This window comes from Lissotriton helveticus, chromosome 7 (assembly GCF_964261635.1).
Source record: "Lissotriton helveticus chromosome 7, aLisHel1.1, whole genome shotgun sequence".
Lineage (NCBI taxonomy): Eukaryota > Metazoa > Chordata > Amphibia > Caudata > Salamandridae > Lissotriton > Lissotriton helveticus.
In genome coordinates this window covers 1,926,334,050-1,926,543,568 of record NC_136068.1, presented here as the reverse complement: position 1 = coordinate 1,926,543,568, position 209,519 = coordinate 1,926,334,050, and the positions used below count along the sequence as shown (strand labels likewise).

Genomic DNA, 209,519 nt, shown 5'->3' with positions numbered 1-209,519 from the left:
CTGATGCCTCACACTCCCCTGACGCCTCACACTCCTCTGATGCCTCACACTCCCCTGATGCCTCACACTCCCCTGATGTCTCACACTCCTCTGACGCCTCACACTCCCCTGACGCCTCATACTCCCCTGACGCCTCAGCCTGACACTGCCCTGATGCCTCACACTCCTCTGACGCCTCACACTCCCCTGATGCCTCAGCCTCACACTCCCCTGATGCCTCAGCCTCACACTCCCCTGATGCCTCACCCTCCCCTGACGCCTCATACTCCCCTGACGCCTCAGCCTGACACTCCCCTGATGCCTCACACTCCTCTGATGCCTCACACTCCCCTGATGCCTCAGCCTCACACTCCCCTGACGCCTCAGCCTCACACTCCTCTGACACCTCAGCCTCACACTCCCCTGACGCCTCATCCTCCCTTGACGCCTCACACTCCCGATGCCTCACACTCCCCTGACGCCTCACACTCACCTGACGTCTCACACTCCCCTGACGCTCCTCACTCCCCTGATGCCTCACACTCCCCTGACGCCTCACACTCCCCTGATGCCTCAGCCTCACACTCCCCTGACACCTCACACTCCTCTGACACCTCAGCCTCACACTCCCCTGATGCCTCATCCTCCCCTGACGCCTCACACTCCCCTGAGGCCTCACACTCCCGACGCCTCACACTCCCCTGACGCCTCACACTCCCCTGACACCTCACACTCCTCTGACACCTCAGCCTCACACTCCCCTGATGCCTCACACTCCCCTGACGCCTCATCCTCCCCTGACGCCTCACACTCCCCTGAGGCCTGACACTCCCGACGCCTCACACTCCCCTGACGCCTCATCCTCCCCTGACGCCTCACACTCCCCTGAGGCCTCACACTCCCGACGCCTCACACTCCCCTGACGCCTCACACTTCCCTGACACCTCACACTCCCCTGATGCCTCACACTCCCCTGATGCCTCACACTCCCTGATGCCTCACACTCCCCTGACGCCTCACACTCCCCTGACGCCTCACACTCCCCCGACGCCTCACACTCCCCTGACGCTTAACACTTCCCTGACACCTCACACTCCCCTGACGCCTCACACTCCCCTGACGCCTCACACTCCCCTGATGCCCCACACTCCCCTGATGCCTCACTCTCCCCTGACGCCTCAGCCTCACACTCACCTGACGTCTCACACTCCCCTGACGCCTCACACTCCCCTGAGGCCTCACACTGCCCTGAGGCCTCACACTCCCCTGAGGCCTCACACTCCCCTGACGCCTCACACTCCCCTGATGCCTCATCCTCCCCTGACGCCTCACACTCCCGACGCCTCACACTCCCCTGATGCCTCACACTCCCCTGAGGCCTCACACTCCCGACGCCTCACACTCCCCTGACGCCTCACACTTCCCTGACACCCCACACTCCCCTGACGCCTCACACTCCCCTCACGCCTCACACTCCCCTGACGCCTCACACTCCCCTGATGCCTCACACTCCCCTGACGCCTCACACTCCCCTGACGCCTCACACTCCCCTGACGCCTCACACTCCCCTGAGGCCTCACACTCCCCTGACGCCTCACACTTCCCTGACACCTCACACTCCCCTGATGCCTCACACTCCCCTGACGCCTCACACTCCCCTGATGCCTCACACTCCCCTGAGGCCTCACACTCCCCTGATGCCTCACACTCCCCTGACGCCTCACACTCCTGACGCCTCACACTCCCCTGAGGCCTCACACTCCCCTGAGGCCTCACACTCCCCTGAGGCCTCACACTCCCCTGACGCCTCACACTCCCCTGATGCCTCATCCTCCCCTGACGCCTCACACTCCCGACGCATCACACTCCCCTGACGCCTCACACTCCCCTGAGGCCTCACACTCCCGACGCCTCACACTCCCCTGACGCCTCACACTTCCCTGACACCTCACACTCCCCTGACGCCTCACACTCCCCTCACGCCTCACACTCCCCTGACGCCTCACACTCCCCTGACGCCTCACCCTCCCCTGACGCCTCACACTCCCCTGACGCCTCACACTCTGCTGACACCTCACACTCCCCTGACGCCTCACACTCCCTCCTTGGTGTGTCAGCTGCCTGTGTTGCCCCTGTCTTGTGTGTGAGTGACCCTGTCCCCTCCCTCCTTGGTGTGTCGGCTGCCTGTGTTGCACCTGTCTTGTGTGTGAGTGAACCCTGTCCCCTCCCTCCTTCTTGTATTCTGTGTGTCAGAGAGGACGGCGCTGCCGCTGACCACGTTGTACCTCTGTAGCGCTGTGAAGCTTGGTGTGACACTTTACACTACACAAAATCCAAAAATAATGCCACGTCCAATGCTTGTTTTAGTGCATGATGTGAGCGATCCCTCAATATGGGAGCAGAATGTACATTTGTTTTTAGTCCTAACTATGTGCGTCACAGAAGAATTAAACATCCTTTAAACTAAAAAGCAAGGCTCGGCTGATGGCATGATAGCTGGCACAGCGCCAGCAGCGGTGACTCAAGGCGCTCTCCACCCAGCCTCTCACAGCGCCAGCAGCTGTGACTCAAGGCGCTCTCCACCCAGACTCTCACAGCGCCAGCAGCGGTGACTCAAGGCGCTCTCCACCCAGACTCTCACAGCGCCAGCAGCGGTGACTCAAGGCGCTCTCCACCCAGACTCTCACAGCACCAGCAGCGGTGACTCAAGGCGCTCTCCACCCAGCCTCTCACAGCGCCAGCAGCGGTGACTCAAGGCGCTCTCCACCCAGACTCTCACAGCGCCAGCAGCGGTGACTCAAGGCGCTCTCCACCCAGACTCTCACAGCGCCAGCAGCGGTGACTCAAGGCGCTCTCCACCCAGACTCTCACAGCGCCAGCAGCGGTGACTCAAGGCGCTCTCCAACCAGCCTCTCACAGCGCCAGCAGCTGTGACTCAAGGCGCTCTCCACCCAGACTCTCACAGCGCCAGCAGCTGTGACTCAAGGCGCTCTCCACCCAGACTCTCACAGCGCCAGCAGCTGTGACTCAAGGCGCTCTCCAACCAGCCTCTCACAGCGCCAGCAGCTGTGACTCAAGGCGCTCTCCACCCAGACTCTCACAGCGCCAGCAGCTGTGACTCAAGGCGCTCTCCACCCAGCCTCTCACAGCGCCAGCAGCTGTGACTCAAGGCGCTCTCCACCCAGACTCTCACAGCGCCAGCAGCTGTGACTCAAGGCGCTCTCCACCCAGACTCTCACAGCGCCAAGCAGCTGTGACTCAAGGCGCTCTCCAACCAGCCTCTCACAGCGCCAGCAGCTGTGACTCAAGGCGCTCTCCACCCAGACTCTCACAGCGCCAGCAGCTGTGACTCAAGGCGCTCTCCACCCAGCCTCTCACAGCGCCAGCAGCTGTGACTCAAGGCGCTCTCCACCCAGACTCTCACAGCGCCAGCAGCTGTGACTCAAGGCGCTCTCCACCCAGCCTCTCTCAGCGCCAGCAGCGGTGACTGAAGGCGCTCTCCAACCAGCCTCTCACAGCGCCAGCAGCTGTGACTCAAGGCGCTCTCCACCCAGACTCTCACAGCGCCAGCAGCTGTGACTCAAGGCGCTCTCCAACCAGCCTCTCACAGCGCCAGCAGCTGTGACTCAAGGCGCTCTCCAACCAGCCTCTCACAGCACCAGCAGCTGTGACCCAAGGCGCTCTCCACCCAGACTCTCACAGCTTCTTCCCTCCCTCCCCTGGGTTAACAGTGAATCCCTCCCCCTCACGCCCCCTGGGCTCCTTTCACACAAAAGATGCTGTAACCTTCGTGTCCAGGGCAGAAGGAGCTTAGTCTGTGGCAGGGGTCAGAGTTCGACAAAGCACTCCTGGCCCAGCCTCACCTTCTCGGCACTCTCAGGCACAGCGCCTCGAAGCCCTCCTCAACACAGCGCCTCAAACTGGGAAGCCCTCCTCGTAAGCGCCTGGAAGCCCTCCTTGGCACGGCGCCTCGCAGCCCTCCTCGTACAGTGCCTCGCAGCCCTCCTTGGCACAGCGCCTCGAAGCCCTCCTCAGCACAGCGCCTCGAAGCCCTCCTCGCACAGCGCCTTGAAACACTCCTCGACACAGAACATCGCAGCACTCATCGGGACAGTACCTCGCAGCCCTCCCCTCCTTGGCACAGCGCCTCGCAGCCCTCCCCTCCTCGGCACAGCGCCTCGTAGCCCTCCTTGGCACAGTGCCTCGCAGCCCTCCTCGCACAGCGCCTCGCAGCACAGCGCCTCGCAGCCCTCCCCTCCCCTGCAAGCGCCTCGCAGCCCTCCCCTCCCCTGCAAGCGCCTCGCAGCCCTCCCCTCCCTTGCAAGCGCATCGCACAGTCTGCACCGAGATGGCAAAGAGATTTGAACTCATAAACGAAAAGCTCTCGGCCTCAGCCAATGACAGGGCCCCGGAGGAGCTGCTGTTCACCCACAAGAGGGTGCTGTACCCCAGCTCCCTGTGCAGCCCGGAGACCTTCCAGGCGCTAGACGCTTTCCAGCTCAGGGCAGACGACCTGCTCTTGGTGGCTTACCCTAAATGCGGTGAGTAAATGCACGCTTTTATGCATTTCTTTTTTATCTGCAACAAAAGCCTGGCGGTGCAGCCAACAACACTGTCAGGGCTGGGATCTTTGAGCAGTGAAACTACACGTCCCAGAATGCAGCATTCTGTGGCTCTAAAAGGCAACACTGGTTATGAGGGTCCCGGTGGCATCCATGCGATACCTGTCTAAAAAGCCACATATATGAGATTGAGTGGTTGAGTCTGGCCGTGACCCCAGCTCCTCACAGTCAGACTTGTCTCAACTCTGCTCACTTGTACCTTTGAACCGTGAGATCCCGGCGCTGCCGCCCTGTCGAGGCTCCCAGGTCCATGTGTGATCTGGCACTGTACACATCTGTCGGCTCACCTCACCCTGCCTGGCATTAGAAACATGATATAAATGCCTCCTTCCTCAGAAGCCTTTCTTTGAACTTTCTTCTCCTTCAGTTCAGGTCATTGGCTCACAGGAGGCCCCTTTACTGCGATATTTATTTAGTGGTAGCGGCTGCTTAGCCGGTGGCCCAGTAAATCATGACTTTTCGGTGCTATTTACAAGGCAGCCGGCTAAATAGTGCAGATTAATCATTATTTATCCTGTTGCCTTGCAAATAGCAGAGACACGTCACCATGTACCTGGTTAAATAGTAGAGATTGGGCAGTGTTCGGCCCCAGCCATGTAAACAACTGTTGGACTTGGCCCTTCTGGCAGGTTCACCCCCACACTTTCCAGGGTAAAGTGCGTGCCTGGTACGGTTGGCCGGCCCTCCCATAGGAATGCATGGGGAATGTGTGCGTCCATGTTAGTTCCTGATGTGTGGGGAGTGCAGGCTCGAGTCTGGTATGTGCGGACTCGGGTGATTGAATGCTGCGCGATGATGTGTAGTTGAAGTTGAAGTTAAGGGTTTTGTAAAGCGCTCGTTCACCATGCGGTTTCTTGGCGCTGAGGACAGGAAGCTCCAGGAGGAATATGGGTGGTGGTTTAGAGTGGAAAGGCATGAGAGAAAAGGAAACTTTTAAGAGCCTTACGGAAATCTCGATACATAGAGATAGACCTGATAGAGAGGGGGGGAGGGCATTCCAGAAAGGGGGGGCCAAAGAGGGAAACCTCAGGCCTCCGATTTGTTTCCTCTTGAAGCGAGGGACACATAGGAGAAGCTGGGAGGTGACTCAAGGCGCTCTCCACCCAGACTCTCACAGCGCCAGCAGCGGTGACTCAAGGCGCTCTCCACCCAGACTCTCACAGCGCCAGCAGCGGTGACTCAAGGCGCTCTCCAACCAGCCTCTCACAGCGCCAGCAGCTGTGACTCAAGGCGCTCTCCAACCAGCCTCTCACAGCGCCAGCAGCTGTGACTCAAGGCGCTCTCCACCCAGACTCTCACAGCGCCAGCAGCTGTGACTCAAGGCGCTCTCCAACCAGCCTCTACAGGAAGAGCGCAAATCTCTAAAAGGGACATAGGGTTTAATTTTGGCATTGATAAAGGCAGGCGCAGTGCCAGTCCAGGCCAGAAAAATCGTGCAGCACATCTTAAATAGAGAGCGTTGAGAGCTGGGCAGCCAGTGGAGAGTTTTAAGCAATGGGGTAACATGGTGAAATTTGGGAAGTCTATAGACCAGACGAGCCGCCTGGGTTTGGATAAGTTGAAGGCGGCGGAGTTCCTATGCTGGTATGCCTACATACAGACCATTGCCATAATCGAGGCGCGACAGGATCATGGCCAAAAGAAGGGCTGTGAAAGAAAAGAAGCCGGAGATTTTTCGTATGGTTCGGAGAGTCAAGAAACATGATGAAACCACAGCGCTGATCTGAGGGCGCATTGTGAGGTCCTGGATAACTTTAATGCCCAAAGTTTTTACAGAGACAGAAGGTGATGGGGAGGGCCAAGGAAGGGAGGCCAAAAGGCAGAGGACCAGGGGCTGGGAGAGCTGCCAGTAAGTACCAGCTCAGTCTTATCGGGGTTTAATTTGAGGTGTTTAGCGTTCATCCAATCAGAGATAAAGGTCATGACAGTTTGAAAATTAAGGACAGGGTCGGAGAGGGGAGAGAGATTAAAGATGAGCTGGAGGTCATCTGCATAATTGAATACCGTGACCTCCATTTGTTGCAGAGCGAAGATCAGGGGAAAGATATAGAGGTTAAAAAGAAGGGGGGAAAGAGAGGAGCCCTGGGGGACCCCACAGGGGACAGAGCAGGCGGGAGCAGAGAAGCCCGCCAGCTGGACCGCCTGTGTGCGATTCCCCAGAAAAGAGGTGAGCCAAGTCAAAGCAGATCCCCGAATGCCGGCACCCTCGACACGGTCGATGAGAATGGAATGATCGACCGTGTCGAAGGCGGCGGAAAAATCAAGGAGGACCAGAGCTTGAGGGGAGTTGACATCGGCGCTGCGGCTAAGCTCATCCAGGACGGAAAGAATGACGGATTCCATGGAATGAGCTGGACGAAACCCTGCCTGGTAAGAGCCAGGCAGTGGTTCTCCTCAATAAAGGCACTGAGACAGGTGGTGACGTGGCTCTCCAATATCTTTCCAAGAAAAGGGAGTAAAGAAATCGGGCAAAAATTGGAAAGAGGAGTAGGATCAGCACCTGGTTTCTTCAGGATAGGAATTACTTTAGCTGATTCGAATGAATCAGGGACAATTCCCTGAGTAAGAGAATTATTGATGAGAGTTAAGGGGGGCTCAGGGCAAACAGAAAAGATCTCTCTCAGGATGTGGGCCGGGCAGATGTCGGAGGGAGAACCTGATTTACCCTTCATGAGCAGAGTGGAGAAGGCATCCTTGGGAATCAGGGTGAATTGGTCTAGGGAATAAAGATTAGTCGGGGGTTGGGGGCATAAGAAGGTAGGAGAAGGCAGAGGAATGTTGAGTTTAATGGTAGCAATTTTCTCAATGAAAAATTCATTGAGGGAGTTGCATAGAGATTGTGAAGGGACTGGTTTAGGAGTGATTCTGTTAGAAGTGGCTAATTCATGGACAATGGTGAAGATTTCCTTGGGTTTGTTTGCCACAAGGAGGATCTTGGATGAGAAGTATTCCGATTTTGCAAGGAGGATAGCTTTCTTGTAATCCTGGAGGAGAGTGGTGTAGTGTAATTTAGATATGGAGCAATATCCCCGTCTCCAGTGGCGCTCAGCCTGCCTGAGTGCAAGTTTTTTCTGCTTAAGCTCAGTGGTGAACCATCTATTGGCCTCGTGGAGGCGGCGTGTTCTGACCAATTTGAGGGGGGCCACTGGGTCACAGGATGCAGAAAGCCAACTATTGATAGCGGCAACTTGAGAGTTAGGGGAGATATCAGCCAATTCGGGAGGTGAGGTAGAGAGGGACGAGCAGAGAGTCGCTAAGACAACATGGTTCCAGTTGTGTGCCCAGATGTTGCTAGGGAGGGGGTCTTAGTGTCAATTCCTAAGTCAAGGGAAAAAGAAATAAAGAAGTGGTCGGACCAGGGACAGGGGGTGACTACAGGGGAAGAAATAGATAAATTAGCTGACCATACTTGGTCAAGGATATGGCCGCGGACGTGAGTAGGAAATTGTATATGCGAGGTCAAATTTAGAGTAAGGAGTGATTCTGTAAAGTCCTTCGACATAGGATCCTCGTGAGGGTCAGTAGGCCAGAAGTTAAAGTCTCCCAGTACCACAACAGAGGAATTGTTGACCACCAAGGTGGCCAACAATTCCTGTATAGCAGGGATGAAGTAGGGCATGGGTTGAGGGGGGCGGTAAAAAAGTGCGCATGTAAATGGGTCAGCAAGAGAAACGGAGCAGACAACTAGGGGTTTCGTAGGTGGTACTTACCTGTTACCAGTGATTACTGGTCGTGTGCTACATTGGCTATTTGGTTCTACAAGTGTTCTGTGTGCTAAGGGTTATCCCTACAAAGTGCTAATTCTACCAAGTGCTAGTTCTAAAAGTGTTTATTCCTGACAGTGGTGCCCGTGGCACTGTCCCATGTACCTAATCCCCTGTAAATTCTGCCCGTGCCTATGGCAGATTGTAACAAGTGTATTTATTATCTAATGTGTTTTGTACAATACAAAGGCTATTTTTATATATAACCTTGTGTGGAGTTTCCTTTGTGGTGGGCCTTGGGTGTTGTTGCTGGGGGTGAGTGCGCAAATACTTAACTTACATTGCCTCCGGGATAAGCCTTACTGCTCGAGCCACGTTGCCTAGAGGGTGAGCAGGGGTTATCTTCGGCGTGTAACTCCCTTGCCCTGACTAGAGTGGTGGTTTCTGCCTGGCTTTGGCGCAAACATTAAACAAAACCATTTAAAAAAGGGTCCAAGGGATATACTTTTTAAAGACCCACACCTGATTTTATCCCCAGCAACAACTGAATGTATAACACACGAAACACAGGGGGTCTAGCAGCCAAATTGAGAGGCTTCACTGTCGATACTGAGTCAGCAAGATCTCAAAATATCTTTATCGCACACACATAACGTATTAATAAGGATAAAGGAGGAAAAAGGCTAACACTACATGCATAGAGGAGACCGGTGCATCATCGATTATTCGTAAATGGCTGATTAATCCACAACAGATTGTAAAGGGTTTCCATCAAATTAGACTCAATGATCAGTCCTATCATTTGGCCAAACCCATGTGCAAATGAGGCTGGTCCCCCTGATCAGTGGGACACTCAGCTCCGCACCTTATTGTTGTATCAGGATTTGGTCCACCATGACTGATCTTTTGATGGTAAAGTAAAAAGAAATAGTGCAACGAACAAATATCTGTCTATATAAGGGCCGTTATATAGACAGATATTTGTTACTGTCTTTTCTTGCACTGTTCTATATATCTTTTTAATTAGGAGGCGTGCCTTGTCCGCAGAATAAAGTATTTAGAAGGAGGACATTCCATCCTATTTTAAATCACTTTCTTGTTCGTTGCACTATTTCTTTTTACTTTACCATCAAAAGATCAGTCATCCTGGCTTTGGCGCAAGCCTCAGCCAACCGGAAACCCCATTTCTAACTGTAGGAGAGTAGGGTCTGCTATCCTATGGTCACCCCAAATTTTTGCTTTTTGCTTCACTGGTTTATGACTTAATGTGGCTGTGGGCCTGCTAATCAGACCCACAGCCTGCTGTTCTCTCTCTAAATTAATGCCAATGCACATTAGGTGCATTACGAAATTGGAACTGGTTCACCTTATTGGCCCCTGTGCCAGTGTACCCCAGGTACCCAGGGCAAAGGTGCTTCCAAGGCCTACCAGGGGCTGCAGCACGTATTGTGCCACCCCTGGCCTGGCCTCCATATTTGACACAACTGGCTGATCACTCAGCTGGGGTAAGTCGGTGTAACCACCCCTTACTTAGGTATAGTATGCCTATATCTAACCTAAAATGGACACATATGTTCCTATCAGCCAATCCTATGGATGACCTCATCAATCCTGGAGGCAGAGTGCTTTGAAATATGTGAGATGGTGCTCTGGCATGAGTTGAGCCTGTCTGCAGCTTTCGGAACCAAGTCCTTTAGCTGTTTCATGATACTGCCATACCATATACTCTTAAGTGCATTATAATCCTTGCGGTTAAATGCTATCTTTGGTTTGGCTTTATCAAAACATGTTGAGTAAGGTGTCATACAAATTGGAATACTACCCCCTTGCCAGTTCTGGCGACGGGGGTAGCATTCCACCCTTCTAGAGCGACACGACATGTACATAACCTAAACCCCGGTTAAAGTTAAACATGAGCCTCAGCATCACAAAATGGATGCTGCCACCACAGACACAAGTCTGACCTCCTGCTGCTGGGAGTCCTTCCAGCGAGGGCGGCTTGGACAAAGGGTTTCCTGCCTTGGGAGGTGCTAGCACCACCCCAGACAGGATTTTGTGTATTGGGTAGGACAGGGCTGAATAGAATCAGACATGCCTGGGGCACACAAGGTGTCCCTGTGCATTTGCTAGTTCAAACCGGTGCTGGGGCTTTCCAGCCCCAGTCTTGGCGCGAAGCTGGACAAAGGAAAGGGGGTGTAACCACCCCCCTTCCTGGTCCCACCCAGAGGAGGGACCTAGTACGTGATCCGGCCCCTAGATTTGGAATAAGAGTAGGAGCTGTGTCCTAAGACTTCAGATCATCCTGAACTCGACTTGAAACTAAGAAGAAAACTGGACTTCGACATTCTGCTGCACAGAAGACTGAAGAGAATCTCCCTTGTGGCCAAGGAGTGACCACCCTGTGAATACAGGCACCAACCAGCAACTCGATGTCTGCTTTGCTGCCGCCTCCCACCGGAGCCCGAGCCCAGAGCCTGATAAGACCTAGATTCCAAGACATCTCAGAGCCCGATCCACAGTCCCTGAAAAGAAGAGACCCGTGGAGGCACCGAGAGACGTGGGACCGGACACCTTGAAAGACCCCCGAGAAGCTGACTGCGCAGCACCTGAGGCACCCTCGATGCTGTGCTTTGGGGTTTGAGAAGCCCCGACACCGAGCAGCATTTACACCGAAGATCAGCCCTCCAGCATCTCCACGATCTGCGTGGGGCCCTTTTGCACTTTGCCACTCGAGGTGCCATCCCGGCCACTTGCCACGCGGCTAGCGGATATCTTGGCAACAAAAACGATGAACTACACCACTGGTCTGGTTGCTCCAGACTGGCCCTTGCTCCTCTGAAAAGGAGCACCTGCTCTGACCTTGCTGGTCCGAGTGAGAAGCTTGCATCGATTCCTGCGTGGCTTGCATTAGCTAAGGCCTGTTTGCTCCGATCAAGAAGCCGACACCGCCAACAGCTAGAGCCTTCATGGGACAGCTCGTGACCAATGCCTGGACGTCCTCGACCTCTTCGTGTCCACGTAGCTGCAGAGACAATCTTTACTTTTTCACCTGTTTGCACCCGACATTGCCTGGTTCCATCCTGGTTCCACAGTAGTTACTGACTAGTGACTGTGAACATTGTCACCCCCTGCTTTAAGGTCTTCACCTCTTCAGATCCACCCTTGGATCCAACGGAACTCTCCTCGACGACCCGCCTGCAGCATCTTCAGCTCCAAGCACCATCGACCTGCGTGACGAAACCCGACACCACTGCGCACCTGTGCACCCGCTTCCTGTGGGTGAGGTAACTCAGCAACGCCGGTATTCCCACACTGGTATACACCTCTAGTGCCTGTGTCTAAAGTTTTATCCTTGTAGGTCCATCGGAAGGTTCCTAAAACACTAACTTTGTAACTTTTACGCACGATTGACATTGCATTGGTGCATGCGTGCGCTTTAAGAGCTGCACCCGAGTCCCGCGGGCCTTTCCCGACTTCATCACTGCTAGTCCCGAACAGCTCCAGCGATTCCCCAGGCCCTAGGCCTCTTTCCTTTCCTCATAGGGGTTCTTATACCACTATTTTAGTATATGGTTTAGGTGGCCCCTAGGGCTCATCCAAAATTGTGCAACTTTTGTATATTTAAACTGTGTTTTGTTTTAACGCATTTGCTTCTGTGCTCATAAAGAGTATAGGGGATATTTGTAGAGATAAATCTATATATACTTTCAATATATATCTGTGTGGTGTCCTTTCATTTGGTATTCAAGGGGATTGTGTATGGTAAAACAGCTTGCTTCACATGCCTTTACAGAGTTTAGCCTAAGACTGCTGTGTCCATGCTACCACTAGGATAGCTGGTCTATCAGGTTGACTTACAACCAATCATCATAAGGGTTGCTTGGCATGGTACAAGGAGATCACTAGAGCTAGTGAGCAGCATATACCAGGCCAACTTCTCACATTGGTGAGCAGCGGATTGGGATTTGAGCTTGCTGTTGTTTTACCATTACAATCTTTGAGAGTATCATTTGAAAGATCATACAGGTACCTGAGAGGTACATTAAAACAAGACTAGTATACTTAAGTTCTACTGAACTTAGTTGTTGTAGAGGATAGGGAGTAGCACACCCTGACTACAACTACTAGATAGGTTTAGTAGGAAAACACCAGTGTAGGTAGATTGCAACATATCCACCCACACTAGAGCAATGTCTGGAGCAGAGGGATCCACTGGACCTATCTCTGTTGAGAGTGACCCTCCAAGGGCACCATCCAAATTTGCTATCTTTACTTTTAAAGAACTGAGGCAGCTGTGTTCCTTAAGAGGAATCAAAACGGGTCCTACCCCTACAGCAGACCACCTCAGGGAGCTTTTAGACAAGTCTGAAGCTCTAAAGACCTCCAAACCAGGCCCCTCAGGGAATGGAGATGGAGGCTCTCCCACTGAAGATGATAACACTGACACCCCTGTCCCTGTCATCCAGATAGATGAGGAAGACCAGGTCACTGGAGATACTCAGCCTGAGGATGAGGAAGAAGAGGAAGAGGAGGAGGAAGGAAGTGACTCTGATGATGGTAGAAATAGTCAGGTGTTAGTCAGTAGGCTTAACCAGGCTAACTTAAGCCTATTTGGGACTGAAAGTGGGTCCAACCCACTCAGACCCCCAAGTGGACTTAACCAGGAGCCCAGGAGGAGGAATCACTCAGGTGAATCCAATACCTCCCAAGCTTCTAGAGGTTCTCATGGACACTCCAGAAGGGAGCTGTCTAGCCCTCAGAGAAGGGAACATGAGGCCAAAATGAGAGAGGCTGAACTTAGGATCCAGAAGCAAGAATTAGAAGTTGCCCTGGCCAAAGAGAAGCTTGCTAGAGCAAGACATCCTAGAGAGGGTGGATTAGGATCCACTGGTGGCAGCACTATCCCTAAGGATAAAGACAGGTCCTATGACAATAGAAACCTGAGTAAGATTGTGCCCCCCTACAAAGTTGGGGATGATATCCACAAATGGATGACTGCACTTGAGAGAGCTTGCAAAGTACAGCAGGTCCCTCAGGAGCAGTGGGCAGCAATCTTGTGGCTCTCCTTTGAAGGTAGAGGCAGAGACAGACTCCTCACAGTTAGTGATGGGGATTCTAGAAACTACCTGGTCATGAAGAGTGCTCTGATTGATGGGTTAGGCTTAACCACTGAACAGTACAGGTTAATGTTCAGAGACACCCAGAAGACACAGACTCAGGACTGGTCTGAATTTGTTGAATGTGCCACTAAGGCTCTGGAGGGCTGGTTGCTGGGAAGTAAGGTTACAGACTATGAAGGATTGTACAATTTGCTTGTGAGAGAACATATATTAAATAACTGTCAGAACCAGCAGTTGCATCAACATTTGGTTGACTCAGATCTAACCTCTCCCCAAGAATTGGGAAAGAGGGCAGACAAATGGGTTAGAACCAGAGTTAAGCAAAAGAACCAGAACCAGAACCAGGGTGGTGACCAAAAGAAAACAGACCAGAAGGGTGGGGAGCAGAAAGCTAAAGACCAGAAGTCTTCAACAGGGCCCCAAACTAATACTGAGGGTGGGTCCCAAACTTCCAAGAAGAAGAAGAAAGAAGGTCAAAGAAAACCCTGGTGTAGTATTTGTAAAAACACCTCTCACTGGACAAGTGATTGTAAAAAGGGTGGAGCCCCCAACACTGCAGCCCCTAAGGCACCTGCACCCACTAGTACAGTTAGCAGTGTTGGTCCACAAACTAAGGGGGTAGTGGGTATCACCTTGGGAACTGAGGGAGATTCTGGCCTAGTCAGAACCCCTACACAGGCTGTTCTGATTTGTGATGTGGAAATTGATTTATCCACTACTGTCAGTCCCAGTAATCTGGGCAAGTACAGGCAGACACTTTTGATTAATGAAAAAGTGGCTCAAGCATACAGGGATACATGTGCCATTGTCACTATGGTGACACCCAGCTTTGTGGACCCTGGACAGTACATCCCAGGTGATAATTACCTGGTGACCAATGCCAACAATGTCACTACTACACATAGTATGGCAATTGTTAACTTTTCCTGGGGAGGGGTAACTGGCCTAAAAAGAGTTGTGGTTAGTGCTGATCTCCCAGTAGAATGTTTGTTGTGCAATGACCTGGAGAGCTCTCTATGGTCAGAAGTTGAGTACAGGACTCATGCAGAGATGTTAGGGATATCATCACATGTCCTTGCTGTGACCAGGTCACAGGCCAAAAAGTGCCTCTCTGAACCTCAGGTCTTGGATCCTGGAACAATGGACCAAGCACCTTCCGAGACAAGGAACAGGAGGGTAAAGGCTGTGCCTTCCCAACTGCCTACAAGTGAGGATCAGCCTTCACAGGAAGATGATCTTGAGACCCCTGAAGGAACTGTCCCTGAAGAGCTTGAACCTGATCAGGTTGAGTTTCTGGGGACAGGGGGACCTTCTATGGCAGACTTGGGGCAGGCTCAGTTAACCTGTCCTTCTCTTGAACCCCCTCAGACAGCAGGCTGCTGCTGAGACTGCTGGGAATGCTCAAGGTACCCATAAAGTATATTGGGATGATGGGCTCCTTTATTCAGAGGGTAGAGACCCCAAGCCTGGTACAACCAGGAGGTTGGTCATACCTCTGCAATTTAGGGGCTTCCTTCTTACCCTGGCACATGATATTCCCTTAGCAGGACACCTAGGCCAGAATAAAACTTGGGACAGACTTGTCTGTCACTTTCACTGGCCTCACATGTCTGAAGATACCAGGGAGTTTTGTCGCTCCTGTGTGATCTGCCAAGCAAGTGGCAAAGCAGGTGGTACTACAAAGGCCCCCCTGATACCACTACCTGTGGTGGGGGTGCCCTTTGAAAGAGTGGGGATTGGCATTGTAGGTCCAATGGATCCCCCTACAGCATCTGGGCACAGATTCATACTGGTGGTGGTGGACCATGCCACCAGGTACCCAGAGGCAATTCCACTTAGGACCACAACAGCTCCTGTTGTGGCCAGGGCTTTACTTGGAGTTTTCTCCAGAGAGGGGTTTCCTAAGGAGGTAGTATCTGATAGAGGTGCCAACTTCATGTCAGGATACTTAACAGCTATGTGGAAGGAATGTGGTGTCAACTACAAGTTCACCACTCCCTATCATCCACAATGCAATGGGCTTGTTGAAAGGTTCAACAAGACCCTAAAGGGCATGATCAAAGGATTACCTGAAAAGCTCAGGCGAAGATGGGATATCCTTCTGCCCTGCCTTCTGTTTGCTTACAGAGAGGTCCCACAAAAGGGGGTTGGCTTCAGCCCCTTTGAATTGTTGTTTGGGCACCCTGTAAGAGTACCCCTGTGTTTGGTGAGGGAAGGATGAGAGTTACCTCTCAAAAAGCCCAAGCAAGACATAGTGGACTATGTACTTGGTCTATGCTCCAGGATGGCTGAGTACATGGAGAAGGCATCCAAAAACCTTGAGGCTAGCCAAGAATTACAGAAAGCTTGGCATGACCAAAAGGCTGTCTTGACTGAGTACCAGCCTGGACAGAAAGTATGGGTGTTGGAGCCAGTGGCCCCAGCAGCACTCCAAGACAAATGGTCTGGACCCCATACTATCATTGAAAAGAAGGGAGAGGTTACCTACTTGGTGGACCTAGGAACTCCCAGGAGCCCCCACAGGGTGCTCCATGTTAACAGGCTGAAAGCATATGTTGACAGGGCAGACATGGGCTTGCTCATGGCTACAGATGAGGGGCAGGAGGAAGAGAGTGACCCTCTCCCAGACCTGCTGAATCAGAACCCTAAGGATGGCCCAGTTGATGGTGTGGCCTTAGATGCAGCCTCACTGAACATCAGCAAAATGACTGTAGAAAAGTTTTGCAGTCATATCGACATATGTTCTCCCTGACACCCAGTCAGACTAACTGGTGTACCCATGTGGTGGACACTGGTGACAGTCTTCCTGTGAAGAACAAAATTTACAGGCAACCTGACCATGTCAGAGATTGTATCAAGACTGATGTGCAAAAGATGCTGGAATTAGGTGTCATTGAGCCTTCAGAGAGCCCCTGGGCTAGCCCAGTGGTTCTGGTCCCCAAACCTCACATCAAAGATGGAAAGAGAGAGATGAGATTCTGTGTGGATTACAGAGGACTCAATGCTGTCGACAGATGCACACCCTATTCCAAGGGCAGATGAGCTCATAGACAAATAGTATTTGAGCACATTTGACTTGACAGCTGGCTACTGGCAAATCAGGTTAGCTGAGGAGTCTAAAGCCAAGACAGCATTTTCTACCCCAGGTGGGCATTATCAATTTGTGGTAATGCCCTTTGGTTTGAAAAATGCACCTGCCACCTTCCAAAGGTTGGTGAATCAAGTCCTTACTGGGTTGGATGACTTTTGCGCAGCATATCTGGATGATATTGCTGTCTTTAGCTCCACCTGGGAGGATCACCTGGTCCACCTGAAGGAAGTGCTAGAGGCTCTGCAAAAGGCAGGCCTCACTATCAAGGCAACCAAGTGCAGATAGGGCAGAGTAAGGTTGTATACTTGGGCCACCTTGTAGGTGGAGCCAAGTTCAACCACTGGAGAGTAAGATTCAGACCATAAAGGACTGGACTCCCCCAACTACCCAGACTCAGGTCAGAGCTTTCTTGGGCCTGACTGGGTACTACAGGAAGGTTGTTAAGAACTATGGGTCCATTGTGACTCCTCTTAATGATCTGACATCCAAGAAGATGCCCAAAAAGGTTCAGTGGACAGTAAACTGTCAAAAGGCATTTGATGACCTGAAGAAGGCCATGTGCTCTGCACCTATCCTGAAGAGTCCTGACTATTCAAGAGAGTTCATTGTCCAAACAGATGCTTCTGAGTTGGGAGTGGGAACTGTGCTTTCACAACTTAATGTGGATGGTCAAGACCAGCCCATTGCTTTTATTAGCAGAAGGCTGACCCCCAGAGAGAAACGTTGGTCAGCCATTGAGAGGGAGGCCTTTGCCGTGGTGTGGGCCCTGAAGAAGTTGAGACCATACTTGTTTGGCACTCACTTCAAGATTCAGACCAACCATAAGCCCCTCTTATGGCTTAATCAGATGAAGGGTGAAAACCCCAAACTGCTCAGGTGGTCCATTTCCCTACAGGGGATGGACTTTACAGTGGAGCACCACCCAGGGACTGACCATGGTAATGCAGATGGTCTCTCCAGGTACTTCCACTTAGAACATGAAGACACAACTGGTCAAGGTTAATCTAATGTCCCTGCGTTTGGGGGGGTTGTGTAGGAGAGTAGGGTCTGCTATCCTATGGTCACCCCAAATTTTTGCTTTTTGCTTCACTGGTTTATGACTTAATGTGGCTGTGGGCCTGCTAATCAGACCCACAGCCTGCTGTTCTCTCTCTAAATTAATGCCAATGCACATTAGGTGCATTACAAAATTGGAACTGGTTCACCTTATTGGTCCCTGTACCAGTGTACCCCAGGTACCCAGGGCATAGGTGCTTCCAAGGCCTACCAGGGGCAGCAGCACGTATTGTGCCACCCCTGGCCTGGCCTCCATATTTGACACAACTGGCTGATCACTCAGCTGGGGTAAGTCGGTGTAACCACCCCTTACTTAGGTATAGTATGCCTATATCTAACCTAAAATGGACACGTATGTTCCTATCAGCCACTCCTATGGAAGGCCTCATCAATCCTGGAGGCAGAGTGCTTGGAAATATGTGAGATGGTGCTCTGGCATGAGCTGAGCCTGTCTGCAGCTTTCGAAACCAAGTCCTTTAGCTGTTTCATGATACTGCCATACCATATACTCTTAAGTGCATTATAATCCTCGCGGTTAAATGCTATCTTTGGTTTGGCTTTATCAAAACATGTCGAGTAAGGTGTCATACGAATTGGAATGCTACCCCCTCGCCAGTTCTGGCGACGGGGGTACCATTCCACCCTTCTAGAGGGACACGACATGTACATAACCTGAACCCCGGTTAAAGTTAAACATGAGCCTCAGCATCACAAAATGGATGCTGCCAACACAGACACAAGTCTGACCTCCTGCTGCTGGGAGTCCTTCCAGCGAGGGCGGCTTGGACAAAGGGTTTCCTGCCTTGGGAGGTGCTAGCACCACCCCAGACAGGATTTTGTGTATTGGGTAGGACAGGGCTGAATAGAATCAGACATGCCTGGGGCACACAAGGTGTCCTTGTGCATTTGCCAGTTCAAACCGGTGCTGGGGCTTTCCAGCCCCAGTCTTGGCGTGAAGCTGGACAAAGGAAAGGGGGTGTAACCACCCCCCTTCCTGGTCCCACCCAGAGGAGGGACCTAGTAGGTGATCCGGCCCCTAGATTTGGAATAAGAGTAGGAGCTGTGTCCTAAGACTTCAGATCATCCTGAACTCGACTTGAAACTAAGAAGAAAACTGGACTTCGACATTCTGCTGCACAGAAGACTGAATAGAATCTCCCTTGTGGCCAAGGAGTGACCACCCTGTGAATACAGGCACCAACCAGCAACTCGACGTCTGCTTTGCCGCCGCCTCGCGCCGGAGCCCGAGCCCAGAGCCTGATAAGACCTAGATTCCAAGACATCTCAGAGCCCGATCCACAGTCCCTGAAAAGAAGAGACCCGTGGAGGCACCGAGAGACGTGGGACCGGACACCTTGAAAGAGCCCCAAGAAGCTGACTGCGCAGCACCCGAGGCACCCTCGACGCTGTGCTTTGGGGTTTGAGATGCCCCGACACCGAGCAGCATTTACACCGAAGATCAACCCCCCAGCATCTCCACGATCTGCGTGGGGCCCTTTTGCACTTTGCCACTCGACGTGCCATCCCGGCCACTTGCCACGCGGCTAGCGGCCATCTTGACGACAAAAACGACAAACTACATGGTCTGGATGCTCTAGACTGGCCCTTGCTCCCCTGAAAAGGAGCACCCGCTCTGACCTTGCTGGTCCGAGTGAGAAGCTTGCATCGATACTTGCGTGGCTTGCATTAGCCAAGGCCTGTTTGCTCCGATCAAGAAACCGACACCGCCAACAGGTAGAGCTTTTGTGGGACAGCTCGTGACCAACGCCTGGTCATCCTCGACCTATTCGTGTCCACGTAGGCGCAGAGACAATCTTCACTTCTTCACCTGTTTGCTCCCGACATTGCCTGGTTCCATCCTGGTTCCACGGCAGTCACTGGCTAGTGACTTTGAACATTGTCCCCTCTGCTTTCAGGTCTTCACCTCTTCAGATCCACCCTTGGATCCACCGGAACTCTCCTCAACGACCCGCCTGCAGCATCTTCAGCTCCAAGCACCATCGACCTGCGTGACGAAACCCGACACTACTTCGCACCTGTGCACCCGCTTCCTGTGAGTGAGGTAACTCAGCAACGCCGGTGTTCCCACACTGGTATGAATGAATGAATGAATGAATGAATGAATGAATGAAAATATTTGTAAAGCGCGCGATGGCCAAAACGGCTTCCTGGCGCTGGGAGCTCTAAAGAACCGGACAGACAGGGCCAGGAGGATTAGCGGGGGTAGGCCAGGGCAAACAGAAAAGTTTTTAGCGCTTTACGGAAGTGTGAAAAGATAGGGATCGAGCGTATAGAAAGAGGAAGAGAGTTCCAGAACCGGGGGGCAAGAACAGAGAAACGGGTTCCACCAGTGCGAGATTTGCGAAAACGGGGAACAGTGAGGAGGGCAGAAGATGATGAACGGAGAGTGCGGGCAGGGGTGTGAAGGGAAATCAGAGAATTGATGAAAGCAGGTGCAGAGTGATCAAGGGCCCGATAAACAAGGCACCCCAATTTGAACAAAGATCTCTGAAAAATGGGCAACCAATGAAGGGATTTGAGGACGGGAGTGATGTGATGGGTTTTGGGCAAGTGAAAGATGAGACGGGCGGCCTGATTTTGGATAGCTTGTAAGCGGCGGGATTCATAGGCAGGAATGCCAGCGAACAAGCTATTGCCATAATCAAGGCGGGAGGTAATAAGGGCAGAAATAATGATTTTAAGGGAGTCAAAAGAAAAGAAACGAGAGATTTTCCGGATCATCCGGAGGGAGAGAAAACAGGAGGACACCACGGCACTGACCTGGCCATGCATGGACAGGTCCTGTCTGACCTTGATGCCCAGAGTTTTAACGGAGGGGACGGGGGTGGGAGGAGGGCCAAGAATGGAAGGCCAGAAGGCAGGGGACCAAGGGCTGGATGAGCCGCCAATCAGGACAAGCTCAGTCTTATCTGGATTGAGCCTGAGGTGGTTGGCGCTCATCCACCCAGAAATAAAGACCATGGTGGAGTGAAAAAAGGATAGAGAGTGAGAAGGAGAGGAAAGATCGAAGACGAGCTGGAGGTCGTCAGCGTAGTTATACACAGAGACCCCCAGCTCAAGAAGGGAAGAGATAAGAGGGTGAATGTAGAGGTTGAAGAGAAGGGGAGAAAGGGAGGAACCTTGGGGAACCCCACAGGGCACCGGGAGGGGGGAAGCAGAAAAGCCAGGAAGGTGGACGGCTTGAGAACGACCTGTCAAAAAGGAAGTGATCCAGGAGAGGACAGAGCCTCGTATGCCCGCTGCGCTGACACGGTCCAAAAGAATGTTATGGTCGACCGTGTCAAACGCAGCGGACAAGTCGAGGAGGATCAAAGCTTGGGGAGAGTTGACGTCGGCCTTGGATTTAAGCTCGTCAAGGACGGCTAACACCACGGTTTCGGTCGAATGACCGGAACGGAAACCGGCTTGGTGAGAGGCCAGGAGCTGGTTCTGTTCAACATAAGCAGAGAGACAGGAAGTAACATAAGATTCGAGAATTTTAGAAAGATAAGGAAGAAGAGAGATAGGTCTAAAGTTAGAGAGAAGAGAAGAATCAAGACCAGTTTTTTTAAGAATAGGAGAAACAATAGCAGATTTAAATGAAGAAGGGACCGATCCAGTGGAGAGAGAGGCATTAAGAAGGGAGAGAGGGGTATCAGGACAGGAAGAAAAAAGGATTTTGAGAATGCGGGCAGGGGCACAGTCAGTGGGGGAGCCAGACTTAATTTTAGTGAGCAGAGCTAGAAAAGAGTCCAAGGAAAGGGGGGGAAAAGAAGAAAAAGAAAAATTAAGCGCAGGGGGGACAGAGTGGAGAGGAGTAAAAGGAGTGATCAAGATGTTAGATTTAATTTTAACAATCTTCTCGATAAAGAAGTTGTTAAGAGAAGAGCAAAGAGCCTGGGAGGGAGTGAAGTGAGGGCAAGCACGATCAGAGGTGGCCAAGTTGTTGACCAAAGAGAAAATTTCTTTAGATTTGTTAGCCGAGAGCGCCACTTGTTCGGAGAAATACTTGATCTTAGTGGCCAAGATGGCCTTCTTGTACTCCTTAAGAAGAAATTTATATTTGGCCTTGTGGTCAGGGCAGTAACTACGGCGCCAAAGGCGCTCTGAGCGTCTAAGCTCCAATTTGAGAGTCTTGAGCTCCGGGCTAAACCAGCGGTGAGCCTCGTGAGGGCGAATGGACTTGATTAACTTGAGGGGGGCTACTAAATCACATGCAGAAGAGAGCCAGTTACCAACTGCAACGGCCTGTGAATCAAGGGAAATGCTAGTGAGGTCAGGGGAAGAAGAAGCAAGGGAGTGAGAGAGGGAGGCCAAGTCAACACGATTCCAACTACGGGAAAAGACATTCTTGGGACGAAGGGGCTTGTGAGGGGAGCCAGTAGTGATAGAGAAAGAAATGAGAGAGTGATCAGACCATGTACATGGGAGGATGCTGGGGGGGGAAACTATGTCCTGGGATGACCAAACTTGGTCCAGGATATGTCCAAGATTGTGGGTAGGGACCAAAACATGGGACTTAAGGTTGAGACAGAGGAGAGTGGCCGTAAAGTCCTTGGATGCTGGGTCCTCCCTGGGGTCGCCAGGCCAGTAGTTAAAATCCCCAAGCAGGAGAACAGAGGAGTTATTAACCACCAGCGTGGCGAGGAGTTCCTGCAGGGAGGCCACAAACAGGGGCATGTTCAGGGGAGGGCGGTAGACAAGGACAATAGTAAGAGGTGCAGACAGATTGGAGGAGCGAGCGACCAGGAAGTCCACTCCAGCGATAGGTGCTTGGGGGAGAAGCTGGAATTGAATAGTGGATCGGACAATCATGGCAACACCCCCCCCAGTCTTGTCCGCGGGGCGGTCGGCCCGGAGGACATAATAAGAATGGGGAAGGATGGCAAGAATGTCAGGGAGGGAAGCCTCCGAAAACCATGTTTCCGTTAGGAACAGAAAATCTGGGGAGTCTGTAGTTAGAAGGTTAAACAGGTCAAGTTGGTGTTTGCCTGCCGAGCGAGTATTGAGGAGATAGGCAGAAGCAGTGTGAGGGGGTGATGAGGGTCCAATGGGGGGGGGGTCAATGTCCGGCGTAGGCAAAGGAATAATTGGATGTGAGAACACAACACGGTCTGCATGGGGGACATAAATATCCAGTGCAACAAGATGCTGCATGAGAGTGTGGGAAAGAGACACCTCAGTGGAGCAGGCGAGGAGTTGTGCAGATGTGTATGACAACAAGAGGGCAGGGGATGTGGCCCCTGGTCCCGGCCCGTCGCGGACGGGCGCAGACGGGCTTAACTTAGGCGCAACTTCGGCGCGCCTTCGACGCGCCCGCTGCGCTCGTCCGCTGCGCGGCCGGGATAGTAGTGCCATAAGTAGGGAGCCGGAAACAATAAGGCGTGGCAGGGGGTGGAGGGACAGAGGAGCTGCCCCGCCAACCAGAGAGCAGCCCAAGATGTAAGACACGCCCGTCCCGCCCTCGTGACCTGCCCGTCAGAGGGGGAGGGAACGCTCAGCGTGGGGCGCTCTGGTGGCGGCAAGGAAACCAGGAAGTCCCAGGAGAACAAGGGGTGCGCGGTGTCCTCAGCGCAGCCCCTGAAACGAGGAGCAAGGTAAGTAAAAGTGTCCAAGCACGGTTAAAAATGAACGTTGCGCCGCGCCTCGGCAGCGTTGTTGCTCCCGGCGAAGCCTCGGGAGGTCTGGCGATTCAGAAGAGCTAGGGCGGGACTTGCCCGGCAGGTAGAAATTGCCAGGGGGGGAGGGACAGAGGAGCTGCCCCGCCAACCAGAGAGCAGCCCAAGATGTAAGACACGCCCGTCCCCGCCCTCGTGACCTGCCCGTCAGAGGGGGAGGGAACGCTCAGCGTGGGGCGCTCTGGTGGCGGCAAGGAAACCAGGAAGTCCCAGGAGAACAAGGGGTGCGCGGTGTCCTCAGCGCAGCCCCTGAAACGAGGAGCAAGGTAAGTAAAAGTGTCCAAGCACGGTTAAAAATGAACGTTGCGCCGCGCCTCGGCAGCGTTGTTGCTCCCGGCGAAGCCTCGGGAGGTCTGGCGATTCAGAAGAGCTAGGGCGGGACTTGCCCGGCAGGTAGAAATTGCCAGGGGGGGAGGGACAGAGGAGCTGCCCCGCCAACCAGAGAGCAGCCCAAGATGTAAGACACGCCCGTCCCCGCCCTCGTGACCTGCCCGTCAGAGGGGGAGGGAACGCTCAGCGTGGGGCGCTCTGGTGGCGGCAAGGAAACCAGGAAGTCCCAGGAGAACAAGGGGTGCGCGGTGTCCTCAGCGCAGCCCCTGAAACGAGGAGCAAGGTAAGTAAAAGTGTCCAAGCACGGTTAAAAATGAACGTTGCGCCGCGCCTCGGCAGCGTTGTTGCTCCCGGCGAAGCCTCGGGAGGTCTGGCGATTTAGAAGAGCTAGGGCGGGACTTGCCCGGCAGGTAGAAATTGCCAGGGGGGGAGGGACAGAGGAGCTGCCCCGCCAACCAGAGAGCAGCCCAAGATGTAAGACACGCCCGTCCCCGCCCTCGTGACCTGCCCATCAGAGGGGGAGGGAACGCTCAGCGTGGGGCGCTCTGGTGGCGGCAAGGAAACCAGGAAGTCCCAGGAGAACAAGGGGTGCGCGGTGTCCTCAGCGCAGCCCCTGAAACGAGGAGCAAGGTAAGTAAAAGTGTCCAAGCACGGTTAAAAATGAACGTTGCGCCGCGCCTCGGCAGCGTTGTTGCTCCCGGCGAAGCCTCGGGAGGTCTGGCGATTCAGAAGAGCTGAAGTGCCTGTGTCTATAGTGCCTGTGTCTAAAGTTTTATCCTTGTAGGTCCATCGGAAGGTTCCTAAAAAACTAACTTTCCAACTTTTACGCACCATTGACATTGCATTGGTGCATGCGTGCGCTTTAAGCGCTGCACCCGAGTCCCGCTGGCCTTTCCCGACTTCATCACTGCTAGTCCCGAACAGCTCCAGCGATTCCCCAGGCCCTAGGCCTCTTTCCTTTCCCCATAGGGGTTCTTATACCACTATTTTAGTATATGGTTTAGGTGGCCCCTAGGGCTCATCCAAAATTGTGCAACTTTTGTATATTTAAACTGTGTTTTGTTTTAACGCATTTGCTTCTGTGCTCATAAAGAGTATAGAGGATATTTGTAGAAATAAATCTATATATATTTTCAATATATATCTGTGTGGTGTCCTTTCATTTGGTATTCAAGGGGATTGTGTATGGTAAAACAGCTTGCTTCACATGTCTTTACAGAGTTTAGCCTTCGACTGCTTAGTCCATGCTACCCCTAGGATAGCTTGTCTATAAGGTTGACTTTACAACCTCCACCATAAGGGTTGCTTGGCATGGTACAAGGTGATCACTAGAACTAGTGAGCATCATATACCAGGCCAACTTCTCACACTAACAACAACAATGAAACGTCCCTAGTTGCCTGGCATGTGGCTGAATAATAGACATTATATATATATCTTGGACAGCAGGTGAGCAAACATAAATGAAACTTCATTTTTATTCATTACTCACTTATCCCCAGTGAAGCTCGGGATAGGTGAGTAGTTGGGCGGGGCACCAAGATTGACCCTCATACACCCTCTGCTCCTTGTCCCACAGCGCCTGGACTTCCTGGCCCTTTGTATCTCTCTGGTCATTCTACTCTAGGGTCTCCTGGTCCTCTTAGCCTCCTCCTGATTCTGGTCCATTCGCTTCTCGCCAGTACTTCTTGTCCTTGTGGACCTGGTAGTCCTAGATCTCCTGTGGTCCACCTCCTGATTTTCCTCCTGCTGGCCCTCATCCTCCTCATACTGTTCCTTTCTACTCCAGCCCCTTCCACAATATCTATAGGCAGGTACAGCCTGTAAGCCTGTCACTCAAATGTTTATTTTTGTTTTTGGCTTCCAATTCCTTTTATTGAAGCAGCCTCTCAAGGGCAGAAATGAAGGCTCAGTACAGACTTAAGCTTATCCACTTAAAACACTGTTTAGCATTTGAGGAATCAAAACTACCCTTCCTAAGATACATTGGTGAAGATTTACTAAATAACCAATAATTAACACAAGTGTTCTGCTATTAATCTCATTGCCTAATGAAATAATCAAATGATTCAAAAATCAATATGGTGTTCCTCTATCATTAAATGCATTGGTTGTCGCAATTTTTCTTACATCATTCAGAGGTACAATTTAGAGCACTGGAATATTTCAACGGCCTTGGAGGATTTTAAAATGAAAGGGGCATATTATCAAAGACCGGTGTTAAAATGATTGCTGTTTTATCGGCAGTAAACTGCCGATAAAATGGCGATAATGGGCTTGTTAGTACGCCCTTGTTAGTTCCCATAGATGCCCATGTTCTGATGTTAACAGAGATGCCTTCGTTACAGGCAGGATGGTTTTTGAGCAGGAATTGACACCTTCCTTCACAAAAACAACCCTCGGAGGCTTTTTCCTCTTTGTAGGTGTACTGCAGCACACGCAGAAAGAGGAAACAAAGTCAAGAAATAAAGATATTTCTCCTGGTTATGCCTCCCCTGGTTGCCGTACCATTTTGACACATTCCCGGGTGATATAAAATCTAGGAATGCATCAAAAACATTGGTGGATGTCGGGAACACCCACGCCCCACCCACGGAACGCCATCCCAGGGCAGAGGAAAGTAAGGCAGTGACTTGCGCTGCCTCCGTTACTCCAGGTTTAGTACGCTATGCAGAGCCGCGCAAGGTGGCCGTACGCAGCAGCGTAAATATCACTTTAGTGCATGTTTGGCTTTACGTTACCCTGGATGATGCAAGGTCAACACGAGCCCTTGATAACATGCGGATGACTAAACCCTCAATGTGGCTGAAGGGCCACTGATGAAATGGGACCAATAAGCATTTATACCTGAAACCCACTCTACTGGGTGAATATTATGAAAAATATGCTTATTCACAGGCAATTGAGTGAACTCCCATGAATTACCCAGATGCAGCGCTTGCCTGTCTCCTGCTTTCACTTCCCCTTTCCACTGAAGTCCCATTACTGTGTCTCACTCAATTCAACCCCTGCCAGTGTCCCAAATCATTGGCTCCCAAAGCACCAATCACCTATGTGCCCCTCCCTCTGGAGCCCAGAGACCACCTGTCTGTCTGCATTCCCTGTTTGCTGCTGTTTGTCGACTGCTGCTGTGTTGCCAGACACAATCCTCCTTACAAAGAAGCCTAAAACTAGGACTCAGCCTTCCATAAGAAGCAGAAAAAGAGCCCGACCCTAAAAAATCATCAAAAGGTGGATCACCAGCATTAAAAAACAATGAATGAGTGAATAAAACATTTATGTAACATGCTTTGAAACCACATTCACTACTCTTTGCAGGCAGCCAAATGTTCCTGGACTGCAGCCCAAAATATATGTGTGACTTTTACTAAAGGTACTAAAATTGAAGTTTGATTACTAAATGTCTTATTTCAATATTCAAATAACACATGTTTTCATTTAAAATTGATATTAATTTATAAACAGCTAAACTTAATTTACCCACTTTCATTTGCATATACTATTGCACATTTGCATGGGCACTTACTTTCAAATGCTTTACACACGCTGCCTCTCCATTAAAAGATGGCCACCACCCTATCGTTGCCTGGAGTCAAATTGTAGTTCTTGGTCGACTAAATAAAGTCCTCCTTCACACTATCTACCCAGACACTAGTCAAATAGCAGATCATCTCTCCCATGTAGCCTGTGACCTGCTAGACAGCAGATATTATGTATAGGCTATCTGGTTTTAGGTTTAAACCTAAAATAACTGATAAATCCCACCGAAAGGAAAATAGCCATCACCAGTGTAAAGATATAAACACTGAAGAAACACCTTCACAACCACAAACTAAGTGCCATTCAAAGAAAGGAAAAGATGAGTAAAAGAGTCATTTTTATTTCTTCCTGAAGGAGCCAATGCAATGCAACTGTGTTATGCACGGCAGCAGCAAGAAAAATGTGGGCTAACATTAAACTGCTTGAGTTTTGTTGTTTGGGGATGTCACTAAAATATTGTCTCTTATTCCTTCTGCTTTTTTCAGTTGTGTGATCTTTGGTCTAACGATGCAGTGTTTCAAAGAATGATTTAGGTTTTATTTAGTTATTTTAAAAATGGTAGAGAATCAGAAAATATCAAAATCATATTTAATATTTTGGCTACATTTGATTTCATTGATAGGTAAAATGGCGGGTTTCTTAAGAATCTTTCTCAATATGTACCATCACATTTACCCACAGACAGAGAATGGGTGAAGTCCTTTGATACATCAGCCCCCTGTTCTAGCAAGTCAGTATTGATTGTAGGAGAACTGCCAAACACGCCAGACTTTAAACATTCAACACAAGGTGTAGTGACAGGTATATGTGAAAAGAATGTTGTCATCAAGCATCAGAAATAGTGGTGAAAACATGACACCAGATGTTGGTAAACAAGAAACGCAGTGTCACTTGGAATGCTGCTGGAAAAAGTTCCTACCAAGTTCAATAAAGATTGGAGTGATATGGTTTGTATTTGCAGTAATTCAGCTACGTGTATGAAAAAGTTGTATGATGACCTGAAATCATCTTTACAATCTTCAGAGTAAATGAAGAATGCTATTGACTTTGTAGTCTATTCAGGTACATTGTTTCATTATGCCCAGGAACTAAAATGCTAATATTTCTCATTTTGTGCTCTGTGTGACATCAAAGAAAGAGTCATCCTAACTGTGTCATTTAGCCGGTGGTTCTTAGTCCAAGGGGCTGTGAATACCATATTATCTATGTGGCGACCGTTTACGTGATTTCTGCTTGGTGATGATGCCAAAAGCAAGAAATGTGATGATCTTTGGTCACATATTGATAGTGATTTGAAATAAGTACAGTCTACTGCATGCTTAGGTTTTTACAGGAAATCATGACTGCTCTAGTGGACTTAATACTAGTGTCTGTTATTTTACAGTCTATGGGAAATGGCTTGCAATGATGCATAGGAATGTCCCGTCACCAAGCATGGCATTTGAAGTTAATGAAGCCTCACTGAGATACTCTGCAAAAGGTCTGGATCCCTTCTGAATTTTCTCCAGACTCTGAAAAGTACTGCTTCGTTTTTGACCACTTCAATAACTGAGGGCATAGGTGCCCAATTCAACGCATATGTTGCAGAACATGTGGTAGACAATCATAATCTTCAGGTGCACCAATATTGGCATGGAAAACTATATTGGCCAGAGTTAGCAAATTGTGAACTGGCTGTTTTGGCGTTGCCGTCTCAAGTGCCAGTGTTGAGAGGGCCTTCTCACAGATAAACGTTTACATAGGAACGAGAGAGCGAGCAAGCATGACCAAAGACTCACTAAAGAAGTATTGTATGGTGTACTAAAATAAGTTTGATTTGTAAAATGTATTTGGACGTCATATACCCAGTACACACGCTATCTATACACATGCACTGATAACCACTGTTTTTTTAAGGTATCGAAAAAACTGAAAAAAACCCACCAGAATTTGCCAAAAATAGAAACTGAAAACAGGAAAGCCTAATTATGTACTATTTTGCCTGCTGCCGGGTAAATAGCAGAGATTATATCATCTTGGTTGGTGACACGGTCAATAGTCACTTTTAAATTATAAGCCCCCTCTCTATTGCATTGTTTCCTCTCCTTCTGAAGGACTTTGTCTCCACCCAAGCTCTCCATGCCATTCCTTGCAGTGGAATGTCTTGTTCACCTCACTTCCTGCCTCTCCCCATCCTCCGTTGTTCCCTAATATGAAGCATGGGTTGGGCACTGGCGTTCCTCCTTTGTGCATTGACCCCTGAGATGAATGCCCGCCTCCTCAATGGTGGGTTCCCAATTACCCATCTGGAAACAATCCCACTGCCGGGACAATAGCCAGGTGGTCGTTTACACAGGTGATGCAGAAGCAATAGTGTGACCTCTGACCTTTCAAGATCAGTACCTAATGAAATGAGGCTGACCTGGCCCTTTCTGTATCCTAATGGCTGCATTGCTGTGTTTCAGGAACCAACTGGACCCTTCAGATCTTACATGACATGATGTACAGCATCCATGGCAAGGAGCCGCCAACCTTCGCGCCCATCCTTGAGTTTGGATCGCCGGACAAATTTGAGGTCAGTGTCAAGGAACAGTGACATTATATATTATACCAGCAAACTTATTCCATTCTGTTTTAGAATACAGCTAGGTGGACAGGGCTCATTCATACTCAGTTTTATATTTGCATCATAGCCACGCCCACATCAGCCCAGTCCTGTCCAGAGGGTAACCAGTGATCAGGGTAGAGGTGGTGGTAACAATGTTTGTGTGGTTCTATGCTCCAGTAAAGCGCAAACACAAAAGGTGAAGGATGTATAAACAGCACAGCAAAGAAGGCAAATAGTCCTGGATTAAGGACACACCACTATTTGAATAGCAAAGATTCACTTTGCATTTGCTGGTCAGGTTTACCCTGATGGACTGTTAGGCAGTCCCTCTGCCTCTGCTCCGAGAGTGTTTGTGAGACAGTCCCTGAAAGGAGTTGAATCTGTTCCCAGGGAGAGTGCCCGCCTGTCTCATGGAAGGCCTCTGTTCTTGGCATGAGGGATGAAACACAAGGTGAGAAGTTTTAAGTGTGAAATGAGCACACCTGTGATCTGTAGAGGCAAAGGTCCTGATTTCCAATCTTCAAAGGAAGCAGATGTGCTTTGTCACCTCGTGCTGCAGCAGGAGCACACTTGACCATAGCTTCAAAGAAGAGTTCGACGTAAATAGGAACTCCGGGGATCAGCGTTCCCACACTTATCATGGATGCAAATCAGATCCTAATCATTGCAAAAATGAAAGATTGTAGGGAGCGCACTTGAGTGGGCATAGCTGGTGAATTCCCGGCCAAGTTTGTGTTGAAGCCTGAATGGTCATTAGCCTGGCAAAGACATTGTGCCCGATTCACAGAACTAACTTAAGACAAAATCCTAAACTTACTACCATTTTGGTATTCACAGAAGGCACTTACTCATTGATGAGTAAGTGCCTTCTGTGAATACCAAAATGAGTAAGTAAGTTTAGGATTTTGTTTTAAGTTAGTTCTGTGAATCAGGCCCATAGTGTGCAACACTATCAATCAATCAATCAATCAATCAATCAACCATTTTATTTGTAAAGTGCGCTACTTACCCGTGGAGGTTTCATGGTGCTGAGGGGAGGTGGGGAGCTGCTACTGTTCGAATAGCCAGGTCTTGAGGAGTCTCCTGAAAGTCAGTAGGTCATGTGTCTGCCGTAGGTGGAGGGGGAGGGTGTTCCATGTCTTGGCGGCGAGGTGGGAGAAGGATCTACCGCCGGTGGTTGCTCTTTGGATGCGGGGGACGGTGGTGATGGCGTGGTCGGCAGAGCGGAGCTGGCGGGTGGGGTTGTAGAGGTTGCGGCGGCAGTTGAGGTACCCTGGTCCGGTGGTGTGGAGTGCTTTGTGTGCATGGGTGAGGGGCTTGAAGGTTATCCTCTTGTTGACGGGGAGTCAGTGCAGGTCTTTCAGGTGGGGTGTGATGTGGCTGCGGCACGGGATATCGAGGATCAGATGTGCTGAAGCGTTCTGGATGCGTTGGAGCCGTTTGAGGTGTTTCGTCGAGGCTCCGGCGTAGGGGGCATTTCCGTAATCCAGTCTACTGCTGACGAGAGCCTGGCTGACCGTCCTTTTGGTTTCGGTGGGGATTCACTTGTAGATCCTGCGAAGCATACGGAGAGTGTTGAAGCAGGAGGAGGAGACCGTGTTGACCTGCTTTGTCATGGAGAGGGTGGAATCGAGGATGACCCCTAGGTTGCGTGCGGGGTCGGTGGGTGTGGGGGCCGTTCCTAGCGAGGAGGGCCACCAGGAGTCATCCCAAGCTGAGGGGGTCGATCCGAGGATGAGGTCCTCCAATTTGTCTGAGTTCAGCTTCAGCTGGCTGTTTCTCATCCAGTTGGTGACGGCTGTCATTCTCCCGTGGAGGTTGGTTTTGACTGTGTGAGGGTCTTTGGTGAGGGAGAGGATCAGCTGGGTGTCTTCGGCGTAGGAGATGATGTTGAGGTTGTGCAGTCAGGCAATGCAGGCAAGCGGGGCCGTTGATATGATGAACAGCGTGGGGTTAAGGGAAGAGCCCTGAGGTACGCCGCAGATGATCTCGGTGGCTTCGGAAGGTAGGAAGGCGGACGCTCTGTGTTCTACCGGAGAGGAAGGAGGTGATCCAGTCCAGGGCCTTCTCTTGAATCCCTGCGTCGTGGAGGTGTGCGCGTAGGGTGTGGTTGCAGACCGTGTCGAAGGCGGCCGACAGGTCCATGAGGAATGAGGGCCGCGGTCTACCGTTGTCTAGCAGGGTTCTGATGTCGTCGGTGGCAGCTAGGAGGGCTGTCTTGGTGCTGCGGTTGCGGCAAAATACAGACTGTGATGGGTCCAGAATGCTGTTCTCCTCGAGGAACCTGGTTAGTTGTATGTTGACGGCCTTCTCAATGACCTTCACCGGGAACGGGAGCAGGGAGATGGGTCGGACGTTTTTGAGGTCCTTGGGGTCAGCCGTGGGTTTCTTCAGTAAGGCGTTGATCTCGGCGTGCTTCCAGTCCTCAGGGAAGGTCGCTGTCTCGAGGGAGCTGTTGATGGCCTTCCAGAGGTGGGGTGCGATGACGGTGCTGGCTCTGTTGAAGATGTGGTGAGGGCATGGATCTGTCGGGGATCCGGAGTGTATGAAGTTCATGATCTTGATGGTGTCGTTGTTGTCTATGTTGGTCCAGGAGGTCAGGTGGTTGGTGCGAGTGGTGGTCGTGGGTGTCTCGGTGGTTGCCGGGGCGGTTGCGATGTTGAAGCTGTCGGTGTTGCTGGGGCGGTCGCGGTGTTGAAGCTGTTGTGGATGTCCGTGATTATGCGGTGGAAGAAGGTGGCCAGTGAGTCGCAAAGTTCTTGCGAGGGTGGGATGTCATTGGCTCTGGAGTTGGGGTTGGAGAGTTTTTTCACGATGTTGAAGAGCTCTTTGCTGTTATGTGCGTTGTTGTCTAGGCGGTCTTTGAAGGAGGCTTTCTTGGCGGATCTGATGAGGTGGTGGTGGTTGCGGGTGGCGTCCTTGTGAGCTGCGTAGCTTTCCGGGGTTCGTTCGCGGGTCCAATTCTTCTCTAACTTATGGCAGGTTTTCTTGGATGCCTGGAAGTCTTGGGAGAACCAGCTTGCTTACTTTCTGGTGTGGTTGGTGGAGGGTTTCTTGATTGGGGCAAGGGCGTTGGCCCAGTCTTCGATCCATTGTCTGAGGTTGTGGGCTGCGGCGTCCGGGTTGGTCGGGTCAGCGGGTGGGCTTTGGGCGAGGGTGGTGGTTAGCTGGTCATCGGTGACTTTGCTCCAGCAGCGGCGTGGCATCTGTTGGGTGCGGTGGGGTGTGACGGGTTTCCGTAAGGTGAAGTGGATGCAGCGGTGGCCGGTCCAGTGGAGTTCGGTGGTGTGGTTGAAGCAGATGTGGGTGTTTGCTGAGAAGATGGGCTCCAGCGTGAGGCCGGTGGAGTGGGTGGGCATTGTGACGAGTTGTCTGAGTCCGAGGTTGTCGAGGTTGTCGATCAGGGTGGAGGAGTTGGGGTCGTTGTTGTTATAGAGCTGGAAGTTCAGGTCGCCGAAGAGGATGTAGTCCATGGAGGCGAGGGCGTGCGTGCTGATGAGGTCGGCGATGGAGTCGCAGAACTGTGGTTGGGGTCCGGGAGGTCTGTAGACGAGTGTTCCTCTGAGGGTGGTGTTGGGGTCGGTATGAATCTGGAAGTGCAGGTGTTCGGTGGTGCAGAGGGTGTCAGCGTCTTTAGTCGAGATGTTGAGGGTGTTCTTGTGGATGAGGGTGATTCCTCCTCCTGCTCCGTTGGTGCGGTCCTTGCGGATGATCTTGTAGCCTTCGGGATGGCTATGGCGATATCGGGTGCTGAGGAGGAGTTCAGCCAGGTCTCGGTCAGGAATGCAACGTCAGGGGTGTGGGTGTCCAGTAGGTCCCAGAGTTCGACGGCGTGTTTCCTGGACGAGCGGGTGTTTAGGAGGATGCAGCGAAGGTCGTTGGATTGATTGGCGGATGAGTTGGCTGGCTGGATGCTGGTGTAGCTGCAGTTTTGGCAGGTGAAGGGTCCGTGGGTGCGTTTCGGGGCGGCCAGGTAGCAGGTGCTTGATCGCCCGGTGTTGAGTGCGTGGTGGATTCCGGCGGCGTAGTGGAGACGGGTGTTGTGGCGGTCACGGTGGCCAGGGGCTCTGCTTTGGCGTGCCTTTGGCACACCAGCGGCGTGCCCGCTGTACACGGCCACTTCGCGGTCTGCATAAGAGCGTTGATGGGAGGGAGGAGCAGCTGGGTGGTGGGAGCGGGGCGGCGAATGGGCTGTCAGGGGGGCAGGGCCGCAGGGAGGCAGCGGCGAAGAGTGCGGCGAAGGTGACCGGCTCAGCAGCGGCTGGGACCGGGGGCAGGTAGAGGCAGCAAGCAAGCAGGCCAAGTCAGCTGGCAGCATGAGACAGCAGCAGGAGACCAGGGTGAGCAGGTGGCAGCGGCAGCGGCGTGGGGGCGACCTAACCTGTAGGCAGGGTCAGAGGTCCCCCTCCTGAAATAGAAGTGTCAATCAAACACTGGTGCTATGAAACGCCTTTCGCAGCTCGTCACAGGGCAGGGTGAAGTGAGAAAACCTCGCTGACCCCTCCCTCCATGACGTGCTGGATCGGTGGAGACTGCAGCAGGCTGGTCCTGGTGAGGCTTTAATACTCGCTGCATGCATGGATGTACATTAAATGCATAGCCATAAACGCTGTCTCAAGAGAGAAGCAAGCTGTAGGGCAGGACCACGAGGGAGATTAGGTCATTGTATTTATTTATTTCAAATGGAATCCAGCCAGGGCCGGAAGGGGAACAGAAACTGGTCCTGGCAAACGGGTCCACAACCCCTCCGAGTGAGAGGGAGTGCAGCCGAGCAGTTTGCGAGGGCCGGTTTCGGTCGATTTTGTTACAGGGGGCCGATATTGCTGACCCCTGATAACAAAAACGGCCCCACAGGGGCCCAAAACTGGCCCCCACCCTAGCGGCCTACAGGGGAAATGCCTGGTGCCCACTATGGCCAGTCCAGGCCTGAATCCAGCAGATCCCACTTCGCCACTAACAATGATTGAACTGCATGCCCAGGGTCAGGTATGTGACATGCTAAGTTTAGATTGCAATCATTAACCAATCGATAAATCGATCAGGATTTGCAGAGAGCTGCTAATCACCCGGGAGGGTATCCAGGCGCAAGGATCCTGCTGTGATCAGTCGAAGCGCCATGTTTGAGGTGCTATCTGTCTGCAGCTGCACTCTTACGGGAAATGTTTTTTCTGGAGATAGTGTATTTAGGAGTGAAAAGTGAGGAACAGTGTTTAATAAGTCAATATAGATTAATAAGGAACAATAGCGGCCCCTCCCACCATTCTTTCAGCTTTGGGTGACCTGTAATAGCCCGGATTGTCACACTTGAGGTATTATGATGGTTGGTACTTGCGTTGATGCTGTCTTTGGCGGAGTGCTACGCAAACAAATGATGGACGGAATGCTGAATAAATCATACGTTCACCTCCAGTCAAGAGATCTGGGTTAAACCCATTGCCCCTAACATGGGCAATGGGTGGTGCAGGCTGCAGTTGCCTCCCAAAAAGGACCCGGGAAATTATTTGTTTACAAATTAAGCACTGACTGCTCACCTGCTCAATACCATCCTGGGTTTATAATGGTGGATGTTATAAGAATTCTATATTTAAAAGTGATTGTCTTTTCTTCTCTTCTCCTCATGTTCTGCTTTGCTTTATAATATCATTTTTCTGTGTGTGTGCTGGGGGAGCAGAAACCTTGCGCATTTCTGTAAAAGAGTCTGCGGAAAAGGAGACCGCAACCCTTGACCCGGCCTCCCTGAGTCAGACACCTTCGGTCAGTTCTTCAATGCCTTCTCCAGGTCAGGTTTTCCTCCTACCTGGAGCCGGTGTCTGATCCCGGCCAGTGGAATTAAATTTTAAGGGAAGAGTGTATGTAATCCAATCTACTCACCCGCTCCGGTCGGGCCCGGGGCCAGCATAAGAGTGGTCATTGTCCCTGCCCCCGAATGTAAAATGCTCTTTGTTGCATATACTTATGGACTGTGTTTGCTATCTTCTGAACAACATTAGGTTCCTCAGACCTTTGTTTTTTAAATACAGAACAGTACAAAGGATGAAGGCTGTAAAGTTTCAGTCAGAAATGCATTACCCAGATCTGGCCATAGGGATTGCTCAGTTTTTATGTTCTGTTAACCCTTTAAGTGCGCCCGTCGGCCAACAGCTGTCGCAAGCACTACCTTGGAAGTGCTTCGCACGTCCGTTGGCTGACGCGGCCCGCCCACTTAATGGAACGCCCGCACCGCAGCGGAATTGCCGCAGCGGTTAAGGTGTTAAACAGAGTTTTAATGATGGGTTACAGTAGGGTGGAGAGTGGTGGGTTGACCTTATAGGTTTTAAGTTAATGTTAAACTCCAACTGTTTTCATGTATTGTTTAGAATGCTTTATGGCCAATTGTCCTAATAAACTTGTTTTCCACCTATATTTCTTTTCCACTGCCACATGTATGTCGCCTCTAACTCTGGAAACCTTCTCCTGTGTTCTCTTCCTGAATGGATATTTGTCTGTCTTTAGTTGAATTTCTGTGATCGTCTTAGCGTTAACTTCTGATTTTACTCCTGTTAGAAGGTGGTTCTGACACTAGGGGCCGCCTGAATTTTTCGCTTTTTGAGCACCTAATTGTTGAGCTGTGGGGGAGCCTCATAATATGGGACTCATCCACAGTGAACTCATAATGAAGGAGACTGCATGGAGATTTTACTGGTGTCCGCCTGGCTTGACCAGGCCGCTGCGCAGCAGATGGAGTATGGGATACTGTGCTGGTTACATGCAGACACTGGTGTACATGCGTGTGCACACGTGTAGGAGCTGCGCAGGGGAGATTCCTAGCGTGCGCAGTCCAGGAGCAGCTACAGAGTGAATGGTGTGGCAGGACTTATCCAGAATTGGGTGGTGGCATGGAATATGCTTTATACCCTGGGAAGGAACATGAAAGGGAAAGTCAGTGTGTTTTACTGTGTTTTCACTTCATTATTCCCCAATGGGGATGTAGGGCCCATGGCTAAAATGACTTCCACAAAGCCTACAGATTCCAGACACGCACTAAAGTCCATTGTAGAGTAGGTGAAAATAAGTATTCTGCAGAGTCCAAAGTCATATGTACTGCCTTTGGGTCATACAGAACTGTCATATTTCTCTGAGCCAGCCATGACCAGACCCAGGCTGAGGGTTGACCTCAGTTGGATGGATTGATAACCTTTTTTCCACAAGCTAGGGCCTCCTCTCCACAAAGACGATGGGTGGGGCTACAGGCTCATCCATTAGAAGCTGTCGCTGGGTGCCTGGCACCAGGCTGCACCAAGAAGGAAAGAGTTGGGTTTCAGAGGCCATGTGGCCAGAGACACTGGACGACTCCATTTTGATCAAACCTAGAGGCTGGACAAGAAGGAGGGAGCAGGGGCAGGGAAGTGATGTGTCGCTGTTTGATAGGACCCACAGAGACTTTCTGCCAGCTTGCACAGGAAGAGAAGCTCTCTCTGGGGTGTGGTCTGCGGAGGTGAAAGGTGCTGGAGCCTGGTGCAATGGGCAGTTGGAAGGGGGACACCCCTGACTGCCCCCAGGCCCCTAACAGCGCCAGAAGCGGTTCACAGAAGAAGAGGCCTATGCACAGGGAGAAGAGAGGCGCAGGAGGAGAGCCAGGCGAAAGGCTGGCGCAGGGAGCAGTGCAGACCGCTCCCTGCAGAATGCACCCTCTTGGAGACCCGGAGGGTGAAGGTGAGTGCTCCCAGTGGCTAGGGGGCGCCGCCAGGAGCAAGAACACGTGAAAATGGGGCAGATCGGACCTCCAGGGGCTGAGATATTACCCCCAGAAGGTGAGCGACCTTTGACTTGTGGCCCCCTGATGGTGAAGCACGTGAGGCTCCGCCGCCGGTCTAGAAAAGGCCCCCGGGGTGGGTCAGGTCCCGGGGACTGCCCTCCAACGTGGAGAGCCTGCGGGGGTCGCGGGTGGGACCGGGGCCCCGGACCAGGAAGGAGGAGCCAGGGGCCCGGGGGGGGACCGGGCCCCCGACCAAAGCACGGAGCAGCCGGGTGTGGGCTCCACGCATCGCATACCCTTACCCGGGGGTCCGGGTGAGAACGGGCCCCCCACCGAGGCCCCAGAAAGCAGCAGGAGCTTGAAGCGCCCCATGATGCCTTGCAAGGCATGAGGAATGGATTGTTTTTGGCATTTTGGTGGCCCCCAGAGGAGAGGCGTCACCCTTGAGTGTGAAAAGGTGCTGAGGGGCTGCTGGAGCAGCGCAGTCTCGCACCCAGCACAAAGCTAAGTCCCACCCTAAGTTTCTTGAGGATTTAAAAAGAATACCCCTCAATTCTCAGCGAAGATTGCATCACCTTCTAGGCTGGAACTTTTGTTCTACAGCTGGGAGTTCATTGAGAAGTGCATCAAAGATTGAAGGGCTGAGTTGGAGATGTCTCGAGTAGGGCATCCCCTGGAGGTGAAAAGGCGTAATTGCACTAAAATGCATTTATTAATGGTTATTTCTTTTAGAGGGACTGATGTTCAATGTGAAGTACTGGTGTAAGGTGATGTCACAAGCAAAGTGGATTTAAGTGGCTAGACACTCCTGTTAGGGTGTCTGACGGTATTTACAACTTAATCCTGTGATAATCTGTGATGCCTTTAGGGGCTGTAATTGCAATGCATTTTTAATGATACCCAAATGTGCTGAGTACTGTCATTCTAAGGGGGCGTAAACATGTAGTCTTGCTGCTGCGCTTAGGTGAAGACCCCAGACTGTTAGCCCTTAAGATGTAGAGGTGTACACTTTAGGGTCAGTAGGAGATGCTGGGTCAGGGTCATGTGTCACCAAGGCAGGTGTATCCCTGTTTAATGCTTGTGGAGGTAATGGGAGGGGGACGCCACTGGGATGGTGCCAGTGCGCAGGACTCTCGCTCCAGGATAGGTTCAACTAATTGCATTGGGGGCAATATGATGTGCATACATGGGAGTGGTGGTACTAGACACCACCCCCCCTACGGGAGGGGTGGAGATGTTATGCAATGTCACAATGTAATTTCAACAGCTTATGTATATTTGTAAATTGGTGCATAGTATTGAGTGGTGTGTATGTTTAATAAATGTTCTCTTACTTTTATAAAGCAAAGTACAGACTGGACAATCAATTATTGAGTGTTATTTTTGCGCACCTGCAAATGGCGATTACTAGCCCACACCACCTCCCTTGAGTAAGCCTCAGACTGCTTTGCAACGCTACCCTCTGAGAGTCAGGCGCTGCTTAAGGTGTTTGGTTCCCAGTGAAGGACAAATGTGTCATGTTATTTGTGCAGGCCTCACAGATGCTGCTTCGTTTTCCAACAACTTCTCTTTTCAATTTTCTGTAATAATAATATTATAAATGATAGGTCCCACTGGGGTAGGTTGATGTACAGAAGGCAGGACCAGCAAATACAGACTGACGAATAACCTTGCCTCTGAGCATCAGCAGGATGATAAATCCCCTGTTCATTTTTAATGTATAAATCTTTTAAAACCTCTCTACCTCACTTGAAGTTGCTAATTACGCTGGATTCTTATCATAAAATCTACTAAGAATCCTGGGTCGACTGGATCTTTGTTATCTGCTGAAAAGTGTAAAGGGTAGAAATCAATAGATTCAGAACTAAACAGCATGGACCATTCAACTTTAGACTCGGAAACGACCACTGAGTCCGAATTTCAGTTTTAGGGGTTTTGTTACAAAGCCAAGCATAACTGGACATACAGTCACCTCGTAACGAGGTTGAAGAAATACATGGGCACTAATACAAAGTTCATCCTACGTAGCAGTCAAATCCGATGCAGCATGAAAAGAACGAGCAACTCCAAAAACACTAAACAGGCAATAACTGCTCCAACATCTAAATTAGCCTTCATTAGTGGCTGCAACAGAAATCCGTTAATCTGTCCCTACACTATCACCAAAGTGAGGTCCCTACTTAGCATTTCCCAGGCAAGATCAAGAAAAGGTGTCAGCTCGTGAAGACTTCCTAAGAAGTGCACTCACGTTGTAAGGGTCAGAATCCAAAGCTGCAGAGTTTGTTCTTAGTCTCCTTTCTAAGAATCGATCCCTTCCTTCTCCCCTTCTGAAGGCTCTCTGCTTTCTCATCCCTCAGGGTATATACAAAAGCCACAAATGTTGGACATGCCCCTGAAACACCTGCTCTGGCCAGGCACCTCTCGTAGGTACATTTTCCACCAAAACTTGTACTTCATCCAGCAACGGTTGGTGTGACCTTGGGTCTCAGGCTTCTTCAGCGAGAAAGAATATTGTCTCCCAATAATCGACATTCCTGAATACATTGTTGTGGGCCTCCTCCGTACCTAATCCTAAAACAAAGCAGTCTAGCTAACGAGAACGGTGTCCTTGCACCTGCAACAGAAGCATGAGAACCAAACAAACTTACACGCACATGAATTTCGCTGACTACCTCCAAATGAGAGCTTTACCAGGGAAAGCACATTTCGGGCCTACATAATTCATCTAACATAAGAGAATGAATAGGCCTTTCATAGCAAAACGTGCAAATTCATTTTGGCCTTTACACATCCGAAGTCACATGTATTAATAAATGTTGCATCCGTAAGCACTGTATTTCATTACATTCAAAGCACAATTTATAATTTCTACATGAGAAGACTTTAATATTGTGCACGTTTGAATCGAATGCATTAGATTACACATGAGCTACTTCATTAAGCATTTGCAATGAACATCGAGAATAACATTATTCTATCTAAGTGCCTCTTTACTCTCTTGAATGGCACAAACACATTTTCTATCATTACACTTACACATTTCGTTGTTACCCCACTTTTCTAATGATCACAGTTTAATACAACACAAGAATATATGCGGGTGCGGACTATCCATGATTATGATGCACCCCTACAATTTTCAGGATATCATGACGCTCTATCATTGCCATTGGAATATTCAATTATAGTTTATGTTCTTTTCTGCTGCTTGACTGAATTCTATCCTGCAAGATATGACTTGTGATTGGCCTTTGCGAATGTTAAACTCTTATTAAAAATGAATACTTTATTCAGATGCCCTAGGCCACTCTCATCCCCTTATCGTCAATTGCATTATAATGACAAAATGAATAACCTTTTTTTATATAGGAGTTCTGAACAGCTTCTGAATAGCAATATCACTCAATTTGTAAATTAAGGATAACAGGCTGAGTTGCCCTAGTCAAGGTTGAAAGTGGTGATGCTCAGATGTAAGCAGGAAGCCTTCTGCTCACTGAGCCATCTTGCCAGCTTAGATCCTTGTGTGCTTGCCATGTGAGCTGCAGCTGTGATGTCAGACATGTCATCGGGCACTTCCTCTCTTCCAGATTATAAACCGTATCCCTCCTCGAAGAGTTCTAGTGACGCATCTGTACCCAGACAACATCCCCAAGTCAATGGAGCTGAGCAAAGTGAAGGTAAGCGCTGCTCTCAGATGGTGCGTTCTTAACTTTCATGGATGAGAGATATTGAGTGATCTCTGCTTAGTGTCATAAATGTTTTGCATCAAAATAATTTTACTGTGATATCCAGAACAATGGGCGAGGTGTTTATTTTAGGACGCAAATGGCCAGATCCACAGTTTATTTATTTATTTATTTATTAAATTTGTAAGGCGCGGCAGCTACCCAAAAATGGTTTCCCAGCGCCGGAGCAGACCAATAGAATGTATAACGGCTAATCGTGAGATTACTAGTTAAAAAGTCAAGTCTTCAAGGATTTGCGGAAACGGGCATAGGCCGTTTCGTTCCGGATAGCTAAGGGAAGTGAGTTCCATAGTGCGGGGCCAAGGTAAGCAAACAATCTACCTCCCATCCAACATACTTTGATTCTGGGTACAGAGAAGTTCTCTTGAGTGGCTGAGTGAAGGCAGCGGGTAAGCACGTAGGGGCTGACCGGAGATTGCAGATACTGCGGTGCAGCACCTATTTTGATTTTAAACATGTAGCTCAGGGTTTTGAACTTGATTCGGTTCTCTACCCAGAGCCAATGTATGTCCCGCAGACGGCTAGAGATATAAGTAGCTCTGGGAACCCTGCAAAGAAGTCTTGCAGCAGAGTTGTGCACCATCTGCAGCCTGAGAGTCACCGCCTTGTTGGATCCGAGACATAGAACGTTTGGTGATGAGAGCTTGGACTACTGTTCTCTGGGTGGACTCCGGCAGCATCCAGGTGATCTTTTTGAGCCACTTCCAGATGGTGAAACAAATGCAGTAACCTTGACTGCCTGATGGTAAATGTAAATGTAAATGTCATGGTACTTATAGAGCGCACTGTCACCAGACGGTCACCTTGCGGTGTCGCCTATGCGGCTTCCTGGCGCTGATACTCATACCGCTGTGGAACCCCTCCTGGCTTTCCCTGTGAAGTGTCCACTCCTGGGCACACACAGGGTGAAGCCAGGCATCCACAGCGCTGTTGGGGCCGGTGTGGAGGCTAAGCAAGCTATTGCCCAGAGTTGCAGCGTGGGGCCCGTGATTAGAATAGGCACCGAGGCGAGAATTATCAGGCCCGAGGAAATTGAGCCCGAGACCCCGCTGAGGCGGGAATCGAACCCTGGTCCCTGGCCAGAACTCTGCATCAGGGTCTGCCGCTCTAACCATTGAGCCACACTCCTCCACATAGGTGCATAGTAAGTGAATCGTCGAAGCTTGTCATTGCTTTGTGTGTAACTAGATTGTGTACCCTCACACCCCTTGACATTAGGTCAAAAGGGGACTCTCAATAGTTTTATTAGGTTCAATACTGTTCCATATGGCTGTTCTCTAATTGGACAAATCTATGAAACACATTAATAACTTTACGTTGACTTGGTGCCTTTTGCTGTTTTTTTTTCTTATAAAAAGGGCTCATTTTGGAGGTGTGCCATGCATCAGAATTCTTCATTTGAGTTATTTTATTATTCTTTCTGAGGTGTGGCTTGATGCATCTGACTGAGGCTTACACTGATTCCCTATTTTGATTCACGATGCATTTAGAATGATTTTGAGACTAACTATACTTTGTCTTCTGTAATGAACTCTTATTATTTAATAAACCGTCATGGTTTCTAATTCTTATCATGTCTCTAGGAGGCATATTTAACTGAATATGCTGCCTGTGCTCTTCAAAAATGTAAATTTATTAGGGGCGCATTGCCTCATACATCCTTGAGTCTAACGACGCCCACCGATCCTGCACAGGGGCCTTACCTTATATTTAATCAGATTATCAAAGAAAGCGTCAACACACATTATCAATACACTGAGTGGGGGGGCGTGGTTTGCCAGCCAAGATGGCGGACGCACGTTGGTATCGCTCCGTGTCTTTCCCCTTGTTATCCTCATTAATCCCCGGCATCCAGCCACTGTCTGACCATCAGCAGGTGTGGGATCCCCCTGAGGCTCACCGGTCCTGGAAACCCGGGTGAGTTGTACTGGCAGCTCTGCACAAAGCGACGTTACTGGCGACGAAGCTCCGGCCCGCGCCGGATACCTGAGGCCTGCAGTCACCACGGAGCATCTCTGCCTGGCCGCGCGCTGGGTAGTTCATTCCCCGTAGCTGGAAAGCCGCGCACTCCACTGACTACAGATAGAGCTAAGAATCCCTGCAGCCAATAAAATGACATTTTAAGCCTACTATATTCATTGGCCTGAGCTGTTGTGCGCCACAAGGCTGACTAGCTCGTGATTGGATAACAGTTAGTGACGTGATACGCATTACAGGGCAGTCAGCCCCCTGCGGGATCTGTGGCCCTCGTGAGAAATGACGATTGGAACCATCGGAGAAGTGCAGGTGCATGGAGGTAACCCGACAAACATTCCAAACAAATTAAGACGATTTCTGAGATAGAAGGCGTATGCATACAGGTGTAACTGGGTCACTTTAACCCCATGCTTTCTTCGGAAGGCCCCCACCCGTCCGATGTCACGGTGGGCGTGTGCGGAGGATGGCCAGGGGTCGTCTGAATCCCGCCCACTATTTAAATCACCCGCAGAGGGCAAAAATGTGCACAGCATGCAGGGGTTAACGTTTGTGGACACCTGCATAAATTTAGGGTGTCACTGAACCCTCCACCATAAAGCAGGTGGAAAGCTTCCACCTCCAGGCAGGAGCTCCAGGTTTGGTATTTGCCTGTCCTGTCCACTTTTGTCTCTGTGGCTCATTGAATGGACACCAAACTACCCCTGCGACCTGCCTCATTACCATGAAGCTATTCGTCAGCCTCGGATGCACACAGGCAGTGCGCGACAGGACGCTAGGGATGAAAAGCGATCTAAGGGAAACCATACTCTTCTCCTGTTTCACCTCACTGCTCGGCAGGTTTCCTGCACATCCTCCAGCCTCCGGATCACAAACATGCAGGCCCAGTAGGAATGCATGCTTCGGGTCAGACAAACATAACAACATAAAAAAAAAATAGTAGCAACAATGTTGGACCCGGCCTCGTGGCGTGGTCCTACCCCTCCCGCATGGCGGGCCCCGGACGACATCGGCCCTCCATCCAGCCCGGGTCGGCCTCGGGCACACCTCTGCACGCCCTCCAAACCACCAGATCCACCACCCGGCGGCCCACAACCACTGACACGGCACACTCTGGCCGCCCCAGCATTACCGGTCCGGTGCCCCCCGGACCCTCATCCCAGGCCCGATGCCATCTTGGGCCCATCACGTCACGGACACGTGGTCCCGGACAAGCCGCGGCCATGGCCCAAGCGAGCCCGCCATCGCGGCACCAAGAACCCTCCGGGTGGTAAAGTGGCCACTCCACCATAGACAAGGAGAGGGGAGTCCCGATGGCTCTCCAATCATCCCCGGATGCCTGGTTTCGATCACCCTCCGGCCTCCCTGGGCTCCGGCTCCACCCCCCTGCTGGGTGTCTGGACACCATCATCCCGGCCCCTCTGACCCCCAGGCGAGAGGGTCCGGACATCAAAGGACTCCAGACCTATATCTGGGCCAGCCCCGGAGTAGGACGGCAGTTGTATCCCGGAGTCAAGAAGCCCTGCTGACGCTGTCGCGGCTGACCCTGAGACGAACTCCCCTTGCTGCTCCCCGGAACCTGCTGGCGCTGCCGCGGTCCATCTTCGCTGTAACCACCTTGGAGCCTGCTGGCGCTGCCGCGGTCTATCTTCGCTGTAACCACCTTGGAGCCTGCTGGCGCTGCCGCGGTCCATCTTTGCTGTAACCACCTTGGAGCCTGCTGGCGCTGCCGCGGTCCATCTTAGCTGTAACCACCTTGGAGCCTGCTGGCGCGGTCCATCTTTGCTGTAACCATCTTGGAGCCTGCTGGCGCTGCCGCGGTCCACACTCGCTGAATCATCTGGGAACCTGCTGGCGCTGCCGCGGTCCCCACTCGCTGAACCATCTTGGAGCCTGCTGGCGCTGCCACGGTCCATCTTTGCTGTGACCATCTTGGAACCAGCTGGCGCTGCCGCGGTCCACACTCGCTGAACCATCTTGGAGCCTGCTGGCGCTGCCGCGGCCCAACTTTCCGGGACCCCCCAGTTCGAGGATTGAGAGCTGTGCGTAGGGTCCCCTTGCAACCGACCATCTATAAGACTGTCCCGCTACCTCGCCCCTTGCCACGAGACTTTCCAGGTCCCTGGACCTGCTGTATATATTGAAACGATCCTGATTGCCAGATAAAGATTGAAAACCCTATCTACGTGTGGTGTACATTTGTAGTGGTGTGATTACTCTGCTGTACGATTGTAGGAGAGGGCCCTCCCGTCGGAGGCCTCTCGACATCGCTCGGTCCCTTCTCTGAAGGAGGGGTAGACCTAGGGGTTATCAGTCAGACACCTTCTGCCTCCCCCGGGTTTGCCTTTCTAACATTGGTGGCAGGCGCTGCGATCCGAGCCAACGCAAAATCGTACAGAGAGTGATCTACCCGCTAGGAGGGAAAAACACACAGAGACCATGACGACCCAAGGAACCAACCTACCGGCCGAATTCCAGAAAGAGAAGATAGAAGAATACAGCCACAAAGAACTAAAACAATTCTGTAAAGACATGGGTATCGCTACCACTGGCCTGAGCACAAAAGAGGACTTCAAATCGGCCCTACAAGCCTGGGTGGAAACCCGAGACAGACCGCCCCAAGAGGAGAATGGCCCGACCGGGCAACCGGAAACCAGCGTACCCTCGACGGGGGAAAGAACCGCAACACTAAACATGGACCTCATCTATGAAGACGCTCGAGAACGAGAGCGCAACCGGCTACACGAAGTGGAGCTTGCACGACTCCGGCTAGACGGAGAACTCCAGCTAGCGGAGAAAAAGATAGCCCTCGAGCAACTACGGCTGGAGGGGGATCTAGAAGAGAAACGGAGACAACGTGACCTCGAAGAAAAACGACTAGCATATGAACACGAACGAGGCCTGAGAGAACTAGAAATCAAGGCCAAGATCAACGAAGATAGCGCGGCCGGGGCCAAGACCTCGCCCCTCCCGTGGACACCAAGGTTCACCTACCGAAAGATGTAGTCAAAGAATACTACAAGAACTATGATATTCAGCAGTGGTTCAAAGCCTACGAGGTGGCCATGACCGCCCATCGGGTACCCCTGAAGGATTGGGGCGCCGGCCTGTGGGGAAAGTTCGTCAACGAAGGGAGGGACGCCCTGCTGGAACTCCCTGACACCGAAATGACCTCCTATGAACACATGAAAATGGCCCTACTCACGCGCTACGGACTCACCCCCGAAATGTACCGGCAGAGGTTCCGAGACTGTAAAAAAATCCCCGGTACCACTTGGGTAGAATATGTGAACTTTTTTAGCAGAGCCTTCGAGGGGTGGGTCAAAGGCAGTCAGGTCACTACCTACCAGCAGTTGGTCGACCTGATGTTATGGGAGCACCTCTCCAACAACTGCTTCATTGAACTACGATAGCACCTCCTCGACAGCAAGTTGACCGAGCCGCGAAAGCTAGCGGTCGAAGCAGATCGGTGGGCGAGCAACCGCGTCCACCGGAACACCACAGGAGAATACGGACGAGGGTCCCCGGGGAACCACCGGCCGTGAGGCGGCGGGTCGGGCATCAGCCGAGGCCGAGACCTTCCGCCGGGGTCTTCGCCCGCCTCCTCTACACCAGCCTCCAGCCCGAGGGGGGCCCATACAGCCCGACCGGGGCCACGCCCCAACGTTACGTGCCACAGATGCCAGCGGCTGGGTCACTATGCCAATGATCCTCTATGCCCCATGAACCAGCGGCCCGGCCCCACCGGGCCCCCCGGTCGACAAATCACGGCCGCTGCTCTGAGCGAAGAAAAGGATGAAGAAGAAGAGGTCCCTATGGAACCAGAAGAATGGGAGTCCGCGGCCATGTGCCTCGCTTCCCTGGGCGACAAAGACATGATCCCCCGAGACCAGATTCCCATCAACACCCAGAAGTACCGCCAGTGGGTCACATTCAACGGACGCCGGGCCGAGGCACTCCGTGACACGGGGGCCAGCATAACCGCCGTCCGCTGCCATCTGGTGACCCCGGAACAAATCTTGCCCCACGTTCTGTGCCCTGTCCGGTCAGCGGACAATTCCGAGAGCCTGTGCCAGATGGCTCGCATCCCCTTCGAGTGGGGAGGAGTGTCCGGCATGCTGAAGGTCACCGTCCGAGACGATGCCCCGGTGGACTGCCTCCTAGGGAACGACCTGGAAAGTTCCCCCTGGGCACAGATCGAGCGAAGAGAGCATCTGGGGATGCTAGGCCTTCCTGAATGGGTTTGCATAACGACCAGATCCATGTCCACCCGGGACGCCGTCCCAACCGAAGACGATCTGCCCGAAGAACCTGAATGGCCGGCACCTCCGCCACCCGCCACTGCCATGGCCGAACCCGAACTAGGGCCGCAGGGCCCCAGCCATGAAGAACTTACCGAGCTCGGGCCCCTTCCCGAACTAGCCCAGTGGCGCCAAGAAGGGGGCCCCACCCGCGAGCAGTTCTGTCAAGAACAAAAGACCTGTCCTTCCCTTGAGGGACTCCGCCAACAAGCCGCCACGCAAGCCACAGGAGACTCCTCGGGGTCCCACTGGATCTATTGGGACCAGGACCTCCTGTACAGTGAACAAAAGATCGCCGAGCTGGGGGCCGGTCGAGTGCTAGTCATCCCCCTCCACTTCAGAGACTTTCTCTTAAACCTGGCACATGATGTGCCCCTCGCCGGGCACCTGGGGCAGGACAAAACCTACAAGCGCCTGGTGACCCACTTTTATTGGCCGAAGATGCGCCGCGATGTGTACAACCACTGCCGAACCTGTCCGACCTGCCAAGCCAGCGGAAAGAGTGGGGGGGAAATCAAAGCCCCACTCCAACCGTTTCCCGTGGTGACCACTCCCTTCGAGCGAGTAGGGATCGACATCGTGGGGCCCCTGGATCCTCCAACCTCTCAGGGGCACCGCTTCATCCTCGTCCTGGTGGACCATGCCACCCGCTACCCAGAAGCTATCCCCCTCCGGACTATCACAGCCCCCGTAGTGGGTCGGGCGCTAATGGGGATCTTCTCTAGAGTCGGCTTCCCCCGCGAGGTCATCAGTGATCGGGGCACAAACTTTATATCGAAATATATGCGGTCCCTGTGGCAACAGTGCGGGGTCGCGTATAAGTTCACCACCCCGTATCACCCTCAAGGGAATGGACTAGTGGAGCGATTTAATAAGACCCTGAAAGGAATGATCAAGGGCCTAGAAGAGCCCCTCCGGCGCAAGTGGGACGTTCTGCTGCCATGCCTCCTGTTCGCCTACCGGGAGGTACCCCAGAAGTCCCTGGGGTTCAGCCCCTTTGAACTATTATATGGACACCCGGTGCGAGGGCCCCTCAGCCTGGTCAAGGAAGGCTGGGAGCTGGCCGCCTCCGATACTACGCCCGATGTTTTCCGATACCTCTTGACTCTCCGCAACCAGACTCGGAAGTTCCGGGAACTGGCCGAAACCAACCTGAAGGCCAGTCAAGAGGAGATGAAGCGCTGGTATGATGAAAATGCCTCGTCCATTGAATTCGAGCCGGGCCAGCAGGTCTGGGTCATGTCCCCGGTCGACCCCGGCGCCCTCCAAGACAAATGGACGGGGCCCTTCAACGTGGTGGAGCGCAAGAGCCCCGTCACCTACCTAGTGGACATGGAGTCCCCCCCGGAACCCCCTCCGGGTCCTACACGCCAATCGGCTCAAGCCCCACTTTGTCCGCACCGAACTGAGCCTGTTGTTGGCTACCGATGACGGAGCAGAGGACGACTCCGAGCCCCTACCAGACCTCCTGAGCACCTCCGAGAAAGATGGCTCCGTCGAGGGAGTCTCCCTCTCTCCCGCGCTGACACCCAACCAGCGCCAGGACTGCCAAAAACTGCTGGGTCAATTCGCAAACTTATTTTCCCTCACCCCCGGAGTCACCCAGTGGTGTGTTCACGACGTCGACACTGGGGACAGTCCGCCCGTGCGACACCGAGCCTACCGAGTCCCCGACCGAGTCCGGGCCTGCATCCAAGCAGAAGTTTCCAAGATGCTAGCCCTAGGGGTAGTCGAGCCCTCAGACAGTCCATGGGCCACTCCCGTCGTCCTGGTCCCTAAGGCCGCCGCCCCCGGGGTGCCCCCGGAGATGGGGTTCTGTGTCGACTACCGGGGACTGAATGCCGTCACCAGGACCGACGCCCATCCCATTCCCCGAGCGGATGAACTGATCGACCGCCTGGGAGCCGCCAGGTACCTCAGCACCTTCGACCTCACGGCCGGATACTGGCAAATCGGCCTCATGCCAGGGGCACGAGAACGATCCGCTTTCTCGACCCCCGATGGCCACTTCCACTTCAACGTGATGCCCTTCGGCATGAAGAATGCTCCGGCCACCTTCCAGAGACTAGTGAATCGGGTGCTGGCAGGGCTGGAAGAGTTCAGTGCCGCCTATCTGGACGATATTGCGGTGTACAGCCTCTGTTGGGACGAGCACCTGACCCACCTCTGGACGGTCCTGACGGCCCTCCAACGGGCCGGACTAACAATAAAAGCCAGCAAGTGCCAGATCGGTCAAGGGTCCGTGACCTATCTGGGACACCAAGTGGGGAGCGGCCAAGTGGCTCCCCTTCAACCCAAGATCGACGCCATCCAGGCCTGGGAGCCCCCCGTCACCCAGACCGCCGTCCGAGCCTTCCTGGGGCTCACTGGATACTATCGGCGGTTCATAAAGGATTATGGGAGCATTGTGGGGCCCCTCACAGAACTAACCTCCAAGAGACTACCCCCGAAGGTGCACTGGACCCCCGGGTGCCAAGTAGCCTTTGAGACACTAAAGACTGCCATGTGCACCGCCCCGGTGCTCCAGGCCCCCGACTACAGCCGAGAGTTCATCGTCCAAACTGACGCCTCGGAACACGGCATTGGGGCCGTACTGTCCCAAATGAACTCTGACGGAGTCGACCTTCCTGTGGCCTTCATCAGTCGGCGCCTACTGGCCCGAGAACAACGATGGAGCACCATCGAGAGGGAAGCATTCGCCGTCGTATGGGCCCTAAAGAAGCTCCGGCCCTACCTCTTCGGCACCCACTTCCGAGTACAGACCGACCACCGGCCCCTGCGGTGGTTGATGCAGATGCGGGGCGAGAACCCGAAGTTGCTACGTTGGTCCATCTCCCTCCAAGGGATGAACTTCACTGTGGAGCAACGACCACGCCAACGCTGACGGCCTCTCCAGATTCTTCCGCCTTGGCGAGGAGAATCCCCAAGAAGATGGGTGACTCTCCTCTGCCTTCAGCTGGAGGGGACGTGTGTTGGACCCGGCCTCGTGGCGTGGTCCTACCCCTCCCGCATGGCGGGCCCCGGACGACATCGGCCCTCCATCCAGCCCGGGTCGGCCTCGGGCACACCTCTGCATGCCCTCCAAACCACCAGATCCGCCACCCGGCGGCCCACAACCACTGACACGGCACACTCTGGCCGCCCCAGCATTACCGGTCCGGTGCCCCCCGGACCCTCATCCCAGGTCCGATGCCATCTTGGGCCCATCACGTCACAGACACGTGGTCCCGGACCAGCCGCGGCCACGGCCCCAGCGAGCCCGCCATCGCGGCACCAAGAACCCTCCGGGTGGTAAAGTGGCCACTCCACCAGAGACAAGGAGAGGGAAGTCCCGATGGCTCTCCAATCATCCCCGCATGCCTGGTTTCGATCACCCTCCGGCCTCCCTGGGCTCCGGCTCCACCCCCTGCTGGGTGTCTGGACACCATCATCCCGGCCCCTCTGACCCCCAGGCGAGAGGGTCCGGACATCAAAGGACTCCAGACCTATATCTGGGCCAGCCCCGGAGTAGGACGGCAGTTGTATCCCGGAGTCAAGAAGCCCTGCTGACGCTGTCGCGGCTGACCCTGAGACGAACTCCCCTTGCTGCTCCCCAGAACCTGCTGGCGCTACCGCGGTCCATCTTCGCTGTAACCACCTTGGAGCCTGCTGGCGCTGCCGCGGTCCATCTTCGCTGTAACCACCTTGGAGCCTGCTGGCGCTGCCGCGGTCCATCTTTGCTGTAACCACCTTGGAGCCTGCTGGCGCTGCCGCGGTCCATCTTCGCTGTAACCACCTTGGAGCCTGCTGGCGCTGCTGCGGTCCATCTTTGCTGTAACCATCTTGGAACCTGCTGGCGCTGCCGCGGTCCCCACTCGCTGAACCATCTTGGAGCCTCCTGGCGCTGCCGCGGTCCATCTTTGCTGTGACCATCTTGGAACCAGCTGGCGCTGCCGCGGTCCACACTCGCTGAACCATCTTGGAGCCTGCTGGCGCTGCCGCGGCCCAACTTTCCGGGACCCCCCAGTTCGAGGATTGAGAGCTGTGCGTAGGGTCCCCTTGCAACCGACCATCTATAAGACTGTCCCGCTACCTCGCCCCTTGCCACGAGACTTTCCAGGTCCCTGGACCTGCTGTATATATTGAAACGATCCTGATTGCCCGATAAAGATTGAAAACCCTATCTACGTGTGGTGTACATTTGTAGTGGTGTGATTACTCTGCTGTACGATTCTAGGAGAGGGCCCTCCCGTCGGAGGCCTCTCTACATCGCTCAGTCCCTTCTCTGAAGGAGGGGTAGACCTAGGGGTGGTCAGTCAGACACCTTCTTCCTCCCCCGGGTTCGCCTTTCTAACAAACAAGGAGAAACGAGGTGACCAAATTGGAAAAAAAGTAGAGGAGAGAAATGTAATGTAATGTAAACTATATTTGTATAGCGCACTGTCACCCACCGGGTATCCTGGCGCTGGGAGAGTACCTTGTTGTTATGTGGTGTCGTTGATCGGCCACCCAGGAGTGATGAAAGATTAAGGGTAGGGAGGGAAGTCAGAGTAAAGCCACAAGATGAGTCAGAGACGCTACATCTAAGTATCACTCCTCCCTCGGGAGCAGCCAAGTCTTCAGCTTCTTCCTGAATTGCATCAGGTTCTCGCTTTGCCTCATGTTGATTGGGAGTTCATTCCACCGTCGCGAAGCCACGGAGCCGAAAGCTCTCCCTCCTGTCCTAGCTCTTTTAAATTTTGTGGTGTTGACCAAATTTGCTGTTGATGAGCGGAGGTTTCTTGGGGGAGTATACCACGTGAATTTTCTCTGCAGTGGTCTAGGACCCAAACCATGTACTGCTTTAAAAACAATGAAGAGAGATTTAAAATGTATCCTCTGCTTAATCGGCAACCAATGAAGATCTCTTTGAGCCAGAGATGCAGAGGACCTGCGCTGCGGGTTTAAAGCTTGCTTTGCTGCTATAGTTTGGATTCTTTGTAACTTTAGTATCAGGGAATTTGTTGCTCCAAGATACAAGGAGTTACAGTAGTCCAGCCTACTCAGAATGACGTTCCTTACTACTTTTATTTTAGCAGAGACTGGCAGTAGTGGGAGAATTTTTCGTAAAGCTCTAATCAGGGAAAAGCAGGTGCCCTCTGTTTTGTTTACTTGTGAGTCCAGTTAAAGATTGTTATCCATTAGTACCCCCAGATTACGTACTGTATTTGCTGTAATTAATGGAGTATCTGTGGGGGGTAAGCCGGAAGTCAACAGGTAGGGGACGAGCTATTTTACTCGTGGTGCAATAAACAACTTCAGTTTTATCTCCATCGAATTGGAGGCAGTTGTTTCTAAGCCAATTTGTGGTACTTTCAATGCACTTATGGAATTTGCCCATAGGAATAGTTTGATCCCCTTCCAATGAAAAGACAAGCTGTGTATCGTCCGCATAGTTGACTAATACTACTCCATAAGACTTGATGATAGGAATAAGTGGACTCAGATATATATATTAAATAGAATCGAGCTAATTGCTGAGCTCTGTGGAACCCCGTGTTGGACCAAAGTCTTTGGAGATGTAAAGGGTTGAATACTCACTGCCTGTGTTCTGTCTGATAGATAGGACTGAAACCATCTTAATGCTTGACCTTTAACACCAATGTTTCTGAGTCTATTTAACAGAATGCTATGGTTCACCGTATCGAATGCTGCTGACATATCAAGCAGCACTAATACGACCGGTTGTCCATTGTCAGCTCGCATTCTCAAATCGTCAAACACAGTCACTAGGGCTAAGTGACATTAAAGAAGGAGAGATAAACTTATACAGGACGGCTTGTCAAGAGAGGAGATGATTGGGAGAAAGCGTTAGAGAAAGGGAAAGGAAAAAGAAAAGGGCACGTGGAAGAGGGTGGAAAGAATGCAAGGAAAGAGATAGAAGCATACAAAGAGAGGAGAGAGAGAAAAAGAGAGAGGCTAAAGAAACACATACAAAAGGAACAAAGGCCTAAATCTAAGAGCCTGCTGCTCCAAACATGTGGGTAGGACTCACAGACTGTGTGCTACGAGAGAGGACAGAAAGATCTAAAAAGAGAGGATGGCGAAGGCAACAGACAGATAAGTAGGAGAGAGGCGGTAAAGAGAGTGACGGCGAAGGAGAAATAGGAAGATGAGGATAGAGATAGAGAGAGGAAAAGATGACTGGGATGAAAAGAGCGAGGATGCAACAAGAGAGAGACAGAGATAATACATTCTGCAGACTGGTAGAGTGATGTGAGTTACCAGCTTGAACTGTACTACGACGGACAACTGCTGATCTACCCCAGGAAGGGTGGTGGGGGCAGCACCGCTTACAGTGTGTCTGCTGCTGATATACTCCAGTTTCTTACCATTATCCGTGTGAAAAATTCAACTTCAGCTTCTGCCATGTCGTAACAGGTCAGTCATCATCACAGAGCCTTACTCTAAGTCCCAGTTCTCCAGGGCCCATCATCTGTGTTTCTCCTCTCAGTGACCCCCCTCCCCCACAACCCTTTGTTAACACCTAAAACCTAATTCCATTTCAAATTTAACAGCAGAGACTAATGTTAATTATTGAAAGTTATAGAAACATGACAATGCAACTCAATACATCACGGCTCGTTATGACTCACAGGCTGAAAGGTGCTACTGTAGTTTAATCCCATCTTCCTAACCATTGCTCATAGACCATAAACTTTACCAGCCAACGTTAAAAGTGAAACTATAACTCCCAGAATGCAATATAATGCTGGCTAAAAAGCCAATCCTAACAGCAGACATGATGGGGCATGTTGGAAACCGGAGTCCCAGTCCCGCACCACTGTCACCAAATGCAAGACCCGGGACTCCTTACTCAACATTAGGCCAAGAAAGGACACCGTTTGTGATAGCCCTACTCACACCCTTAGAAGCTGGGGATGAGCAGCCAGGCCTGTCTCCAAGGCACGAGTGTATAGTATGTGCAATCACACTCACAGCAACCCATTGGTGACACCACAAATGGACTCCACACAAGTATGATAAAATGAGTATAAACTTTATATAAAAAGATATACGATCAGACCACACGATACAAAAGCCAACATATAATAAAGGGTAATATTTATTACCCATTCCGGCTGGCTGCTAGCTTCAAATCCCAACCACCGCTTTCAAAATGCTATGCTGGTCGCAATGCTGGAATTACACACTTTGCAATGGACAAACAATAGTGCACTGCGTAACGATACAATCCTGTGCTGGGCAAAGGAGAAATAATACAATGCGTAACGATACACCCCAGGACCTTGCAATGGGAGAAGTAATGCAATGCGCACCGCTACAATCATGTACTGCGCAATGAAGGAATAATGCAATGCGTCACACCCCAATCACGTACTTTGCAATGAAGAAATAATACAATGAGCACCGCTACAATCATATACTTTGCAATTAAGGAATAATGCAATGCATGGTTACAATCATGTACTTTGCAATGGAGACATAATGCAATGCGTAGTGCTACAATCATGTACTTCGTTATGCAGAAATAATGTCAGGCATCATAAGAAAGTCCGGCAGTTCGTTAGAAGCAATATTGGCAATGTGTATTACGACAATCAGTCTCTTCAATAACAGTTGCCCCCCACACTTATCAACGATGACATAAAGTACAGCTTCTCACTCGGGCCCCAGTACTGCCACTCCTTTGGTCAGTACGGGCTCGAATCTGAGTGGAAGCAAAGGCTCACATCACCAGAAGGACTGAGAGGCAGAGAGAGTGTCTCTCCGAGCCCGCACCCCGCCCAGGTAGTGATCCATGTTACCTGGGGGCGCGGCCCCACTCTCCTCTCCTCCTTCAGTGAACTGGGCCTTCTCTGCAGAACTTTCTCAATGGTCCTCAGCGGCTGAGCCTGGCAGCTCAGCTCCTCCGGGGCTGCCAGTCTGCGACAGTTAGGAAGATCTCAGGCGGCCGCAGGGCAAACGTACCCCACGCCTCTGAGATTACGTTATCTGGGTGCATGTTCACCACAGCACCATCCGGGTCTCCTCTGGCACGAAGCCACACACACAACGCTGATGGGACTTCATGTCGACTCCGAGTGCAGGTTCACCAGGTACTCCTTCCTGCGGTCTCAGTTGGCACCAAGACACGCACACCGCGCTGCAGAGACTCACTTTTTTTCCGGTGCACACAATGATCAGCCGTTCACCTCCACAGTCCCAAGTTGCACCAAAGCACGCACACTGCTTCACTGAGACTTACTCCAACTCCGGTGCCCCGATATACAGGCGTTCTTCACCAACGACTTTGGCCGCACCACGACACGCACCTTGCGGTCCGAGTCTCACTTCACCTCCGATGCGCATGCTGACCAGGCGCTCTTCACTAACGCCTGGGGTGCACCACGACACAAACCCAGCGTGTCTGAGACTCACTTCACCTTCGATACACACGTTGACCAGGCACTCTTCACCAACGTCTCCTGTGCACCACCACACGCACCCAGCGTGTCTGAGTCTCACTTCTCTTCTGTGTGTCCAAGATCACAGGGCACATCTTCTGAGGGTCTCAAGCTGCCACAACATGCGCCCACCGCGTCACTTGAAATTTCTCTGGTAACTTTTTTGTTCCTGTTTCCAAACAGGGAGCCATCTCACCTTGGGCCCTTGGGGTAACAAGACACAGCACAAAGCACAGTCTTCTTCAAGCAGGGGGACCCAGGGAACAAAGCACAGTCCCAATAGCCTCTTCCTTAGTTAAAACAGCAAACTGCAGACCAGCCCAGATAATGAAGCAAGGGTCGGTCCTTCCCAGCAGTCTCTTCAGTTGTTCCTTCCTTAGCAGAGGATCCTCTTGACCACGAAATGGGTCCAAGCCTTTTCAGTCTCATTCCATTTCCATTCCAACTTTCAGGGGTCTCAGTTCTCATAGTTATACCCCTAAATGTTTTTGAAGTTCATTGTGATCAGGGGTACCTGACCTCTGTCTAAATCAGTTCTGGGTGTCTCCCTCCCAGTGTCACCTTTCTCCCTTTGATACTGGGGGTCTGGATCATTAATCACTCAGCAGGAGATGGGTCAATTGTTTTATAGCAGCAACCCAGGACTCTTCACCTCTCGGGCTTCTCCTCCCCCTACTCTCCAGATGCAGGACAGCTGGTGCCTTCTCAACCCCTCCCTGGGTCAAATCCTCTCCCAGTTCCTCTCACCTCTCAGATCCAGACAGTCAATCCACATTCAGCAGAGACACCTAGAAATGCTTAAAACACAAAACTCAGCCAATTTCTAAAAGAGTGGTTTCTGAACACACTGTGACAAAACCACTTTCATAGAAAGATGTGTTATGACACTGTGGGTTCATACATACTAAACTTCACCTCTCCATTTTAAACTAATGGGAAACTAGGCTAACAATCACAATACTAACACAACCACAAATTAAAGCTGGAGGGTACTAGGGAAATTTAAAAACCTGCATAAGATTATATCCCCAATAGTATGTGACAAAAACAAGTGTAAAATCCTTGGGTCTATTCTAAGCAAGAGAAATGTTTTGTGAAGATAAAGGAGTATAGAAAAGCCACATACTATAACACACAGACCTAGCCGTGGGAGATTCCCTTTTCAGGACGAAATCCCTCACCAGAGGTGACATGCTTCATCATTTGGGATTCTCCTCTCAAAGGAAAAACCTAGTTCCTTTGAGGTCTACAACCCCCTCTCTGAGAATTAGGAGCTCAGGGATGTTTTGGTGTCTACTCTACCAGGATATACTAAATCCACAAGTGATGGAGAATACAGTGTGAGTGAGGTCGCAGCGCAAAGAAAAATTGTATATATAACATGCGAAATGTGACAATAAAACTAGCAATCTTCTCCTGCAGGCCTTGCACCCCTGCAGGAGAATATTGCCTTTCTGCCAAAACATCATACTTCTCACGAGGACAAAAATACAGAAATTAAATTCAGCGTGTAGGAGGGGTTATTACACAATTTTGATCATCTTCGCCAGTAACTCTTTCATGACAGCTTTCAAAATTGTAAACGCCCTTTTAAGTCTCCTGCTTGCTCCTCTTTCATCCCTACAGTCCTTCATCGTTTAGTTGCTTTTTCAGTTTCTTTGCCATAAGAACATTTAAAGAAAAAAAAGGTTTTCCTATTATCAGGGCTGCTGGAATTATGTGGCAGAGAAGGACCAAATTATACGGCAGGGTTTAGTACATTTTTCAGTAAGAAATGGTCAATTATTCTGCATAATTTGGCACATTTTATGATAGTATTACCACATTATTCTGTCATTTCTTTACACATATGAACAGTATCAGGGCTACGGTTTGACCTCATCAGTACCTCTTTGACACCCAAATACAGCAAAAACCAACAGTAAGGTGACCAATCAACCTTTGGAACAGCGATTTTCACTGCGTTTTTAGAAAATGTTTGTGAAAATCTGCAGATTATGCAGCAGGTGATGGATCATAGGGCAAATAGAGCATGTCTAGAACTATGCGGAAAATGCTGCATCCACAAAATCGCATAACTCCACTAGTCCTGCCTATAATACACTATTGTTAGAAATTGGGTTTCTGGTTGGCAGAGGTATGCACCCTGACCAAGCAGTAACCGCAGTCCCAGTCAGGGTAAGTCACAAACACACTCTAAATTAACCTGTGCTCACCCCCTCGTAGCTTGGCACAGAGCAGTCAGGTTTAACTTCAGATGAAATGTGTACAGTGTTTGTGCAACACTTCAAACAGTAACACAGTGACAACACACAAAGATACTCCACACCATGGTAGAACCATAGAGCTTAATTTTATAAATAAAACAAGACCAAAACGACAAAAATCCAATTAATAGAAGTTGAGATGTGAATTTTTAAGAATAAACTGTAAAATTGTGCTTTGTAATAATTACACTGTTAAATGGAATATCTGCTCGCACCAGACCGGAACATACGAAAATTAAATTCGGCGTGTAGGAGGTGATATTACACAATTTTGATCATCTTTGCCAGTAACTCTTGCATAATGCTTTCAAAATTGTAAACGCCCTTTGAGTCACCTGCTTGCTCCTCTGTATCACTCCATTGCTTCATCATTTAACTGTCTTTTCAGTTTATTTGCTGGGAGGACATTTTAAAAAAAAGAAAAGGTTTTTCTTTAAACAGGACAACTGGAATTATGCGGCAGAGGAGGGCCAAATTATACGGCAGAGTTTAGTAAATTATTCAGGAAGAAAAGGTAAATTATTCTGCATAATGTGGAACATTGTTTGATAGTATTACCACATTATTTGTAATTTTTACACATATTAACAGTATCAGGGCTACACTTTGACCTCATTAGTACCTGTTTAACACCCAAATACAGTAAAAACCAACAGTAAGGTGACCAATCAACTTTTGGAAAGCAGTTGTCACAGTGTTGTGATCTGTAGATTATGCAGCAGGTGATGGATTATATGAAAATATAGCATGCCCATAATTATGCGGAAAATGCTGCATCCACAAAATCGCATAATTCTACAAGTCCTGTCTATAGTGCATTGTTGTTAGAAATTGGGTTTCTGGTTGGCAGAGGTATGCACCCTGAGCAAGCAAGAACGACAGTCCTAGTCAGGGTAAGTCACAAACGCACCCTAAATGAACCTGTGCTTACCCCCTGGCAGCTTGGCACAGAGCAGTCAGGTTTAACTTCAGATGAAATGTGTACAGTATTTGTGCAACACTTCAAACAGTGACAACATCACAAAAAGACTCCACACAATATTAGAAAAAAGAGCTTCATTTCATAAATAAAACAAGACCAAAACGACAAAAATCCAATCAATAGAACTTGAGATATGAATTTCAAAGAATAAACTGTAAAATCAAGCTTAGAATCAATAAGCGCTTAAATAGAATATCTGTCCGTGGAAGACCAGGACATAGTCAAGAGTTCTGGTCGACCGTGATGGAGCATGGGCCAAATACAGGGATCCGGTGAGGCCAGCTGAACAAAATGACCTTAATCCTGGTTGCGTCGACAAAGAAGCGGGGTGCAGCTGAGCGATGCGTCGGTGTTCCTCCTGAGCAGTTGAGCAGATGAGTCAATTTTCTCCACACAATTGCTGCTATACGTCGCTTCCGAGGGTAATGCGCTGGTTCCGAAGCGATGTGCCAGGTTTCTTCACGCAGTTGAGGCGATGCATCAATCTTCTCCACACTGTGGTGGCAATGCGTTGGTTATGAAGCATCGTTCTGAATGCGATGCGTTGGTTCCGAATGTGATGCCCCAATCCTGTTCCTGTAACAGCCCCACTGCATCGATTCTGCTTACACACTAGAGGATGTGTGAGTCCACCTTAGGCTCACTTCCAAGGGTCCATGACTGGGGTGGCTCTACTTGACAGGGCAGTCTTACAGATGGCAGAGTCCAGGTGCAGGAGCAGAATGATTTGAAATCTTTTATGTCCCTGAGACTTCAATCAGGATGCCAGCCAGCCAGCTAGCCCTTGAGTCCCTGCCCTGGCTCCAGACCCACTACAGGGGCAGCCATGGCCGGTGGTAGGTGTAACTGCAGGGCAGTGACGTAGAGAGGGGGAGGGGCAGGGTGGGGGGTTGTAATGTATGGATTACAGACTTTAACAGGTAAGTAAACATATAAATAAATAAAACGAATTTCGTTGCGCGCACTGAATCGCATTTGGTGATGCAGCGCACACAACAAAATTCGTTTTATTAATTTATATGTTTACTTACCTGTTAAAGTCCGTAATCCATACATTACAAACCCCCACCCTGCCCCTCCCCCTCCCTACGTCACCGCCCTGCAGTTACACCTACCACCGGCCATGGCTGTACAGGGGTAATACAGCCCTTTGTGTGGGGGGGCAGGGCATAGCCTATTCAGGTTTAAGTGTGAGGCTGTGTCCAGCTCCTCCCTACTCTCCTACCGAGGATGGACCATCAGATCGTCGATTGCTCATCAAGTCACCTCAAAGATCCTTTAGTGTGAAGCTGTCTAGAGGTAATGCACAAAGCCCAGCTGTTACCCACCCCAAACGTTTATTCAGAGACAGGCAGCAGGTGCCAAATGGCTAAAGTAAGAAAAATGTGAACTTTCTAAAAGTGACATTTTCAGAATTACAATTTGAAATCAGAGACACCAAACTTGGAGATTCAATGTTTTTCAGATTGAAATGACACTTCTAAAAATGTAAGTAGCTAATCCCAATGTTATCCAATGGGAAAGATAGGCCTTGCAGTAGTGAAAAACATATGTAAGAGTTTTTCACTACTAGGACATGTAAAACGTAACTTTACATGCCCCACTTTTTAAATACACTTCACCCTGCCATTGGGCAGTCAATGACCTACCTTATGGGTGACTTGTATGTATTACAAATTAAGATTTGGGCCTGGCAAGAGGGTTAACTTGCCAGACCGACATGGAGCAAAGGGTTTCTGCAGAACAAACAAGTGACTCCCGGGATTATGTCAATAATGATGCGTAGCAGATGCCTAAGCCTGAAGGCATTGGACAACACACAACCAGCCAAAATGGCTGAGTGAAAGTTATTCACCGGCCTATACGCCATATCATCAGCTGCTAGAGAGGGAAGGAAATTAATCACACAGGATCAACATGCTATCAATCACACCAACTGACCCATCGATGCCATGCTGAAGCATACCATTTGTGGGATCCAGAAGACCACGGTTGATAAATGAAGAACCCAGCGAGCTCTGAAAGACCAGGCAGTCGCCAGTGACACCTGGAATTCACCACGCCATCAATTCAAGAGAGCCTTGCAGAACAAGAGGATGAAGTACCCCCAACTGGATTCATTAGAAGCCTTGGAAAGTAAGGAAGCCTGACGGAGAGACGCACAAAAGATCCATCAGGGTCGGGACCTACAACTCTGCTAACCAGAATGGAGTCACTACAACCAACCTCGCTTTCTGCCTCCTCACCCGAGCAGCTATTCATTGAATCATCACAAAATGTGGAAAGGTGTCTATTAGACACTTGCTCCAATCTTGGAGAAAAGCATTATCGCGAGGGCCAGAGCGTTCGGCCTCCAACTGAAGAAGAGAGGGACCTGCTGTTGATGTGAGATGCAAAAAGATAGACGTGACAGGGGTTCAAAAGCTGTTGTAGCCGCTAAAAAGAAGAAAATGCCAGTCGCTGACATTGACGTACAAACATGTTATCTACAACCTGCAGGACCAATCAGAGATGTTCAGGCGGACATGGGCACCCTTCCTACGAGACAATCCCTAAAATGTGCCCCCCCCTGCACCCCTCAATTCCCGAGCGAAGAGGCCCAAATACCTGCGGACCATGATGGCCCTTCTTGGAGAGATGCTGTGAGCCCTTGACCTAGGCCAAACATCCTCCTAGCCCTACCCCCTCTCCCCTCACCCTGCTTCCCCTTTCTTCCCCTACCCTCCCTCCCTTCCCACGGTCCCCCTCCCCACCCTCTTTTTCCCCGCTGTCTAGCTCCCGCACCCATCTCTTTCTCGTGTCACTCTTTTATCCCTCTCCACACCTACAATCTCCTCCTCCCCGGTCTTTAATCTTCCATCTTTCCCACTCCTGCCCTCCACCCTCTCACACTTCCGCCCTCCCCCTCAGACACGTACACGTATCAGCCCCTCTCTGCACCATGGACCTCTGTGACTTTTTCCGCACCCCCTCTAAGTGCATTGACAGGGACTACACACCCCCAGGGCCCTATGGAATGCAAAGCCCTCTCTCCTTCCTCCAATGCCAACACCATTCCACTCCCTGGGGCAATCCCCCTACTCTCAGAGATGGCTAACCGTGCCCCCCCCTACTGGGGACGCTGGCCCGCCAACATTCAACAATTGCAGATGTACAAGGTATAGTGGCTATCAGCATTGTTTGCACTGAGTGACCGCATTGTGTGGTATCTTAAACTGATTGTCCGTTTGTGTGGGAATCATGTTATGTTATGTTATTCGCCCTTATAGAGCGCACAGTTACCCTGGGTTGTCCTGGCACTATGTGTACGTGTATCAAGTGTTAGAATTGTGTGATTTAATATTGAGTAGGAGATAGTTCAGACACTTTCTCAGATGACTTTCAAAGAATTTTCAGCAGAACCTCATTGTACTGTCTTCTGTCTAGAACTACCCTGACATTTACCTCGCTAGGGCAGGTACGGGGTACTCTGTTAATGGGACAACTCATTTTGCTTGACTTTATTTTGAGACAACTTTGTGATAGTTCACTTTGCTTCAATGATTTTGAATTTCTTTGAGGTTCATATTGACTAATACAGCCATCAATTATTGATTTATAACGGATTTGAGCATTTGAATTTTTAACTTTGCTATTCCTTTAATAAACTGTAGTTTAGTTCCTATATTCCCAATAGGCTCTGCGCATTGGAATAATATATCCTGTAGTTTAGAAGTAGGACTGAGGTCGACTAGGTCTCTACCGAATATATTAAACTTAATTGTGAGTGCCAGCTAGCTCAGAGGTCACTAGAAACTTTCTCGAATTCACAAGAAGGGATTAGTTTCTGACGACCGCATAAACATGACAACTTTGTTTCCCAAGAATAAGAAATCAATCTCTAGAGTCGCGGAAACAATAGATGGCTATTTTACTCAATCAATTGTGCATGCTTCGTTTCACCAGAGGTGCTGAGAAATAGAGAAACAGTCTTCTTTCTCAAGCATGAGAAATGTACTGCTACAATCGTAATACTGGTTATAAAGTACAATGCATATAATACGAAAAGTATTATAAAGTAGTACTGTAAAAGCATGGTATGGTTTCTAAGCCATATAAAATAACATATAATAAATAAATACATACAGTGATGAAGAATGACAAAAAGTACTCAACTGGTGCTTCTAAAATACGCCTACCCCGGTGTACCTAACCTAAGTCTAGTACAAGGGAAGAAGTAAGTGAGGTGTAGCTTAAGTTTTAGTATTCTTTGCCAAGAATCTATTCGAAGAATTCTCTAAGGGTCTAATCAGCTTCGTACCTTGGTTTTAGAATGAAGGAGGTCTTGAATCTCTCTCTCCGGACTCGATTTCCCAGCAACCCGCAAGGGTAGGCTGGAAACACTGGAGCTGGATTTCTCGGCAGGAGAAAAGACAGAGTCTCTCAGTGCGTCAGCTGGAGGGTCGGCTTCCTTCGGCACTTGCTGCTGCAGGGCGAGTCGTGCAAGTAGATTGTCGAACTTCTCCAAACCACCGTGTGTTTGTCTGGGCAAATGTAGGCATATTTATACCTTGAATGTGCCGAGTTTGATGTATGATTGAACATAATAATGTCATCAAAGACTCAGTTCTTTGAAAACTCCATGATTTCCTAGATAAATTAGTATTCAGGCAAGGGGAAGTGCCTAGCTGCTGAAGGCGGGTTTTTCTAAGAAATCGTTGTTGATTCTTGGAACTTAGTGGAAGTAGCCATGCTGTATTTGGGATGCATAGGCTCAGTCTAAATATGGTAATGATTTCATGCCTATATAAGGATCGGGTAATTTATACCTATATATGGGCATGAATCGGGAAAATTACAGTAGGGTCCTAGATTCCTACACAACAAAACCTTCATGATTTAGAAATAACACTCTCTGTCTTCCTTCTGGTTCTTAATTTGCATCACAGTATTGAACGGTATTGCTTCTGATGCTTAACCTCATGCAAAACTAAACAGGCATCAAAGATTGCTTCTTGTACCTCGATTCTAATAGAATTTGCATGAAGAAAAGTGCTCCATCATTGGCCACCTAAAAGCATATGGAATGTTAGTTGCATTTCAAAACGCCAATGTCTGCAGCGACGCAGCCAGAAATCAGGAAGTACAAACGTTGTCCCTCACATGACATACATGTCACATGGCCATGTAGTGTCAGCAACTTTCATTGGAATACATCTTAGGTTCCAAGGCCTATATATTGTAATTTCAAACCACAGCACTATCGTGTCAGCTCCACAACCCGTGCCGCTCACTCTGTGGGTATTTAGCCTTTTAAAGAAAACAAGAGTTTCCAGTTCTACCAAAGGAACCAGAAATGTATAATTCTGATTGTGACAAACACATCACAATGCTGAGTGCCATCTTGAAATACAATTTAGGTTATTAAATCACAGAGCTGTTGTACCAAGTTAATAGTGATATCCGTGTTTATGTTGTTACATGTTCACCAGTATCAATGTTTCAGACTGATCATCCTTAACACAAGTTATTTTACCTGGACTGTGATACATTCCTCTGCCATCTGTGTGTTTGCCATTGTTTGTCTGGTATTACTCTTTCCTTGGTTCTCAGGCATTTATAATTTCAATTTAGGATTGCAATTTTAATCTTGATTCTCACATCTACTCCTTATTTTTTCTGTCATGGAATCAGTAAATCCACCGCTTCCATTTTTGGAAATTCCTTAGATCCACCAATTTCACTGTAGACAGTAGTATGAACTTTTAAAACTCATTTGGGAGCAATGGGTACTTCAAGATTGAGATCCGAAGGAAAGAAATTCCTTCTTTCCAATTTGTTGGGATTTGAGGAAAGGATGATTTTCAAACATCTACCAAACATTGAATTAGCTGAATGTGAACTTTAAAATGAATACCAAGAAGTATTTAAGAAGCTAGAAAGACGCTTTGGCATCCAACCCGGTATTGCGGTTCAGAGACAAGGAGGAAATATTGATTCATATGTCACTACATTACTGAGACTTGTAGCAGATTGTGAATATGAAGGTTTCCCTGATCAACTCCTTTGTGACCTATGGGTCAAAGGAATAAAGCAAAAAATGCTCTCTTTAGTTAATACATCTTTGGAAGAAACAACAAAAATGGCTAAAAATATAGAAACCTTTCCAGGTTGAGTAAGAGAACTGAACAATTCCAGGTTAGAGTCAATCTGTGTAGTTAAGCAAGAAAGGGACAGATTACCAAGAGAATTGAGATCAAGGGAAAAACGTCCATTGAAAAATATTTAAAACAAATAAATGTATGTAATAATCAAAGTCATGAGAAATGAGTGAAGTTGTGACCCACAAAAAATGTGAGGGTCATTTTGCCAAAGATGCTAGAGTGCCAAATAGAGTGGTGACAACGTTGCTAATGTTGCACAACAATAAGGGGATGACGGTGATCATATTACATATTTACAAGAAGGAATGCATGATATGGTTCTAGTGGTTTCAAATGGGAAAACAACCCTGTTGACTGTGTAAAAACATACATAGATGTTGGGGTGGCGGATAGGATCCTGCACCTATCGATAGAATCAGAGGCAAGGATCACCATGATAATAAGGGAGCTTTTCGAAAACATTGGGGAAAAAGGTAAAGTAGGGTCCCATATCATGTGAGGGACTGAAAATTGGCCTATTGGAACATTTTAAAGACATCCTTAAATTCAAGGGTAGAGGAATGCAAGGAAAGATGTATGTGGCCACTAACAGGGTGAACATTTTAGGTTGGTTTCACCTAGGTCTTTTTGATATGGTGCCAAAAAGTAAGTACTGTTTAAGGGGTATTAATGGTAAGATATCCCAGAGACTTTTCTGGAGAACTGGGAAGAATCGAAGGTTTTAAACAGAAGACAGGGTCACACAAGGGGCAATTCCTATCAAATACAAACTTTGAGGTATACCTTTCAGTATCATAAAGGATCTTGAAAAAGAATTGCATATATTTTGTCTTGGGCCAACATTGAACCAATAGAATCTTCCTTTTGTTTCTCACCTTTGGTTGTAGCTTGCAAGCACAGTGGAGAACTGAGAGAGTGTGTTAACCTGCTTAACTCGAAAAAGGAAATTTGGGTAGAGGCATATCCCTTGCTAAAAATAATGAAGGGTGGTGCCGTGGTTCACCAATACAGATCTCACAGCTTACCAACAAGAAGTTTTGAACACAGATTCAAGACATTTGACTACATTGATTTCACCTATTGGGGCTTTCCAGTACTGTTGAATGCCATATGGATTAGCTTGGACAGCCTCTCTTTTTCAGCAGATTATGTATCATATGCTCAAGGATATGTAAGGTGTGGCTGTATTTCAGAATGATGTTTTGATTTATGCTTCAAACAGTGAGGCACATGATACTATTCTGTACATGTTCCTTGGCATTTTCCAAAAGTAGTCAAAAGAAGAATATGATGAAAGGTGGTGTGAACTACAACCTGGTCTTATCAAAGCTGTTAAGGAGACTCATCCAACCAAAGACAAACATGGTTTGAAAGCATTTATGGAATTTTTAGAGTTTTATTCACATTTTATATCTGGCTATGACTCCTAAATGAGATGTTTCAGTAATTAAGAAAAGAGTTCTGTTTGTGTGGGATTCAGATTGTTACAAGGCATTTCAATAGATTAAGGGGCAAATAGCAGATGCTTGTGCATTGTTACCCTATGATCCTTTGAAATCATGTATCATTACAGCGCATGCAAGCAACTATGGTCTGAGTGCACTCTTTACTAATGGAACGGATGAGCAAGGGGTGACGATGCATTATGATTTAAATTCTTTAATAGAGGGAAAGTTACATTATTTGGTAATTGACAAGTAACCAATGGATTGTGGTTGTGCTTTGGATAAATGTAGCTGTTATGTATGGTGCAGAAAAACAGAAATGTCATTTTGAGGACTGACCACAAGCCACTGATATATACATATACATTGAATGGTGGGAAGACACGTAACTCTATCCCTAGGATTGCCACATTAGCCTCTAGGGTTTTGCAATATCAATTTGTTGTTTACATACCTGAGGGATAAAAGGCAGGGCAGGCTACTTCTCAGCATTTCCTATGTAGGATGATGGTGAAGCGTTTTAAAATGATGAATTAAAAGATTGTCTTTCAGCTGCAGTGGACCTTGAAGGGGTCTCTATATGTATTGATCTGGAGTGGAATGATTGCCTTTTGTCAAAAGAGGTTGACCTAAAATCAAGAGTTTGCATGTGAGTCTTCAAGCCTCTGTAAAGGTTGTAGAGGAGCTTTCTGTTGAGAATGGCATTTAATTCAGGATGACTGGATGATTCCTCTGGAGAGTTTAAGTCTTAAGATTCTCAAGTGCACTCACAAGGTGCACCTGGGGTGTACCATTACCAGGCACGCAAGGTATGCTGTGCGAGGACTGATTCTGTGCAATTTGTGAACCAGAGGTGTATCTCTGCTCTTTTATGCTGAGACCTGTATACACTTAATACATTTATGCTCTTTAAAATCTGTGTAAGCTGAGGGATAGCATCGCTTTGTGATGCCAACGTCTATAAATATATTCTAAGTAACCTGAGGGACACCCATGCTTTGTTGGGGTGAGCTTGTAAGTGCAGTGTCCCCTGGGAACACCTGTGCTGTGTAAAGCCACAGTTTGTGATTCCCATGGGATAGGGCTGCTTTTTGAGACTGAGTATTGATGGGAGAGCCAATGAATGTCCCAGCCTGACTTGAGTCAAAGGTCTGTCTCTGGTTCAGGTCTGGGTTCAGCTGGGACACATTATGGCCAACTGCCATCGCCGGCCTTGCCCCATCTCCCCTCTCTAATGCAGCGTAGAAAAAAAAACATTCAACATCCTGCGAAGGGTGGTTTGGTCCAATGCTATGCAGGCCATGGACTCAGTACAAGTATGCTTTGTGTAAACCTATTCCACTGATACAGCAGTTTAATGAAGAGAGGTGAATGTTACCTACCGAGTGTAGTTCTGTTATGACTGGGTCTAGCAGTGTGATCTTTATATGTGCATTATTTAATTTTTACTAGTCAGCCTTCTTAAAAAATTACAGAATTGAAATCTCTTTATCATGCTCTTGTTTACACTGTTTGATTCTTCCCAACAGACTCTGGTGGTGTATCGAAATCCCAAAGATACAGCAGTGTCGCTGTTCCACTTCTATAATACTATGTCTGTCCTTCCCAGCTACAGCTCCTGGGATGAGTGTTTCAAGAACTTCATGACCGGAAAAGGTAAGTTTCTTTTTCTCAAGAATAGCTGATGAGTGTTTGAAAACCTTGTTGTCAATGGCGCGCGTCTCCAGTGGGCCGCCATGTTGAAGGGCGCGTTCCGCTGTGGAGGAGCATCACAGCCTTCTTCCTTGTTTATTACCATGAAACGTGCAGTGTCTTGGTCATGTTACATCAGTTGGATAAAGAGTGGGAATGCTGCAGTAGGAATGTGGCATGTCTGAGGTAGGCACATGTTTTGGGCTACTGCACATACTAAAAAAGTTCTTGCGTTTCCTTTCATTCCCTGCAAGGAAGTCTTTTGTCCGGGCACTATTCGCCTTGAGGTTGAACTATAGAAATGCCCTGTATTTGGGACTTCCCGACTACCTGATCCACAGACTTCAATTGCTCCTGAACATGGCAGCAGGTAACTCCTTTGCCTACCTCCGAGAATGCATGTGTCCCCCACACCTACACACCCTCCACTGCCCCCAATAAGGAAGAGGATACTGTTTAAAACACTAGTTCTGGTCCACAAGGCACTTCATCATACAGGTGCAGGCTACATCTGGACTTGAAGTAGCATTTGCGTCCCCTCTAGAAATTCATCTGTAGGCTAAGATCCCTAAGATTTTCTGCATTAGAGCGGGGGACATGCCTTCTCATATTTAGGTGTAAAAAGAACAGATGATGGATGAAATGTTGAATGAATCGAACATTCACCCCCACTCAAAGGTCTGTGTTAAATCCATCCTTTTTTTAACACCACGCCACGTTATTCCAGTTTGGTTAGCTTGAATCTGGTGGTGTAGCGAGCACGGGACACACGTCTGGGCACACCCTTCCCGCTTAGGGTGACAAATGTAAAAAGAACAGATGATGGACGGAATGCTGAATCAATCGAACATTCACCCCCAGTCACAGATCTGGGTTAAAATCTATTGTTTTTTTGCTCACCATGCCATTCCAGTTTGGACCCAGCCATATGCAAATTAGTCTTGACCCTGCACCCAATGGGAACAGTCCAGCCCGAACTGCCAGGCCAGATCCTCCCTGGACTGGAAACAAGCATCCTAGGAACGGTGTCAAAGTTTCACCTCTCATCAGCCAGGATAGCTTGAATCTGGTGCTTTACTGATGCACTTTTCGGAAACAGGTAGGAGCATCAAAATGGAGCACCGTGCCTTGTAATGGTCCAGAGGTGCACCTGTCGTGGTGCACGGCACTAGGTAGGAAAGTATCCCTCACTTTACTTCATGGAAAACATGAGGGAATATGAGGAACCTGTGAACTCAGAGTTGTATGTGGCTGTTCCTTTCATCCCAGACAATGGTGGATTTTTGCGATTCTCCATTATTGCAAACAATTCCCCAGAAGGCTGGAAGGGTGTTGGACGGAGTTGCAGACATGGGGGACGGTTTTGTTGCTGGGGGCCAGTTTTGCAGCAGTGTTACAATATCGGTGGTCAGTAATAAAAGCAGCGGTGCTTCCCACTTGCGCCCACCCTTCATCCAGCGGCTGGTGTGACAAAATAGCCAGGGCTGCTTTGAGTTCTCAGTCCAGCCCTAATTGCAACCACCTATGTACTAATGAGTCTTTGACACAGTTAGCAATTTCTAATGGTGTCACAATAGAGCTACCTCATCAATATTCATGAGGTAGGCCACAATTTGAGACCCGTTGGAATTACAGAAAACACAGGGATGGCGGCCTCCTGGAGCCAGCAGACCACCATATCTGTGTTTGATTTTAAATAAAGCAACATTTTTTTAATGCAGCCTATTTGGCTTTTCAAAAAGAAAAATGAAATGTTTCAGTTTAAAATGTAAAGAGTAGGGAGTGGTCCGTGGGACCACTGCCTGCCCTTGAAAACATTTTCGCTACCATTCACAAAGGAGAAAGGCCCATCTGGGGACCCCTTTCAATTTCCGAATGGGTTACCACCAACTTCAAGTTGGTGGTAAAATGCAAATGTTTTGCTACTGCATTTTGGTTACAAAACAATTGTAAATACCAAAGCAAGTCGCTATTAGGAATGGACGCCCTTAACACACCTCATTTTAATACCAAATAGAAAAATACGGTTTGGTACACAGTAGAAGGTTTATTTCCAGTTTCAGGTTGCAAATGGCCCAATCCTGCGAATCTGGCCATTTGCAACAAGAATAAAGCTACCTACATGTAGCCCTATAAGTGGAACTCCAGGTGTTGGGGAATAAGTAACTTCCTACTAATATTTTCCCAGATGGTTACAATGGCCACAAATCAACATTTAGGACATCTCTGGCATCTCTGTGATATAGAACTCAGCAGAAAATCTATGCAGCAGGCAATGTGGCCTTCTTTTGTACTGGCCACACTAACTGGAAACAGGGAGTAGATTGGGTCCCAAGGCTGCCCCTCCCATAGGTGTTGTTTTGCGAAGGAAGTTATAGTTAATAGAATGGAGCGTGCACAGGCCACAGTGCATTCAGATGTTACAGAGTTAAAGGATAAATACAAGGGTGTCTTTAGAGTCATGGTAAGGAGATGCAAAGGTTTTGGACACCAGCTAATACCAACACATGGAGCCACGCCTATGAGACATCGCATGAGGTATTTTTCCTTTCCCTATAGAGCATGGGTACTCACAGACATTTTCCCATGGGCCACAAAGTATGGTCTGTGGTGTGACTGAGGGCCACACTGATACCAGCAGGGTGGCAGTCAGGTGATATGGGGTTTGGGTGTGAGGTAAGCGAAGCATGTACATGTAGTGGTGATATGCACAATGGTTGTATCTGTTCACTTGATATCTCATGTCCAAGATACATGACACGTTTCTTTCTGAACTGACACTTTTCTTGTTTAACAGTCAACCCAGACATTTCATCACTTATTCAAGCAACTCATCATGATGCAACTCATCCGTTCCAGCTATCATTACAACATCTTGAAAATACCACACATTTTCCATGCCTTCAAAAACCTGTTTCATCACCATCTGAAACACTGCTTTCGCTGATGTCAGCCAAAACGGCATTTGTAAATAACGGAATGCACCCAATGGGGTAACAAAGGATGTCAGGTGCCTGGAGTCCTTATGCAATTTGACCTAGTGATACGCCGCCGACATATCAACCACACTGAACACCTTTCCTCCAGACTTTGTTGACAACCTTTCTCAAATGTTAGGAACGGTTTTCGGTCAACCCAAATATTCCTGTTGAGGTCCCTTAAATCTATGCATAATCTGATCTTTCCACCCTCCTTGGGAGCAGCAACAATGTGGTCTAGCCATTCCGATGATTCTATAGGCTCAATTATCCCTTGACTTAACAACTTTTTTAATTTTAGTAGCAAAGGTTCCTTCATCAAAAGCGGTACATTCATCACTTTATGTACTACTGGGACTGCTCCATTCCTAAGAATAATTTTGTGAGAGAATCCTTTGAGTAATCTCAAATCAGCATTGGATACTCTAGGATACTTGTTTGCCACCCATTCGCAAAATGCATCCACCGGACTTACACATTGCATTTCCTTAGTTAATAATATGACCAGATTTTCTGCATGAGGATTTAAAACCATGCCTAAATATCTCTGATGGCGCCATCCCAATAGCTTAGAGCCAAAATCAGTCAGATACACCCAACCGTGCACCACTGGTCCTTCAAATGATATATGCATCCATCTCACCGAAATAATTTAAATTCTTTTTCCTCCATATCCCACAGCCTTTATGTCAGGTTCAGACCAATCCTCTTGTAAACTCTTAGACAAAGTCTCTTTTGACACTAAAGTGTACATACCCTAGGAATCCACCAGCTTTTTTACTTGCAAGTCATCAAGGTACATAATGCAATGTGGTGTTTCCAACTTCCCAATGCTTTCATTATCCACACCATCCACCCTCCTAGTAGATACATGGTTTAATGTCACCGGGATCTTGCGGTATTTGTTCCTCATCATGAATGGTCAGCACTTTCAAACACTTCTTCAACTTCCTTTACCCACAATGGATTGGACCTTGCCCTGCACATCAAAATGTTAGCAATATGTCCAGGAGCTCCCAGCTAAAACACTTTATTTCTCTGGTTTTAACTTCTTTCTTTCCCCCGGTACTGGACATGTCCTTCTTTACTTCTCCTGTAGTGTTCTTTCCTATGTTTCCACGTGGACCACATACTTCCAAAATTGGAGTACATTCACCCTCAAAATTGGCTTCTGTCAGACTGAGATCCTTCCTCAGTAACTTCTCTCTCACTCTTTTGTCATTAGTACACCTTACAATCTGATCCCTAATGAGCGATTACCTAAGTTCTCAAATTTACAAGTGAAGGACAACCCTCGTAATGCTGCTACATATGTATCTATATCATCCTCCAGTTAATGTGCCCTTGAAAAGAACTTGTGGCGTTCCATCACCACATTATTCTTAGTAACAAAACGTGCATCTAACATATGGATAGACATCTCAAACAGATTATGAGGCTGACGGTTCCTCATCTCTAGAGAAACCTCAGGAAGATGTTCATATAATTTCTCCCTTCCCCCCCAAATGGTGTAACAAAATAGCTTGCAGTCTAATAGAGCCATATCTATCACCACCAATGGCCAACATGTGTAAATAACTGTTGTTGTTTCCATTGTTCCGAGGGAATGGGTGGATTACCAGGCGTGGCAAGAAAGGTTGGGAGTGACGCCATAGCTTGGGCAGCCATTTTCAATGCCTATACCAAAATGTTAAACAATTAACTAAAATAACTAATTAAAGTAAGGAGGTAAAATAATAAATTAATAAAACAAGCTTACACAAAAAGCCAACATAACAAGCTAATATAACAATGTTCCTCTTCTTTTGTCTTTCCATATTTCCTCCTCTTTTCTATTTCTTGCTCAGTCCTTCTTATTCGTCTGTGCCAGATTCACTCCTTTCTATTGTCCTATTTCTTTTTCCATGGCCTGTATACACACTTCCCGTGGTTTTTTTTTAATTAGTCCTTCTGCATCCAACGATGGACAAAGGTGCGATCAGGAGCACAGGAGTATACAGATGTCAGTAAGTAAAGTTTTCTGTTCTTTTCGTTTTATTTTTGAATTGGTGTTTCACAAGGGTGCGAATTTTAATGTGCACCAGCACTCGATTAATGTGCCTGTTTCAACATGGACGTAAGTAAGTAAGTAAATATTTATTGTACAAGTTAATAAAAACCTTTACAAGAAGGAGATTGCTCAAGTCAAAACAAATTCATAAAATAGTGCACTAAAAGTTCATCATTTTTGCAAACAATAAGCATAGAAAGAGATATGGGAGGAATTGGCGTTGCCCAGTTTTTCCTTTTCAGATTGGATGAGCCTTCCTCCAACAGAAAGTCTATATCAACATGTGTGCTTTAGTCAATCCTTAGTCCGAAAGTTGTGATATAAAAACATAGATTAAAAGAATTTAAGAATTGCATTTATATTTAAAAGACACAGAATTAATAGTTGCATTTATCAGGATTGTTTACATTTTTATGATGTAGATACTACTGGTACTTCTTGACCTTGGCCTTTCCAAAGCCCATAGTTTTCAAGGCGATGAAGGAAAGCTTTATTGTGTCAGGCGTTTCCCCGGTGTAAAAAAGAAGAGGCCAATCTCGGCACTAGGCAAGGTAAGTCCCTAATTTAGTGCTGTTTTATGGTGCGCCAGATCTCTTCATTTTCTCCATCATACAGAATAATCCCATCCCACCATAAATTGTACTAACCAGCATGCCAGCTGTATGCCTCCTCCACCAAAGCAAGCCGTCACTGATCGCCTGCAGGGTCCTATCTTCTTGGTGTTAAAGATAGATTTCAGGAACAAGCGTTGTTCCAGGTCCAGACCGTGACAAATGCATAGTGATGGATGGATGGATGGGTTTTTATATAGCGCAATATCACCGCCAGGTCTCAAAGCGCTTTGCATTGGGAACCCGTCCTGGTTTTTCCCTGTGAGATAGCCCCTTACTGGGTATCCCCAAGGTGAAAGCCAGGCATCCCGCCGCGGGGGGGCCGTAGTGGAGATTAAGCAAGCTATTGCCCAGAGTTGCAGAGTGTGAACCTGTGATTCGAGTAGGCACCGAAGCGAGAATTACCGAGTCCGTGGACATTTTGGGCTCAAGACCCTGCCGCGTCGGGAATTGACCCCTGGTCCCGGGTCTGATCTCAGCGTCTGGGTCTGCCTCCTCTAACCAGTGAGCCACACTTCTCCACTCCACTAGATGCGTGATGCTCTCTTCTGCTTCCCCATCAGGGTTCCCCGCAGAGGCGGCACTGAGTTGTTTCTGAGATTCGTTTCCATGGTGGTAGATGCGGGAGGACAGGAAGAATTCCCAATCGAAATTAGAGGTATTTCTCTTTTAGCCTCCTGCTGAAGCCCGCACGCAGGTAGTCTTGAGGGCCAGGCGTTGTATAGCTCTGCAGCACGCACCAACCGTGGGACCATCTCCTGAGCCTTTCTTTGTCTTCAAGTACTGATAGCTTTTTTACTGTCTTATTTACCAAAGACTTAAAGCTGTTCTGCGTTCCCATAGTTGCCCAGTGTTCCTTCAGGCCTAGGCGGTTTATGAATGCGGTCAAAAATCCTTTGGGGTGCAAGCTCTGCTTAGGTTTATCTCTTTCCATAGGTGGAAATTCAGAGATCACTTATCGGAACTTCTAATCGTAAACCAGCATTTCACATGAGCAGCGTTGCGAGCTACTTTTTGTGACTGTAGGCGGAGCTCCAGCCTAATTTGCGCGGATGAGACTTAATTTGGTAGGCTAAAGATTATTCTTGCTGCTCTTAGCACAGTTTGTTCCAAAGTCTCTTCATCTTTTCCCCTGAGGCATTCGCTGGAATTACCTTTGCTTGTTGTACTTGTAGTAAGCGGTAAAAGCTTGACCTGGCAGTTTTATGTGTCAGAGATTTTAGAGCTACCGCTATGGAATTTCCTCTCTGTTTTAGGGCTTCTTTTTGTGGCTTGAAAGTACCTTTCTCATAGACTACCACCCCAAGGTATTTGTATTCTGACACAACTTCCATGGGTGCATCTGCCAGGTTCCAGTGTTTTTTTTTTTTTTTGACTTATCTAGGTTGATGGTTGAACCATTACATGCAGCATGAGTGGCATTTATATTTAGCAAGAGCTGAATCCCAATTGGAGTTTGGCTTATTAGGACGACGTCGTCAGCATACAGTAAGTTAGATAGTTGATGCCCCCTTAGCCTGGGCGCATGAGAAGTGCTGTTGTTTAATTCTGTAGAATGGATTGCCATAAACAGGTTAAAAAGCGTGGGGGCCAGCACGCAGCCCTGCTTCAATCCGCTAGATGTTGGTATTCTCCTAAGATTTTGCAGGTGCTTGGAGTTTAAATCTTCTCTTCCTGTTGCTACTGTGGCTAAGGGTTCAAGTGGTAGGGACTTTGTTGAGTGAGGCTGCCCTAGGTGTATTTAAATCTGGCCCTTCATCTTGGGTGACCTCCAGGCTCGGGGCTGCTCTTTCACCTTTCTTACCCTCGCCCTCGCCCTCTTTGTCGTCTTTTTTCCCAATTTGCTGTTGTTTTGAATAAGTTGCAGACTCTGGGCAGAGGGGAGAAGGGAGATCACTCAAACTTTCATTATTGAGAGTTCAGGCTGGCACTGCGTCTTTTAGGGATGAGAATTTTGAGTAGATCACGGGCTGAAAGCCGCCACTACCCTTTGCAGGGTTCTGCGTTTGTTTGTCGTCTAGCGCTACCAGACTGCAATGGGGTGCCTTCTCCGGCAGCTGCTCATAGCCTGTTTCTCATTGCTGGTGATCTTGCTGAGGCCTTTGCTCTTCCTTCTCCTCTTGCTGAGTATAGATGTAACTGACCGCCTCTGTTTCCTTGATCTCATTTCTTTTATACTCCTTAAGGCACTTTACGTCTCCTGAGATCTCCTTAGTATTTTGAGTGATTTTGATAGCCATAGGATAGCCTTGAGATGCCCTTATATGTTTGGTACTTCTGACGTCCTGACCTTCTAGAGGCTGTTTGCTAGAATGGCTTCAATGGCAAAGGTGGCCTTTTCTAATGATGTTACAAGACTTTGTGTTGTACAGTCGCAGGGAAAGGAATGGGGGGGGGGGGAGCGAGCAGGGATCACAGACGGCCCCCGGGAGCTGTGCCCAGCCTAGTTAGGCTGTTTTTATGGGACCGATGGGCACCCACTCTGCCGCCACTTGCTAATGGTGGTAGAGCGTGCTCCTTGCCCCCTTTGCCTCCTTCGTTTCTACTTCTTTCCTTCTTTCCCCGTATTTGCTGTAGGGGCTACCACAAAGCGGAGCCATGGATCGTAGCTCTGTACAGTCTTTTACTCTTTTCTAACTATTTGGTTTTAGTGTTTTATTTGTTTGTTAACGCCACCTGATGCAGGCCTAGTGGTCCAAGCCTAATGACCCAAGCGAGGCGGTGAAATGAAGGCGCTGAGCGCGCTAAAGAAACCACCCAGGTGGGAAAGTCTGGTGCTGGAGATGGTGCTGGTGCAGGTACTAGTGTTGTAACAGAGCTCTGTGGCCCCCGTGCTTCGCTACCCACCCAGTGCTTTGCGCTCCAATACCTGTGGTCTGGACTGGTTTGTTCTAGTGTCCGGCGGTGAGCTTTAATCCCCCCTCACATCCCCTCAGTCCACAAGGAAGCGGGTGCTTGGGGGTAGTGGAGAGTGGCAGATACTGTGGCAAAGCTGTGATGGCCAGGGGCGATGACTCCGTTGAGGAGCAGGAGAAGGAGGAGGGTCGAGGTGCCACGGGGGGCAGGGAATTGAGCCAGCTGGCGGCTGTAGCACCAGCCCACTCCCGCTCTGCCAACTCACCGCAGCGCACTGGACGTGCCCGGACCCCTGCACTGCCAACCACCCATGGCTGCCGATGTTGCCAATCTCGCTAGTCCTGGCCTCCGCCTGACCTCCGCTTGCTCCTCTCCTGCAGCTGCTCACTGCGCACAGAGCTGCACAAAGAGCTGCACACAGAGCTGCGCACAGAGCTGCGCACGGAGCAGTGCACGGAGCTGTGCACAGAGAGCTGCGCACAGAGCTGCGCACAGAGCTGAGCACAGAGAGATGCACACAGAGAGCTGTGCACGGAGCTGCGGACAGAGAGCTGCGCACAGAGAGCTGTGCACGGAGCTGTGTATGGAGCTGCGCATAGAGAGCTGCACACAGAGCTGCGCACAGAGCTGCACACAGAGAGCTGCACACAGAGAGCTGCACACAGAGAGCTGCGCAGAGAGCTGCGCACAGAGAGCTGCGCACAGAGCTGCGCACAGAGCTGCACACAGAGAGCTGCGCACAGAGCTGCGCACACAGAGCTGCACACAGAGCTGCGCATAGAGAGCTGCGCACAGAGCTGCACACAGAGAGCTGCGCAGAGAGCTGCGCAGAGAGCTGCACACAGAGAGCTGCGCACAGAGCTGCACACAGAGAGCTGCGCACAGAGCTGCGCACAGAGAGCTGCGCACAGAGCTGCGCACAGAGCTGCCTCGCTCTCACTCTCCCGCTCTCTCGCAGTGAGCTCCGCCGAGCCCCCTAAGCCCTTCGCCCTCCACCAGCCGCAAGGGTCTCAGATGCCCCGGACACCCCGGGAGAGTACAAGGGTCCCCAGTCCCTGCGGGGGCTAAGCAGGGCAAAGCTGAGCGAAAGCAAAAGGAGAGAGCAGAGCGGTGCGGTGCGGCCTCCTCCTCCCTGCACTCGAAGTCGGCTCAGCTCTTGGCAATCCTGCAGGTCGTGATCTGCAAGACCCGGACATGTATTCAAACGTGCACCTACACTCGATTACTGTGCCCTACATGCCTCCTGTAGTATATTTCATAAGAATAAAATGATGAAGTCAATGTAAGTTGGGAGTACAGTTTATTCGCCTCATCCACAACCAGCTTCAGGTCCCAACTGACCTGGAATATTCAGTACATTCTTATTCCTAGAACATTACCAGTGTTCCTATTCTAACCCAGTGACATAAGCCCCACATAAGAGAGATGTAAGCCAACATAACACATCTCCCTTCTTTACAATAAGCAATAACATAAATAATGAACCTAGAAGAGATATAAGAAAGTTAGTAACTTAGAAGAAGAATTGAACATTATTTATACATAATCCTTCATGTACATTGGAGCACTGCGTAACCTTTGACTCCTCACACGAGTGTTGAGAGAAGAGTCAACACTTGGGCGAGAAGGATTTCTTATACTAAAGAGATTAGATTTGATATCAGAGTCAGACTGAGTAATGTTTTTTGATTTAACAACTACCACACGACTCTTATTCCAAATCCTCCCGTCTTGTGTCTTGATGGCATTCCCAAAAACTTTAATGACAGGCCTAACATTGGTATATTTTGACCAAGGCCTTCTCCCTACAGGTGCCTTTATTCTTATAAGGTCACCTACCTTTATCTCCTGAAATTTAACACACTTAACTTTGTCAAAATATGTTTTCCTACAAGCCTGTTTTTCCAATTCTCTCTCTCTCCAAGCACCAACATGATTGTCCACAAACCCTTTCTTTAAGTTCATCCAACCCGGACACCACATCGTGTTTGGAACTCTACCTCTGAATAACTCAAAGGGAGATTTTCCAGTGGTTGAGTGAGGAGAGCAACGATACGCATCTATTCTTTCCCTTAATGTATCTTTCCAACTTAAACCACTAGCTCTTGCAAGTTGTATGCTTTCTTTCAATGTGCGATTGACCCTCTCAACAGCACCATTCGTTTCAGGGTGATATAAAGATGCTTTTTTGTGTACTATTCCACATTTTTTAAGATAATCCTCAAAGAAACTAGAACAGAATTGTGGACCGTTATCTGATAATAAGCTATTCGGGAAACTCTCCCTCACAAATATTTCAGATAAAAACTTGATGACAGAGGTTGAAGTAATCTCACTAACAGCACAAACCTCAATCCATCGTGAATATAAATCAATTAAAACTATCAGATAGGGAGTGTCAGCAACTCCAGGAAGAGGCCCTAAGATATCAATGGCTATTTCATCCCAAGGGTGATTGGGTAACTCTCTACACACCATCGGCATTTGCCTGACTTTTAGGATCTTGTCACTTGCACAGCATTCAACACATTCTCTAACCATGCGTTCTATTTCTAAGTCCATTCCTGGCCACCAAAACTGGGTACGAACCATCTCTTTGGTCTTTACTATTCCCAAATGTCCAGCATGTGCATGTGCCAATAACTTTTTCCTTAAAGAGAAAGGAGGTACAAGCCTCAACCCACGAGTTAGCATGTCATCAGAAATTGATAACTCCTGAGAAACTAAGGACCAAGGTTTGTCCAGACTTTTGTTGTCTTTTAATAACGACATTATCTTAACTAACTCCTCATCTTTTGACAATTCTTCTTTCCACTCTTCTTTACCTACTACACCCCCTGTAACCTCACAAACATTGAGATAATCATCTTCATCAACATAATCATCTTCACACCCTATATCATCACTTTTTACTAATCTAGAAAAACAATCAGCTGCCTTGTTAGATACGCCAGGTAAATATTGTACCTCAAAGTCAAATTCCTGTAGGGATATGATCCATCTTCTAATCCGAGAGGAGATAGAATCCAACCCCTTCTTACAAAAAACTTCCTTTAATGGTTTATGATCGGATTTGACAACAAACTTAGTTCCCCAAACTAAATTTTTGAACTTTTTTAGAGCCCAATATATCGCTAATGACTCTTTTTCAATTACCGAGTAGTTTAATTCAGGACCACGAAGACACCTGGATGCACATGCAATTAAAGAGTCATGGTCATGTTTATTTTGCACTAACACTGCTCCTAAGCCTTTATCACTTGCATCAGTGAATATAAAAGTTGGTAAGCCAGGAACAAATGCTTGTAGACACGGAGCTTTCTTCAATTCCTCTTTTATACTCTCGAATTCCTTTTTACAGTCTTCTGACCAGACAAAAGTGACACTTTTCCCAGTGAGCCTCCTCATGTTCTTTGTCTTGTCCGCAAAATGTATGATAAATTTCCCATAAAATTCTACCATCCCAAGAAAGGATAACAACTCTTCCCTATTAACAGGTTCAGCAACTTTACCAATGGAAGCAACTAGATCAGATTTTGGAAACACCCCTTGGCTCTTGATACAATGACCCAGGTAGTTTACTTCCTCTAAGCCAAATTTACACTTTTCCCTTTTAAGAGTCAAACCAGAATCAGTCAATCTTCTCAAAACATGACACACACGTTCATTGTGTTCTTGTAAGTCTGACCCATATATTAGAAGATCGTCCTGGTAACATTTTACCCCTTGAAGACCTTTCAGTATATGTGTCATGATACGCTGAAACACCGAAGCAGCCGATATCAAACCAAAGGGCATTCTTCGGAATTTAAACGTACCCATTGGAGTGACAAAAGCAGTCAGGTCTTGACAAGAACTATCTAGCTCAACCTGGTGGTAGGCAGATGCAAGATCTAATGTGGTAAAGTACTTTGCTCCCTCTAATGTACCTACTATTTCATCTATGTTGGGTAACGGAAATCTGTCTACCACAACCTCTTTGTTTAATGCTCTTAGATCAATGCATAAACGAATCTCTCCAGTTGGCTTTTTCGCTACTACAATTGGAGCTAACCATTCTGTGGCCTCTACGGGTTCTATTACTTTATTTGTAATCAATTTCTCTATTTCTTCTTGTACCTTTACTTGTTCTGCAAGTGGTATCCTTCTAACTTTTGCCACTGTGGGAATTGCATTTTTCTTAAGCTTAATACAGTGTTTATATCCAATCAAACATCCTAACTTATCTTTAAACACAGAGGGAAACTTTTCTGCAAACATATCAGACAGGTTTTCTACCTCATGAATTCTCACCTGAGGTGTGGCATTCGGATCAAGTGTAACTCCTAAATCACGTTGATCCCTCCAACTAATTAGAGCATCCCCAAAATTAGTAACATAAATTTTGCCTGGAATAATTCTGCATCCCAATTCCATGCTGGCCATAAAATAACCTAAAATCTTAATAGGTTTACTGCCATATCCTAAGGGTAATATATCACTCTTAAACAATTTTACATTTTTCCCAAAAGTTTTGTGTAACAACCCTTCATCTATCATGGTGATTTGAGAACATGAATCAAATTTAAATTCTATCATGGCGTCATCTACCTTAACCAGGTGTGTGGGATGTTCTAATAACCCACTACTAATCTGAAACGTAACTGTCTTTACTTGTGGTTGTGTCCACTTTTTGTACATATTGTCTCTTTTATTACCTTTTGTCTTACAACATTTCGAAAAGTGACCCCTCCTCCCACACTCATTGCAAATAGATTTCAGTGCAGGACAATTTGAAGAATTTGCTAAATGACCGGGGTTGCCACATCTGAAACAAACAAATCTGTTTGACATATTAAAGCTCGGATTAAATCTATTTATCCCCGTATCATTTCTTTCATTGTCTTCCTTTCTCTCTTTTTGAACTTGATAAACAACTTCCTCTACTTTGGGCTCAGATTTCTTCTCAGGTTCCACCATCTTCTCTTTTTCACTTTTCAGTTCATCTACACATTTAGTCATGTGTTCCACTTGTTTCGCTATTACTAGTACTTCCTCTAAGGGTGGTTCATCTTTTAGCCATAACTCTTTTCGAATGCTATCATGAGCACATTTTAAAACAAATTGATCTCTTATTCTTTCCTCTAATGTTTGTCCAAATTTACACGAAGAAGCCAGTTTTCTTAGAGCAGATACATAGTCTTCGACAGACTCATCTCTCTTCTGTCCTCTTAGCCCAAAATGATATCTCTCCATTATTGTGCTCAATCTTGGGAGATAATGTCGATCTAACTGTTCTATGGCTATATCATACTCATTTAGGTTCCTTTGTTCTGCCGCTGTGAGCTCTGGTAAATGTTCCAATACATCTTGTCCTTCTCCTCCCAAACAGTGTAATAATAAAGAATGTTTTCTCTCTGCACTTAAGTTCGTGCCGCAAACTCTCGCATAATTTGCGAAAATTTTCTTCCATTTCTGCCATTTCACACTTGGTTCTCCTGGGCTTATCAAAAAAAATGCTGGCTGGGTCACGTTCTGCATGTTTATTATCTTTGTTATTTTAGTCTTCTTCTTTTTTTTTTTTTTTTTTTATAATATTCACACTGTGTCAACCTTTCTTTTTTTTTTTTTTGTTTTTTTTTTTTTGAAAACTTTAGCTTCAGAAAGAATTATTTCATATTATGAGCTCAATTCTCCTTTGGTTTTGTTTACAAAGATCCTTTCTAGAATATTCACTCTCCTTATATTCCTTTTTTTTTTACTTGTGACCCCAAACAATGGGCTCTCTGAGTCTCAATGGAATGCGCTTTATTTCTGCTGCGCAGCGAGTCTTGGAACGCAGTGGAACTCCTTGTTTTCACCACGTGACGTACACAAAGCCTCTAATGACACGCGCTGTTATGCGTGAGCGTCTTCCAATGATACGCGCTGTTAGGCGCGAGCGTCCTCCAATGACACGCGCTGTTTAGTGCGAGCTCCTTTCCATGACGCGCGCTGTTTACTGATGACTCGCGAGCAGTGCGAGTGCATTTACCGGCTCTCTGCCTAACGCGCTGCGATGTCCATATATTTTCACTTGAAACCCCTTCCTTAATTTAAATAGCCTCCCGCCGTACTCCTCACCGCTCTACAGAGTTTCCTTCCTTCATGTGGAGTCGAGGACATCAGCCGCTGGGAAGACTTCGCTTCCTTCCTTTTGAAGCGCAGCCGCTGGGGAGGCAGAAAGAGTTGAGGATAGCTGTGTGTTGAGGCTTCTTGAGGTAGGATCGTCGCCAAATAAATGTAGTATATTTCATAAGAATAAAATGATGAAGTCAATGTAAGTTGGGAGTACAGTTTATTCGCCTCATCCACAACCAGCTTCAGGTCCCAACTGACCTGGAATATTCAGTACATTCTTATTCCTAGAACATTACCAGTGTTCCTATTCTAACCCAGTGACATAAGCCCCACATAAGAGAGATGTAAGCCAACATAACACCTCCCAACCACCAGCATCAACAGCGCACCCGGTGATGCTGGCAGCGAATAACGTGCCTGACACGTTTCTTGACACCGGCGCTCATTTACCTTGCCCGACACATTTCTCCCTCACAGCGGAGGTAGTTGCTGGTGGGGCTGGGAAACGGCACGCGTAGATAATGATAAATACGCGGCTAGTAAACCAGACAGCACGCGCCTCCCAGAAAGGTGCTCTTGGCCAACAGTAATCGTCAGGGTAACAATCGATGAAGTAAATAAACGAGGAAGCACAGTTCGACCCTCAATAGAATTATAAATCCCACAACAGAAACAACTTTAGATATACTTTTCTGTTTTTCTCTTCCTTTTGAAGAAACGTAATCTTACTTCTCTTGTAGACACCTCACAGAGAATACTTTTAGACCACTGGTGAGGACATCGTTCAGTCTGCCCCCTGCGCAGACACAGATCGTCGCCAGTAAATGTAGTAAATATGCCACTCCCGTTACTTGTCCAGTGGTGTTTATTCTTAGTTGATGTCCCCAGCAGAGCAGTTACAGCTGTGCGCCTCATGCCGTCCAAACAGTATTGACCACACACAGAACATTGCATGTCATCACATTCTAAGTGCCACCTGGCCTTTCTAGTCTAGGACAACATTACAGAATTACATCATAGACTCTACAATTACCCCTCAGCCAATGATTAATTATCCTCTCCACTCCTCAATTATCATACGGTAAGTACGCCATATATCGGGTGGGGCTCATGGGTGTACCCAAGGAACCTCTCTTTACAACCATACACAGTGTGGCAGGCACCATGTTGTGCCCGCTACAGGGTGCAAGATTTTCCGCAACCACCCCTTTTTTCAATGGGAGCCTGTGTTATTGGTCGGAAAACAGGCTCCCATTGATGTCAATGGGAGTCTGACCGAACTGTGTTCGGAAACATCATAATCGGTCTGTCAGACTCCACAAACCCGAGTCGTTCAGAACCACTTCCAACAAGGAGTCGATCGGAATGCTTTCCGGCTGACATCGTAATGTTGCCCTAAAACCCGGCTTTTTACTAAGAGCTCTAACAAGTGCTGTTTTTATGTTACTTTACATCATAGCAGGAGTGAGGTTGTGCTTGGCTTTCATCGCTGCAGCTTCTGCGATGGGTTTCATGCCTAGGATTTCCTTGAAAGTTTCAAGGAGCGGGGGTCACCTTCGATCCATATCTTCTGAAGTGTGATCTTAGGTCTTACTAGGGTTGTGTAGACCAGAAGAGAGGGGCTTTAGGGTGCCTGTTTCAGGTGTGGGATGGTGCAGGCCTGGGTGGGTCTGTTAGTTGCCAGATGGCTTCTCAGCTCGAAGGAAGTGATGGACAAAGGCGCCAGGACATATCTACCAGAGAGATGCTTCATCTACCCAGGCCCTCGGGTTCTTCAATTCTGAAATGATTCTGAAGCCTCCCAAGCTTGGCATGATACAAAGGGGAGGCCGGAGGAATAATACCAATATTTCCTTTTCGAATGGTTGCCCTGTAGATGTGCAGCCGGTGGTTGTAACAGTGTTTGTTGATAGGTCCAGCTCATTAATATTAATGCCCACCAGTGCTCTTTTAGTGGCTTTGAGGCACTAGAGCTCTTTGGTGGTGATGTTTTTCCCTGGGACAGTTGTCAAATGATTTTGGCAAATGCTCTTGATCAGCATTCATTAAATGTTCGGCTGGCTGATGGCTGGTAGCTGGGGGTCACATGTGTTATATCATATTTTAACATCCAGGATCAACTTTTGAAAGCAGTTGTAGGCTTTGCTTCAGAGGGTTCCCACCGGATCACAGAAGCCCCTCCGGTTAAAACTGGTTTATCCCCCGTCTTCAATCTATCGCGACAGACAGGTGAGCTGCTTCCCTGTGCCCCCTCTACTCTTTGTGCCTCCCATCCCCAGTCGCAGTCCCTCTGACCTTTCATAGTGGTCAGAAGTGGATGTGTTCTGACATCTAGGCGCTTCATCAAACCCCTGAAATAAATAAATATCATATCTGACCAGCCACCACCAACACTTAGCTGCAGTTGTGACTTCAATCCAGAGGGTTGCCACCGGGTCGCAGGCATTGTGGCGCGCACAGCTCTGAAGCATTCATAAAATATGCAAAACATACTAGGTGGCAGGCCTTACCTGCACAACAATGTAAATATGATAATGTGGGCAAGCGGTCTTTATCTGAAAAAAGATTCTGGGTCACTCCTGAGGCACACACTCAGATTATGAAAAGAGTAGAAATTGGTTATTAGAAGTTTCTTAACTGCATGCGCGCTAGCGGTTTTCCCGCTGTGCGTTGCGTTTTTTAAAAACCCGCGTTACATGACGAGCTCAGCTCGTCATCAGCATACGACAGGCGTACCTCATAACGAGCTGAGCTCGTCATCAGCGTCGAAGAGGTTAAGATAAAACCTTATGCATACAGGAGGGAATGCATAAAATAAAAGGATGAAGCAAATGTACCCTATGCAAATAATGTTATTTTTAGGTCTGATGTTAGCCAAGACCTTTTGATTTTGTTGAAAATATACTTTTAATATACTTACTCCAACGGGCTTTCAGCCAGCACTCTTCATCCATTGGTCTGTTGTCTCATTCATCCACACACAAGCCAGTTCCCTGCAGTATTTGTGTATTTGTTTTGACTTTATAATTACTCTAATGATGCCTTTGTGTTTAGAGCCTGAGCAGGATGCTTTATACCAGATGTCAGCACAGGTTGCATTCAATCTTTATCAGTTCCTGTCTCTTGCCAATGCTGTTGTAAATTCATTTTGTGCCCGTTGTTTAACCGATTCCTGGTATTTCACAGCATAACAGATTGTGTCCATTTGAAACTGTTCTGTATTAATTCTCTTTTTACTATGCGTGCCGGACACAAACCAATACTTCAATATAATACACGTGAATTCATAAGCGGACAATTCTTCGAAAGACGTTTATTCTGGACTTAATTTCACCAGTGGTTCTTTAATACACCTTGCCCAGGGAGAACATCAGCCTTTATTGTGTTTAATTTGCAGCACTTGTAACACTTTTCCTAATTCTGTTCATTCCTTCCTTCCTTCTTTGGTGTGTTTGTTTCTTTATTTCTTTATTTCCATTTCTTTCCCTTTTCTTTATTTCTTTTGTTCTACCTTTCTTGCTTTCCTTCCTTCTTTCTTTCCATCTTTCTTTCCTTCTTCCTTGCTTTCTTTCCTTCATTTCTTCTTTCTTTCCTTTTTCCTTTCCTTTTCTTCCTTTCCTTATTTCTAGCATTCCTTCATTTTTCTTTCTTTCCTTCCTTCTTTCTTTCCTCCCTACTTCTATCTATTTTCCTTATATCCTCCCTCATTTCTCTTTTTACTTTCTTCTTTCTTTTCTGCGTCTCTTTCTTTCTCGCCCTCTCTCTCTTTGTATCTCTCTTTTTCCCTCTCTCTCTTTCCATCTCTCTTTCTCTATCTCTCTCTCTTTCTCTCTCTCTTGCTTTCTCTGTCCGTCTCTCTCTTTCTCTTTTTGTTTTTCAAAGGCTCGAGGCAGACAGCCAATGGCAGAATGATTGGCTTTTTTAGTTCCGTGCTAGCCAAGACTGTTTGATTTTACTAAAAGTATGTCTCTGTCATAGTTACATATAGGGGTTTTCAGCCGCACTTCATCCATTTTCTGTGATTGTGTCATTCACATTTTTCTCCAACACCCTCAAGCATGCATCAAGGAGAAATGCTTCAACCCACTTACGCCATTGGCTGACTTCACTGCCAGTTATGGCATGCTGCCTTTTCACAATGAATATAGAAGGTGGATCTGCACACCTAAATTCAAACAAGTTTGTTCAATATTTCTACTCCTTCGGGAAGTTTAGCATGCTCTCTAGTTGTAAGGGTGCGTGCCCTGCTCCCTAATCGGTACCAACTGTATAAATATGAGTCCAAGGAAAACCCTGGGCTACTAGAGGCACAACAAATGGGCCGTAGGCCTTTTCAAATGTAAACACAATTCAGTCCTATAAATTTACTGTATAAGCAGACAACATTTATTTTCAATGCTTTATATGCTCATGGAAGAACGCATGATACACATGAGTACATTTTCCACATTTGTGTAGCATTCATACAAGGGTTTCTACATTTAACTGAAAATGTTCAATAACCACATGATCAGATAACATATTATGACCACTTGAATTGTACACATAAAAAACATATTATCTTTAAACAATTAAAGTTGATATCCAAAGTCCCAATGCATTTCGGGTTCAAATAGAACCCTTCGTCAGGGTATATATAAATTGAAGATGGTAAAGAAGCAATCTGGAATAACAGCGTCCTGTAGTGAAGTCTCTACGGGATCCACAAAACAGCAACATAGAAATCTGTATCCAACTCTTTCAAGGATTACATGATACACGAAAAATAGAAAAATTATAGCTGGGGAGTGCCACTGAGAGAAAGTCTTCATGTGCAAAGAAATAAACACCGTGCAAAAAAGCATGCTCATTTCTGTGCCAAGGAAACGTGCAAATCACTACGCCTTGCAAGTGTAGTGCAAATCCGAAGAAAATGGTGTAAATCCCATACATTCAAAAGGTGAATGGGGTGAGAGGGTTCCATTCCCACATGTGAGAAAGCAAACACACTAACACCAAAAGCAACCAACTACAATATGCTTACTGGAGAGCTGGTGCGCATGAAGCGTAGTTTACACGATATCTCTTGCCACTGTCTGGAAAACTGGCAGAGTATGTCCAAAATCCCAGTGAAGCAAATTGAGGGGAATGTTTAAGGGGTAAAAAACTCAAACAGCGTAGACGTACTTCCGTATGAACTGGAAGATAAGCTTACCGCCAATGGTGTTGTATTAGAAATGGCTCCGTAAGCTCAAAAAGAGACCTGAAATTAACCGCATGCGTGCAGCCGTTTTTCCCGCTGTATGCGGCAATTTTCAAATTACCGCGATTCTTGACGAGCTCAGCTCGTCATCAGCACACGGCAGGTAACGCTGATGACGAGCTGAGCTCGTCATCAGCATAGAAGGGGTTAAACAAGTGATACAATCCTAAAAATCCATGCGACCAGCTTTTAAATCGTAAAAATCAGACAAAAGTCCGTGAACGTACCCACAACTGGAAAACGCCACCACACTAACTTCGATGTCCGACGCGAGTCCGCCCATCAGATCATGTGGTGCGGAACTCGCCCAAGTTTAAAGAATGGGAACAAAAATAAAAAACGGACTGAAACCAAGCACCGGGAAAGCTTGAAAACGGAAGAGACGAGTGGGGACATATTGGCAGATCTAGTCAGATCAAGGTTAGGAGGGTATACAAGATTGAAAAAATAAATTAAAAGGGTCAACTAAAAATATTACTACCCGCGTGAAACATCATACAACTAAATAAAGAGGTGTATCTTAGTGCTACCAAGAATATAAGGAAAGTAAATGAATCTCCCAAATACTTAAAGACTTTTTTAAAAAAAACATAATATAACAGAACCCAAAATAATATGTGCAAAAAATTCAAACAGTGTGAAGAGAATCCCAGTGTACTCCCGTACAATCTGCGTTATAAAGCTCTACATTTATAGAAAGCATAGTAATTCGTAATGGTCATTTAGACCCCCTGGAATAACAGTCCCTAGAGTCTTTATCCAATGTGTTTCGCTCCTAGCTAGGAGAGTGTGAGAATCCATTCCTGAGATTTGTTGAATACGTTCTAGAACAGTGTATCTTAATTGGGGAATAGTGTGTTTCGCTTCTACTCAATGTCTAGCTAGCGAGGAGTTAGTGTTCTGGTTCCTAATGCGACTTTTATGCTCCACTATTCATTTTCACACTGAGCACATCCACACACAAGGTAGTTCCCTTCAGTGCCAGACTCCAGAACTGATGGCCTTGTGAATGCTTGTTTAATTTAGGTAGGTTTGCTTCTCTAATGTAGAACACCACTTTATTGCAGGCTGCACATTTCCAATTTCTATTGACCCCTAGATAAAAAATTTATTAGCTTCAATATTCAGGACTTTGTGACTTATGTCCGTACATAGCATTCAGCAAAAGTGGTCGCAATTTCTACACCGACTTTATCCAAATACATTTAATTTTTGCAAACAAACATATATATTAAAACATGGTTCACAAAATTACGAACATGGTTCATAAAATTCCTAATTTGTTGGGGGTGGAATTTGACCTTCTTCACTGCTACGCACGAGGTAGGTCGTAAACACAGTCTGTTTACCTGGGTTTAAAAAAGAAAAGTTTCACAAACTGTTTTTTTCCAGAAAGCAGAGGTCCCAGAGACCACTGCCTTCTCCTGAAAAAAATCTTTTTCACAACATTGATAAAGAGGAATGGGTCCCTAAGATCCCCCTTCCTGTTTGCGAGTGGCTTACTACCTCCTTTGGGGTGTCGGGAAACTTTTCAATGATTTGTGACCATTGGCCCATACCATTAGAAATCACAAATTGGAAGGTACACCCTACACATGCCTTTTTCAATTTGCAATTAAGTATGTAGTGGCAAACCGGTTTTGCGATTTAGTATGTAGCGACTGAATCACCATTAGGGTTCTGAACATACCCAAAGGCTATTTTGGAGTAGCAAGGGCTCCGATTGTGCAAATCTGAGTCTTTGTGACCGCAAAAAAGCTTTGGCCCTTTGTGCAGAATGTAGTGGACAGAGTAGGGACACTATGGGTGATAATTCTGAAAAGTAGATTGTTGATCTGTTCATCTGTTGGGTATAAAAGTGCTAAAATGTAGTGTAGTTGCTGTTTGTGGTTACACTTCTTCACCTACATGCCTTTCTGTTTCAGTGATCTACGGTTCATGGTTTGAACATGCCGTTGCCTGGAATGAACATATAGACGATGAAAATGTGATGGTCATAATGTTTGAAGACATGAAAGCGGTAAGAAGTGTTTGCTGGTGGTTTCCATAACGTTGTGAGGTTTAGCATCCACTTGGAATATATACATAGTTGTTTGAGACTCAAGTGACACAATGGCCCAAAGGCAGTAACTCAGCCCATCTCCATCTCTGCTCTACTGGTCTTGAAGAGCAGTGGCGGCTGACACAATGAAGAGGTGGTGAGCCGGGTGGAGGAGGTGAGGTGGAGCAGGGTGTGGGGTTAACAATTAAGAAAAAAAACATTTACCTGAAGTTTACGGCTCCATCGCTCTTCGTGCCTAAGTGTTTTGCTGCTTCCTGGTCCCAGAAGACGCTGGTACAGCAGCAGCGCGTGTTTCGCCTGAGCGAGCTGGTTTGACACTCAGCTCAGGACAGGGAGTCTGTGCTGTTTCTCCAACCCGGCTGTTCAATACAGCACGGTTGGAAAAACCTAAGTGCAATTGTGAGTTTGTCCGGTCTAAGACGTCCTCCCAGACACACATGCGCACTTCTAAGTGTGTAAACTAGTCCTCCCCCCATGGCCCCGGCCCCGCCCCTCCCTGCACACATTGGCTCAGAGCCCGCAAATAAAAACTAAAGCAATTATAGTAAATCCTTTCATTGTTCACCTGTTGGCTCTGAGCCAGTGGGGCGACGCTCCATCGCCATTACGAAATAGCCGCCCCTCATCTTTAGGGTGCCACTGTCCTGTTTACATATGATAAGTTAATTAAGGTTCTCATCATGTCCTTGCCATGTAATATTTTGAGGGTACTGCTGTCCTGTTCAAATATACAAGTTCATTACAGTTCCCTGTGTACCCTTGATATGTAATATGTTGAGGGTACAGCTATTGTTTTCCAATCTCTCAAGTTCATTACGGTTCCCTGTGTACCCTTGATATGTAATCTGTTGAGGGCACCTCTGTCCTGTTTACTTATGCAAAGATCATTACAGTTCCCAGCATGTCCTTGACTACCTTTCTTGCTGATGAAAGAGTTCATTCAACTTTTCTAAGAGCAGGAACAGAGTAAAGTAAACTCAGATGAACATCACCAGAGAGGAGGTCTTTGCAGTCAGTGGTTTGGTTGGACGAGTGTACATTTAGGAACAGGAGAAAACATGCAACTAGACCTTATGTAAAGAAGGGAGGGATCAGAACAAATCATCTCAAAGCAATTAGATAATACTCATCTCCTTGTGTTTAATGAAATTAGGACTCTTTAGCAATAGCTCTTGGAAAATCCTGGTTTTATCTCAAGAAACTGAGGTTCCTGTTATGCTTTTTTGAAGCTTCTTAACAACTTAAGAGCAGCATTAGAAATGGGGTTACAATAGAATGTGTTTAAAGTAGAAACAGAAGACCAATTAGCTGATTGCCGACACCTTGCATTCCAGCGGAAGATTGACAGACGAGATCAAGTCAAAGTGGATTTGAGAGGAGATGCGGACAATTGGGAGGAAGAATTGGGATAACCACAGATATTTGAAGAACATCTGGATACTAGATTTAAGACAAATAGAATGGAGTAACTATGATCACTGAAGACAACTCGTTTGATTTTTGACAGACATCAGAAGATCATAGGCATGGTTGGCTCCACATTTGGATGAAGTTGTCCGTGGCTAACGGATCCGGTCTCCAGTTGTAAAAATGGGGAAGTTGATTGTTCAGTCGAGAGGCAAGAGATCTATTTGAGAGGGGTCCAATATTTCCTGAATGCTAAAGAATACTGGAAGTTGTAGCTAACAATCGCTGTAATCTCTGAAGTGATGGGAACACTAATCTACCCATGAGTACATTTGACCCGAGATATTTTCTGCCGTAACAGACGTGTGACCGAGGAGACAAAACTCCCAGGATTGCTTTGCTCGGTTTAATAGTTTGGACCGGGTGCCTGAGGTGGTTGATATAATGGACAGCTGAGAATGATGAAACAGCAAACTCATTTATTGTGAATGATTGGATCACAATGGAGCCTGGAAGCCGTTCTAAATAATTTATGTCCTCTGTGAGATCCCTCTAAGACCAGTCACCTCCAGTCGAGAATTGGCCGAATCTTGCACCCCACCCTGACAAACTTTCATTTGACTCTAATCGTAGATTTGGTGGAGAATTAAACTTTGACCTTCCATTCCATGCTTGAAGATGTTCTAAGCACCAATGAGCTTCTGCCTTTGTTTCCTGATCGAAGGGGATTCGAACTGAATGACTCAAACCTTTTCTCAAATGTTGAAGGGTTAAGTTTGGAGACCTCCGTAGTGTAGAGATTCCGGTAAAACACTTGTATTAATGAGGCATGGAGATCCACTATGCAAGCTTGTTATCAGAGGAGAGAGATATGCGAGGCAGCACATAATTAAGATAGTGCTTTTCTGATAACACGTTTGGAACTTGGAGGTTGTGGGATGAGGATTGAGAATTCACCAAGAAACCTGGGAATTCTTTAGAGTGTAGAGGAAGGAGAGAAGATTTCTCCTGATTGATGACAAAACTCAAATTTTTTAGGAATGAGATTCTGAATTGTAATTGATTAAATAAAGACATTTTGTTTTGCGAAAGTAGATGGAAGTCGTCCAAGTACCAAGTGAGTTTAAGTAGGCTACTACCAGTTTCAAACGTTTGGTGGAGCACCAAGGAGCCAAGGATAGGCTAAAATATCGGGCTGTGAAATGGTAATCGGAGCTGTCCTATTGAAACTGAAGAAATGTGCGATGAGAAGGAGGAATGGTACCGAAAGACAGACATCTTTTAAATATGATGAAACCCCCCATTCGGTGAATGTTTTGCATTTTGAAATGCCTGTAAACGACAAAATGGTTGAACTGGGGTAGATTTATCACTGGTCTTAATTTTATGTTTTGCTTTTTTTTAAAGTCAAAAGGTTGCTTAAGAAGCCTGAATAATCTAAGTCATTTTGTGTATTAATCCATTTTTTAAATTAAATCCTCTACTTCCTTAGAAGTAAAAGCGGTATTCTGTGAGGGGAGATAGACTGCACTGGATCTTGATAAAACTCTGTCTAATAGCCCAGGACTGCTAAAAGCTATTTGTCTTGGCTAACCTAGACATTAACCCGACCTATGGGAAAAAAACGTATTTTAGAAAATTCAAATGTAAACACATACACCAAAGAGAATATAATAAGAAAAGTATCACTTCTGTGGGCAATGGGACTAACAGGACCCCTGTGTCTTATACATTAGCAGTCACAGCGCCAGGACTAACGAGACACCTGTGTGTTATACATTAGCAGTCACGGCACCACGACTAACGGGATACCTGTGTGTTATACATTCGCAGTCACAGCACCACGACTAACGGGATACCTGTGTGTTATACATTCGCAGTCACAGCACCACGACTAACGAGACATCTGTGTCTTATACATTCGCAGTCATGGCACCACGACTAAAGAGACACCTGTGTCTTATACATTTGCAGTCACGGCACCACGACTAACGAGACGCCTGTGAGTTATACATTCGCAGTCACAGCACCACGACTAACGAGACACCTGTGTCTTATACATTCGCAGTCACAGCACCATGACTAATGGGCCACCTGTGTGTTATATATTCACAGTAACAGCACCACGACTAACGGGATACCTGTGTGTTATACATTAGCAGTCACGGCACCACGACTAACGAGACACCTGTGTGTTATACATTCACAGTAACAGCACCACGACTAACGGGATACCTGTGTGTTATACATTCGCAGGCACGGCACCACGACTAACGAGACACCCGTGTCTTCTACATTCGCAGTCATGGCACCACGACTAAAGAGACACCTGTGTCTTATACATTCGCAGTCACGGCACCACGACTAACGAGACGCCTGTGTGTTATACATTCGCAGTCACAGCACCACGACTAACGGGATACCTGTGTGTTATACATTCGCAGTCACAGCACCACGACTAACGAGACATCTGTGTCTTATACATTCGCAGTCATGGCACCACGACTAAAGAGACACCTGTGTCTTATACATTTGCAGTCACGGCACCACGACTAACGAGACGCCTGTGAGTTATACATTCGCAGTCCCAGCACCACGACTAACGAGACACCTGTGTCTTATACATTCGCAGTCACAGGACCATGACTAATGGGCCACCTGTTTTGTTATATATTCACAGTAACAGCACCACGACTAACGGGATACCTGTGTGTTATACATTAGCAGTCACGGCACCACGACTAACGAGACACCTGTGTGTTATACATTCACAGTAACAGCACCACGACTAACGGGATACCTGTGTGTTATACATTCGCAGGCATGGCACCACGACTAACGAGACACCCGTGTCTTCTACATTCGCAGTCATGGCACCACGACTAAAGAGACACCTGTGTCTTATACATTCGCAGTCACGGCACCACTGTGGAAAAGTAAATTTTGCCATGTTATATGTGCCTACGTGTTCCCCATCTTATGCTATATGTGCATGATCGATATGCATGTATCCCCCTGTGATCGATTAAAGACACAAAAATAGTTGTGTCCAACTCTAGTATGCCAGTTTCCAGTTCTCGTGAAAGCAACGAGTATTAGGCCTATGTAAACCTATGTTGCCACATTTTACAGTGTGCACGTTAATTCATTGAATTGTCCCCGTTTCTAGGCCTCAAAAGGGCCCGGACATCTGATTCAAGCTCCTGTCTCCTGAACCCTCTCCGAGGAGCGATACAGCCCCCACCTGCATCCCTGACCCTTCGCTTACTTCCTGCCTCGCAGTGCCCGGCCCGGCCTGGCTCTGCCTCCCAGTCTGCCAAGAGTATGTCATGCTTCTAGTTATCAGTCCAGCCCTCCTTCTCTGCGTTCCTAAGCTACTGAATCGCATCAATAGTTTCCGTCATGGTCTAGCCTTTATGTCTCCATGCAAGAGAAATACTGTATTAATATTCATCGAATATTCCTAGCACACGCAATACATGTAGAATTATGCATGCACCAGTTTTAGTGTCTAGTAGCCTCTGCCCTGATAACTTTTGGATTCTATCAGCATGTACTCCAAACACCAGATACCAGATATGCCTTAGGTACATGTCGCTCTGACACTCCAGACTTTAGTCTCCTCTTCTAGTGCAGAAGTCATAGCCCCCAGTTCTCCTGGTAACACGTCATTGCCCGTTTGCGCGCACCACTAGGTTAAAGGTCCCAGCTGCTCAGGTAGCCCCCTCCATGTTTCCGCCCCGTTTATGACACTTCTGTTACGTTTACATCACATGTCTATGTATACGCCCTGTACACGCCTTCTTGTTACATCATTTAGTCCTTATCTTTCGTGACTGCTACGAGTCACGCCTACTGCTACGCCTACTGTATTGAATGTAATGCAACTGTTTTAATATATATACTGAACACTGTTACTGAAAGTTACCCAATTCCCGATTCCCATTTTCCCCGGCAGCTGCCATCCCGTGCTATTGCAGGCTGTCCTGTTCCTGTCCCTTATGCCTGATTAAAGCCTGTAGACTCAAGATACCTCGAATCCTGTCTCTTATTTATTGAGCTATCTGTTTTATTCACTGTATTCAAAAGTAGTACCGGTAATTAATTATTTATTTACCACATAATGGCGCCCGAATAGGGACTTGCCCTTTCCCCACGCGCCGGCGAAGCCACGCAGGCCCCCTGACCCTCTGCAGCCGTGACGGAACTCTACTGCGCACCGGCAGATATTTCTGCTTCAAGTATCCCTCAGGCCCACGGAGGAGACGGAGGTTGCGGTCCAGCATCCAGACGAGGCGGTGAGGAACGCGGCGAGTCCCGACCAGAGCCCAAGCCGAGAGTCCAGGGTCCGAGGTATCCGGAGGCCCACCTGTAACTGAAGTCCGAAGTCCGAAGTTTTGTAGTCCGTCGTCGTAGCAGTCCAGTCCAGTCCGAGGCCTTCCGTTCTTGCTGCCCGGTGAGTACCGTTGCTGGGGTAGTATCTAGACAGGGTCAATTAATTTGTCTCTGGTCCGTGGGTTTGGGTACACAGATCCAATACGAAGTGTTCACCTAGGTGGATGCGGGTCCTGACGTGTCTCTTTATGGGACCGGTAAGTTTCGTACTGTTTTAGCAGTGCATCTAGTAATTCTAGTAAGTTTCGTTCTCGAGAAATTCATGTGTTCTGTTCTCAGTATACCAGGTAATATTCTGTCCGAACTGTTATTTTAAATGTCGTTTAATTTGTTTTCAATGTCGTGGTATGAGTGATTTGTTTTTCCAGTCATTATTGTGTTTATCGTGTATTGTATTGTGTTTAGATTCCAGCCTAGACAATGCCTATATTCTCCAAGTTACGTCAGTTAAAAACCAGAAAAGGGTTATTAGAGGAAGCAGTTCCTGTCCCGCCTAGGGACAGTCCAGGTCATTTTATGTATCATAAGCATGGCTTAAGTGCCATATTATATCTAGACTTATGGGTGGACTACACCAAGGAATTAGAAGAGAAATATAGATGGCCCGTATCAGGTACGTGGGATGCCGAGTGCATCATGCGAGTAGAAGAAGCATTATGGAAAAAGAAATCCAGACAGTCCCAGAAAGATGCCATCGAGTTATGGCGCAAAGAATCTCATAAAAGAACAGAAAAAGAAATCAGAAAAACAGAATTAAGTAGGGAATCCTCAGAAAGAGCCCAAGAAAGGGAATTAATCGAAGTAGGTGAACGAGTTAAAGCAGAACAGTCAGACAGACAGAGAAATGCTCTTATTAAAGGTATGTATCCTCTTCTTGCCGAGGGCTTGTCAAAAGCAACCCCGGAAGCACCATGTAATTTTCCGCCGCCCTTGGTTCCGATTAAGCTACGTCACAAACCGACTGCAGCTGATATTTTTCTCTCGTCCTATTTGGACGATACAGTCCCAGAATATGCAAATCCTGTTCCGCCAGCTCCCGTAAATAATGTAATTCCTGTTCCTCCAGCCACCGGGGCACCCGTTGCAGCATCTGTTACGGCACCCCCGGTCCAGCCTACAGTACATGTACCCGCTACATCAGTCACTCTACCAGCACGTACAGTACACACCGACGATTCCAGTTTAGGAGCAACGGGGGGAAGTCCTCCTGGAACCCCGCCTCAACACAGACGTATGACGATACTTGAGCTACATGAACGAGCGTTCGCCAAAAATTCAGACACTTACAGATATCAAGCGAGCACTTACCAAATGTCGTTATGATCCAGTTTCAGGCGATGGTAATATGGTCATATATTCATTACGTGTAAGACGGGTGACCGAATATTTGGACACCCTGCCCAATATGAAAGAATATCTAGATAGAATATATCGTTTTATCCGTACAGGAGCAGATCCAGAAAGTGTTGGCGACGCCATGGTTCAAAGAAAAGTCGAGATTCAGCTTATGCTTTTAAAGTTTCTAATCAATTGTTTAATAAGGGAACAAGATTATCCGGATAAAGATCCGGAAGAAATGAAAGTCCTGACCAGGTGGAGTGACCATATAGCCGAGGGAAGACACAAGACACAGAACTGTATAGAGAGTATGTACAAGAAAATCCGTAGGGAAATAATAAAGTTACACGAGAAACGAGAAGCAGCACAAGTAACCGAGAAAGAGGACGACTCTGATACCGAAGAGGTAGACGACGAGAATCCCTCCAGAATAGCGTATGTAGGTAGAACTAGACTTCCCGACCGACATTCACGCCTAGATCACAAGAAAGTTTTCCCTCCTCCAGCACCAGAACAGGGTTCTCTTGAACAAGTATTTCAAGCTACCGATCACATTCTGAAATCACGAATCGGTTATAGTGAACTTAGTACAATGCATGAACAAGAACTAGCCCAATCAGCAGTCCGATGGACTACTGATTCTACCACTTTTCCAGACGAAATAGTGGCACAAATGTTTCTGAAACTGCCCCCAGCCGAGCAGCGACTGGTGGGTATATATATGATCCAGCACCTCATTACACTGTATGAGGGACAGCATTCTGATCCAGGTCCGTTACATGATGTATTGAACGAGTTACTCCAGTATAGATGGAGAGGTCTAGGTACTGATTTAATTAGTGTCATTCTAGAACAGCGCCACAAATATCGAACGTTTCTAAATCCGCATTTGGTTCATGTCTCACCTCCAGAAAGTAAATCATTTTACATAGATAGACAGCATCCGTTACGAGAAGTACACCCAGTCAGAGGAACGGGTGGTGAGCTAGAACGAGTATTTGTTTACACCCCTATCACAAAGATGGAACTCTTAGAGATGAAAAAGTTAATTCCCTGTCACGACAAAGATCCAGCAGGGTTCCATCGAGAATTAAAAGACATGCTCCGTATGGGAGAATACACGTATCCTGATATTATTAAAATGTTAAAGGTCCTGTTGCCCGCAGGGGTATATGAAAAACTCAAGGAAAAAGAATGGGAGGTGGGAGAGAAAAAGATTGATTGGACAGCTCTAGAAGCTGAAGATGGTTTACGAGTACCAGGTACCGGTCTTGGGGAGAAATGTAAAGATTTGCCCGAGTTATTGATACAAGTTTTGCCAAGGTTACTAGCCACGAAAAAGGAAGATTGGGATGCAATCTCAGCCTGTAAACAGAAACAGGATGAAGACACTAGTGATTTTTATTCTAGATTCGAAAAATGTTTTATTATTAACAGTGGTCTGAAAACAAGTAGTGAATCGTTCCCTCATCTTTTTGTTACCAAACTAGTCGAGAATTCTTTACCACAAGTTAAAAATCGAGTATTGAAAGTCGAAAGTACCTGGCAAGCTAATACTCCGTCACAGATGTTACAAATGCTCCAGTATCACCAGAACAGAATCAGGGAAGAGCAAGAACACGAAAGGAGACGTATGAAAGACATGAAAATGAAAGTATTAGTTGCACAATCTGTTCCACAAGACAGTCAGAAGAGGGGTCCGAATCAAGCCAGTCATCCTGCAGCTCCCGTTAAAGGGACCTGCAATTACTGTAAACAGCCAGGTCATTTTATAAACGAGTGTGCAGTTCTGAAACACAACATAGCTACTGGTAAAACTAAAGAAAGACCACGTCCGCCTAGACAAGAACAAGTTTCACAGACTTCTCAGCCACCACAGAATGCACAACAGACAGTTACAGCACAGCAGCCTATCGCTGCAACACAGCATGTTACACAACAGATGTACCAGTATGCCCAGACAGAGTATCCAGAGTATCAACAGTATTCATGAAACAGCCTAGAGAGGGAGGTAGGCTTGCCTCTCATCGAGATACCTGTAGATCAAGAGGGTCCCTATGTACACAGTCAAGTATTAGGGAAAGACAGAAAGTTTTTGATTGATACAGGGGCAAGTAGGACTACCATCAGTCATGACGAGGTTCCAGGGGCTCCGCTCTCAGGCTCTAAAAATGTTTCCCTTGGATTTTCAGGAAAGCCGATTGTTAATGAAATTTCGAAACCAGTTATTCTAGAAGTTGGTCCATTGTCCCGAACTACTGATTTGTTACTTACGAAATCTTGTCCAGAAAATTTGTTAGGCATTAAGACATTGAAAGAATTAGGAGCAGTTATTTGCTGTTCCCTAGAAGGGGTCCGCTTGTTTCTGAGAGACTTCAAAGGTCATTATGTATTACGTGATTTTGATCCAAGATTATTGAATGTACCACAGCATTTATGGGCGCAAGGTCCAACTGATGTAGGTTGTATGCATATCACACCCCATCGTATGACTCTAAAGCAAGGTGTAGTCTTGCCACGAATCAGACAGTACAAATTGCCACCTGAGGCTGTAGCAGCCTTATCCAAAATTATTGACGAACTTATTGCCCAAGGAGTGGTTGTAGAAACTGACTCCAATGTATGCAATTCTCCTATCATTCCAGTTCTGAAACGTACTGATCCAAATGCACCTCCAGTATATCGATTAGTGATTGATCTTCGAGAGCTCAATAAATGTATCATACCTCAGTACCCAGTAGTCCCAGATATATCATCACTTTTGACAGCCATTGATTCTGAAGCTACATTTTTCACAGTTATCGATCTCAAGAACGCATTCTTCAGTGTCCCCATTCATCCAGACAGCCAGTACCTTTTCGGTTTCTGTTTAAATGGAAGAAGCTATAAATTCACACGAGCTCCTCAAGGTTTTACAGAAAGTCCTAGCATTTACAGTCAAGCACTTAAGAGACAACTAGACAATATTCACATGCCAACTGATACTGCCCTGCTCCAGTATGTCGATGATCTACTGATCACAGCCCGTTCTGAACGTGACTGCGAGCGTGCGTCACTTACAGTTCTGTATTTTCTGGCCGAGCAGGGGCACAAGGTGTCCCCTTCCAAATTACAATTCTGTGTCCAGCAAGTGGTATACTTAGGACACTTGCTGTCCAAGTGGGGTAGGCAGTTGACACCTGACCGTATCCAGTTAATAGCGAGTCTTCCACAGCCCAAGACACAGAAGGAGGTACGAGCTTTTATCGGCCTCACTTCTTACTGCAGACAATGGATTCCTCAGTATGCATTTCTAGCCAAGCCACTGATACAGTTAACGACACAGGAGGCAGCCGCATCGACTGTCCTCCCTTGGACCCAGGAACATACACTTGTTTTCAATGAGTTAAAGAAAGCCTTATGCCAAGCACCTGTTCTAGCAACACCAAACTACAGTAAGCCTTTTACACTTTTTGTCACAGAACGTGATGGTACTGCATTATCTGTTCTCACACAAGATCAAGCAGGACAATACAAGCCTTGTGCTTATTTTTCGAGCACACTAGATACAGTGGCCCAGGCTCTGCCTGCGTGCCTCAAGTCAGTTGCAGCCACCGCTCTAGCGATCAGACAAAGTGATTCCATAGTGTTAGGGCATTCTCTGACAGTACAAGTTCCACATTCCGTGGAAGTTCTTTTAAACCGAACACAGACTCAGCACTTGACAATTGCACGTTTAACAGGTTATGAACTGACACTGTTCCAGCCACACATAGAAATCAGACGCTGCAACGTTTTAAATCCTGCTACACTGTTACCGTCAGTTACTTCCAATCCTGCCACACATGACTGTGTGGAAGTTGTCAACACTATGACAAAGCCAAGACAAGATCTGACAGATATTGCATTACCTGATCCCGATCTAACACTTTATGTGGATGGTTCATGTATGAGAACAAGTACAGGAGAACTAGTAGCCGCGTATGCAGTGACTACTGAAACCGAAGTTATAGAAACACATCGTATTGACACCCTGTCTGCTCAAGCAGCAGAGCTAGTCGCTCTGACCCAAGCCTGCATACGTGCCAAGAACCTGAAAGTAAACATATACACAGATTCACGTTATGCATTCGGAGTCGTACACGACTTTGGAGTGCTCTGGCAGGAGAGAGGTTTCATGACTTCTCATGGAACCAAGATTCAGCATGGTCTCCTCATTCAAGCTCTGTTAGATGCAATACATTTACAGACAGCTATTGCTATCATGAAGTGCAAGACACATACGAAAGTCACTGACATCATTTCCCAAGGTAACGATCTAGCAGATCGAACAGCCAAGCTTACAGCTCAGACTCCAGACATTCCAGTTAACACAACACAGACACTTACTCCAGATCAGACTACTTGTATGACAGTTAAGGACCCTACACAAGATGTCATAGACATACAGTTACATGCTACTCCTGAAGAAATCAAGAAATGGTCCGAACAAGGAGGGGTCCAGACAGATCAAGGATGGTTGACGAAGGGAAAAGCCACATGGTTTCTCCCCGACTCTATGGTTCAAGTCATTATTAATACCGCACATAGTCCAGCACATCTAGGAGAAAAAGCTATGTTAGACAGTATTCAGAACCTTTGGTTCAACAAGCATTTACGAGCTGCAGCCAAGCAGAAAGTCCGTACTTGTATGATATGTTGTCAGTTCAATCCAGGTAAAAGTGTCCCGGTGGAACAAGGTGGATTCCAACCTCCTGACCACCCTTTTGAGGTCCTCCAGATGGATTATATTCAGATGGAGCGATGTCGAGGTTTCAAGTATGTCCTCGTAGTTGTATGCGCTTTGTCCAGGTGGACAGAAGCATATCCAGTTCCAGATTACACAGCCGCGACCACTGCCAGGCAGTTGGTTCGTGAGTTCTTTCCCCGCTACGGATTACCCAGGGTCGTGTATTCAGATAACGGCCAGCCATTCTCATCCGAGCTCATGAAACATGTTTCCCTTCTGTTAGGGTACCAGTGGAAGTTCCATTGTGTGCGCCATCCTGAAGCAGCCGGTCTCGTAGAGAGACATAATCAGACTTTGAAAATCCGCATTGCTAAAGTATGTAGAGAAAAAGGTGTAGACTGGTTAGTTGCCCTGCCAGTCGCCCTATTCTATATGAGGATGGTTGCACATTCCAGATCAGGTCTGTCTCCTTATGAGGTCGTATTCGGCCGCCCTCCAAACATGTGGGGTACACCTAGACCCTGTAGTATTACAGATGTTTCCAGTAATATGCTGACAGATTACCTAGCTTCCTTGATGTCTGCCCTACACTCTTGTCGTTCACAGGTTGCCGCCGCATTTCCCGACAACACCGAGGTGAAACCGCATGAAGTTGTTCCTGGTGAACATGTCTTGGTCCGAAATTTTGATCGTTCAAGTCCGCTGGAACCCCGTTGGAAAGAGCCTCGAATGGTGTTGTTAACAACAAGGACCGCCGTGAAACTTGAAGGCAGGAAGGGGTGGGTCCACCTCAGCCATATAAAGAAGTTCCATGGATTACCACAAAAGACTTTTGCTAAGGACTGCCTTATTCCTAAAGACTGCCTAAAAACAGACTCTGAACTCAAGCCTCCCCTGTTAGAGAAAACTCTGCAGCAGGAGTATAAAGAGAAACTCCGGTCTAGTAAAATAAGTCAGCCAGTTTAATTGTCTAAGTCCCTCTCGGGTGAAACGGTTAGACAGGTTCCTGACATGTATGAGACAGACCCACATAGTGAGAGAGTTAGTCAAAACTCTAAAAGATGTATTATCGTTCTATTCTTCTTGTTATTTTTGAGTCTTATGGTTACCTGCACAAGTTATGCTTTACATTTATGTTTTCCAATTTCACATGTACATATGTTTTCTAATGCTACAGTAGAGCACACATTTAGTGATCTGCCTCCTCATGAGCTATCCTATCGCCTTGCTATGCGCAATAACACATTCATCCGATTGTTACACTATTCACACCAGACCAGCAATGCCACTAATTGTTGGGTGTGTGGTCGACCCCCCCCTTTCCAGACACCGAAGGGAGTTCTGCCACTCTTTCCTTATCCGTTTTCACATAATGGTTCATGTGGAGCATGGTCCACGTTAACGTCATCCTCCAATGATATGTCCCTTCTGAATCGAACATGTTTTCCAGACAAGCAGAGTCTTTCCCATAGAACAGGGTTAGATCTAGAAAATGAAGTGTATGATTTAGGTAATTATTCCTCGAATTTCATGGTCCTGAATGTTCAGTCCGATACTACTCCAGATTTGCCTGTTATTTCAGTACTACCAGTCAAAGGCGAATTATGTGTCAGAAAGAATGGTTCCGCACATGTAGGACATAGTGATTGTACTACTACTGTCGAGTATAGTGACAGTGGGAAATCTATTTTCAAAGCCTCACGTCATTCTTATTTTGTTTGTGGTCAGACCGCATATGTTCGTCTGCCCCTCGATTGGGATGGAACATGTTATATTGCTTTCCTACTGCCACCAGTTTTTCTAGCCCCATCTGATTATCACAGAAACACACATCTAGTACACGTCAGACATAGAAGGGAGATCGAGTCCCCAATTGTCGATCAAACTGAAACTACTCTAGAACAGTATCAAGACTTCAATAAAGGTTTCTTTTTCTTTATAGGCCCTGTCCAGAATAGTAAGTTAATACGTAGGTTAACCAGAACCCTTGAAGCAGTAGTGAATGAGACTACTTCTGCTCTAGGTAACTTAACTGAAGAGCAATCTGCTATGCGTTTTGTCATGCTCCAAAATCGTCTCGTTCTTGACGTCATACTGGCCGATAGAGGAGGAGCTTGTAGAGTCATCGGATCTAGTTGCTGCATTTTCATTCCTAATAACGCGCCGTCTGTTTATTCAGCTATAACCAGACTTCATAAAATTGCCCATCAGTTACACCAGAATCCAGGCACCTGGACATGGTCCGGTTGGCTCTGGAGTATCATATCCGCCTGGGGATGGAAAGTATTGTCATTCCTGGGTATTGCAGTAATGATCATATTCAGTTGCTGCCTCTGTATACAATGTGGCCCTGCGATTTGCGGCATGTGTGCTACCTCTTGTATTCCTAGTCCTAAAACCCGTTCCAAGACAATTCGAGACAAGCAAATGATGCTATATGAAATGATAGATGGTATCATGAATATTGATGTTTCCTGATGGAAACGTAGGGCACAAGGAGGGAATGTGGAAAAGTAAATTTTGCCATGTTATATGTGCCTACGTGTTCCCCATCTTATGCTATATGTGCATGATCGATATGCATGTATCCCCCTGTGATCGATTAAAGACACAATTATAGTTGTGTCCAACTCTAGTATGCCAGTTTCCAGTTCTCGTGAAAGCAACGAGTATTAGGCCTATGTAAACCTATGTTGCCACATTTTACAGTGTGCACGTTAATTCATTGAATTGTCCCCGTTTCTAGGCCTCAAAAGGGCCCGGACATCTGATTCAAGCTCCTGTCTCCTGAACCCTCTCCGAGGAGCGATACAGCCCCCACCTGCATCCCTGACCCTTCGCTTACTTCCTGCCTCGCAGTGCCCGGCCCGGCCTGGCTCTGCCTCCCAGTCTGCCAAGAGTATGTTATGCTTCTAGTTATCAGTCCAGCCCTCCTTCTCTGCATTCCTAAGCTACTGAATCGCATCAATAGTTTCCGTCATGGTCTAGCCTTTATGTCTCCATGCAAGAGAAATACTGTATTAATATTCATCGAATATTCCTAGCACACGCAATACATGTAGAATTATGCATGCACCAGTTTTAGTGTCTAGTAGCCTCTGCCCTGATAACTTTTGGATTCTATCAGCATGTACTCCAAACACCAGATACCAGATATGCCTTAGGTACATGTCGCTCTGACACTCCAGACTTTAGTCTCCTCTTCTAGTGCAGAAGTCATAGCCCCCAGTTCTCCTGGTAACAAGTCATTGCCCGTTTGCGCGCACCACTAGGTTAAAGGTCCCAGCTGCTCAGGTAGCCCCCTCCATGTTTCCGCCCCGTTTATGACACTTCTGTTACGTTTACATCACATGTCTATGTATACGCCCTGTACACGCCTTCTTGTTACATCATTTAGTCCTTATCTTTCGCGACTGCTACGAGTCACGCCTACTGCTACGCCTACTGTATTGAATGTAATGCAACTGTTTTAATATATATACTGAACACTGTTACTGAAAGTTACCCAATTCCCGATTCCCATTTTCCCCGGCAGCTGCCATCCCGTGCTATTGCAGGCTGTCCTGTTCCTGTCCCTTATGCCTGATTAAAGCCTGTAGACTCAAGATACCTCGAATCCTGTCTCTTATTTATTGAGCTATCTGTTTTATTCACTGTATTCAAAAATAGTACCGGTAATTAATTATTTATTTACCACACCACGACTAACGAGACGCCTGTGTGTTATACATTCGCAGTCACAGCGCCGGACCTTATACATTCGCAGTCACAGCACCACGACTAACGAGACACCTGTGTGTTATACATTCGCAGTCACAGCACCACGACTAACGAGACACCTGTGTGTTATACATTAGCAGTCACAGCACCACGACTAACGAGACACCTGTGTGTTATACATTAGCAGTCACAGCACCACAACTAACGAGACACATGTGTGTTATACATTAGCAGTCACAGCACCACGACTAACGAGACACCTGTGTCTTATACATTCGCAGTCACAGCACCATGACTAAAGAGACACCTGTGTGTTATACATTCGCAGTCACAGCACCACGACTAACGAGACACCTGTGTGTTATACATTAGCAGTCACAGCACCACAACTAACGAGACACATGTGTGTTATACATTAGCAGTCACAGCACCACGACTAACGAGACACCTGTGTGTTATACATTAGCAGTCACAGCACCACGACTAACGAGACACCTGTGTGTTATACATTAGCAGTCACAGCACCACAACTAACGAGACACATGTGTGTTATACATTAGCAGTCACAGCACCACGACTAACGAGACACCTGTGTCTTATACACTCGCAGTCACAGCACCATGACTAATGAGACACCTGTGAGTTATACACTCGCAGTCACAGCACCATGACTAACGAGACACCTGTGTCTTATACATTCGCAGTCACAGCACCATGACTAAAGAGACACCTGTGTGTTATACATTAGCAGTCACAGCACCACAACTAACGAGACACATGTGTGTTATACATTAGCAGTCACAGCACCACGACTAACGAGACACCTGTGTCTTATACATTCGCAGTCACAGCACCACGACTAACGAGACACCTGTGTGTTATACATTAGCAGTCACAGCACCACAACTAACGAGACACATGTGTGTTATACATTAGCAGTCACAGCACCACGACTAACGAGACACCTGTGTCTTATACACTCGCAGTCACAGCACCATGACTAATGAGACACCTGTGAGTTATACACTCGCAGTCACAGCACCATGACTAACGAGACACCTGTGTCTTATACATTCGCAGTCACAGCACCATGACTAAAGAGACACCTGTGTGTTATACATTCGCAGTCACAGCACCACGACTAACGAGACACCTGTGTGTTATACATTAGCAGTCACAGCACCACGACTAACGAGACACCTGTGTGTTATACATTAGCAGTCACAGCACCACAACTAACGAGACACATGTGTGTTATACATTAGCAGTCACAGCACCACGACTAACGAGACACCTGTGTCTTATACATTCGCAGTCACAGCACCATGACTAAAGAGACACCTGTGTGTTATACATTCGCAGTCACAGCACCACGACTAACGAGACACCTGTGTGTTATACATTAGCAGTCACAGCACCACAACTAACGAGACACATGTGTGTTATACATTAGCAGTCACAGCACCACGACTAACGAGACACCTGTGTCTTATACACTCGCAGTCACAGCACCATGACTAATGAGACACCTGTGAGTTATACACTCGCAGTCACAGCACCATGACTAACGAGACACCTGTGTCTTATACATTCGCAGTCACAGCACCATGACTAAAGAGACACCTGTGTGTTATACATTAGCAGTCACAGCACCACAACTAACGAGACACATGTGTGTTATACATTAGCAGTCACAGCACCACGACTAACGAGACACCTGTGTCTTATACATTCGCAGTCACAGCACCACGACTAACGAGACACCTGTGTGTTATACATTAGCAGTCACAGCACCACAACTAACGAGACACATGTGTGTTATACATTAGCAGTCACAGCACCACGACTAACGAGACACCTGTGTCTTATACACTCGCAGTCACAGCACCATGACTAATGAGACACCTGTGAGTTATACACTCGCAGTCACAGCACCATGACTAACGAGACACCTGTGTCTTATACATTCGCAGTCACAGCACCATGACTAAAGAGACACCTGTGTGTTATACATTAGCAGTCACAGCACCACAACTAACGAGACACATGTGTGTTATACATTAGCAGTCACAGCACCACGACTAACGAGACACCTGTGTCTTATACATTCGCAGTCACAGCACCATGACTAAAGAGACACCTGTGTGTTATACATTCGCAGTCACAGCACCACGACTAACGAGACACCTGTGTGTTATACATTAGCAGTCACAGCACCACAACTAACGAGACACATGTGTGTTATACATTAGCAGTCACAGCACCACGACTAACGAGACACCTGTGTGTTATACATTAGCAGTCACAGCACCACGACTAACGAGACACCTGTGTGTTATACATTAGCAGTCACAGCACCACAACTAACGAGACACATGTGTGTTATACATTAGCAGTCACAGCACCACGACTAACGAGACACCTGTGTCTTATACATTCGCAGTCACAGCACCATGACTAAAGAGACACCTGTGTGTTATACATTCGCAGTCACAGCACCACGACTAATGAGACACCTGTGAGTTATACATTCGCAGTCACAGCACCACGACTAACGAGACACCTGTGTCTTATACACTCGCAGTCACAGCACCATGACTAACAGGACACCTGTGTGTTTTACATTTGCAGTCACAGCACCACGACTAACAGGACACCTGTGTGTTATAAATTTGCAGGCACGGCACTGGGAACATTTTCAACTTGAGGGCATATTTCTTGCTAAAAAATAGAGCAAAACACACAGTTTCCATGAAGAAGTCACTCATATTGTGGTTGTTTGCACTGTTTCTGCACTCTTATGCTGTCATTTTACCAGGAGTGTTGGTGTAATTACGTGTCATAAGGGTATCATTTTAGCAATTTTGCAAAAATTCCAAACTTAAATGGCATACATCGGCGTAGTTTACATTTCACCTCGGCCAATTGATGACCAGACACTGACTGATGTAGAAAGTTACTACTCCCCACTGTCTGCAGAGAGATTTGTGGCACTACCAATGGAGGGAGTGACCAAATGAATGAATAACCATTGGCAAAGCCAATACACCTCACTTCAATAACGCAAGTGCTAAGCTATTGGTTTTGTCAATACTTGTTTGTAAAGCGTGTTTTTTAAAAACTCAAAGAAGTTAAGGAAGAGCAAACAAACATCGTACGGTATCCCCAAACAGAACACTGAAGCCACTTTTGTTCAATCCTTGTACACAGTATGGTTTATTTGTCAGATTGTATGCAAGAAACTCTGAACAGATTTTAAAACGCTTGTTGCCCATGACCCAGATAAGGAATTAACAGACTGGATTAGTTTCAAGTAGTATAATTTATAGTAAAAGGCTTGCCATATCCTTTCCAGGCGACTAGGACCGGGTACCAATGCTGCAGACATTTGGCGCTCTCCAGCAGCCCGGAGAGAACATAGAATGGCCGCTTGGAAAAGATACATCCTTTCACTCACTCTGAGTACATCTTTGGCCTCCAAGACAAGTAGAACGAGTCCAGAAGCTTGCCCTGCCTCCAGAAATGCAGCCTTTGTGTGCTGAGGCCTGGCTTTACTGCAACACTTGGAAGGCAGAAAATAAAACAAAACAAACCCAATGAAATCTGAACTTTAGTCACTCATTGCAACAATATGTCTGTTGCTGTGATGTAAGGGATGAGCTGGGAATATGGGGAGCAGTACAGTGAGCGTAAGGAAAGGGGATGTGAGGAGGGAAGCAGCACATGGGAGAGAGAGCAAGAAAACACGTGCACTCTCATGAAGTGCTCAAAGAAAAAGAAAAAAGTAGTTCCCTGATGACAGACGTGGAACCATCTCACATGAAATTTTGGTCGAGCGTCTGACTGAGAGTGGACTAGGGGGCATGGCACTGGCTTGGCTAAAGAGCTTTCTTTTGGATCGAACCCAATGTGTCACCATGGGAGATTTTCGATCCAAGGAGACCAGGATTACTAAGGGGGTGCCACAGGGCTCTTGTTTGAGCCCTACATTATTCAACATCTATGTGGCCCCCCTGGCGAATATCCTGAGAGCCTTTGGTTTTTGTCCAGTGTCATATGCTGACGATACCCAGCTGCTCTTTCCCTTTGACCACCTAACTCCAGAGGTATTACATTCTTTCTCTGAGGGGATGAGAGCAGTTTCCCAATGGATGTCTTTGAACATGTTGCAGTGCAATGTTTCAAAGACAGAGGTGATGCTCTTCGGTGAGGCTAAGATCTGCTGGGCTCCTGACTGGTGGCCTTTAGATCTAGGCCCAGTCCCTTAGCCTAAGCAGATAGTCAAGAACCTAGGGGTCCGTCTGGAACAAGAACTCAGCCTGAAGCAGCATGTTACCAACCTTGTTGGGTCTTGTTTTCGAACCATAGGATTGCTGCGCAGAGTTTTTCCACTGCTTCCAGACACCATTAGAAAGACCCTGGTCCAGGCGCTGGTTATCAGTCGTCTCGACTATTGTAATGGCCTCTTGCTGTCAGCTAATGAGGAGGATCTGGACAGGTTACAGGTCGTGCAGAACACTGCAGCTAGGCTGGTTGTAAATGCCCCTCCCAGAACACCATCAAAACCACTTCTTGCCAGGCTTCATTGGCTTTCCATCCGTCAGAGAGTCATCTTTAAGATCTGTTGTACGGTACACAAAGGACTTCATGGTTTGGGTCCCTCTTATCTGGCAGACAAGTTTGTGCCGTATGTCCCTTCCCGTGCTCTACGGTCCAGTGATCAATTGCTTCTTACGATTCCTAGGATCAAGCGGGCAAGGCAAGGGGGTAAGGCTCTGTCGGTAAGGGGACCGAAGATATGGAATGGCCTCCCTCTCCAGCTTAGGCAGCTTGAAAATCATCTGGCCTTCAGGAAAAAGCTGAAGACGTTCTTGTTCCAGGCCTAACTATATAGTTTCAGAACTAGATTGCAGTCATGTAACTCGATCTCCTGCAGGTTCGGCAGTCATACAGCGCGGAGATACTCCCCTGGGAGTTTATTCTAGCGCTCTACAAACACGCAAAATAAATAAATAAATAAAATAAATAAGGATGTAAGTCTTCCAATCAAAAGGCTGGTAATGAAGCTATCCTCTAGGGAAGGCACTAACACAGGAAAAGGAAGGAAAGCCATTGAATAAGAAGCATGAACATGGGATTGACAAGAAAGTAAACAAATATTAAGCAATGGAAAGATCCAAAGCGCACTCAGAGTATTGGAATTGTACACAATAGGTCTTTGACAAGAGACAGCTAAACTCTGTCTTTGGGTGACGCTTAATGACACTTCGAAGAGGCTTCATGTCTTCGAAGCAGCAGTGCAGGAACATAAGTTTCAAGGCAAACTCTTTTCTCATTTCAGGATCTGGCTGTGGCAGTTCAGAAAATAGCAGACTTCTTTGAGATTAATCTGACTAAAGAGCAAATACAATTGATCACCGAACGAGGCCACTTCAAAGCCATGAAAGAAAGGTCGAAAGAGACGCATGGAATCTTGGGTTCCCATGTTTTCCGAAAAGGTACGTTTGAAAATATCTTTTTATGGTTCAAATATTTTTTATTAAAATTTCAATAATAAACAAATAAAGAAAACCATCAGTGGACCATGTGCTTACTGGGCTTCAAAGAACCCCAATCAATGAACCCTCCCTTCCTTCCCCCTCCCTTCACTCACTTCCAGGCTAAAACATATATGTATGATAGGGTATCCGCATGTAGGGCACTAGGTTGGTGATTGTAAGGCCGCCTCTGGGAGGCGCAGAATGCACAAATATCTGGGGCACGTGAGCTCACGAAACTCTTGTGTCAGTAGGGATAAGAAGGGATGCCACAGCCCCCTGAACGTCGACCCCCGCCCTGCCGGTGAAATCGTTATCATCTCCATACCTAACATATGCCAGTCTGAGGAACCAGCCAAGGTGGGTAGGTATTTGTTGAGTGCCCCCGTGAATAAGGATGTTCTGCACAGCGGCTCCCAGTGCTAGTCCCATTTCCCGTCCCCTTCTAGCTTTCAGGGGGTATGTCAATGGATTTGGGAGGCCGAGTAGTATGTATGTAGGGAATCATTGAAGCTGGGTGTAGAGATGGGAGTCAAGTTCATTGAGAACTTGAGACGAGTATTGCTGCAGCAGCGGGCATTCCCATAATATGTGAACTAAGGTTCCGGGATGTCCGCAACCCCGGGCCGCCAGCAGTCCTCACTCTGCGAAGGAAATGCCTTATGTTTCCATTCCGGAGTATAATGCCAGTATGTAACAATTTTTGTGAAGGTTTCAGTGAGAGCAACATTGGTGGCGGTATGCCTGGCTCTGTAGTATATTCCCTCCCATGCTTTGCTACTCAGCTGCCTCCCCAGATCTCTTTCCCACCTGACTCGGCCCGCATTGTACTTGTGTTTAATCTTTGAGTCCAGTAATGCATAGAGTCCGGAAATCAGCTTCTTGTCTGAGGTCTTAGTGAGGAGCCACTTTTCATAGTTAGAGAGGTGTCTATGTGTATTAGATTTATTTTGTGGGTGTAAAACCCAGTGTCAGAGCTGTAGGTGTTGGAGGCGATCTGACTCAGGATGCCAAAGTCCGTGCGAATCTGATGGAACAGGAGAATTCCTGCCAAGACGAAGAGGTGGCCCATGGAGTGACACTCCGAGAGCCTCCACATAGCAAAGTTTGCATTTCCCATTTCCTGGAGGAAGTTGGGTTATCCAGCAGTGGGGTCAGGGGGGAGGAAAATGTGTCCAATCCATATCGGGTGCTAGTCTGATCCCGCGCCACCATAGTTGCCTGTGTAATGGGAGATAGACAGAGATTGCGTGGCCTATGGGGTTTTGTCGGGAAAGGGAGCTTTGGCAGAGATGTGCCGGTGACTGCTCTATCTTGGAACAAGCAATGTTTCTCTGATTCGGCACGGCTCCATTCCACTAGGTACGTAACTGCGCTGCTTGGTAGTAAATTCGTAGGTCATGGACTCCCGGGCCTCCTTCGCTAGGGGGAAGGAAGCTAATACATTTTTTCATGTGGGTTTTCCGCCCCTGCCATATGAATTGCAAGAGTTCAAACTGTAGCCTTGAGATCATACCTGTGGGCGGCTGCAAGGGGAGAATCTGGAATAGATACAAAATCTTTGGGAGGATTGCCATTGTTTTGTTGTGGCTATCCTACCTAGCTAGGAGATCTGGTAGTATTTCCACCATTGTAGATCAGCGCGGATGTGCGTGTGTGGTAGTTAATATCTGCTGTGGCCCGTGTGGTTGACGCCAGGTTTATCCCAAGGTAGGGCACGTGATCAGTCGAGCATTGTATGGTGTAATTTATTTTTAGCTGGTCCACCATTTGGGGAGAGAGAGAGCGGATGAGTGCCAACGTTTAACCAACGTCCATCTTTAATCCGGATACCATGCCTAAAATCTCCAACTCCCGCAATAAAGCTGATAGTGCTGTGTCTGGGTTGGAGAGTGTCATCAGAATATCGTCTGCATAGAGACTGAGAGTGTGCTGATCACTCCCGAAGGGCACCCCAGGATGTCAGGGTGGTCCCTGACTCTCTGTGCCAGTGGTTCCATGTAAAGGGCGAACAACAGGGGTGACAATGTGTGCCTCTACCTTTTGGGAATGGCTCAGAAGAGTGACCCTAACTGTCGCCACTGGGAAGCGATAACAGTTTGGAATCCATGTCTGCATCGATTCTCCAAGACCAAAATGTGCAAGGGTTTGTTCCAGATAGGGCCAATGGACTCTGTTGAAGGCCTTTTCGGCATCTACTGCTAATATCATGTAGCCTGGTGCCCGTGAAGCCTCCTCGATCATGTGAATCACCCGTTTAGTGTTGTGGCTCGTCTGCCTTTGGGTGATGAAGCCCACTTGATCTGGGTCGATCAGAGAGGGCATAAGTGGTTCAGTCTGTTGGCCAAGATGCCAGTAAAAAAGTTAAGGTCTGTGTTTAAGAGGGAGCTAGGGCGGTAGGAACTACAGTGAGATTTATCTTTACCAGGTTTGGGAATCATAATTATCGAGGCCGTAAGCATTGAGGCTGGGATGGACCCCTGCTCGGCGAACATGTGAAAGAGTCTCGTCAAGGGGCGCTACTAAGGGACAGAAGGTCTTATAAAATGCTGATGTGAAGCCATCTGGGCCTGGGGATTTCGCCAGCTTTCGATGAGAAATTGCAGAAATTAACTCCTCTATGCGGATCTCTCCATCCAACTGCTCGGTCTGTTCTCAAGGGTTCATCTCCCCAAATATTGGAGAATTTGCTGGTACCATATGTACCCTCATGAACCCTCAGATCCCTCGGTCAAAACCTGGCAGCTGTTGCGCGTTTCAGGCTGAGCAGAGTCGGTGGTCGTTCTTTTCGGGTGTTAGCGGCGAAGCTGTGGAACGCTCTCCCCCCTCACACCCGGGCTCTTGAAGACCTTTTGCAGTTTAGATGCGCCGTCAAGACTTTTTTATTTGAATAGCTGTTTTTAAATTCTATCACTGTTGTTCCCTTTTTCTGGCCTTTCAACTGAGTTGTGTTTTGTGTACCTTGCAAAGCGCCGGGACGCCCCTTTGTTGGGGCAGCTGAGCGCGGTATAAATGCGAATAACATAACATAACATAACTACAGATTCCTAATGCCCCTACCCAGGTGCCTTAACCCCTGCCTACCCAATAGTACCTCTACCTCTGCCCATATCCTACTATTTCTAGCTACTCCTGACACTCTACCTCTTCTCCTGTATCCAGAAGCTGCAACAAAGCCCTAGTATCTCTTATGCAACCCGTACACTGGTACCTCCGCCCTTTACTACACCCTACTTCCACTCAGGACTACACCTTAGCTACCCTTACCTGCGCCCAAGTCCCCTAGTACCATAACTCCTGACAATACCCTACTACCCCTATCATTGCCTATACCCCGGTACCTTAACCCCTTCCTATCCCCTAGTACCTCCACCCTTTACTACACCCTACCTTCACCCATGGCTACACTTTAGGTAGCTTTACCTGTGCACACATACCCTAGTACCACAGCTCCTGACAAAACCCTAGTACCCCTATCATTGCCTATACCCTGGTACCTTAACACCTTTCCACCCCCTAGTACCTATTCCTCTTCCCAAACCCTACTAAATCTACACCCCCTTGACCTCTCTCTAACTACTCCTGTACCCTAGCATCTCTACCCGCACCGTAGTGTGTCTCAGGCTACCTCGTCCCTAGTACTTCTGCCCCTTCCCACACCCTTTTACTCCTACACTTGCCTACACTATAGTACTGTTACATTGCTCATACATCCTGGTATCTCAACCTGTGTCTGTCCTGTAGTTCCTCTACCTCTGGCTATACCTTAGCAACTCAAACCCTGCGTATACCCAAATCCCTATACCCTAGTGCCTCAATCCTTGTCTGTACTCTAGTACCTCTAAAGCGAGACTCTAAGACCTGTACCGTGTGCATCATCCAATCCTCAACCTCTTCCCCTAACTATACCCTCATTTCTCAACTTATACCCTCTTCCCTGTCCCATCTCTAATGCCCCTTTTACCCCCTCACTGTTTTCTTGGGCCATTTATTTACCTTTGTGTCCCATTTCTCTTGTGGTTTGTGTCGATTTCCACATTTTACAAGGAAAAGGGGTGTTGTGTGCTTATGTTTATTATTACTTAGGTTACTATTTATTTAATGTACTTTATGCTAAGAAGTTTATGCTTGAAACATCATCTGCTATCTGTTGCCGTAGTTCATGTAGTTCCACGTTCCAAGCAACAGAAGTTGTGGAGGAGTTGAGAGGAGTTGAGAAGATCAGCTGTTGTACGGTGTTCTTCCTGAGTAAACTTATTTTTTAATAATTACTTGGATTGAATTCTTACAAATTTTGGCGACGATCTTTCCTGGCCTGCTACACCTTAACTTCTTACAGAAGTGACCAGAACATCAAACCTACATTTTTTGATAATTTTTGGAAATATTCCGTCTTCGATTTGGAGTGATATTTTATTACTATTTTTCTGGATTTATATACAACTGTTTTTCTATGTGATTGGACTTTGCCGTTTTGATTCTGATTTGTCTACAGCATTTTTTTTATTACGGTCGATCTGCTGCTGTGTGATTTTGTTGATATCCTAGGTTTCACGTCTACAAGCAACTTTTGGACATTCGTAAGGAAAACTTTCTACTTCATTATTGAATTGGTTTACCTCATATTTTCCCTTCTGAAGACTCCCGCTTTGTTGAATTTTGAAGTACCGAGCGAGCCCTTCGTTGGAATCCATTGCTCGCGTGCTGTTGACATTTGAAGCACCGAGCGAGCGCTTTATGGAATCCTTGCTCGAGAGCTTCCATCATGCTTTACCCTTCACGCTCTGTGCCGTCATGCTCTAGCGCTGAGGAAAACTCGATGCCCTCACGTATGCGCATTACGTAAAAGCACATACGTGGCAGCCATTTCATTTTCTTGTTTGCTTCCTGTTTCCTTGACAACCACAGGAACTCCATCGCAAAAACTCATTCGGGCTGACGAGCGCTGACTAAGGCTGGATACTAGCGTTCTATTTACAAGAACACTATTTTATCAGCAGACTAGGTTTGACCATCCTTTTTTACAGTTTATTTCACTTATATTATTTTAGACATTTATCTTTATTATTTATTTATTTAAATACAAACCAAGTACTATTATATTACTACTTATTTACACAATATACTATTTGTACTAATTTTTCATCATACTGAAGAACACATTTTCTGGATTATTTGTACACAATGCAATTTGATCCACCATCTAAATTTCTTCAAACTAAAGGTGAACCTCCCATACCATTGAACAGATGGAGAGAAGAATTTTTGACATACTTAAAAGCTATAGATGGAGATGGATTTTCCGCTGAAAGGAAAAAAAATATTCTTTTACACTCATTAGGTTCTGAAGGACAAGTAGTTTTTAGAACTCTTCCTCAATTTGATGGGGGTGGTGATAGGAAAGTGTTTGAAGACGCCATGATCCGTTTGGAAACTAGATTCAAACCTACGTCTAGTATTGCCTTTAACAAGTATACATTTTATACAAGAGCTCAAGAAGAATCAGAATCGTTTGATGACTTTCTTACTGCATTGAGTTACCTTTCTACTAATTGCAACTTTGGCCCAATTACTGACGAAATGATTAGAGACCAAATTATAGTTCATACTAAAAGCAAGAAAATCCAAGAACAACAATGGGTTATGGATGATCCGGATTTAAAAGATGTTATTGTCACTGCCAAAGCCATGGAACAATATGATAAGTGGATGAAGTCTCTAGACAAAAATTCAAAAGTAAACAATTGATGATGTTTGTGCTGTTAAAACAGAATCTGTTCCTAGTTCTTCTAATTCTTCTAATTCTTCTAATTCCACGAGTTCTCAATGAAATTTCACCAATTCTCAACGACCGTTTAGGAAAATTGATAAGGAATTTAATTGTTTTAGGTGTGGAAGTACAAGTCATGCAGCGTCTTTTCCTAAATTTTCTGCGTTGGGTAGAGAATGTAAAAAATGTGGTAGGCGTGGGCACTTCGTCAGTGTGTGCACAAATCCCACAGGTAATACATCCACACGAAACACCAGTAGAGGAAGGATTTCCGATTTAAATATTGAAGAATGCGATGAAACAGAGTATGAAAGAGGTATTGTTGTGTCTATTACTGATTGTGGAGAACAAGGAAGTTCTTACATTTCCATAAAACAACCAGATTGTTATGTACAAGCTCTTTTTTTTTGTTTGAATATTTTTTATTAACTTTTTCCAGTACATGGTCGCAATATATGGCAAGATAAAAAAGCATGTGAAAACAATAAGGCATCCTGGTAATATACAATAGTAATTATCAATATCATGAATGGTATACCGGGAGTAGGCTTCACTTTGCTATCGTTGATGTAGAAATATAAAAGAAATAGGAGAGAAAACAACAATGTCACATAACATCACATAACTGCAAATTTGTCCCTATCTCCATAGAGCAGCGGGGTCCCCGACTGGGAAAAGAATGATGTCGCAGAGTCAAGCTATTGAGATTGATCCCCAGGTCATGGGCCCATCAGGTGTGACAGTTGTAAACCCAGAGGAGTATCTAATAGCGTGTTATCATTTGGATCGGCCATGATTACTGAGCATAACCCGTGAATGTGGTAATCAACTCCACAACCCGTGCATGTGTGACATATTGACCCTCTCCTAAGCACATGGAAATAGCTCGTCATCCAGGGTAGTTCCATGAATGGAGGCGTGAGCTTTGCGAACCAGCCTGAATATCTAAGGAACACTATCAACTGAGCGTATTCTTAGCAATGCAACTATTGTGTCCGTTTTGAAGTCCGCTCGGACACGCTTAACATAGTCAACTAAGGGCAGGGGAAACATATAAAAACAATGAACAATAAAAAGGGGGGCTAGTGTCAAAATGAGAGGAAGAAAGAGAGGGGAGATACAAACCAAGGGGAAAAAAAGGGGGGAATATCAAAAAGTTGTGCAAGCAGGTAATCTCTTCAAGTGCGTCCTGGGGGATACGTTGTTGTTTCAGTGTGTGGGAGCAAAGGCGAGGGGGCGGTGACATGCTGAGTGTCTCAGTTTGAAATCAAGTTGCACGAGTCGCATCCTGTGCGCTGGGGCGTGGTTAGGTCCAGTGGCTCGTGGTGTGCCGGTCATATCATTCACCTAGACGTGTGGTGCAGACCGCAACTTTAGGCTAGAACCCCATCAATGTTTGCACCATTCTCCCTTCCTCATGCTGCCTATGTTGCACCCCTGAGGATATGCTCTCAGGTGACTACCTGATCAGTACATGCTTGTTGAAAAGCCCGTAAGGTGTCCTCCCAGAGCTGTGCTATTGGAAATGACCTCAATCCCGCCGTTTCCTCTCTGTGTAGGGTAGTGCTTTCTGCTGCGCTCCAGTGTTTGACCTGTGGTGGGTCCCTTTTTTTCCAGCGTTTGGTGAGGAGTCTCTTGGCTGTTATAAGTCCCAAATCCCAAAACCTAGCCGGGACTCTGTTGTGTTTTGTCCGTTTATACAAACCCAGTAGACATGCCTCCCATGTATGCGGAAGCACCGCACCAACCCCTGCTGATAATAGTGCCGACACTGCGCGCCAATATGGCAGAATTCGGGGGCAGGCCCAGAGCATGTGGAGAATGTCCACCCCTACCAAAGAGCATCGCGGGCATGCAGAGTTCCCGACCGAGAAGTATCGGTTAATTTTGTCTGGCGACAGGTATGCCCTGTGTAGTATGTAAAATTGGATAACCTTAAAGCGCAAATTCCACGGGATATTGGAGGGGCCCTCTAGGATCATTGTCCATTCTTTATCAGTCCAGTCCCATCCTCTGTCTGTTGCCCATTTTTCCCTCAGTGAATGTAAAGTGCCGTGCGTGTGCAACAGCAGTGCGTGTGCCAACCAATGATTATGTACAAGCTCTTGGGGTTTCTCTTAGGCTCATGGCAGACTCTGGGTCACCTTAGACCATAATTACTAAAGAGTATTTTACTGATGTTTTTAAACGTGTTGTTGGTCTTCAGGAACTCCAAAAATCCGACATCATTGCGAAAGCCTTTGATGGGTCTGTCATTGATATGGAAGGATATATTGGTGTTGATATGCATTTCAAGGGACATGTTGCGTTTGTGAAATTATATGTAGCCATAAAAGGTGTGAATGTTCTAGGTTGGAGAGAACAGTGGAGCCTAGGAATTCTACTTAATTCTAGAAACTGTGATCCTGTGATGGTTATTGATGACGACCATCAAGGATCTGATGTCATCAAAGGAGTGGTTGATGCTGGTAATCTCATAAAGGGTATTTTTGGGTTATTTCCTAAAGTCTTTTCTAAAGACCTAGGAAAGCTCAATAATTTTCAACACAAGATTAAACTTAAGGAGGGAGCCGTTCCTGTTAGACAAAAATTGAGACATGTACCAATCAATATTTGAGAGGATCTCAAACTTTTGCAACAAAACCTTATTGAGAGTGATATTATTGAAGAAATTGAGTCCTCTGAGTAGGTTTCACTCATTGTTTTGGCTCGCAAGTCTGACCAAAGTTTGAGATTGTGTGTGGATCTGAGGGCATTAAATGCTAATTTAATTGTAGACTGTCATCCCCTGCCGAAGATCAATAAGGTTGTATATATGCTGGAAGGGGCGAAAGTCTTTTCCACTTTTGACTTACAATCTGCTTACCACCAAATTGTTTTAACTGAAGATTCTAAACATTCGACTGTCTTTCTCACACCTGAGTGTCTTTTTCAATATATTAGAATGCCTTTTGGGCTAGCCTCTGTGGCGTCAGTTTTTCAGCATGTAATGCATCACATTTTCAAAGATCTAGAAGGATGTGTTAAATGTTTTCAGGACGATATACTTGTTTTTCTCCAAACAATGAGTCTCATAAAGAACATGTGATAGAAGTTTGTAAACATTTCGAAATACATGGTCTTACCCTTAAAGACAACAAGTGCAAAATGTTTCGCAACTCTGCTGAGTACTTAGGTCATACCCTCTCTGAAGATGGAGTTTTCCAAAAAAGTCACTTGTCGATGCTATTGTGAAAGCTCTATCTCCAGACAACAAGGATAAACTATTATCTTTCACTGGAGCCTTTGAGGGAACTTACTAAGAAAAAGGTTGAGTTTCATTGGGGGAGAAGCAACAGTCTGCCTTTCAATTAATCAAAGATGAAATTGTTCATGCTACGACCTAGAAACCGTTCTATGTTACCAAACTCTGCGTTGTTACTGTCGATGCCAGTGAGTATGGTCTTGGAGGAGTTTTGTCTCAAAAATGTGGGAAAGACAATTGGTGTGTGGCGTTTGCATCTCGGACTCTTAATGAGACAGAAAGGAAGTACTCAGTTATTGAGAAAGAACTTTTGGGATGTGTGTGGGGTATTGAACATTTTCACAATTTTTTGTTTGGGAGCCGGTTTATTCTGAGAACGGATCACAAACTCTTGGTTTCTATACTATCTCCAGGTGGAGGCCGTAATGCCACTGCACACATTGGTAGGCTCATGTCCAGAAAACAGGAGTACAATTTCTCGATAGAGTATGTTCCAGGTAGAAGTAATGTGATGGCTGAATGTCTTTCCAGGTTACCTTGCATTTCTGAAGATAAAAAAAATGAGGGTGATGAAGTGGAAATTGTTGCTTCCCTAGGAGATTATGTAGCTAGAAAATTTTCTGCCATTTCTGAGGATGTTTGGAAGAGTAGTCCTGTAGGAGACAAACACTGGGATTTGTTAATAAAATATATTCTAGAAGGTTGGCCTAGAGTCAAAATGATTCCTCCAGAGTCTAGATCATTTCAGCAAGTGTCTAATGAATTGGAAATTGATAATGATCTTATTTTCAAGAGTGGGAAGTGTGTTCCCCCAGATTGTATGCAAGATGAAATTCTTAAACTTGCTCATGGTATGTCATCTATGAAGTGGCTGGTAAGATCTAGTTTTTGGTGGCCCAACATGGACAAGATGATAGATGGGGTAGTTAGGGATTGTTCTATGTGTATCAACAGTGACAAAATGTTGAAAGTTCATCCTACTCCTTTGATACCAATTGCTTGGCCAAAGAATCCCTGGCAAAAATTAGCGTTTGATATTTCTGGTCCTTTTTATTGTTTGCCTCACGATGCTCAGTTTGCCCTTGTCTTTATCGACTATCATTCCAAGTGGCCTGGGGTCAGGTTTGTTTCACATGCTACTTCTCAGACAATTGTAGAATTTTTTAGAGACATATTCGCACGTGAAGGAAGTCCAGAGACTCTTATCACAGATAATGGGGTGCAGTTGAAATCTAATGAAGTAGAGGATTTTCTACGTTCTTGTGGTGTGAAACATATTACCACTCCCCTGTGTGAACCAGAAGGTAATGGTCAAGTGGAAAGGTTTAATCGTGTATTAAAAGAATGTGTGGAGTGGGCTAGAAAAAGTGGAAGCGAGTGGAAGCGAGTTTTACGAGAGAGATTGTGAATGTACAGGATTACTCCCCATTCTGTTACTGAACTTAGTCCATTCCGCCTTTTGAGAGGTAGGGAACCTGTATCCAAATTATGTCCTTGGTGTATTAAAAAAAAAATTGTTCTGTTCCTGCTGATAGTTACAGTACTTCTTTGAGAGTTAAACATCATCAAGATAAAATTAAGGTGTATCATGATACTAAATACAAAGTTAAAATTCTCACATTTACTGTTGGTGATTTTCTAAGGATACGCAAGCCAGGTTTTGTTGTTAAAGGTACTTTCAAATATGGCCCATACGTAGGGTAGTCAAAGTTAATCTGAATAGTATTGTCACTAATGATGGTAAAGTATGGAATGTCAGACGGGTTGTTAAATGTCAAAATGATTCTGCAAATGCTCCATCTTCAAGTGGAAGAGAGATGTACTCATTGAGAACCAATTTGGGCTCAAGAGATATGTTTCTTTCTCAAAATGTATCTGATAATAATACTGTGGCATCTAGAGTGAAAACCAGCAGAAGAGTCATAAGTTCTCCTGTTAGGTTTAGGGACTAGGTGTAATTTTTTCTTTTTTTACTGTTGTTCTTTTCTTTTATTCTGTTTCTTCTACAGGGATAAGATGTGTTGTATGCTTATGTTTATTATTACTTAGGTTACTGTTTCTTTAATGTACTTTATGCTAAGAAGTTTATGCTTGAAACATCATCTGCTATCTGTTGCCATGGTTTGTGTAGTTCCACGTTCCAAGCAACAGACGTTATTGAGGAGTTGAGAAGATCAGCTGTTGTACTGTGCTCTTCCTGAATAAACCTATTTCTTGTATAATTACTTGGATTGGATTCTTATAAGGGGGTTCCTCAGTTTGAGAAACTATTGAAAATGGCGGTTCCCCTGTCTGGGACGGGCATTCTGCGTTTTGTTTTTTTCTTCAAAATTAGTTCTTGTCGCGTCATTGACATGAAATAGGAAATTTACAATAATTATCTGCTTTACCAGAAAAAGGACCAGACGCGTAGAATATTCCAGTTTTAGCCCACGGTGAAACAATCCTGTGTGTATACCATGTTTGCTGTTACTGAGTGATGCAACAACACTTGTCAATAGATATCAATGATTGATTGTTTTTCCTGCACAGGTGATGTCGGAGACTGGAAAAACTATTTCTCTGAAGCTCAAAGCCGGGAGATGGATGCAAAGTTTGAAGAGTGTTTAGGAGGAACCAAACTTGGAGAAATAATGAATTATAAAATTCACTGCAAGAGCTAAACATTCATTTCAACACTACCTGTGACATCATGAGTCCGAAACCACGCCCAGCCAGAATTACAAGATCTAAGTGGAGAATTATTTTAAATCTGAGACCACTGCTTTAGTAAATAAATACATTTTGGAGAATGCATCTACTGTACTTATGTTATTATTAAATTGAAATCTCTGACGTTTACTTCGAAAAATATTTCGTTATAAAAAGAAACAAGCATTGGCATAGCCAATAGGTCTCACCTTTGGGACCTTATAAGTGTTTAGTTATCCAGCACAATATCCTTGGTGCAAAAACATCAACTGTTGCATGGCTAAACACTTATAAGGTCCCAAAGGCGAGACCTATTGGCTATGCCAATGCTTGGTAGAACTTCCAGTGCTGAGGACCGGCAGGACCCGGCCCACTTAAAGCCCTGGTGCTAGCTATAGTTTGCCGCTTTTCATGCAAACTTACTATCTTCCTTGCCAGGGCTAGTTAGTACTGAAACTGAATTTATCATTCTCTCCTGAGCTACCTTTACAACTGTTTACCTTGCAACTGTTTTTAAATTGTGAAGATGTTGGCAATATTATTTTCACAACTGCAACCTAAGGGGCACAAGGATTTGGAATGAATCTCTGCATGCAGATTGCTTTGTAAATACGGGAAGTGCATGAGAGAAAATCTTTGCAAACACATAACTTCAAATCCACGATGTGTAGATCTCCAAATTTTTACTGATCATTGGTGAATTTCATCAAATAAAAGAAGAGGGCCTGAAAACTTTGCATACTATTTTTCTAGGATTATAGTCGAGTATACAGCTACATTTTTTTTGTTATTTTCAAAGGTGTACTGGAAGAGGTTTTATAGACGTGAACAGAGCAACGTTAGGAATAGGTGTGCCAGTTGGAAGATGACAGACAGCAGCCATTTGTGACAGGGCGGTTTGGAAAGAGAAGATAGACTGGGAAAAGGAGTATGGCCCCAAAGTAGCGAACTGCCTGAAACTAAGCAGGTGGTGAGTGGCTGGATTATCCACTTGTCTCAGATGTCTGGTATGTGAGGCTTCTGCAGATATAGAGATGGTGTTAACAGCGGGTGGTGACAGTATCAGACACCTAATGTGAAAAGAGAAGGAGGAGGGGTAAGAAACATTAGGACCTCGGTGTAAAGCTAATTGAGACAACGTTCATCCTTTTAAAGGGAAAACGTGCTGAGCGAGACCTTCGCTGAAGAGATGTCTGACTTGCAGAAACATATCTAAGTTTGCGAAGTGAAAATTACGTTAAGAAAATCTCGGGATGGGAAATTGTTCAGGTGGTTGGGTCAATTACGGGGGAGTTTAGAAAAAGAAAGAAAACAAACGCGGCCACGCAGTGCACTCTTGTGGTGGTGGGGTGTGTCCCTTGCCTGGGGTGGAGGGGTTGCGCCTTCTAATGAAAGCGGTAAGGAAACCTGACCCAAAACAGATGGCCCCTGCGCGCCGCTGCTGGCTCCCAAGAGCAAAACGCTCTGGGAGTAAACATTTCCCGAAGCTGGGACATCCACACACCGTTGGCTAATTGCGTGCTAAAGCCAGACGCAAAGGCCAATAGCGTGTGAGCACCAAATGCACAATCTTGTAGAAAAGCTTAAGTGATTACAAGAGGCCGATTTCTTAGTGTAGCGCATGTGCGCTGCGCTAGGCTTGACCTTAACACTGGTATTGAAAATCCAGTGTCTGACTCCCTTTAAGCACGGGGGGCTTCTGAGGTTCGCGTGGGCTACTTGCACTTGATAACAGTCAAGCAAAGCTTGCTGGTCTTAGATTCACTTGTCACAGCCTCACTGCTTGCTCAGCGCCTTCTCTAAGAGAGTGTTGGCATCTCATGCGAACCTCTTTGTGGGATTCTAAGGCATAAAACTAGGACTGAGTGAAGTATACATTATTTTTCACCTGCAAAGTTCACAAACATTCTCTTCTTCTGTGTTTCAAAGCTGGTTAACTTCTCATAACATCGTACCTTCTTTTAATCCAGAGAATCTATTGATATCGGGGAATGCTCAGTACAGTGCACACAAGGGCTTAATTTGAGGCACCATTAGTTAAAATGTTTTAAAATTAAGAATCTTTGCCTCAGAGTGGATTTTGCTGGTTTTTTCTCCGTGGAGCTGCAGTTTGCAAAGTCTGTAAAGTGTTCACAAATACCACAGGATGTCATTTTTGTTACGCCAAGGTAGAACCTCTTGTGCTTATAGAATGCAGGTGTTTGGACAAAATATCGAAGCAAAACTGTTGTGAGACAAAAAGATCGAGGCAAGAATATCAAGAAGGTAAGTTTATATAGGAGAGTAAAGTTGTTCTGTATAACTCGACATGTGGTAAATAAAATATTACCCTGGCAGAATTTCTAGGCATTAACAAAGTATCATGCATCAAGTGAGAGGCAGAGTCCGTGGTATCTGAGTTAAAATGGGCTTTATTCCAATAACTCGAGTCAAAGGGAGAATATGTTCCATCACCACAGAGGTTCAGGAAGAGTCTTCTAACATTTAATAACAAAACATTATATTATATACTTTTTACTCCTTGTACATAGGAGCAGGCGCAAGACAGAAAATGAGATAAGAACATGTGGGTGTACACTTGATGAGTCATAGGTGTGTGATAGGTAGGTGTCATAGGTGGGTGGTACACAGAGGAGGAGTTTGCATGACCAGCTCGAACTGTGCCCTAATTGTGCAACTTTGAACATGACGTGCAATTGACGTGTAACTGGGTGGAGGCTGACTTACAACCTAGCAGAGAGATCTCTTATGTCAAGGCGACCAGCACATCTAGTACAACTGATATCTAGAGTCAGGGGATGTATTATCTGAAGAAAAGGTTGTTCGTCACTAAAAGACAGAGAGGGCATATTTATTCGTTGTATGAGCTTTCTATGGGTGCAAGCACTGTGATTTACTTTAATGGAGACAGAATGGCTAGGCCTATCTCCCTCGGACGGGTTCTGTTTACTTTTCCTCACCGGGCAGGCAGATAACTGTTAAGCAAAATATACTGTCTTGGCAACCCTTACTGGGCTTCTTGCGGCTGAGCTAGAAGTATGCGAGGTCAGAGGGACGTAACTGCAGCTCCAGTGTGTCAGGAGTCATGATAAACCCTTATTTCAGAAAAGTGGCTCGGGCTGCGCCACAAAATGGGGTCATTACAATATTTATTTAAAAGTGCACAATGCAAAATGCAAATACTTGGGCCTTATGCTAACTTAACGTTTGGGAGACTTTGATGACTGGCACTTCTAATGCAGGACATGATTGCAGGGGCCTAGTGATTCAGGCCACTACGGGAAATATGCATGGATAACATGCACATGACATGTAACATAGGGTATATGTAGAGGACATATTTTTTTTTCACACCCAAGTTTATTGAGCGTAAAAGTATCAAGGATGTGGCATCTTCACACACCAAGATCACCACAACAGTATCAATGTAGAGGTGACATACATAAGATTCACAAAGCTAGTGTCAATGAAGCTCAGCTTTAAAAATGCCCTAACAACCCTCCCCAACCCCAACTACACCCCAACCCGTACCCACCAACCCCCCCCCCACCACACATGTACAGAGGCAACACAAAAACGATTCACATAGAGGATGCAGGTGTAATGCAACCAGGGTCGTGCCATTTGGGCCAGAAAAGTCACTGCGATCAAATGTCCTCCTCCTGCTCCGCCGGGGGTTCCAAGGTCAGGTCACGGTAGTCGGCCCACCGCCTCCAGATCTGGTAGTGTTTGCGTGGGCAGCCCCGCGCCTCAAAGATTGGTTTCTCAAGACCCATAAAGTAGTCCAGCCCAGCCTTCCACGCAGACAGGGGGGGGGCCCTCACAGATTTCCAGGCCCGAGCTAGGTCGCGCTTAGCAACCACCAGGCCCAGTAGCAGCAAGTGGCGCTTGTATATGTTGCCCCCAACCCCCTCCATAATGTGCAGCAGGCCGAGCCTGTGAGTTCGAGGAAGATCCCAGCCCAGGACCTCAGCCAGGCAACTCCATACGCCCCTCCAGAATCCAGCCAGGCGACCACACGACCACACCGTATGTATTAGGGAGCCAGGCACTTCCCCACAACGCAGGCACTCCGATGACGCAATCAACCCAGCCTTCCACAGTCGTTCACGTGTGTAGTAGGCACGATGCAGGTATTTGAATTGTATCAGGCGAAGCCGGACCGCAATTGCGGTGCCGCGCGGGGACTCCAGCGCCTCCCTCCAGTCATCCTCATCCAAGGCGCCCACGTCTACCTCCCATGCGTCCCGAAGGGAGCGAAGAGTGGACGAGCAGTGAATAACAAGGGACCGATAAATCCCAGAGACCTTCTTGTCTCCCATGTCTCCCATAAACACTTTCGCCTCAATTGGGTTGAACTCCGGCAGGGAGTCGAGGCCGGCAATGCTGGGGGCGAGGGCATGCCTCAGCTGGAGGTAACGGAAGAACTGGGACTGGGGCATCTGGAACTCTACTCGGAGTTCCTCAAAGGATTTGAGGGTGGCGCCTGACATGACCTGGCCCAGTTGTGTAATTCCAATAGCCTCCCAACCCTCGAACCCGGCTAGGGCCGCCAGTTCTGGGAGCAGACCGTTGTGCCACAGCGGCGTTTCGGCCGTTAATTTGCCCCACCAACCCATGCGGCGCAAAGACTGCCGCCACACTGCAAAGACCACTTTTGTTACCGACGGCAGCCCGCGGCGTATACGGGCCGAGTAGAGAACGGTGTGGAGCGTATGGTCACCCATCAGATGCCTCTCCAGGGCATAGGCCGGGTCACTCCTGTCCCCGTACCACCATTCATTGAGGACAAGAAGATGTGACGCCTGGTAGTAGGAGAGGAGGTCGGATGTGGCCAGACCACCACAGTAAGTGGACAGAAAGCATGTCCTCAGGGCCACCCTGGCTGCACCGCCATCCCATAGGAAGCGGCTCAGCACAGAGTTCACCTGACGGAACCACTCCATGCCAATGGGGTGCGGGAAATGCTGGAGTTGGTACAGCAGTCTCGGCAGCGCCACCATCTTAAAAATGGCCGACCTCCCAAAGATCGTAAGGGGCATTCTGGACCACGTCTTGACATCAGCCTGAACCCGTTCCCACACCGGCAAGACACTGCGCGTCCAGACCACGGCTCGCGAAGTCGAGAGGAAAACACCCAAATATCTCAGGCCGTCCGTCGCCACGCGCAGGTCGGCGGCCCAAGGGTCGGTAACCGTTCCGCCACGTAGAACCCACAGGGTCGACTTAGACAAGTTAAGGCGGAGCCCTGAGACTTCGCCAAACCCCCGCATGATCTCCAATACCCGAGGGCCCGAGCGCCGCAGGTCGGTAAGGAAAAGGAGGACGTCGTCTGCGTAAAGCGCAATCCTATCCGTTAGGGTATCGTTCCAGACAAAGCCACGCAGATGGGCATCCAATCGTATCCGCGACGCCAGGGGCTCCATGGCCAGGGCGAATAGATAGGGGGACAGTGGGCAGCCCTGCCGAGTACCACGGCCTATCCGGAAACGTCCCGAGACCGCACCGGCTACCCGGACCGACGCCGTAACATTAGTATACAGGAGACGGATATAGGACAAGAAGACAGGCCCTAGATTGAGGCGGGCCAACAAGGTGAACAAATATGCCCAACTCACCGAGTCAAAGGCCCGGTCCATGTCCGCGAGGAGCAGTGCGGCCCGTTCATCTCTAGCCCCCATGGCGTCGATCGCTGCCTGCGCCCGCCGGATATTATGCCTGGTGGCCCTGTGCGGCATGAACCCGGCCTGGTCAGGGTGGACCAGGTCGGCGATGTGGGGCAGGAGGCGATTCGCCAGGGCTTTCGCCAAGATCTTGGCCTCGATGTTGATGAGGGAGATTGGCCTGTAAGAGTCGTGTCGGTCCGGCGCCCTGCCAGGCTTCAAAAAGACCACAATCTCGGCATGGCGCCAGTCAGGTGGCAACTCGCCTCTAGACCGCGCCGCCTCCAGGGCGCTGCGAAAGTGGGGACCCAGCTGGACATGGAACTTTTTATAGAATTCGGCGGGATAACCGCTCGGGCCGGGCGCTTTCCCAGTATTCAATTGGCCAAGGGCCTCCCCAAGTTCCTCGGACGTTAGCGGGGCCTCCAAGGCCGTTCTAGTCTCCTCCGGAACTGCCTGCGGGAGCAGGTCGTCCAAGTAAGAGGCAATCTCGCCCTCCATCAATGGGTCACGAGGAGCGTATTGTGCCTCGTAATAGCGGGCGAAGCTAGCCGCCAACCGATCCGGGTCGGTCATAACCGAGCCATCCTCCGCCGTAATGCCGGGTAGCTCAAGGGGCTGGAAGGTCGCCTGGCAAAGCCTATGTAGCATGGTGCAGGACTTATCACCCCATTGATACACCCTGCTACGCGTGGCAAGCCACGCCTGCCGGGCCTCCTCATAGAGGACCGAGGAATATGTCTGCTGGGCCTGCAGGAGCTGTCGCACGACGCCATCGCCACCCCCGAGTCGACTACGCTGCTCCAGCTCCTCCACGCGGGCCGCGGCAGTCACAATGGCCTCCCGGTGTTCCCGCCGAGCGGCTGCACACCAAGCTATATCAATGCCCCGGATCGTGGGCTTCAGCGCCTCCCACACAACAATGGCATCGACATCCCCAACCAAGTTCTCGCGCCAGAAATGGTCGATCTCTGTGCGTAAGTGCGCTACATACTCCGGCCGCTGCAACTGCCAGGCGGACATCCGCCAACGAAAGGGTTGTCGTTTAGACAGGAGGGTCACGGTGGCTAGAACAGGGGAATGATCCGAGAGGCCTCTGGGGAGTATCGTGGCGTCCCTGACACGGTTCAGATAGGCACCCGGTACAAACAAGTAATCGAGTCTCGAGAATGACCCATGTACTGCCGATACATACGTGAAGGCCTGCACTGCGGGATGAAAATGCCGCCACACATCGATCCAGCCCAGACTACGCACAGTCGCACACAACCGGGTGGGGGCAGCCGCGGGGGGGGGGGGGGGGGGTCAGACACTCCACACGCTCGCCTCAGGCGGTCCAGGCCCACATCCATGACTGCATTCCAATCACCCCCCACCACAGTCAGGACCTCCGGGATTTCGTCCCACAGCGCAAACAGCCGCTCAGATAGTGCCCATTGCAAGGGGGGAGGGGCGTAAACACTGCCAAAGACCACCGGCTCGGAGCCCAGTAGGCCCTTAACAAAGGCAAACCTTCCCTGAGGGTCAATCCATTGCTTCTCATGAACATAGGCCACCCTACGATGTATCAAAATGGCCACCCCCCGTGATCCCCTCGTAAAGCCAGCATGATAGACCTGGTGGTAACCGAACCTCTGGAGGCAAAGGGCCTTAGAGCCCAGCATGTGAGTTTCCTGAAGCAGGAGTACATCCACCATCTCCCTCTTCCCCCATCGCAGCACAGCCCCACGCTTGATCTTATCTAGGATACCCCGCACATTCCATGTTACCACCCGCAGGGTCTTCGAAGGAGACAGAAGCGCAGCATCAGCCATTGTCAATATACAGTCCAAAATCCGGCCCTCCCTCCCACCCAGGTGCAACCCGCAACCCGACAAGAACTACAGCCTCAGACATGTGTGGACCCACCCCCCCAGCCCGCAAACTCAGCGCCCCCAACCCCACCCAGAACCCCCCCAACAAGTACAACACTAGAACACCCTTCCAAACCCCACACCCACCACCCCAATACCTCAGAAAACAGTGAAGTATCTGTCGCGGTGTGGAGAGACCCGGGCCCATAACAGAGGACCCAGGGCCCGCCACACCAATGGATCCCCACAACCCCACAATGACACACACACACCACCCCCCCAACAACACTCACATCTGTGAGGGTCTGAGGCCCACGTATGGTACCCTCCGAACCCCACTGCGCCCCCATGACAATGACTAAAGTCTGCACACGGGAGCCGACTGGCACATCAAGGACAAAATGAAACAGTCTCACCAGCCTAAGCAGAGCAATTCAGTATGCAGCATACAAAGTGCATGTAGGCCCAGCAGTGTTCAGCTGCCCGCATCGGAGAGTTCCGAGTCCCTGGCACCACCCGATTGCGATGCACTGGCGGAGGCCGATCTTTTCTTGGAGCGAGACCCCCGATGGCGGCCCCTCCTGGGCGGGCGATCCGTCCGCTCCGGCGACGATCTCTGAGACCCGCCCGGATCTAGCCCCGGTTGGGCATGGGGCCGGAGTCGCACCGCCTCGTCGGTCCAGCGGAACACCTCCTCCGGCGACTCGAAGAAGTGGGTCCGAGACTGATAGATTACTCGCAGGCGAGCCGGATACAGGAGCGAGTATTGGAGCTTGAGGCCCCGAAGTTTAGCCTTAGCGTCCATGAAGGATTGCCTTTTCTGCTGCACCATTTTCGTGTAATCCGGGAAAATCATGATGGTATGATTCTCGAAGGCGAGGGAGCCCTTGTTCCTCGCCTCCCGGAGGATAACATCCCGGTCGTGGTAGTTCAGCAGGCGAGCGATAACTGGCCGTGGGCGCTCACCCTCCGGTGGCCGCTGGGTCAGAGCCCTGTGGGCCCTCTCAATGACGAAGCACGTAGACAGTGCCCCTTCGGGGAGCCAGCTCTCCAGCCACCCGGTCAGGAACCGCTCCATGTTGTCCTTCTCGCACCGCTCCGGAAAACCAATGAAGCGGAGGTTGTTGCGCCGCGTGCGCCCTTCTGCATCTTCCACGCGGGCTGCCAGTGTCTTTTGGATGCTTTCCACCTCCGCCAGTCGCTTCTTCAGACCACTAACGTCCGCCTCTGTCTCCGTGATACGGGTCTCGGCCCCAGCGATCCTCTCCACCGCGCTGCGAAGGTCCTGGCGCAGGAGCGCGACATCCGCCCCAACCGCTCCAATCTTGGCATCAAGTGCGTCTCGGGACTGGGTGATGGCCGTTAGGATAGCTGCAGTGTCCGGCCCGGGGCCGCCGCTACCACCGGCCGCCCCGGCGCCACCACTCGGCCCGGTGAATTTATCGATGGGGCCATGTTTAGGCGGGCCACCTCCCTTGTCCCTGGTCATGATAAGCGTTGGGCAAGGCGGGCACCACCCCCGAACCTTCGGGCACTGCCACCAATCTTGAGCGGGACGGCCCGGATGAGGCCCCAGGGAGGGACGGATGCGGGCCGGCTGCCGCGATCGGATGTCGAGGAAATCGAGGTCCCGGCGTCACCCCGGTAGGACAGGCCGCATCCACACTCGACCCCACAGGCCGCTGTCCAGGGCACAATTGGAAGAGTCCGCGGGTCCGCCGTCAGTGGGCAGGCGTATCCAGTGGGCCAAGCCAGGAGAGGCGGATCAGCTGCCCCACCGGCCACTAATCTATCCTCGGCCGCCTCGGGGCACAAGGAGCCCCGGCCCCGGTCTCCAAACCGCCGTGGGACCACGCCTCACCGCCACCGCTTGTTGGTCTTCCAGAGGGTGAGTCGAGGGGTACAAGTTGTTGGCGCCGGCCCGACCTCCAGGTGGTCGCAGACAAAGAGATAGGCCAGGGGCGGCGTAGCGGACGTCTCCCGCACTCGCCAGGTCGCAGCCGCCACCCGGCGTCACGAAACTCGAGGTCCCCGGTCTCCGGCCGGCCACCAGGCCGCACGCCGCTGCCGCCTCCCTCCGACCGCCGGAAGGTAGGAAATGACAGGATCAGCACACCAAAGTAGACCGGAGGCTCCCTCGAATCAAAAGCAATCACGGGGCACCGACAGTGGGCTCGGAGGTCAGGATAAATGTTCAAATTAGGTCCGGGCCGGCGGGAGCTCTACAAGGCTGCGACCGCCATCTTCGCCCGCGAAGCCACGCCCCATGTAGAGGACATATTTGATCAGGCAAAATATCATTTTCCTCATTCCCTCCTTGTTCCCTACATAACCCTTTAGGATACATCTATATTCATGAGACCGTATAGTTGATCATACAGCATCATTTCTTCATCTTTTATCCTTTGTTTACGTGGATGGGGAATACAGGCAGTAGCACACAGCCCGCAAATCGCCGGGCCACACTGCAGACAGAGACAGCAACCAAATACCATAAGTAGGGCCATTCCTAGGAAGGACATAACTTTCCATCCCCATGCAGACATTACACCCCAGAACCAACTGGACCAAGTCCATGTGCCTGGATCTTGATGTATGGCATTAGCAATCTTGTGGAGTCTTGTTATTGCTTCGTACACAGATGGTGCATTATCTGGGATGAAAACGCAACAACTAGATCGGATGACTCTACAGGCTCCGCCCCTATCCGCCAAGATGACGTCTAGAACGAGGCGGTTTTGAAGAACGACAAGTCTAATAGCAGACTGTTCCTGGGTTAAGTTCGCCAGGGCAGATGCAGTTATATTTACAACTGTTTCAAGAGTCCTTGTTAACCTGCGTATCAGTTTACTGTTTTGGACGGGACCTATGAAGAAAAAGAATCCTCTGTTGAAATCTGTATATTGCTCCCATGCTGTTTCAGTCTGATCGATACCTGCAGAATCTGTCTCTCTCTTTTGTCTAACATGTTCTAGTCGTGAATCTCTATGATAATTTGATGGGGCTAGAAAAACGGGTGGCAATAAGAATGCTATATAACAAGTCTCACCCCAGTCTAAGGGCAGATGTACATAGGCTGTCTGACCACAAATGAAATAGGTATGGCGTGATGTTTTGAAAGAAGATAGTCCGTTATCATCAAACTCTACTACAGTGTTACACTTGCTGTGTCCCATATGTACTGAGCCTTTCTTACTAACACATAAATCACCTTTTGCTGGCAGGACTGATATAAACGGTGGACCTGTGTTTTGCTTGGGCTGAACATTTAACATTATAAAATTAACAGATGCATTTCCCTGTTCGTACTCTTCATTCTCTAAATCGGATCCCTTTCTTTGGGGGAATCCGTCTTTGTCTGGAAAGCATGCTTCATTCATTACTTTATTCAGGTTTCCATATATCCAGCCACCTGGATAAGCTATGTACCTTCTATCTATTGAGGTCATTAGAGCAAACCATGCTCCACACGAACCATTGTGTGAGAACGGTAAAGGGTAGAAGGGCAATACTCCCTTCGTCTCTTGATAAGGGGGCAGTTGGCCACATACCCAGCAATTAGTCGCATTGCTGGTCTGGTGAGAATGGTGTAACATTCGAATAAAGGTATTGTTACGTAGTGCAAGTCGATATGACAGTTCATGGGGAGGCAGGTCACTAAATGTGTGCTCTGCGGTGCTGTTACTGGAAGAGTGTATATGTGAGGAAATGGGAAAGAAAACATGTAGCAATAAACTGACACCAATTATAACAATGCACAGAATAAAAAGGATGATTAAGGTAACTATACATCTACTGCGTAATCTCTTGCAGTATACTTCCTTCTTATCTCTCTTCCTACTATTCTCGTTTTTACTATTCTTGTTTGTGATCTTATGCATGTCAGAATCGAGTCTAACCGATTCACCACCGGGTGGGCTTAAACAATTAAACTACGTCTGACTTGCTAGTTCTAGACCTATACTCTTGCTGAGGGGTATTTTCTAGCAAAGGTCAGTGTTCCTTTTTTAGTTTTTTTTTTTTTTTTAAAGTTCAAAGTTCCAAATAGTGATGAAGGTGAGTTCGGCCTTTACGTCCTTCCACCAACTTCGGCGTCTTCCAACGTGGCTCAAGGGGACTTGAACGATCAAAGATCCTGAGGAGTCCAAATTCTCTTGGTGCTATGGCATGTTCCTTGACCTGGGTCTTGTCAGGGAAGGCAGCAGCAACCTGTGAATGAAAAGAGAGTAGTGCAGAAATCAAGGAAGCCAGGTAATCTGTCAGCATGTTACTGTCAACATCAGTTAGTTTTTCCTTTCTAGGCATAGGCGTACGCCACATATATAGTCCATAAGGCGATAGGCCTGTTCGGGAATGAGCTACCATACGCATGTAAAAGAGGGCAACCGGCAAGGCAACCATCCGATCCACGCCTTTTTCTGTACAGATCTTAGCAATGTTTTGTCTTGAGGGTCTGATTATGTCTTATTTCTACAAGGCCTACTGCTTCTGGGTGTCTGACACAATGGAATTTCCATCCTAACAGAAGTGACACTTGTTTCATTAATTCAGAGGAGAATGGCTGATCGTTATCTGAATAGATCACATGAGGTAGATCACATGAGGTGATTCATAGCTGGGGAAGTACTACGCACTAATTGTCTGGCTGTTGTAACAGCAGTACAATCTGGAACTGGATATGCTTCTGTCCATCTGGACAGGGCACATACAACTACTAAGACATATTTGTAACCTCTACATCTGTCCATTTGGATATAATTCATCTGGAGAACCTCAAAAGGGTGGTCAGGAGGATGAAATCCGCCTTGTTCCACCGGAATGCCTTTACCTGGATTGAACTGACAACAGATCATACATGTTCGTAGATCATACATGTTCGTACATGTTCGCACTGCTGCACGTAGGTGCTTGTTAAACCAAACAGTCTGTAAGCAGTCTAGCATTGCCTTCTCTCCTAAGTGTGTGGGACTATGTGTTGTGTTTATGATTATTTGTATCATAGAATCTGAAAGAAACCATGTGCTTTTCCCTTAGTCATCCAACCTTGGTTAGTCTGGATCCCTCCTTGTAAAGTCCATTTCTTTATCTCATCTGTTGTGGCATGTGTCTGTATGTCGAGTACATCTTGTGTGGGATCCCTGACTGTCATGCTTTATGTCAGTAATGGTACCTCTGTCCTTGTCGTGTCTGGTGTCTGTGCTGTCTGAGCTGTTCGGTCTGCCAGGTCATTACCCTGGGTAATGGTGTCTGTAACTTTGGTATGAGCTTTATATTTCAGGATAGAAACGGCTGTAGGTAAATGTATGGCTTCTAACAGGGCCTGAATAAGCTGGCTGTGCTGAATCTTGGTCCCATGGGAGGTCAAGAAACCTCTCTCTTCCTCCTCAGGACCCCGAAATCATGAACAACACCATAGGCATATTGTGAATCCGTATAAATGTTTACTTTCAAGTGCTTTGCTCTTATGCAGGCTTGTGTCAGAGCAATGAGCTCTGCTGCTTGAGCAGACAGGGTGTCTATTTTCTGTGTTTCTATGACTTCAGTGGTCACGGCATACGCTGCTACTAAGTCTCCTGTACTTGTTCTCATGCGTGATCCATCTACATAGAGTGTCAGGTCTGGGTCTAGAAGTGCAATATCTGTCATGTCTTGTCTTGGTTTATTCATTACTTCCACATAGTCATGTGGTGATGCATTTACTGTACTTGAGGGCAAAGGTGTTGCAGGATTCAGAATGTTACAACGTCTGATCTCTATGTGTGGTTGAAATAATGTCAGTTCATATCCTGTCAGACTCGCTACAGTCAAATGTAAAAATAAATAAAAATAAAAAAAGCATTAATAAGCATAAAATGTTTACTGTAACATGGAGTCGCTTAAAACTGGCGCTTGACATAATGCTCTTTTTAATTCCTCAAATGCCAAGGTGTGTTCTTGTGTCCACGGGAGAACAGTCAAAATGGCTGCCTCCTGTGTAGTTAACTGTATGAGTGGTTGGCTAGATATGCATACTGGGGAATCCATTGCCTACAGTCAGAAGTGAGGCCAGTAAAGGCACGTACTTCCTTCTGTGTCCTGGGCTGTGAAAGGTTAGTAATGAGCTGTATGATTCTTGTGTTAGCTGTCTACCTGGTGACCCTCCTTGGAAAGCAAGTGTTGTACACCACTTGCTTTACACAGAAAGTGCAAGACTGTCAGAGATGCAATGTCACGGTCCGGTTCCGATCCCGCTGTATTAGTGCTGTGTTGGTAGGCATGTCAATACTGTCTAGCTGTCTTTTCAGTGTCTGACTGTAAATGCTAGGGCTCACTGTCACCAATCTAGCAAAAATGAATTACATAAAAACAAATAAATAAATAAATAAATATTCTCAATTCAAAAGCACTATTTTATATTGGGGAACCTCTATCCAAAACCTCTGCAATTTTACAATAAATCCCACTCTAAATCCTGGTAATAGTATGACCATACCACCTACAATATGTTCTCTAAATGTATTTGAATAAAACCAAAGTATTCTTTCCCCACAACTCCGGCGAGTGGGGAAAGGGATATGTTCCTGTTCGGGCGTCAAATTATGTGGTAAATAAAATATTACCCTGGCAGAATTTCTAGGCATTAACAAAGTATCATGCATCAAGTGAGAGGCAGAGTCCGTGGTATCTGAGTTAAAATGGGCTTTATTCCAATAACTCGAGTCAAAGGGAGAATATGTTCCATCACCACAGAGGTTCAGGAAGAGTCTTCTAACATTTAATAACAAAACATTATATTATATACTTTTTACTCCTTGTACATAGGAGCAGGCGCAAGACAGAAAATGAGATAAGAACATGTGGGTGTACACTTGATGAGTCATAGGTGTGTGATAGGTAGGTGTCATAGGTGGGTGGTACACAGAGGAGGAGTTTGCATGACCAGCTCGAACTGTGCCCTAATTGTGCAACTTTGAACATGACGTGCAATTGACGTGTAACTGGGTGGAGGCTGACTTACAACCTAGCAGAGAGATCTCTTATGTCAAGGCGACCAGCACATCTAGTACAACTGATATCTAGAGTCAGGGGATGTATTATCTGAAGAAAAGGTTGTTCGTCACTAAAAGACAGAAAGGGCATATTTATTCGTTGTATGAGCTTTCTATGGGTGCAAGCACTGTGATTTACTTTAATGGAGACAGAATGGCTAGGCCTATCTCCCTCGGACGGGTTCTGTTTACTTTTCCTCACCGGGCAGGCAGATAACTGTTAAGCAAAATATACTGTCTTGGCAACCCTTACTGGGCTTCTTGCGGCTGAGCTAGAAGTATGCGAGGTCAGAGGGACGTAACTGCAGCTCCAGTGTGTCAGGAGTCATGATAAACCCTTATTTCAGAAAAGTGGCTCGGGCTGCGCCACAAAATGGGGTCATTACAATATTTATTTAAAAGTGCACAATGCAAAATGCAAATACTTGGGCCTTATGCTAACTTAACGTTTGGGAGACTTTGATGACTGGCACTTCTAATGCAGGACATGATTGCAGGGGCCTAGTGATTCAGGCCACTACGGGAAATATGCATGGATAACATGCACATGGCATGTAACATAGGGTATATGTAGAGGACATATTTGATCAGGCAAAATATCATTTTCCTCACATGTATGTACCTTGATTATATATATAGCTTCACGGTATGTGGATCCGGAGTTAAAAATAGTAAATCTATACTTACCTGTTTGCACTCACCTTCTCGATATTTCGTTCCCTGACATTTGTGACATGATATTCTGTCCACACAATATTTGTGTTTCGGATATTCGCTCAGCGATCCGAGATGCAATATCTCTTTTTGCCAATACGACTTTGCTCGTCCAGGACCTGTGGGAGTTTGTGGGGCTCAGTGGCCTAATGCATAGGGCCCGATTTTGGTCTCGGCGGCTGGGTTACTCCTTCACAGCACTGACGGATATTCCATGTGCTGAAATTTAAATGTCATAGCCTTTCGTTCAATGTTTCACCATCCGTTCACCCACACTTCCATCCACCCGTCTGGATAGAAGAGGGAAAGGGTGGTTGGGTGGGTGATGGATGGATGGACGGACAGTCAGACAGATGAGAGCGGGCGCATGGATGCGTGCAATGATCAATTGAGGGATAGAATAATTTATTGATGAATGGATAAGTCACAGAATGAGTGCATGAATGGATGTATAGATGGACAGATGCATGCATTGATAGAAAATGAATGACTGAACAGATAAATAAGTGGAACAGCAAAAGATGTAATGGTGTGTGAAAGAATGATAGATTGAATGGTGGGATTTTGTATATCAGTGGGTCGGTGGAAGGATGAATGGGTAAATGTCTGGTTGGAAGAGTCAAGAAAGTTCTTCTAGGGGGAACTGGGCTCACATGCTTTGTACATCGTAGGAAACTTGTAATACCTGTGCATCACAGGTGACTTGCAATAATTGTGCATCGCAGGAGACTTGTAATAATTGTGCATCACAGGTGACTTGTAATAATTGTGCATCACAGGTGACTTGTAATAATTGTGCGTCACAGGAGACTTGTAATAATTGTGCATCACAGGAGACTTATAATAATTGTGCATCACAGGTGACATATAATACCTGTGCATCACAGGTGACTTGTAATACCTATGCATCACAGGTGACTTGTAATACCTGTGCATCACAGGAGACTTGTAATAATTGTGTATCACAGGTGACTTGTAATAATTGTGCATCACAGGGCACTTGTAATATTTGTGCATCACAGGAGACTTGTAATACCTGTGCATCACAGGTGACGTGTACTAATTGTGCATCGCAGGAGACTTGTAATACCTGTGCATCACATTTGACTTGTAATAATTGTGCATCGCAGGAGACTTGTAATAATTGTGCATCATAGGTGACTTGTAATAATTGTGCATCACAGGAGACTTGTAATAATTGTGCATCACAGGTGACTTGTAAAAATTGTGCATCACAGGACACTTGTAATAATTGTGCATCACAGGTGACTTGTAATAATTGTACATCACAGGAGGCTTGTAATAATTGTTCATCACAGGTGACTTGTGATAATTGTGCATCACAGGAGACTTGTAATACCTGTGCATCACAGGTGACGTGCAATAATTGTGCATCGCAGGAGACTTGTAATACCTGTGCATCACAGGAGACTTTTAATAATTGTACATCGCAGGAGACTTGTAGTAATTGTGCATCACAGGTGACTTGTAATAATTGTGCATCACAGGTGACTTGTAATAATTGTGCATCACAGGTGACTTGTAATAATTGTGCGTCACAGGAGACTTGTAATAATTGTGCATCACAGGAGACTTATAATAATTGTGCATCACAGGTGACATATAATACCTGTGCATCACAGGTGACTTGTAATACCTATGCATCACAGGTGATTTGTAATACCTGTGCATCACAGGAGACTTGTAATAATTGTGTATCACAGGTGACTTGTAATAATTGTGCATCACAGGGCACTTGTAATATTTGTGCATCACAGGAGACTTGTAATACCTGTGCATCACAGGTGACGTGTACTAATTGTGCATCGCAGGAGACTTGTAATACCTGTGCATCACATTTGACTTGTAATAATTGTGCATCGCAGGAGACTTGTAATAATTGTGCATCACAGGTGACTTGTAATAATTGTGCATCACAGGAGACTTGTAATAATTGTGCATCACAGGTGACTTGTAAAAATTGTGCATCACAGGACACTTGTAATAATTGTGCATCACAGGTGACTTGTAATAATTGTACATCACAGGAGGCTTGTAATAATTGTTCATCACAGGTGACTTGTGATAATTGTGCATCACAGGAGACTTGTAATACCTGTGCATCACAGGTGACGTGCAATAATTGTGCATCGCAGGAGACTTGTAATACCTGTGCATCACAGGAGACTTTTAATAATTGTACATCGCAGGAGACTTGTAGTAATTGTGCATCACAGGTGACTTGTAATATTTGTGCATCACAGGAGACTTGTAATAATTGTGCATCGCAGGAGACTTGTAATAATTGTGCATCACAGGAGACTTGTAATAATTGTGCATCACAGGAGACTTGTAATAATTGTGAATCACAGTAGACTTGTAATATTTGTGCATCACAGGAGGCTTGTAATAATGGGGCATCACAGGAGACTTGTAATAATTGTGCATCACAGGTGACGTGTAATACCTGTGCATCACAGGTGACTTGTAATAATTGTGCCACACAGGTGACTTGTAATAATTGCGCATCACGGGTGACTTGTAATAATTGTGCATCACAGGAGACTTGTAATAATTGTACATCACAGGAGACTTGTTATAATTGTGCATCACAGGTGACTTGTAATAATTGTGCATCACAGGAGACTTTTAATAATTGTGCATCACAGGTGACTTGTAATAATTGTGCATCACAGGAAACTTGTAAAAATTGTGCATCACAGGAGACTTGTAATATTTGTGCATCACAGGAGGCTTGTAATAATGGGGCATCACAGGAGACTTGTAATAATTGTGCATCACAGGTGATTTGTAATAATTGTGAATCACAGGTGACTTTTAATAATTGTGCATCACAGGAGACTTGTAATAGTTGTGCATCACAGGAAACTTGTAATAATTGTGCATCACAGGAGACTTGTAATATTTGTGCATCACAGGTGACGTGTAATACCTGTGCATCACAGGTGACTTGTAATAATTGTGCCACATAGGTGACTTGTAATAATTGCGCATCACAGGTGACTTGTAATAATTGTGCATCACAGGAGACTTGTAATAATTGTACATCACAGGAGACTTGTTATAATTGTGCATCACAGGTGACTTGTAATAATTGTGCATCACAAGAGACTTTTAATAATTGTGCATCACAGGTGACTTGTAATAATTGTGCATCACAGGAGACTTGTAATAATTGTGCATCACAGGTGATTTGTAATAATTTTGCAACACAGGTGACTTGTATTAATTGTGCATCACAGGAGACTTGTAATAATTGTGCATCACAGGATACCGGTGATAATTGTGCATCACAGGAGACTTGTAATAATTGTACATCACAGGAGACTTGTAATAATTGTTCATCATAGGAGACTTGTAATAATTGTGCATCACAGACGACATATAATACCTGTGCATCACAGGTGACTTGTAATACCTGTGCATCACAGGTGACCTGTAACAATTGTGCATCGCAGGAGACTTGTAATAATTGTGCATCACAGGAGACTTGTAATAATTATGCATCACAGGTGACTTGTAATAATTGTGCATCACAGGACACTTGTAATAATTGTGCATTACAGTTGACTTGTAATCATTGTGCATCACAGCAGACTTGTAATACCTGTGCATCACAGGTGACGTGTAATAATTGTGCATCACAGGAGACTTGTAATAATTGTGCATCACAGGAGACTTGTAATAGTTGTGCATCACAGGAGACTTGTAATAATTGTGCATCACAGGAGACTTGTAATAATTGTGCATCACAGGTGACGTGTAATACCTGTGCATCACAGGTGACTTGTAATAATTGTGCCACATAGGTGACTTGTAATAATTGCGCATCACAGGTGACTTGTAATAATTGTGCATCACAGGAGACTTGTAATAATTGTACATCACATGAGACGTGTTATAATTGTGCATCACAGGTGACTTGTGATAATTGTGCATCACAGGAGACTTTTAATAATTGTGCATCACAGGTGACTTGTAATAATTGTGCATCACAGGAGACTTGTAATAATTGTGCATCACAGGTGATTTGTAATAATTTTGCAACACAGGTGACTTGTATTAATTGTGCATCACAGGAGACTTGTAATAATTGTGCATCACAGGATACCGGTGATAATTGTGCATCACAGGAGACTTGTAATAATTGTACATCACAGGAGACTTGTAATAATTGTTCATCATAGGAGACTTGTAATAATTGTGCATCACAGATGACATATAATACCTTTGCATCACAGGTGACTTGTAATACCTGTGCATCACAGGTGACCTGTAACAATTGTGAATCGCAGGAGACTTGTAATAATTGTGCATCACAGGAGACTTGTAATAATTATGCATCACAGGTGACTTGTAATAACTGTGCATCACAGGACACTTGTAATAATTGTGCATTACAGTTGACTTGTAATCATTGTGCATCACAGCAGACTTGTAATACCTGTGCATCACAGGTGACGTGTAATAATTGTGCATCCCAGGAGACTTGTAATACCTGTGCATCACAGGTGACTTGTAATACCTGTGCATCACAGGTGACATGTAATACCTGTGCATCACAGGTGATTTGCAATAATTGTGCATCCCAGGAGACTTGTAATACCTGTGCATCACAGGTGACTTGTAATACCTGTGCATCACAGGTGACATGTAATACCTGTGCATCACAGGTGACTTTGAATAATTGTGCATCACAGGAGACTTGTAATATTTGCACATCACAGGAGACTTGTAATAATTGTGCATCACAGGAGACTTTTAATAATTGTGCATCACAGGTGACTTGTAATAATTGTGCATCACAGGAGACTTGTAATAATTGTGCATCACAGGTGATTTGTAATAATTTTGCATCACAGGTGACTTGTATTCATTGTGCATCAGAGGAGACTTGTAATAATTGTGCATCACAGGAGACTTGTAATAATTGCGCATCACAGGAGACTTGTTATACCTGTGCATCACAGGTGACTTGTAATACCTGTGCATCACAGGTGACTTGTAATAATTGTGCAACACAGGTGACTTGTAATAATTGCGCATCACATGTGATTGGTAATAATTGTGCATCACAGGTGACTTGTAATAATTGTGCATCACAGGATACTTGCAATAATTGTGCATCAGAGAAGACTTGTGATAATTGTGCATCACAGGTGACTTGTAAAAATTGTACATTACAGGAGACTTGAAATAAATGTGTATGATAGGAGACGTTTAAGTAGTGTGCATAACAAGGGACTTGTAATAACTTACATTACTGGTGACGTGTAATAATTGTGCATCACAGGTGACTTGTAATACCTATGCTTCACAGGTGACTTGTAATACTTGTGCATCACAGGTGACTTGAAATAACTGTGCATCACAGGAGACTTGTAGTAATTATGCATCACAGGTGACTTGTAATAATTGTGCATCACAGGACACTTGTAATAATTGTGCATCACAGGAGACTTGTAATACCTGTGCATCACAGGTGACGTGTAACAATTGTGCATCACTGGACACTTGTAATAATTATGCATCACAGGAGACTTGTAATAATTGTGCATCACAGGCTACTGGTAATAATTGTGCATCACAGGTGACTTGTAATAATTATGCATCACATGTGATTGGTAATAATTGTGCATCACAGGTGACTTGTAATAATTGTGCATAACAGGAGACTTGTAATAATTGTGCATCACAAGTGACTTGTAAAAATTGTGTAGCAGAAGTGACTTGTAATAATTGTCCATCACAGGAGACTTGTAATAAATGTGTATGATAGGAGACGTGTAAGTATTGTGCATTACAAGGGACTTGTAATAACTTATATTACTGGTGACTTGTAATAATTGTGCATCACAGGTGACACATAATACCTGTGCATCACAGGTGACTTGTAATACCTATGCTTCACAGGTGACTTGTAATACCTGTGCATCACAGGTGACTTGAAATAATTGTGCATCACAGGAGACTTGTAATAATTATGCATCACAGGTGACTTGTAATAATTGTGCATCACAGGAGACCTATAATAAATATGCATCACAGGTGACTTGTAATAATTGTGCATCACAGGACACTTGTAATAATTATGCATCACACGTGACTTGTAATAATTGTGCATCACAGGACACTTGTAATAATTGTGCATAATTGTGCATCACAGGAGACTTGTAATACCTGTGCATCACAGGTGACGTGTAATAATTGTGCATCGCAGGAGACTTGTAATACCTGTGCATCACAGGTGACTTGTAATAATTGTGCATCACAGGTGACTTGTAATAATTGCGCATCACAGGAGACTTGTAATACCTGTGCATCACAGGTGACTTGTAATACCTGTGTGTCAGAAATGGGGCTAACAATTTTGCAGGGGGTAGCGTGGCGCAGAGCGGGCAGGCCAAACTTCAGAGGACATGTGTAAAGCATCCACGCAGTACCCACAGACGACACACCAGGCACACCACAAAAGAGACACAACACCGCTTCTGGTTGGAAAAAGAATAAGTGTTGTATTATCTTCAACCTGCAAAGGTAAAACACAATAATAGCAGTAATCACAAGGGGCGCCAACTGGCGCCAGAGCATTGAATGCAAGGGGGATTATTTACAAGGAAAAATGAGGAAAGGAATAAAAGGTTAAGTCCGTGAGTCCTTGGCTGCAATAAAGACGTGTTATCATTGGCATGAAATCTTAGTAGAATACATGAGGGAAAGAAATACTAATGCTGAAACCCAAGGTCAATATCGCAGGGCTAACTCAGGCCTTAATCCTTGGCCTCACCTCGGAGGAAGCTGTAAGCGTGAACTCAAGCATTAGACATAAGATACACATTAGTTATGAAGGCATAGCATAACCAACATTAGCAACGGGCCCGAACCTTAGGATGCGTAATTAAGTGGCCATTGGCTTCCCACATTAGGCATAAACACACAGCAGGGCCTGCATCTGCATCTCCTGTGAAAAGAAACATGCGGCACCTGACATTAACATCGGGCATAGGACGGAGCAGGCCTAAATCATGGGGCAGGAACCCCATCAATCAAGAATACACATATCATTAGAGATCAGGCAACACCGCATTAGGCCAGGGAGAGAACCATCTCTTCAGGTAAGTATAAACATTTCATTCAGCAGGGTCTGGAGCATCATCCTAATCCTGAGCACCTGGGCACAAACACCCTCGTGGGCACAATTCAACAATAACCGGGGTGGTGACTCCCCCTGCTCTAGGTATGATCCTGGGGCGTCAGACAGGAGCCTTATCATTGGGGGCCATACCAGGAGGTACGCCTAAGATAAACCAGGCCTGAATCACATTGAACCTGGGGCACAACCCCTTAGCATTGGCAGGTACAGTTCATTAACTAGGCTTCCGTACTAACTTGGGCCCTCAGGGCAATCCATACGGCAGGGACTCTGACCTCCTGCGTGGGGTCAGTCTAAAAGGGGCGACCCTCTTACAGACGGATGATCTCTACCCATCAAAACAGTCCTCCAATTCTCCCTGTGGGCCCTTGCCGAGTCCGGGGGCTCCGGTGTACAATTAGGGCCAACGGGGCCCAATTACAGTCCTCCCGGGGGCGGGCACCGACTCTGTGCCCCGACTCACCCCCAACCCACGGCCAGTGGAGGCCCCACTCACGGGCTCCTTATGAGTTTCCCGTGCAGTAGGATGGGAGGCAGGCACCGACAATGTGCCTCGAGGCCTCCCTCTGGCCCCACCAGACAGCCGCAGACACTGCTCCCCGAGCGGAGGTGGGGTAGGCTCCTGCCCTATTTACAAGGCTGAGAGGCGGCAGGATCTGGCACGGTAGCGCTTAGGAACACAAAAGAAGCCTCTTCCAGCTGCGCAGCGCTAGCCACCACACATCGCTTCTCCTCAGCCCAGCTCCTCATACAGCGCTTCTAGATCACAGCGCTTAGCAGGCAGCACTTATCCAGGGCCAGGCAGCCCTTCCAGCAGTCCTATGCTTGGTTGAAGCGGCACTTTGCAGGCACACACAGCAGGCAGTACAGTTCAGGCACTTCAGGACTACCCAGGGCTTCTGCAGCACAGCGCTTCCAGGATTATAGCGCTTTGGCACGCAGTGCCTCCTCCAGGCCCAGCACATCCAGGAGCACAGCGAAAGGGGGGCGGACAGTCCCAGCAGCAGGCCCAGGGTAACACTCCTCACCTCCTGTGTGGTGGGGTCCCAGATGCTCCTTCCCTTCTGGGCGCTTCTTTGCGCAGCGCTTGCGTAGCGCACGGTCCCGGCAGCTCCAGTGATCTAGGGGGGACCTCCTCTCTCCGGGGCCCAGGGGAAAGAGCATTAGGCACTACTGGGCCAGGTCAGCAGGTAGTGTGGGCATCATCAAAGCAGGGTGGTAGGCTTTCACCATCCCCACTGCAGCGTGGCCCTCCTCCCACACAGCAGCCTGAACTCCTGAAGTGGGGCTCCACTAGCCCTGGGGACAGTAGGGGGGTCCTAGATGGGTGCAGGGCCCAGCACACAGGCCCAAGTGGCGGTATCCCCTAGCAGCAGATCCCCTAACATTCCTGTCCCAGCTGTGTCTCTGCATATTTATTTAATTATTTATTTGCATATTTGTACCGCGCTGGGAATCGACTCCCTGAGGAGTATCTCCGCGCCTTTGGCATCATCTCAGAGCATTATCCTATCCTGTGTTTTTAGAAAAGTCCAACGGAAACTAATAGTTAAACAAAAAAGTTTTTAGTTTTTTTCTAAAGGGGAGGAGGTCCCTGCATGATCTAAGTTCATAAGGAAGTTCATTCCAGAACTTCGGACCAGCTACTGATAGAGCCCTTCCCCCTTGTCTTGTCTTCCAAAACCTGGGGACGGCCAACAATTCACGGTCTCCAGATCTCAGAGATCTTGAGGGAATGTAGGGATGAAATTTTTGTGACAAGTACTGGGGACCATTACCCGAGACGCACTTGTGAATAATGCACCCAGTTTTAAACAACCCTCTCTGTTTCACCGTGAGCCAGTGGAGTTTGTTTAACAGAGGTTTAGAGGGAGTGCGGGCTGGGGCATTAAGAACAAGGCGAGCGGCCGTGTTCTGCACCACTTGCAGTCTGGCAGTAATCCCCTCATTCGCGGCTAACAGCAAACCATTGCAATAGTCCAGTCTGCTCAAAACGAGCGACTGAACTAAGGTTTTCCTGGTGGTATCTGGAAGCAATGGAAATACTCGTCGGAGAAGCCCAATTACATGGAAACAGGAACTCACCACTTGGTTGGCATGATGTTTAAGATTGAGTTCCTGGTCCAGTTTCACTCCCAGATCTTTCACAACCCCCTTGGGTTCAGGGACTGGGCCTAGGTCTTGAGGCCACCAGTTAGGGGTCCACAAACGTTTGGCTTCCCCAAAGAGCATCACCTCCGTCTCATATCACATCTCTACTGCTCTCCCTATACCAGAAAGGCTGGAAGCTTCTTGAAGGTCCCTCCAAATGCTGGGATTGCTGGGTACCAGACAACTAGACCGCTAACCCACCTCAAACAGGCGAACTAGTTCTAACTGGCTCAGGGGGAGGAGTAGAGCACCCTGGGTGCCAGGCTTTCCCCCCAAATGCAGGGGTGGCTGGGTACCTAACAACTAGACTGCTAATCTCCTGCAGTCACAACGCACAGCCATGGCAGCCATTTTAAATGCAAAACACAAATGCAGCATTTCACCAGGGTACCTGTTTACAATGGGGAAAAATAAATGTACACACCACTGCATTGCATTTAACATTAACATGGCGTCTCACACCACACATGGCCTATTCGGTAACCTTCACCATGGGGGAGACATCTCAAATTAGAGGGGCGAAAAGCGAAATATTTTTAGGGAAAAGGGCCAAGTCCAACACCTTTGTAGCCTTGATATGTAATATGTTGATGGTATCACTGTCCTGTTTACATATGTCAAGATCATTAAGGTTCCCAGCATGTCCTTGACATGACATGTAATATATTGGGGGTACCACTGTCAGTTTACATATATCAAGTATATTACAGTTCCCTGCATGCTCTTGACATGTAATATGTAGAGGGTACTGCTGCCTTATTCCCATGTACCAAGTTTATTACAGTGTCTCTTATGGTGCATACGTGTCTCCATGCCTTATATGCATTTCTCATCCTTCGATTAACAGGTGTCTGGGCGGGTACTTTAGAAGTCACACCAAGTGCACATTATAATATGAGGACTCTCAGTACATAGACAGATGAGTCATTGCATCATTTAAGTTTCTAAAATGTGTGCATTGGATGACAGGAGGAGCAATGGACAAAACTAAGTATTTTCAATCAATCAAAATGTATTATGTGATTACTTAAAATCATATAAATAGCAAAAACAACTCAAACATTTCCATAAAAACACTGTGTTAAAACAAGATCCATTAAAATAGCATTTCCTAGATCAAGAGTTGTCTCTCAGACGTGTGGAAATGAATACTCTCTGAATATTGTGCGTGATAGCTTATTGCTCTGTGCAGGATCCAGCTCAGGTCTTGTAGAATTTACAGATATCTGAGATTTTTACATTTCTACAGCTTCAAGGACCAGATGTACCACATTTTATTGCATGTGTAAATGGGTTTTTGACCCGTTTGCGCACGCGAAAAGCCTGTGGCCCATGTACTAACCCTATTTTGTGAGTCGCTAATTAAATAGCAAAGTAAGGTTAGTGACTCGCTATTAGGAAGGTGCGTTCCAAGGGCATCCTTCCTAATAACAAGTCCAACACCTATGTAAATATGTTTTGAGACCGCAATTGTGGTCGCAAGGACACTGGTTTCATTTTCTTTTTAAAACTGCATTATTGACAAAGCAGTCCCAGACATAGTGGTCTGTGGACCCCAGCAGGCCACCATCCGTGGGAGTACCAGCCCTTCCAAATGGGGTCACAAATTGCAACAGCCTCATTGATATGCAGGCATGCAATATGCAACCCCATTGGGAATCACAAACAGTGTCTCTGTTGTACATTGATGTTTCCGACTCAAAATGTAGTGCAATTTGCGAGTTGCAAACATCAATGGTCGTACATCTGGCCCCAAATCATGAACATTAGATTTGAATAATGAGTGAGCTGTTGTGTTTTAATCCAGTTCTGGCATTATATACATATACAAAGTGAATGATTGTTTCCCCTATTTGTCAAACATCCCTTCAATAAGACCGTTTCAGGTGTCCTAAATTTCAGAATCTGTCATAAGGAACATGTTGGGAGACAGAGAATGACATGTTCAGCCTTTTGTTATGTAGATGGGTGTGCCTGCAAAGGTGGTATCAGTTTAAAGGTTTTCATTTTTAGTTTTTGTCTACACAGCGTGAAATGTCTTGTATTTAATATATCTTAAAAGAGGCTCTAATCAGTTCCGACTCATTGAAGTACTGTGTTCATCCGCTTTTGTGTGGAACTTTTTCTGGTTTACCTTTCCTAATTGCACTCATTGAAACTGTGCCATGGCCATCATTGCATGCTGTTTATGCACAGCATTTTGTTGCTTGTACGATGACCATTGTACATGTTTAGATCGTGATTAAACTAACAACTATTCCACGCATTCAAAGTTTTTGTTGCTTGGTTTTGTTTCAGCTTCAATTTTTTGGTTACGCTCACTGTCTCGTTTTCCTTCCAATGTATGTTTGGGCAACATTTACTTCGCTATCATGTTATGCCCTCACCACGCACTGTCAATGTTTTTGAGAGCTGTATTATTTATTACGTTTTAGGTCGCAATGACTAGTTTTTTAGGTCGAGCTGGCGTTGGAGCGCGAAGCGCTCCCGCCAGCGAGACTATAGTCACCTTCCTCCCTGTCAAGGGAGTAACAGCTGTGAACGAGCCCGATACAGACCTGGGCACGAGCCGACCCAGGTCTGTGAACGAGCTTCAAGGTTGAGCAGCTTGTGCACGTTTGTTGGACGTCAGGCGCTGCAAGCCCGCCAGACCAATTATCCCAGCATGAAACTCTACTTCCTGAGGCGCCACAAGACCAATTATCCCAGCAGGAGTCTCCACTTCCTCAGGCGCTGCAACAATTATCACAGCATGAGACCCACTTATCACAGCATGTCAACAGGCGCCCCAGGCTGCTGGAGCACTCAACTATAATTAATGTGCAGTTGAGTGCTCCAGCAGCGTGGGGCGGCTCTCTGCATGCTGTGATAATTATCACTTTGGGGCCTCATGCTGTGATAATTAGGGGACGAAAATGAGGATTGCAAAATCTCACTCATTTTCTTTGTACATAATTTTCAGAAGAATAATACGAGAAAGCCCTGATGAGAACTTGCCAAATGCCAGAGCGAGTTCGAAACGCGTCGGCAATAGCAGAAAGGAATTGGCAATAGCAGAAAGAATTCAAGTTTATTTATCAGACAATTGAAAATTTGTATTTGTTACAATTCATTTTGTTTTCTTTTCCTAACTGCAAATAGCTTCATTGCTTAATACTACATAACGACTGATGCTTCTCGTATGACCGTATTTGTATATTTATGTACACTAAATGATTGGATGTCATTTTGTTATATGTATTTATGTATTTTTGTTAAAATTCTTTGTCAAATGTTTTTGTATAAATTGTATGTACGTAGTGTTTTTCTCATGCAATCAATGCTTTAATTTAATGAGATTTATATGAAAAAGTAAATGGTTTAAATAAATTCGACCATACAAATCATAACAAGGATTTGGTTTGTTGCTCAAAATATAGCTATCAAAAATCGCAGGGCCAGCATTTCTCTTTTTATAAATTATTCTATGGTCCAGCTGACCCTGTGTCCCGGGACCTAACTCCTTATTTTCTGCAAAAGTGATAATTACGGCGGCATGCTCTATTTGCAGCACTGAACATTTTCAAAGAAGGCGAAGCAGTGACATTCATTGGAGACACTCACCCTCACCCCTCACCCCCTCACCCCTCACACACCTCCTCACCCTCACACACCTCCTCACCCTCACACCCTCACCTTCACACCCCCTCACACACACCCTCACATACCCTTACCAGCACAGCAAAACACAACACAGCACAGCAAAACACAACACAGCACAGCAAAACACAACACAACACAGCACAGCACAGCAAAACACAACACAACACAGCACAGCACAGCAAAACACAACACAGCACAGCAAAACACAGCACAGCACAACAAAACACAACACAGCACAACAGAGCAAAACACAACACAGCACAGCACAGCACAGCAAAACACAGCACAGCAAAACACAACACAGCACAGCACAGCAAAACACAACACAGCACAGCACAACGCAGCACAGCACAGCAAAACACAGCACAACACAGCACAGCAAAACACAGCACAGCACAGCAAAACACAGCACAGCACAACACAACACAGCACAGCAAAACACAACACAGCACAGCACAGCAAAACACAGCACAGGACAGCACAGCAAAGCACAGCACAGCAAAACACAGCACAGCAAAACACAGCACAGCAAAACACAGCACAACACAACACAGCACAGCACAACACAGCACAACACAACACAGTACAGCACAGCACAACACAACACAGCACAGCAAAACACAGCACAGCACAGCACAGCACAGCAAAACACAACACAACACAGCACAGCACAGCAAAACACAACACAACACAGCACAGCACAGCAAAACACAACACAGCACAGCAAAGCACAGCACAGCAAAACACAGCACAGCACAGCAAAACACAGCACAGCACAACACAGCACAGCAAAACACAACACAACACAACCCTCACGCCCTCACCCCTCACACACCTCATCACCCTCACACACCTCCTCACCCTCACACCCTCACCTTCACACCCCCTCACACACACCCTCACATACCCTTACCAGCACAGCAAAACACAACACAACACAGCACAGCAAAACACAACACAGCACAGTACAGCAAAACACAACACAGCACAGCACAGCAAAACACAACACAACACAGCACAGCACAGCAAAACACAGCACAGCACAGGACAGCACAGCAAAGCACAGCACAGCAAAACACAGCACATCACAACACAGCACAGCAAAACACAACACAACACAGCACAGCACATCAAAACACAGCACAGGACAGCACAGCAAAGCACAGCACAGCAAAACACAGCACAGCAAAACACAGCACAGCAAAACACAGCACAACACAGCACAACACAGCACAGCACAACACAACACAGCACAGCACAACACAACACAGCACAGCAAAACACAGCACAGCACAGCACAACACAGCAAAACACAGCAAAACACAGCACAACACAGCAAAGCACAGCACAGCAAAACACAACACAACACAGCACAGCACAGCAAAACACAGCACAGCAAAGCACAGCACAGCAAAACACAGCACAGCACAGCAAAACACAACACAGCACAACACAGCACAGCAAAACACAACACAACACAACCCTCACGCCCTCACCCCCTCACCCCTCACACACCTCCTCACCCTCACACCCTCACATTCACATCCCCTCACACACACCCTCACATACCCTTACCAGCACAGCAAAACACAACACAACACAGCACAGCAAAACACAACACAGCACAGTACAGCAAAACACAACACAGCACAGCAAAACACAACACAACACAACACAGCAGAGCAAAGCACAGCACAGCAAACCACAGCACAGCAAAACACAACACAACACAGCACAGCACAGCATAACACAACACAGCACAGCAAAACACAGCACAGCACAACAAAACACAACACAGCACAACAGAGCAAAACACAACACAGCACAGCACAGCACAGCACAGCAAAACACAGCACAGCAAAACACAACACAGCACAGCAAAACACAACACATCACAGCACAGCACAACGCAGCACAGCACAGCAAAACACAGCACAACACAGCACAGCAAAACACAACACAGCACAGCACAGCAAAACACAGCACAGCACAGGACAGCACAGCAAAGCACAGCACAGCAAAACACAGCACAGCACAACACAACACAGCACAGCAAAACACAGCACAGCAAAACACAGCACAGGACAGCACAGCACAGCAAAACACAGCACAGCAAAACACAGCACAGCAAAACACAGCACAACACAACACAGCACAGCACAACACAGCACAGCACAACACAACACAGCACAGCACAGCACAACACAACACAGCACAGCAAAACACAGCACAGCACAACACAGCAAAACACAGCAAAACACAGCACAACACAGCACAGCAAAGCACAGCACAGCAAAACACAGCACAGCACAGCACAGCAAAACACAGCACAGCACAACACAGCACAGCAAAACACAACACAACACAACCCTCACGCCCTCACCCCTCACACACCTCATCACCCTCACACACCTCCTCACCCTCACACCCTCACCTTCACACCCCCTCACACACACCCTCACATACCCTTACCAGCACAGCAAAACACAACACAACACAGCACAGCAAAACACAACACAGCACAGTACAGCAAAACACAACACAGCACAGCACAGCAAAACACAACACAACACAGCACAGCACAGCAAAACACAGCACAGCACAGGACAGCACAGCAAAGCACAGCACAGCAAAACACAGCACATCACAACACAGCACAGCAAAACACAACACAACACAGCACAGCACATCAAAACACAGCACAGGACAGCACAGCAAAGCACAGCACAGCAAAACACAGCACAGCAAAACACAGCACAGCAAAACACAGCACAACACAGCACAACACAGCACAGCACAACACAACACAGCACAGCACAACACAACACAGCACAGCAAAACACAGCAGAGCACAGCACAACACAGCAAAACACAGCAAAACACAGCACAACACAGCAAAGCACAGCACAGCAAAACACAACACAACACAGCACAGCACAGCAAAACACAGCACAGCAAAGCACAGCACAGCAAAACACAGCACAGCACAGCAAAACACAACACAGCACAACACAGCACAGCAAAACACAACACAACACAACCCTCACGCCCTCACCCCCTCACCCCTCACACACCTCCTCACCCTCACACCCTCACCTTCACACCCCCTCACACACACCCTCACATACCCTTACCAGCACAGCAAAACACAACACAACACAGCACAGCAAAACACAACACAGCACAGTACAGCAAAACACAACACAGCACAGCAAAACACAACACAACACAGCAGAGCAAAGCACAGCACAGCAAAACACAGCACAGCAAAACACAACACAACACAGCACCGCACAGCAAAACACAACACAGCACAGCAAAACACAGCACAGCACAACAAAACACAACACAGCACAACAGAGCAAAACACAACACAGCACAGCACAGCACAGCAAAACACAGCACAGCAAAACACAACACAGCACAGCAAAACACAACACAGCACAGCACAACGCAGCACAGCACAGCAAAACACAGCACAACACAGCACAGCAAAACACAACACAGCACAGCACAGCAAAACACAGCACAGCACAGGACAGCACAGCAAAGCACAGCACAGCAAAACACACCACAGCACAACACAACACAGCACAGCAAAACACAGCACAGCAAAACACAGCACAGGACAGCACAGCACAGCAAAACACAGCACAGCAAAACACAGCACAGCAAAACACAGCACAACACAACACAGCACAGCACAACACAGCACAGCACAACACAACACAGCACAGCACAGCACAACACAACACAGCACAGCAAAACACAGCACAGCACAACACAGCAAAACACAGCAAAACACAGCACAACACAGCACAGCAAAGCACAGCACAGCAAAACACAACACAGCACAGCAAAACACAACACAGCACAGCAAAGCACAGCACAGCAAAACACAGCACAGCACAGCAAAAAACAGCACAGCACAACACAGCACAGCAAAACACAACACAACACAACCCTCACGCCCTCACCCCCTCACCCCTCACACACCTCATCACCCTCACACACCTCCTCACCCTCACACCCTCACCTTCACACCCCCTCACACACACCCTCACATACCCTTACCAGCACAGCAAAACACAACACAACACAGCACAGCAAAACACAACACAGCACAGTACAGCAAAACACAACACAGCACAGCACAGCAAAACACAGCACAGCACAGGACAGCACAGCAAAGCACAGCACAGCAAAACACAGCACATCACAACACAGCACAGCAAAACACAACACAACACAGCACAGCACGTCAAAACACAGCACAGGACAGCACAGCAAAGCACAGCACAGCAAAATACAGCACAGCAAAACACAGCACAACACAGCACAACACAACACAGCACAGCACAACACAACACAGCACAGCAAAACACAGCACAACACAGCACAGCAAAGCACAGCACAGCAAAACACAACACAGCACAGCACAGCAAAACACAGCACAGCACAGGACAGCACAGCAAAGCACAGCACAGCAAAACACAGCACAGCACAACACAACACAGCACAGCAAAACACAGCACAGCAAAACACAGCACAGGACAGCACAGCACAGCAAAACACAGCACAGCAAAACACAGCACAGCAAAACACAGCACAACACAACACAGCACAGCACAACACAGCACAGCACAACACAACACAGCACAGCACAGCACAACACAACACAGCACAGCAAAACACAGCACAGCACAACACAGCAAAACACAGCAAAACACAGCACAACACAGCACAGCAAAGCACAGCACAGCAAAACACAACACAGCACAGCAAAACACAACACAGCACAGCAAAGCACAGCACAGCAAAACACAGCACAGCACAGCAAAAAACAGCACAGCACAACACAACACAGCACAGCAAAACACAACACAACACAACCCTCACGCCCTCACCCCCTCACCCCTCACACACCTCATCACCCTCACACACCTCCTCACCCTCACACCCTCACCTTCACACCCCCTCACACACACCCTCACATACCCTTACCAGCACAGCAAAACACAACACAACACAGCACAGCAAAACACAACACAGCACAGTACAGCAAAACACAACACAGCACAGCACAGCAAAACACAGCACAGCACAGGACAGCACAGCAAAGCACAGCACAGCAAAACACAGCACATCACAACACAGCACAGCAAAACACAACACAACACAGCACAGCACGTCAAAACACAGCACAGGACAGCACAGCAAAGCACAGCACAGCAAAACACAGCACAGCAAAACACAGCACAACACAGCACAACACAACACAGCACAGCACAACACAACACAACACAGCACAGCAAAACACAGCACAACACAGCACAGCAAAGCACAGCACAGCAAAACACAACACAGCACAGCACAGCAAAACACAACACAGCACAGCAAAGCACAGCACAGCAAAACACAGCACAGCACAGCAAAACACAGCACAGCACAACACAGCACAGCAAAACACAACACAACACAACCCTCACGCCCTCACCCCCTCGCCCCTCACACACCTCCTCACCCTCACACCCTCACCTTCACACCCCCTCACACACACCCTCACATACCCTTACCAGCACAGCAAAACACAACACAACACAGCACAGCAAAACACAACACAGCACAGTACAGCAAAACACAACACAGCACAGCACAGCAAAACACAACACAACACAGCACACCACAGCAAAACACAACACAGCAGAGCAAAGCACAGCACAGCAAAACACAGCACAACAAAACACAACACAGCACAACACAGCACAGCAAAACACAACACAGCACAGCAAAACACAGCACAGCACAACACAACACAGCACAGCACAACACAACACAGCACAGCAAAACACAACACAGCACAGCAAAACACAACACAACACAACACAGCACAGCACAGCAAAGCACAGGACAGGACAGCACAGCAAAGCACAGCACAGCAAAACACAGCACAACACAGCACAGCACAGCAAAACACAGCACAGCACAACACAACACAGCACAACACAGCACAACACAACACAGCACAGCACAGCACAACACAGCACAGCACAGCAAAACACAGCACAGCACAGGACAGCACAGCAAAGCACAGCACAGCAAAACACAGCACAGCACAACACAACACAGCACAGCAAAACACAGCACAGCAAAACACAGCACAGGACAGCACAGCACAGCAAAACACAGCACAGCAAAACACAGCACAGCAAAACACAGCACAACACAACACAGCACAGCACAACACAGCACAGCACAACACAACACAGCACAGCACAGCACAACACAACACAGCACAGCAAAACACAGCACAGCACAACCCAGCAAAACACAGCAAAACACAGCACAACACAGCACAGCAAAGCACAGCACAGCAAAACACAACACAGCACAGCAAAACACAACACAGCACAGCAAAGCACAGCACAGCAAAACACAGCACAGCACAGCAAAAAACAGCACAGCACAACACAGCACAGCAAAACACAACACAACACAACCCTCACGCCCTCACCCCCTCACCCCTCACACACCTCATCACCCTCACACACCTCCTCACCCTCACACCCTCACCTTCACACCCCCTCACACACACCCTCACATACCCTTACCAGCACAGCAAAACACAACACAACACAGCACAGCAAAACACAACACAGCACAGTACAGCAAAACACAACACAGCACAGCACAGCAAAACACAGCACAGCACAGGACAGCACAGCAAAGCACAGCACAGCAAAACACAGCACATCACAACACAGCACAGCAAAACACAACACAACACAGCACAGCACGTCAAAACACAGCACAGGACAGCACAGCAAAGCACAGCACAGCAAAACACAGCACAGCAAAACACAGCACAACACAGCACAACACAACACAGCACAGCACAACACAACACAGCACAGCAAAACACAGCACAACACAGCACAGCAAAGCACAGCACAGCAAAACACAACACAGCACAGCACAGCAAAACACAGCACAGCACAGGACAGCACAGCAAAGCACAGCACAGCAAAACACATCACAGCACAACACAACACAGCACAGCAAAACACAGCACAGCAAAACACAGCACAGGACAGCACAGCACAGCAAAACACAGCACAGCAAAACACAGCACAGCAAAACACAGCACAACACAACACAGCACAGCACAACACAGCACAGCACAACACAACACAGCACAGCACAGCACAACACAACACAGCACAGCAAAACACAGCACAGCACAACACAGCAAAACACAGCAAAACACAGCACAACACAGCACAGCAAAGCACAGCACAGCAAAACACAACACAGCACAGCAAAACACAACACAGCACAGCAAAGCACAGCACAGCAAAACACAGCACAGCACAGCAAAAAACAGCACAACACAACACAGCACAGCAAAACACAACACAACACAACCCTCACGCCCTCACCCCCTCACCCCTCACACACCTCATCACCCTCACACACCTCCTCACCCTCACACCCTCACCTTCACACCCCCTCACACACACCCTCACATACCCTTACCAGCACAGCAAAACACAACACAACACAGCACAGCAAAACACAACACAGCACAGTACAGCAAAACACAACACAGCACAGCACAGCAAAACACAGCACAGCACAGGACAGCACAGCAAAGCACAGCACAGCAAAACACAGCACATCACAACACAGCACAGCAAAACACAACACAACACAGCACAGCACGTCAAAACACAGCACAGGACAGCACAGCAAAGCACAGCACAGCAAAACACAGCACAGCAAAACACAGCACAACACAGCACAACACAACACAGCACAGCACAACACAACACAGCACAGCAAAACACAGCACAACACAGCACAGCAAAGCACAGCACAGCAAAACACAACACAGCACAGCACAGCAAAACACAACACAGCACAGCAAAGCACAGCACAGCAAAACACAGCACAGCACAGCAAAACACAGCACAGCACAACACAGCACAGCAAAACACAACACAACACAACCCTCACGCCCTCACCCCCTCGCCCCTCACACACCTCCTCACCCTCACACCCTCACCTTCACACCCCCTCACACACACCCTCACATACCCTTACCAGCACAGCAAAACACAACACAACACAGCACAGCAAAACACAACACAGCACAGTACAGCAAAACACAACACAGCACAGCACAGCAAAACACAACACAACACAGCACACCACAGCAAAACACAACACAGCAGAGCAAAGCACAGCACAGCAAAACACAGCACAACAAAACACAACACAGCACAACACAGCACAGCACAGCAAAACACAACACAGCACAGCAAAACACAGCACAGCACAACACAACACAGCACAGCACAACACAACACAGCACAGCAAAACACAACACAGCACAGCAAAACACAACACAACACAACACAGCACAGCACAGCAAAGCACAGGACAGGACAGCACAGCAAAGCACAGCACAGCAAAACACAGCACAACACAGCACAGCACAGCAAAACACAGCACAGCACAACACAACACAGCACAACACAGCACAACACAACACAGCACAGCACAGCACAACACAGCACAGCAAAACACAGCACAGCACAGCACAACACAGCAAAACACAGCAAATCACAGCACAGCACAGCAAAGCACAGCACAGCACAGCAAAACACAGCACAGCATAGCAAAACACAGCACAGCAAAACACAGCACAGCACAGCAAAACACAGCACAGCAAAACACAGCACAGCACATCAAAACACCTCACAGCACAGCAAAACACAGCACAGCAAAACACAGCACAGCACAGCAAAGCACAGCACAGCAAAACACAGCAAAACACAGCACAGCAAAGCATAGCACAACACAACACAGCACAGCAAAACACAGCACAGCACAACACAGCAAAACACAGCAAAACACAGCACAACACAGCACAGCAAAGCACAGCACAGCAAAACACAACACAGCACAGCACAGCAAAACACAGCAAGCACAGCAAAACACAGCACAGCAAAACACAGCACAGCAAAACACAGCACAGCAAAACCACAGCACAGCACAGCAAAACACAGCACAGCAAAACACAGCACAGCACAACCAAGCACAGCACAACCAAGCACAGCACAACCAAGCATAGCACAACCAAGCACAGCATAACCAAGCACAGCATAACCAAGCACAGCATAACCAAGCATAGCATAACCAAGCATAGCGTAATAAAGCACAACAAAAAATAGCATAACAAAAAATAGCATAACAAAAAATAGCATAACACAACACAACAAAACATAGCATAGCAAAGCATAGCATAGCAAAACACAACACAACATAGCATAGCATAACAAAGCATAGCATAACAAACACAACAAAACATAGCATAGCATAACAAAACATAGCATAACAAAACACAACATAGCATAGCATAACAAAACACAACATAGCATAGCATAACAAAACACAACATAGCATAGCATAACAAAACACAACATAGCATAGGATAACAAAACAAAGCATAGGATAGCAAAACAAAACATAGCCTAACAAAACATGGCATAACAAAACATGGCATAACAAAACATAGCATAGCAAAACATATAATAGCATAGCAAAACATAGCATATCAAACACAACAAAACATAGCATAGCAAAACAAAGCATAGCATAGCAAAAGATAGCATAGCATAACAAAGCATAACAAAGCATAGCATAACAAAACATAGCATAGCATAACATAACAAAACATAGCATAACATAGCATAGCATAACAAAACACAACATAGCATAGCATAACAAAACAACATAGCATAGCATAACAAAACACAACATAGCATAGGATAGCAAAACTAAATAGAGCATAGCATAACAAAACAAAGCATAGGATAGCAAAACAAAACATAGCCTAACAAAACATGGCATAACACAACATGGCATAACAAAACATAGCATAGCAAAACATATAATAGCTTAGCAAAACATAGCATATCAAACACAACAAAACATAGCACAGCAAAACAAAGCATAGCATAGCAAAACAGAGCATAGCATAACAAAGCATAACAAAGCATAGCATAACAAAACATAGCATAACAAAACATAGCATAACAAAACATAGCATAACAAAACATAGCATAGCAAAACAAAGCATAGCATAGCAAAACACAACACAACACAACATAGCATAGCATAACAAAGAATAGCATAACAAACACAACAAAGCATTGCATAGCATAACAAAACAAAGCATAGGATAGCAAAAAAACATAGCATAGCATAACAAAGCATAGAATAGCAAAACAAAACATTGCATAGCATAACAAAACATAACATAACAAAACATAGCATAGCATAACAAAAAAAACCATATCATAGCCTAGCAAAACATAGCATACCAAACACAACAAAACATAGCATAACAAAACATAGAAAAACAAAGCATAACACACACAACCACACACACACAACCACACACACACAACCACGCACACATAACCACAACCACACACACAACCACAACCACACACAACCACACACACAACTATCTATCTATCTATCGCCCTCACTCTATCTGTCTATCGATCTATCGCCCTCACTCTATCTGTCTATCTATCGCCCTCACTCTATCTATCGGCCTCAGTCTATCTATCTAATCGCCCTCACTCTATCTGTCTATCTATCGGCCTCACTCTATCTAATCGCCCTCACTCTATCTATCTATCGCCTTCACTCTATCTTATCGCCCTCACTCTATCACCCTCACGCTATCTATCGCCCTCACTCTATCTATCGCCCTCACTCTATCTATCGCCCTCACTCTATCTATCGCCCTCACTCTATCTATCGCCCTCACTCTATCTATCGCCCTCACTCTATCTATCGCCCTCACTCTATCTATCGCCCTCACTCTATCTATCTATCGCCCTAACTATATCTATCTATCTATCGCCCTCACTCTATCTATCTAATCGCCCTCACTCTATCTATCTATCAATCTATCTATCGCCCTCACTCTATCTATCTATTGCCCTCACGCTATCTATCTATCACCCTCACTCTATCTATCGCCCTCACTCTATCTATCTTTCTATCGATCTATCGCCCTCATTCTATCTACTTATTTAGATACTGATCGCCATCACTCTATCTATCTGTCTAGCTATCTATCGCCCTCACTCCTATCTATCTATCTACCTATCTATCTCGCTCACTCAATCTCTCTATCGCCCTCCCTCTATCTATCTATCCCACTCACTCTATCTATCTATCCCACTCACTCTATCTATCGCATCACCACAGCATCACTAAGGGGCACAACAACATCACTATGCGCTACCACAACAACATCACTATGCGCTACCACAGGATCATTGAATGCCACAGCATCACTAGTCGCCACCACAACATCTCTCAGCCCCACCACAGCATCAATCTGTGCAACCATTTACCAACAACTGGGTCAAATATGATCTCTCAATGTTTCAAGCTTTATTACAAATGTCACAAAAAGAGGTTAGTATTTCACTTCTGTTCTTGGATTTTCGTCACAATAAAATACACTGAACATATTCTTCAGAAAAGTTATTTACAAAAGTTTAAGCTATTGCCATTATAAATTACAATAACTTTTATTTAAGTATTAATTATTAAAAAAATTCAAAGCCATTGTTATTTGTAATATCAATACATCTAAGTCACGTGAATACAACACATATTGCATTACAAATGCTATAGGTGTCACAAGTTATAACTATTGGCATTGTAAATGACAAAGCTATTATTTTTGCTATTTTCAAAACCAACACATATATAACAAATGTGTCATTTACAATACCAATAGCTCAAACTTTCCTAATGCGAGACCTTATGCATTGCAAATGCTTGTTTAACTAATGTACACATTAATGTTTTTTGCTGGCTTTTGACTCAAGACACATTTTTTAAATATAATTTTATCGTTTCAGCACGCATTATGAAAAGTGTTCAGAGCTGTATAGTTTCTTCATTTTTGGGGCACAATTCATTTTGTTGGCTTTGTTAGACTACTGCATTTTGTTTACTTTCCCTGGTAGTCTATTAGCATTGCATTAGTTGATGCTAAAGAATAAAAACATTCCTACGCACAACCTAATAGTTAATAAAAATGTAAAGTGGGCAACTACTCACTTAAAGGGTTGTGTGTTCTGAATCAGCTGAACCTATTAAAATGCAGCCATCGTTGCATGTTGTTTAACACCGCATTTGTTTGCTTGTTTAACGACCATTGCACGCATTGAACACATGATTACACTAACAATAATTACACGCATTTAAAGCTTTTGTTGCGTGAACTTTTCCTCTGAGCACGCATTGAACAGGTTTTTGAAAACTGTGTAATTAATTTTGAGTGCGCTGACTTGTTTTTTTTCCCAAATGTCTTTTCCGATTTCCTGTAATCCCATTTATGTGAAACCGTGCTGTTTTTGTCAAACACACCAACTTCATTCATAATGAGTTATTTTTGTGTTGACTCTGGTTACTTTTTGGCTATCTTTTATGTTAAAAACGCATACCTCCTTTTTCCAAGCATAGGCAGTCCAACTATCCGGTTCACCAGACCAACGCAACGCTTTTGCAGCTGAATATTTTTTTTCTCACATGCTGTATTTGTGGCTAGCGAATTACTAACAGAAGTTTAAAGGTCTCCTGCAGTCTCTCTTTTTGTGCCTTGTTGGACCTTTCTCTTGTATACACTGGCTGGTTGTAGCATTATCTTTGTCCATTACTGACAAACATTTTATTTCAAAATGCTTGTGCTTTGTAGTACCCTCATTTGGAGCCGAAGACGTAGTTTATCTGAATATGTTGATTCTTTTAGATGCAAAGGCTGTTTTGTTGCTAAAATCCAGAATTTACATTACTCTGGCACTTAATTAAGTCTATTAATATTAATGCAGGTTTTTTTGTGTTCAAAATAGTTTATTGAGTTTTCATATGAAACAATAAACAAAAGACAATATAAAAATAGTACCTAAAAAGTACCCAATTACAATTGAAAGATAATGAAAAACAGCCATTAAATTACAATAGGTAAAGACAGTAAATATAATATTCATAGAAAAATCAAAAGGGAGGGAAGGAACAAATCTAAATCTAAATATTGATGCTAATAAAATAGAGCTACTATAACATAAAGATTAGACTATTGAACTATCAATGAACAACTGGCAATAAAAACATATTTATGAAGATAAATATATATCAACAGGTTTCCAAAAAGAATGATGAGAGTTCGAATTATGATTATTGCCATTCAAAGATAATTGAGCTCCTCTTCTAGTAAAAATAAGCCATGACCACCAAACATGAACAGATAATATTGAAACGTCTTTCCAACATGTTGTAGTGGATTTAAAAGCTGCTGATAATTGAAAATTGAAAATTTACTTTTTGTGAAAGAACAACAGATTAACAGTTTGAATGAAACATCATCATGAATGTTAAGTACCTTTTTTATAATATCCCAAACATCTGTCCAAAATTTGAAAACAAAAGGAGCATCATAAAGCATGTGTTGTAATGCCCGGTTACTCACCGGTAATAACCATTACTCCGAGTCCTGGTCTCCCCGTCCCATTCCTGAGCCCTTCCCTCCCTCCCTGGTTTGGGTTTTCTGTGGGTGATTGTATGTGTTTCGTTCTGTTGTCTTTGGTATTTTCAGGATGATTCTTCCGGCACTTCCCCCTTTTGTAGTCACGTGATGGTGACGTCATCCTAGGGGGAAGTGCCAACAGCTCAGCTAGGTAGGGGTTCTGTAGAACAGACTAGCTGCTCACGTATCAGGAATGGGACGGGGAGACCAGGACGAGGAGGTAATGAAGCAGTATGTAAATTACAGTGCCAACAAATTGAAGATGGAAGAAGTTTTGCTTGCAATAAACGTAATGGAGTACATAAACGATTATACAAAATATAAGAATTATTTTGATAGAGTGAAACAAGTAACCAACCAGACATACTATTAAGCCAAATAACTTTCCATGTATCACTAGATAAAAAAATTGAACGTTCGTTACTCCAGAATGTTGAGATTACATCAATGTTGGCTCCTTGAGAGATAGAACATTTTTATATAATATAGAAACACAATGAGAGAAAGTAGAATCAGTTTGAATATAAATTGATAAATCTGATTTAACATTAGAAGGAATATTATAAGGACATGAATCTACAATTGAATTACATTAAGATTCATATTTGATAAAATCAGAAGGAGGTAAAAGAAATATTGCTTGTAAAGCTTCAAATGAAATAAAAGCAGTAGTGCAATAAACATCTTTAAGGTAAAAAATACCAGCTTTAATCCAAGAACACCAAAATCTAACATTCCTATTGCGTTTTATGATTGGGTTATACCATAATGACATATCTTCAGTAGTGGATATGGGTGATTGAAAAAATTAATCTAAATCATTTAAAATTAGTTTAGTGGAATTTACAATCACATAATTATGAAAAAAAAGAGATTTATTAGACATAGTTAGCTAAGTGGGTAGGTGAAAAGGTTCTATTAAAGATTTTTCAAAAAGAAGCCAATTGGGGGAATTACTCTGAAAAGATCGATTTAACCAAAGAGAGCTTTGTTTTATAATAAAAGCTTTGTGATGAAGAACCAACTCTGGTAATCAACAAAACCCCATTACATTTGGCCAATTTTCGATTTGTATATCTGATACAAAATGATTTGTTGTTCCAAAGAAATTTGGAGAGGAGTTTGTCTACAGTTTTATAAAACTTTAAAGGAAATTGAGTAGGCATCATAGCAAGGGTATAAAAAATGTGGGTGCTATAGTCATTTTTGTAGAGTCCATTCTTTCCCACCATGATATGAAGAGAGGACCATTTGGAGATTTTATCTTTAATATAATTTAAGATGGAGTTACAATTCATCGATATTGTTGATTTCATACATGAAGAAAACATAATACCAAGGTATTTAAATTGATCTTTTTGCCAAATGATTTTATTTATAGGTAGCATATCAGGAGTACAGTAAATATTTAAAGGAAAGAATTCTGTTTTATTGGAATTTAATTTGTATCCAGAAACAGTGGAATAAAACAAAATAATTTCTATCAGGGAAGGAAAAGAGGATAAAGGATCACTAACAAATAAAAGTACATCATCAGCATAAGCTAAAGTTTTAATGATAACTTCTTTGATATTAATTCCAGTAATTTTGTCATATTTTCTAATGGAAACGAGTAAGGATTCAATACCGAGAAGAAACAAAAGCGGGGAGAGGGGACAACCTTGTCTTGTACATCTGAAAAGAGAAAATTGGGTTGACATTTGGCCATTAATAAATAAATAAGCAATAGGAGAAGAATACAAAGCAGAAATCATACGGATACACATGTCACCAAAATTAAATGATAATAAAGTACGAAATAAAAATTGCTAGTAAATTTTATCAAAAGCTTTGTCAGCGTTTAATGCAGAAATTCCTGATGGTGAAGATAAAGTTGATCCCTGTTCAATAACATGAAGCAAAGTTCATGTATTATTGGCAGAATATCTATTCTTCATAAAACCAGATTGATCCGGATGTATAACTGAATCCAGCACCGAGGATAATCTAGTAGCAAGTATTTTGGCATACAATTTACAATCTTGGTTAATTAAAAAGATCGGACGATAATTAGACACAAGAGTATGGTCTTTATTAGGCTTGGGTAAAACAATAATTAAAGCCTCAGTAAAAGAACCAGTAGTAATTCAGTAAAAAGTTGAAATAAATGAGGAATAGGCTATAGCTACAATTTATTATAAAACTCAGCAGGAATACCATCAGGTCCAGGGGATTTATTTTTCAAAGAGATGTTATGGTAATACAATTTCATCTTGAGTAATGGGTGAGTCAAGTTCAATTTTATCAGATTGGAAAATCTTGTGTAATCCACCTCTAGCTAAAAAAGAATCAATTAAAGAGGTATCATCAAAATTAGGTTTATTATATAAAGTAGTATAACAATCTAAAAATTCATTTACAATATCATTTTGGGATAAAGCAATTTTACCATTAGACCCATGAATTGAATTAATTTATGTTTTATCTTTTTAATCCATAAATAATTGGCTATGAGACTTCCAGATCTGTTAGCATTAAAACCAAATTTGGCTTTAGAATTTGAGAGTTGAATACCAGCTCTTCTGCTTAGGATTGAATTAAACTCATATCTAAGTTTTTGCAATTTGAATCTATATTGAGGGTCATTAGATATAATAAAAAGTCTTTCATATTTTGCAATTTGTTTATCTAAATTTTTTATATTTGCATTAAAATATTTATTTTCATGGTTGATGAAAGAAAAAGAAGCACCTTTAATATAGGTTTTAAATGCATCCCATCTGTTCACCATGGCAGTCAAGCCTTCTGGATTAAAAAGAAAATAGTCATAAAAAGCATCTAAGAGTTTAGCTTTATTTTGTTCATTAAGAACAATACTAGTATTCATTCTCCATCTGGATTGCTTTGTAAAATTTGAATTCAATTTCAAAACAAAAGAAATTAAGGCATGATCCGATATATCAATATTACCAATAGTAGGAGTGACTACAGATCGAATTAGTTGTATGGAACTTAAAAGGTAATCTAGCCTGGAGTGAGAGTTGTGTGGGTTAGAAAAAAAATTATAATTTTTTTTGTAGGAAGGTGTAGTCCCCAAATATCAACTAGCTTTTTAGTTTGAAGAAATGAATTTGAAAGCAAAAAAAGCTTTAGGAGGTCTAAATTTAGTAAGTGATAATCTGTCTAATAAGGGATCAGATATAATATTGAAATCTCCTCCAACAATAAGTGGAACTTTACCAAATTTAAGTACTTCTGTTGTTATAGTGGACCAAAAGATGGGATCATCCGCAGTTGGACCATAAACATTTAGGGGTCGATTCCGATTTGGGATAAAAAACCGTCCTGCGATCCGTATTCGTAGCCATACGATTCGTAAAAATCCATCCGAATTGCGTAGTACGATCCGTTAACAAATCGTCCGTACGAATGTATATGAACCGTACGAAAAACAAGCGAAGATCCGTACGACACGGACCCGGCTATTAAACCGTATAATTTGTAAACATTCCGTACGACCCGCCAGGTACGATCCGGACACGGGACCCCGAACTCAGTTCGTACGGGAAAATGCCTTTGCGTACAAACTGCTGGATCCCTGTGCCATACATTAAAAGAAAAAGCGAACCCCCCTCAATGACCCGCACGCGTACCACGCGACCCCCACAATACGTCGTGTATGATAGAGCCGCAGAATAAACCTCGCCGGCGAACCCCCCCAATGACCCACAAGCGTACCCCCACAATACATCATGTATGATAGAGCCGCAGAATAAACCTCGCCGACGAACCCCCCCAACGACCCACAAGCGTACCCCCACAATACATCGCGTATGATAGAACCGCAGAATAAACCTTGACTATGAACCCCCCAACGACCCACAAGTGCACCCCCACAATACGTCGCGTATGATAGAGCCGCAGAATAAACCTCGCCGACGAACCCCCCAACGACCCACAAGCGTACCCCCACAATACATCGCGTATGATAGAGCCGCAGAATAAACCTCGCCGACGAACCCCCAACGACTCACAAGCATACACCCACAATACGTCGCGTATGATAGAGCCACAGAATAAACCTCGCCGATGAAGCCCCCCAACGACCCACAAGCGTACCTCCACAATACATTGCGTATGATAGAGCCACAGATTAAACCTCGCCGAGGAACACCCCAACGACCCACAAGCGTACCCCCACAATACGTCAGGTATGATAGAGCCACAGATTAAACCTCGACGACGAACCCCCCAACGACCCACAAGCGTTCCCCCCACAATACGTCACGTATGAGACACACACACAATAAAGTTCCAAATTATACACCCCACAATGAAGTGCAGGCATACCCCGTCAAAACGTCACTGTATGATTCCACCCACAAACATATCACGCGTACCCCGAAAACAGCACAGGGAGTGTGCAAACGAGTCGCACAACACCACAAAACATATCTCCTGTGTACAAACCATAGCTAAACAATGTTTTGGCCACAACCAAACTGACAAACAGAGGGCCAAACTCAGACCCACCCCTTATGACACATCCACCCTAAATTCAAACTAAGCCACACCCACCAATTGACCAATAAAAAGGGCCCACACACACAAACCAGCATCCTTTGCAACATACACATTAACCTACAGACTGACAACACACCAACAACTGCACGCATCCACCTTCACATATACCCCCAATCACATTCAGACCCACACCCCTTCTTCATATTCAGACCCACACCCCCCATCTATACACACCCCCATACCCCCATACACATTCACCCCACAACATGTCTAGACCAAAGAATCCAAAGTTCACAAACCAGGAGATGGAGATCCTTGTAGATGAGGTCATCAGAGTTGAGCCACAGCTGTTTGGCGCATTGGTCAGACAGACCAGCATACAAGAGAAAACAACCATTTGGGAGAGGATCGTCAATAAGGTCAATGCTGTTGCACCCATCAGGCGCACCAGGACAGTTTGCCAGGCCAGGTGGTACAATCTGCGAAGGATGGTCAAGCGCAAGATGGACGAGGACTACGCCAATAGCCAGCGCACTGAAGGTGGTGGTGCCAGCAGACCAGTACAGTACCATCCCTGGGAGGGGAAGGTCATGGCCCTGCTACCACCGGTGGGAGTACATGGAATTGAAGGAGTCGCGGAGCCTGGTGAGTATACAAACAACTCATTTGACATGGGGGGACTCCCAGCATTGGCCAAACATAGGAGAGGTGGGTGCACAGGACTCTCAGCAGGGCCCAGACATGACAGGGGTGGGTGGATGTGACTCCCAGCAGTGCCCAGGCATGACAGGGGTGGGTGGATGTGACTCCCAGCAGTGGCCAGACATGACCGGGGTGGGTGGATGTGACTCCCAGCAGTGCCCAGACATAGGAGGGGTGGGTGGATGTGACTCCCAGCAGTGCCCAGACATAGGAGGGGGGTGTGGATGTGACTCCCAGCAGTGCCCAGACATAGGAGGGGGGTGTGGATGTGACTCCCAGCAGTGCCCAGACATGACAGGGGTGGGTGGATGTGACTCTCAGCAGTGCCCAGACATGACAGGGGTGGGTGGATGTGACTCCCAGCAGTGCCCAGACGTGACAGGGGTGGGTGGATGAGACTCCCAGCAGTGCCCAGACATGACAGGGGTGGGTAGATGTGACTCCCAGCAGTGCCCAGACATAGGAGGGGGGTGTGGATGTGACTCCCAGCAGTGCCCAGATATGACAGGGGTGGGTGGATGTGACTCCCAGCAGTGCCCAGACATGACAGGGGTGGGTGGATGTGACTCCCAGCAGTGCCCAGACATAGGAGGGGTGGGTGGATGTGACTCCCAGCAGGGCCCAGACATAGGAGGGGGGTGTGGATGTGACTCCCAGCAGTGCCCAGACAAAGGAGGGGGTGTGGATGGGACTTCCAGCAGTGCCCAGACATGACAGGGGTGGGTGGATGTGACTCCCAGAAGTGCCCAGACATGACAGGGGTGGGTGGATGTGACTCCCAGCAGTGCCCAGACATAGGAGGGGTGGGTGGTTGTGACTCCCAGCAGTGCCCAGACATAGGAGGGGTGTGTGGATGTGACTCCCAGCAGTGCCCAGACATAGGGGGGGGGATGTGACTTCCAGCAGTGCCCAGACATGACAGGGGTGGGTGGATGTGACTCCCAGCAGTGCCAAGACATGACAGGGGTGCGTGGATGTGACTCCCAGCAGTGCCCTGACATAGGAGGGGTGGGTGGATGTGACTCCCAGCAGTGCCCAGACATGACACGTGTGGGTGGATGTGACTCCCATCAGTGCCTAGACATGACAGGGGTGTGTGGATGTGACTCCCAGCAGTGCCCAGACATAGGAGGGGTGTGTGGATGTGACTCCCAGCAGTGCCCAGACATGACAGGGGTGGGTGGATGTGACTCTCAGCAGTGCCCAGACATGACAGGGGTGGGTGGATGTGACTCCCAGCAGTGCCCAGACGTGACAGGAGTGGGTGGATGAGACTCCCAGCAGTGCCCAGACATGACAGGGGTGGGTAGATGTGACTCCCAGCAGTGCCCAGACATAGGAGGGGGGTGTGGATGTGACTCCCAGCAGTGCCCAGATATGACAGGGGTGGGTGGATGTGACTCCCAGCAGTGCCCAGACATGACAGGGGTGGGTGGATGTGACTCCCAGCAGTGCCCAGACATAGGAGGGGTGGGTGGATGTGACTCCCAGCAGGGCCCAGACATAGGAGGGGGGTGTGGATGTGACTCCCAGCAGTGCCCAGACAAAGGAGGGGGTGTGGATGGGACTTCCAGCAGTGCCCAGACATGACAGGGGTGGGTGGATGTGACTCCCAGCAGTGCCCAGACATGACAGGGGTGGGTGGATGTGACTCCCAGCAGTGCCCAGACATAGGAGGGGTGGGTGGTTGTGACTCCCAGCAGTGCCCAGACATAGGAGGGGTGTGTGGATGTGACTCCCAGCAGTGCCCAGACATAGGAGGGGGTGTGGATGTGACTTCCAGCAGTGCCCAGACATGACAGGGGTGGGTGGATGTGACTCCCAGCAGTGCCAAGACATGACAGGGGTGCGTGGATGTGACTCCCAGCAGTGCCCTGACATAGGAGGGGTGGGTGGATGTGACTCCCAGCAGTGCCCAGACATGACACGTGTGGGTGGATGTGACTCCCATCAGTGCCTAGACATGACAGGGGTGGGTGGATGTGACTCCCAGCAGTGCCCAACAGTATGGGGGTGGGTGCAAGGCATGAGTCCCAGAAGGCTGCATGGGGATGTCAGGAGGTTGCAAGGGGGAAGGTGAATATGGCAAAACTTTGGCCACCCCAGTCATCAATACTGTGTATGCACAGGCCCAATAGCACCCATCCCATATGGTCCAGGTACACACACACGGACCATGCTCATTGTGCAGGGAGTGTGAATGTACTGACAACATAGCTGATACTCGGCCATGGTGTATGCAGCACAAGGCCCTCATGTGACCAGTGCAAACACTAACCTAAGGACAACAAGGTCAGATATCTTGCACAGTAACTCACAACCACGGTCATGGCAGCATGCGCCATGGGGGGACAGCCACAACATGAGTGAGGCACAGTTGCAACTCACACTCCAAATACCAGCCAAGCCTGTCACACACACCCCTTACCTAATCATAGCAAACTGGCCTAGGTAATGTAGTGGCTCACTGTCACAAGCGTCATGGTACACAACAAATTGCAATCGCATGAAGCAGTCAAGCAGGAAATGCAGCGGGCGGAGTCTCAAGTCCCTTGCACTCATATCACGACGCTGTACCTACACCTTACTGAGACAGCAGACCTACATAAATTTTTGCAATGGTGCTGGGTATTGACAAGTTAATGCACTTGGGAGATGTACAACACTCTAAAGCACTGCGCCAGAAGTAGGTGTACTGGTAGTGGTGTGTGTGTGGTGTGGTGGGCAGTGGCTGCCCGTTACGGCACTGCAACACCTCCTAAAATTGGCCAACTGAAATCTTGACCATTTCTCTCTGCCACTGGTATGCGCATGCTGCCTCAAAACCTGGTGCATGCCTGAAGCAGACCTAAGGAATGACACAGCATTGTGCAGATCGGCACACACAGAGCATTGCTTGGTCTGCGTCGTACCAGCAGCACAACTCCAGAAATTGGCCAATTCTATGGCACAGATGCAGGATGCTGTTGTGTGGTATTTCCAGCATGGTAACGCGCAGTGTTAATGTCTTGCATCCCTGCTGGTATAGCTGTGGTGCAGAATGACAGGCAAATCCCTGCTGATATGTCTGGCTGTGCCATGCATTGTAAATCGACTGTCACACAGAAAAGCGTCATGAACACAGATCAATGTGACAGCACAAGTGAACAGTGAGCAAAATCAGAAGCAGGTGTAACAGTGATAAGGACAATGTACATTAAAAAATACTAATACCATTAAATGCCATTAACATTGTCTGTCTCTAACACCCACAGGGCAACGTGCACAATCTAACCCCAACCAGGGGGTAGAAGAAGGATCACAGTCCCAGGCTACACAGGACCCTGACCCCACCGACAGCGACGCCTCTCACTACTCCATGGATGACCCCAACCAACCTAGCCCCTCTGGATCCCAAACCCGTGCAGCAGCTGGATCAGGGGCATCTGCGCCAACCACCACACCCATTCCCGCCACATCCCAGCAGACAGCTCCGAGCCCTGCACACAATCCACAACTGAGCCAGTCTGAAAATGAGGGACACGGTTCGCCGGGCACCCAGGAGGTGGCAGACAACAACACCACTGTCAACCCTCAGGGGTCCCGGCGCCCTGATGTGCCCAGAACAGCAGGCCCGGCTCGTGTGGGCAGGGGTGGTGGGAGTGGATCAAGGCGGAGGTGAGAACCTGACCAGGAAGCTGCAGGGCCAGTATGTCTGAACTCAGAAGCATCATGTTGGACTACCGGCGGGACACCAGGGAGTTCAGCCAGGGAGTGGGGGCCCTCATCGCTTTAAAAAACCAGCAGGCCGAGCAACACGCCAGTCAAAGACGACAACTTGGACGGATTGAGGCAACACTGGCTGAGCTCTTGGCGGTGCATAGGGACATTAGCCACTTACTCCGTCAGATTGCTGACAACATGCAGCCCCTTCCCTGTGTCACCAGGCCAGAAACATCTAGGCAAAGACTGCAAAGAGGCACAGGGAGGGAGGAGGAGGCAGAATCATTCCCAGGCATCGTCAAGTCCTGCACATGAGGGTCCCCCAAGGAAGGTGGGTCGTCCACGCAAAAGACAGTGAGAGGCAGAGGGCCATGCGCATCTACCAGGTCACCTGGTCTGTCATCTTGCCATTGTGTGCAACAGCATCACCTTATTGACTGTCCTACTCTCCCACATGGACTTGCTGGTCGCAGTCTGAACAATGATGCCAAACACTGTGGTCTTGACTCTGGTGACTAAAACTGCAAGGCATCACATCTCCCTCTGTGAACTTTGGATTTCTAACATTTCTGTACAGCACCTAACCCCTATTCACAATTCACTCACAAGATGGAGAATTAAACATATCAAACACATTAAGTATTGATGTAGAGTTCTTTTTGACGTGAGTCAACAACACACATGAAGGGATTGTCAAAGTATGCCAGAGTGCAGATCAAACTCAAGCCATCCATACAGTGGGAACTGAGTCTGGTTGTGGACACACATAGGTCACAATGTATGATCAACTACATCCATGGAGGGGAATACTCACGCATGATGGTTACTACCTGCTGAGGGGGGTGGGCTGGCTTGCCATACTGCTCTGACAGTCAGTTACTGAAGTCACATGAAGGTCTACAGGTCATGGTTAATGTGTCTGTCTCCAGTGAGGGTCTACCGGGTCTCTGAGTTGATGTGGTAGAAATTTCAGCCGCATGCATTTAGACTGTGGAAACGATGAATGTTGCACAGGGCAAGGCAGACTGTTGCACAGGGCAAGGCAGGCTGGATGTACCACAGGCAACGTGGTGTTGGATGGGAGATGTTCATACATTTTGTCTGTTGGCCAGAGGATGTGGAGTGCCTACTGCGAGTGGGTGAGGAGTACGAAGGTGATCCTGCAGTTGACAGTGGGACTCCCAATCAATCAGGCTATTTGTAAAGTACGCTACATACCTGTGAGCGTTCCAAGGGGCTGAGGGGAGGGGAGGGGACTGCTACTGATCGAATAGTCAGGGTGTGCCCGCATTCCAGTGTGCTGGTGACGAGGGGCCGGTTGATGCTCATTCCTGTGTCGCAGGGGATCCGTTAGAAGATCCTGCAGAGTATCCAGAAGGTGTTGAAGCATGAAGTTCAGACAGCGTGGATGATGTGGTGGTGCTGAGGATGCGGACCTTCAAATTCTCTGTATTCAGCTTCAGCCTGCTGACCTTCATCCATTATACAAGGGCATTCATTCCCCTGTGGAGGTTGGCTTTGGTGGTGTGTGGGGCAGTGGTGAGGGATATGACCATTTGGGTGTCGTTTGTGAAGGAGATGATGTTGAGGCTGTGTTGTTGAGCAACTTGGGTGAGTGGTGGCATGTAGATATGGAACTGCGTTGGGCTGAGGGATGATCCCTGTGGGATGCAGCAGATGATCTCGGTGATCTTGGAACGGAAGGGTGTGCGGCGGACGGTCTGGGTTCAGCGGGAGAGGAAGGACGTGGTCCAGGCCAGGGCCTACTCTTCAATCCTAGCCTTGTGTTGGCGTGCTGTTAGGGTGCAGTGGCACACCGTGTTGAAGGATGCTGATAGGTCCAGAAGGATGAGTGCCGCTGTTCCTCCTTTGTCCCTCAGGATCCAGATGTTGTTGGTGGTGGCAATGTGGGCAATTTTGGTGCTGTGGTTGCAGCAATTGCTGGACTGGGATGTGTCCAGGATGTATTTTGCCCTTGAGGTAGGGGGTCAGCTGTGTGGTGACAACTTCCACGTGACTGTTGGCGGGAAAGGGAACAAGGCGATGTGCCTGAAGCTATTGAGGTCATTGGGGTTCACCATGGGTTGCTGCAGTAGGGCGTTGATCTCGGTGTGCTTCATGCTCTCCGGAAAGGTTGAAATCTTGAAGGAGAACATGGGGTGCCATGACTAAGCTTGCTTTGTTCAAACGTGCTGAGGGCATGGGTCAGATGGTGACCTGGAGTGGATGGAGATCATGGTCTTCATGGTGTTTACTATGCTGATGTTGGAGCAGGCGGCCAAGTTGATGGTGCGGGTGGGGGTCGCAGGGGTGGTGCTCTTTGCGGAGGATGAGGGGGTGTTGGTGTTGAAGCTGTTGGGGATGTCGGTGATCTTGCGTGAAAAGAAGGTGGTCAGTGATTCACAGAGGTCTTGGGATGGTCAAATGTCGTTGGTGTAGGAGCTGGGGTTGGGGAGGTCATTTATGATGTAGAAGAGCCCTTTGATGTTGTGTGTGTTGTTGTGTAGGCGCTCCCTGAAGGCGATCCCCATGTTATTCCTGATGAGTTGGTGGTGTTTGTGGGTGGTGTGCTTGTGGGCTGTGCAGCTGTCTGGTGTATGGTTGCGGAACCAGTCCTCATACACTTTCCGACAGGTGTGTTTTGAGGCCAGGTGGACTTTGCTGATCCAAGGGGCTTCCCTGTGGGTGTGATTGATAGCAGAGTTATTAAGTGGGTCAAGGGGGTCGGCGCAGTTGTACATCCACTGTTTCAGTTTGATGTGGGCGGCGTTGGTGTTGGTGGGGTCGATGGTTGGTCCTTGGCCGAAGGTGGTGGTCTGTTGGTCCTAGGTGAATCTGAGCCAGCAGAGGTGAGACAACTGTTGGGTGCGGTGTTGTCTGGTTGCCTTCCTTAATGTGAAGTGGATGCATCTGTGGTCAGTCCAGTAATGTTTGGTTGTGTGGTCGAATGAGACGTGGTGATTTGCAGGGAACATGGGGTCCAGTGTGTGTCCAGCAGCATGGGTGGGTGTCGTCACAAGCTGTGTGAGTCCGAGTATTCACAGGTTGTCAATCAGGGCAGTGGAGTTGGCGTTGTTGTTGTCTGAAGTTCATGCCCCCGAGGAGGATGTGGTCTATGGAGGTGAGGCCATGGCTGCTGATGATGTGGCTGATGGTGTTGCTGAACTGTGCGCTGGGGCCTGGGTGGTCTGTAGATGACAGTTACTCTGAGGGTTGTTTTGGGGTCGGTGTTGAGTGGAAGTGCATATGCTCGGTGGTGGTGAGGGTGTTGTCGGTGTTGCTCGTGACTCCGAGGGAGTCCTTGTGTATGATGGTGAATCCCACTCCCACTCTGTTGGTGCTGTCTCAGCGGGAGACATAGTACCCCTCTTGGATGGCAAGGGCTATGTCTGGTGTGGAGGTGACGTTCAGCCAGGTCTCCGTCAGGAAGGCAACGTTGGGGGTGGTTGAGGCTAGGAGGTCCCAGAGTTTGATGGCGTGTTAGCAAGTGGAGCGGGTGTAGAGGGGGATGCAGCCGAGGTGGTGGGTCCTCTGGTCAATGTTTTTGTGGTCCAGATGCTGCAGAAGCTGCAGTTGCAACAGGTCAAGTGCCCTTGGGTGTGTTGCGTGGTAGCCTGGTAGCAGGAGGAATTGTGTCCGTGGTTGAGTGCTTGGAGGGTGCTGGATTCATTGTGCAGTCTGATGTAGTGGCCATTTTGGGGTCAAGGGGTTCGGGCGCAGTTTGCGGTCCAGGTGCATACAGTCAATCCTTTACCATGGAGGTGGTGCAACGGAGGCACGGACAAGCTGCGGCCAGCCTTAACAAAGGACGGATGGACGGAGGAGGATTTTGGAGGTGTGTCTGTGGCACAATCTGGGCACTGGGGGTTGCTGGGTCACTGGGGATGCAGCATCAGGAATGGGTGAACACATGATGGCAGAAGGTGTGAGACACCATGGAAAAGTTGCACACATAGATAAGGATAGTTGCTTAGCAACATGTGAGATGTAAATAGAAAGGCTGGAGTGTCTGGTCACTCATGGGGCAATGCTAGAAAATGGGTGATGCATCACCAAATATGGCGGGCACAGGCTCATGCACCAAAATGCAAAACGGGGCACAGGACAGACACCGTCAGCATGTGTTGCATGACTATTGTGGGTATCAAACTAATAAAAGTACATACACAACCATGTATGCCAAATTCATAATGGACCATGAGCTATCACAAACACCATGCATGTTGACACAGGACACATACCCACCTATGCACTAACATCATGAAGTATGCCATAGATGACGCATGCAGACTGTCAAGACCTCTGCGGTAACAGTAATTGGGCACAATGGACACTCTGAAATACATTTACAACCTAAATGGTTCAAGTCAGATCTGAGGCCATGCTGCTGTAGCCAATGTACATGGCCAGTGGCATAGCTCACACAAATAATAACTGTCATGCAATCTGGGTACCTGCAATGCTACTTCAACAATCTCCAAACGACTGCCCGGGACTGCTGGTATCTTCGACCCTCAGATGTGTGCGATGCTGAAAGGGGTCCATCTCCAGATAGCCCATTGGTCTGAGTTTGATTAACAGACTCAATCGGGTGATCAGGCGAGGGAAGGAGAGGGTGCGAACAGCAGGGAGGGAGATCTGAAATTAAAGGTAAACAGGCATCACAAATCAACAAATCTTGGCACTGCATCGGATACTGTAACAGTAACACCTTTGTACATTAACCACAGCCACTGTAGCCTATTGGTGAGCACAGGTCTTACAATGATACACCACCTGAGGTATTAATTGGGACACATTAAAGGTAGCAGAGTATTTCACCTAAATGAAGGGGGTTTAACTCTCCCCAGGCTGCTTCAATGCAATTAGAACCATGTGATGATCAAGTCAGTCACAGTCTATGATTGAGCCCATAAGAAATAAGTGGGTTTCATGTGTAGCATAGCTACTTACACATAGGCTAAACACCTTTGTCTGTCCTGGAAATCAGTGAGGGTCATGGATGTAACATACACATCACCCACAAGAGCCGTACTTAGCTCATGCAACGAGGAAGGGGAACATTGGAAAACAAGGAAGCCTAGCAAAAGCCAATCCTTGGCTATGCCAACTGTGCATTACAATGCCAAACATGAGAAGCTGGTGAGACCAAACTCTACAGAGAGTAATAAATAAGCATGGGCCTAAAATCCGTTCCGTTCACGGAATTTGCGGATTTTCTGCAATTTCGCGGTCCGCGAACCTCGCGAAATTGCAGAAAAATCCGCTAAATCGCATTTGGGACGGATTTTAAAAAACTGAAGTACATGAAGCACATACAGGGTTACAGCAGGTGCCCAAGTTGAAGCTAATTTCTTTGTAACCATTTACAAAATGGTTACAAAGAAATTAACTTCAACTTGGGCACCTGCTGTAACCCTGTAAGTGCTTCCTGAGCGGCGCCTCCAGATTTGTTGTCTACTTGCAACTATTCTTTGACCCTGCTCTGACCCTCGAAGCAGGGTCAGAGAATAGTTACAAGTATGGCACAATGCTCCAGGCTGTCACAAAAATTAAACCACAACAGGAAGCACTTACAGAAAAGGAAGCAGGTGCCGGACTTGAAGCTCAAATTCAGTAACACATTAACCAGCCCCCGGGTGAGGCTGGGCAGGTGTGCTTTCTCCCCATAATCTACAGTGGTGAACCAGAGGGTTCTGTGATGAACCAGAAGGTGCAGTTGTTGTGAACCATAGGGTGCTGTGATGAACCAGAGAGTGGCAGTGGTGAACCAGAGGGTGGCAGTGGTGAACCAGAGGGTGACAGTGATGAACCAGAGGGTGGCAGTGGTGATCCAGAGGGTGGCAGTGATGAACCAGAGGGTGGAAGTGGTGAACCAGAGGGTGTCAGTGGTGAACCAGAGGGTGGCAGTGGTGAACCAGAGGGTGCTGTGATGAACCAGAGGGTGGCAGTGATGAACCAGAGGGTGACAGTGATGAACCAGAGGGTGGCAGTGGTGAACCAGAGGGTGGCAGTGATGAACCAGAGGGTGGCAGTGGTGAGCCAGAGAGTGGCAGTGGTGAACCAGAGGGTGGCAGTGGTGAACCAGAGGGTGGCAGTGATGACCCAGAGGGTGGCAGTGGTGAACCAGAGGGTGGCAGTGGTGAATCAGAGGGTGGCGGTGGTGAACCAGAGGGTGGCAGTGATGAACCAGAGGGTGACAGTGATGATCCAGTGGGTGGCAGTGGTGAACCATTGGGTGGCAGTGATGAACTAGAGGGTGGCAGTGGTGAACCAGAGGGTGGCAGTGGTGAACCAGAGGGTGCTGTGATGAATCAGAGGGTGGCAATGATGGACCAGAGGGTGGCAGTTGTGAACCAGAGGGAGCTGTGATGAACCAGAGGGTGGCAGTGATGAACCAGAGGGTGGCAGTGGTGAACCAGAGGGTGCTGTGATGAACCAGGAGATGGCAGTGATCAACCAGAGGGTGGCAGTTGTGAACCAGAGGGTGGCAGTGATGAACCAGAGGGTGGCAGTGATGAACCAGAGGGTGGCAGTGATGATCCAGAGGGTGGCAGTGGCAAACCAGAGGGTGGTAGTGATGAACCAGAGGGTGGCAGTGATGATCCAGAGGGTGGCAGTGGCGAACTAGAGGGTGGCAGTAATGAACCAGAGGGTAGCAGTGATGAACCAGAGGGTGGCAGTGATGAACCAGAGGGTAGCAGTGGTGAACCAGAGGGTGCTGTGATGAACCAGAGGGCGGCAGTGATGAACCAGAGGGTGACAGTGATGAACCAGAGGGTGGCAGTGGTGAACCAGAGGGTGGTAGTGATGAACCAGAGGGTGACAGTGATGAACCAGAGGGTGGCAGTGTTGAACCAGAGGGTGGCAGAGATGAACCAGAGGGTGGCAGTGGTGAACTAGAGGGTGGCAGTGATGAACCAGAGGGTGACAGTGATGAACCAGAGGGTGGCAGTGATGAACCAGAGGGTGGTAGTGGTGAACCAGAGGGTGCTATGATGAACCAGAGGGTGGCAGTGATGAACCAGAGGGTGACAGTGATGAACCAGAGGGTGGCAGTGGTGAACCAGAGGGTGCTGTGATGAACCAGAGGATGGCAGTGATGAACCAGAGGGTGACAGTGGTGAACCAGAGGGTGGCAGTGGTGAACCAGAGGGTGGCAGTGATGAACCAGAGGGTGGCAGTGGTGAACCAGAGGGTGGCAGTGATGAACCAGAGGGTGGCAGTGATGAACCAGAAGATGGCGCTGCTAAACTGCCCGGGAGCCCTGTGGGTGTGAGCCCCCTGAGCTGCTGAGCTGCCATGGGGTTTTGAGCCCACGCGCTACTGAACTGCCCCGGGGCCCAGTGGGTGTGAGCCCCTGTGCTGCTGAACTGCCCCGGAGCCCTCTCAGTGTGAAAATCATTTGTGCTTAATTGCCTGGGAGCCCTCTGGGTGTGAGCACACATTGTGCTAAGTGTCCCCCTGCCCCAGTACATATATACCCGTACCGCACAGCACCATTATGCTCTTGCACCATGAAGTCTGGTGCCTGGATGCTCCTGATCCATGTAGGTGGTACCACCATCTGGTGCAGTCAAAATGTAAAGTCATAACATGGTACACAGCATCAATAAACACGTGTCCCCCCTGGCACCGGTATGCGCATGTACCAGGCGTGGAGCACCCCATGCCACTGCACCCTACTGCCCAGCGCCAGCATATGCCTGTACGGGGCAGTTTAGTATGAGATGGGACATTGTCCAGCAGCAGCAGCTGCATGTGCCTGAACCCACTGAGCAGGATCAGAATGGCTTTGTACCAACACGCGCAGCAGAGCTATCTTGGACATCTGAAGGATTCTGGGGTCCTGTGCCGAACGTATTTTTGCATCCATGAGTTTCCCGAGTGACATCCCCGTGTAGTTCCTGTGACCAGGAGGCTGCTTTCTCCTCATCTGCTGCTCTGCTCGGTCTGTGACCCTTTATAAATAGGATGCATGTGAACTTGCATAGAAGCCCCGCCCGTTTGGGCCCATCCACTACACACTAGCAGTATGAAACATCTTCCCGCCCGTCCGCACTATAATGGCCAGCTCACTCAAGGGACCTCGGCGCCTTTTGGTGCGCTGGCAAAGTTGCAGGCAGACGTGGTCACATATTTGTGCAAATGGCACAGAAATCCACAAGTTCGCGGGAAAATTCGCGAACTCGCTGACTTTTTTTGCAATGTTGCACAAATTCGCGGACCGCGAATTAGCAAATTTCACCCTTACTTAGTAATAAACCACAAATCCTATACACCACCCCTACCGTGACTAGGATATGCAGCAGGGCACAAGATATTGCTGGGATTAACGACAACCGACAGGTGGCACAGAACTGTAAAGATTTTCCAAGGCACTACGTTGGTACATCATCAGTGAAACAATCCTGGGATAATGGAAATTGAAAGTTAACATGAAGTTACCAAGAAGGCTCGCAAATCAGTGTTCCTCACCGGCACTGATGTTGTGAGGTGACAGTGACATTACATAGTGGCACAAGGGGCAATGCATCCATACGAACAGACTCAGTGCACAGTTGTCAGACCATGTGAGCCATACACTGGCCCACACCTTCACAACATTCCATCAGGAAAACCAAACTGTACTGGCCCACAACATAAACGTGATGAGGCACACACATCCTTCTGCACACAGTCACGGTGCAATTCCACACAGATCCTGTGGTTGTGATGTCACACGCAATGTTAACCGGTGAGTTCTGCAATGTGTCTGTGCCAAGGTATACCCACATTGATGCATTCACAAGAGTCAACACTCAACAACAGATGACTGACAAGAAGGGTGACTGTCCAGTAATGGGAGTGTTGCAACATGCATCTTGATCCATGTTTATGACACATGTGTTTATGCGACCACAACCTGCACATGAACAGTTCCCACACATTCCCAAAACATACCAGCACAAAATAGCCTGTTCAGATATCTTACCCAAAATGACATTCCCTCATGTCTTTGCATGGTACGCTGATTCGACACACGTTGCAATCATCAGGATTAATAGCAGGAGTACCAAGATGACCAAGACAGACAACAGGCAGAGCAACCTGGAAATGACAGCCACACAAGGGTTCACATACGAAATTTCATCCTACAGACATGGTAATGTGCAACAAATCACAATGTAGTACACATGTACATCCTGAACTCACACATTGCACATAAGCATGTGTACTGACATCATCACTAGCGTGATACATCACAACAAACTTCAAAGTGAGTTTGCATACAGTCAGCTGGCAACACATGCCACTCTATGGCAGTAGTTTGCACACAAATGCTCAGTGACTCACCATTAGGAAAAGAAGTTGCATATGAGACGACTCCGGATGTCATCCTCCTCCTCCTCATCGCTTTCATCGTGGCCAAGCCCGGCATCCTCAACAGGTGGATGGTCCAGCTCGTCAGGATCCAGGTAGAGTGGCACGGCCTCCTCAACTGCCATGTTGTGTAACATGCAGCACATGATGAAGATGTTACACACCTTGTCCGGGGTGTAGGGGAGAGATCCGCCGGTCTTATCAAGGCACCGGAATCGGCTCTTCAGGAGTCCAAACGTACGCTCTATGACTCGCCTGGTATGTCCGTGTGCATTTTTGTACCGCTGGTCTGCAGCTGTCCTTGGGTTGCGGAGCGGTGTCATGAGCCACGGCATGTTGGGATATCCCGCATCTCCTACAAATATACACCGTGTCAAAATTAGAGTTATGCCATTCGGTCGGAGCAAACAAAAAATGAAACATACAGGACAAACAGAGTATACCCACTAACAAGACATGCCTGTTCGTTGTGCAGCTGCAGCATCATCTGTGGTACCCTGCTACGCCTCAGGATGAATGCATCATGGCACGATCCTGGAAAACGTGCACAAACTTGGGAAATGATCATGTTAGATAGACACACCACCAGGGCATATATTGAGTGGTAGTGTTTCCTATTGCGGTAGGCTTGCTCCTGAGCCTGTGGTGGCACCAAAGCCACATGTGTACCATCAATGGCCCCAATCACATGTGGCATCCCTCTCAGGGCATAGAAATCACCCTTTACATCTGTCAACTCATCGGGTTTAGGAAATCTGATGAATTCATCAATATGCTGTAACATATAGGTCTGTGGTTAAGGACTATCACCGGGCTATATTTGGCGCCAAGCGGGATTACCTTGCCAGGAGGATTGAGGCGTTGGTGAACTCCTGTAAGGAGATCTTCGCGATAGTGAAGGAGTTCACGTCCCCGACCTCTTACTCACCCCCGCCTGTGTCACCTGAGGCGTGGGCGTGTGATCTAGCCACTTTCTTCACCAACAAGATTAAGGCAATTCAGGCCTCCTTCTTGGAGAGCTCAATGGAGGATGGCTGCGGCCATGGGGCAGGACCCGGAACATTGCCCATTTCCACGGCAGTACTGGCTGACTTTCCACCTGTCTCCAGTGACATGTCTCGGGCGCTGCTGGCCAGCCTTAAATCTGGCTCACCACTGGACCCCTGCCCCGCCAAGTTCTTGGCGGGGCTGGCGGCAGTGTTGGATCCTTTGGTCAACCCGATCCTCAATGCCTCCTTGCGGGAGGGGATTGTTCCACGCTCCTGGAAAAGGGCGATGGTAATCCCCCTCCTGAAAAAGCCTGGTCTTGATGCCGAGGTGTTGGCCAATTACAGGCCAATTTCACTTCTCCCGGCTCTGGCTAAGATCACGGAGAAACATGTCCATGGCGTCTTGTCGAGCTTTCTTGAATCCAACAATTTGCTCCATCCATCCCAATCCGGTTTCCGTCCGAATTTCAGTACGGATACAGCGTTGGTGGAGGTCTCGGAGATCATCAGGGAGACCTTGGATGTGGGTGGCAAGGCCATGTTAGTCATGTTGGACCTGTCGGCGGCCTTCGACACCGTCCCCCATGAGGCGCTTCTCGCCAGGCTTTATGACATCGGCCTAAGGGGGACGGTGCTCAGATGGTTTACATCTTTTCTGGAAGGCCGCCGCCAGACGGTCTGGGTGTCCCAGAGCTCCGCCGAGATGCCGCCTTTGGGAGTTGGGGTTCCACAGGGATCTGTGTTGAGCCCGACATTATTTAACATCTTTATGTCCCCCCTGGCGGCTGCGGTGGAGGCTTACGGAGCCCAGATCGTGTCCTACGCCGACGACACGCAACTCCTCTTCACATGTGGCAAAGATCAGCCATTTGAGGGGGAGAGAATTCGGGACTGTCTGGATATGGTCTTCGGCTGGTTCCAGCGTAATAGCCTGAAGGCCAACTCCAGCAAGTCGGAGGTGTTATTCTTCGGCTGTGCCATCGATCCCGAATGGCGGCAGTGGTGGCCGGCCGCTATGTGCCCTCCGGTGCAGTCCTCCCAGGTTGCCAAGAACCTCGGTGTTAGGCTTGACAACAAGCTCTCTTTAAGAGCGCATGTTCTCGGCCTGGTTGGCGCCTGCTTCGGTGTTCTGAAAATGCTCCGCAAGTTTCTCCCTTTACTATCTGCGGAGCACAGACGGATTACGGTGCAGGCGCTAATCGGGTCGAGGCTTGATTATGCCAATGCTCTCTTTCTAGGTTTACCGGACTATCTGGTCCAGCGCCTGCAGGTGGCACAGAACTCTGCAGCCCGTGCGATTTTTGGTCTGCATAGACGAACACGGGCTTCTGGGCTGCTGCAGTCGTTGCATTGGCTGCCGATCCGTAAACGGATTATGTTTAAAGCCCTGACACTGGTGCACAAAGCTCTGTTTGGCTCAGGTGCGGGATATCTACAGAAGAGACTGGTGTTTTATCGCCCCGCCCGCTCTCTTCGTTCTGAATCCCTCTTTACTGTTGTGGTCCCACGGGTGAGGAAGGCTCGTATGGGGGGGCGTTCTTTTAGCCTCAAGGCCTCCCAGTTGTGGAACTCGCTCCCACTGGTACTTCGCAGCACTTCCAACTTGCTTCAATTTAGAAGGAACCTGAAAACTTGGCTTTTTAATCTTTCTGTTTAGGTGGATTTTCTTTTTCCTGCTTTTGGGATCTGTTCTTTGTGTTATGTTTTTACACTGTAGCTGTTGTGGAAAGCGCCGGGACACTCTTTTAGAGTAGCCGTGCGCTATATAAACGCATTTTAACATAACATAACATAACATAACATGGCAGCTAACACATCACGTAGCACACGGCTGAACATTGTTTGGGACATACCCCCCACATCTGCAATGGTAAATTGGAACGTACCTGTGGCAAAGAAATGTAGGGCTGCCATCACCTTTAGCTGTGGTGTCAGCGCAGTAGGATACCTGTGTCGTGGTTGGAGATGTGGGTCCAGACTGCCCGTCAAGTTCTGAATCAATGCACGACTGAGTCTGTACCGTCTGATGCAACGTGTCCCGACGTGGATGGTCTCCAAGTCGGGAAAAGGCCTTGGTAGAGGGGGTGCCCTGCAGAACATATTTGGGGAAAATGGATGACAACTGTCAGACAACAACTATTCCACTGTACATGGCAGAAACTACACTGCTACTACACATCAAGTTACTATGGGCCTTGCCATACGCAATACATCCTGGACACATATGCAAGCTTCCTGCCACTCCTAACAGAACCCAGACCCATCTGTTGTTTGTGATCCTATAATTACTTAAAGACCAAGGAGCTGCTGGCCTGCTCTTAGTGAGCATAGCAAGATGTCAGAGGAGTGACACACGTCACCAGACGTGCATTAGGAGGTTGACATCCCATACAGACAGCTGACTGCAGGGCACAGAGCTAGGTTACGGGGAATATACATTGCACATATCCTGGAACATGCTAATAACGGTGTGCATGTGACAATACTACACCACAGCAATTGTCACAATGCAGTCAGGAATCCAACACTGATCAATTATGTATGGTGCCATTAGAAACAGAAGCCATTGGCAATGCACATGTTGCATGTTGTGAGTACATGCAACACCATTCCCGTCACAACACAGACCCATATTAGAAGCACCGACAGCAGATGCATTTCACAGTCCACAAATAGCATATTCTATCTTTACCATGGCACACCCATTACATTGTTACATTTGGAACATGATGTGCGTCAATTAGTCCAGGGCGAAAGTGCCATGGTCCCTGGCATCATGAGACAGGTGCCCTTAGTGCTGACTGTGCCATCCCAGTGTTGATTTGCATGACAACATGTGCATGAAGATACCAATGGGGCTACAGGAAAGGTGATGTGAAACACATAATGCACCATCACACATCACATGTGTCAAAAGGTCCTCACACATCGATTGTGCAACGTGACCTGATACCCTGTGCTATATCAGTGCCTGGCACACCTAGGGCAGGGTCTTGTAAGTATGCAATGACAAAAACTTGTAAGACATCCTTGTGTTAACCGTACCCCGACAGTGCGTTCGTGTGTGCATGACATTTCACCATTGCAATGGTGCCACACGCAAACGGGCCGTACCCCGACAGTGCGTTTGAGTGTGTGCGACGTTTCACCATTGCAATGGTGCCACACGTGAACGGGCCGTACCCCGACAGTGCGTTTGAGTGTGTGCGATGTTTCACCATTGCAATGGTGCCATACGCGACGTGAAATGCAGTGTACACATGAGGGGATCACATAAAATACTCTGGGAACACCAAGGGGACAGGTGGTAGGCCCTGAATGCAGGCTGGTTGTCATGGATACTGAGATTTGGATGTGTGCTACAGGTGTCCTGCAAAAGTCAGTTGGTCAGAAATATACAATGTTGCAAATTGGTTGTGGAGCTGGAGCTCAAATTTAAAGAACAGCAAAAGTGTGTCAGGGCCTTGAGTTTGAAGGGATTGGATGGGAGGTAGGATGCAAAGTGATCTGACCTATCACACTGTACTCCTGAGACTGAAGGCCCCTCAGCAGCACAGATTTAAGGCTGCATGTGGCTACAAGAGTGCACTTGCTTGCACCATATTGGAGTGGACCACACTGCTGCTGTCTCTGCATTCCCTGGACTCTTAATTTGTTTACAATGGAGAGGGCACCAGCATTCTCAGAGGACGAAAACCAGGCCCTGCTGGATGCCCTCCTACCACAGTACAGCAAGCTGTATGGGAGGCCAGGGAGCAGGTGAGTGCTGAATGCAGTAGCTTTGACTGTGCACCTGTTGTGCGTGTGTCACAACAGGCATTGTGTATTGGTGAGACAGACATGCTATGTGGTTTTGATAGAGTCCGAGGGGGTGTACATGGTGGTGTCTCTCATGCAGAGCATGAAGTAGTCCATGTGTGTTGACTTCTCACTTGCATTGTGCTTACTGTGACATTCAATGCATTGTGAAAGACACATTCCGGCGTGCAATACCTTGGTGGCTTTACTCACAAATGTCCTGAGATGTAACAGTGTTTTCCGCAGGCTGACAGCTGAAGGTACTCACAGAAGTGCATGAGTTGTGGGGACCCGAGGTGATATTCAAGAAATTATGTTTCTGACCTGAAGGACATTGAAGTATGTGATTGTTCCTTGTCATCCGGATGAGTGTGTATGTGATGTGTTGCACCGCAGATGCATAGCCTATGCATCAACTCTGCCCATGTGACACGTGAGAAGTGATGTGTGCCTGCCTAGCAAAGTTAGCATGTGACCTGTATCTCCACTATGTGAGGTGGCACGTGTGCCAAGTGATGGTTGTACCTACAGTGGTCAGTGATGGTCAAATGATCTGTGCCTGGGTGTATCTGTCAGGTTTGCTGAGGGTTATTAAGTGGATGAGGAAATGTGACTGCTTGCCACGTGCTATCCCACACCCTGTAGTTGCATGTGTTGTACAGTGTGTGCCATGATCAGTGAGTGCGTTTCCCCCTTATGCCATCTGTTGTCTTTCATAGGCATGTCGTGCATTGGGGTTATCCCCACAGGCCAAATTCACATGTACAATGATGCAAGTCCTATCAGCATCCTATGGCCTGTTCCCTTCAACAATGTAGTACATGTGTATCTCTGGGACATGGTGCAGGTGTAGTGATGTTGTTTCACTTTGTCTTCCTGACCAGTATCTGCCTACGAGAAGGGGGAGAGCTGGTTGGATATTGCCAAGGCTGTCAGGTCTGTGGGGTCCCTCGCCGGCGGGTTCCTAACATCAGGAAGAGGTGGCAGAATATCAAGTGCTGGACCCGGCGTATCGCCCGGGTCCAGCTGAAGCTGGAAGCTCCACGCCGGCATGGTGGAAGACGTCACCTCACCCCCCACATGCTCCGGGTCCTGGAAGTGGTCTTTCGCAACCTCCATAGGCAGTTGCAGGAAGGACAGCACCAAGAAGGGGGTATGTACATGGCTTCTTGTACTGTTGTGTGTCCGCTGCTACTTGAGGTGCTCTGAGGCCTGGAAATACTCCCACAGTTGAGTTGTGTGGTCAGCCAGGCACTTTGTGCACTGTTGTTTCAATTCCACATATTCAGATGGTGTCCGTTTTCATCCCTCACCCCCTTCCTCCACATGTGTCCCCTGGTCTGTGCTTTTGGGGCATTTGAACAAGTTCTTCTAGGGTGCCATGTATTTAGACTGCACATTGAATTGGACATCATGTGGGAGTGAGGTCTGTGACATGTGTTGGTACCTTGCATGTGCTATGACCTGTGCCCTTGGTTTGTACTTTGTATTTGTTTGCCCTGATGATGCGTATCAACATAGTAGTGTGTTGTGTGAAATGCACACCCTTGCAGCATCCATGACCCATGTTGTATCGTCAGACCTGATGTACATCATTTTAAGTAATGCATAGTGCCATGACGGTTATTGATGGTACAGTCAGCGCATTCCATGTGTACCGATCAGTGTGCCCACTACAGTCACCAGACACACCCTGGACTCCTATTCATGTGTGTCATGCAACACAGTGGCCATTCAATGTGTGTTCATCAAGACTCTGCCTCAGTGGCATTGGAGCCTGCCATAGATTGAATGAAACCGGTGGGTACTACATGTGCCCACTGGACATGGACACTAGATTTGGCTTGTGCATGGTTACACTAGGTAGTGTCTGTGTGCTCATTCACAGCAATCTCTGGTTGTTTGTTTGTGACTAATATGTAGTGCCATCCCCACAAGGTGAGCTTGAGTTACTTTCGGACTACTTGCATCACAGTTTTGTGTCCCCATATTCCAATTTTGCACTTCTTGATCTGTATGAATGACATTGCCTGTGGAATGGGGGTGTTGTGCAGGGGATGTCTAATGTGCCTGCCTGATTTTGACTTGCAAGGTGTGACCTGTGTGTGGGCATAGGATGGCTGATGGTGCACCATGCACTTCCCCTGTGATAGTGGGCAGTGTTTTCATTGTATGCCTGACAGCCTATGTACATTTACATTAAACCTGATTGTGCCTCATTCTTGAGTCCAACATGTATGTAGTGGTGGTGGAAGGCTGTTTTGTGTTAGTGGGCACACTGGTGTTGTCATTTAGCCTGGAGATGAGGGTGTGTGCACTATGCAGGTATGATTTTCCTGTTACACATTTCCAGGCCCATTTGCATGAGCATTGTGTAGATTCAGGACTTGTTGCCCACTTCACATGACAGGCAGTAGGTCTTATGTGCAAACAAATGCATGATCAGGTACCAGATGCCCCTGTGAGAACAGACATGTTGCAAATTGACTCACATTAATGATTGTACCCGGGCACTCACAAAATCTAGTCATTATTGTGTTTTGGTTTTAAATGTGTACATATGATGAGTTGTGTACGTGTCACCTATGTGCTTGCACGATCTTTGTCTAACAAGGTAGTGCACACAAAGCAACATTGCCAAATTTTGTCTTACAAGCTGGCAGCTTATAAATGTGCCCAGTGTAAGTGATTTAGGTTGTACGTTGTTTTCCATATACATGTCCACAGTGTTCTTCTGGGCTCTTGCAACGCCTTTGAACACAATTGTACAGAGTAATGTGTGTCATGCATAATGGCAAAACTGCAACGCCATTTATTCCTACCAGTCTTTCATCAGACCAGGTGCCAGCTGTTTCTGGAATCTGTCTAGGTTTATTGGGTGTAGTTCATTGTGAGTGTCCTTTCATGCAGGCACATACATGTTCTCTTCACAAGTGTGAGAATGTACATATTCCAAACATGTTGAATGTGTGCAGTATTGTGAGTCACAGGATGTACAATATGTTTTCCCTTTTTGATCACCCAAATGTAATTACAGGGCTCTGAGTGGGGTGTCACCTTGTGGAGCGAGGTGTGTTTTTGTGCCCTAACGGCCACCACAATAGCTTTTATAATACTGAACTTTAAGTGCCATCACTTCAGTGTATGGGTCTGCTATCATGTAAAACAACAGATTCTTCTAAGTGTAACTCTGATAGGAGTTGGGGGCTGATGTGTTCATTGTATCCTTGTGTCTAACTAGCATTGTGTCAATACCAACTGGTCAGTACTAGTCTCAAATATGTGCAGAGCTATTGGGCTGTTACTCATGATGCATGCCATGATTTGCTAAGTGACCAACTGTTTTTGGACACATGTGTCATATGTGTACAGGTGACTGATGCATTTTTGTTTCTTCTCCCTGCCCACAACATCATCAACCGAGACAGAAGGAGGAGACATAAGCACGGACCAGGAGGGGGCACCCAGCTGCAGTGCCACCAGTGCTAAAGATTTGGAGGGAGCTTGTGGCATAGAGGGTGAGGGGAGTTAACCGTCCGTACCTTTGGAAGGCGACACATCATACCATGCGGACGGTTCATCATCTGACTCCCAGGAGGAGGGGGAATATGCGGTGACACCTTCGTCCATCTCTGTGTCTGTCTCCGCCTCCTCCAGACCCATCTCCACCCTCCCAGTTGCTAGTGTCCCTTTGGTCTGTGCTGCCCCCCATGTCTCCTTCGTCCCCTGCACCGCAGCCCCTGCCCCTGTGTCCCCTGCTGCCTCCAGTGCCGAAGCTGTGGACCTACTCCGGCAAATACTTGTTGGTCAGACATCCATGCTGACTGTCCTCCATGGCCAAACTGCAATCTTGACACAGTTGTTGTCATTCATGGAGGGCATGTCAGCTACCATGTCTGACCAACGACGGAGTATTTCGGCCATAGCATCAGCACTGACGGCAGCAGTTGCCCTCCAGCAGTGGAACATCCCCCCCACTCCTTTAAACTCATCCACATCCCCCTCGCCCATACCTGTCCAAAGCACACGCAAACGCACAGGGACACGGACTCCAACAGGAACACCCAGCACACCACCACGAAAGTGTAGGCACAGTACTCCAGGCACACACTCTCACGGGGATGTAGGCACACCCACAGGGACTGGGGACAGACGGCAGACACGCAGCCAGAGACATGCTTCGCAACACTCACAACCCTCTACCTCCACTCCCATTGTGTCCCCGGGGTCAGGTGGTATCCTGTCTGAGCTGGCAGCAGTGTGCAGTGCTGAATATGTGGCAACCTTTGGTGATGCAGCAGCCACTGTGGAGGCATCCTCCCCACCTGCACCCACTACACATACCCTTCTCTCTCCTGTCCCTGCGGTGCCGGTCAGTGACAATGATGATGCCCCCCATGGGTCCACAGACCTGTGAGTCCATCCATGTGCAGGCAAGTTTTGGGGTGACAACCTCCACGTCACCACTGTGATGGACAGTTTATTGGACTGGCCAATGGCCTTCTTTGAGCCTGGACTCTTTTAGTTCCTAATTTTGATTTGTGAGCTGAATAAAGCATTTTATTTTTCATTCTGAACTATTGCATTTCAGGTACTTGCTTTAGGTGCTGTGTGCCCAGGAGTTGGTGTCATGTTGATGTTTTGGGATTGTGAAAGGTGTCTATTTTCAGATGGCAATGAGGTGGAACATGGTATCTAAGCGCCATCCCAATGTTGTTGCACAGTATCTGGATTTGTGTGTGTGCAGTTTGTATACAGACATTGTCCGTAAGAGTGTCCCTTTCTCAGTGACACATGAGATCTACACTACGGACAGGTGCACAAATGTTGTAGTGAAATTAGTACTGACTTCCATATTTGAGGACATTCCCTTCGGCAATGGCCATGCCTGCTCACGGATGAGTTGTGCTCATTGGTCTGTGCCATCCATGCTACTCACTGTGTTTGTGTTCATGGTATGTATGTATGCCATCATGGACAACATCAGCCTTCTTCACATTATTCAGATATATGTGGTCACAGCCTTACCATTATGTTTGGATTTGTAATGCAAGCAATTACAGCCCATTACTCCAAATGTATTGATTTTTATCTAAGGTGTTTCTACCCTGTTCCTTCCATGACACAGCACTTGTTTGACCACATGTACATTCATATCAGGGCCATGAGATACATGACAGTGTGTTTGCCCATTATGCTCTATTTGGTTGGTTACATGACTTCAGTCTACTGAGTGATGATGGTAGGGTATGTAGATTTACTGCAACCTCCATGGGTGTATCAGCATGTGTGATCTGAACTCACACCCACAAGTGGTGTGTCACACAGTGGTTTACAGGTATCAGTCCTCCATGGAGTGGGACACTGCTGTAAGTGATGTTTTGCTATGGCATCACCAGGACTGTCAGAGGTTATGGCTGTACACATACACAAGTAGTATTTATGTGATGATGATGCCCCCAAACCTTCATTGCGCACTTCTGGGAGTCACATCCACCCACCCCTCCTGTGTCTGGGCACTGCTGGGAGTCACATCCACCCACCCCTGTCCTGTCTGGGCCCTGCTGGGAGTCACATCCACCCACCCCTGTCATGTCTGGGCACTGCTGGGAGTCACATCCACCCACCCCTCCTATGTCTGGGCACTGCTGGGAGTGACTTCCACCCACCCCTCCTATGTCTGGGCACTGCTGGGAGTGACTTCCACCCACCCCTCCTATGTCTGGGCACTGCTGGGAGTCACATCCACCCACCCCTGTCATGTCTGGGCCATGATGGGAGTCACATCCACCCACCCCTGTCATGTCTGGGCACTGCTGGGAGTCACATCCACCCACCCCTCCTATGTCCGGGCACTGCTGGGAGTCACATCCACCCACCCCTCCTATGTCTGGGCACTGCTGGGAGTCACATCCACCCACCCATGTCATGTCTGGGCACTGCTGGGAGTCACATCCACCCACCCCTCCTATGTGTGGGCACTGCTGGGAGTCACATCCACCCACCCATGTCATGTCTGGGCCCTGCTGGGAGTCACATCCACCCACCCCTGTCATGTCTGGGCACTGCTGGGAGTCACATCCACCCACCCTTGTCATGTCTGGGCCCTGCTGGGAGTCACATCCACACCCCCCTCAGATATGAGCACCATAGCCCAACATTAATAGCGTGCGTGCGGCTCAAATCACTATAGCAATTGTGAAATTGGCGAGCGTGTGACGCACGGTACCCCAACATTGATGGCGTGTGTGAGACTCGTATTAATATTGTTATGGTGGTATAGGCGAACGTCTTACGCACCGTACCCCGACATTCACGGCATGTGTGCGGGTCGTGTCACCATTGCAATGGTGCCATATGCGAACGGCACGTACCCCAACCAGACTCTGCTTTTACTGTAGTTTTCAACTCCCGTAGCAATAGGGTCGTACGGAGTGTCGCCGGAACGGATCGTACTTGGTCGGTCGGAAAATGCTTCCTGTTTACGTACGGACGGCGCGTACAGCGTGACCCGGATATGTATGGTACGTAGACTTTGTTTGTACAGTATTTGGTATGATTTGTATGGGGTTTTGCTTGCGGTTAGGATCGTACTTCCTTGTACGTACAGGGACGTTGTCGGTGTACATTTTGAACGGGAATATAACTGAATCATGAATTTTAATTTTAGCTATAACATATCTGCTATCAGTATCAGAAGTTTTACTCAAAATTTGGCAATGTAGTCTTTTTGCAAAAAGGATAGCAACACCGTTTTTTTTGCCATTTGCAGGAGAAGAGAAAATACTATCAACCCACTTTTTTTCTTATAATCTAATATTTTGTCATCAATATGAGTTTCTTGTATAAAACAAATATCTGCTTTACAACTGCCAAGATAGTCTAAACTTTTTGTGCGTTTAACTGGATGACATAACCCCTTGACATTTCAAAAAACAATCTTGATGTTATGAACCTTAGCCATGATAAAAAGAAGGAAAACGAAGATCAAGAAGAGGAGAGAAAAGTAAAGAAAGAGTGTGAAAAATAGTAGCTCCAGAATCAAGTATAAAGGAGTGAATAGGTCAAAAGGAAAACAAACAAAACATGGAAAAACAACAAAGAAGAAACATTAATAACAGGAATGAAACGCACACAAGCTTTACAAGCATAACCGGAACCCGTTGGAGCCCTCTTTGAAAATAAACCATAAGTTTGTCAGAAATATACGTAACAGTAAAATTCAAGTAGCAGAGTCATGAGTATCTATTGAGTGCTGTGAATGCTGATCCAGGAACAGTTTTAGTTCTTCAGGACGATGGAGCAATTTTGAGAAATTATCTTCACAAATGAGCATTGTTGATGGGTCAAAAAGACCATATTTGAATCCAAGACTTCTGAGCTAGGGATGAAAAGCAGTGAATTCCTTGAAAATTGAAACAGTCTCTTTAGCAAAATCTTGGTGTATAAAGATTTTATTTCCATTAACCATCAATGAAGGAATTTCTCGTGCTGCCTTTCATATCAAGACCAAATGATGGTGGCGGAGGAACTTTAAAGATCAGTCAGTCAGTCAGTCAAAAATTCTTTATTCGATAAAATTAATATCATAAAAGACATGGTACAATCATTTTAAGTAGCAATAAAAACACTTACACTAATCACCAATAAAATTAAAACAGTTCATTGTCATTATTAAAAAATACTGTACATTTTTAAAAAGTTTTATATCACCATAAAATTGGTACCTTTAAAATCCTTTAAAACTCAGTGCATAAGTATGTTACATAATTTTACAGAATATATTTTACTCAAAGCAGCTTCGAATCTGTGGTAAGCTGGTATTGTTTTTCCTTACACGAATGGCTGCCGTTAAAAAACTGGCTACAGAAAACATAATATAAGGGCTACCCAATTGCATTAAATATTTTAAAGCTGGTCTGACCTGGACAAAGCCCGCCTTCTTCAAGACTGGTAACAAATATTTCCTTCTGCACTGTTCATAAAATGTACAAAACATTACAACTGCTTTATCAGGAGTACACCAAGTACGGAAGGAACCCAGGATGTAGTGAATCAAATTTAGACGAAATCTTGTAAGGAGGTATCGGTGGTACCGGTTATTTACCACCGATAAATATGGTTCAGGGCCTGAGCAGCTAACCAGCCCATAATTAGCTCTTACAAGAGGTTTTCTCATCTCAATCTCCTCCCGTTCTAATGTTAAGAGATCCATTAGAGCATTTTTTGTTAGGGCGATGTCTTTTTTGGTTATTGTTTCAGGGTAGTGAAACAAGGCTGGGCGGCCTATCTTCTGAAAACCCTTTTTGATATAAGTCAGCCAAGCAATATTAGCAACCATCTCCAGATGTAAACAATCTTTGATAATAGTATGGTTTAAGGTAATTTCCTCGTTTAGCCAAATTTTTAACCAATATAATAGGGGTGCTATTTTAATTTGGTCTGAGATGTATTCGATCCCCACTTCAGTATGTGTAGTAAAAGTGGGGGTTGACTGGGGAACTGAGAGGAGCCCTCTTAAAAATATATTTTCCACCAACTGGATTTTGTTAGTCGGGGTATAGCCCCATATTTGGCATCCATAAGAGGCCACGGCCAGACACTTTGCTTTGTAAACCTTAATAATGGCTTCACTGGTCTACCTCACAATTTTATGGCAAACCCCATGAGGCCCGAAACACTCCTGCTAAAAGCCACACTACGGCTTGTGTTTTATGGACGCCAAGTGCCCTTCTCATCGAATACTACACCAAGATAGGGAAACGAGGAGACCCTACATACTACTTCGTTGTTACAATAAAAGCTTTTTGAGTTCCCTTTATTTTTACCCCTCCCTGCAATTAGCACCTGAGATTTTTTTGCATTTACCTTGAGATCAAGGTTGCTCATAAAGGTACCAAAGGCATTCAACAATTTCTGGAGGCCCACCCCGGTACGAGCCATGAGTACCGCGTCATCCGCGTATAGGAGAACTGGTATAACCTGTTCCCCCATACGCGGGATGTCCGGGGAAACCTCCCCCAGCTCTGTCTCAAGGGCGTTTATGTAGAGGGTAAACAACAGGGGTGCCAAGATGCACCCCTGTCTTACCCCTCTTTCAGATCTGAATGGCCTAGTACATCGCCCCTCAGTGTTGACTCCCTGGTGGGAGAGGTGTGGCGCCGCGGCCAGGGCGACTGACGCTGGAATCTGGGGACCACGGTTCGATCCCCCGGCTCCGGCGGCAGGTTAGCCCAGCACCATGTGACTCTGGGCAATAGCTCGCTTAATCTTCCCGACGGCCCCCAGCGCCTAGAGACCCTTACGGGCGATTGTGCGCTTTACAAATGAGGACTTTACTTTACTTTACTCTAATTTTTGCTGAGAGATTCGTGTGAAGGTTTGCCAAAAAGTGTACCAAGGGAGGATCAAAGCCTAACTCAAGGAGACCCATCCAAAGCTTTGACCTATTAACTAGGTCAAACGCCGAGGATAGGTCCATGAAGCCCATGTATAGGTTACCCTCCTTGGCCACCGTGTACTTGCTAACTAAGAGATGCAGATTTAGACATTGGTCAATGGTACCTCTATTTGACCTAAAACCGTATTGTACATTAGACAGGACCCCTTTCACCCTCAACCATTCGCTCAGTCTATGCAGGACCACCCGCCCCAAGACCTTTACAGACAAGTCAATCAAAGAGATTGGTCTGTAGCAAGAGGGATCCTGCCTAGAACCTTTTTTATAGACCGGGATGATAGTTGAGGTTAACCATGATGAAGGGATACTGTCTTGATTAATGGAGTTAAAAAGGTTTGCTAAAATATTTGACCACATACCAGGGGCAGCCTTGAACAGATCGGCGGGGACCCCGTCCGGTCCTGGCGCCTTGTTTTTGAACATTTCCTCAATGGCTTTTGCAACCTCTGAGGCTTCAAATTTCAGTGGTGGCAAAGTGTTTTTGGGTAAATGGGCCTCAGCGATTGGGCAATTGGAAGGTAGACTATATATCTCTTCGAAGTGTGCAATCCAGACCTCATCTGTGATATTGCAATCCAGAGACGCATGGTCTGTATTTGCAAGGAGGGGGTTGATTTACTGTAGCCCAGAATTTGCAGCTGTCTCTCAAAACCTCGGGTGACAGTAATTTGTGCCAGGTTTCATCCCTTAATTCCCGCTTCCTATCAGCTATCGCTAGCTTATATGCCAATCTATGCTTGGTTACTAGTCCCTTGTCCCTAGGGGTAACTTTAAGTGCTTTAAGAAGTGCAGCGTGCGCGTTTGAACATCTTTTGTCAAACCACCTCTCTCCATGCCCGGTTTTTGGCTTTCCTTTGATGGTTAAATTATCATTTACATGTAAGCAGATGGCATTTTAAGCGTTTACAATATCAGAACCAATTGCCTTATTATCTAGACATATAGCTATCTCAGCCCTTGTCGATGCCAATAAATCCGCTGTAAAAGTGTCAGGTACCACTTTCGTCCACTTTAGTCTTCTGCCTTAATCTTTTAGGGCAATATCGCTTTGTACCCTTGGTTGAGAATTTCTAAAGGACAAAAATCCCCCGGTTGCCAAGTCCATTAACCCAGGATTGTGGTCACTAAAGGTAGAGACCTCCACACAATATTTTAAGACAAAACATAACAAATAAGATGTAACAAAAACATAATCAATGATTGTACCCCTGTCCATGCCCTTGAACGTGGGGATCCTGAGTTCTCCCATCCCACAGCATTATTCATAGAGGTTCCAGTTAGCTAGGAATAGTTCCAGGTTCTCCCCCTCTTTTGTGTGTTCAAAATGGGATACCGCAGAGAACTGTGGCCCCTCGTAATCCTTGCTCCCACATTGGTTCACGCAAGGGTGGATATTTAGGTCCCCCATAAACAAAATCTCAAAAGAATATGACTTCCTACTATAACTATAGACAAATTGGTCTAATAGATCAAGATTGTTTTCTGTGTCCACAGCATTATAAAAGTTTAAAAATAGTAACTTATTTGTGTCAGACACAGAGAGTTCTACCGCTAAACAGTTCTGAGTACCTGTGTCTAGCTGCTTAAGAGAGCCTTTGAGCTCCAGAGAGAACAATGACAGTAGTCCACCCTTAGCTCTACCTGCAATGCTTTGCCTAGCGGGAGTATAAAAATGACAAAAGCCATCCAATGAGAAGGAATTGTGTCGATCCCAGGTTTCTTGTAGGGATATGATGTCAAATTTAGAGATATATTCCCTCCATATCTGGTCCCCCATTTTGGCCCTTAAACCAGCTATGTTCCAGCTTATCATTTTGCAGACAGGCTGTGATGTCACAGAATCAGTTATCAGTGGGCACGGCTTGATTAGTCAGTCGTTCTCGGAGAGGTTCGACAGTGGGGCAAAACGATTGGTCACGGTACAACCCTTCGGGTTTGGTATCTCCGTGTTGGAGGGGCCCTCCCCCGGCAGTGTCCTCACTCTTGAGTCAGGCTGGGTATCCATTGGGGTGTGTGTATTAGATGTTTTTGTCCCACTCACCGGGCGTGCCACCACTATTTGGGGCCTCCTTAGTCTGTGGTGAGGGGGTGGGTAGAAATAACCAAGAGGGAGAGGTCTGATACCTGGGTGTAATAAGTCAGACCCATCCCAGAAAAGTCATTCCACCATAAAGCGTGTTTTAAAATGTATCACTACACAGTCCCCTTTTGTAGTTTTCTCCCTGGGTCCAACCCAACCCACTCTTCTCGCAGTGATTATATCTAGTGCAATGTCATCATCCCCGCTGCTATACTGTTGGCACCATTTTCTAGTTCTTTCTAACAGATCTCTTGGGCTCTCCATCACGTTATATTGCAAAGGCGGGACACCCACTAACACAGCTACCAGGGGAGCGGCTTGGGACGGGAGGGATAACTTGGTGCTACACGGTGTTGGCCCAGTAGATGTATTGGGAGCTAAAGCATCTATCTTACCAGCTGCTCTAGGTGTAGGCCCGTCTTTAGTGGCATTTTTATCTAATGGGCATACCCTTGTGGACTTATCACATGTTATCCCTTTTTCCTCCCTTGTGCCTGTTGATGGACAGCTATTTTCCTTTGGTGCATATCACTGGCAATGGCTACAGCAGAACCCCCCTCAGGCAGAAGTGTCACTGTTAGTTTACTTTTTTGAAGGTCCCGCTGCTCCTGCATAAAAGATTCAATATGGTTACACTTTTTTAACAACCCTGACACACATGTATTGAGGACATCAACGATATCCTTGGCTATGTTGGTCAGTATGGGTTCCATGTGGAGGTTTATAAGCCCTTCAATTCTGTTACTGAGTCTTGCCACCAAGTCCTCCTCCATCGACTCTGTTAAGTTGCTTAAGTGTTTTGTCTTTTTGGTGCACTTTTTAGATTGTTTGGCCTCATTAGCCTGTTTGGTAGGTGAATCGTGTGATGCTACCTGTGCTGATGGAATAACTAGCCCACTTCCAATCACCCCTGTGTTAGAGGTTTCCTTCAGACAATGTTACAGGAAGATTTTCATGTTGTAAGTTCGATGATGTTAAAACATTGTCTAGTGTATCCTCTATTATTACAGGGTCAGGCAGCTGAGGTGCGGTGATGTTAAATCCCAGTTCTTTTTCCACTTGGGCAATCTCTTTGGTGATAACCCCTACGGCTGATGTCAAATATGAGATAATTGTGTCAGCCTTTCGTGGGATCTTTGCTTTCTGGGACAGCTGGGACACATTACGCAGGTTCTTGCGCTTACCCATATCGATGTCTTAGAGGGGAAGCCCGTCCCGTCCCCTGTCGTCCCCGGATGGCCACAGACGGCCCACCCTCTGCCCGGGCTCCGCCCGGCGCCGTCCGCGCGCATCCGCGACGCGGAGGAAGCTGATGGTTTTTGAGCGCCTCCGGTGGCGCCAAACAGGAAGTGGGCGGAGTTCCCCCGAGGCAGGCTAGGAGCTGTAGTCTCGACCCCTCATCATTTGTCCAGGCTTTGTGTGATGAGGGTTATGATAAGATAGAATCCTATGAGCCTTATCAGTTTCAATTTTTTTCTGGAGATTTGGGCCCCTGTTAGGATGGCGGGCAACTTTGCCCGCCCGCCATCCCCATGGAAAATGGGATGGCCCGCGAGCTGAGCGGCCGTCCCACCATGCAAATTATGATGCGCCCGCCACACTGGCGGGCGCATCATGCATTTATAACATTGCGGCAGGCGGTGTTTACACCAGCACCCGCCACAATGTTAGAAATGTTAGAAATGCATACCGCGCGGTGCCTGCCACATTGTGTATGCAAATGCAGGGGGGTACCACAGGTATCCCCCATGTGCACCCCCACCTCGCGTTCACCTTAAGGGCCTGCAACGTGCCCCTAAAGTGAAGACCGCATGCTTGCCACTACGGAAAAGCATCTGACGACGCCCATCCTAATATGGCTGACGGTGTCTTTTCCTCCCCGGCTGCAAGGCGACTGGGGCGGGAAAGCGGCGGACGGTGTTTCTGTCCGCCGCCGTCCTCCCCGCCATAGTAATATGGCAGGGGGAAATGGGTGGCGGGCGGGCATGGATGTCGGGTGGATCGCCACCGCCCGCATGGCGGTGGCGATCCGCCCGACATCCATGCCCGCCCGCCATCCTAATGGGCCCCTAGAGATGTTTAGGAAGCCAGGAATCAGATTTTCTAGATACAGGCTGCAATTGGAACCTTCAACATCTTCTGGTAAATTGAAAATGCACAAATTATATTGTCTGTTACGATTTTCCATGTCCAAAAGGGAAGTTGAAATAGGAGATATTTTCGCCACAAGTGGAGAGAAAGCGTTGATTTTAACTTTATTGTCTTGTATTTTAATTGAATTATCAGAGATTTTCATTGACATACTAGACATGTCTTTGCGCAATGTTTTAATCTCTGACGCAATTGTATCTGTTTTAACGCAGAGTGGCTGAATTTCATCAAGAATTAATGTTAAAGAAGGTTCAGTTGACACTACTACTTTAGATTTGACTGGAGGTGGAAAAACTTGCAGCCTCCTTTTATTATGAAGAGAATGTGCGTTTCTATTTTCCATTTTCTTAAATAAAGAATTGTAATTGTAGAGCAATGTATAATTAAGGAAGATCTAGTGTATTGATGGGAAAAAAGCTTGAAAATGACTGGTGCAGCAGCTTAAACAGACTGTGGGAGTGGCTAGGCCAATGCCAGGCCCTCTCTTGAGAACTTACTCCGCCCCCCTGACAGATGAGCTGGGCAATACCTCAATGCAGAGCTGGGTGCTGGAGAAGGAAGAAGGAAAACACCACTGCTGAAGAAATACGCTGAAACAACCTCACAGCAACAGGTAAGGGCTTCACAACACAACAACCTCATGTAAAATAAAATTCTGACAGACAAATCGTCGTTATTGATATAAAAACGGGCGAAAATGATTGGAGCTCACTGTGAGGCGGCCAGCTTGTTTGTGCGTATCCGAATATTTAATGCAGGTTTTAACTGGTGTATGTCTTGTATTAGCAAATGTCTTAATTTATATGTCTCTCCATCTGTTGCAGATTACCCCAGCTCCCTCCTGGAGAGGGCTAACCTGCTCAGTCACCTGGAGCCCCTGCGGACAGCTGTCTCGCTGAGGTGATCGGAAGCTGCCATCCTGCACTGGGTGGATGGGAAGAGGAGCCACTGATATGCCTCTCACCCATCACTGACATTCCTCTCACCCTCCACCCACACTACTCACCCTCAACTCAAACCACTCATCCCGTACTTATACTATTAACAAACCGCTCACCCCATACTCGCACGCCTCTTACCCTCCACCCACACCTCTAATCCCTGAACTCAAAGCACTCACTCTATACTCGCACGCCTCTTACCCTTCACCCACACCTCTCACCCTCAACTCAAACATTCACTCTATACTCACACACATCTTACCTTCTACATGGTAACATCTCTCACCTTGTACAGTCACACAATTCACATTTGGCACTGAGCACATCGATCGCTTTCACCCTGCACTCAGACACTTATTAACCTTCATTCATGCACCACTGACCCTGCACAGAGAGGAGTCAGACCATTCTTCCTGCACTCATTCATTGCTCCCACCCCTCTTATTATTAATCCCATAGGCGAAACCTAATGAATTTACCAATGCTTGTTTCTTATATCTCCACTTACCTCTTGAGGTCCTGAGCATGGAAATGATCAGATTACATCTTATTTCTTTTGCAAGTATTAGAACCATGACATTTGGGTCTGGGTCATCAAGTAAAGCCCTTGGACAAGGGTCAAAGATTGACTTTGCAGCAAAAGCCTTTGGTGCAGGGGCGGGTCACAGAAATAAGTATACACCACCTCTTAGATGTAAACATCAACAACAGGAAGCACCAAACTTTCTCTTCTTCACTGTGTAGCATTCTGTATCTCTACAGAAGTGACTTGTAACTCTCTAAATTACTTTTCAAGTCATGATGGGGCTTTGTTCTGGGTTCAGTTATAATGTTTAAAACTGTCAATATCCCAGGGTTTTTCTCTTTGTATTTTACAAAGGTGTTTTGTGGTTTGATAACATAACAAGTCCACCTGTCTCACTGTATAACACTTTTCACTTTACACACTACCACATATCAATTTGACCCGAAGAGGCAAATATTGTTCAATTAAATAAACACAAATTTTCTTAAAAATGCAAATTCTGGCTCTGTCTGTGTACTCCAACAGGGACAGACAAAACGCAAATCCGACCATCTATTAAAAACTCCAGGAAAACTCTACTGATATACTCTGATTCTTTTTTTAAGGAACCAAAAGCAATCAAAATGTTTTTACCTAACTAATAAAAGAAAACTCTGGATTTTCCAAGAGCTATTGCTGGAAAGTCGAAATTGTACTAAAGAGAGGCGAGTATTATACCTTCTACCTTGTCATTTATGAACAAAGCAGCCAGATAAACAAACAATGAAAACAAAAGAAACTACAGTTCCCAGAACTCCCTGGTGCTATGACCTCTAATGTATAATACACAGGTGTCTTATTAGTTCTGGTATAAATTCACCTCTTGTGGCCTCCTGGGCCACCTTCCTTGCTGATGAAAGAGTTTATCCAACTTTTCTAACAGCAGGAACTAAAAAACATAGATTCAGATGAACATCACCAGAGAGGAGGCATCCACTCTCTGAAATCTTTGCAGTCAGTAATTTGGTTGGACGAGTGTACATTTAGGAACAGGAGAAAACATGCAACTAGACACTATGGGGCCCATTAGGATGTCGGGCGGATTGCCGCGGCCAGGCTGGCGGTGGCTACCGCCAGCCTGGAGGGGGCAATCTGCCCGACATTCGCATTCAAATTCCCCCCCGCCATATTAGTATGGCAGGGGGGACCTTGGCGGATTGAAATGCCGTCCGCCACTTTTCCGCCCCGGTCGCCTTGCGGCCGGGGCGGAAAAGGATTAATATGGTGGCGGAAAAGGATTAATATGGTGGCGGAAAAGGATTAATATGGTGGCGGTCCATATTACAATGGGCTTAGAGAGATTCCTTTCCGTGGTGGCGATGCCGCCACGGAAAGGCATGCGGTCTTCAGTCTGGGGGCCCCTTGTGGGCCCACAGAGTGAAGGAGAGGTGGGGTGTGCACATGGGGGGTACCTGTGGTACCGCCCTGCATTTGCATAAACAAAGCGGCAGGCACCGCGCGGTGCCTGCTGCTTTGTTTATGCAAATGTAAAAGTGCATTTTTAGCATTGTGGCGGGCGGTGCTGAGAACACCGCCCGCCACAATGCTAAAAATACAGGATGCGCCCGCCACAGTGGCGGATGCATCCTAATACCCCCCGCGTGACCCCCGCCCTTATGGCGGGCAGTCCCGATTACCGATGGGATGGCGGGCGGACAAGTCCGCCCGCCATCCTAATGGACCCCTATGTAAAGAAGGAAGGGCTCACTATATATTATTCCTAAAGCATTTAGATAATACTCATCTCCTTGTCTTTAATAAAATTAGGACTTTTCAGCAATAGCTCTTGGAAAATCCTGATTTTATCTCAAGAAACGGAGGTTCCTATCATGCTTATTTGAAGCTTCTTAACAACTGTAAGAGCAACATTAGAAATGGGGTTACAATAGAATGTGTTTTAAGTGGAAACAGAAGACCAATTAGCTGATTTCCGACACCTTCCATTCCAGCGGAAGATTGCCGGATGAGATGAGAACGTCAAAGTGGATTTTAGAGGAGATATGGACAACTGAGCGGAAGAATTGGGATAAGCCATTTATTTATTTGATGAACATCTGGATACCAGATTTGGGGAAATCAGAATTCAGACATTAGGATCACTGAAGACAACTCTTGTTTGTTTTTTGACAGACATCAGAAGATCATAGGAAAAAGAGGAACTACTTAAAGGCATGGCTGGCTCCACATTTGGATAAAGGTGTCTGTGGCTAATGGATCCAGTCTCCAGCTGTAAAATTGGGGAAGTTGATTGTTTAGTCGAGAGTCAAAGAGATCCACCACTGAGTGCATTTGACCCAAGATATTTTCTGCGATAGCAGATGTGTGGTGGAGGAGACAATAAGCCCAGAATTGCTTTGCTAGGTTCACTAATCGTTTGGACCAGGTGCCCCGAGGTGGTTGATATAATGGACAGCTGTTAGATAGTCCATTCTGAGAAGGATGAAACAGCAAACTCATTTTTTGTGAATGATTGGATCCCAATGGAGCCTGCAAGCTGTTCTAAATGATATATGTCCATTGTGAGCTCCCACTAAGACCAGTCACCTCCAGTCAAGAATTGGCCGAATCTTGCACCCCACCCTGACAAACGTTCATCTGACTCTATTCATAGATTTGGTGAAGAATTCAAAGTTGACCTTCCATTCCATGCTTGAAGATGTTCTAACCACCAATGAGTGTCTGACTCAAACCTTTTCTCAACTTTCGAAGTTTTACTTTTAATCTTTGAAGACCTCTGTAGTGTAGAGACCCCAGTAACACACTTGTATTCATGAGGCTTGGAGACTCACTATGCCAGCTTATTATCAGAGGAGAGAGATATGCGAGGCAGCAAATAATTAAGATAAGGCTCTTATGATGATAACAAGTTTGGAATAATTAAAAATATATAGAAACATTCTATTGTAATTAAAACATTAAACTATTTAAAAAAATGTACTGTACAATTCCCAATACAATAAATACAACAGTAGGGAAAATGTGGGATAGCAAAATAATTACATTTACTTTCCCAACTCCAGTGAATTCAACAGTAGGGAAAGCGTTGAATAGCGGAGGGGTAAAAATTACTATTCCCACTCCAGTGAGTGCAACAGTAGGGATAGGGAAAGTTCTGGATAGCGGTGCGGTCAAATTTACTATTTCAATGCCAGTGAGTGCAACTGTAGGGAAAGTGTTGGATAGCAGAGAAACAAAAATTACTAATAACATTTAAACAATTGAAAAAAATGAAATAATCTCAAAAATAAATAAACAATATTTTAAAAACATATGATTAAATATATTAAACTTATAAAAAAAGACACATATAATATTAATTACATATTACAAAAAGGTACAAATGAACCACTCCGTCACCAGTCACGGGCGCGCTGTGCTTGTGACGGAGTGGTTCCGTCACGGCCCCGCCCGCCTAATAGAACGCACCGCGCAGGCGCAAAATTAATGCCGCACAGGCGCGGCGGCCGGGCCGTGACGGAACCACTCTGTCATTAGCACAGCCCAACCGTGGCTGGTGACGGAGTGGTTCCGTCAACAGCATCCAAGGGGTTAAACATTGGCTGTAGGATGTATTTATCCACTTCTGCTGATGTCAACAAGTGTACAGTTTGTCTGATGCCACTTTCATTAACACCATCACTGTAAAATATCACGTGACATCACTTCCGGTGAAAGTATCTGGAAGTTGAAGGATGCATGATGTCACTTCCTCTTCAGCTGTAAATTTAGTGGATTGATTGTCCATGCCCTGTAAATGTTTCTGTTTTTGTAAGTAGCTTATATTTCTGCACACACAATCCTTCTTTTACTGTAGTGATTTTTCAGTCAAAGGTGTCTCAAATCTCCAAGCGACCTCAACACACTAAACAACATGCTAGAATGCTAGTTCTTGTTAGTACTGATTAAGGGCTGGGGAAAGAGAACAGTTTTGTTAACACTCCACTAGATGGCGCTCTATACCTGTATCACAAAATGTCTTGCCCTGATAACTTTTAAAACAGTTATGCAACATTGGCTTCCGTCATGATAACACATACTCACAGTTGATTAGGGGTGTGCAAAATCAGCATAATTTGCTTTTTCTCTATTACAAGACATTTCGGGAAAATTACATTAAATTACTCAGAATTGCTCAAAATGCAAATCTGCAATTTTTAGCTTTATTTTAGCACGAAATTCGTACTTCATTTTCGGCTTGGGTGCTGTGATGTTAGTAGGTTGCCCCCCAAGACTAGATGACACCTGGGTAGAGTTTGTACTTATTTATTTATCTAATTGGGGAGAGCGCCAGGAGACACGTCTTGCCCGTGTCTTTCAGCGTGCTCGAATCGCGCACCCAAAATGGCGGCTGTGGTCCGCGTCATTACGCCGCAGCGTAACCACTAGACCGCTACACTGCATATCTCCTCCCTTTTAATCTTTACCCAGATAAAGCAATGTCTCAAAGTCTGTCAGCCCCTGGCTGTCGGCCACCTCTCATATCATACTCTCTGTATCTCGCTGGTCTCACCACCAACCTCCCCAACCGGGTGCGCCTCACCGGTGTCGACTGCAGACCGCCTGGACTCTCTTCTCCTGCAGATGTAACCTTTCTTCCGGCTGCCATGGGGGTTTCTCTGCTCACCCCTGGGCTGGGGCTGTTCTGGGGTTCCACACTTCCCGGGTCATTCTCTCCTTCCAGCTCTTCTCCATTTCCTTTCATTCTTGAGTTATCTTCACCTTCTGGTGGCGGTAGACTGCCCTCCTGTCAGTTCAGGCTTGCTTGACAGTGCGATTGTTCTCAGGGCCCACTGTAGTATCTTATTGCATTTTGCCATCCTGTCTTGGGACCACGTTTTGCTATCGCCCTGTCATACACCTCCTTCACCTGCAAGGGCTCGCTAAACTTGCTGTCTCCTTTTCTTTTCAATTGGGCCAATTTGACTCTGACCCATTCCCCTCTTTCCAAATCTGTTTCCTTCACATTCCTCCTCTTATTGTAATGTTCAGAGTATATTCTCTGGGCCCTTTCCAAATTACGATGGACCACTGCAGGGGACCATTTGCTCATGACCGTGCGTTCCTTCCATGCTAGGTTGTCTTTCGTGAACGGATCACGTCCTCTCAATATTCGGAAGGGACTGTATCCTGTGCATGTCGGGGTGATTCTGTATGCCCATAGGGTACTTTTCACCTCTTTTTCCCAGTCCTTCCCCGCCCCTATTGCGGCTTGAATGGAGCCCATTATAACACGATTGAACCTTTCGGCCAGTCCATTGAAAGCCGGGTGATAAATGGAAGTATGCTTTATCTTAATGCCATTCCTTGCCATATAGTTGTTCCACTTCTCTGAGATAAACTGAGGGCCATTGTCACTCAAAGTGGAACGAGGGATGCCTTCCCTAATGAAAGTCGCCGTGAGGAACTTCACCACTGTCTCTGTGTCCATGTCTTCTTGGATATCTATTTCTGGCCATTTCGAATACCTATCGATGAGCACCACTACGTACTTTTGTACTCCTTGTGTGTCCAGCACAGGACCCAGGATATCAATGGACGGGTTTGCTGGTGTGTCAAATTTTCCCAACGATGGGCGCATCAACGTTTGTGATTTGTCCGCTCTTTGGCACTGTTCACACTCCCGGACATATCTTTCAATCATGCTATCCATCGCTGGCCACCAGTACATCTTTTTCGCTCTCAATTTTGTTTTTGCGATGCCAAGGTGTCCTTCATGCAGAATGGCCATCAGCCGCAGTGTCAGGGAACCCGGGGGAATCACTTTTTCCATTCAGAATAAGAATATACCTCGGTCCCCTATGGACAACTCTTCCCTCAATTCAAAGAACTTCCTCACTTCATGTTTCATGTGTCTTTTCTCGGGCCATCCCCGGAGTATGCATTGTTTCACTTCTTCTATGTCTTGGTTAAGCATGGGTGGATCTAGCGGATCTCGCGTACGCGAATTTGCGAATTTACGGATTCGCAATCCGCAAAAATACGCGAACTCTCGCGGATTCGCGGATTTTTACGGTTTTTGTGTTGGTGAGCGTTCGCGAGGATTTGTGGACCATTTCGCAATTGCGAACTTACTTTTCGGCTCGCAACGGCCGCGACTATGTTGTTTCTACGTCTGGTTTATCATCACAGGTTCACAGCACCCTCTGTTTCACCACTGCCACCCTCTGGTACACCCATGCCACCCTCTGGTACATCCTCACTGCCACCCATTAGGTTTGTTTATCACTGTAGATTATGGGGGTGAAAAAAAGCAAGCACACCTGCCCTGCTTCAACTGCCATGAATTAATT

At 47.1% G+C, this 209,519-nt stretch overlaps 1 protein-coding gene across 2 annotated transcripts; it reads left to right on the top strand.

Moving 5' to 3' along the window:
* The first annotated feature begins 4,282 nt into the window (after positions 1-4,282).
* On the top strand, positions 4,283-123,231 carry LOC144767882 (sulfotransferase 6B1-like). Of its 2 annotated transcripts, XM_078651235.1 has the most exons (7): positions 4,283-4,520; positions 29,565-29,674; positions 41,030-41,119; positions 68,256-68,382; positions 90,180-90,274; positions 111,226-111,382; positions 122,968-123,231. In XM_078651235.1, the coding sequence occupies exons 1-7, from the start codon at positions 4,328-4,330 to the stop codon at positions 123,096-123,098; spliced, it is 903 nt and encodes a 300-aa protein (XP_078507361.1). In that variant the 5' UTR covers positions 4,283-4,327; the 3' UTR covers positions 123,099-123,231. The 2 variants fall into 2 exon arrangements, with proteins under 2 accessions (XP_078507361.1, XP_078507362.1); XM_078651236.1 differs by lacking the exon at positions 41,030-41,119 and having other exon boundaries at positions 4,284-4,520.
* Positions 123,232-209,519: the final 86,288 nt, after the last annotated feature.

Excerpts from the sequence above, each read along its gene's own strand:
- LOC144767882 (XM_078651235.1), top strand. The coding sequence starts at position 4,328 with ATGGCAAAGAGATTTGAACTCATAAACGAAAAGCTCTCGGCCTCAGCC. Across the intron at positions 4,521-29,564 it reads GGTGGCTTACCCTAAATGCG|GAACCAACTGGACCCTTCAG; the intron begins GTGAGTAAATGC and ends GCTGTGTTTCAG. Across the intron at positions 29,675-41,029 it reads GATCGCCGGACAAATTTGAG|ATTATAAACCGTATCCCTCC; the intron begins GTCAGTGTCAAG and ends CCTCTCTTCCAG.